This window comes from Pogona vitticeps, chromosome 2 (assembly GCF_051106095.1).
Source record: "Pogona vitticeps strain Pit_001003342236 chromosome 2, PviZW2.1, whole genome shotgun sequence".
Taxonomy (NCBI): domain Eukaryota; kingdom Metazoa; phylum Chordata; class Lepidosauria; order Squamata; family Agamidae; genus Pogona; species Pogona vitticeps.
The window spans coordinates 228071042-228324427 of NC_135784.1; the positions used below are offsets into that span (position 1 = coordinate 228071042).

The 253386-nt window shown below is 41.6% G+C and overlaps 1 long non-coding RNA gene across 1 annotated transcript; it reads right to left on the bottom strand.

The window, feature by feature from the left end:
• Nucleotides 1-27369: 27369 nt before the first annotated feature.
• LOC140704844 (uncharacterized) lies at nucleotides 27370-144225 on the bottom strand. The gene is made up of 4 exons (XR_012084304.2): nucleotides 140875-144225; nucleotides 72354-72469; nucleotides 34359-34465; nucleotides 27370-27814 (listed from the first exon to the last, which is right to left on the bottom strand). It is a non-coding gene; the product is annotated as an uncharacterized LOC140704844 (long non-coding RNA).
• Between the last annotated feature and the right edge of the window lie 109161 nt (nucleotides 144226-253386).

The window sequence follows — 253386 nt, forward strand, 5'->3', positions numbered from 1 at the left end:
GGCCCTGGCCTTCTGTTTGAGGCGTGGGCAAAGTTGGCCTTGCCAATGCTGTTGGGTTGCAAGTCTCAGCATTTCTTGACTACTGCAACAACACTTGGGGGGAGGCACACTTTATTCACCCTGCTCTGCTCTTTACAGCCCCTCTCATTGTCCCAGCCATATGAACAAAAGATTTACTGTACATTGTGTATTATCGTCCTGAAGAGAAAAACTTAAATCCTTTGGGGGGGGGAGAGAGATAATTCATCCAACTCATTATGATACAACAAATCTGGAGGATTATTCTTAGGATCGCATTTCTTTACCACTGCCCTTCAAGGGCTATTCCTATGTCAGTTTACATAAAAGAAATATATGAAAGCAATTAAAACACAGGGTATGAGGCTGAGTTCCTTACAAAGTTAGTAGAAGACCCTAATGGGTTTCATCACTCAAAGCTTGGCAATGACACATTAGTATCTGGAGGGACTTAAGAGATACTCCACTTGGCCTTTAATTGGTCTCTTTTGCAGTAATGTAGGTAATAGAATCCACCCTGTGCTATGTAATCAAGTAGAAATGGGGATTCTCATGAAGGAAGAGGGAAATCACCTCTGTGTTGAAGAGTCTCAGATAACAGTAGAAAATATTATCAATGACTGGCCATAAGGAACATTCATTCTTTAGTTATTAATTATACTGACATCCTGCCTCTACTCCAATAGCACAGAGTGGTATGCATGGCTGTTCTCCAGCCTGCTTTGTCATCCCAGTAATTCTGTATGGTAGGTAAGGCTGAGATAGATTAACCAGCTAGAAAGAGGAAATTTCATGTTCCCGCAGTAGCAATAACCAGAATCTCCTGAAACATGAATCGAAATGCTAACCCTTATGCTATACTGGCTCTGATGACAGACACACATAGCTGGTGTGCCTAATCCAGCCATATTTCCATTTTAAGAAAATCTCACATGAACATCTATTGATGTTTTTAAAAAAGGTTCACCTAAAAAGAGAAATTCTTAAAGTGTTGCTATCTTAATGTTATGACATACTATGTGGAAGGCACTTAGGGGCAGGCCTACTGTTCCATATTCTTAAACATAGTTGCAGATTCTCTCCACGCAAAAATTTATATGGACTCGGGCCTTCTGCATCTTATTAGAAAACGGTGTTCATTTCATTGGACCAGAAGTGAGGAGATCTACGGTGAAAGCTTTACTTAGCCATTAAGGTCAGCTTGTGAGCCAGGATGAGTCACCATCTCTCAACCTTACCAACTTCCCAAGGCTGTTGCTATGTATGGATCCATCTGTCAATTTCAGTTATTCTCTGACTTGCTTTTCAAATCTTAAAACTGTTTCCTCCCCATTTCTGGGTCAAATTGCAACTGTTTTAAATGCCAGCATGAACAGTTTCCTAGTAGATATATATTTACATGCAATCAGTGTAGTGTCACAAATGCATTTTTGTGCACATTTTCCCTCACAGGCACACTCCTGTATGCATTTTTCTAACTGGGGGGGGGGGGAGATTGCAGTACTCAGATCGCCACAGATCCTAAAGGATAATAACTGAGCTGTTGTTCACATATTGGTTTGGGAAGTACGAATTACACAAGGGTGCCTTCTCTTCCTCCCTGGTTGTTACAAGGTTATAGTGTGGAGGGAATCATGTGTGTCTTTTCTGGGATTGTCACATCAACAGGAACCAATTCCCTGAGGATTTGAGACTGAACCCTAGAAACAGAGGTGATGTCCTTATGACACCACTTGATGTCCAAGTAGCACGGCAGGCAATAGCTGGATGAGGGAAGAACTGCTTCTGGGTCAGCCGACTGTGAAAACAGACATGATAAGCATTTAGAGAAATGGGCCCAGAATCCAGGTGAACGGGTATTATGGGCAATCCAGAGTCAAGGGAGTAGGGATGGGAATTTCACTGGCCAGACAGACAACAAAAGGACCACAGCAGCTTCCATGGTTGCCGCCATTATGGTAAAGCATCCCATGTGGCCTTACCGATAACCCACATTATAAACAATGGGTTTCTCCAGCCTCTGTGCTACTGCTGCCACCCACTGGAGGGCTTACCACCAACCCACTGGGAGTGTCTTCCAGGACCTCAGGCATGGCCATGAAGGCCCTTGGAAGTCCCAAGGGTGGCACTCCACTCCCTGGCTTACTCCAAATGAGCCTCTGGGCTGAAGCATATGCAGGGGCCCTCTCTCTCCCCAGTCCTCATTGTTGTTCCTAGCTTTTTAGTCACACTGACACTGCACAAATGCTTTTGTGCTGAGCCATTTAGTCCTGGCTGAGTTCGGAATTGATGGGGGATGGACACCCCAGCTTTAAAGCTGCCTCATAAACACTAGCCCCGTCCCCTCCTCCAAAATCTTTCTCTTCCTCCGGGGACTGCTTGCTGCAAAAGTCGCCTCATTGCATGAGAACCCAGAGGAGCAATGCAATCTCTTGAGACCCCTGCCAGCTCCCTGAGACCCTGCCTGAGTGCCTGGGAGAAAAGATGGTGTATCTGTATAATGGGGAAAAAATGAAAAATCTCCAGTTGGATTAGGACAGCAGGGGTCACCTTCCACATATACAGGCTCTGAGCTTGATCAGGGTTATTTATTTATTTATTTATTTATTTATTTATTTATTTATTTATTTATTTATTTATTTATTTATTTATTTATTTATTTGATTTATATCCCGCCCATCTGGTCTGGTCGACCACTCTGGGCTATGCGTTCGGGAACCTACAGCTGCTGAACATCTCTTAGGGGGAGAAAAACTAGGACAAAACCTTGCATCTTGTTTTTTTCAAGCATCAAACCATACATACTGAAAATGCAAAAATCCTGCTCTTTTCTGTCTCGAGTGATTAAGTATCACTCTGCTTATGTCAAAGCTGTAGTAAGCATTTAGTTCATTTTCATGCAAAATTGAAGGTTGGGCACCAAGCTTAACTGGACAAGCTGTTGCACAGAACTTCAAGAGCAGCACCTGGGAAGGGCTGTGGCTCAGGGGCTGGGCACCAACTTTTGCACTTACACATCCCCAGGTTTGATCCCTGGCATCTCCAGGTAAGTCTAGGAAGCTGCTAGAATGCCACTGCTGGTCACTGCTAATAATATTGGTCTTGATACTCTATGTGTTTTGACTCATTGTAAGGTACCTTCCCATACGCTGAATAAACCCACATTTACTGTATACTGTAGTTCAGTTAACATAGATCTGGTGGCTCTCTGTTCTTCTCCATACTGTAGCTGGCTAAAAACTCATGTTTAAAAATAAATGATTTAGACCACAGTCTTCAAAATAAGCTTATTAAGAAGAACAGCTCCATTGGAAATGGTGGATCCCATTTCTGAGGAAAGATGCAGAGGACAGCTTTCTTAGTTTCTGATCTTTTCAGTGCATACTTATGTGGTGGGTGGATATGTTTGGCAATTATGACTGCTGAGCCAGAACATTTTTGAGATTCTAGATTAATTAATCTTGAGCAAACATGTGATTTTTCTAAATAATGCAAATGCTTTGAACATTTTCTATTCGATTTCCACTGAAATCAGGGTTTGCTTTGATAGAACATCTTGGTATATCCCAGGAAGCACTAAGATTTTCTCCTTCATTCTCCATTGGTTCTAATATTTGTTAGTAGCAATGGGCAGTAACAGTCCTTGTCTGACCGAGGGTACAGCAACATTTGCCGACTGGCTTTCACAAATCTGCCCAATAACCACATGAAAATGAGACTCCGAGCCTGTCTGTGCTGGTATATAGTTATGGTATGTGGAACTCTGATAGCACTGTTTTGCATTTTATAAAAAAAGATACCTCATCTGCTTGTGTTTGTATATAGAATGAACCAAGCTTCCCCTTGAGTTGCTGGCACAGGGCTATTGCATGCAATCTTTGTGGCACAATCCAGAGCCCAGCGAGCTGAAGAGGCAGGTGGGGAAGAGCAGCCCAGGAGACCAGGCTCACCATGGCATGGTGGTTGCACAGCATCCCAAAGTTCGCCATCGCCTCTGCTGGTGCCACTCCAGTGGTGGAGGCAGCAGCAGTGATCAGCTGGGGAACAAACAAGAACAGCTGACAGCCTGTTGTGAGGCTGCAGGTCCCTCCGACTGATCAGCTGTTGAGCAGAGGGGACCAGCTGAGAGGCAGCAAGCAGCTGAAAGAGAGATGGGCAAAGCTCTCAGACACTGCAGCTGACTCCCCACTCTTGTTAATTGGCTGGGAAGCAGAAAGTTGCAGCAGAGGGGCAGGGAACCTCCAACACCGCAGCCAGCTTCCCATGAGCCTCGAGGCTCCCGAGTGGATGGACACATTGCTTAGAAGCGAGTTTAAGTAATCTGCACTGCAGAAAAGGACCAGATTGGACAGGCTCTCCATTAACTGGGAGAGATTATTTCCACCACCACCACCGCAGCCAGTCTATAAACAAGATGCTTTTGAGCACACCCTGTTGCCCACTCCCTGTTGAATGTATGCAACTTCCTTACATCAGCAAAATGAAGAAAAGGTCCTTTTATTATTCAAAATACAGAAGCAAGCAAACACATTTTCCTTGCCAATGAAAACAATTTGTAATTCATTCAACACTATTTGTGAGTATGGAACATAAATCTTTCCAATCAGTTTGCCTCTATTATTTTCCAAACCATTAAGACTCTTGTTCTTAATCACATATGTACCAAGTTAAGCATGCAAAGAGTTTTACCAGTTTTATCTCACTGACTCTCAGAACTTTGTAGAGTACGGCCTCTTTGGATGGACCATTAAAGTCTTCTTTTTAAAGTTTTGTTTGTTTTTGCTGATGAGTGAGCTGGGGACCCCCCTTTTTTTATATAGTTCCTTAGAAGATTTGTTGACTGAAAAGGCACAATTCAAAAATAACTTTATTAAAAATTCAAATTTTAGCCATATTTTTATCATTTACTTAGAGGGGTATGACCATATTTATTATAATAGAGGGGGGAAATGAAGAAGAAGCTGAATGTTGATTTTTAAAAAAATATCTTGTAGTGCCTCTCCAGAATCAGCAGATGCATCCAACGACCTTATTATAACTTACATCACTAATGACATCATTTGCCAGATGATGTAATAGTATGGTGTGTCATTCGCTTTTACTAAAACAAAACAATAGTATTAGCTATGAGGCAAGAAAGAATGTGAACCCCACATTTTCTCCTGCCAAATAATGGGCTGACCGCTGCTGACAGGCATACTGTGGGAGAAAAGAAACTAATTATCAGAAAACAATGATGTACTGGATCACCCTACCAGAAAATGGTGCATTGGCCTCCTCTTCCACATCCTCCTAATCCAGTCGGCCAGTCGTAATAACAAGCATTTTACAAAGATTTAATAAAGACCAAAGAAGATGGTTTGCAACTCACCCATCCATTCAGATGATTGTGACATCCATGGTGTGTTTTTAGATGGCGAGAGAATTTGTGGCTGGGGATCCATTGCCACCTTGCTCCCTGGCCATACTAGGAAGAATGGTGGCCATTTTGTGAACTTCGTTTCTGTTCTCCTTATGTTTTCACTTTTCTGCAATCTGTGGGGCTTAGTCCGTGGAAGAGAAATTGGTATTTCAGCTTTAGTGTTCTCTGAAGGTTTTTGGCTACTCTCTGGCTTTTCGTCAGCATTGCCAAGAGGAAAAATTGATTGTAATTTCCTTGGAGGTGTGTCTGTGTGCGTGCCTGTGCTTTCGTTAAAAGGCCCATAGGTTTTTTCCATTTGCTGGAAATGAAGTCATTTCCAGAGGCCAAAATCAAACATAATGCAAGCTGAAGTCTTACAATGGCTAATTAAAATATCTCTGCCGTGATCCCCACCTCTCTCTCTCTCTCTCTCTCTCACACACACACACACACACACTATTGAATGTCTCTGACAAACAAGCACCCAGAAAAGAAGCTAGTATTGGGCAAGTCTTGTAGGTGCACAGTGAGTTGCAATAGGGGTGGAAATCATAACCTGGCTTGTCCTTAAGTAGGAAACAAGAAAACACAATATATTTTCTCCTCACAGCAAGAGGGCAAGATGTTGTTGTTGTTGGTGGTCCCAGAGAGAATGTGAGCATATTAAAGGCCAAAGTTTGCACAATTGCACAAACTTAAAAAGAATAATTGCTGCATGTTGCTGCATGGGTTTTGCAAAGCAGAAGCACTGGGTGGGATGTTTCTGACTTCATAATCAATCAGACTGCGGTTTCGTGCTTGCTGTGTGTGTTCACCTCTCTATGCAATGACAATAGCGACATTTTGTGCACTTTGTGCTAAACACAATTTCAAAAACATATTCACTTTTTTATATTGTCTGCACTCTTCTTGTTCAGCTATTTACAACAAGTCCCAGTAGCCACCACCATAGTGTGCCAAAGGAGAGGGAAATAGGTGACTTTTCTTTTGTACAAGAGAAGAGATATACAAAATAAAATGCAGCAATCATATCAATCAGCAAAGGAATACAATCAGAGTTTCGGGATTTAATGTGATGGAGAAGGGTTATTTATACCCCTGCACAACCTCCCCTACCTCATTTTGTGTGCATACTGGTAATTTCTGGTTTTAACTACCTCTTCATTTTGCTGATTATTTTGTAAAAGAAGGTGTGATGTAAATCAGTTACCCAGAGATGATAACAATGGCAATGGTGGTGGGGAAAAAGAGCCCAATCACTCTGAAACCAACACCTTTGCCATATGAACCCCAAGACAGAAATGAGCAGCACATGTACACACACCTGCAGCTGCACAGGCATGCACACAGCTACTTTGACACTGCAGCCAAAGTAGTGGTGCAACAGGGCTAAAAACACACATGAAAGGCCAAGGGAAGGAGATAACTTTTCAGGGTTTTTTTCTTCCCCATTTGGAAACCTGTCTTCCACATGAAAAACCTGCTAGAAGGTTTTGGCAAGGCATATTCCTTTGCTGTGGCTGGCGAGTTGTTTCCTTTTCCTTCTTCAGTGCATGGTTGAACCCGGATTTTTGCCAGATGTTTCTTTAGAAGGAATTGCTGCATCGTCTTATAGACAATAATTTGTTTCTTAAGGCAGAAAAGTTCCACGGGCTTGTGTGAGAAGTTATTGAATGCTCAAAAATAGAGGCTGAGAGTGGATAGATTTCTTTGTCAACCAAGAATGTTTAATTGATTATATAATTTAACTTGTATGTTCCATTTGATAGTCTCCTATTAGAACTCTGCCCTCCTACTTGAGAGTCAATTGTAAACTCCAGCAATGGCAGCACATATTTATTTGCAATTTTCTGCCTTATGAACTAATAGTTATTTGCAATTTCTTTCACTAAGGGGAGCCTATTTCTCCAGGGGAAATGATTAACTCTCTTTTGGGCTCATAGCTTGTTTATTTTTGTTTATTTTATGTATTTATTTTGGCCTTCATATTTTAGTACATTACCATAGCCCACTGATGGTGAACCATTTTAAGCCCAAGTGCCCAAACTGTAACACAAAATCAATTTATATATTTCGAAGTGCCAATACTGTAATTAAAACCCAAATGCTAAGGTTTTAGTTTAGAAAAAACAACTGCTCCTGCACTGCAAGAGTTAAATGCTCCCCCCCCATTTTCCTTAACAAAGAAATACTTCCTGGTCCTCCAATCCCCTGTTGGGCTAGACTGGTAATGGTTGCCATTGCACCCTTCTGGTGGACCACTGCACCAGCAGAGGGGAGTGCCAAAATCTGGAATTGGAGGATGGGTAAGTATTTCTCTATGCCGACTTATGGCTCGTGTGCCCACAGAGAGGGCTCTGTGTGCCACCTGTGGCACGCGTGCCATAGGTTTGCCATCACTGCCATAGCCTGTGAAAGGCAAGGCTAAACAATGTGAATCAGGGCGGTGGCTGGAAGAGAACAGAGCTTGTACTTGTGAAGCCTCCTTAATAAGTATGTGGACGCTTATGTTTGCATGGATGGTCTGATGCAGGTTCAATATGCTGGTCTTGGATAGTGGTGGACAGTGTGCATGAGATCACACCTTGTCCCAGGACTCAGAATGAAGCACAAAGTAGGAACCCACTTTGCTCCTTTGCTAGAAATACTGCACTTACTAATAAGCCCACAAACCCAAGGCCTTATTTATAGGCAGACAGGTAAACCCTGGTAAGATATGATTTCTGGAGGGTGAGGAACATCGGATTAATTTAGGTATTCCTTAGGAGTCATTTGAAGGCCGTATCAAAAATGGATGTTCTCTGGACAGTCCCTTTCTTGACTATGGTGCTAGCCCTAGGTGTGGTTTTGAGAGAACAAAAAGTGCCCAGTCCATAACCGTGGTTTGTTCTCTCCTCATCAACTGGCGGGATGACATCAATGTTGCCATTCAGGTTGATCATTGAGTTGACCTGCAATGGGTGGGCATCTAAAATATGGCTTTAATGAAAAGTTTGATATCTAGTGTTGCACATTTAGAAGAAATGCTGGCTTGGTTTTTCAAATATGAATTGAAATGTATAACAAGGAAAGCAATTGACAGGATGGAAACCTGACATTTGGCTTAAAAAAAGGATGTTGCTATCCAGGTTTGGAGAGATTATAAATGGAAGTGTAACTTCAATCAATATGCAAAATCAGCATTTGTTCTTAGAAATGAAATGTTCTGATGCAACACAATGACTTAATCAGCCCTCTTTCTCTGTTGACAATACAGAGAGGAGCAATTTAATCACCTGTTAACTTTATACAGTTTACATGCCAGCCATCATTCCTAGAAGGTAAGGCTTATCGAAGTCCATTAAAATACCTCCCCAGTGAAAGTAGAACAAAATATCTTCCAGGAATAGCTTTGAAGGTATATTGTTCCATGCTAAGTCTGCTCCATATTCATCACTCATGGTCAAGATTCATCATTATCCATCTCAGGTGCAGATTGAGAGTTCTATTTACCCTAAGCCTCAGCACATGAACAGTTTCTACCAATTTCACTGTCCCTTACTTACAGATATGATAAGATGTACTTTCTCCTGCAACGTGTAGCATTCAATATGCCAGATGAGATGCTGCTTGGATCTGTACGGTGGAAAAGAAACACTTTTGAGTACACTGCAGGAAGAAACAAAACACGTGACCATCCAGCTCAAGAAGTCAGTGTTTCCATGCATGTGTTTCAAATAGCAGTCTAAACTCTGGCAATCCTATTCTGTTCCAGTTTAACTAAAGCATAGGTCGGGAAACAGGGGTAAATTACCCCAAATTGGGTAAAAGTGAAAATCCTGGGGGTAATAAGCAGAGTGCTACCCCCTCCCTCCCTCCCACCCCCACCCTCTGCAGCCAAAGCTCAAATTGTAAGCCAGATCTCCCTGTTACTTCCTTCTTTGCAGCAGGCACTTGTAAATCCTTCGTTAGTTGAGAGATCGGGAGATAAGCTCCTTGATTGGTTGCAGCTGTGGATTAGCCCCAGGCAATCAATCAATCTGGGGCTTCTGAATGACTGCTTCCTCCGGAAATGGCTGCAAACAAGCAGGAGGAGGGAGAGGATCAAGGAGGAAGCAAGGGAAGGAGGGAAGAAAGGTGTGAGAGACCGAGGACTTCATCAAGCTTATTTAAATGTACAAAATGGAGGGAGGGAGGAAATGGAGGGTGGGTGGGTGGAAGGATGGATGTGTGTGTGTGTGTGTGTGTGTGTGTGTGTGTGTGTGTGTGTGTGTGTGTGTGTGTGTGTGTGAGAGAGAGAGAGAGAGAGAGAGAGAGAGAGAGACTACTCAAAACTGAAAATGAACAGGCAGGCAAGCAAAAGAGAAACTGAATTAAGGCGGGGGAAGGGTGGCTTTTTGAGGTGCTGTCTAGGTTTATCATTGCTTTCCTTCCAAGAAGCAGGCATCTTTGAATTTCGTGGCTGCTGTCACCCTCTGCAGTGATCATGGAGCCCAAGAAAGTGAAATCTGTCGCTGCCTCCATATCTTCCCCTTCTATATGCCAGGAGGTGATGGGACCAGTGGCCATGATCTTCCCTTTTTTGATGTTGAGCTTCCGACCATTTTTTGCACTCTCCTCTTTCACCCTCATTAAGAGCTTCTTTAAGTCCTCCTCACTTTCTGCCATGCTTTTGAGTAGTCAATGAAGCAGAAGTACTGTAGATGTTTTTCTGGAACTCTCTGGCTTTCTCCATAATCCAGCGCATGTTAGAAATTTGGTCTCTAGTTCCTCTTCCCCTTCAAAATCCAGCTTGTACTGTACTTCTGGGAGTTCTCGGTCCACATTCTGCTGAAGCCTACCTTGTAGGATTTTGAGCACAACCTTGCTAGCGTGTGAAATGAGTGCAATTGTATGGTAGTTAGAACATTTTTTGGCACGTCCCTTCTTTGGGATTGGGATGTAGACTGATCTTTTCCAATCCTCTGACCACTGCTGAGTTTTCCATTGATGATGATAAAAAAAGCACACTGGTCCTTTGATATTGGGCTGTGGCACCAGGGTGGGTGTCATGGCCTTTAGCCTGGTTTGTTCCTTTTTGCACACCACACATAGAATGATTAAAGTGGTAGGGAAAGCGCCGTCTCCGATTCTGCATTAGCTGTCTCTAGAAAGCATGTTATTACTAGCACCACTCTGGCAGCCACTGATGATGATTAAATCCTCTGCAAGCTAGCAAAAATTTAATGCAACTTGCTAGGCACATTGGACACCTTACTACTCCCTATACCACACCATGGTTGGAGTGCAATGTGTTCCAGCAAAAATAGTGCACAACCTTATCAAATTTGGTGCATCCTGCTAGTTCGCTACACAGCCTGTGTAGATTCAATAATATTTTTAATTCAAATAATGTATGATTTCCTTCCTTTTGAATCAAGGGGGTAATGTTGCCGTATATAAATTTTTTGGGGGGTAAAAGGTAAAAAAGTTCCCTGACCCCTGAACTAAAGGTACCACACTCAGAACTTAATTTGCAATAGGCATCCTTATGTTTATGTTATTTTAAATCTGTGAGCAAATGGCTTCTTGGAAATGTCTTCATATTTGTGGGGACAAACTTTTGGAGGATGATTTCACCAAATTTATGTTTGTGTTGCTTATGTTTGTGTGTGTGAGTGAGAGATTATCTCAAACAGGGAGCTTAACTTCAGCAATGGAGGTAACATAGCTGTTCACAATGTTTTTATGATATTTTATGATATTTGTAAGCTGCCCCAAGTAGATGCTGTCTAGGGAGGTGGGGTAGAAATCTAATAAACAAGCAAGCAAGCAAGCAAGCAAGCAAACAAACAAACAAACAAACAAACAAACAAACAAACAGATGTTTTCTTTTTCTGTAAGTTTTACTGGATTGTAGCATCATTCCACAACACTGGCAAGGAATGGCAGCCATGTTGGTAAAATGATGGAGAACATTCAGAGAGAGTTCTTGGGGAAACATAGTCCTGTCTTTATCGGAGCACAGGGGTTGAGAAAAATTAGAGGACAATTTCTGAGAAAAACATTTGGAGAAAGTTCAAGGCAGCTCTTTCTTCCATTGGCTCCTTTCTATTCTGCCTAGTTCTTTTATACCCTGTAAGCAGGTCACTTACGCTTCTATTCTTGATTATATACACAACTGGCAAGTAACACATGTTAAATCCTGACTGCCCCTCTTCAGGGCTAATGTCTAAACTCTATCACTAATCCAGATTGTTGTTTCATTAACCTTATTGGTTCAACTGCATACAAACTGGATTCACATATGAACGCCACTAATCATGATTAATATTAACAATGTAATATTAAAATGACTGAATAATATTAGCCTCACAATTAGTCCCAGAAGACCCTGTCAGAACATCCTAATTTACCACCAACTAATTGATTTATAGAGAATATGGTAACATCAGCACTAAGAAAGCTCACTCCCCCCCCCCCCGCAAGTAGAGCAAACCAGATCGTGTGCTTTGTTTCCATTCCATGTTTCCAGAGAGAGAGAGAGAGAGAGAGAGAGAGAGAGAGAGGGTGGAGGAGAGAGCTGCTCCTGTAGAAAAGATGGATATGCCTACAGAACGGCACTCTCCATTGCCTCATTGTATATTGGAAATGAACAGCCGTTTGTGAATGATTGAATGCTTTGGTGTGTAATCAGCCACAGCAGCCATTCATCGCTCCCATATATTATGGTGCGACAGAAATCCTTGCTTATAAAATATATGCTGGGAAATAAACCAGGAATCCTTGTGTGAGAGTCAATTCAAAGTTTTAAAAGCAACTGGCTCCCTCTAGAATTCAAATTACATTAACCAACCAGCTACACAAATGGTTTGTTGTGGTTGTTGTTTATTTTCCTAGTTCAAGCATGGAGCTAAAAAAAAAAAACTTTATCTCAGTAGCACATAGATTGTTGGAAATGATTTTCAGAGAAGGCACACTAAGGTGATGCCTCTTTGCTAACACCTGCCCTTCATTGGCCTACATAGACACTCCTGGAGGTGACCAACGGCCTTGACTCATTTCAGTCCATGTCATGGCATGGAGACAGCATTGCTCACCCTGCAAGGTGACCTTTTAAAGGAGACTGACAGGGGCAAACTGACCTTGCTGGTCCTTCTCGACTTCTCAATGGTCTCTGATACCACCTACCATGGTATCCTCCTGAAGAGGTTCTCTGGGTTGGAGCCTGGCTTTGTCCTGGCTCCAGTCCTTCCTAAAAGACCATCCTCAGATAGTGCAGCTTGAGGCAATGGACTCTCAATTGTGTCCCCCAGGGGTTGATTATCTCCCCAATGCTGTCCAATATCTACATGTGACTGCTGAGGAAGGTCATCAGGAGTTTTGGAGCTTTGTGTCACCAGAATATGTCAGTGACATCCAGTTCTGTTATCTCCTACATGCAGCTGCCTATGAGGCTGCTAGGGAAACTTCAACAAATTCAGAATATGGCTGCCAGACTATTGAGTGGAGTGAAGAATTACCTTCACATCTTCCCTACTCTGACTGCCTTGCACTGGTGACCTGTTCATTTCCAAGCCAGCTTCAAGATGATATTGCTGACATTCAAAGCCATAAATGGTTTGCAATCTCGATTCCTGGCAGAAGACCTCCTTCCAATGAAATCTGCTCATTCTACACAATCTTCTCAGGCTGGATGGTTGAGAACATTGTTCCTGACAGAGGCCCATTGTTCCTGAAAGAGAAGACCAAAAACTGGGCCTTCTCGGCAGTCACTCTCCATCTCTGGAATAATCTCCCACTTGAAATTCACTTGGCCCCTTCACTGGGAATTTTCAAATGGTCCTTGAAAGCATGGCTCTTCAGACAGGTCTTCCCAGAGCTTATAACATCATAGCACAGTAATTGTCTCAGAGATCATATTATCAATTCTGCTACCTTGCCTTTAAATTGCCTTAATCATTTTTAGTTAATCTTATGTTGTTTTGTCTATCTTATTTTTGATTTTCTTTAGCTATTATGTTTACTGTTTTAAAATCACTATCTATTATGTTATTGTGATGTAAACTGCTCAGAGTGGCCTTGGCAGCCTGATGAGCAGTATAAAAGTTAAATAAATAGATAAATAAATAAATTCCACCAGTGCTACTCCTAAACTATGCTGAAAATAAATGTAAGCAAGGAGTGGGGCGGGGACGTCCTGGGTACTGTGGTGCTAGCTAGTTTTGTAGATTCTATCTAGACAAATCTTTTCTCACATAGAAGATGAATCAAGACAGCAAAGAATACTTCACGAAACATGTATGTTCCAGGATAACCTTTGGACAAATAACTTGTTCAGATACCTCAGTACTCAATAAGGAGGTTGGTGTGCTAAATTCTCTTGGCAGAGTATGAAATTTGGGAGCTTTTTAAACCTCTAGCTATGTAGCAGAAAAATGGTCCCAGGACATACAGAGCAGAATTAGCTTCAAGTCTCCCCTCGGTAGATCACCTCTTATTGTTTAGTTCTCAACTAGTACTACAATTTCAGTAATTCACTCTGAGACACTGGTAAGAGAAAAAAATGAAAAGGTTCAATTTACTCACAGTACTAAATAGATCAAAATAAATAGCATTCTGTAGAAATAACTGGTTACATGAACGGAACTTAACTGATTAGCTACATGACTGACTTTAACTGACTGAATACGTGACTACAGACTACATAGTGATTCTAACTATCTGACTAAAAATGAGCAGAAAAATACCGTAACTCTTAAGTAGAGAGGCATGACTTTCTTCAAAATCTGAGGCAGAGACAGAACAATTGGTTGCTGTTGGATTGACTGTCACTCGAGTCCAGAAAGGTCCCTCCCAACTAAAACCTCTCAAAGGCAGTTTTCAAAAGTTGTAATAATCCTAACAAATTCTAAAACCCATCTACTTGCTAAACAATGGTAGAGTAACCAGTTCTACAAAGGCTTTCCTTTCAGAAGAGCTTTTCTTGTTAAAGCTCCTGTTAGCTAACAGCAGATCCAGACATCTTCCTCAAGTGAACATGGTCAGGTTCTGGAGTAAGGAAATAAGCATATTAGATAATTCTCCGTTACTGCTTCCACTATCCCAAATCAATATTTGAGAGGGCCCCCTCAAAAACTGTATCTGATCAGCCAGATGCATTCACTACAGCATCAAAAAATCAAATCCAGCTTGCACAATGTGTCAGTAAATCAGACAAGGGTAGCAACAAAAGCCTGTTAGTACTCATCTCCTCCCTGAAAGAGCTTCCTCTCCTGACCTTCAAAATACTGTTTCAGTACCCTTTTGTAGAGGAGGATGAATGAAATGGACCTCCTGAATCTGGTGGACCAATCTGGACTTAACTCAGATCTACTGCATCTGAAATAATTCCTGCAGCATCGTGGTTATAAGCAAGAATATTCTCTTCTCTTTCCTGGGTCCAAGACCTTGACTGTCATGGATCTGTTCAACTTCTTTTCGGCATTTTTAGAAGCTCGTTTTGACTACCTTACTTTTGGAGTAAAGGCCATGTCAGTTTAGACTCACCCAGAGGTATTTAGTTGTGCCTCCTTGTTTAAATGTCACCAATTTCCTGCAGTAGAATTGCAATCTATTAGGAATAAATAAATTTCCAGATTTATTTCAAACACCCAAGGGCAATAATCTGCAGTATGGGCCACTGAGTTGGAAAATGTAATTACTAAATTAATGCCATTTTTGATTTATGATAGGAATGCAACACAGTTGAAATCTACAGCAGAGGTACTTCCTTTTCAGATGTGGATTTGAAAAACACAAATACCCCAAAATGGGTTAAATGGAACATGTTTTAAAAGTTCTGGGAGCTTATATTCACAGAAATTAATGAGCCAAACAGACTGGAATGGAGCAACAGCAGATTTAATATATAAAAATCTGGTGCACCGTGTCAGCAGGGCAAACAATGAAACCTAAAGAAAGGATTCTAAAAGCAGAAATTCCTCAAGTTTGGGGGGCCATATCTGTTTTGTATAAGGGATACAGCACTACACTCAGAGAGGGCTGGAGCATTATTTTAGGGTGTCCCATACAAACATCTAACATGCTTCCCATAATACCACAAATCCTTCATCCCATACCTATCATTAGGCATGCATTACAGTTTATCTTCATCTTCCTCCACCACCAGCAACAATCCTAATAGCTATGACAGGCTGGGTCGAATCCCTCCAGACCTCCACGCTTGGCAGTCTAGCACCCTCCACACACAAACACACACACACAGGTCCCTGCACGCAAATAGTGGCTGGTTAGCTGGCCCACAATGCCTTGATTATTGTGAGAACTCCAGTTTCCACTGCCACTATCAGGTCCTGCTATTTATGTGGAATAAAATCTACCTAACATGACCTTCTGCCTGGACAAATTGCTTTCAACAGTGAAGATACAGTGGGGTCTTGACTTGAGAACTTAATCTGTATTGGAAGGCGGTTCTCAAGTCAAAAAGTTCTCAGGTCAAATCTGCATTTCCCATAGGAATGCATTGAAAACCATTTGATCCGTATCTGCTCTATTCCGTCCATAGAAACTAATGGGAAGCTGTTATTCTGCCTTCGACCACTGGAGGGGGATATTTTGTTTCTTTTTTTCTTAGGTCAAGAAAGGTTCAGGGAAGGCAGGGAAAAGACAGTCCAGGCAGTACAGTACCAGGCAGTCTGAAGACTGTCTCCCAATCCACTCTCTAAACGCTGGGAGGAGTGAGGAAGCAGACAGGTACCCTTTTCACTGGCCAACAGTTAACTGAAAGTTCAAATTTTGCACTTTCCCTGCCTCCCACGTGGTTTTTTTTCAGTTCTTAACTCAAATCTAAGTATGTAAGTCAAGTCAATATTTTCCTATGAGAGTGGTTCTTAAGTGAAAATGTTCTTAACTCGAGCCGTTCTTAAGTCAAGACCCCACTGTACCTGGTGCTGATTAAGGTGTGCATAAATCATTATTGACTACTACTGCAACTACTATTCTGCTTTCTCCTCATAGGGGATCCAAGGCATCTCATGAGAATGAAAACTGAGGGAGAGCCAATCTGACTTCTCAGGTCAGTGTATTCCAAAGCCTAATGTCCTAAGACGAGCAATCTATATCATTCTGAGACAGACAAGCGACCTATTTCTTCCTGTCAAATGGTGGGGAGGATTTTATTACATTTTAGGGGCAGGTGCATGAAAAGAAATATAATAATGTATCCTTATACATATCCATGGCTCTGCAGGAAAAGGATGACTATAAAAGAAAGCCAGCATATGCTTTAACTAAAAATAAAATATGTTCAGAGGTATATAAAGAGAGTGTGAATCTCCTTTTTGCACGACTTAGTATAGCTGGGTGGTTAACCTTTCTTTCCCTCTCCCTTACATTTGGAGAAAGCTTTAGAAAAATCTCTTTTTTGCAGGTATAATGATGAATGTGAGTTAAACAGGCCAGCCAATTTAAACACTGTGATATATGAGCTGCTGAGAATGGTGATCCTGAGTGTGAAGTAATTCAAAGCAAACTTCATTTTACCACTGGAATATGGTACAGTGTCTTGAGTATTATGAATGACTAGTGCATGGTGGTGGGTTAAGGTCTAGCTGAGCCAAATGGTGGGCTGCCTACTGGTGCTCTCGGACGTAGAAATCACGGGTGGCAAAGCTCACACATCATATACAGAGGGCTATATGTGAATTGTCATCAATGTCATCTGTGAAACTGTTACTTTCTTGTTTCCAGCATTGTTTTTCTGGTTAATGATCATCAGTATGCATCCCTGTAATAATCAGACAGAAGGCAAGTGAGTTTTTCCCAAGCACATTATTAAGATTTACTCTTCTTTATATATTTTAGATAACCTTGCTTGTTGACGTCCATTAAGAGGGTTGAAGAGGGTTTAAGTGAGAGAATTACAATTTTAGACATTAGGTCTAAAAATATTGCATGTACGTAACTGCTTCATGCATGGCACAGCAATGTGCCTCTGAGTGCTGCTTTGAACATCCATTTCCTGAAATTAACCTGCATATTAAGGGAAAAAAAATCATTGGGCAAGAAAAGAATCAAGATCAAAATAGCTGTGAAGATTCTCAGTCATCCAGGTGAGGTTATCTGGAAGCTGAGTGATGGCAACTGGACTTCTTCCTTATTAGGTTGAAATGTTTCAGTACTCCTCCAAGTATCTTCTTCTGTCTGAGGAGAGTTGGTAGGAGACCCCTGGTATGCCCTCCACATTGGTTTCACTTCCCTCTAGTCTGAACAGGCTCGTAAAATGGACAAGGGACTGGGAGTATGTGAAAATCCCACTTCTGCAGTCCTTCTCCACCCATTGTTATGGGTTGTTAACAATCGGTCTTTCTGGTGTGTGTTGTCCTAATCTTTCTGGGGATGGATAAAAGGGCAGTATGATAAATAGGAGACAGATTGCATCTAAGGCCTCCACCCCTGTTCCGTGAGGGATTTTCTATATGCACATGTATGGCTTCCCTGACCCCTCTCTCAAACCACCTGTCTTCCCAGTCCAGAATGAGTATATCTTGGTCATCAGGTGAGTGCCCTTTGTCCTTCAAATGAAGGAACACTGTTGATTGTGGTTCTGAGTCATTGCCCCTCCTGTGCTGGGTCATTCTTCTGTTTAATGGCTGTTTGGTTTCACCAATGTAGAGCTTTGAACATTCCTCATATTTTTAATTTGACTTGCAGAATGTTTTCTGCTCTTCAGAGCATAGTATATGGCTGCACGCCTCAGCAGCCATAATAAGAAACACTGAGTAGGCTGACTCCCCTTCAACCTAAATAGGTCTACAGGCCAAAGGTTCCTCTTCTTCATTCTAATCTTTTCATATTCCCTCTTTGGGGAAATAGGTCTGGAAGGGGTTCAAACATAAACATTGAGCCTCATGGTCAGAAAAAAAATAGCCTCTTGTACAATTCCCAATAAATCATTGATTTCCTCCTGATTTAAATACTAGGTTTCCTCATGGTTTAAAGCAGTGGTTCTTAACCTTGGGTTACTCAGGTGTTTTTGAACTGCAACTCCCAGAAACCCCACAGCTGGTGGTGAAGGCTTCTGGGAGTTGCAGTCCAAAAACACCTGAGTAACCCAAGGTTAAGAACCACTGGTTTAAAGGAATGTGGTTTGTGGGATGACTCACAGAAAAAACAGCACCCATTTTTTAAGGCTTCAATGAAATCAATGGGACTTACTTCAAAGTGCTAATGTTTTTAAAGGCTTTATATTAGCTACATTGAAATAGGCTAACATAGTGCAAAGAAATCCCTTGCGTCATGAAACCATAGGTTCCCTATGCTTGTTCCCACGTTTGCTTGGTTTGCAGGAATTAAGCTTCTTTTAAAATTTGAAATGCCTGCAAGAGAGGCCCTGAGAACAACATATTACTTCTTGGCGTTAGCACTGCTATGAATGCAATACCGACAAAGGTTCATTTCCTGCCTATCGCAGATCCCTACACGGGATAACAGCACAAGTTAATTATGAGCAATACAACTCCTCAGTCTTTCATGTCATGAGGGATGAAGAAATGGCTGCCCCAAGGACTTATCTCCAGATCTGGTGATGAGGACGCAGTATAATCATGTTATCATCATGCTATACCTGTGAGGAGAAAAAATGTGTTGAGCCTAATCTTATCTCATATCTGACATAATCCCTGCCAAGAAATAAATTAAAACCATTGGTACTGGCAAGGGGAAAATCCTGCTCTGTATTTTAATTTAAAATGGGCTCATCATAAACTTACACCTACCCTGAAGATAAAAGAAAAAAAGCGAGGAGGGATTGAGACTTAATTGCTTTGTTGCATTGGCATCTGAAAAAGATAAGATGGGTGGTTTGAGTTACTTCTTGTGGTGACCCCAGTTCAGAGAGCTTTTGGTCTACTAAGTTAAAAGTCAAATGAAAAGATAGGACCTGAGAAAGAATTGTGAGGACAAGCTACGATGGACTATTCAAGGGTGGGGGAACTAGTATATGATGGCACTCCTGAAGGGGGGGGGAAACATGGGCCTCTTCCACCCATGAGTTCTCTGTTGGGGTAGGGAGAGGGAGAGGACATGGTCCACTCTCTGTAAGTCATTTAACAAAAACAGGTGAGGAAAGATAAAAAGTCATTGAGAAACCCAGTGCACATTTTGAAAAGGCTGCCTCCTGCCCTCCAAGCCTAAAACACAACTTCCTTCAAATATGAATGTAAGAATGGGCAACCAGAACATCAAACAAATTGTAAACTTTCATAGAGGAATCCCACTTCATCAAGCAGAGTGCTACTGCTTCATGGATAATCAAGAAAACAAATCCAGAAATTGATGGTTGATGTCTGGCTGAGGTGAATGCAAACTCAGGTTTCAAAAGTCCTGTGCGGGTGGTTGTCTCAAGCACCATTCCTTATACCGTGGTTGGAATTTTGCCTCACCATTTTTATCACCCACTCTCACATTTGCGTACTCATAAGGAGCAACACTTTTATTTTAATATGAAATAGTTGTTGAGAAAAAGACTTTTTGGCATGTAGAATGCCAAGGCAGCCATGATGACCAGGAAACAAAGTCCAGAATCTGAACACAATCTAAACTATCTAAGGTTTTTATTAGACCAAAGAAAGAGAGAGAAAAAGGAAAGGGAAAGAACAGTGTTGCTGCAATTGGACTTGGATTTTGGAATTTTCATCATGTACATGCTCTGTTTCTCCTTACTGGCATGTTTGAAATTATGTTTTAATTGTTCTAAACCAAAGGTGGGCCAGAGCCCCATGTAGCCATCCCTGGATTTTGTGGGGGGCACCCCCAGTCTTGCTGCACCTGTCCATGTAATTTTTCCTTTAAGAAATCAGCTTTTTAAAACTGAAAAAAACCTCCTTCCACTTTCTTGTCAATAAATTTTTTCAAAAACATTTTTAAAACAGGGAGGGACTCAAAATATGGAAAAAGTATCCCTGAGAGGTCACAGAATGTTTTGAGACCTTCTAAAGAACTTATAATGAAAACTGTTTAATTTTAAAATCTTTAAAAACTGTTTTTAAATTTTTAAGGGTGGCATGGTGTACTTCATTGGCCCAGGACTCCTACCCCAGATTTTAACCTAATTCTGCTTCAATAGTTCACTTTGTGTATGTTTTAACTGTTTTTTAATTTTTTTTTGTCTGACATTATTCTGATAGTGAAAACATAATCTTTTAAAAGAACAATTTTAAATACTATCTCCAGGGGAAATTTAAGCATCCACACATTACAAAACCCTTATATCCCAAAGCCCTTTCCTCTTCCCTTCCCAACCCCATAAATAGCTATTGGGAAACAATCTTAGGCAAAAAATCTTCTCTCTCTCTCTCTCTCTGGCTGCCACCTCATTATCTCAAAAGTGGTCAGAGAGGACCAGTCAGTAGTGAAAGAAAATAATTTCCATTTAGCTTTAAGATTATATAATTTGTATTAGAGGAAAGGGGATAACACTAGTTGTTTTTTGGAGCAGTACATCCTTCTTGCTTCCTTAGTGTGAACCTTAATGAGACAGCACAATGATATACTCTGATATTAAGCTGTTGCCATTATCATTACCGTAATATATCCAGATTTTAGAGGTCATATAAAACTTAGATGATGATTGACTCAACAGAGGAAGGCACAACCTTGAGTTTGCAAGACCTGGGCAGGGCTGAGGAGGTCACTAACTCAGAGGGCCACCATAACTTGAAAATGGCAGGACAGGACACAACAACAACAAGAAGAACAACTTAGAGGGACTCCTCTCATACACTGCTTGATTCTTAGCTTTCAACTTTTAGTGAACACTAGGACGTGTAGTGCCAACAGTTTTAAAACATCAGAGATCACGTTCTGCTCACCTCCAGGGAAATCAGCACTGTTGGGTGGTAGGAAATTGGTCCCACGTGTCTTGTTAAATTGGCATCCGAGGTTCATCTATCCTCTTGAAAAGACTGTTAGAACAAGCACAGCAATGCTGTTTTTAAAGTAACCAGTGTTTGCGTTGTGTTTGTATGCGTGTGTGTTTATGTGACAGAAAACCAGGTGGGATTGAGCATTTTAGCATCTCTTGGTTTTCTATAAGTGACCATTGTAAACTATTGCTTTCAGTTGACCCTTCCCTCCTCTTCAAGGAGACAGATTGTTCTTTGTTCTTATTTGTCTGTAATGGGTGGATGCACATGAAGGCATCTCCATTTTGTCATTCAACATACTTGCACACAGAAGACAGCTCGAGGGGCTTCTGCACACAAATCTAGGCTTTATCCTAAATGGATTTCTTGGAACAATATGTGTAAGCTTTCCCTCTGACTTCATTATGGGCTTCCTGAGTGCTGACACCTGTTCATAGCCATAAGTTCACCTTCCTAGCCAGCTGCATTCTAACATACCACAGACTTCAATGAAGACATCTAATGGTTCCAAACTGACACAAAAGCATGGTACAATTAAACATAATTTTAACAAATATTAACCAATTAAACAGCCTTTGAAGTGTATTTTCCACTCCTGTCCAAGGTGTGGCTCAGGCAACTCTGTCTGTTGCCTGCTACTGAGTTCTACCTTGCTGTCTTTTTGATTGTGTTCCTCACACCTTGATGCTAAAACAGGGGCTGACAACACATGCCTCAGGGTGTATGCAACCCTGGCAGCCCCCCTTTTGCCTCTTAGTGCTGTGTTGCCTTGGGCAAAACATACAGTCCCAAAGCACCCCCCCCCCAAAAAAAAGGACTGAGTACTTTATAGCTAGAAAGCCTTGAAAAGGGTCACCCTAAAATAATAACCACCATTATTATTTAATGGTGTACAATGGGTGATACCTATCACCATCATCTATGGAACTAAATTCTCAGCTAGTTTTCCTTTTTTTCTGTTCTCTTTGTAGGAGAAGCTGAATGTTCTGTGGGGCTATAGGGTGCAAGGGGAGATCATAGCATTCTCTTGCACCACAAGGAGCCGTTACGGTTGCTGTTGAATTCAGGCCTCCAGTTGAGCTTGCGATGCAGTAGTTAAACTGCTGTACTGCAGCCAAAACTCTGCTCATGCCCCAGGTTCAATCCCACGTAGTCATCTTAAGGTTCACTCAGCTTCCCTTCCTTCCAAGGTCTGCAAACTGAGTACCCAGCTTGCTGCGGGGGTGGGGGGGATGAGTAGCCTGCATAACTAAATTGTAAACTATGGGGCAGCATATAAGTAGCACACGTTGCTTTGCAGGCCTCAAAATACTTGCTACTAAACTGACTTGCCAGCCAGGTTACGCTGCAGTGACTCCAGCTATAGTTCCATCAAGCTCTAGACGTAGTCTAGAGGGGCGGGGTAAAAATTGAATGAATGAATGAATGAATGAATGAATGAATGAATGAATGAATAAATAAATAAATAAATAAATAAATAAATAAAATTTGCATTTTTTTAGTTTGGGGGTTGGTTTCATGTGACTGCTGGCTTCAGGAATTTGCTCATTCCTCTTTTAGAAATGTCTATGTTCTTGGTGGTGTTTGAATGCTGCTTATGCGTATATTCTTTCTCTTTTTGTAGTAGATTATTCCTGAATACTTGAATTGACATTGGTGTTATTCCTAATGCCACCTTTATGCAGCACACTTTTCTGTGTCCCGCCAAGTCAATTCTGACTTATGGTGACCCTTTTCTGGGGTTTTCTAGGTGGACAGTCCTCAGAAGTAATTTACTTTTTCCTTTTTCTGGGGGCACTCTGTGCAGTTTACCCAGGGCCAGACAGGTTGCCTCTTTTTCCAGGGGGCACAATGGGGTATCAAACTCCTAACCTCTGGCTCTGCAGCCAGATCCCTAAACCTCTGAGTCTTTTCTGGATGCCATCCTACAATGGCATCCCAATTTCTTCTGCTATATGTTGTAATTTCAAGCTAAAGATCCACAGCACACATATTCCTTCTGCATACATGAGCAGCCCGCACAGGGGAGAAGGAAACAGGTAACATGCTTTTAGATAATAAGCACTTATTAAAGTGACATTAGAATTTCGCTCCTAAGGCCATGGGTGATAATGTCAAGTCCGGCAATTGTTGGTCAGTCTCCATCCACATCTTAAAATAACCAAACTACTGTTCATGGTTTCATAGCTGCAGTGTCCTCCACATACGACAATATCCTAAACTTAAACATAAAGAAAAGTGGGGGGGGGGAGGAGAAATTATAGAAGGGAGGCAAGGCAAAGCGAACATTTACCCCTCACCGGAGCTGTATCCATAGCAACTGGAACTATTCATTTGCTGTCTCGAATAATGTGTTCAAGCCTGTCTCGCTAACAATTCAGTAGAAGACATTGACAAATGATCACTATATTCAGCCATCCATTTTAAATATGTAGTCTATTTGGCTGAATTCTAATTTGGCTAATTAATACCAAACTAACAATGCTATCTGATGAGTTGTTCCTCAGAAGAGGGAAATAATTTCTTGCTATATCTCTAGCAGGCACAAACATGCCAAATATTGTACTTCCTTTACTCTGGGTTATTAACCATCAGCAGTGAACAGTTGGACAATGTTACTTAGCATGTGGCGCAGGTGTTTGTGTTCTTAGTGGGGGATTTTTAGTGGGTGGGGAGTGTTTGGGGATTTTTTATGTGTGTGCTTGTGGGTCTGGTCTCTAGGTGTCTGTGTGAATTTCATTGTATATGTATATTATGTATATACTTACAATGACAATAAATTTAATAAATAAAAATAATAATAATCCAGGATTAGGACACGGCAGCGACAGTTGCCATCATTTTGCTTCAAGTGGCAATCCAGAGGCAGCATGTTTATCACAAGGTCCCATTCCATTTCTCACCATGCCTACATTCCAGGCAGGTGAGAAGAAAACTGAACGACTCCAACATCAAGGATGATAGCCTTGTTCATGCCGGCATAAAGCTCCATCTTACATGATGGGAAATGACAGCTTGATGGAACTATAGCTGGAGTCACTGTAGCATAACCTGGCCAGCAAGTCAGTTTAGTAGCAAGTATTTTGAGGCCTGCTTCATAACAATTGAGTTTGTATTTGTTGGCCAGAATCCTATAGGTATTCACCTAAGTCTTACATAACATGCCCTGGCTAACTGCAGCTAATTGATGAGGTGTGTGGCCATGTACCCATATAAGCACCAGCACATCATCAATCAGCTGCACGTCATGTGACATTACATGAACATCAACAAGAACATCAATAGGATTATTTGTTGCTTTTACATCTGATGAGCTCAAAGCATCGTATATGACGCTGTTCTGCCCCCTTTCACCCTTGTGAGGTGGATGAAATTCAAAGAGCATGATTGGCCCAAGGTCACACAGTGCATTGAATGGTGATTTGAAGCTATGTCTCATACAAATCCTTACCTAACACTCTATCCTCACTGCTACTTGCTCATTCTTAAAATTTTCTCTAACTGATGCTAACAGGTATACTCTAAGAAGGTATAAGTCTAGATCCAGGCCACTGTTTCTTGCAAAAGATAGTGATGGGAACCTTTCAACAGCTACTCAGTATAGCTTTTCTGAACAAGAGAATATAAATAGAGAAAAACAGAGTGCCTTAGTTTCTTTCCCATCACAGCATTCTCTTTGTTCACTGAGTGGGAAAGAAAGTGAAGTGTGTTAATGTCTCACCCTACAGGGTAGCATTTCACATAGTTATGATCTACAATAGCTGAATGATTAGCTGAAGATCCAAACACATGATGACTACAAAGAGATCTCTGAAGGTTGCTTGAAAACAAATGACACACACAAAAAGTATTTGAAGAATGCCTTTTAGTTGTCAAATGAGCTGCAAAGGTTTTATGCAGAACAGGTCTCAGCACTTCTAGGTAGCTAGAAATGATTCAGTAAGATTCCCCCCCACCTCGCTACCAGGGAAGGTTTGTAGTTCCTCTGTATGCGAGTCATGAAACTGTTGTTGTGACCTCCATTTCAGCACATTATGACTGATAAAGCAACTAATGAAACTAAATTGATTCGCTTTGTGAAATCTGGGTTTTGACTGGGGTAATTGTAGACCCCATTAGGCAGCTAGATGCAGGCAGTCCTCTGCAGTGCTCAGGTGTATTCAATGAGATGGGAAAAGGCAAGATATTTTCGAACATTATTCAACAGCTGCTATCTCCAGACAGCCAGGTTGGAAGGGCATGAGTTAAGTAATACTTAGGAAGAACTGGCAGCAACACACACACACACACTCCCCACCACCACCTCTCCCTTTCTTTCTTTCTCTCCATCCCCTTCCCCTTCTCTCTCCCACCCTCACTAAAAGAGAAATCCTGGTTAGGACACACCTGAGTATGACTCTTTGTCTCTTTTTTAGTACTGTCAGCGAGATGAAGCATCTGGCTGCGGAGCCAAGGTTTGGAAGTAGAGATGGGCACAAATTAAAAAATGAATCATCAAATTTGTTTAAAAGGCACACTAACTTGTTGATTCATATTCATGCGAATCAATGCCCCCAATGAATACAAATCAACACATTTTCAGCAATTTTTGATTTGTTAATTTGTTTGGCTATAAAATGGCCCCCAAGGTGCGTAGATACACCAAACATGCAGGGAAGCTTCCTCTGACTCACCTTACAATTTATCCAAGTTTGGAGAAGATTGGGTTTCCCCAAATCAGATGCTTAAGGTCAATTTCCTGAGACACACATTTTGTGCGTGTGTAACTTGGATGTCTTCAACATGTCTACAATCTTCACCAAACTTGGGAGAGATTGTAGAGGGGGAGCTGGTAGAAGCTTCCCTGCATGTTTGGTGTCTCTAGGTGCCTGGGGGAAACTTACCTGGGGCCCCTTTTTGTTGGTCTTTAACTCAGACATCCCAAACCCATACTTCACCAAATTTCCCAGGCTTATAGAGGAGAGTCAGAGGAAGCTCTACCCTGAAAAGTTGGTGTTTCTAGAGGCTGGGGGGGGGCATTTTATAGGGTTTTAAAGTAAAAGATGAATTGACAAATTGATTCATCAGAAAAAGGTTGTAAATTTGTAATTTGTGATTCATTGACCTTGACAAATCATGAATCATTTTCCTAATTCATGCCCATCTCTGATTGGAAGTTCAATTACCCACTGCGACTTCTAGGAGAAGGACCAATCTGTGTGGCCTTGGGCAAGCTGCATAGTTCCAGAGCATCCCCCAGAGGAGGTAAAGGTAAAGGTTCCCCTTGACATTTTTATTCCAGTCGTGTCCGACTCTGGGGGGTGGTGCTCATCCCGTTTTCAAACCATAGAGCCAGCGCTTGTCTGAAGACAATCTACCGTGGTCATGTGGCCAGCATGACTAGGGAACGCCGTTTTACCTTCCCACCGAGGTGGTACCTATTTATCTACTCACATGCTTTCGAACTGCTAGGTTGACGAGGAGCTGGGACAAGCAATGGGAGCTCACTCCTTCATGTGGATTCGATCTTACGACTGCTTGGTCTTCTGACCCTGCAGCACACAGGCTTCTGCGGTTTAGCCCGCAGCACCACCATATCCCTGGTGATGGCAGGGACTGGTAAACCACTTCTGAGTACTCTCTAACTGTAAAATCCTGGAAAGGGTTGCCATAATTTGGAATCCACAGCATATACTCACTGTTATTGTTATATTTCACATACAACCCAAAGTATGGCAACCTGATTGAAAAGAAGATGGAGTCCACGGGAATTTAATAATTATTCAGAAAGGAAAACCCTATAAAAAGGTGCAGCTTTCATGTGAATTACTCTTCCTGAAAATTTCTCCTTCACACAGCCATTAAACGGGCAGGAACTCCATCCTAACAATAAGGCCCAGCAACTAGCAGTGGATGCCAAACATGAACCTGAGGCACAGACATCAACAAAAGACTATGTGTCTCAGAGTACAGGTGTAGTAATTGAATTTGCAGTTCCAAAAGTGAGTTTATGGAGCTTTCACATACGCAGATCACACTAAATTTTGTCTCCCAGGTTTCACATTTAAAGCAGTTTACTTTAGGAGGCACACACACACACACACACACACACACACACACACATACAGAGAGAGAGAGAGAGAGAGAGAGAGAGAGAGAGAGAGAGAGAGAGAGAGAGAGAGAGAGAGAGAGAGGCAGGCAGGCAGGCAGGCAGGCAGGCAGGCAGGCAGGCAGACAGAGAGCAAGAAAGCATCTTTCAGTTATTGCTGTTATCTGGGCGTTTCAGAGTCAGGAAGTCTTATGTATCATCTAGTGATCAGCCAGTCATACCCACCTCAGCTAAATTCATACTGGTATTCAGTAGATTCAGACAACTGATGGACATGGTGATACATTCATAACAGTCCAACACATTTACTTAACAGCTTTTGTCCACTGGCAGCTCAGGGCCTGGTGGGTGAACTTTATCCTGCTCCTGTTCAGACCTTGGGTTGTAGATGCACAGCCTCTCTATGAAGGACAGCAAGATTACCTGCAATAGGGAAGGTCTGTAGGTCAAGAACAAGCACATGATATGCATGAGGATTGCCCAAGATTCCCTGTTCTTATATGCACCGAAAGCAACCCCCCCCTCCTCACTGCAGAAAACTTTTCAGCCTTGTACCTGACTGGACATCTACATTTTACATGGGAACAGATGCACTGCTAGGTCTGTTCAATATTCGTGAAGAATCACTTCCGTGCTGAAAATTAACGATATCCCCCCACTAGAATTTTCTAGTACTTTTACCCTGTCTATAGAATTATTCCTAGAAAAGCTGCACCCTGGCAGTGGATCAATGGTGAAATTGTGCAGTGTTCTACTGGTCTGTATTTTATCAACTGTAAAAAATGTTAACAGATTATAAATGTGCATGACTTCACCATTGGTAAAAAAAATGAAATCCCCAGGCTGCTCTATTTTCCATCTGGTTCTGCTGCTACTGAGATGGAATGCAAGGACACCTCCATCTCTTTTTATTCTGATTGACATAAATAATTGTCAAATTATCTTAGTCAGGAGCCCTCCCTTCACCTATATTCTTGGCTTATATTGGTCTTGGTCATTTGGGCACCATTAGTTCAATCAATGGCATTTAGCAGTACTTGCTTGTTTACTTATTTATTTATTTCCATTGCCACCCTGCCACACACAGGGTCTTTCTAAACAAGCCCTCTGGGCAGCCGACAAATGTGTAAAAATGCATCAAGATAATTACAAATATCAGTAAAGCCTAATGATTAATTGAAGTCCACAGCTGAAGCCGAGACTGCTAAGCATGACAAGCTAGAAAAATAATAGCAGAATGTTGTAAAACAGCTATCTACCTCATTGCTAACATGTCTTTTTCAATAAAAGCAAACCAATTCGTATAATGTACATGTGGAGCTAGCCTGATTTAGGGGCAGAATTACATCAGATGGGTGGTACTGCTGAGAAGCCCCTGTACTTATCACCCCTACCCGAAATAAGTAAAAGAGAAGATGTTATATTCCCAGTTGTCCCAGTTAGTTAGTTAGTTAGTTAGTTAGTTAGTTAGTTATCCTTCAGTCTCAAAAGACTATGGTAACGTGCTCTGTATGGAGGACTTGGAACAGCGTCTAGTATGGCTGAGAAGGCCAATTCGAGAGTGACAATCCCTTCCACACTGAAGACAAATACAATCTGTCCTCTGTCCAGCTCCCTGATGTTGCTGGTTTCGGGACTGCCTCTTTGCCTCGGCCTGCTGGACAAGGGTTTCTTCAAATTGGGAGAGGCCAAGATGCACCGCCTGCCTCCAGGCTGAACGCTCATGTATCAGGGTTTCCCATCTGTTGAGGTCCATTCCTAAGGCATTCAGATCATGCTTGCAGATATCCTTGTATCGCAGCTGTGGTCTCCCTCTGGGGCGATTTCCCTGCACTAATTCTCCTTACAGGAGATCTTTTGGAATCTGACTACCAGCCATTCTCACAACATGCCCAAGCCAACGTAGACGTCGCTGTTTCAGTAATGTATATATGCTAAAAATTCTAGCTCATTCTAGGACTACTCTATTTGGAACTTTGTCCTGCCAGGTGATACCAAAAATGCATCGGAGGCAACACATATGGAAGGTGTTCAGCTTCCTCTCCTGCCGTGCACAAAAGGTCCGGGACTCACTGCAGTACAGGTGTGTGCTCAGGACACAGGCTCTGTAGACCTAGATCTTGGTATATGTCGTCAGCTTCTTATAGAGCCATACTCTCTTTGTGAGTCTAGAGAACATGGTAGCTGCTTTGCCAATGTGTTTATCCAGCTTGACATCTAGAGAGAGTATGTCAGAGATTGTTGAGCCAAGGTACACAAAGTTATGAACAACCTCCAATTCTTGTGTGGAAATAGTAATGGATGGAGGTGAGTCCATGCCCTGGCCCATGACTTCTGTTTTCTTCAGACTGATTGTTACTCCAAAGTCTTGGCAGGCCTTGCTAAAACGATTCATGAGTTGTTGGAGGTCTTCAGCAAAGTGGGCAACAATGGCTGCATCATCTGCGAAGAGGAAGTCCTGTATGCATTTCAGTTGGACTTTGGTCCTCACTATCAATCTAGAGAGATTAAAGAGCTTTCCGTCTGATCTAGTCCAGAGATAGACACCTTCTGTTGCAGTTCCAAAGGCATCCTTCAGCATGACAGCAAAAAAGATCCCGAAAAGGGTCGGTGCAAGGACACAGCCCTGTTTCACTCCACTTTGGATGTCAAAGGGATCTGATGTTGAGCCATCAAAAACTACAGTGAAGACTCTTGTAAAGGAGGAAGTGGAGGCAAAAAGCCATATAGGGCTTTAGCGACTTTGAATTACTCCTGACAACATATTGAGATAGACTATATGTGTTTCAGAATGGGCTTAATATGCTCATTTTTGCCTGCTCTCATATAAAGTTCCAACAGCTATGTATTGGTAGGAAACCGAAATTTTAGAACTGCCTTCAAAGGCAGTCTCACACAGAACGGGTTTCAGTCATCCATATTAAATATCTATCACAGTGACCTAGGGTAAACACATCCAAGTAAATATTGCCATTCACTTAACCAAAACGTTGTCCTGTAATTAATTTTCCATTCCCTAATCATTGCCAGCGGAAGAGAAGACACTTCCCTCTCCACTTAACCTATGAAATCTTTACATTTTGCAATACTGAAAAGGAATGAAACAGCTCTTGCTCACGTAAAATTCACACCCAATTCAGAGATGTTAAAACAGCAGAAATCAAATTAACAGAATGGATGTTTCCTGCCACTTTGAGCTTTTCCTATTATCATTGTCTTTTCCAGAGCATCTTGCCTTCTTATGATGTGCTCCGAATAATGTTTCAACATTTTTGCCTCCAGAGATAGTTCAGGCTTGATTTGCTCTAGTACTCACTTGTTCATCTTTCTGGTGGTCTAGGGCATCTGCAAAGCTCTCCTCCAGCACCATATTTTTTTAAAAAAATCAATTTTTTTTCTGTCAGCTTTCTTTACTGTCTAGCTTTCACACCCATACCTGTGATCGGGAATACAAGAGTGTGGGTGATGTTGGACTTGGATTCCATTGACACATCCTTACATGTGATTATCTTTTCAAATACCTTCATCGATGCCCTTCTCAGTCTTCTTCTAACGTCTTGGTTGCAGCCTCCATTCTGATAGATGAATGAACCAAGGTTAAAAAAAATCTTTTAAAAAATCAGTTCCTTCATTGTCAACATTAAAGTTATATAGTTTTTTGTACTCATAATTTTTATCTTTTTCATGTTCAACTTCAGTCTTATTTTGGCACTTTCTTATTTCACTTTCATCAGAAATCATTTCAAGTTATTGCTGCTTTCTGCTAGTAAGACAGTGTCATCTGCAAGTCTTAAATTATTAATTTTTCTTCCACCAATTTTTACTCCTTCTTCTGAATCTAGTCCGGCCATTTGTATGATATTTTCTGCATACAGATTGAATGGAAAGGGAGGTAAAATGCACCTTATCTGACACCTTTGCCTATAAAAAAAACCCATTCTGTCTCCACATTTTGTCCTAACAGTAGCTTCTTGTCCACAGTACATCGGGAAAATCAAGTGCTAAGGCATACCTGTTTCTTTCAGAACAATCCATAGCTTCTCACAATCCACACTGTCAAAGGCCTTGCTATAGTCTATAAAGCATAGATTGATCCTTTTCTGAAATCATTTGGTGCTCTTCAGTAGCCAGTGGATATTCGCAATATGATATCAAGGGTCCCTTTCTTTTCATAATCCAGCTTGAACATCAAGTATTTCTTGCTCCACATAAGGTAAAAGCCTTTGTTGCAACATCTTGAACATCAGTTCACTTGCATGGTCCTGCAGTTACTGCACTCCTTGGCCTCTCCTTTCTTGGGGGTTGGAATATATATTGAACATTTCTAGTCTGTGGGCCTTTATTTAGTTTTGCATATTTGTTGGCATATTTTTGTTAGACTTTTGTCAGATTCAATCCCCATAGCTTGAAATAGTTCTATTAATATTCTATCTATTCCAGGTTATTTATTTCTTCCCAGTGCTTTATGAACAACGGTCACTTCACTTTCTAAGACTGCCAGTTCTTCATCATAGATTTATTCTTTAAATATATCTGTCATCCTTTTATCTCTTCTGTATAGGTCTTCAGGATACTGTTTCCACTTTCTCTTTATTTTCTCCTGGTCAGATAGCGTGTTTCTCTGTTGGTCTTTCAGAATTCCTAATCTATGCTTAAATTTTCTTTGATTTCTTGGAACTTCTGGAAGAGATCTTGTTTTTCCTCTTTTGTTCTCTTCTTTTTCATCTTCTTTTTTTGCATTGGTTATTGAAATAGTTCTCTTTGTGTCTATGCAACAGTTGCTGAAAAGTTGAAATCAGAACCCACCCCTACTTCCATCAACTTTTATTTTTCCTTCTCATCTGTCCTTAACAATTTTAAATGTTTCTTCCATCATCTGTCTAGGTTCTTCTTTCCTTTTTACTGCAGGAATTGTCTTTTTGCATTCTTCCTTTATTTTATACTTCTGGTTTCCTTTATATTTCTGGTTTCAATCCATGGTTCTTCTGGTTTCAAATCAATTGTATTTAGTAATGCAAATCTGTTCTATACATTAAATCCATCAGAGATGGTGTCTGAATTATATTTTGGCACTAGGATTTTCTTCCCCTTCACGGATTGCTGCCTTGTTGTGGTGAAGTGCATGGAGTAATTCAGAGAAGCTATGGGCTATGCTGTGCAGGGACACTCAAGATGGACAGATCATAGTGGAGAGTTCTGACTAAACGTGATCCACCTGGAGCAGGAAATGGCAAGCCACTCCAGTATCTTTGCCAAGAGAACTCCATGGACAGAAACAAAAGGTTAAAAGATATGACACTGGAAGATGTGAAGGCATCCAACATGTTACTGAGGAAGAGTAGAGGACAAGTACAAGTAGCTCCAGAGCTAATGAAGTGGTTGGGTCAAAGCTGAAAGGATGTTCAGCTGCGGACACGCCTGGGAGTGAAAGGAAAGTCCAATGCTACAAAGAAAAATACTGCATAGGAACCAGGAATGTAAGATCTATGAACCTTGGTAAGCTGGATGCGGTCAAACAGGAGATGGCAAGAATTTTTTGGATCCATTTTAATCAGGTTTCAGGCCTTGGTCGCCCTGTACAATGACCTTTGCCAGGAGACAGACAGGGGGATTGTGACCCTGTTGATACTCCTGGACTTCTCAGCAGCTTTCGACACCATCGACCATGGTGTCCTTCTGGATAGGCTGGCTGGGTTGGGAGTTGGGAGCACCGCTTTATGGTGGTTCCACTCCTTCCTGGCTGACCATGTCCAGAGGATGGTGCTGGGGGACAGTTGCTCTGTCCCATGGCGTTTATGTCATGGAGTTCCTCAGGGCTCAGTGGTGTTCCCCATGTTGTTTAACATCTACATGGAACTGCTGGGAGAGGTCATCAGGAGGTTTGGGCTGAAGAGTCAGCAATATGCTGATGACACTCGGCTCTACCTCTCATTTTCCACCAATCCAGGTGAGGCGGTTTCTGTGCTGAACTCGTGTCTGGACCTGATAATGGACTGGATGAGGATTAATAAATTGAAACTCAATCCAGACAAGACAGAAGTGCTGTTAGTGGGTGCTTCACCGGACAGGCTGGAGGGCCATTTCCCTGCCCTGAATGGGATTACACTCCCCCTAAGGGACAGGGTCCCTGGAAGCCCAGGTGGACTTGGCGCCTTCCTTCAGCTGTGGAAATTATACCAGCTACGGCCCTACCTGGATGAGCGGAGTCTCATGACGGTTACACATGCACTGGTAACATCTCGTATAGATTACTGCAATGCACTCTACGTGGGGCTGCCTTTGAAGATGGTCCAGTGACTGCAACTGGTCCAGAGTTGAACTGTGTGGCTGGTGAGTGCTGGGGCCACTAGGGGACACATCAAGCCAATTCTGTTTAAGTTACATTGGCTACCAGTTGGCTACATTGGTGACATATAAGTTGCTAATTTGACTCCCTGGAAAAGACCCTAATGTTGGGAAAGTGTGAAGGCAAGAGGAGAAGTGGACGACAGAGGATGAGATGGTTGGACAGTGTCATTGAAGCTACCAACATGAATTTGACCAAACTCTGGGAGACAGTGGAAGACAGGAGGGCCTGATGTGCTCTGGTTCATGAGGTCACGAAGAGTCGGACACGACTTAATGACTAAATAACAAGAGAAGGATTTTCTTAGTGCTCTTCTTCAGCTTTATTCTAATGGCTGATATTATGAGTTCACTATTAGTACCACTATCTGCTCCTAGTCTTGTCTTGGCAGACAAGAATACAGTTTCTCCATCTCCTGCTTCCAACTACATGGTCTATTCAATTTCTGTATTGGTCATCTAGTGATCTCCATGTGTAGAGTTGTCTGTTTGGTTGCCCAAAGCACATATTTATGATATACAATTTGTTGGCTTCACAGAACTCTATAAATTATTCTTCTGCTTCATTTTTCACCCACAAATCAAATTTTCCACCAACATTTGTTTCTGTTTTCTTTCCTACCTTTGTGTTCCAGTCTCCTGTGATTATAAGTATGTCTTCCTTTGGTGAGTGATCAATTTCCTCCTGAATGCTCACATAAATGCTGTCAATTTTATCTTCTTCAGCATCTGTAGTTGGATCAGACTTTAATAATTATTATGTTGACAGGCTTCCACAACAGTTTGATTAATATTATTCAGTTAGACCTTCCATTATAGACCCAACTTGCCTCACTTCTTGAAGAAGAAGCTGAGACAGGAAGTGAGGTATGTTTGGGTAGACATTTTAGTCAGGTATTTTTTCTAGGCTGACCTTTGTTCTCCCTGACTGCATGGTCGGAGGGGGTGGGGTTTCAGCTTTAAATGAGGGTGAGCAGAATGTGAGAAAGTAAAGGCCGTAATGTAATCTTAGAAATTTAGATGCTTTAACTCTTTTGTTAGCGCTTTAGTTTTAATAAAGTTCCTTTTAAAGACAGACTTCCTTGGTCATGGAGGTTCTGTTTTTGCAGAGCTATTTTTGATTTTCTGATTCAGAAAGCCACGGTTTCATTTGCAGGAGGGGCGCGGCCGCACCCTTGAACTGCACAGCCGGCTTTGCTCTCCCGGCCCTGGAAGAGGTAAGCTACTGGGCCACATGTCTTGGATATGGGCCGGCGTGTATATAAAGAAGCGCCGGCCCATTGCTTGCCCTCTTTCGCTTTTGGCAAGGAGAAAGATGGATGGATTTTTGCCTGCTGATTTGGAGGCTTTGGAGACCGGTTTGAGGGGGGATAGCCTTGAGCTCCCTCCCTGTTCTTTATTACTTGGTTTAGTGGATGCGTGGGGGGAACTGGATAGAAGTTGAATTTGATTGGGACTGGGAGGCATTAAGGGAGCAAGGAGGGTGAGCAGGATAGCGAGTAGCCGGCGGGTTTGCCCCGCTGCGTGCTGAGAGTGATCTGCCTAGTCTCCCCTCCTCCCCACATGGTGATTCATTCTGTTTAAAAAAGGGGGGAAGAAAAAGAAATGAGGGGATCGTTTTGTCTGGGCTTCCCGTTCCTTTTGGCAGGGGGATAGGGTGGTTTAAGGCCAGGAGGAAATCAAGGCGAGGCATCCAGTCACCCCACCCGGTCTATTTTGCTTTAGGGGCGCTGAGTACTGAGATAGCAGGGGGGTTAGCGTGGGGCTAGTAGTGGCGTCATTTCTTTGCAGACGTTGGGGAGTTTCATTACTGGCTGACGTTTTTCTTAAGCCCCTCCCTGTGGTTATTGATTTCTTCCCCTCCCCCAGTGTTGTACATCTAGTGCTGCTAGTGCAGCTGATGGGGGTGTGTGGCTGTTTCAAGTGGGCACCATTTTGTTTGGCAACATGCCCGCCTTGCTTAGCCCCATCCGTCATTTTAAAACCTAAATACATTCACCAAAAAGGGGGGGAAATAAGATATCATTGTAACAGCTAATTTGTGGACATAATTGATTGGAATAAGCAAGAGGGAGTCAAATCGGGGTTCTATATTAGCGGGGGGGGATAATTTAAAAAAGCTAACAATACAATAAGGACATTCTAGGGTATAAGGGACTAGTTAAGGGCAGGAATTGGATAGTAATAATTAATATACATTCATTTGATAATAAATAAATAAATAAATAAATAAATAAATAAATAAATAAATAAATAAATAAATAAATAAATAAATTTCAATTAAATTTCATTGAGGCCAACTAAAGGCCAGACAGATTAGTGGATTTATAAATAAGATTTATAAATTTAAACTACATTAAGGTAAGGCAAAGGGGCACTCCTCTTGAGGAGGGTAGGCCCTGTGGTTGGGGTAGCTCTTAGGCTGTAGCAAGTTTGTTTGCATTCATTGGAATAAAACAGAAGGACATCTGGGATTAGGTGGTTAAAATGCCACCCAAAAAAGGAGGCGGAAACAAGAAGGGTAAAGCCCGCTGCGACGAGACAAGTTGTTCCCCAGGTGTCCCCCCTCAGTCATCTTCTGATGAAGAATCATGGGCCGTGCTGAAGGATTTGCAGGCCAAAGTGGCAAATTTGGAGGCCAAAAAGTTAGACGCGCAGGCCTCTATGGACCGCGAGGTTACCCCTCGTCGCTCTGCCAGAGACACGAAGGGACAACTTAAGGCTGAAATGAGGGCACTCACACAGGATCTAATGAGAAGTTTTAATGCCCTTGAATCTGAGCAGGGTCATGAGGTGGAAAGACTGACTGTGGACGAAGGATCAATGGCAGCAGCTAAGGGGCTAGGAGGGCGGAAACGCAGAAGGATTGAAGCAACAGATTGCCACGAAGCTGCAGAGGGAACATCATATGGGCATGAGCACTATGATAAACCCTCTACGAGTTTGCAAGGGGCCATGGAGGCTCCAGGAACATCAGGGGCTGCATATGGTGAGTATGTAGCCACACATAACACACAGGGTCATTCTGCCACTTAACCGTGGGTTGGAGGCATGCAACAGCCATATGCTTCACCCAACCCTTGTACAACACCTCCCATGACATGACCCGGTGGTTTCTGCCCCCCGATAAACCCGCAGTGGTTTGGATGGCGTATGCCTTGTACAAATCCTGCTAAAGCAGGACCAGCCAATAATGGTAAGAATGCAGCAGCTAAAGAGCACCGTTCAGTGTCTGATACGAGTTACAATACAGTTCTGATAGCAGCACTTCCTTACATGAACTATAGCACGCCATTGGGAAATCATCTGACCCCGGCAGTGAAGGAGAAGATATGGAAGAGAAAATACATTGACTTTTATGAGTGCCTTAATCGGAAGGTTGAGGTTAAGTAGATAAGGACGATGAAAAACTGAAGGAGAAATACAGGCGAAAGAGGCCCGATAGGAATTGGACTAATTAGGTCACTGGATTTACTATATATGCTGGGGTACTGGTTAAAACATAACCTTGGAGGGCATCAGCCCTATCTCAGTACTTCGATGTTATGTGTAGAGCGAGGGCAGAATTCGAAGGCCAGGCTTGGCTTAGATATGATGAAGCTTTCAGAATGAGAAGCGCAATCAGGCCGGAGTTGCATTGGGATGAACCACACCCGGGGCTTTGGTTAGAGCACATGACACCCGCTAAAACAAATCTGGGCGATAGATTTGATAGCGGGCATCTGAATGTAAAGTTTACAGGGAACACCGGTGCCCACCAGGGGGCGGGGCAGGTGGTTCAACCCTGGCTGCCTTGCTACGCATTCAATAATAGAGGTTCCTATGCAAGGTCCCTGACAGGTTTAAGATAAACCTGGAGGAATTGTTGAATACAATTTTGTACAATGAAATAAGTGTTTGTAAGAATCAGTGCTGTAGAAAGAAGTAAGGCTAGAATTTATACAGCTGAGTTAATTGTAACAGCTGAGGAAGAAATCCCAGGATTGGATAACCCTGGGATAAAGCTAGCAGACCTAGCACACACACACTGTTGTGTTATTGTTGGTGGTGTGGGTTGGTGTCGTTGTGGATTGCTGTCATTATGTTGCTGTGCTGGAGTATCCTGGAAGAAGCCATGTCTTCGTGCTGTATATCAGAAGAAGAACTCTGGCTACTGGACTGAAATATGGTATTTGACTGCTGAACTAATTTATAAGGACTTTGACTCTAATTTATGCATTGAACTATGTGGAAACTGCTGTGTATATAATATAATATATATAATATATTATATATAATAGTTGTATTATTTGTATTATTTACAGTTGTATTATTTACAGGATATATATATATATATATATATATATATATATATATATATATATATATATATATATATATATATATATATATATATATATATATATATATATATATATATATATATATATATATATATATATATATATATAATAGCTGTATTATTTGTATTATTTACAGTTGTATTATTTACAGGAGATATATATATATATATCTCCTGTAAATAATACAACTATTCTGCTATCAACACTGCTTTATTGCTTGACATCTTCATCTCTCAGGGAAGTTCTTTTGGTTAGTGCCACCTGGTGCATCCTGGTAATACTGCAACTCTGTCAGTTCCCATGTAGGTTTAGGCATGAATGTCTTACCTGTGGGGGAAAACACTAAAAAATTAACTGTTTCAGAGCTGGGGTGCAGCGGCAGAACAAGTCAAGTGGATCTAACAAGAAACCGGAAGGGGGGTGCTCCTGGAAAGGGGACCCACACCAATTAGAACTGAGATACTGGAAAAGGGTTTAGTACATTATCCAAAGAGAGAGGATGCGGAATATCTGCAACTTGGTTTCAAATACGGATTTCCGATATCAGCTTTAGGTGTTAGGAGGGCATTTATGGCAAAGAATCTTAAATCAATAAAAGACATGGAGGGTATAGTATTGGAAAAGAACAGTAAGGAGGTTAGAGAGGGTAGGGTACTGGGACTCTTCCAGGAGCCACCCATAGATAACCTAAGGGTTTCACCATTGGAGATTGTTCCTAAAAAAGCCCCTGGTGAATTTAGGCTAATACATCATTTATCGTTCCCCGAGGGGGAGTCAGTAAATGATGCTGTTCCTGGAGAACTCTGTTCAGTAAGATATACCTCATTTGATGAGGCAGTAAAAATGATTAGGTCTTGTGGAGTTGGCACTGAACTCACGAAGGCTGATGTGAAATCAGCGTTTAGGATCTTACCCATTCACCCGTCAGACTTTAATCTGATGGGTTTTCAATTTCAAGGGCAATATTATATTGATAGGGCCCTCCCCATAGGGTGCTCAATTTCGTGTTCAGCTTTTGAAAGGTTTAGTACCTTCATCGAATGGTTGATTCGCCAGATAGTGGGCTGTAATTCTACAGCACACTATTTGGATGATTTTCTCTTCTGTGGAAAAGCAAATTCTGGAAGGTGCCAAATGATTTTGGATAAATTTCGAGAACTGGCTATGGAATTGGGGTTACCATTAGCTGAGGAAAAAACAGAGGGGCCAGCAATGACCCTTACTTTCCTGGGGATTGAATTAGACACACTACACCAGATTTCAAGGCTGCCACAGGACAAATTGGTAAACATTAGGAACATTGCACACAATTTAAGGGGAAAGAAGAAGGTGACACTGAAGGAGTTGCAGGAAGTAGTGGGGCATTTGAATTTTGCATGTAAAGTAGTAGCTCCAGGGAGAGCCTTCTTAAGGCGACTTTGCAGCACCATGTCAGGGTTAAGGAGACCAATGCACAAGACTAGAGTCACAAGGGGTATGCTCGAAGACCTTATAGTTTGGGAGCAGTTTCTAGATCAATTTAATGGGGTTTCATTTTGGAGATCTAAAATCAGTTTAAAGGCAGATGTCCAGGTAAGTTCGGATGCAGCTGGTGCACAGGGGTTCGGAATTTATTTCCGTGGTAGGTGGTGTGCAGGGACCTGCCCCAAGGAATGGCATCAGGAGGGTAGAACGAGAGACTTAACATTTTTAGAATTTTCCCCAGTAGTGGGAACCCTGTGGATCTGGGCAAAGGAGTGGGCTAATACGGTAGTCCGCTTTTGGTGTGACAATCAAGCAGTGGTATATATCATCAACAACTTGACATCACATTCAGAAAGGCTTATGGAATTGGTTAGGGCGTTCACCTTGTGGGCACTGCAATTTAATATTATGGCGCACGCCCGTCATGTTCCAGGTATCAATAGCTGATGCTCTTTCCCTCCAACAGATCCAGCGTTTCAGAGAGCTGGCACCGGAGACCAGGGATCTGCCAGAAGTTCTTCCAGCAGAGGTCTGGCAGATTGGCGTGAGGAAGCGTCGAGAGCAATAGGTTTGGCATTGGCCCCGAGAACACGAAAGAATTATATAGCTGCAGGTACCAAGTTCTCGGAATTTAGGAAGGCAATACAACTGGAGCAAACATGGCCTGCTCCTGTAGAACATATCCAGCAATTTATAGTGGCCTTGCATAGGAAGGGTTTGGCGTCAGGCACCATACAGGGTAAACTGGCGGCCGTAGCCTTTTATGCTAAAGTGAATGGGTTTAGGGATTTTTTGGGTGATTTCCGAATTAGGAAGATGTTAGAAGGATGGTCCCGGGAAAGAGGAAGAATACAGGATGATAGGACACCCATATCTCCGGTTCTCCTTGAACATTTATGTGAACAATAGGGATCTCTATGTAGAGATCGTTATGAGGAGACACTGTTCCATGCAACAGCTTTAGTAGCCTTTTTGGGGGCTATGCATATTAGTGAGCTGGTAGCCTTAGGTAAGGCGGACCTTTCCCGGAAGGCTTTACAGCTAGGGGATGTGGCAGTCCAGAAGGGGCAGGTTAGAATTGAGGTCAGGAGGTCTAAAACAGACCAACAAGGAAAAGGTAGGCAATTAATACTGGGGCAGTGAAGCATAAAAAACATATGTCCAGTGAAGGCAGTACAGGAATTCATTGAAATCAGGGGAACAAAAAGCGGGTATTTCTTTCAGCATGTAGATGGGTCATCTCTCACAAAATATCAATTTTGGAAGCTTACTGACACGGCACTGGAAAAAATAGGGGTTAAAAATACGAGATTTGGAACGCATTCCTTCAGGATAGGGGTTGCCTCAACAGCTGCAGCCATGGGTTACAACACAAAGCAAATTAAACAGCTGGGGCGTTGGTCATCCAACTGTTACCATAAATACATCAGACCGCTACCTAACATATAGGCAGGGGCTGTTTCTGTCGTTTCAGGTGGCGAGATGCTGGAGGTCCGAAGGCACATCATGATCATTGGCCATAGTTATGTATGTCTATTGGGCGGCACGTTATGCTGCATCTTCCCTGTGGGGGAATGATTTGGGGCTTGGTGCCCATGCATTCATTTCTTGGAAGGGCATGTGTGGCATGCAATGGTTACAATTTGGAAAAATGACCTCCTTTGGACATATGCCTCCGGACATCTTGGTGGTTCACTTGGGTGGCAACGATTTGCCCAGAGTGCCGGGAAAGGCACTGATATTGGATATAGTGAGAGACCTAAAGAGGTTGCATGCAAAATATCCCCCCATGCAAATCGTTTGGTCAACTATTATACCGCGTTTAATTTGGCGTGGAGCTCAGAGCTTGGACAATGTTAACAAGGCCTGCCGTTGGGTCAATAGGGAGGTATGTAGAGGTGTCAGCAGAGGCGGCCTCAGATCTGTGATTAACCATCACAGGATCCAACTTTCCAATTGGAATATTTTCAAGGAGATGGAGTACATCTGTCCGATGCAGGTTTGGACATTTTCCTGGATGATATAAGAGGGGCCTGCTGGTTGAGCTTGGTCTGCTTGGTGGGAACATGGGACATAGCCAATGCTAGTCCTCATGCTTTGGCGGGTAGTGAGGGAATAACTGGTTGTCTCAGTGTGTCCCTTTGATAATTATGATAAAGCCAACAGCGCATTGGACCTTCCGGATCTGCGGATCGTGCGATTACAGGGCCGGAGGCGGCAGATGCGCTGGGCCACTTTCGGACCAACAGTCATCAAATACAGATGGCTCGAGGTCTGGGGAGTTTAATTGAAGCCTGATGGGTTTCTCTGGTTGTCAAGACAGCTGGAACCTGGGGCCTGGGACTCACCCATTGACTGATAAGGATTTATTGGATGCTATGCAGTTACTTCCCTGCACTACCGCAGGCCCCCTCAATTTTGGAATTGGTTGATTGGTTTAATCTGAATTGGTTTAATAAAGTGTGGCCCGTATTTAAATCCAAAAGTTGTTGTCTTGCGCCTTCATTTTGGGACCTGGGGGAGCAAGTTGCTTCAGCCAACATTAACAGCATAAAAGTCTCTACACAAAAGGTGCAGAGGACACCCAGAAAAGGGGATGACTGGTTACCAGGGTTTTTAGAGGAATGTGAGATTTTGTGCTGGGACAGAGGTGTTGCTTGATTATCTTTCTCTCTAGCTTTAAGGTGGCCCAGATCCCAGCCAAGAATGTCATGACAGTCTAGTCTCCTGACTGCATTGCTCTAGCCTTCTCTGACACACATAAACCTTCTCACCACATTAAGTACTGCATACAAGAAGGGAATCTTTCAAAATCCAGCTAAGCAATTGAAACAATTGCTATGATGAATGTGTGTGCTAAGCCTCAGAGATGAGGCTATATTAAGATTATTCTGATCATTATTGTCTTTTGATATTTGCAAAATTTGTTAAAGAAGATGAGAACAACTTAACACTAACAGCTCAAGAATTCAGAAATAAAACCAAATTCAAAATCAATTGAATTCCTAAAAAAAAAGAAAAGAAAGAAAACCCTCTGGTTTATGAACGTGGGATACTGTGCACAAAGGACTGCGACTTTGTAGGTAACACTCCTGAGGCTTTCAAGTTTGACTGGTAGTGAGTAAAAGAGGGTATCCTGTAGACCATTTTGACTGCTGCTATTGGTGTCATCAATTTACTATGTATGCCAAAATATTTTGAAAGGCTTTTTAAAGAACCATAGAATCCCTTTCCCAGCACCAAAAGAGATATTCCTGCTTGGCTAGGAAGGAGTTAAAAAATTATTCTCCTGAGAACCAGCTAATTAGGTCCAGAATGAAGGGTCAAAGGTTCAAACTTCCATTTTGAAGACTTGTGCCAGGAGCCTGGTCTCAGAAATCCTGAGAGAATGTTTACTGAAAGCACTCAGGTCCAGAACAAACACTATTGTTCTGTGCTTTTGTAATGCAGAAATACTTTGACTATGCCTTTCAATATTGTATTTTAAATCCCTGGAAATACATGGCAAAATGTCTCCCTTTCTGGAGGACTGTCACTCCATTACTTTATTTAAAGCAAGCTTGTTTTTTGTTTTTTACTCTTCAAAGAAAACCTGTCTTTTGACTTTTTCTGTGACCTTTCATTGCCCTCCAAACATTTCTGTTCCCACCCTGTGTAGCTGCAAAAAAGTACCAACTATGGAATGCTTTCATTGGTAAACCTGTTCCATGCATATTTATGGCAAAGTGATTGTTTTCCCCTTTTGAAATACCTTTTTTTGTGGATCAGTATTTCCGCCTCTGCAACCTAGATACTTTCTAAAAAAAAATTAAAAGTGAATGGGGACAAACATTCCCTTTCAAGATAAGTAAGATTGGTCTTTTCTATTTGTATGAGCTATTCAATTCTGGGGACATATAGGGTTACTTGTTTGTGCATGGGGCAAAAATAAAACTGTTTTACTTCATTTTAAAAAAGAGGTTACCTACCTGTAACTCTGGTTCTTTGAGTAGTTCTCTGTGAATTCACACTAATGGGTTAATCTGCAGCTGAGCAGAGCAGTCTTCGGTAACTTCCACAGCTTTAAGCACTTAGTGCTGGGACCTCCCCTACACCTAGCTATATAACTCCGCCTCCGGCCCAGTGCTTCAGTTCTTAAAGAACTGACTGCCGCTGCCCAATATGCATGGCACACATGACGAACAGCGGGGAGGAGGGTGGGACGTGTGAATTCACAGAGGACTACTTGAACCAGAGTTACAGGTAGGTAACCTCTTTTCTCCTTCGTGTCCTCTGTGAATACACACTAATGGGTGACTAGCAAGCTGACTAACCCGGAGGAGGGTCATCATGAAAGTGCAGAAGCCAGGACAGCTTGCCCTACTGCAGCCTGAACCTTAAGCTGGGCAACGGAGCGCTCCTCATGGCACAGGTTGTACCACAACATGGATGTTGGGCCCAGTCCCCTTCGATCGGAAGTTGATTGTATCTGATGTCCGGCCGGATCACCCTCCTCCAATGACCTTGCTCTCTTGGGAAAACTACTACTGTCCATTCCTGGGTTTCAGTAATTGTCACCTTTTTCTCCTTAGAATCAGGATCGGGTAATAGTCCTCCCACCTTCATGTTGGGGAAATCCTCCAACAAATCCTGGGCTTTTTTATATTCAGTCCTCCCTCCTTTTCTCATTTCTTCCCACAGCACTCTCCACTGTCTCACGCCTTCCTCCTCCCTTTTATCTTCCTCCCACCCGGGTAAGGTTAACTCCTCCCCTTCTTTTCCCTTTCCTTCTTCCACCAAACAAACTTCCACCTTTACCTCTTTCTCTCTTTTTTCTTTTATAATCAGCCCCTCTGTTTCTCTGCTTATTCCCTCTCTTAATGATTCTCTAATTTTGGTAGACGCCCACTCTCAGCACTTCCCTTCTGACCTATTTTTCATTCACAATAAGATTTCCTGCATTCATTCAGATGAATTTATGCCCAGGAATCTCTGCTATGGTTAACAGCTTAACAATCCCATTCTATACTGATCTACTTAAGAGTCCTGTTGAGTTCAGTGGGACAGAACTTCTGGATCAAGAGTGCATAGAACTGCAGCCGGATACTAACAACTGTTGGCTTTCATAGAACAAGTTTGTATCAGTAAGTGGAACCAAACCTTCAGAAAACATTGTCACCCATAAATTTTCACGGGGAAAAGCAAAGACTTGGCTGAACAGCCCAGCAATATTTCAGCAAGACCATATTTTATGAACAGAGCTGGTCACAAATGGCCAACCGTTTTTTAAATTTTATGGCACATTCTGCCCTGTTCAAAGTTTTAAGGCATCAGTTCTTTTTGCTTCTGCATTTATTTATTGGCAGTAGTGTCACTTTTACCTGTACCCGAGGGCTCTGAGCAGGTTACAGCAGTTCAGAGCAAAATAAAACTACATAACCTTTTTTTTTTTTTTTAAATGTTCCATCCCCTTAAAACTATCTGATGCCTGTATAAACTTGGCTGCTGACTGCATTGAGGGCTCATGTGTCCCCTCCTCGAGCATGTCTAAGTCCTGAGAATCCATCCACATTCAATTTTTTAAATTTAAAATATTTAAGTGTGGAGCTCAAAAAGTCCTCTTGTGCCCTCTAGGGGGCACTGAGGACAATTTTGCCATATTTTGAGAGACCCCTGACACCCCAAATTAAAACATTTTATTTTATCTTACTGTACCACTAAAGGCACAGGGGAACTTTTTCAGTTAAAAGGATTTTTTTTAAAAAAACAACCACTTTTTTGTTTGGAGGTCACCTGAGCAGGTGTGGCATTCCAGAGTACACAGAGGGATGTATGACATCTCTAGATCTCTGGTGATTGTCTACCCCTACTCAGGAGAAAAGGAATTTTACAACAGCCTCTGGAATCTCTCTTTGTGTTCCCTTCATTCTTCTCACACATTGGATTATTCTACTGACAGTTCATTGTCCCTCAAATCATTAGCAATTTAATGCTTTCAGGAATGTTTAGTTTAATTATTTGAGGCAGTGATTGCTCCAGCGCTGGAGGCATTCAAGAGAAAATTGGACAACCATCTGTCAGATCTGCTTTGATTTGGATCCCTGCACTGACCAGTGTGTTGGACTAGATTGCCTTATAGGTCCCTTCTAACTCTATTCTATGATACTATGATTCTAACCTTACACATTTTTATTTAGAAGCACCAGAGCAATCCTAAACCAGATGAAGTATTATCTAGCAGTCAACATTCTGCGTCCAAAGCCTTGCCAGATCATTGTGATTCAGGGAGGATATATGTGGGCATGCAGATGGCATTGAAGTTAATGGGTAGAAAAAATCTGGATGAAATAGTTTATAGGAACAATACAGGATTGTGTTAAGGCAACAAGGGCAAGTGCAAAGCTACTGTCACCCTGAGAGTATAGAGCCCTAGTTTAGGTTCCCTCTGCTGGCAGGACTAATACCAGTGATGTTCATAAGCATAGTAAACCTTCTTGACTTGAGTGAGTGTGTTGCCCTACTAGTGAAACTAGTCTTCACCATTGAGGGGCACTTCAGCCCCTCCTAAAATTGCCTTCAATTGTTTTCTAGCAGGGGTTCAGGATGGCTCTGTCAATAAATTTGAAGGGATTTAGTCCCAAATAAGCATAGCAGTAGAATGATTGAAGCTCAATCCTTTTTGACACTAAGGCCCAATGGCAGAGAAAGACACACACACACACACATACATGAAGAAAGAGAGAGAGAGAGAGAGAGAGAGAGAGAGAGCTTGTGAAGAGGAAGAGACAGAGATAGAGAAGGGACATTTTGAGGAGAACTGACAGAGAGAGAGTTTTGCTCTCCTCCAATTAACCTTCAATAGGTTCTTCCCAACCCACTAAGTGCCAGTGACTCCAACTACATGCAGCTACCTCTGAGACCTGGCCTGCAGGGATGTTGGTAAGTCTTGGGACCCAAGTCTCAAGTTCAAGTCAGAAGGTTTTGTACCAAGTCCTACATCCAAATTGCGAGTCGCTTGCCCCTCTCCCTAAGCTTGAGACTCAGGACTTGGCACCAAAGACCAGGGCCTGCTGCCACTGCCTCCCCTAACACATGTGCTTACCAGCTGATAGACCAACACAGGCAGGGCCTCTGAAGGAAGAAGGCAGAGAGCCTTTCATAGTGACACTGTAGCCTACTGTACTCTGAAGACAGGCCCTCCAACCTGCCTCTTCCTGTAAGTCACCGTGGAAATACACTATGGCAGGCTAGAGTGTCACCACGAAAGGCCCTAGTCTGCTGCATTTGAAGATGATGGCTATTGCAGTCAGTAGGTGGGCCATGGGGACTTGACAATTCGACTCGGACAAATGGATCTAACTTGCAGGTCACCCCAGAAGTTGAGTCCAAGTCAAGTCACAGGAGTGACTTAAGTTTGACTCAACAGCAAGTTGTGAGTCCCCATTCCTGCTGGCCTGTGTGATCAGAGACAACAGTTAAAAAAGAACTTCTGCACTGTCTACTTTTCAGACTCTATTCCCCCATGCTATTGTTAGAGACTTGTGCTAGAGTTTTTATACATTTCTTCCTTCTCAGACCCCCATTTTTTTAAAAAAACTTATTTCTCATTTTAAAGTATATTTTAATATTTTTACTTCTTTTTTAAAAATATGATGTTGAGGAAGCACTGTTAGATAAATGTGGTATCCCCGAGGGCCCTAATAATAATTATGTCATGAAGTCAATCCTCATTTATGGCAACCCTTTTCAGTATTTTTTAGGCAGAGAGTACTCAGGTGTGGTATACCATCCCTTTTCTGGGATCATCCTGGGACTGTGAAGCTTGCCCAAGGCCACACAGGCTAATTTTACTCAAAGGAGGCACAGTGGGGAATCAAACTCTCAACCTCTGTCTCTTAACTCACTGAGCTATCCAGCCAGCCCTCAGGGCTCTACTTACCCATACTGTATATTATTCAATATCTACATTAAATTTCTGGGATAAGTCATTCAACATTTTGGAACGAGGTGCTACATCTAGTTCTACTTCTTGTCACAGAGCACTGAGGACGCAGACCCTTGAATGGTGCCTGAGCTCAATCATGGGCTGGGTGAAGGCAAAACAAGCTAACATTAAATCCTGATTAGCTAGAGGTGTTGTTGGGCACCAGAAAAGTGAGATTGGTGTGTTGCTATCTATCCTGTGATTCTTCCATCTGCTGGGCCATTGCTCCAAACTGTCCCCCAAAAGTACAAGTCCTTCAGCTTGACCAGAAAGGACCAGCTAAGAGATGGATTGAGGTCAGACTGGATAGCATTTTCCCATGTATAATATGATTGCCAGGGGAAAGATCACACCATACCACTCCACAAGTCGTCCAGATTGTGATCCATTTCCTTATGTTAGGTAAAGGTAAAGGTTCCCCTTGACATTTTTAGTCCAGTTGTGTCCGAATCTAGGGGGCGGTGCTCATCCTGTTTTTCAAGCCGTAGAGCCAGCGTTTGTCCGAAGACAGTTTCTGTTATCATGTGGCTAGCATTATCTCACCCTAAATCAAAGATGTAACTAATGATGGTTTTTGTAGAACAGGATTGTCATGGTCAGTAGAAAAAGATATTTACAGAATAGTAGCCATGTATGGATGTTCAACAAATTTATTTGTTTGTTTATAATACTTATATGCTACCTTTGTCTCAAAGGGACCCAAGACAGCTCACAACAATTAAAATTATATAGTGTTCACAGATTTAAAACACCATTTTAAAAAACTACTGTATTTTTCCACGTATAAGATGCTACTTTTTCCTAAAATCGTTAGACTAAAAATTGAGGGTTATCTTATACACGGAAGTAAGCTGAGGAGAGAACAAAACAGCCCATGCCTTGCCTCTGCAAACAGGCTTCCTTCACTCACAAGGCTTAGCTGCCTCCAATCAGGAGGCTTAGCCACCTACAGTCAGGAGACTTAGCTTCCTCCAGTCATGAGCCTTATGTAACTGACATCAGCTGATGCGGAACAAGCCAATTGCATCAGTGCTCAGATGCAACAGGGACTCCTAATGTCCGAGCGTTCTGAGCCCAGAGGCTGAATAAAGTTAAAGTGTGGTGCATAATATGACAGTACTGGTATGTAAACGTTACCTAGTTACTTAATAAAAATGTGTTCTGTTATATGTTTAAAATATAGATTTCATAATTTTGGGTTAGAAAAGTGGGAGCATCTTATACATGGGGGCGTCTTATACACAGAAAAATACAGTACATTAAAATGATTAGACATTAATCAATATTAAAACCAAGATTAATAACAAAATGCAACACATTTTAAAAAACAGTTTGAAAAACCTCTTAATTTAATAAACCTGGGGTGGTGCATTCCAAAGCCTGAGAAAAACCACGAAGCAGGCTGTGTGGGAGATCATGTGAACTAAGAGTGGGGTCATGCCCCGCTGCCTTACTCTGATGGCATGTGCATTTCTGTGGCCTCTCCCACTAGCTTGGCTATGGATGTAGGACACAGATGTCTGCAGAGAAGAGCCCCTTGAATGTAGAGCTGTATAAATGAGGCATCTCCGCAACCCTTGACTTATAGATCTATTTGATCTGGCCCAGTTGAACAAAAGCTCTATTCCTTTTCCTTTCAGACCTCTAAGTGTGAATTAAAATGGAAATTTTCAATAGCTAAAAAATGTTATAATCATTTCCTGGTTCTGGCCAAGTTCAAGAACCAGAGTTATCAGAATACCAATGGAGAGATGCTATATTTGCTGGTGTCACCAGCTGGGACCTTAAATAGAATGCCAGAAATCCCATGAAAGAACATATTCTCATTAGATTCCTAGCCAAGTTTTACAGATGCTTTAATACTGCATGAGGAATTGGAGTGACAACATTTTTACTAACAATATTCGAAGCTCTGTATAAAACCATGTACGCAATCCTTGAATTATGTTAAAGACCAATAGCAATGGGTATGGGTTTGTGATGAATGTATCTGAGACTACCTTTGTCCATAGTGGGTATCTTTGAAAGTTACTTCTAGGTGGTGGGAAGGAGACCTGATAAACATTATGTATATTGTTTGTAAAGACTGGTTGGAAATTCATGGGTCCATATCCAATTTAATGTGCCCTGGGGCCAACAACAACAACAACAAAAAAGGAACGCACTCTGCCCTGAAATCCGTATATTGCTTACAAGCTGTAATTTGGAGGGAGAAAAGGGACACAGAACCCAGGGCAAAATACTCACAACAAATATGTGTAAAGGTAAAGGTAAAGGTAAAGGTTCCCCTTGACAATTTTTGTCCAGTCGTGTTCGACTGTAAGGGGCGGTGCTCATCCCCGTTTCCAAGCCATAGAGCCAGCGTTTGTCCGAAGACAATTTTCCGTGGTCACATGGCCAGTGCGACTTAGACACGGAACGCTGTTACCTTCCCACCAAGGTGGTCCCTATTAATCTACTTGCATTTGCATGCTTTCGAACCGCTAGGTTGGCGGGATCTGGGACAAGCGACAGACGCTCACTCTGTCGCGTGGATTCGATCTTACAAGTGCTTGGTCTTCTGACCCTGCAGCACAGGCTTCTGTGAAGCCTGTGAACTGAAACATATAAGCCTGCAGCGCCACCACGTCCCTTACAAATATGTGTACAATCAAATAATGCATACCAAATTCCTTCCTCACATCTGGATCATATTGTTCCAAATGAAATGCCACACAATAAGAGTCTAAGCCCCCTTTCTTAGAGTCCCTACAGTTTATACTACACCACATGTTTTTAGTTGATAAAACCTATCAATATTTCATGGCAATGGGAGAGTAAGAAGTCAAGATGTCCACAAGCATGCTTTGAAAAGATAAACTTGTGTAAAATTGACATTTTAGTCATCAATATTTGGCAACACCAGGTTAGACATCGCTTTTTTCAAATTACTACTTGTGGTTTCTGTGACTAATTAGAGGTTTGAGATTTAGGAAAACCACCTTACTCAGACAACTAAGTAATGAATCCTTGAAATATTTTAATGATACTGGTAGGCTAGTTTTAAAGAAAGAAACTGTGCAAGGTCAGGTGACATGTTCTGTTCAGGAAGTTTGGATTCTGAAATACTAATCAGGAGACCTGACCTGAAGCTTTGCCAAACATACAGCATGGAGGATATCTAATTCGAGATCCAAGGCCGTTATTGCGATGTTGTTACTCATACTGCATCTCCTAAAACTTGTAAAATGAAGTCTAGTTGGTCTCAGAAAACTTCTGATAGATTTCATTCATATGATATCATCCATACATTTGAAAACCGGAAGCAGCTAAAAGGCATAGAACTGAAACATATAAGCACAATTTACTTAATGGGAGAGGTGCCGGAAATGCATAGATTAGAAAATATATATATAAACAAATCTACACTGTATGGAAATTGTATTTCAAAATGAATATAGATTTCCTTGTGGGAAGAAACAGAAGACTCGCAACAAAGAAAGGGACAAGAATTCATATGGGAACTCAAGAAACAGTGAAATTGAGACATAAGAGCTTTTCATCATCCCTAGCCGATATTCATAACTCAGGTTTGCAAAATGTTTCCAAGTTATTCCTCGTGAATTTCAACTCTATTTGGGGGGGGGGGCAGACAACACACAGTCCTTACTGATTTTTTTGTTCTCCCTACGTGCTGTATCTGCATCAAATCCATACACACCCCGGGGGGGGCCCTACTATTTTTGTTCTGCGTTTCATTGCACGTTGCTACCTGCATTCCATGGAGTGTGCACTCCTAAATTGATTTGTTTTCTAAACATCTGGCATGTGGGTCCATGTCTTCCAACAGCTGCCGCCTGTCTTCTTTAAAAAAAGATTTTTTTTTCCAAAGTGGAATGTTGGTGCATCGGTGTGCTTCTGTCAAATAAGGCTTGGTGTACCTGAGGATTGTAAAGTGGAAAGGAGAAGGGGGCTGATGGGGGAAGCTGAAGGAGGAAGTTGAAGGCTATCTGAGAAGTAGAGGGGACAGGTATGATAGTAGGACATTCCTACAGGAATGGCCAAGTCCTCCAGGAATGGCCAAAAGAAAGCATGTGGAGCATTAGTCCCCCTACTGTAGTGGTTCCCAATTTTTTTTCCACTTGTGGCTCCCCTGAGCAGAGGAAGAAGTAGAGCAGAGGAATTAGCAAGGGGTGTGGGGCAGAACAGGAAGCAAAGAAGCAGGAAGGAGCCAGAGTTGGAGCCGGAAGAACAGCAGCAGCAACAGTGCTGCTGGCTCAGCAAAAACAAACAAATAAAAGCTTCAGTGTTGCTTCTGGTTGGTTTGGAGGCACCCCAGGGAGCCACTGGGTGCTACAAGGGGCCAGCAAGGGTGTTTTCCTGACATAGCAATGTACCTAACCAACTTTTTTTTAAAAAGGGGGGGGTAAGGGGGCAGGAAAAAAGCAAAAAAGAAAAGAAAGAAAGAGAGAGAGAGAGAGAGAGGAAATGGATATGCCATCTACAATCCTTGAGCGTAGTAGACGAATGTCCTGCAACTAATTTATCCTTAAAAAGGCAAGATGGTTAAAAAGGCATGAATCACCATCACAGGATATATGCCATGTGATGACAACTCGCAACTACATAGGAAGCAGAAGACGCAAGAAAGAAGGAGGGCATTTCTCTAGTCTGACTGCAGCCTCACTCTGCATATTGGATTTCGTTTTCACCTAGCATTCGCAACTTTTGGGCTCAAATAGAAAAAAATAAGAGAAGATTAGCCCTATTCTTCTTTCCCCTTCCCTACTTTTCTCTTGGTTTTGAAGAATACGAGGTCAAACTATGATCCTGGATCCTGTTTACTTATTGCCAAACAAGTTCCACTTTTCCACAGGAAAAGAAGGGATGGAAATTCTTGCAGGAGAATAGCACCTGGAAAATTACATTCAATATCTTTGTATTCTCTGCCAGAGGACTACAATATATTTAGCCCCTGCAGTGAAATGATCAGATAAAGTGCTTTCCTTATCCTGTTACTCTGCTAGGAACAGGTATGGAAAAAAATGTGAATGTAGATAACAATGTTCTTATTTTGAAAAGACCAAGGAGGTAATTCATTGAGTCTGCATAAAGAAAGCCACCACGTCAAAATATACAGTGTCTCGTAAAGGTATACTGTGAAACAGATATTCTTACTCTTTCAGCTGTAGGATCTGGAATGCTCAGGCTCTTGAAAATCTCTCCATCTCACTTCCCAAGGGTCTACTTTAGCTGCAGTGTATAGCAGTTTGTGTCAGCGCAACTGAAGGAGTTTGTCAAGGAAAGCGTAGCCATGTACCTTCACCAAGTGACTGTTAAAATCTCCTAAAATCTCTTTGTATCTTGTGTATTGCATCCTTACGATTCAGGAGGTTGTCCAATATCAACAAATAGCTAATAATATCCACAGCATCGGTGTTTCTTACTTCTTTTAATTCCTTTTCTTAATAAATATGGTACAACTACACTGCCTGATGATTGTAACTTAACTATGGATAACTTCAGTTCTTTTGCAGTGTAACTGTAACATGTTATGGAAATAGGGCTCCACTTAATGGCAGAGAAAGAATACCACATCGTTCAGGCACTGGCTCCAGCTAGGCCTCTTCCTGCAGAGTAGTACCCACTTTGTCGTGGGTACTACTCAGGTCCTATATTTAGAGTCCAAAGGATAAAGCCAGGGGACACATGAACTGGACTGAACTACAGCTATATAGACCAGTGGCATGGAATTGCTTACCTATTGAATGGAGCAGAAGAAATATTTGTGTTTTTTATGAACAGTGTGATTGATTTCTGTTGGGAAAGAAGATAGAAATGGAATGAGCAAAGAGACAGGTATATGGTTGTTGTGGTGACAAGGACTGAAAGGGAAAGTATAGACTAGATATTCTCAGCGTCTCCATGTATGTATGTTCCTGAGTGCCCATCTGCCAATACAGAACTGAATATTAATAATGAAGGGAAAGAGGCCAATCAAAATGCAGGAAAATCAGGGGTGTCAGGGGGACAAAAAGCAATGGGTTCTTGGCACAGAGTGATGTACACCTCTCTTTTTAAAGCTTACTTTTCTAATTTGTACTTTTTGCAAATTTTGACTGCTTTGAGTCTTTGGGTCTTAGGACGCGGTTACACTATTAATTTGAATCAATTTCAACTCCAATGTATTTTAAATCAAATTTCAGTCATGTAGTTTTTGTATCACTGTAGATATTCGTTTTGAAAATTATTACCCCAATATAAAGTAGGGGCTTTACACATAAGGCTTTAAATCATTTCATTAAGCAGCGTATTTGTAGACCCTGTGTCCAATAGTATTTCTTCAGGTTTGCCTTTGGAATGCCTGCCTTTCTCTCTCTCTTTTTTTTTAAAATGAATTTTAAGTAGCATATGACTACAGTGCTAAGGTTTTAAAAAATTAAAAATAGTTTGGACAGATGGCAGTGTCCCTGCTGTCTAAAACTCACGACCACCCACAACAGCAGTATTTAATACCGTATTTAATACAACAGGAGTGTTCACATTGCCCAAAGTGATTCATAAAGAAGCGATTTCAGAAGCATATTAAATGTTAAAATAAATTCTAATTACACAAAACCCAATTCAATAGTAGTTCTTATTGTCACTATAACCATGCCATTAATTTACCTTTTTTCATTAACTTTGAAATACATTTAAATTTTTTAAATGGGTTGGGCTACTTATTTCCAGACATTCTACACACCACCTAACCAGATGTTTCCTTGTGATGTTCACACATAGCTAGTTGACCTAGAAATGGGTCTACAGTCACAAATCTGACACCAGAAACCACAACACAGAGAAACCTTTGTCCAACCATTGCGATCTAGCAGGACACTCTGCAGAAGATTTGAAAAATCACTATTTTAGAATGGAATCCTTACAAATCAGGAATACAGGGGGAAGCAGCTGAGATAAAATTTATATGCATGATGGATACCCATATAAATTGACTGAATATAAGCCTAGGTTTCTAAAGTCATTACCAAATGTAATACTTCTGTTGTTATCTACTGCCACTGTTGTTTTCTTCATAACTTCCAGGCCCATCTCTCATCACAAGGCTCAAAAGTAAAAACTGTCAATACAGTGGTGCCTCGCTTAACGAGCGCACCGTATAATGAAGAATCCGTATAGCGATCCCTTTTTGGGGATCGCTATACGGAGCTGCCCCAATTGCCGCACTTGCTTTGCGATGATTGGGGCGTCCGGCGGCCATTTTGGAGCCGCCGAACAGCTGTTCGGCGGCTCCAAAATGGCCGCCGGACGCCCCGAAATGCCCCCCCGCAGCGTTTTCGCAACCTCGGTAAGCAAGGGGAAGGCGCGAAAACACTGACAGGGGGCCATTTCGAGTCATCCGGTGGCCATTTTGGAGCCGCCGAACAGATGTTCGGCAGCTCCAAAATGGCCGCCGGACGACCCGAAATGCCCCCCCGCAGCGTTTTCGCAACCTCGGTAAGCAAGGGGAAGGCGCGAAAACACTGACAGGGGGCCATTTCGAGTCATCTGGTGGCCATTTTGGAGCCGCCGAACAGCTGTTCGGCGGCTCCAAAATGGCCGCCGGACCAGCGAAAACATCGCTGGAGGGGTAGGTTTTGGCGCCTATTGGAACGCATTAAACTAAGTTTAATGCGTTCCAATAGGCTTTTCCTGCCCTGTACAGCGATGTTTTCGCATAGCAAAGGTTAATCCGGATTAACCTCGCTATGCGGGGCACCACTGTATTCTCTACATTAACAGACGTGATTGCTCTGCTAATTTCTTTTATATTTACTTTTATGTATTATTTTCCCCTCTTGAGTTTTAATTGAATCCCCAGTCTTCCAACACATCCATACACTTTCTCTCTCTCCTCTCTGCCTCCTCATCTTTGCTCAGGCCTGGTATCTGTTTTCTATCTCCTGGAGGAAAGTTTACAACAATACCCTAAAACAGCATAGGCCATAAATTACTCCATGTAGATGTACCATACATCCAAGAGCCAATGAATATTTACAATATTCTACTTGTGAAACTGATACTTCATTCAACATTTCATTCTGATTCCATATGTCTGATGAAGTGGACATGTTCACAAATGCTTACATTAAAAATAATAGTCTTTAAAGTGCCACATGTTTTTGTATTTTTGTTTTGTTTTGTTTCTTTGGATTTTGCCTGATAACATAGCAAGCACCTAGAAAACAATGTGCTCTGAATACAGGTCTTGGAGCAGCATCTAGTGTTGCTGAGAAGGCCAATTCAAGAGTGACAATCCCTTCCGCACTGAAGACAAATACAATCTGTACCCTGTCCAGCTCCCTGATTTTGTTGGTTACAAGACTGCCTCTCCACCTCGGCCTGCTGAACAAGTGTCTCTTCAAATTGGGAGAGGCTGTGTGGCACCACTTGCCTCCAGGCTAAATGCTCAGATGTCAAGGTCCATTCCTAAGGTTTTCAGATCCTGCTTGCAGATATCCTTGTATCGCAGCTGGGGTCTCCCTCTGGGGTGATTTCCCTGCACTAATTCTCCATATAGGAGATCTTTTTGAATCCAACCGTCAGCCATTCTCACGACATGCCCGAGCCAATGTAGACGTCGCTGTTTCAGTAATGTATGCATGCTAAAAATTCCAGCACGTTCTAGAACTACTCTATTTGGAACTTTGTCCTGCCAGGTGATATCATTAAGTTACAGAAAATACAAGACATAGAGCATTTCAGAGAAGTATTACACATTATAGCTTATTTATTTGATTTTTATCTCATTGCTATATCCTAAGATGCTCACCTAGTCAGTCTTCTGAAATATGGTGAATTGTAGTGTATTTTAATTTGCACTGAATTATAGTAATAGTGTCTAATTGTGATTTTTTTCATACATTAGTCTAAATTAGTCTGCCAATGTAATGCAAAGATGTCCCTTTTTGGTGAAGGATGTCCTCCTTCCTGGTGTTCTCTGTCCTTAATGGCCTCCTATTTTGTGATGTCTGCCCTTCTGTTTGGCTATGGAAGAGGGGCCACTGTATTTTCAGGGGCGATACTGAGATGGAGAGGAGGAGAATATGCTTCGTACCACAGGCTTCTAACATTCAGATGTCCTTTTAGAAAAGTAATTACAAGTAATTATCTAATTACTTTTAAGAAATAGGGAAGTATAGCATTACATTTTTAAAAATCAAAGTGTAATAGTAATGCATAATTGGCATGACTCAAAATTATTTGAAAAATAAATAATTGTTTTTTAAGAGTAACTTTCCAAGGTTGGTTTTAGTAACAGCTAGAGATGGGCACGAGCCTTGGTTCAGAGATCCGGCTCAATTCATTACTGTGCTCTCACAGGTGTGGTGTGGGCATGGCACCCTCCCACCTCCCCTGCATGCTTGCTCATTCCTCAGGTGACACAGGCTTTCCTATCCACCTCCCCAGCGCGACTACTCACTCATCTTTTGCAGCATGCGCTTCCTTCTTCTGCCTCCTCCATCAGCCACCCACTCAGACAAGGAGGCAGTTGCAGGGATTCCTGCAGCACTGCCTTTGAGTGGGCAGCTGATGGAGGAGGCACAAGAAAGAAGAGCACGCTGCAAAAGGTAGACAGGTAGTCACACAGGGCAGATGGGGAGGGAAGTGTTTAGCTCAAGGATTAAGCAAGTGTGCAGGGGAGGTGTGAGCGGAGAGGGCGCTGGGCCTGCACAACACCTGTGCAAGCATGGTGAAAATTGGGCTAGACCTCTGGGTTAGACCTCTGAACCAAGGCTTATGCCCATCTCTGGTAACAGTGCCCCCTGTCTCTACTTCCCATAGTCCTCTGCCTGGGCTGCAGGCACCTTTCGGATTTATTACTCTGGACACAGCAGGCAGGGACAATCTGCATGTAAGGAAAAATCTCTAAGATAACACCATGCGGCGTTCTAAACACTCAGAATGGAGGTTATTTATTCTCAAGGTTGGAGAAGTTACTTTTTTGGACAACAGCTCCCAGAATTTGAAGTATATCCAGATTAATATGCCAAACAGATGCTCAAGAGCAAGGGAGGAAACCTTGTACACTCCTTATGTATTCTGACTCTCTTCTTGGCATCATTTAAAGAGTAGCACAACTAGGTACATTAGGATAATGACAGGCAAATATTGAACTGTGTTCTGTCAAATGACCTGCTCTCTCTCCCAAATTACAGTGGGGTCTTGACTTGAGAACTTAATCCATATTGGAAGGCAGTTCTCAAGTCAAAAAGTTCTCAGGTCAAATCTGCATTTCCCATAGGAATGCATTGAAAATCATTTGATCTGTATCTGCTCTTTTCCGTTCATAGAAACTAATGGGAAACTGCTATTCCGCCTTCGACCACTAGAGGGGGATATTTTGTTTCTTTTTTTCTTAGGTCAAAAAAGGTTCAGGGAAGGCAGGGAAAATACAGTCCAGGCAGTACAGTACCAGGCAGTTTGAAGACTGTCTCCCAATCCACTCTCTAAACGCAGGGAGGAGTGAGGAAGCAAACAGGCACCCTTTTCACTGGCCAACAGTTAACTTAAAGTTCAAATTTTGCACTTTCCCTGCCTCCCACGTGGTTTTTTTCAGTTCTTAACTCAAATCTAAGTATGTAAGTCAAGTCAATATTTTCCTATGAGAGTGGTTCTTAAGTCAAAATGTTCTTAACTCAAGCCGTTCTTAAGTCAAGACCCCACTGTACAACTGACAAAACTCAATGGTCAGAAAAGGCCTTCCCTCCATCTCTAGTTCAAGAGGGGTGAGGTGGAGGCTCCCTTTTGTCAGACACCTCAATAGGCCCAATTTGAACAAGGCAGGGAGTGGAATGCCAGGATCAAGACTCATGAAACTCATGCATAAGCCACGACAGCAGTACAAGACTCACATATAAACCCATGGTGGCAGCACAAAGCCAAGAAAGAAAAACTCCCACGCCCCAAACATTGTGTCCCCTGTTTTTATGATATCACAAGGGTCTATACATACAGCATCACAAGGTACACCAAATAAATGTTGCAAAGTTTTGAAATTCTGATAGAATTCTGGATAGCTCATTGGTTTAAGTATCTGGCTGTGGAGCCAGAGGCTGAGCATCTGAGTCTCCACTGCTGCTTTCTTTACTGCCCTCTTATATAGCAAGCAACTGGACTGATCAACAGCAAAGAAACAACTGATGCCAATAAACTCATCATAGGCATCCTTCAGTCTCGAGAGACTATGGTAACATGCTCTGAATCGAGGAGTGTCCTCTCCAGAGCATGAAGCCCGGGTAAGGTAATATGGAGGATAGGCTGTTACCCAAGCAGCAGATCCCCCCTCTCCACATTGCTGAAATGGTCCAATGGAAAGGCAAGAGCCAATAAAACTGGTTCCAGCAATGTCGCAGGAGTTGGCAGAACGACACATGCTGCCTTCGGGACTCCAGATCCGGATTTTGCCTCGAAGTTAACTCCTGAAGCCTTTTCCACGAGTGGATATAGCCACAAGGCAGTGGAGGTTTGAAATTGGAGTTTTCCTTCTTCTAGATGGGCTGCCTTCCATGGCTAACGAGCCCCACCTACCCGGCCTGCTCTTTAATAGTGCAAAACTATGATCTGATCCTTAAAACTTTCCTGACTACCCGGCTTATGCAAATCTCATTGGCTTTCCTATTTACCATATTAAGGCCAGATATAAAATTTGAGAATTTCGGCGCGCGGTCCTGGGACACGCTCTTTTAAATCAGGAAGTCCCACCCCTAGGCCCCACCCCCAGGCCATGTGCTCAGGAGACAATAAACTAAAGAGAGGGAAAGAAAACACTTCACAGAGAGGCAGAGGTTTCATTGAATCCAAAGGCTGGAAGGTAGGATTGGTTAGTGCTGGACAGACAGACAACCAGCTCAGCCCAGAAAGGTTCCTGCCAGTCACACAAATCACAGACAACATGCAAGGCTGCAAACAGAACTCCAACAATAAGCTCAGGTTTTGTCCTTGAAATCTCGGGGAATTAGATGCTGTTGATCTGGGAAAACTAGACATGTGACTGTGTGGTCTGTGAGACAGAGAGAAAGAAGGAGAGAGAAATTAAGAGGGTGTCGGGGAGAGGGAAATTTTGGAGATAAGTCTGACAGTTGTGAACTTCAGTGGCATCTTCACTTCCAATGGAAGACTCTTGTATACACTCCCGAATGTTTTGCTCAGTTCTGATGGTTTCCTTCAAAGCCCTGGAGCTGTCGAATACTTTTTCCATAAAAATGTATCGCATCTTATTTTTATAAATAACCAAACAAAACATTTGCTTGGTACAATAAACACCAGGCTTTATGAAGTATTAATATTACAAAAAAGAAAAGGAAAAAAAAAAGATAACTTACATTGGGACAGAGTTGGTTTGTTTATTTGTTTGTTTAAAGGTCCTCTGCTCTCTACAAGCCCCAGCAAACATGTATCAAACGCTTCCCTGATGGATAAAAGCTATGACTCTCCCTGAAAGGCACACTCAAAAATAATAAAAATTAGTTCTCTCTGAAGAGGGATTAAGCATTGCCTTCAAACAAAGGGATGTTTGCCAGTGGACATCAGAGCCATAAAATTTTACTGATATTTTTACTAAACTTTTACTGAAATGAAATGCATAAAAAGCACATCACCGACCAACTAAGGAACATAGCCATGAGTTATGCCTGTCTGTTCATCAGTCTTCAGTGGTTCTTATGATTTATTGACCAACACCTGGCTCTGTTTCCACCAGGCTCTTTTCTCAGAGTGGTGGTAATGGAAAGATCTCTGTGAGGCCTTTGCATTTATGGGGGCTGCCTTCCCAGTGGCTTGTGTGGTTTTGTTTTTAATATCCAGAAAGTCATACTAATGTCGTACAGAGGATCCCAAATACGGTAATTCAAGTCTGTTGGATTAACAGATACAAAAATTGTAGCTCTTTTATTGTATACTTTGGTAGATTGTATGACTATGCTGATCTATAGATGTTTCTTTCCTGGCTGCAGGGCTCCTTCATGAGTATCCATGGGATGAGAAAGAGATGCTTCATTTGACAGAGAAACACTCTGCTGGATAGTTCAGTGGTTTAGATATCAGTTGGGAGTTCGATTCCCACTTTGCCTCCTTGACAAGGGATAGACTCAAGGATCCATAGGGTCCCTTCAAGCCCCACAGTTCTACCATTATTATTAATATTAATTCTATGTCTCTTACTATTCAGACTTTTTTGGGTCGTTGTTTTATTATTCATTTGTTATGTCGCTGTACATACCATCTGGGTCTGAAGGAACTAAATGAAACACAATCTAGATCAAGGTGACATTAGCCGACTTTGCCAGGAGAGACCAAAGGATTATTTGTCTGTGACAGGCCTCAGCCTTCTCTGGCCAATAAAGTTCACAGCCAGGAAGATCAAGGGTGGGGGAAATATAGCCCTCCAGATGTCTTTTGAATCTTAATTCCTGTCATCCCTCAACACTGGCTATCCAGGTTTGGGCAGACAGGAGATGCACACCAACATTGTTTGGAAGGCTACCTATTTTCCACCCCTGTTATAGATCTTCATACTATGGCTTTATGCTTGACACCTCTTGGACTCCACTGCCTTTATGGTCAGTTAGAAAAAGCCATGGCTGTCATGGCTTATATTCAGACTTCCAAGACCTGAACCCTTATCATCCTTGGTGGACATGAAGGAGTCAACAGTGAATTGAATATCAAGCAGCGCTATTTTCTTCTTTGTCAAAACATATAAAAAATGAACAATGAAAAGCAAGACCCACAACATACATACAAATGATTTCCTGGTGGCATATGAAACAAAATATGGTTAACTTTGTTGTTGCAAAAGGAGACTACCCACAGACTTAAATCTGAAGCTAAATTGTTCCCAGTTCTGGGGCTGTAGCTATACATCCTGATGATAGACATAAATCAATGTACCACATAGTTCAGGTATAATGGATGTAAAAACCCCTTGACAATATATTGATGTCCTAAGCTGTCAGTACTTGACCATTCAAAGTGGAGCACACAGACCTAGTTTGTTAATCTGAAATGCAAATACACTGAACTGACAGACTGTGTTTTTGTGCATTTATTTCAGCTGGGAAGCCCTGCAAGGCATCATAAGCTTCCCTATTTTGTATAATGTATGTAAATGCTTTTTAAAAAGCCCCTTTCTGTTCTCAGAAATCTACTGATAACATGGCATGTTCTCTGGATTTTCAACCAGTGGGCTGGCTGATACTTCCTTCTGTTATTAAGAGATTAGCTTCAGCAATTGTTGGGCCCTCCTCTTTGAAATTTGATCACTGATCTCATGGAGTTTCCTGGAGAAGATAGCCCTCAGTACAGTGAAATTTAAGCATCTTCTCATGGGAGAATTTTACAGGTCAAAAATGAGCTCTGATTAATTGGTTAGGCTCATGGAGAATTAATAAAGATAAAGCACATCATGAATGCAGAAAATGTGAATAAACAAAATCAAGTGCAATGCACATTTCTTTTCTTGGGTCTTTGAAAAAGCAGGGCCTTGTGAAGGACAGATTGTTATTGTTCAAAATACAGTGATTAGATTGTCTCTATTATTATTACCACACATTTGCACCTTCAACTTGGGGATGCAATGCTTGTGCATCACAGAACATTTAATGTTGTGCACATACTACTGATTTCCCAATTCAAATAACTAGACAGGTTACATCTCAAAATCATTTCCCACAGAATCCCATATTTTTTTTTTGTTTGTTTATCCAAAAAGATTTCTGAAGTGGTAAAAGCTAGGCATGCAAACTCTCCTATGAATACTTTTGATTTCCCAACTGAAATAACTGTGTTGGGTAGGTTATGTCTCGAAATCAGTTCCTCTGGAGTCCCTTTTGTTTGATTGCTGGTTTGTGGGTCCTGAAAGGTCTGAGAAACAGAAAGAGCTAGAAAGATGAAATTTTGCAGTGATACGATTTCCTAACTTAAATAATTGGGTTGGCTGTGCCTCACGACCAGTTCCCCTGGAGACTATTTTGTTTGTGTGTCCCAAAAGATCTCAGAAACAGTAAACACCAGAAACATAAAAGTTTGAATGGATACCACCGATTTCCTAACTTAAATAACTAGTTTGGCTATATTTCAAAACTAGTTTCCTGAGTCTCTCTTGTTTTGTTTGTCCTCAAAGATCTCCAAAATGGTAAGAGCTAGGAACACAGATGTTTGAATCACTACTACAGAATCCCTAACTTTAATACAGTGGTGCCTCGCTAGATGATGATAATCCGTTCCACTGAAATCGCTGTTTAGCGAAATCATTGTCTAGCGAAAAGCATTTCCCCATTGGAATGCATTGAAACCTGTTTAATGCGTTCCAATGGGGAAGAATCGTCGTTGTTTAGCAAAGACTGGCCATAGGAAAGCCGCTTTGTGAACTGCCGATCAGCAGTTTAAATTACTGTCTTGTGAAGCTTAGGTCCCGAAAACACCTGTTTTGCGAGTGCAGAGGAAGCTGTCAAAATCGTCATCTAGTGAAAATCGGTTTGCAAAGCAGGGACCAAACATTGTCCAGCAAAATTCCCCCATAGGAATCACTGTTTTGCGAATCTCTATAACGAAAAGTCAATGTCTAGCGAAAAAACTGTCATGCGGGGTAACTGTGTAGTGAGGCACCACTGTAAATGGACGAGTTATTTCTCAAAACCAGTATCCTCCAAATCCTACTTGGGACCACTAAAAATTACCTTATACAGTGGTGCCCCGCTTAATGATTACCCCGCTCCTTGTAGAATCCACTTAACGATTAGGCTCCCCTCTGTGTTAGGGATGGATTCTTCACTCTACAGGGAGCAGAAAATGGCCACCCTATGGAGGATCTTCGCTTTACGATGAGGTATTTCACCCATTAGAACGCATTAACCGGTTTCTAATGCATTCTAATGGGCTTTTTACGATTTCGCTCTACAGCAATTTCGCTGGAATGGATTAACGTCGTCAAGCAAGGCACCACTGTAGTAGTACTAGGTCATAGGAATTTGCTTGATTCTTGTGTTAAGTTGGTACAAGCTGCCTACATCTTGGGGTTAAGTGAGGGGAAGGGAGAGGGGGAGAAGGGAGGGAATGTAATAGAATAGACAGAATTTGAGGAAGAAAAAGATGAGGGAGGTACTGGGGTCAGAATGGGTTTATAGCATGGGGTGAGGGAGGAAAAAAAAGGCCCATTGGGTCAGGAAGTTGCAGTAGGAAAAAAAGAAAGGGTGAGGGTGGTAAGACAAATTGGTCTTGAACCCAAAGTTCCCTGAAGATATTTGTGCAGGGGCCAGTTTATCAATAGAAAGTAGAGGGACATCAAAACTGAATTCAGTATTGTGTGTTCATTTGGTATGTGGCCTGGCTTGCTTTTGTGACCCAGAGTCCAACTGTTCAGTGTGGCTTTTTCTATTTCATCTGTTTGGCAAATCTGGCTACAATCTGAGTGAGTTCAGGAGATGTGGATGAAGGGGAAAATGGGCATGAACAGGAAAACCCATGTGTGCGGGAGGGGCTCAAAGCAAAGAAAAAAGACACTGGGGTGAAGGGGGTGGTGGTGGTGGGCTGGGTTGAATGAATCCTGGGATGGAAGCGAAAAAAAGCCATGAGTGAAAAACAAAGCAAAACCCAGCAACATCAGGGCAGAGAAAGAGGAGGCAAGGAGGTGGAAATTCACAGGGTTCTAGCCTGAGTAAAGCCAAATATTTTGCTGTGGCTTATAAAAAAGCCTCATAGCAACACAGAATAAACTCAGAGTAAGCTCCTGCAAGAAGAGATTTCCTTTGCTGAAAAATAAAAAGGAAGGGGGGATGGGAAAAGAAAATCCTGTTTTATTAATAAGAACTGCTCAGGGTCAGCCTGAACTTGTGTTCTAACCATTAATATTGATTTTCCCCCCTTTTATAACTAGCGAAGTATTCGATAAATAGGAGTAATGACTCTTGTAGAGCAATTCCCATCTTGCATCACAACATGCAGCTCAAACCACCTACTTGACCATGTCAGTGCACTCTCTGTTTTTTGTTCTTTGTCTCTCTGTCTCTGTCTCTGTCTCTGTCTCTGTCTCTGTCTCTCTCTCTCTCTCTCTCTCTCTCTCTCTCACACACACACACACACACACACAAACACACACACACACACACACACACACACACACACACACACTTTTAAATAGAAACTACTTTTGTTTCCGCCCAGTTGTAAAATGAGATTCTGTCTTATAAAAGCATGCTGAGAAACTGTCATTGTCTACTGGCAGCCAGCCATACAAAACCTGCTTTATAAATGCTAGTCAGTCCTTCCGATTCTTGTATTATTCCCATGACCAAACAGTCAGCAGGTCAAATTGCAAATAATATCAAATGTAGCAGTGGTATAAAACCTCCAGTGAGTGCTATCAATTTATATTGCAAATCAATTCTTGCAGACAAAACATAGTGTTGAGCTGGGTTTTTTTTTTTCTTAAAACATCAACAGCAAGAAAGAAAAAAGAAGCAACAGCAATAACACCACAAAAGAACCAAAAGCATGTTGAGGAAAGTGGTTAGAATGCAAGAAAGAGGATACAGACTCTGCTTTTATGAAGAGGTCTTCTTGAAAAAAATATTAAAGTAATACATTGTACACATAGCCTGAAGCCACTTAATTTATACAAACTTTTAAAATAATTATGTGCATGTATTTTTTTTAATAAGGGATACTCAACTTGGCATGCTTTTGCACAATTAATGTGATTTTTGATGTTGTATTCATGCTGATAATTTGTCAAACCTTGGCTCATACGCTGTTCGTTTGAGAGTAACACATGCAGCACTTATGTCATCTTTCAGTTTTTGGTATCAGATATGATATGATTCAAACCTGAGAACAGCTGCTCACAAGCATAAAATGACCCAAACAAAGTAAGAAGAGCAATCCAAAGTGCTTTCATTGACTTACAATTATTTGGCAGAGAATTCCACACTTTAAGGATTTCATTTTCAGAACTACTAACCCTTCTGTCCTTTGTCATCCCTTCACACTCTGTCTTCTCCAGTGTTGCATGCAGGTCATAGAATTTATTTTTCCAGATAGAGTTTTCTTGAAATTCCAATAGCTCCATTTCCATATTTCCAAAATCTAACCACTGTAAGCAGGAAAGATTAAGTTCTTCAAATTTGGCTTTATCTGGAGAAGTAAGACCCTTTCATGGATTGCTGCCTTGTTGTGGCGAAGGGGCTTGAGTAACTCAGAGAAGCTATGGGCTATGCCGTGCAGGGACACCCAAGACGAACAGGTCATGGTGGAGAGTTTCGACTAAACGCAATCCACCTGGAGTAGGAATTAGCAATGCCACTCCAGTATCTTTGCCAAGAACACCCCATGATCAGAAACAAAAGGCTAAAAGATGTGACACTGGAAGATGGGCCCCTCAGGTTGAAAGGCGTCCAACATGCTACTGAGGAAGAGCAGAGGACAAGTACAAGTAGCTCCAGAGCTAATGAAGTGGTTGGGCCAAAGCCGAAAGGACGCTCAGTTGTGGACATGCCTGGAAGTGAAAGGAAACTCCGATGCTGCAAAGAAAAATACTGCATAGAAACCTAAAATGTAAGATCTATGAACCTTGGTAAGCTGGAGGTGGTTAAACAGGAGACAGCAAGAATAAACATTGACATCCTGGGCGTCAGTGAACTAAAATGGACGGGAATGGGTGAATTCAACTCAGACGATTATCATATCTACTATTGTGGGCAAGAATCCCGTAGAAGGAATGGAGTAGCCCTCATAGTCAACAAAAGAGTGGGAAAAGCTGTAATGGGATATAATCTCAAAAATGATAGAATGATGTCAATACGAATCCAAGGCAGATCTTTCAACATCACAGTAAACCAAGTTTATGCTCCAACCACCAATGCTGATGAGACTGAAATTGAACAATTTTATGAAGATTTACAACTCTTTCTAGAACTGACACCAAAGAAATATGTTCTCAATCTAGGGGATTGGAATGCTAAAGTAGGGAGTCAAGAGATAAAAGGAACAACAGGGAAGTTTGGCCTTGGAGTTCAGAATGAAGCAGGACAAAGGCTAATAGTGTTTTGTCAAGAGAACAAGCTGGTCATCACAAACACTCTTTTCCAACAACACAAGTGGCAACCCTATACATGGAAATCACCAGATGGGCAATATCAAAATCAGATTGATGATATTCTCTGCAGACAAAGATGGAGAAGCTCTATACCAGGCTTGTCCAACCTGCAGCCTGAGGGCCCAGGTCAACTCGTAATGTGGCCCAGTGCAATTTTTTATTTTTAAAGAAATTCCAAAGTTTCAAGTTACACTGCTGGCGCTTGCGGACTGAATGCATCTGGGGCATGTCACAAGAGTAGAGGGGGAGAGAGTGAAGGAAGGAAGGAGTGGGGGGAGTGGATGGGGGGCTGCATGACTGCATTGCGCCATCCCCGTCAATAGGTGGACCCCCTCCCGGCCCCATAAAGCCACCGGAGTCGAAGCTGGCAGCCTCTGCTGTCTGAGATTGCAGCTGCTGGTAAGCGCGCTTGGAGTGGGGCTGCGGAGGACAGGTAGGGTTGTCCCCCCATGTGGCCCAAATGTATGTGCAGCCCAAACCAAATTTTCATCTTCTAATGTGGCCCATGAAAGGTGAAAGTTTCGACACCCCTGCTCTATACAGTCAGCAAAAACAAGGCCTGGAGCTGATTGTGGCTCTGATCATCAGCTTCTTATAGCAAAATTCAAGCTTAAACTGAAGAGAATAGGAAAAACCACTGGGCTAGTCAGGTATAATCTAAACCAAATCCCTTATGAATACACAGTGAAGTGAAGAACAGATTTAAGGAACTCGATTTGGTGGACAGAGTGCCTGAAGAACTTTGGATAGAGGCTCATAACACTGTACAGGAGGCAGCAACAAAAGCCATCCCCCAAAAAGGAAATGAAAAAAGCAAAGTGGCTGTCCAACGAGTCCTTAGAAATAGCAGAGAGGAGAAGGGAAACAAAATGCAAGGGAGAAAGAGAAAGTTACAGAAAATTGAATGCAGACTTCAAAAGAATAGCAAGGAAAGACAAGAGGGCCTTCTTAAATGAACAATGCAAAGAAATAGAGGAAAATAGAAAAGGAAAAACCAGATATCTGTTCAGGAAAATTGGAGATATTAGAATAACATTTCGTGCAAAGATGGACATGATAAAGGACAAAAATGGAAGGGACTTAACAGAAGCAAAAGACATCAAGAAGAGGTGGAAAGAATCCACAGAGGACTTATATCAGAAAGATTTGGATATCCCGGACAACCCAGATAATGTGGTTGCTGACCTTGAGCCAGACATCCTGGAGAGTGAAGTCAAGTGGGCCTTAGAAAGCCTGGCTAACAACAAGGCCAGTGGACGTGATGGCATTCCAGTGGAACTATTTAAAATCTAAAAGATGATGCTGTTAAGGTGCTACATTCAATATGCCAGCAAGTTTGGAAAACTCAACAGTGGTCAGAGGACTGGAAAAGATCAGTCTACAGCCCAATCCCAAAGAAGGGCAGTGCCAAAGAATGCACTGTGGGCTAAGCCGCAGAAGCCTGTGCTGCAGGGTCAGAAGACCAGCAGTCGTAAGATCGAATCCACGCAATGGAGTGAGCTCCCGTCGCTTGTCCCGGCTCCCGCCAACCTAGCGGTTCGAAAGCATGCAAATGCAAGTAGATCAATAGGGACCACCTCGGTGGGAAGGTAACAGTGTTCCGTGTCTAAGTTGCACTGGCCATGTGACCACGGAAGATTTTCTTTGGACAAAACGCTGGCTCTATGGCTTGGAAACGGGGATGAGCACCGCCCCCTAGAGTCGAACACGACTGGACAAAAATTGTCAAGGGGAACCTTTACCTTTACCTTTTACCGTACCATTGCACTCATTTCACACTCTAGCAAGGTTATGCTCAAAATCCTACAAGGTAGGCTTCAGCAGTATGTCGACCGAGAACTCCCAGAAGTACAAGCTGGATTTCGAAGGGGCTGAGGAACTAGAGACCAAATTGCTAACATGTGCTGGATTATGGAGAAAGTCAGAGAGTTCCAGAAAAATATCTACTTCTGCTTCATTGACTATGCAAAAGCCTTTGACTGTGTTGATCACAGCAAGTCCATAAAGAAATGGGCGTGCCTGACCACCTTATCTATCTCCTGAGAAACCTATACGTGGGACAGGAAGCAGCAGTTAGAACTGGATATGGAACAATTGATTGGCTCAAAATTGGGAAAGGAGTACGACAAGGCTGTATATTGTCCCCCGGCTTATTTAATTTATATGCAGAATACATCATGCGAAAGGCTGGACTGGAGGAATCCTATGCCAGAATAAATATTGTTGGAAGAAATATCAACAATCTCCGATATGCAGATGATACCACTCTGATGGCAGAAAGTGAGGAGGCATTAAAGATCCTTGTAATGAGGCTGAAAGAGGAGAGTGCAAAAAATGGCCTGAAACTCAACATCAAAAAAACTAAGATCATGGCCACTGATCCCATCACCTCCTGGGAAATAGAAGGGGAGGATATGGAGGCAGTGACAGATTTTACTTTCTTGGCTTCCATGATCACTGCAGATGTAGACAGCAGCCAGGAATTTAAAAGACACCTGCTTTTTGGGAGGAAAGTGATGACAAACCTTGACAGCATCTTAAAAAGCAGAGACATCACCTTGCCAACAAAAGTCCGAATAGTCAAAGCTATGGTTTTTCCTGTCCTGTTGCTTTATCATGTACAGCTCTCTTTTCAGCACAAGAATCACAGGTACTATTTAAAAAGTAAATATTAACTATTATAACGCCAAAATTCCTCTTCATTGCTATCGTAGCTGCCATTTTGAAAAAACAATAATTTTCATAGGTACAATTAACTACATGTAGAGTACTGTACATCTCTACACTACAGGCTTATAATTTGTGGTGCAAAACACACTTACGGATACTTTATTGTTTTTAAAAAATTAATTAGTTTTCCTATATAAGGGATACACTAGGGGGAGGGGATTCAGATAGGAGCAAACCAGTTTTAACAAATTCTTGAATACAAAGTTATTAGAGAACTTCCCATTGTTTGTTAAAGAATTTACCATTACAATAATTTGCCAATTATACCTTCACTTATTTATAGTGAGTACTTGTCAGGTTAGTGTCAGGAGAATCCTCATTAATAACCAAGTCTCTAGAATCTGAATTTTTGAGGCCTACTAGAATAGAGCAAGAGATAACAGTAAAAGGAACAATACTGGTCAATACCTGACCCATGTGATCTACCTCCTATAGGCCGGTGGCTTTCAGCATTCCAATTTTTGAAATAATTAATGGTAATTAATGTGTTTATTTTGCTTAACACTGAGAAACAGAAAAACATTACTTTTAAAAGTTGATGCAGTGGCATTAGGCAGCAATGCATGACGCCTTGGAACAACAACTGTAACTAATTACCTTAATTATTAATTTAGAAGTACCCCCCCCTAATCTCTGTTAAAAATCACATTTGCTGTTTTTGAAGAGTATGTGGATACACCGTCTTCTTTCCCTTTTTTCCCTAAATATTCATATAATGCACATAAAGGGTTGTATTTGAACTCTAGTGAACAAGTCATCCACACACACCCCTCTGTTAGTGCTGCAAATTGTGCTCCTTGCACTGTTGCCTTTTTCATTCAGTTGAGGGCTCCAGGTTAAAGTGCATGTTGCGATCAATAGGGAATGGTTATTTTGCCTTCCCCCAAGTTCCTGTAAGGAGGCAGTTTTCTGCACAAGCCACCCACAAGTTTATAACTGTTTTATCACTCCTTTGCTGTAGACATTTTGGCCTATAAAGGAATGATTTAGCAATATATTGTTCCAAAATTGCACCCAGAACAATGGCTTGTTCCATATGGTTCTTGGAACTTACTTTTACTTCCACTGTCAAATTAGAGTAGCATTGTTCATTATAAATCAGATGTTAGCACAGTTGGATCACATCCAAGGATGTGTACTTAAACTGCCAAGGAGACTGACATTGGGCATGACTCATTACTTCACTATTCACAGAAGGAGAATAATTTGGTGGAAAATCAGCTTTAATCAGTGTCATGTAATGTCATGTAATTTCTCAGGATCTATTATGACATATCAGTTTAGTAACAGAGAAATTCTAGGTACTTTGTTGATGTTGTTGTTCAAGTCACCTTCGGTTTATAGCGACCCTATGAATCAGCAATCAGCTCAATTGTTGTGCTCAGGTCCTATAAATTCAACCAGTGGCTTCACTTAAGGAGTCAGTCCATCATGTATTTGGTCTTCCTCTTTTCCTGCTGCCTTCCAATTTTCCCAGCGTTATTATCTTTTCCAGAGAATCCTGCCTTTTCATATTGTGCCTAAGCGGGACGTTTTTGTCTCCAGAATCTATGATTCAGGCCTGATATGATCTAGGACCCACTTGTTTGTCTTTCTAGAAGTCTAGGGGTATCTGCAAAGCTTTCCTCCAACACCACATACAAATGAATCAAATGTTTTTCTACACATTGTCATTGTTTTTTCCTACCAAAACCAATTTTCCTATATATTCTATGCTGCTTGATAATAATGGCAGAAAGGGTAGGCATCACTCGCCTCAGTTTCACAGTCAAACTACATGTTATCTGCAGTTATGTATTAGTTTACCACTTCTCACCCAGACACAAAGCAATTGCCATGGTTGTTTTTTGAGGTGTGAAAAGTTTGGATTGCCCCAGACTTGGAGCTGGTTTCCCTTTGGAAGACTTGTGTCAGGAGGCTGGTGTCAGAAATTCTGAGAGAATATTTACTGGAAGCACTCAGGGCTTGGAGAAACACAACCATTCTGTGCTTTTGTACTGCAGAAATACTTTGAATATACCTTTCAGAATTGTATGTTAATTCCCTGGAGATATGTGGCAAAATGTCACCCTTTTTGGAGGACTGTCACTCCAGAATGTCATTTAAAGCAAACCTGTTTTTTTCTTACTTTTCCAATAAAACCTTCTTTGAGGATCAATATTTCACCCCCTGCAGCTTGGATACTTAACAGATTTAAAAAGTGGGTGAGACCAACCATTCTCTTTCAAGATAAACAAGACTTGTCTTTTGAATTTGTATGTGTTATTTTAAATCTGGGAATGTTTAGACACTCTTGTTTCTGTTCAGTGCAGAGATAAAAAAGTTTTGCTTGCAAAAATCATAACTCACAAACCTGCTGCCTATACTTTCCCAAATTTGGTACAGAGCAAAGTAGACTCTCTGCTGCAATTGTGCCAGATTTGGTGCTGATGTGAATTCCATTTACAAAGTTATAATTTTTGTTTGGGCTGCCCCCCTTTTTAGAATTGCCTTGTAAAATGATGTTTTGCTCTGCTACAGAATAACATAGCTCCACTAGTGTGCAGCTATAATAAAAGGCACAGGTCTGTGAGAGTTCTCATTCTCCAAACCCTATTTTCTAGTCACAGCTCCCTGGTCCTGGATTGCTTTTGCTCTTGTTGGATTCCACTGTCCATTTATCATTACATCCAAGCCATAAAGCAGCGGCACAAGGGCTGCACATACCTGTCCTTGCTTTTCTCTACAGAAAACCACCTTTCCCCAACATGGTATTTTTTGAAAATAAAAAAGTAGCTCTTCAGAATTCCTTACATGTGATTGGATATAGCATGCAGTTTGGTCCTAATACATTGGAGGAAAGCACACTATATGAAATCTAAGAAAGAATTTCCCGAACCTAACCTCACTCTATTGCTGTACATTATGAGCCTGCCAAGCATTGTTTGTTAGATGGTCAGATGAGCTGAATGCCCAGGAAGCACCGAAATTGGTGCCTTACTCAGTGCTCAGGATAGAAAGATGTACCTTCTCTGATCTAACTCCTGCTGTTTTCTCCACCATGCAAGAAGTCCAGTTGTATCAGTGAAAGTGTGCTGAACTCCTTCCTGTTTTCCTCTTCTCACTCTGTTGGGTCATTGGATCTGTCAGAAACGAAAAGGGTTCCAATGTGCAAATATGTCTCTTACTATAGGTAAGGATTTCATCAACCCACTGTCATTAATGCCTTCTCAATGAGAAGCTAGCTGCCATTTAGTAGTTGCTGTTCCCTTCCAAGCCAGCGATCGATCGATCGATCGATCGATCGATCGATCGATCGATCGATCGATCGATCGATCGATCTATCTATCTATCTATCTATCTATCTATCTATCTATCTATCTATCTATCTATCTATCTATCTATCTATCTATCTATCTATCTATCTATCTATCTATCTATCTATCTATCTATCTATATTAAACATATCACCTAATTAGTAAATCCACACTACTCTGGGTGGTGAACAAATAAGGTTAGTCTTGGTTCTACTAAGTCTGACAAGCTGGCCTATCCAGCTAACCGTTCTATCTAACATTCCCTCTAAGCTGTGCCTAATCTTACTTGCTCAGGGCTCCATCAGGGCTGTGCTCAGGCAGCCAGGAGCCAGATTGTTCACTTTCAATTTAAAATGAAGCCCTGCCCATCCCTTTGCACACAGAATGAAATCAATGAACGTTTGGCACAAACATTATTACATGAACGTTATTGGCATATAGGCTTTTGGAGCAAGCTGCTGCAGTCTAAATAAGGTTGCCTGAAGTTGCGGCGGGTGGGGGAGAATGATATGCTATTTGGTGCAATCCTCATATCCAAATGACATACTAACCTCAAGCAACTCTATTTAGTCCAGCTCCCTCTGCTGTCAATTTTTGCTATCATGGCGGCTTAATAAACGACCCACGATGGGATATTGCCAAATTGATCATTTGCAGAGGAGCATATATCTATCCCATATATCTATTCTTTTCCTTGAGTGTAGTGCCGATCAGAAAACTGCCTGTAATGATTACCAGCACATCAGTGATGATCCAGCAGAGGCAAAACAATTAATTCAACTTCCCCTGCCCCTCCATAGAAGATCAGGGGAGTGCCCAGTTTGCTGATGTTCTGAAGTAGCTGGCTTATTAAGCCACTTCACAGTACTGGAAATTGACAACGGAAGGAGCCTTGGCAACTTTGACAGCTGCAGGACGTGGTTTTTGCCAGTTCCCAGTAATCGCATGCCGTAAAAATGGATCAAACTAGAGTGCATTTGCCCACACCAAAAAAGTAATAACTCCAGAGAGGGGCTCGAAAAGGTGAAGATAGAGGCCCTCTGGTGACAGGCTGGTTTGCTCTAGCAATCGGGTTGTCTGATCAAGGGGGGGGGGAAGTGAACCGACCTGTCCCTTCAGTGCACCGAAGAGTGAAACAATCTGATTGAACCCTGAGTGTGCTTTATTAATTTTGGACTTTGACACAAATCATCAACTTCTATGTGTGCAACTCTTCCCTTGCATGATTTTAAACAAACTAACCACATAAGTAAACAAAAATAAAAGAAAACCCTCATATCCTAGCAATTAAACTCATTTGGGACTGTAGTAATTAGCTCCCCCCCCCCCACAAATTTGGTGTGTGTGAAAGAGCTAAGGAGGAAGCTGCCAAAAATCTATAGAATTAGTCAATAAAACAGATACTTTAATGACCTGTTTACAAAATTGTGATGTTTTAGCAAACAACTATGGGGTGTAGAACACAGCACATAGTAAGGTCATTGTCTTCCTGCTTCCGTCTTCCACTGCCCTCAGCAGAGGAAAGCCAATTTCCTAATGTAATTATCTTGTTGGTAGAAGACAAATGGAGAATACAATATTAAGAAGAGAAAAAGGAATGGGCCCATGGACTTTCCTGAAAACTCAGGTGCTTCACATAGAATATACTCAGTAGCATCCTGCAGCAGGTCTGAATCCTGCCTCACTGTTCCATTTTTATGGGGACTTGTATTAGAGTTATTAGCCTTTGTTTCGCTGTTTACATTTGAAAAGTCTTATGATGTATGTTTACATACAATCCATTAGCAAAAATATTCAGCTGGAACAGAGTTAGAAAGCCATTGCTATCCCAATCCCAGAATAAAGATATGGATTTAATATGGATTTAATATGGGCCACATTTTACAGATAACATCATAATACGGAAATCCTTTAGGAAAAACAGGGGGCCTGTTGTAGTGCGGAAACAGGTGAAAGGCAAGGGTATGCCGATACCCCTTGATTAATAAATGGGCGAGTCCCCGGCCCCAAGTCCCAGCAGTCTTCAGACAGCAGGAACCCAGCCAGCCGCTAATAAACAACCCCAGATCTCAAGTCATCTTTCGCTGATGACTGTTGGTCTGAAAGTGGCCCAGCGCATCTTCCCCACATAGGCACTGTAATCACACGATCTGCAGTACCAGGAGGTCGGATGCCCTGTTGGCTTACCTGAGATTACAATTGGGACACACTGAAAATACCTGCTCTTTCTGCACTATCCACCACAGCATAGGGTCTAGCCATGCTTTGTCCCATGCCCGCCACAGAGCTACTCGAACCCGACAAGCAGGCACCCTTTGATGTCTTCTAAAAAAATATCCAAACCTGCAACTAACAGGTGGACCCCATCGCTCCTGAACAGTTCAGTTTTATACAATTGGATCCTGGGGTGACCTATTAGCAATCCAAGGCTGCAGCTGCAGACATATTTCTCTGTTAATGCACTGCCGAGCCTTGTTAACAGCAACAGTCCTCACAGAGCCTCACCAGGCTAACTGAGGAATAATATTGGACCATAAGATCTGCACTGCAGGATACCTGGCATTCAACCATTTAAGGTCTCACAGAATGTCCAGGATCAAAGCCTTACCTGAAAACCTAGGCAAATCATTGCCTCCGAGGTGAACTACCAGCACATCTGGTGTTGATTGACCGAACACCGTCATCTTGCAGAGCTGGATCCACTGCATACCTCTCATTCCTTTCCAAATAATGTGCGGCTGGGTTCTGAGCCCCAAATCGCTCCCCCATGGGGGATGCAGCAGCATAGCGCTCTGCCAATGAACATAACTATGGCCGACGATTGCTATGTGCCACCACCTTCCAGACCCGAGGGGATCTGCAAAGAAATAAGCCATGCCCCTCCTGATGTATCTTTTATAACTGGCAGATGACCGTCGCCCTAACTGTTTAATTTCCTCTGGGCTGTAACCCAGGGCTGCTGCAGTGGATGTTGCTCCTATCCTGAATGAATGAGTATCAAACTTTAAGCCTGGGACCCAGTTAAAGCTAAGTCAGATAATCTGTTCCCAAAAGGCCTTGCCCTATTTCTTAAGAAAATCAAGACCCTGGGGCTGTCACCAGACTTACTGGGCTCAATACCCCCCTCCAGGGTGTTTCCAACAATCAAAAAAAGGGTTTTGGATATACAGAGGGGCAAACTCTGCACAGCGCTGCCCAAAGAGTCTGCTCTCCACTCCATTTTCAGTTGCCCCTCAGCTATGGCTGTAGACCGAGCTATCTTTATCACTTAGAACAGCCACAAGAACGATGGGCATTTACCCTTGCCAGATGCAATATAGTACCATCGAGCATAGCGCAGGGCAGGTACAAGGGTTTACCAATAGAACTGAGACTCTGCCCGTGTGGTCAGGGAGTGGTTGAATCCCTGCAGCACATGCTATTTTACTGTACTCTGTACAAGGATATTCGCCTGTCCCATCTGTGCGCTTTTCTCTCCTCCCATTCCAGATGGGATGATATGAGGAAAATGCAGCATTTTCTAAGTGGCAATATTAAGGAACTTACCCTGTCAACTGCCAGATACGTATATGCCATCATGCAGAGACGTCGTAGCACGGTCTCGCAGAATGAAGAGCCCTAAATATGCTCTTGGCTGGCCCTTCCTACCCGTTACCCAGTGAACATTTTAGTTGTATGTTATTGTATTTGTCTGTTTTACTGTACTCAGTATGCCAATAAAGGTTTCTGACTGACTGACTGACTTTAAGCCTGGGACCCAGTTAAAGCTAAGTCAGTCAACTTCCAAAACTGATATTTTGTCAAAGGTGACTAATCAGTATGTTGGAAGAAATACCCTACTTCTTGCCCTCACCTTGCAACATATGCTTTCACAGCACAAACTGGGCATATGCGCGTGATGCTGCGTTGCCCAAGAACTAAATGCCTCCCCTTGCCCAGTTAGTTGGCCTTGGATCATCTAATTGGAATATATATAAATTCACAATAGTACTCTAATTCTTGTGTAACTTTAGTGTTATAAAGAATAAACTATAATAGATAACCTAAATGAATGAATTTAGTTTAATTGACTATTTAGTTATATCCAATAATTAACACTCGTAATATTAACGAATAATTAAATCAGAATTATGTAAGTATTAAAATAATTTCATGTAAATTTAGGCACTTAAATAAATAAATAAATTTATTCTGCTTAATTTTAATTATGCAATAAGTCCTCCTCAATTAATGCGACACCGTCCTTGATTGTTAAATTCCAATTCACCAATTAGCCTATGTAAGGCTGTTACCAAGTAATGTATGTCTAATGTAGTTTTCTTATTGTATATATCTGTTATTATTTATTTATTATTATTATTATTTATATTTATTTATTAAATTCTACTGTTACTATTAATATTTCTATATTCATTTAAGTTAGTTGCTTGTTCCTTATTATTCCTTCCTCCCTTCTTCCAGTTTTCTTTTATAATTTATATTTTAAAATAATTTTTATATATATAAGGCAGCACTTTAATCAGTAGGCCAACCTGGGCTACCAGTGCCGTTAGAATTTAAACACAAAATGGTGCAAAAACAAAATGGTGTGGAAGGCAAAACTACAAGTGAGGTCACCCCAAGCCTAAAGGCTAACACAAGTAAAATGATGTAGGGGGATGTAGGAAAGCAAAATAAAACACAAATAGCCTGAAACAATCAAGACCCAGACTAACAGTGGCGGATTAAACAACCCCCGATCAGCGCCCTTAAGTTCCCCTCTATTCCCCCCATGTCTTTCTTTTTATTAATGACGTTTACAAAACTTCTGTCCTCAACCAATCCAATGCTGAAACACCTCCTCGCCTTCCCCCAATTACATTGAACTCTCTAAGTTATTTAAAAAGAAAAAGTGCCTTTTGCATCACTGCGTGGCGGCATGAAACTACACTGCTGCTGCACACTAAACAAAAGTGATCCTATTCAACTAAACCCGCATTTGAACCAAAATAAGCTTAACAATAAACAAACGTAAATAACCAACGATTAAGCAACAAGTAAACAGAAAGATCCAAGAAGAAATGCCGATCCAAACCCGGGGAGGGAGCCAATGCTTCCCTCCCTTCCAAGTCAAAGGTAACACTGCAACAGCCAGCCAAACTGCACAATCTCCTCCTCTCAATAGCCCGAAAAAGAAGAGGGTGGTGCGATGGGGAAAGCCCTTTAAGTACACTGGGCTTTCCTGCCCTTTGCACAATTCTTGAGAGACTTTGACCACAGCCTCCCTCTATCCCGGGTGGATAGCAAGGAGCGCTCATGCTGCCCAAAGGCGGTGCCTTGGCAGCGATCGCAACATTTTTAGCACTACCACCAATTTAAGGGCCTTTCTCCCCTCTCTTCTCCCCACCTAGTATTTTTCTTTCACAGTGGTTCTTCTCCCTGTGCAACCATGCAGTCAATCTGTATGTACTAGCGTTGCATGAGCCTGAAACACTTTCGCTTCCATCAGCATTTCTCTTTTCCTCTGCTCTTTCTCTTCTCTCTCAATCCTATCCTTTCTTGATAGCCCTTCTCTCTGTCTCCTATAGTTCTTTTGTCATCCTCCTCTCCTAATTCTTCTCAACATATTTACCAGACAATGGCTGAAATCCTATCACACAGCTCTTCCTGTGCAATGGTGATGACATCATAGTCAGTGGCAAAATGCAACTGATTAAAAACTTCATTTGGTGATTTTGGGATGGACATAAATTAATCACATTGTGTGCAAGTCACAGATGCACTGAAATTGCCTTCAGCCAACAGTGGTTTGTTTTTAATCATGGCAATTTGCTGTTGATGGTGAAGGCAGAGCTGAGCAACAGGATTTCAGCCAGCAGGAGTTTCTCTCACTCTGTTTCTTAAGGTTGCCATATTCTCATTCCTCAAATCCAGGTAGCTGAATATGCATTTTTGTTCATTATGTAAGCTACTTGGTGAGTCATGCAAGGGTGGACCAGAACCCCTCCATTCTAACTTCCCCAAACACATTCCATTCAACATTGCTTTATGAACAACAAGAAGAAAGTGTCAGTGCCCTTAGATTCTTTGCAAGTGAGGAGGGAATACAAGGGGAGGAGTACACTGTCTTAACGCATACTTTAGCATTCTAATATTCATGGTGAGAGATGTCACTTGAACCCTTTAATAGCCATGCCACTAATAGCCAAAATGCTGTTGCTCACTGTAGTATATTGCACTGGAGTAGGCCCATTGAATCAATGGGGATTTAGTGAGTCAACCCCTCCATAAGTTCTGTTGATCCTGTTTGGCCTACTCTCATGGTGACTTACTATGCTAAAGTAAGTCACAGTTATGGTAAGCCCATCTGCATCAATGGAACTCACAGAGGAGTTGGTTCACCAACTCCCCATTGATTCAGAGGGCTTACTCCAGTGCAATTTACTACACTAAGCATTTGGACCAGTGTGTTGCAGGAAACTGAGAATTCAGTGGCTCACTCTTGGGTTTTAAACCTCTGAGGCCTGCAAATGTGAACTTGGTTACAGCTGTGACTTCACTCATGGGTCGAATTCTGTGAAAGGCAATAGCAGGCTGCCAACAGAGCAAGAAAACACCCCACTTTCCTTGTCTTTTCTTTCTCACTGTTCTTTCTCTCGCTTTCTATTCAGGCCCCTGTACTTGTTCACCCTTTCCCTCTCAACACTTCCTCCTCCCATGGAGTCCTGTATACTTGAGGAAACCTCTCACCGTGAACCTGGTATTTGCTATCCTGAACATGCACCTGCAGTCTTTGGATACATTTAGACATATTACAGTTAATTAATGTGTTTGGAAAAGAGATGTGAAATCCCCGAGATCATAGAATCACAGAATCATGGGATCACTGAGTTGGAAGGGGCCTATAAGGCCATTGAGTCCAACCCCCTGCTGAATGCAAAAATCCAGATCAGAGCAGATCTGACAGATACCATTCCCCAAGATGCCCTTAGTGTGCACATCGAGTAGACATGGTCTAGAGGGGCGGGTAAAAATCAAATAAATAAATAAATAAAATAAATTTCAGATGCTCTGCACTTTTGGAACCATTGTGGAGACAGAGAGACATACATGTACACATGAACTTATTAAAGCCATACACTAAGTTTTCTCGGTTCCTCCTCCGTTCATCATAAAGAATTGTAGGAAAAAACAAACACCAATCCGCTAAAATGTTTCTAGGAAGGGGGTCTTAATCAAATCAATACAATTTCTGTGTGATGTCAAAATTAGGAACATATCAGTTGAATGCCTTTATGGCAGCAGAAAAAGAAATGGCATTGTGAAGATATTTGATTTGCATTTCCTTTGCTCAGCTGTTTCCAGTGGCTCCTTATGCACAGAACATGTTAGTGCAGAGTTTTTGAAGAAAACATTTGATTTCTTATTTAGACAATATCATGTTAAAGATTTTAATGTATCACTAAGCTATGCTGAGATTAATTCTTAAAATTGACATGACCACCACTAAGTTGAAAAATCTGTTTAGAGTTAAGTATGTTTGGTAAACCATGTCCCTTGTTAAACAGCTGATTATTTCATCTCATAATGTGAACAGTTGACAATGCTATAACCTGTAGCTTCTGAAACATTCTTAGGAGTGCAGAGGGAACATAGCGACTTGGGAGGAGCACATGGACACTAATATCTTCTCTTCTGGGATATAAAAAAAACTGAACGCTTCACACATTTACTCATTTATTAAATTTCTAGACCTCCCCTTTTGGAAAAAAAAAACAGGCACTCAAGGCAACCAAGAGTAATAAAATTCAAAAAGAAACATATATACAGTGAAAACATACAAAGAAAAAGAAAAAAGAGCACCCAAATAATTAAAATTTCCTTCAGCAGCAACACAACCCAAATACCATCTAAAAATAAAATAATATGTGAATAAAAGGATGCTTTGTTTCAGTGCTTGTCTTACTCATGTACTGCCTCTCCATCGTGTCCCCTCCAAATACATCTCTGAGCATGGTGGGGTCAAGAAAATGTTTGCTCTTCAAAGTTGAGAAGCCAGGGTAATTTGATCCATGCCCATTTGTTTGTTACTTAACAAGGGATGGCTAAACAAGTTGATTTTTGGCAATGCTTTATGGTCTCCAGAAAAGTCACTTTGGCCGGAATCTAGTTTCTAATCCTAGCTAGAGTAGATCCATTAAATTAATTACTGACTAGTGAGTGAACATATAAATCACACTGACGCAATGGATTACTCAAGCTAAAGAGCCAGGTGGATTCATATCTGTATTCCTATGGGCTCCTGTTAATTCTAAGGAGCCTCTCTGGGCATCTATCTGAATGATTTACAGTCTGCGACAATTTAAAAAACAAACAAACCCCAAACCCAAAGCAAGACCAATCCAAAGCAGGCTGAAAGAATTTACGAAAGAATAGGCAAGCTGAGACTGGCAGGAAAACACCTTGGTAACAAATTAGAAGAAATCAGACACATTTATTTTTTGTGGAATGCATTGGGGGGGATGCTGCCCTGAAATGCAAAATGTTTTAAAACCCGCTGTCTCTGAAGAAGTTTTAACAGTTGCCTGCCGCTGCCGTTTAAGCAAATCAGAAGTGAAGGTGCTTCCGTAGCCAGAATGTTAACAAGAGAGGAATGAAGTGCTTTGCTAAGCAGATTTACAGGTTTCATAGCAATTTCCTAGCCTCAGACAACCCATTGTGTGTTTTGAGCAAAGCTATGACTCTCGTATTTGAAATGGTGGACAGCAGAGATTAGTTGTTGATGATGCAGCTAATGTGTTTCCACCTCACCTCAAAAAAAGTTATGAAGGTGTGATGCCTAGGTATGCAGGCATGCTTAGCAGGCTGCCAGTCATGACAAATTTATCTTGCTTAGCAAATGCATTTCAGAGAAGGAAAATACTAGGGAAATAGCATCGCAGGATTTCAAGAAGATGATAAAGACTGTTTTGATGTGGCCTCTGAACACATTGACTATCAAATGAAGATAGTTCATGTAAGGGACGAACAGGTTCCCTTGATTTCAGAATTCTGATCTGTCAGGTACTTTGCTCCTCCTTAATTCTGTTTTGACCAGGACAATTTCTAAAATTAACTCCAGATGTGACGTATGCCACCTTTCCTTTTTCTTCTGTCTTACCAACTGAATGTCTGTACAGTATTGCTCACTGAATGCTGCAAAAGAAAAAAAAAAGCAATCATATGATTCTTCCATGTTTGTTGTATCAGAGTCATTTCTGCCTTGTACTTTACTGAAGGGCACTTGCTTTATTGACCCTTGGAACCAGGCAGTTGGTCAAATTTTTTTGGAGGGGAAGCTGCATAGTGGTATGTTAGCATAATCTGAAAATATAAAGTGCGCCATTGCAACAGATTGTGTCTGTGTGCATTAAAATAAGAAGGAAATGTAGAATTTGAGGGGGACGTGCCCCACTTGCCTTCCCCTAGACACCCATAAATTGAAAAAAAATACATCACAAAAATAGTCTTCCTGTCAGGCTATTCAGCTTATCTTACAAAGCAGCATGAGGAATTTGTGACTTCAAGTCCTATCAGCCTCAGTCAGGATAGCCAGAGGACAAAAATGTTGGGAGTTGTAGGACAGTAACATCTGTAAGGCAACAGATTTCTGATTTTAAAATATAAGGACTGCCTTTTTTGCTTTGGTGTTTAATCGATGCATATTAACATGCCATCAAGAGAACAAGTGATGAAGAAGCTGAAAGCTGTGGTGAGCCATGCACGCATAGCACTTTGTACAAAAATTTGGAAACAATGGAGGATGGCTAATATCACAGTTCCACTTTAGAAACAAGACCAGGCAATTTGGTTCTCTATAATTCAAGGGAAAATTCAGATGAGAAGGCATTTGGAAGGAACCTTAGCTTGTATTGGCTCAGCTACACTGCACTAGCACATTGCATTTCGGGTAAACTAATATTTAATTTAGTAATTAAAAATCTGGACTAAGCAATGACCCAAATTCTCTAGGTTGTGTACCAAATAAATGAAAAACATAAAGTATATACATGAAAAATAAAACCAAAAAGAGAGGATAACAACAATGCATTATATGAAACCAAATTTACCAAACTTCAAGATTTTGGTTGTAGTCTTTATTATGACATCTCACACATGTGAAAAACATAAAAATAAAAAATCACAAAGATAAATACACGCAATATATACAAAACCTAATTCAGTCATTGTGCATTAGAACAGTTAAGAAAAAATAAATAAATCATGTTTGCTAGGCTTGTGTATCTTATTGCAACATAGGAAGACTTCATAACTAATAAAATAACAGAAAGATTGTGTCTGATTAGCGATAAGATGTGTAAAATATACTATATCTACCTGGAAACATAAAGAGGAGTAATTAATTCATGTCTGCAATCATAATAAAGATTACAATACAGCAGAACATTTTGGAGAGTCTCAGAGGCCCCAGGCTGACATGGACAGTGATTCCTTATGTTTGAGCTTCTATGAAAACTTCTCATAAGGAGTGCAGAAAGCAGTCCATTTCTACAGACCAGTGATAATGAAGCTCTATACTTACAGAACGTCAGACTTCTTAAATAGCTGGTCCACAAATTCCCCAAGTGTAGTTCAGTAGGTATTGTGATGGACCAGGACTCAGAAGACCTGAGTTCAATTTTCCTCTTGGCTATGGAACCTCGGGAGGTGGAGAGGGAGAAATGGTAATGCTGCTCTTTAAATGTCTCATATAACTTGGAAATCTATTATAGTTGCCATAGGTTGGACGTGATTTGAAGCACACAACACACACAAACTCCCAAAGAGAGAAGGGACGCCAAAACAGATAAGAGAACAGAATTCAGATGTCAATGAAACAAGGTTCTGATGGTGGATCTTCTATAGTCTTTGGACAAAAAATGTTGTACACTTTTGACCCACAGAGGAAAATACCAATGATATACAATTACGCTCCAAGTAGTAGTTACCACTATTCAGTGTGGCATACAAGTTAAACAAACAAACAAATAAGATACATTTAAACTAGGAAGTTCTATATGTGTCATACCCAATCATTGCGCAATAAGTAGAAGTCCCATTCCTACTGCAAAATGCAGTCCATTGGTAAAAGGTTGTTGCTGCTGTTTACTCATTAAGTCGTGCCCGACTCTTCATGACCCCATGGACCAGAGCATGCCAGGCCCTCCTGTCTTCCACTGCCTCCCGGAATTTGGTCAAATTCATGTTGGTTGCTTCGGTGACACTGTCCATCCATCTCGTCCTGTCGTCCCCTTTTCCTCTTCCCTTCACTCTTTCCCAGCATCATGGGTTTTTTTCCCAAGGCCCACTTGACTTCACTCTCCAGGATGTCTGGCTCAAGGTCAGCAGTCACACTTTATGCGTTGTCCAGGATATCCAGATCTTTCTGGTATAATTCCTTGTTGTTGCATTTTGTTTCCCTTCTCTGCTATTTGTAAGGCCTTGTTTGACAGCCACTTTGCTTTCTTGCATTTCCTTTTCTTTGGGATGGTTTTTGTTGCTGCCTCCTGTACAAAGTTACAAGCCTCCATCCATTGTTTTTCAAGCACTCTGTCTACCAAATCTAATTCCTTAAATCTCTACTTCACTTCCACTGTGTATTGATAATGGATTTGGTCTAGGTTATATCTGACTAGCCCAGTGGTTTTTCCTACTTTCTTCAGTTTAAGCTTGAATTTTGCTATAAGAAGCTGATGATCAGAGCCACAATCAGCTCCATGAAAGGGGGGGGCGGGAAAGGTTAGGGCCAGGAAAAAATTTTTGGACAGTTTCAGGGACACTGCTACATCTGGGGCACACTCGGGCACTCAAAGAATAGCTCGAAGTGCTAGGTTCTTCCAATTTAATATTAACATCTTTGTCCAAAAGAATGTTTCCATACAGAAGGTTTTTGCATGAAGCATCTAAAGAGCTGAATGAACAAAAAGACTGTATTTTGTTTATCTATTTATTTATTTTTCCTAGAATGGCCAAACTACTACATGCTATTAGGAGTGCTGAGGCTCTATGAACATTCCAGTTCAGGGAATGATGAAAGTAAATGCCTGATGATCTGCAATGAAAAACTTGTTCAGCACAGCAATATTTCATCTTAGACTTGGAAAATACTGAAATCTTTGATTTATTCTGAGTTATAGTTAAAAGGATGTTGTGGCGCTGTGGGTTAAACTGCAGAAGCCTCTGTGCTGCAAGGTCAGAAGACCAGCAGTTGTAAGATCGAGTGAGCTCCCATCGCTTGTCCCAGCTCCTGCCAACCTAGCAGTTCAAAAGTATGTAAATATGAGAAGATAAAAAGGTATCACCACGGTGGGAAGGTAACGGCGTTCCGTGTCTAGTTGCGCTGGCCACATGACAACAGAAACTGTCTACGGACAAACGGCTTGGAGACAGGGATGAGCACTGCCCCCTAGAGTCGGACACGGCTGGACTAAATGTCAAGGGTAACATTTACGTTTACCTATAGTTAAATGACTGATGTTACAAAACTGAGTACATTTAACTATGTCAAACGATATATACCAAATTTGGATTGGGACAAGCAGTAGGGACACCTGAGCAGAACCTGAGTTTGGAGCATGAGAGTCAGTTGTTTGCAAGATGGGAGCTAAATAATTTATAATATAAGTTAAATGAAATAGGAGCCAAAACATACTCTTGTATTACCCCTCAAGTTGGAATAAGCACTTCAATTAGTTCATCCTTGAGATCACACCTTGTCTTTAGAGAGTTTTCAGAATATAAATTTTCAATTAGGAAAACTAATCTCTTATTAGAAGATAATTTTTTAAATTCCTCCCACAGTAGGCTGCGAGGAAAAAGGTAAAAAACAGATTTTAAATCTATAAATGTTACAAAAAGCTTTTGAATGGTACATATAAAAGAGTAGTTTTTGGCCTGGAGGAAAAGAATAGTACAGGGCTAAACCCTATGTGTTCTAGATTTGTTTCAAAAAGTGGCAACATCATCTCCAGGAGTATTGTGGATGTGTGAGTGTTCTCCCTTACACTACTACATTGGGGGGAAAGACAGTAGTAAAGGTGGCATGAGGTGATTCACACGGGGGGGAGTTATGAATAATTAAGTGCATGAACAAAACATATAATGCAATATCGAAAACAGACTTTCAACTTCCTGTCCTCCTTTGCCATGTATTCCTTACCACACTCCCATTAAGCTACAATAAAAAATTCTATTATCACAAGTCAATACATTAGCCAACGCAGCAACATACAAACATGTCCTCATATTTGAGCACTGAAGTCTGACCAAATTCTGATACTTGATGGAGTAAGACATGTAATATGATATACTTAGTACTCTCCAGCTTCAATATATTCACGAAGGCTTTCACGGCCGGGATCTAATGGTTGTTCTGGGTTTTTTGGGCTCTTTGGCCGTGTTCTGAAGGTTGTTCTTCCTGACGTTTCGCCAGTCTCTGTGGCTGGCATCTTCAGAGGACAGCAACAGAGTTTGCTGTCCTCTGAAGCTGCCGGCCACAGAGACTGGCGAAATGTCAGGAAGAACAACCTTCAGAACACGGCCAAAGAGCCCAAAAAACCCAGAACAACCACTCTCCAGCTTCCTTGGAATTTCCACCAAGAGCAGAAAGGACAGGAGTAATTTTAGGACTAATTCTCACCTGGCAGTCTCCAACTGGGAGACCATTACTATACAACAAGCTGGAGGCATGCTAGCTATACTACTCCCTTAGGAAATGCACTTGCATGAGCAGGTTCTAGCATTTTGTTCGTATGCTAAAAAGTTGCACTTCCTGCTATTTCTTTGCGAATTATCCATTTGATATTATTATTTCTGTAACCTAGTCATATGAAATCCATAGCATCTCTAATGTACAGTGCTGACATCTGAAAGAAGGGTTCTGATTCAGCATCAGAGGTACTTCCAGAGGCAATTACCACAGAAATATAGTACCTATAATTAATACTAATTCCATGCTGCTTTCATCATCTCATCATCATCTTAGAACTGCAAGCTGGTAGGGACCCTATTGACCATCAAGTCCAGTCCCTGTCAAGGAGGCACAGTGGGGAATTGAACTCTCAACCTCTGACTCCATAGCCAGATGTTCATTTGAATGTAATAAAATGGAGGTGGAGATATGTAGGCTTCCAAATTTACAGCATTCACTTTGTATCCTGAAATTCAGGATGAGAACCTGATTAGATGTGGCAACATGGGTCTGTACATGTATGTGTGCGTGCATGTGCATGTACTGTATGTATACATGTGTGGGTAACAGATTAAAATCCGAAATGCATTTAATATCTGCAATCTACATTGGAAAAGCCTCCTCATTTTCATGGGTGTCTTAGAGGTGATGACAGTAACACTTAGTGGGCTAATGGCCTCTCAGAGACAAGATGAAAAAAAAGGCACAGTGAATCATACACTGGAACTATTGCAGATATGCCTCTATGCTGATTGATGATATACTACATTAGCACTATTCTGTCCTGTGGTTATACCAAGCTAGATTAGATGCTTGTTGAAACATAGAAGATATATAATGTCCTCAAACTGGATTCACATGCTGATGTCCTTCAGCTTAGATAGCAGTTCTGCTGAAGGCACCTCTAACACTGTAGCATAGTTCACTATAGTCCTATGCGATGTTTTCCAGAATTGTATGTAACATGAGATGTGATGGCTGTTTTGCTGCTGCGAGATTTGATTGTAAAACTGTATAGACAATTTTTGGGCTTGGCTTGCTAGCCCCTGAAGAAAGAGTTGTACTCGGAGATTGAAAGGGACATGGAAATGGAAATAACAATAGCAACACTAATGGTAACAACAATACCCTGACCGAAATGAAGCAAAGCGAAATGAAACAAGCAAGCAAACAAAAACAAAAACAAAAAAAGCAAAAAACAAAACAAAAACAAAAGCCATTTAGCCATTTGTAGTAGAAGGAACAATGAAGAAGATGCTAGAAAGTCTGGGTTCCTTTCACATTTGAACCCAACCTTCATGTCCACTAACTTGGGATGGACACAAATATCACCTCAGTGTGGGGTTTTAAAAATAAGAATTTACCAAATTCCACAAATTTGTTCATGTTCAGGACAGAAAGTGCTGTAGTTGTTGTTTCTTAAAATCTGATGTGGAAGAAACCAAACCTGATAGGTTTGTCCATCCGGCTCCAGAGCTTTGGATCTTTAATTCTTAACAAATTGGCTTTGAAGAATCCCTGCATATCCAGCTCTCTGGGCATGAAATTCAAGTTATTAATTTCAATCTCTTTGTGCTGGAAAAAATGCATCTTTTTTTGTCCAGTGCAAATAGGGGGACTATTGTTTCAGTTCATTGTTTGAAGATTTTGCCCAGATCTTCAAAGTTTTATGTATTATGACGGAAATTAGTTAAGATTTTAAAAAACTTAGTGCAAAAGAAAGCAAAACTGGCCATTTTCCCTCTCTCTATCACCACTGTACAGGGAGTTGTGCCTGTGCTTGTGAACCATTCTCTATGAGTCCAATGCATTCCCACTCAGCCAATGTTAAGAAAGGTGGTCTGGAAGTTGAGCAATGGCAACTGGACTTCTTCCTTATTAGGCTGAAACAGTTTGTCTGAGGAGAGTTGGTTGGTTTCACTTCCCCCTGATCTGAATAGTTTTGTTAAATGGACACAGGAGGGGAGTGATGAGAAAATATCTCAATTCTGTAGTCCTTCTCCATGGGTCGCTGACAGTTGTTAACAATGGTCTTTCTGGTGTGTGTGGTCCTAATCTTCCTGGAGATGAAAGGACAGCATGATAAACAGAAGACAGATTGCATCTAAGGCCTTCACCCCTGTTGAGTGAAGGATTTTCTATATGCACATGTATGGCCTCCCTGACCCCTGTCTCAAACCACCTGTCTTCTGGGTCCAGAATGAGTACATCTTAGTCATCAAATGAGTGTCCTTTGTCCTTCAAATGAAGGAACACTGCTGATTGTGGTCCTGAGCCATTGTCCCTCCTATGCTGGGCCATCCTCCTGTTTAGTAGCTGTTTGGTTTCTCCAATGTAGAGCTCCGAACATTTCTCTTTGCATTGGACTGCATTATGCTATATTGCTCCTGTTGTTTTCTGCTGTCTAGTCCTTTGGGTGGATGAGTCTCTCTCTGCCTTAGTGTGTTTGTGGGTTTGAAAAGAGAGAGATGGTGGTGTGGCAAACTCCTCTTGCTTATGACAAACAGTTTAGGCAATTCTGCTGATCATAGACTAAATACTTCAAAAGCCCCCCAAAAAAATGAACTTTGGTAAGCATGGTAAGTTTTGAATGGTACAAATGATAAGATATGATTACATATCTTTCCGGTCTGATAGCCAATCTTTACCTGGCAGGTGAAGTCAGCCATTACTCTCTGGGCACACAACCAGATCTCAGAATCTTTGATAGACAGCAGGAATAAAATGTTCACTTTGGCCTCTCCATGCTCATAGCAGAATTTGCCACAAAGCAATCCATTAATCCAGACTTTGTTGTCAGAAGGAGACACAGTAAGTGAGAGACCTAAATCAAGATTAAATACAACCCTTGGGTTATTTAACAGAGTGAGAGGAGCTACCCAAACAGAGCAGTTTACTTGGACTTTGTGTGTGTTTAGTCGTTTAGTCGTGTCCGACTCTTCGTGACCCCATGGCAGAGCACGCCAGGCCCTCCTGTCTTCTACTGCCTCCTGGAGTTGTGTCAGGTTCATGTTGGTTGCTTCGCAGACACTGTCCAGCCATCTCATCCTTGGTCGTCCCCTTCTCCTCTTGCCATCACACCTTCCTAACATCAAGGTTTTTTCCAAGGACTCTTTTCTTCTCATGAGATGGCCAAAGTACTGGAGCCTCAGCTTCAGGATCTGTCCTTCAAGTGAGCATTCAGGGTTGATTTCCTTTCGAACTGATAGGTTTGTTCTCCTTGCAGTCCAGGGGATTCTCAAGAGCCTCCTCCAGCACCACAATTCAAAGGCATCAATTCTTCGGCGGTCTGCTTTCTTTATGGTCCAGCTCTCACTTCCATACATCACGACAGGAAAAACCATAGCTTTGACTATTCGGACTTTTGTTGGCAAGGTGATGTCTCTGCTTTTCAAGATGCTGTCAAGATTTGTCATCGCTTTCCTCCCAAGAAGAAGGCGCCTTTTAATTTCAGGGCTGCTGTCTCCGTCTGAAGTAATCATGGAGCCCAGGAAGATAAAATTTGACACTGCCTCCATATCTTCCCCTTCTATTTCCCAGGAGGTGATGGGACCAGTGGCCATGATCTTAGTTTTTTTGATGTTGAGTTTCAGACCGTTTTTTGCACTCTCCTCTTTCACTCTCATTACAAGGTTCTTTAATTCCTCCTCACTTTCTGCCATCAGAGTGGTATCATCTGCATATCGGAGGTTGTTGATATTTCTTCCGGCAATCTTAATTCCGGCTTGGGTTTCTTCCAGTCCAGCCTTCCGCATGATGTATTCTGCATATAAGTTAAATAAGCTGGGGGACAATATACAGCCTTGCCGTACTCCTTTCCCAATTTTGAACCACTCAGTTGTTCCATGACCAGTTCTAACTGTTGCTTCCTGTCCCACATATAGGTTTCTCAGGAGACAGATAAAGTGGTCAGGCACTCCCATTTCTTTAAGAACTTGCCATAGTTTGCTGTGGTCCACACAGTCAAAGGCTTTTGCATAGTCAATGAAGCAGAAGTAGATATTTTTCTGGAACTCTCTGGCTTTCTCCATAATCCAGCGCAAGTTAGCAATTTGGTCTCGAGTTCCTCTGCCTCTTCGGAATCCAGCTTGTACTTCTGGGAGTTCTCGGTCCACATACTGCTGAAGCCTACCTTGGAGGATTTTGAGCATAACCTTGCTAGCATGCGAAATTAGTGCAATTGTACGGTAGTTGGAGCATTCTTTGGCACTGCCTTTCTTTGGGATTGGGATGTAGACTGATCTTTTCCAATCCTCTGGCCACTGTTGAGTTTTCCAAACTTGCTGGCATATTGAATGTAGCACCTTAACAGCATCATCTTTCAAGATTTTAAATAGTTCAACTGGAATGCCATCACCTCCACTGGCCTTGTTGTTAGCCAGGCTTTCTAAGGCCCACTTGACTTCGCTCTCCAGGATGTCTGGCTCAAGGTCAGCAACTACATTGTCTGGGTTGTCCGGGATATCCAAATCTTTCTGATATAATTCCTCTGTGTATTCTTGCCACCTCTTCTTGACGTCTTCTGCTTCTGTTAGGTCCCTCCCATTTTTGTCTTTTATCATGTTCATCTTTGCGCAAAATGTTCCTCTAATATGTCCAATTTTCCTGAACAGATCTCTGGTCTTTCCTTTTCTGTTATCTTCCTCTATTTCTTTGCATTGTTCATTTAAGAAGGCCCTCTTGTCTCTCCTTGCTATTCTTTGGAAGTCTGAATTCAAGTTTCTGTAACTTTCCCTATCTCCCTTGCATTTTGCTTCCCTTCTCCTCTCTGCTATTTCTAAGGCCTCGTTGGACAGCCACTTTGCTTTCTTGCATTTCATTTTCTTTGGGATGGTTTTCGTTGCTGCCTCCTGGACAATGTTACGAGCCTCTATCCAAAGTTCTTCAGGCACTCTGTCCACCAAATCTAGTTCCTTAAATCTGTTCTTTACTTCCACTGTGTATTCATAAGGGATTTGGTTTAGATTATACCTGAGTGGCCCAGTGGTTTTTCCTAATCTCTTCAGTCTAAGCTTGAATTTTGCTATGAGAAGCTGATGATCCGAACCGCAGTCAGCTCCAGGTCTTGTTTTTGCTGACTGTATAGAGCTTCTCCATCTTTGGCTGCAGAGAATATAATCAATCTGATTTCGATATTGCCCATCTGGTGATTTCCATGTATAGAGTCGCCTCTTGTGTTGTTGGAAAAGAGTGTTTGTGATGACCAGCTTATTCTCTTGACAAAACTCTATTAGCCTTTGTCCTGCTTCGTTCTGAACTCCAAGGCCAAACCTCCCTGTTATACCCTTTATCTCTTGGCTCCCTACTTTAGCATTCCAGTCCCCTAGAATGAGAAGAACATCTTTCTTTGGTGTCAGTTCTAGAAGGTGTTGTAAATCTTCATAGAATTGTTCAATTTCAGTCTCCTCAGCAATGCTGGTTGGTGCATAAACTTGGATTATTGTGATGTTGAATGGTCTGCCTTGGATTCGTATTGACATCATTCTATCATTTTTGAGATTGTATCCCATTACAGCTTTTCCCACTCTTTTGTTGACTATGAGGGCTACTCCATTCCTTCTACGGGATTCTTGCCCACAATAGTAGATATGATAATCATCTGAGCTGAATTCGCCCATTCCTGTCCATTTTAGTTCACTGATGCCCAGGATGTCGATGTTTATTCTTGCCATCTCCTGTTTAACCACCTCCAGCTTCCCAATGTTCATAGATCTTACATTCCAGGTTCCTATGCAGTATTTTTCTTTGCAGCATTGGATTTTCCTTTCACTTCCAGGCACGTCCACAGCTGAGCGTCCTTTCGGCTTTGGCCCAACCACTTCATTAGCTCTGGAGCTACTTGTACTTGTCCTCCGCTCTTCCTCAGTAGCATGTTGGACGCCTTCCGACCTGAGGGGCCCATCTTCCAGCGTCATATCTTTTAGCCTTTTGTTTCTGATCATGGGGCGTTCTTGGCAAAGATACTGGAGTGGCTTGCCATTTCCTACTCCAGGTGGATTGCGTTTAGTCGGAACTCTCCACTATGTCCTGTCCGTCTTGGGTGTCCCTGCACGGCATAGCCCATAGTTTCTCTGAGTTACTCAAGCCCCTTCGCCACGACAAGGCAGCAATCCATGAAGACTTTAACTTGAAGTAAAATTCATTCAATGAAGTTCATTCTAAAACAATAACTCAGGAAACTGGCTGCTGGCTAAAATAATTCTTCCATGGACAACTAGGAGTCTTCTGGCATCTTTAACACTGACTTAAGTTCTATTTCATATAAGCTTTCGTGGACTGCAGCCCACTTCTTAAGATGCCTCTGATAAAATGAGCTGTGGTCCATAAAAAGCTTCTATCAAATAAAATTTGTTAGTTTTTAAGGTACTACAAAACCCTATTCTTGTTTTTGCTGCAAAAGATCAACATGGTTTCCCATATGGAAATGTGTGCGATTCTTGCATAACTGTTTCACATACACCCTGAAAAATGTGGACTTGTGAGGTACCATAAGCTCTTCTGCTCAGGCCCATTTTATTCTTTGCTAATGGCAGATGGTGATAAAACATTCTCTTTTGCTTGGTCACCTCAACTTAAATTTTAAGATTAATTCTTAAAATGATCAAGCTAGCAAAATAATCATGGAAACAATGAGAACTCAGCTCTTTGCAAGTTGGAAAATCTTCTCTCAATAAAGTGGGTACCTTAAACTTAACCCTTTTGGTGTGCTTATTGATAAGTTCTGATTTTAATGCCTTAATAGATTTAGTCACTCTTGTCTCCAACATATCTATATTATAGGCCAATTCAAACCTGGAAATTAGTCCCAGCAGTTTCAAACTCATACTCACATGTCATGTGAGCAAATGTGGTGGATCTCTTTCGCTTATGGCCCCAAAGCTATCAGCTGTTTCCAAGGTTGCATATGCAGACCATTGATGCATCATGTTTATTTTTATTCTGTGATCAGGTATTTGCTAGAAGTAATCTTTCTGCTAGGAGTCTCATTTACATGACGAAAAGCCCCTAGAGAGTGTTTTCCATATATAAACAGGCATGTAATCAGATTAAATTGTCATGTACTCTGAGATGAGCATATGCTTTCCCCTCTGTGTGTATCTTCTATGCCCATTTCAAGTTTCTACAGCCAGTACACATTGCAAAACACTGTGGGTTTTTTTGTGAGATTAGCATACATGATTGAATTCTACAGCCAAGTGGCCTAAGAGTTTCAAATGTGTTTTTATGCAATACTTCATATGTACATTGCAATGCCTGTCAAGATATCACCTAGCAATGAATAAAACCAAAAGGTCAATAGTTTTTATGGTATTTAAATACCAACACTCCAGTCTTTCAAGTTTATGAGAAGGAAATACCCAAGCAATCAATAAGTGTTCTTAGTACTAAAATACTAGTTTCAAATGGTCTTCTGTGTTGAAAACACCTCAGCCCATCAGGTAAGTACTGTATATATGGAAGCTGAAAGCAAAGTGGGAAACCCATACAAACAGAAAACAAATTAGTCCCTTCCTTTCTGTTGTTTCTGTCTGATTCACACAGATTTATGAGTCCATTCTGAAAGTATAAGGGGAAAAAATCAATAGCATCTCTGTGATTTATAAAGGTGTAGTCCTTTTATTTCATGAATATTTCAATTTAGCAATCTGGATGTCAGTTTTATGCCTGAGCTCATTCCTCAATCATGTGTGATTAATTCTTAAAATGATCAGGCTAGCAAAAAATAAATAAAAAAAAAATAAAAAAAATCATGGAAAATTAAAAATGCCGCCTGTCCAAACCAAAGGCCCTGCTGCTTGAAGATAGGCAGGACAAAAGTCGTTAAGAGAGATAACTGACACTGAAGTACACAAGGATGAGCAGGAGGAGGACAACAAAATACAAATTACTCACAGGACATTTAAATGGTAAGAGGAGCACCATGGGGAGCCACAGCACAGCTGCTGAGTCACATTGTGTGAACTTCCTCCCTTTTTCATTTCCAAGTCCAGCCCATGCCGCTTCCGTGCAAAGTTCATTTTATTATATTGTAAGCCTGTAAGCAGATCTTGCCCCCCCCCATGGATCCCCTGCCTCCTTACAGACAGGTGATCAGGTGGGCTGAAGGGAAAATGATGCATCCTGGTTTCCATGATGGCTCTTTTCCTGCAAGCAGCAGCTGATTGACAGAGATCCTAACTAGCAGGGCAGGGAAGGTTTAACTTTCCCATCTTTCTGTGCTCAGATGTGTACTTGGAAGCAGTGTATGAGCATAAGGAACTAGATATGTCTGTACATGTGCATGAGTATGAGCACACATGTGCAATCCTTGCCCTATAGCTGATGTGACATGCTCCTTTGGTACTTAAAATGTTTTCCACGCCTGCTCAATTGCATGATTTCCTCTTACATGTGAATCCCTGATAGGCATACAGAACCTTAATGGATGACACCATACATTATAGAAAGCACATATTTGAAGAAGGGCTTCTGTAAGTCCTGAAATGCATGTGGTTTCATACCTCCCATAGCTGGCATGGTAGCTCACTTTATTAGTAAATGGTCTTCTGGTGTTAAACTTAGGTTTTGTTGCCAAGCATAATTTCTCAGACATGAAGCTCTGCCAGAATTATGTCTTTGGAATACTAATAGGATCTCAGCTTCTCTGGGGATCCTGTCTGTAACATACAACTTGACCTCATAGGTTCTTGCTTCTGCATCATACGTGAAGACAAATTCAGAATGGATCCTGGAACAGGTAAGCCATTTGTATTGCCCAGTCAAGGCACTTTTTAAAAATGTGATTTTAAAAATAATCCTTCTGCCTTCTTCAAAACAGTCTACACCCAGTGCATCTACTCAAGCTGGAATAATATATACAGTTGCCTTTCCATTTTGCTGCACAGGTTCTCTTTCCTCCTGAAAGCACCTTGCCAGTGTCCTGCAGCATTATAAAGATTAGCATGAGCTTCTCATTTAGAAGACAGAAATCCTTTCTGGAGGGAAGAAATGAAACCTGCCCTGTTTGGGATCTATTGCCTTTAGCAATTGTGTGCACATCACACAAGAACACAATAAATATCCACTGGTCACGAAAAGACAGGGGAATCCTAAAAGAAGTTATATTACAAGTGTTTGAAAAGAGAAGATTATTCACCAGAGAATTCAGGGATAACAATATGCAAATCCCACATAAGCTGCTTTGTAAGTGCTAGCTTCAAAGGTAAAATTTAGAAGACGAAGAAATGAATAGCTTACATGGTGGGAGTTTGCTTAGTTTATGCCTTCGGTAGGTGTTCAGCACAACACCCAATAAAGCAGCAGCTAAAGACATAAGAAGCCAAGGCTGCCTTTATAGGGTCACACCTTTTCAGTAAGGGTACTCCCAGACCTTGGAAAAGTTACTTTTCCAGACTAGGATACCCAGTCCAAGAGGGCAAAAGATATAGTCCAAATGGTGCAATTTAAGTAATTTTTTCCAAGCTTTCTTGAAGTTCACAACTGCTGTCCCATCTAAAAATGGATTTTGCTGTCGCATCGCACATACACTTGATGAGCACTGTAATGAATGCACACCTCGTTTCTTTAATAAAAGTGTCTCTGGACAAGGAGTGTGTTCACATATGTCAGGCAACTGGTAACTTCAGAACATAGCACCTTACATTACCCAGGCTAAGTCTTCTGCCTTGTTTTATTCAATACAAGGGGGAAAATTTAGAAGTCAGTTGGACCACATCTTTAGAAGCTATTGATTGGCCAATGTGCATTTCCTTTCCTCAGAGCTATCCAACCTGTACAGAAATGCCTTTCTTCTTTGCGATCTTTCTTTGCTTCCAGCTGACTGGCTAAAAATCAAGCTAATAGTATGGCACTAGAAGACATCATAGTTAGCGTGACATGAGAAGTCATGCAGTTGCCTCTAAGTGTCCTGTCTGAGTAGACTGCCAACTAATGATGGCCATTCACAAAACAACATAAACCTGTTTTTAAAAATCAGGAAATTAGAGAAGCTCCTGGGATTACAATCTAACAGTATTTAACACTTAGAGAATTCTCACTTATAACAGCAAGCTTTATGTAGCACCAGGTTTGAACAAAGTGAGGCTCAGGGCCCAAAATTCACAAAACTTCCTGCACATATAAAGCACATTGATGATTTATTCTTAGAATCCTGAAAAGTATTTGTTCAAATGTCTGTGCTCATTTTATTTTAAAGTAACTGGATTTTTCTGAATGGTTCTTTAATACATGTTGTGAACTAGAAATAATGATTCATTGGTTTCACTGTGTGTAGCCTAAAAGCTGGCCTTGCCCATGCACTGAACCACTTGGTGGAAAAAAGATGCAGATCTGTTGTCAAGGAATTTAAAGATAGCTCTGGAAAAAAAATCGATGCTTCTGCAAGGCCTATTACATCTGGATCCTTGCTTATCCAAGACATAAAAAACATTTTGAAACTGAAAGACGGTGGCACTATCTCTGACAAAGACAAGATAATGGGTATCATGCAATTTGTCCTACTTGGCAGGGTTGGCAGTACCAAAGTCTTGCACATACAGAGTAAAAAAAAAACCCATATTTTTCTGTGTATAAAATGACATTTTCCCCTAAAATCATTAGAAGAAAAATTGAGGGTCGTCTTATACACGGAAGGAGATGAAGGTGGAGGCAAAGGAGCATCCGTGCTCGGCCACTTCTTGTGGCTGCCCATTGACTGACGCAGCCACCACTGGATCACCTCCTCCAGTGCCACTCATGGCTTCCCTTTGGGCAGGGGACAAGGCAGTGGCGTGAGCTGGAGGTGAGCTTCGGCAATGCGCTGGAGAAGGCGATTGGGTGGCAGTGGCAGCAGTCAATGGGCAGCCACGAGGGGTGGCAGAGCGTGACTGCTCCTTTGCTTCTGCCTCTGGCAAGGATCAAAACTGGGGTTGTTTTATACATGGGGGGGTCTTATACACAGAAAAGTACAGTAGATGTTATTACAGATGCTAAAGATCTGTAACAGGTCAGAGTATTAGCAACAGCTGCCAGATTTATTATTTATTTCAAACTGGCAAAGGCTCCCTACTGGAGACAGAGAGAGACAGAGACAAGCAGGACGAAAGGCCCATGGAGGAAGAGAGACAGAAATTCTATTGACAAAGCTTCTTGTCCCTTCGTAAAGCCTCGCTGCTTCTCTCCCTTTAAGGATGCTCCAACTGTTCCCTTGGAGGCACCAGAGATTCAAAGGATTCAAACTAAATCCATCTCACAAGCGAGTTAAAATAAACAGCCCACTTTGCCAACCTGTAACGTATTTCAAAAAACAAGCTTCCCAGAAAAAGAAAACCCCACACTTCCATGTGCATTGTGAAGTCACCTGTTAAAAAAACAATTCAAAGCATGCTAAACCCAACTAAAGATGTTTTCTTCCTAGTGAAACTACATTCTGAGTTTCACCCCTCCACCCCAGTCAGAGCTCCTTATTCCTCCCATCCCACTGTTAGGTTTTTTCACTATTCAGACTCATACAAATACATACAAATTGTTCTGAATATTCAGAGACAAAGTGAAGGAGGTTGGCTACAAATAGGCTTGAAACGAATCAGTTGCTATTCACAAGACAAATCATTTGGACTGACTTGAAGTGGATCGTATTTGCACACGCCTAATAAATACTGTAGTAATAAATGAGAGCTACATGTCTTTGCAAATGGATGACTCTGCAACCCAAATCTCCAAATGATATTCCCCAATGTTTTCAAGTAGATGTTGAACATCAGGAAGGTAAGATGGAACTGTACAGAATCCTATGGGTTGCAGGTGAGGCAGGAGTGCAGTAATCAGCCAGCCTCACATTCTGAAGTGGAGAACTATCCACTTGATACCCTACATCAGCCTTTCCAACTTTGGGGGTACTTCTCATTTCCTCTGATTCACTTACCCCATAAGAAAGAACCATGTTACATGGTCATTAGTGACATCGACTTTTAAATGATCCCAGGGTTACATTATTTTTTAAAATTAGAATTGATATTATTCATCAGGTTTTCCAGTATCAAAACTATGCTTGATCTGGCAGCACTTTGTGAAGCTTATTAATCACTCTATTCCTTACTATAACAGTATGTCTAATCTTATAAGGAAGGGGGCTTTTCTGAATGTGTGAATGAAATGATTTCTTTACAGAAAAAGAGAGAGAAATTGAGCTTTTTTCCAAAAAGTTAAAAAAAAGTTACAAACATAGTAATTTTAGTTTTTGTATTCTTCCCTCATGCTTCTTCACTCCCAGGGAGTAAGTAGTAGGTATCGGCCTAGAAACTTGTTAGAATAGGTAATTATGAAAAACAATGCAGGGAGTTATTTCTCTTCCCAACCGTCACACAAAACCTTGGCTATTGTTCTGAAATGTTCTTATTCTCAGCTGGTACTGAGAAGAAGAAGAAGAAGAAAAGAGAACATAATGATTATAGAAGTATAGAAAATCTGCCTTACTGAAACACAAGAAGAAAGAATGTTCCAGGTCAACAAAGCAGCGTAATGGAGTTACGTAGCAAAGTTGGCATGATTCTGTGTAGGTGCAAACAACAAGGCTTATCTGGTGACTACGAGATGGTGCGTTGTGGATTTCCACAGATCTTATCTCTTTTCTGAGATTTGTACCAGTCCTCAGCTTGAAACATCCTGTTGCAGGCCTTTCCAGTATGCAAAACACATTCCTTCTTGAAGAAAAAAGTGAATGTTGTTCTTCAGGTTAAAATATCTGGCTAGCCTTTATTCTGTAATCAGCAGGTTGAAAGTGGAGAGTAATGTGAAGGCTACTTGTGACCTCCTGTAGCTCAAAGGTGGGTGACTGTGGCTTGCCAGATCTTTCTGCCCTACCACACCCCTCCTGGCTGGACATCATTGGAAATGTAAGATATAATGGCAAATGATGTCAAAAGTATTTGAATGGCAACATCTCACTTCTGCTCTATCTCATCCAAGAAGTTGACTTGACTATCCAAACTGCATCTGATCCCTAGCTTTGTTTGTCTGATGCCCATGTCTTCTTCGGCTGTCTCATTGTGACATGAATATGTTTGGCATGGCCCCTCGGTCTGCTAGTCCACCACCTGATGCCCCTTTTGTTCAGGTAATGTGTTCTAACATGGAATAAACATGGGCCTCAAATTGGTCTCTCCTTGACTGCATAGTCTGAGCTCTCATAATCATAAATTAACATGAGATAGTGCTGCTGCTGCTACTTTCTTAATGCAAACATCCTCTTTTGTGGGGTTGTAACCAGTGGAAACTCCCCTGGATTGTTGCAGCATTCAAGTGCATTAAAAACAGTTATACAAGTTAGGCTAGATCCAGAGGTAATCATACTTAAAGTTTGTTGTTATTATTGTTATGAGTCTCAAATAACAGAGTGAGCCTAATGGGGCTTTCAAGGTAAGTGAGATTTTTAAGGACTGTTTTTACTAGTTCCACACCTCCAGGTCTCCTCAGTACTAGTCTTAGTTCATACACCACGTTGAGTATCCAATATACTCAAAGTAGGGTCATTGAAACCAAGGGTATGTAACTTTGTCATGACTAAGTCTCGTTGATTTAAATGGGCCTGCTCTAATTATGACTTCCTCTTGATTCAACTCATTGGTTATTCCTATTTAAAAAGGAACTCCTTAGTACTAATATCTTAGCCAAAATAGCTAAATAAAGGTTTGGAAGCAGTAGGCATCCCTTTTCCATTTGTAAGGTATGGTTATACAGTATAGGCATTCTTGCTCTCATGCCTTGCTTGTTGGCTTCTCAGATGCATCTTCTAATGTACTAGGACCCTTTCCCCCAAATTCAACCATATTCAAATATTTTAGATTGCATTTCCCATCATCCCTGACCATTAGAGCTGATGGGGTTTGACAAGCACAATCTTTGGTCCAATCTGATAGTGTTCTTCAGATGTTGTGCTCATATGCCCATGTGGGAATAGTGGCAATACTTGAAAAATAGCTATTTATCCCACATGCAAACCTCTCTAAAATCGCAGCAGAATTCTGATATCACCACTTGATATGATGTAGGACTCCAACTTCATGAAGTTTTGTTTGTGCATCACTTCGAGGGATTGTGTAAGTTGAAACACTATGGAAAGGATGGCACAGTTCTGCAGTGGAGCTCAGAAAATGCTAGCCATGCCAGTTGGGGGACTGTGGTGTATGACGTCTAGAAAAGTAACTTCTACCATACAGAATGCCACTATTCTGTCAGGAATCACTGAGCGTATCTATTGGGCTCTGGATGCAATGATGACAATTAATATGATGTGTTACTTTGAACATTATAGGAGTCAGATGGAGAAATCCCCATAATGTATGTCATGAGTACACCAGCACAGTCTCTCCAAATCTGGGGAAATATATATCTCCTGCTTTCTGGCTGTCAAGCCATAATCTAAATTGTTAGCTGCTACAATAAAGGAGGGATTTTAGCTGGTCAGTCCCTCAGACAGCCTAGAGAGCTCAGTCTCCAGAGAACAGTGTATCTGACAGTTCTGTTGTCCTTACATCAGCAGGAAGCCTGTACTTCCAGTTCTTCAAGGGCTTACAAGAAATGCTGGAGCTGACTTGCAAAGGAAAGCACATAAATAAACCCAAGGCGTTAAATTGATTCTTGCTATTAATGCCTTAAAATCAAGCAGACAAGGGGAAATGGAACACAAAGGCTTTCACATTCAGGATATTGTTTCTAATTCAGGCACGACAGGTAGAGAGACTAAATAGTTATATCACCTGATGACTCTTTGGTACATTAAGCAAAATAGTCAAAGTCATCCAGATCTAATTTAGAGAACTGCTTTTATACCTTCTTCCTGAAATAGTTATTGAGTTTCTTCAGCTGTCAATGGTACCGACTTGAGAGACCTGTATTTAACCGAGAATATGTTTTTAAACAAAGCACTCCACATTTCAAATGAAGTGAAAATCAGTTAACACAACTACACAGAATATGTAGTTGGAGGAAAAGCAATCTATGTGATGGTAACTTTTCCTTGTAGCTAACACAGGTATTGCATTTTCTGTAGTTATTTATCATTGTAGAAACAGTGTTCTAAAATGAGTGTCTAGTTTAGAGGGTAGAACAGCTTGACCCTCCCTTTCCTCTTCTCATTAGGTTGCATATATCACTTGACTCTCTATTGCTCTGCTATAGACTCCTCTAAGTAGGCAGAGTGAGCTCCCCTGGGTTCTGTTTGACCTTAGACTCAGGCATTGCAAGCAAAAGTGATCAAAGCTGAGCAAAACCCTCTTTCTTCCACCAAGAATTATAAAAATGTCCCTAACTGCTGGCACTTCCATTATCTCACAGTTTATCTTACTGCTATTGAAGATGGTTTGCTAATACAGTATCGTTGCAACACCAGCAGAACATTTCTTTCCTCTTCCTTTCTTTCCTTGCTGTTGCTCAAGGAACAAAAACAGCAGGCTACGAGTTGGGTAGAGGAGAAGAGGGGAATCAAAGCTGAAGGAGAATTCCAGGCCCAAAATGTTCACCCTTCTATTGAAGGTGAGTCGTAGGAGCTGTCATAATGATAATAGGAGGAAGTCAATGTTGGAGAAAGTAACAATCTTGCATGTAACCTAACACTATGTTTTAGTGGGAAGAGGGAGCTTTCACAAACTAAAGTGCCTGTCTTCTGCCATTATTAACAAAGTTCAAAGTTTCCCCCTTTTGGCTTGCCCCTCCTCTCTTCATATCTGTTTGCTTCACTTCCATTGTTTGTTTGCCCCCTTCTTCTTCTCTGGCCTCTGACCAAAGCAGACATATAACTCTCCACTCCTGACCTCTGACCATGCAGCTACATGGTAGACTAAGTCTCCCACATGGACTGCAATTTCTTTCTTTTTCCTCTCATTTATACTTCTGGATGTAATTGAAGATCACAACTGTAAGAAAAGATATTTTTTTCTACTGAAGACATTTTTAGAATGTTTTTTTATTATTTGAATTGCTACCTACTGGATGCAGAAACTTAGGCTATTTCTCTCTCTCTCACACACACATTTTTCTGCTGCTCTTGTTTTTTTTTTTACCATATATATTCTGCTAGCTAACTAAACAAAGTGAAGTCCAGTTGTCATGACTCAACTTTCCAGATCACCTCATCTGGATGACTGAGAAAATTCACAGATATAAACAAAAAGAATTTCCAAATTCCCACAACAATCGAAATATACAGAGTTTCCATTTGCTCATATAAGCCTGCATGGGTTTAAAGATCAGGCTCTGAAAATCCCTGCAAAGGAAGCCTCTACTATTCTCCTTCTGCCAATAATAATGATTTAAAAAATTATAGTATAGGAGCTGTGCACCTGAAGCTTGAAGACACTTGAAAGATGCTGTGACTGGTTATGTGCTCTTATTGTTTTTTGACATGTTTTAAAAATGCACTTTTAATCTGGCTGTATGCCTTTCCTATATTTGTTCTTGTTTGTATTATTCACTTTAGCTGCCTTGGCTAATATTTTGTGGATGAAATATGAGATACAAATTTAATAAAACCAACAGACCGACCAACATCTGTGGCAACTCTCCAAGTAAGTCTTCACTGCCCGTTCTTCTCATGCTACCAAAGTGTATTGGCTAAGAATGCAATCCTAACTGGCCAAGATGGCTGAAGGCTAGCTGAGCAGACATTGAGCCAGATGGAGCTATGCGGAATCCAAGGCCTTCTTAGTCTAGAGATGCTGGAAATCTCTTTGGACTACTCTTACCCTGGCTTAACATCCTGCTGGTATAATTGTTGCACTCTTAGGTTGGAGGAGGTTTGGATCTAGTATAACTTTGCTCCTCATTCACTCTACTTCCTTTCCATCTTGTTTTTGGCACTTTGGCTGGCGGATTTTAGGCAGTGGAACAGTTCTGCCACTGGAGCCTTCTCTCAGCCTATTTCTGAGGCTGGATGGCAGAAAAAGGAAAACTGCTGGCCCAAAGGCATTCTGGCTGATGGAAGGAAAACTCTGCTGGCAGGAGAGGCTTCTGCCTGTGCCTAAACCCTGCAGCCACTACATCTACATTGACTTAGTACTGCATTGTAACCATGAAATACAACCTAGCTTGGCTCTCTTGCCTGGAGAAGACTGTCATTCAAACAATGGAAAGAAGGTAGGCTGTGTGCTTGATATGGCGTAACAGAGGCCAGATCATTGGGCAAATAAACACCATGGGAAAGATTTTGTCTTCCCTTGATAGTACTGGTTACCCTAGTCATGTTTGCAGGTCCTTAAAAAAACACACACAACCCTTCCTTTTGCAGTCACTGTTCAGTTTAGCCTCTGTATTGGTTCTGGCACATTTCCTATCACTTGATATGTTTGTGTACAGTTTAGCTTATTTTTCACAGTGGCTAGTAATGTTGCCATTATCTTCCTTAATTTTAGAGCTACCAATATAACACTTGGGTTCATTTTTATGGTTTATTTTCTTGGAAAAAAATCCCAGCCCCTTCAAATACAGTCTGGTGGTATGCTGTAAACATGTCAGCATTCACTTTACAATATTGACACTACATTTATGTTTGTTACTATTGGCAAACCCAGAATTGTTCCTCAGGCAGATGCCAAAATTGGTAGCTACATAGCCCCTTCTGTCTGATACGAAATACAGTTCAGATGACATTTCCTGGGTCTTTGTGTTTACTTTGACCTGAATGGGGGTTGTGTCCTTATCTGCCATTTACACTGTGGTCGATATGCCTTGCTTTCTTTGAAGCTTCATAGATTGACAATCCTCTAATAGTTTATTTCTAAGGAAAGGATCTTTTCATTTTGTAGTGGTATTTCATAAATTCCTTTTGTTGTCATTGCAGAGATACCAAAGGAAAATATGACTTACTAGTAAAGTGTGACATGGGTGTGTGTGCATGCCAAAATAGAGTTTGCAAATGCTTTCATGATAGAAAACTATTTTCTCTTTTGTATGTGTGATTTCCATGAAAATATCAATGAACTAAAAACTTTCCTCAGAGCTGAACAAATAGCTATGATTTTCATCATGATGCAAAAAAGTCTTTGTTCATCATCATCATTATCTTTACAGAGCTGGAATGGACCCTATGGATCATTGAGTACAGTCCCTGTCAGGGAGGCATGGGAGGGGGAAATCAAACTCCCAACCAATATCTAAACCACTGAGCTATCCAGCAGGTCTCATTCTGCAATGGGCTCATACCCCATTCTGGTGGACAGAATATCAGATTCAAGATTCTTGAATTCAAATCCCCACTCAGACACTGAAGCCCAGTAGAGGAGTGGCACCAGTAAAAGGTAAAGGTAAAGGTAAAGGTTCCCCTTGACAATTTTTGTCCAGTCGTGTTCAACTCTAGGTGGCAGTGCTCATCCCCGTTTCCAAGCCATAGAGCCAGCGTTTGTCGAAAGACAATCTTCCGTGGTCACATGGCCACGGAACGCTGTTACCTTCCCACCAAGGTGGTCCCTATTTATCTACTCGCATTTGCATGCTTTCGAACCGCTAGGTTGGCGGGATCTGGGACAAGCGACGGACGCTCACTCCATCGCGTGGATTCGATCTTATGACTGCTTGGTCTTCTGACCCTGCAGCACAGGCTTCTGCGGTTTAGCCTGCAGCGCCACCACGTCCCTGATGGCACCAGTAAAACTGTTCCTTAAATATCTAACATACCTTGAAAACCCTATAAGTCAGATGAAACTTGACACAAACATGAACTCTGGGCTCAAGTTGGATCTATGTTCAGGTAGAGAGTAACCAACTCATAGAAATTTCTGGGGAGTGGCAAGTATGTAAGTCTGTTGCAGCAAAAACAATGAAGGGCCTTCATGTGGAACATTAAGGGTAACCTAGTTTTGTTTGGCATAAGCTTTTGTAGACTGTAGTCCAGAGGTGAAGAAATGGGCTAAGTCCACAAAAGTTTATGCTGAATAAAACTGTTGTTTTCAACTTATACAAAGCTTGTCCGTTCACAAAACTCTCTTGCTTTATATTTCAAGCTCAGAAAAAAAGAGAAAGAATGCAGTGTCTAAGACCATGGATATTCAGGCTCCTCCACCTGTCTGGGTGCACCTAGCAGGGTCTGAGAAATTGTCCTTCTAATCTTCTCAAACTGATATTCAAGCTCTTCTCTCAGATAATCCCATCCTCACCTTTCTTCCCCTTCTAAATCCTCGTACCACTCAAAAACACAGGATCTGGTAGTGCTGGGATGGTTTTGTCAAACCTTGGGTGAAGACTTGCTGGGTGGGGGAACTTCCACTTTTCCCAGGCCTTGATTTACTGGAGCTAAGTCTTTTACAAGTGTGTCCTTAAAGCGAGGGCTAAAAAGTGAATGACATTATGCCAGAACGTAAAGTCAACCCGTTTATAGCATAATGTACACACAGATGGCAGTTACTCCAGGGTGAATGCCACAAAACCATGCTGTATGCATGAACACTGTGTAAGATATAACACATGGCAAATGGAGAATGTGTTATACTTGGTAACATATGTGCCCAGATGGAGTCAAGCTAGCAATATGAATGGCAATGTAATTTTTGTCACTTTTGAGCTCTCCTCCTTTTTGAGGAGGGCATCCAAGTTCACAGCCCGAGTCAGACACAGGGTGCCTTAAAGGACGCCAAGCCTGCATAGTCACCTGGATTCAGAAGTTGTAAAACATCTCCCAGCAGAAGGGTTGGCTGCCACTTGCTTTTATGTGCACGAAGCATGACTGGAGCAGTTGGCTTGTAGAAAAGATTTGTCCTTGAAACGGCCAGAAGAGGCTGCCAGGATATTGTCCTAGATCTGTGCAATGTGGATGTTACATAGTTTGAGTGGTTCTTGAGAAATTTGATCTTTGTGAATTCCACCATGAATTTACTTGGTCTTTACCTTTCTGACCACTGGAGTGCTTTTGCCTGAATGTTTCTACAACGTTTTGCAGCAGAGCTATATGTTTGCTCAGAAATCTCATTACACAGACTGGGCATTACTCCCGGGCAAGTATATATAGGATAGGGAAGTGTAAATCTCAATTTCATTATGTTTCTCCAAATCCCACCCACATTCTCATCCTTGGTTCATATCACATTGTGAGACTGTGTCCCTCCCCTCCGCAGTTGCAAAATAAATTATGTACTCTTTTTCACATTCCTTTTTAAAATCATGTTGTAAACATTTTTGAACTACACATCTTGTCTACTTACTTTGCTCCTAATCAGAACATATTTTTAACTGTTCATATTTTTAAAACATTTAAATCAAAAGAAGACTTCAACCCTGCACATATCTGTAGATTTTGAAATAAGGTTCACTGTATCTCACAATGAGTCTTGGGAAAGGTGAAATGGATACTTCCTTTGAGAATTTCAAACCCAAATAATTTATATTCCCTCCTTAACATATGGCTTCAGCTTACGACTGGTATCATAAACATTCTTTTCTGGGTGTAATTTTTTTGAACTCTGTGCAGCTCACTTCTAAATACACAACCATCAGATTGCACTCTTTATGGTCTGTGACTTGTGTCCCCTCCCTATTTGGGGCTGAGGCAGCCCCCAGCTCACCCACGGGCCTCTGCTGCAATTAATATATTGAATTTGAAACACATCTTTAAATAAAATTTGGAAAGAGTATGTCATGCAATTACTTTATTGGGAGAAAATACCTATTCAATATGATGAGAATTTTTTTTCCAGAAAAATCACGGGTGAATGCCAACCTAGCAGTTCGAAAGCATGTAAAAATGTGAGTAGATAAATAGGTATCACCTTGGTAAGAAGGTAGCAGTGTTCCATGTCCAGTCGTGCTGGCCACATAACCATGGGAACTGTATTCAGACAACCGCTGGATCTATGGCTTGGAAACGGGGATGAGCACCACGCCCTAGAGTCGGACACGACTAGACTAAATGTCAAGGGGAACCTATGTTTTCAGAAAAATCACAGGTGAATGCAGTATTGGTATAGAGCTGTGGGTAAAATATGTGGAAGTGAATCAGCTTGCAAACAGAAACTATTATCAGGCAAGCTTAGACTATAACTGCCTTGCAGCGATATTTATTAAGACAGTCATAGATTCTTTGCTGCCTGAGGTATAGCAGCATATGGTAGCTCCCTAACCAGAAACATACAAACCAAGATGTACAGTGCACAAGGCCAGCCAAGTTGTTCTTGGAATGCAATAAAAATGAAAAGAGAACAGCTTCATAGGTTCTCCCATAAAGATGGGATTCAAAAGCCAACCCACCATAGAACCTGGCAGGTCAGGTAGCAAGCTGGGGTTGAATCCCCTTCCCAGATGGTTAGCTTTCCATAAGGAGAGGATTTCTGATTTAGGAAGAGTCACATGGTCCTTCACTGGCATTCTGCAATGGTACAATCCTAAGCAGTATTTATCCGGAATACCAGAGTAGCTGTATTTATCTCCTCACAGAAAGCAAATGCCAGACACCTGGGACCTTGGGACTCTCTCAAAGACAGTTTGGAAGAGCTAAATGTCTTGGGTGTATTAAAAGTGCTATACAGTATATCACCCAATAAACTGCTGTATACCAGAATGTGCTGCTGCTGTACAACTTCATTTATGCTTTATTAATCATAATAGCACCAGTTAAACCTATAAATGTTTCACTGTACCTGAGATAAACATTCATTATGCAAAGAAATGATTAATACACCATAATGTTTTTGTCCTCTAAGTAGAATTTATTATTTGCCTTGGTATGCATCTAAATAAATGCTTTTTCCTGTAGCAGCATTTCTAGGAGAAAGGGACAAAAAGCTCTCCATATCCGAGGGAGACGAAGGGCTCCTAAGTGTTTAAAATGTTTGTTTACAACTGGGAGAACCCTTCCGAGAAAGTGAGTTATGTGGAAAATTAAATATAAGCCTGTCAAAAACAGACCCACCAAAAATGTCTACAATGCAAAACACTTCTCTCCCCCCTATGTGTGTGTGAGTGTGTGTTTGGCCACTGCACATTTACAAAAAAGCCGGTTTCCAATCCAGTGGAGCAGCAAGGCAGTATCACAAGCGACTGTATTAATTGAACACAGTTAGATCTAAGTTGATAGCTATAGCAGAAATTGCTTTTACTTTTTTTGTTTGAAATATTTGTTTACTGGCCTTCAGTTAAAGATTGTCCGGTCAGCTTCTCTAATTAAAATATGAAATAAAAGACACAAGAGCTCATGGCACCGAGAAGCCACAAAACTCAGCTGAGAGCACATGGAGACATTTGGCAGCTAATCAAGGGGAGAAAGCAACTGTCTAAGAGGCTAGTAGCACCCCTGGCAATCTTTTCCTCTTTACAGGAGGGCTCTGTGATTTTGATGATCTGAGCTAGACTGCAGGCCCATGAACAGAGCCGCAACCCACTCCTCTCTGTTGTCTGCAAAGCAGAACATGTGGTTATCTCCCAAGCCATGTGAACCAAGGTTCCAAAGATGACATGCAGCATAGAAATGGCCCTAGAAGAAGGAACTGGCACACAGTGGTGCCTTGACTTATGAACGTCCCAACCTATGAACATTTTGAGTTACGAACAGCTCCGTTTGCACAATTTTGCGTTGACTTGCGAATGGAGCTTTGACTTACAAAAAAACCTGAGGGGAAGGCGGGAAACTTGAACTTTCAATTAACCGTTGGCCAGCAAAGAGGCTGCTTGTCTGCTACCTCACTTGCCCCAGCAGTTAAGAGAGTGTGGATACGGAGAGAGACTTCAGACTGCCTACTGCCTGGTACTATACTGTACGGACTGTATTTTTTCTTTTTTCTTTTTGGATTTTTGACTTTCCTTTTTAAAACAGAGAGACTACCTGTTCTGCGTGAGTACACTGTATTTACTGTACAGGGGTTCTGCAGCTTGGGGTTGGGCTAGGTGGCTAGGTGGGGGGGTTATGTTTCTGTGCTAGCTGTTGGTTTTAAAATCAGAAAACTGTTTGCAAAGGCCTGTCTGGCTGTTGGCCTCTAAAACGTATTTTAGTCTTTTGGTTTTAAAATCAGAAAACCTTTTGCAAAGGTTTGTCTGGATGTTGGGCTCTAAAGCTAAGTGACCGCTCTTTTGTTTTAAAAGGTGTTGGTGGGTGGGTTTAAAAGGTGCTTGGTTTGGTTTAAATTGTGTTTTGCTTAAAAGCTGCTTGGTTTAAAATTGTTATTGTAAAATGTGTGGGTTTAGCACGTGTGGGTTTAAAATGTATTTTAGACTCCAAACTCTCTCCCCCCCCATTGTCTTCTTTCTCTCTGTCTTCTCTCTTTTTGTGCTTAAAAGCACAAACCTTTGTCTGAGGTGTCTGTGTGCCCCACTGATGACCTCCTTTCTTTCTTTCCTCTTTTCCCCATTGTTCCTTCCCTCTCTCCCTCCCTCACTCCCTCCTTTCCTGCCCTTTTTAAAAACCTAAATCTTAAGTTAACCTAATCTTAGGTTAAAAGAAGAAAAATCCTCCCCCTAGTGGTAGAGGATGGATTAACCAGTTTTGGATTAGTTCCTATGGCAGGGGTCTCAAACTCAATTTACCTGGGGGCCACTGGAGGCAGAGTCTGGGTGAGGCTGGGCCACATCAGATTTTCCGCCAAGTGGAGCAAGAGCCTGAGGAACCTGACCAGGAGTTTCCTTCGCCTGGCTGGGGCTCCAAAGAGGAGGAGGAGGAGCGCGCAAGGCTTCATCACCAGCCATGACCCCCTCCAGCTCCTTCTTCACTACTATCACCACCAGCAGGACAAAGAAATGGGGAAGGGAGGGAGCACCGCTGACCGCCTAGCCAAGGGGAGGAGGGCATGACATAAATTTTTATAAAAAACCTCACAGAATTTGCCTTGCCAAAGGAGAAAAGCCCCCACCAGTACCCGCGAAATTAAACAGAATGGCACGGGCCCCACCACAGGTGCACATGCACGCACACACACAGACACACACACACAGAGGTCCGTCAACCTTCCTCTGAGGGCCCCCCTCAAAAAAAGGTGCACTCAGCAGCAGCAGCTACCCCCACCATGACAGAGGAGCAAACTTTGCGAGGCAAGCCCAGGCATCCTCCAGAGCCGAGGCGGCTGAAGCAGAACGAAGAGGAGGAGGAGGAGGAGGAGGAGGAGGAGGAGGAAGCATCATTGGGTGCTGAGGCGGCCACTGGCTGGGCTGGTGCTGGGGGTGCCGAGAGAGAAAGAGAGCCAGAGAGCCGCTTCCCTGGAAGAGGTGGTGGTGGCAGCTGCTGCTGTTGGTGGCTTGGAGGGGCTCTTTGAGCATGGGCCAGGAGCGAGCTCCGCTCTCAGGCGGCAGCTCGGACAAAAGGGCCAGCCGAGCGCCTCGCTCACCGGCTCTCCCCCAAGATAGTGTCTCTTGCACCCTCCATCAGGAACTGCAGCCTGGGAGAGAGCTGGCGAGTGAGGTGGGGCTTTTTTTGACTTTTGACAGCAGGGGACATGTGGGCGCTTCAGGGGGGGCAGGCAAGGTGGGGCCTGCAAATGGCCTCCGGGCCGCATGTTTGAGACCCCTGTCCTATGGGAAATAATGCTTCGACTTACAAACCGTGCCTCGACATAAGAACAAAAAACAGCCAGAACGGATTAATCGGGCTTCAGTGCATTCCTATGGGAAATGCTGATTTGACTTATGAATGTTTTGACTTATGAACATCTTCTGGGATGGATTAAGTTCGTAAATCAAGGCACTCTGTTTTGTGACTGGCCAACAGAAGTTAAGCACAGGCTTGGTTTGCAAGTATGATTGCTCACGAGGAATCACATCTCCTTTGAAACACCCCTTTGGAACATTAATAGATTTCAGCTTCTAATAATGGGCCATCTGCCATGTACTGTTTTACCTGTGGAGATTTTGAAACAATCTGTCACAATGAGAAGCTGAGCCCCTCTTCCCAGAGTTTTTAGTACGTGTCAGGAAAGGGATTGTTTTCTGCTCCTCAAAGAGATTCCTGGTTGGCGATGGGCAACCTAATGAAGACATCTGAGGAACCCTTGCCTTGTGGAATTCAACATGACAGTGTGACCAATTTCTCTGTTCAAATGAAGCTCATGATTTGGAAATGCTGCAGCCCCTGTGAGATAAGCAGAACTGCCATGTGAACTGTCATGTTGCTAGAGGTGAAAAGCAGCTGGAGCAAACAAAAGTTGATATGTTGTCACAACTCATATGATAGATTTCAAGCCTTTAATTATTTTTTTAATTAGCCTGGCTTTATCTGCTGAGGAAAAAATAGCTGCGAGTCAGAAAAGCTTTTTGATGTCTCTGCTCCTTGGAATTTGCAGCTAGGCAGTTGTTGAGAGTGTAATTCTTTTGCTGAACATCCAGAGTTTGCTATCGGCTTAGAGCAGAGTTAACTCCAGGTAAAAGGCAGCAAAAGCTGAGAGCTTAATATTTGAAGAAAGCCCAGCCAATGTTTAGAAAGCGATTGAATCTTTAATTCCTCTTTTATCCCATGGGGAAGAGTGGGGGAAGAGTTGCATGTGAAGACAGAGGAAAGCTAACAGCCCAGTCACTTTATACTAGTGTAAACTGAGGTGTGTCTCCCACACACTAGGAGCAGGATCCCATTTGTTCTTTCTGCTCACACAGCTGTATATTGTGTGAGCAGTTGGACTATTTCTGAACTTGCCTGAGAAGGTATTACTGGATACCCTTCTGCATAATCTCAGAAACCGCAGAATTGATAGCACAACAGACTGCTGCAAAAGCAAAAACAATAGACCGCATTGGGCCCTCAGTCTTTAGAAGGGGGGCAAAAGTCTGTTTGAAAGATACAGGACAAAATCTAGAAGTGCTGAAATGGCATAACTCTTGGAGGCAAATTGCCTCAAGTTAAGAAACCACTGTAGACAATTATCCATTGTGTGCTGAGTGATGTAACTTGCTACCATTCCATTTCCAGGCCAATCCAAACTGCTGATTATTATGTATAAAGCCCTATATGGTGTGGGCCCAGGCTATCTGAAGGACTATAACTCCCCCATATGAGACTTCCCAGTCCTTAAGATCATCAGAGGCGGCCCTCCCCTGGGTTCCATTGCCACCACAGTCACATTTGATGGGGACACCAGAGGACATTCTTTGTGCCTGCTCCCAGGTTGTGGAATGCTCTCTCTTGGGAGGTCAGGTTGGTCCAATCCCTTTTATCCTTCTGCCAACAGCTGAAGACCTACCTCTTCTGGTAGGCTTTAAATAACCATCATTGACTCCATGAATACTGGTTTTTGGCTAAGTTTTTAAAAAACTTTTAAATATTTTTGATAATTCATTGTATTCTAGTTACTATTATAATTTAACTTTTTTTATATAGTTTGTAAATTTTTGGGGTTTTTTTTAAGCACTGTGAGCTACCTTGAGTCCTCTCATCAGGAGAAAGACAGCCTATAAATGAGACACATACATGCATACATACTCAATATCACGGCTCTCTGATGCATAAAACTTGTTCACACTTTTTGGTTTTCTTACACACAGCTTTAAAATACAATTTGTGGTGAGGTACACACACTGTGGATAGGAACAGACATAACCTCAGCAGAAGTCACCTTTCTGTTGATAAACTGATTTTTTTTAAAGGATTAAAATATTTGATTTCTCTCTTCTTGAGCTGCTGAGCATTCTTTCTAAGGAGAAACCAGGTAATAAAGTTCATGACCTCCATTTCTCACAGCACAGGGGTCCACACACAGATATCTGATTAGTCAGCATCTGACCAGAGAGATAAACAGAAGAACACTGCTTCACTGAACAAGCTTCTTTAATGTGCCAACTGCATTCTGCTCTTCCCATCAACCCTAATTATAGCAAACTAATTCCATTAGCTTCTTAAATATGTTTCACAATACAGTACTTACTGGAGAAGCAACAAGCTGCTAGTGCTCTGTGATAGATTTCTGGTCCCCTTGCATAGTCCAGTGGCTCACAAAGATTTTACAGTAATTTTGCTAGGAAAGTATAAAGCCTCTCTTAAATGTATTCCACTATATTGCAAAACCAGAGATGAAAGGATGTTTTCAACAGCCTCTGTGGTATGTCAGCTGTGTCCCTGATCCTGGGTGATTATTGGATGCCTCAGAAAAAGCCATGAAGCAATTAAAGATTTGTTCATCTTCAGTTCTTTACACCCAGCTATGCTTTTCACCTTCAAACTTGCAGCGCACACTAGACAGCTGCCTCTGTCCACAAGTTTTCCTTCCCAGAGATTATATCCCATTTTCTGCCTTGCTAGAAAGAAAGCCAAGAATTGTGAAGAAGAGGAAGACAAAAAGAAAGCCCGCTGTTTTGCCTCACTTTAGAGGCACCGCAAATGGGCACCGCAATGGAGGATGTTCGCTTAAGGTGAGTTTTGGAGCCCATAGGAACGCATTGAAGGGGTTTCAATGTGTTTCTATGGGCTTTTTAAAATCGCTTAGCGACTAAATCGCTTAGCAGCGATTTTTGCTGCATGGATTAACGTCGCTAAGCGAGGCACCACTGTAACACGTTCTCTAGACTCACAAAGAGAGTATGTTTAAATAAGAAGCTGACGGCATATACCAAGATCCAGGTCTATAGAACCTGTGTCCTGAGCAAGCTCCTGTACTGCAGTGAGTCCTGGGCCCTTTGAACACGGCAGGAGAGGAAGCCGAACACGTATCATATGCATTGTCTCCAACACATTTTTGGTATCACCTGGCAAGACAAAGTTCCAAACAGAGTAGTCCTAGAATGAGCTGGAATTTTTAGCATGTATACATTACTTAAACAGTGATGTCTACGTTGGCTTGGGCATGTTGTGAGAATGGCTGATGGCTGGATTCCAAAAGATCTCCTGTATGGAGAATTAGTGCAGGGAAATCGCCCCAGAGGGAGACCACAGCTGCAATACAATGATATCTACAAGCGGGATCTGAAGGCCTTAGGAATGGACATCAACAGATGAGAAATGTTGACATCTGAACGTCCAGCCTGGAGGCAGGTGTTGCATCATGGCCTCTCCCAATTTGAAGAGACCCTTGTCCAGCAGGCCGAGGCAAAGAGGCAATCCTGAAACCAGCAAAATCAGGGAGCTGGACAGGGGACAGTCTGTATTTGTTTTCAGTGTGGAAGGGATTGTCACTCTCAAATTGGCCTTCTCAGCCACTCTTGACGCTGTTCCAAGTCCTCCATACAGAGCATGTTACCATAGGCTCTCGAGACTGAAGGATGCCTAACTAACTAACTAACTGGGAATGTAACATCTTCTCTTTTATTTATATCCTAGTCTTAAATTAAAAAAAAATATTTTTTTTTAAAAGGGGGAAAAATCTGGAATCATACTACCACAAAAAAAGAGACTGAAGGATGCCTACACATAAATGCCATAAATCAATTTGCATAGACTGAAAACATACTTTTTGTGTCGTTCTTGAAAGTGTGTTATGAATAAGGAAAATATATATATCTCAGTCCATTGTCTCCACATGATACATAATTTTAATAAACACTGCCAAATCCCCCTCAATCACCTCACTTCCTGAACTACAAATATTTCCTCCTCTTTTTCCAGCTCTGTAGTACTCTTTCTGGAAAAAAATGTTCAGAACTACATGAAATACGTTTGTTTGTGACCTCGGTGTGGTTTTATGTAAGCATGGTGCAGTAGTTAGACTGGGCAACTAGGGCTTAGAAGACCTGAGTTCAAATTCCTACTTGGCCATAAAACAATCTAATCACTGGGTGGTCTTGGGTGAGTCACACTCCCTCATCCTCACAAAATTCTTGCTAGGATAAAATGAGCAGGATCCATGCACACTCTGTGTTTATTAGAGGAAAGGGAAAGCACAAATGCAGCTACTGCTGCTAAATGTCAAGCCCTCTGCTAAGAATCCATGTTAAAAATGTGCCTTCACTGCCACAGCATGTTGCACTATTGACCAAGATGCCAAGATTTTTCTCCTGAATAGTCACCAAAACTTTGGACTCTCACAACGTACATGTGATGGTAGGTCATTCCTCACTCCCTGCAAGCTGCATCTCCCATTTATGAAACACTGGATCTCATTAAGTATCTTGTTGTTCTTCAGAGAGTCTTGTTTGGAAAAGTCCTCCTGGCAGGTCCTCATAAATCATCCAGAGTCCTTAGATGTCACCCTGGCCACCTAGCCATCCTACTCTGATTCCATATATTTTCTTTATATGATCAAGAAGGCACATTAAATAAGTCTGGTGCATAAATCTGTGTACAAAATCCAAGAAGGTACAATGCAGGAATACCAAGACGCTCACTGAATTCAATTGTCTTTAACAGTCAGGAATGGCATTATAAGACATACCTTATATGGAAGTCGTTACACACCATTACTGATTTTTGTTTTTTATGTATACCCTTTAATTTCTGTTATAATCCCCCGAGAGAAGGGGGAAAGGTTAACAACATAAAGCATTCTGAGACCACAATATCACTGATGTATGTTTAAGGCATGCAAGGTTCCCCTTGACAATTTGTCCAGTCGTGTCTGACTGGCGGTGCTCACCTCTTGTTTCCAACCCATAGAGCTAGCGTTTGTCCTAAAAAAACATTTCCAAAGATGATAATTGGCCTTTTAAAGTATTATAGTGTACTGAACTGATGTTAAAACATGAACTGTATTCACATAAAAACTTGGTGTTTTGGAGCTCTAACAATGACATTAGAATCCAATAATACTTTATGACACTAATCAGGCAGACACTGTGTCTGTATCTCCTTAATTAACATTATTTTTCCATTGTAATCTGTGATGTAGTATTTATTACACATTTCAGTTGGTATTTCTTACCCATGGAGTTCTCTGAATTTGCTGAGATTCCCTTATAACTCAGATTTAGGCCTACACATGAGTAGTGTGCCAGGGGAGTGAGTTTTTCTGCTTCAGCACCAGAGGTACGTTAATTTTTTTTATGGAATCAATGTCACATACATAAACACCCCTGCTAGGACCAAAAAACCTCACTTTTGCTTGCTCGCCTGCCCCCTTCACCCACCCTCCTGATTGCCTGCACCACCAGTCTGATCGCTCTCTGTCAGCCTGATTGCCCCCGCCAGCTCAATCACTATCCAGCCAGCCCAACTGCCCACCTGCTCCCTTGCCCCCAGCCCAATCGTCCTTCTGCCTACCTGCCTGCCGGATCACCTGCCTCTTACTTGTTGCAAAACAGCCCATACCATTGCTTTGTGTTCATGTGAGCAGTGGTTAACTGATGAAAAAAGGAGTCAGCTTCTGGGATTTTCCCTTGTGTGGTGTTTCTGTGTGAATGGCAATAAGCACAATAGGGTATCCTGTATAACATCTTAACTGCTGCCATTGATGTTGTCAACATTTAGGATGCCCTTTGCTATGTAAAACCTGGCATCCCTTTTTTTTGTTTTGTTTTGTTTTGTTTTGTTTTTGCTGGCAATGCGGACATGATATTGCAATATTAGGACATTTCCTACATTTTAGAATCATGGGTACAGAAGCATAATATGTCACATTCATAAACCAGAGGTTTTTTTGAAGAATTGAATTGTTCAAAGGCAAGGTTATTCCATTTAATTGCTGCAGCAAGGCAGAGGTGGGTGGGTCTTCCAGACAATGTTAGACGCAACCACTAACACTCCAACTCTGCATAGCTAATGGTGAAGGATGATGTGAGTTGTAGTCCAACAATGAGAGAGATGTATATATCTGTGATGTTGTCCTGCACTCGTTACCTCCTGGCCCCACTTTTTTGGTACAGAAGCATCAAGCAGGCCAAAGTCATGTTTATTTGTGTGAGCAGATGACAGAACAAGCAGAGATGACAGAGAGTGTGCCGTCCCCTCTGTTGTCTGAGCGGGAAATTAAAGAAAGACAATGAAAAGGAGATGCGCGAGACAGTAGAGGAACTGGAGATGCACAACCTTTACACTTAGCTGTCCTACTTTTTCTATAAGGGTGGTAACCTCCTCTTCCATCCCTTTGTTAGAAGGTGCACCCTGCGTAACATCCTTAATGTTACTCTCAGTCTCACAATATCCCACTTTTATCACATATTTGAGAGAGAGAGAGAGAGAGAGAACATACATGTGCTTAACCCACCCATCCACAGGGGATAGTGGGACATGATTATGACTACACAGGAGGATAGCTCTTTTGGCCACAGAAATGGTCTTGAGCTGAAGACAGGAGTTTGGAAACGGGGAATGAGGAGATGGGGAGGATGTTTTGTATTTGTTTACTTTTAAATTTATGAAAATACAGCTTGTAGTAAACAACTGAAGCATTCCCCTTAGAACATAGTAGCCAAGTGAGGCAGAAATGTTGAGATGAAGGGAAGGAGGATCCATCCCAAATGCGAAAACAGAAACAAAATCCTCCTACCCTTTGGAATTATAAGAAACTTTTTAGCTTGAGAGCCATCAAAATTATAGCCTATTTCTCTTGTAGTCCCTTTCAGCGGCAGCAGAGTCCTGACAGGGGCCTACTCAAAAGAGAGGGCAGTCAATAAAAGTGAAGTGTAAGTGTACCTTTAATGGCAGGTTCTTGTAGGCATTTTCCCCCAAAATTATACCATTCCTATTCAGATACCATCTCAAGAGTCTCAGACAGTGTCAAGTACAATCATTGTTACTGCAGTTGCCAAGGTAATCAATTGAAATCATAATGAAGGGAACAGAAGGAAATCAATAGAGTCTGAAATTACAAATAAAGAGAAGCTATCGTTTAAAAGCATTTGGCTGAAATCTTCCATATTAATGGAGTCAGAAATGGCTGTTGTCATTCAGAAGCAGTGTGGTGCATAATTCACTTGAGTGCATTAGAACACCTAAAAGCAATTGGAACAATTAGGGTTGCCTACCAGGGAGCTGTCCACCTTCGGAGGAGCATCAGTTTGTTGTTTGTTAGTGTTCCCCCATGTTTTCGTGTTTTCAAAATTGTAATTTTCCCTCCCTCCAGGCAGGAGGCAGGCTGGCATGTGCGGCAACATTAAAAACGCATCAAATCCAGGCCTGCATTTTTTTTTCATAGAAGTGTATCTGGCAAGCTCGCCTGCCCGAGAGCTTGCGTTGAAGAAGGCATCAAGCAAAGCCATAGGGAAGAAATAAATGGATTGGGTAGACTATGACAGCTACAGAATGATGGCTGGAAGCCAGCACAACCATCAGCTGGGGTCGGTAAGTCAAGGAGAAAACAGAAAGGGAGAATTTTGAGCAGGGTGGCTACCATGAAGCTGCTTATGGGGAAGAAATAATGACTTAAGGGCAATGAGAAGTGAAGTGGCACATGGAACAGTCCTCACTTCCACCCTCTCAGAAAGGCCAGGAACTTCACTCTTCAGGAAGGAACATCCCTGATTTCATCGAAGTCTAAAGACTTTGTTAGTCTGAATCTTACCTCAGCATCATCACACTTCATCACTGTGGTCCCTAAACTCTTTGAACTGTCATGGTTTCCTGGAATAAAACCATGAGAACAGAAGATTCCCTGTGTGAGAGGTTTCTCATCACAGAGCTGTCAGCATCTCACACAACTATAGTTCCCTCTTGGGAGATGCCATGACAGTCAAACTGGCTTGAGAATTCCTGCACGCATGACAAGAATAAGGTTTGGATCAGGTACATTTTTCAGAGGAACACAGGATAATTCCAAATGATAACCAAAAAGAATAGATATGAACACAGAGATTAAAAGATGTTTCCATTAGTTGATTTAATAAAGCTCTGAGGACTCCCCTCTCTCTGCATTCCATTGGAGCGTTTATACTTTCCCTTACCTCAGCACAAACCTATTTGACCACGCTAGAACAAATTGGCTCTCATTTTAATCAAGCAACAAAGCTGCGAAGTATAGGGCATAGAGGGGAAGTGGTCAACATCAACGCAGTCACAGATGTTTTCTTGGCATCCTAATAATGTTACAAAAATGCCTGAGGTATTGGCAATGAGAGATCTTTCTCTTTTTTCCCCCTTCCCCAAACCACTGATTGGCTCTTTTGCATGACATTTAATAAAAACTTTCCATTACCAGTTGCATAAGAGCAATTAAAATCCTCATCAAATCTATCTTAACTGTTTAGAGTCTTCCACTGGGGAGCATTTGCCTTGGCAAACATCTGCGATAAAAGGCTATTTAATCTTAATAACTAAACAGTCAGTTATGCTAATTCGTCTCTTTTATTGCCGGCTTACACTGGAATCTTGTGCAGGTCCCTTGAACAAGGTGAACCAAGAAATGAGGAGCAAAAGGGCATGACCTCATTTAAAGTAACTAAGCTCAAAACCTGATGTTAAGTGTTTGCTAGCCTTTTCAAATATTTTATGGTCTGCAACCCAACATTTGCCATCTCGAACAGATGCCTTGCCTGTCATTCTGGATGAGTACCTTTTATGCTTGAGTTCACAGAGTTGCTCTAAAAATATAAGTAATCATAGGTGTTTTAGAAATTAATCCATGGAACTATAAACACAACAATCAGCATCTATTCTGCCTTGGATGCACATATAGGTATTTACATGAGAAATATATTCCTGAATTATTGGCAGAGATTTCAATCCACTTGCCTTCTCCTAGTTTTTTTTTTTTTTTAAATCACTAAATGGGATTTTCACTTGCTCTCACTTGCTTCCTCTCATCACCTTGGCTTTACAACTGCCTCCCTCACAACCCGGTGGACACTAGGAAGATTAGTTAGTGGTGTACAGTCTTTGTCTTGTCCCTCATTGTGCTAGGTTTGTGATCTGCACTGTGCCTTGAAGAGTTTCCTGTTGAGCATTATCAAAAGCAAAGATGCTGTAACCTTTGAAAACATCAAGACTTGCCTTCTAGTGTCTCTGGGTTTGTCTTTTAGCATCCAGCTCTAACTTTGAAGTAGCTGTTGCTCAGCTCTCCATTTCAACTTTTATCAGGAAACCATCCTTGCCCCACAATACCCTTTTTCATTGCAAGAGAAAGAAATGATGAAACGGAAATGATTTCATCGGTATGACAGGCCAAGGTATTATGTGTGCTTTGAAAGGGATCCCTGCAAGACAGGAAATTCCTCCATCTCATCTGTCACACCTTTTGAATGCTTGGATAAAGGCCAAGACTAAACCAAGCAAGTATTTATACTTTAAATAATGTGGCAAACGTTTCTGTACTTGTACAAGATCAATATGGTTTACACCATTTATCTGAAACTTGCAGTTAATGTATTTTGACACTTCCAACCATTTAACATTGTTATAAAGACAGCTAAAACATCAATTCAGTGTGTTTTCTCCTAAACTGAAAATTGGATCCATTAAGTTGGAAAGAGGGGTGGTGTCCTGTGTAGTAAATCTAAATCTTGAGGAATTGGGAGATGAGGAGAGAATCAAAAGAGGGAGAATATTAAACCCAAGCAGAAGAAAGTTAAGGGACGAAGTTTCCTGATCAACTTGAGCTACTCTTATGATTGACTGAACTCTCATACTGTGCTAATAACTTGTTCTCTACACATGTAGTGTGCCTTGCGAATTGATTTAGCTGCAAATATGCAAGGGTGAGCAATGGCTTTGAGAGTCTTGCTCACAATATTTGTCATGTCACATCAGCCAAGAGTGGTGGAAGTTCGTGATAAATGCCATTTCTAAAGAGGAATCGGTATTTATGTATGAACAGCAGCAAAAGCTGGGTTGGGCAGTTAAGTGCAGTTTGGGGACATAAAACCCAGCTTCGTTAAATAGTTCACCAAACACTCTTTCAAAGTGGGAATAAGAGGCTTCCATTTTCTGTCAAAATCCAAGATGTCAAATTTAATATCCTGAATATCGGCATTTCTGCAGACCCCACTGCAGGCAATTGCTGCACATTCCCACTTTCTCTTTTTCTCTCAACTACAGCCACTGTCCTTCTCAGACAAGACTTAGCAGCAATCCAAACTTAGGACCTCTGTCACTCTAAGCACAATTTACTCCCTTGATTACATAGAAGATGGCAAAGGGATTGCCAGTTCCTACTGGTACTACTCAGCATGTCCAATGATCAGAGATAATGGGAGACAGAGTCCAAAATTTTTTAGAGAGCTACAGGTTCTCCAGCTCTCCCCTAGGACAAGCTAGAAATATGAAGAAATTTCACCAGTGTCTCGCTATGACCGTGACAGACTGTCAATGCTTCTCCGTCAGAATGGTTCTTGCCTCTGGTGCAAGAACAAGGCACAAGCATCTCTCTTTTTTTTTTATCATGATTCTGCAATTTGTTCAGACTTGTCCCTAGGATCTTTTAAGTTTTCTGAAGCTAGGAACATATACATACAGATCCATCCATTCAAGAAGAAGAAGAAGAAGAAGAAGAAGAAGAAGAACCACATCTCTGAACTTCCTTCACATCCTGCCCTTTTGCTATATGGGGAAAATGCATGTGCATTTTTCATCCAATGTGTAAGATGAACCAGGAGCTTGATTTATATCACTCCAATAAGCTTGTTCCTCCACCACACAATGACTGTTGGCAGCATGACAAATTTCTGAACAATACTACTATTCTATATCATGGTCCACCAATATTCTTTGACTGACCTCTATTTTATGGGGTGGGGTGGGGAGTACAATTTGCCAGTCTGGAAAAGTTTAAGAACCAATAAGCAAAGACTAGTATTCTATTGTTAACCCTCAACTTACAATATGTTAGCTGACTCAATTGCTGGATTGTTAAATCAACACTTACATAAATCCAGTGGAGTCAGTGGGACTACTCTGTTTGGGACTATCAATAAAATATTGGCTATTATAAATAAATAGAAAGATTTGATCATCACTAGAAAGTTAGTTTACTCTTTTAAAAAATCATAAGGTTATCTATTATATATAATTGCCTTGCTTTCTCATGGACATGTGGTGACAGGAAAAATGTAGACATTAGACAGTGTGGAGGGCAAAATGCACACTGAAGAATGCCATAAGACCACAGTGAAAGGTGTGAACAAATCTTAACACCATTACATGGACTGGAATAACTCCTCATGGGCAGATGATAACTACTGTCACATGGTGCCTCTTAAAACTTAACAGGTAACCCAGAAGGATACTCTGGCTGCTGATATTTAGTTGCTGAGAGGCCCAGCAGAACCAAAAGGCATCTATTGATACTGTCCAGTCCTCAATGTAGGTCATCAACTAAGTGACCAAAGTTATTTCTATCCCCAAACTAGGCCTGAAACTAGATCAGAATGGTCTATGTCATCCAACTTTGTGTGAAGGCTTCAAATACTGTCCCTAGTATCAACAGTTAAAAGGCTGTTGGGTTGCCACAATGGGAAAAATGCCTCTGTGAGAACATGGAGAATTGTCCCCATTTCGGCTAGATGGACCAATGGTTTGATTTGTTACAAAGCAGTTTCACACTACATTTAAACAGCAACTTGAACATTCTGTAGAAGTTTGTATACAATGGATGTATGAACAAAAAGCAGTTTTCTCTTTTTTTCCAATTTTCCCCAAGGGAAACACCTCTCATAAGGTGTAAGAGAGGGCTGTGTCACATGGAGCTGCAGGATGATAGAGAACTGCCCAGATTTGGGCAAAGGGCTTCAGCGCCAGGGGATAGTTTATGAACAATTTGATGAAGGACAGCCACGGGCATCAAGATCTCTGGCACAAGGATGATGCTCTACAGTTATTATCACTAACTTGGCTTCATTCCCATTACTTCTGGGTCTTGAATAATAAGAATTTCATTAAAGAGAAATGAATAGTAGAGGAACTTCCATTATGGACACTGTAGGCTTGGTCTGAGTAGTTTCTCTTGAAACCAGCAAAAGAACAGGGATTCACAACTATGCATGACATATATTCACAATTTAAAATCTCATGTTCATAATTAAAACTTTACAATGTCTGCTTTACTGGCTACAGAATTCATGACCTTTCAAAATGTGAGTCGCTTGGGACCTGGCTGTAAAGGTGAGGTGTATTTATTGTGCATGGAGTATGTGTATGTATGCATGTGTCGTTGGCAAAAATGGCAAGACTAGAATTGGGATTCTAAACCGGAGCAGTTTTTTGATATTTTAATTAGCAGAAGCACACAGTGTAAAAATATGATACTAAATTACTAAAATATGAAAATCTATCCCAAAGAATAATAATAATAAAAAACCCCGGTTACAATTAAAGTGAAAAAATATTGGTTAAAGCTCAGGTGCATGGAATTATCAGTTTTATTTTAAGGCAAGAAAAGGCATTTTGATGGTAAATCTATCTTTCAGACATGCTTAAAAAACCTATTACTGTTGGCACACACAATCCAGAGAAAATTAGGCATACTTGATCCATTGATTTCATTTCACTGAAACAAGCAAGGCTAATTTTCTCTGGGATTAGAGCAAAGATTTACAAGGCATATTACAAATAAGTTCAACAACACACCAACTTCAGAACAGAATTATATTTAACCTTCAAGGCACAACTGCACCACTGGACACTACGATTCATCAGCTATAAGCAGTAACATATCCTTCAGTTACCAGGAAGTAACCACAGATAGGGGAGTTTTTATTGTACAACCTTTTCTTTATAATAATCTATTGCAATCTAGAGGTTACATGTAGTCTAGCACTGTAGACTAGATTGGGCTGTGGTCTGGGGGGCTGTGAGGTGTGGTGAAGTGCCTTCTGCTTAGGATCTAGGCCACCAATACCTGCTAGTACTATGGAGCTTTCCTTTCCTATTGTCCACTCCTTTCCTTATCACTGAAAAGTCCAGAAAACAGCACAGTAGTTGTTACAGTTTTGCACAATCTGTGAAATTTGCATTATATGCACAATTTGCACAGCTTAACACAAATTGTACAAAAATGCTCATGGAGGTGCAAAAACTCTTGTCTATACTAGCAGAAAATATTTCACTGCCCAACAGACAAGGAGGGAAATTTCTGGACGTGAAGATGACAAAAGAGGACTTACCTTTCTTGCTCAAACAGAGTAATCTACTGAGGCTCATGGCTGAATGAGTATTTGAACATAGATTCTCCCTGATCTAGCTGGTTGGGTAGCTCAAAGAACAGGAGTATCTATCTGCAAATCCAGGTCTTGGGAATTTGATTCCTCACTGAGCCTCCTGGGAGAAAAGCTAACCTATGTAGTCTTGGACAAGCTACACAGTCCCAGGGTAACCTCAGAAGAATGGAATAGTAAACCATGCCAGAGCATTTTAAACCTAGGGAACCCTAGTATATGCTGCCATATGTCAGAAACAACTTGATGGCACATAATTATAATGATAATTATAACACTGGCTGAAATCCTGTTGATTAGTGTTGTTGATTAGTCATTAAGTTGTGTCCGACTCTTCGTGACCAGAACATGCCAGGCCCTCCTATCTTCCACTGCCTCCCGGAGTTGTGTCAAATTCATTCTGGTAGCTTCAATGTCACTATCCAATGATCTTGTCCTCTGTCGTCCCCTTCTCCTCTTCACATTTTACCAACATCAGGGTTTTTTCCAGGGAGCCTTCTCTTATGAGATGGCCAAAGTATTGGAGCCTCAGCTTCAGGATCTGTCCTTCCAGTGAGCAGTCAGGGTTGATTTCCTTCAAAATGGATAGCATCACAGTTCAAAAGCATCAATTCTTCAGTGGTCAGCCTTCTTTATGGTCAAGCTCTCACTTCCGTACATCGCTACAGGAAAAACCATAGCTTTGACTATGCAGACCTTTGTCAGGAAGGTGATGTCTCTGCTTTTTAAGATGCTGTCTAGATTTCTCGTTGCTTTCCTCCCAAGAAGCAGGTCTTTTAATTGTCACCATCTGCAGTGATCATGGAGCCCAAGAAAGTAAAATCTGTCATTGCCTCCATATCTTCCCCTTCAATTTGCCAGAAAGTGATGGGACCAGTGGTCATGATCTTAGTTTTTTTTAAAAAAATGTGGAGCTTCAGACCATTTTTGGCACTCTCCTCTTTCACCCTCATTAAGAGGTTTTTTAATTCCTCCTCACTTTCTGCCATCAGAGTGGTATCATCTGCATATCTGAGGTTGTTGATATTTCTTCCCGCATTCTTAATTCCAGTTTGGAATTCCACCAGTCCGGACTTTTGCATGATGTATTCTGCATATAATTCAAATAAGCAGGGAGACAATATACAGTCTTCTTGTACTCCTTTCCCAATTTTGAGCCAATCAGTTGTTCCATATCCAGTTCTAACTGTTGCTTCCTGTCCCACATATAGATTTCTCAGAAGATAAATAAGGTGGTCAGGCACTCCCATTTCTTTAAGAACTTGCCATAGTTTGTTGTGGTCAAAACAGTCAAAGGATTTTGTGTATTCAATGAAACAGAAGTAGATGCTTTTCTGGAACTCTCTGCCTTTCTCCATAATCCAGTGCATGTTAGCAATTTGGTCTCTAGTTATTCTGCCCCTTCGAAATCCAGTTTGTACTTCTGGGAGTTCTGGGTCCACATACCACTGAAGCCTGCCTTGTAGGATTTTGAGCATAACCTTGCTAGCGTGTGAAATGAGTGCAATTGTATGGTAGTTGGAGCATTCTTTGGCACTGCCTTTCTTTGAGATTGGGATATAGACTGATCTTTTCCAATCTTCTGGCCACTGCTGAGTTTTCCAAACTTGCTGGCATATTGAGTGTAGCACTTTAACAGTGTCATATTTTAAGATTTTAAATAGTTCCACTGGAATGACATCACCTCCACTGGCCTTGTTGTTAGCCATGCTTTCTAAGGCCTACTTCACTTCACTCTCTAGGATGTCTGGCTCAAGGTCAGCAACCACACTGAGTTGTCCGGGACATCCAAATCTTTCTGGTATAATTCCTCTTGTGTATTCTTGCCACCTCTTCTTGATGTCTTCTGCTTCTGTTAGATCCCTAAAATTTTTGTCCTTTATCATGTCCATCTTTGCACAAAATGTTCCTTTAATATCTGCAATTTTCATGAACAGATCTTTGGTTTTTCCCTTTTTATTCTTTTCCTCTATTCCTTTGCACTGTTCATTTAAGAAGGCCCTCTTGTCTCTCCTTGCTATTATTTGGAAGTCTGCATTCCATTTTCTGTAACTTTCCCTATCTCCCTTGCATTTTGTTTCCCTTCTCTTCTCTGCTATTTGTAAGGTCTCGCTGGACAGCCACTTTGCTTTCTTGCATTTCCTTTTCTTTGGGATGGTTTTTGTTGCTGCCTCCTGTACAATGTTACGAGCCTCCATCCATAGTTCTTCAGGCACTCTGTCCAGCAAATCTAATTCCTTAAATCTGTTCTCCACTTCCACTGTGTATTCATAAGGGATTTGGTTTAGATTATACCTGACTAGTCCAGTGGTTTTTCATACTTTCTTCAGTTTCAGCTTGAATTTTGCTATAAGAAGCTGATGATCAGAGCCACAGTCAGCTCCAGGTCTTGTTTTTGCTGACTGTATAGAGTTTCTCCATCTCTGGCTGCAGAGAATATAATCAATCTGATTTTGATATTGCCCATCTGGTGATGTCCATGTGTAGAGCCGCCTCTTGTGTTGTTGGAAAAGAGTGTTTGTGATGACCAGCTTGTTCTCTTGACAAAACTCTATTAGCCGTTGCCCTGCTTTGTTTTGAACTCTGAGGCCAAACTTTCCTGTTGTTCCTTTTATCTCTTGACTCCCAACTTTAGCATTTCAGTCCCCTATAATGAGAAGAGCATCTTTCTTTGGTGTCAGTTCTCAAAGGTGTTGTAAATCTTCATAAAATTGGTCAATTTCAGCCTCCTCAGCATCGGTGGTTGGTGCATAAACTTGGATTACTCTGATGTTTAAAGGTCTGCCTTCGATTCGTATTGAAATCATTCTATCATTTTTGAGATTGTATCCCAGTACAGCTTTTCCCACTCTTTTGTTGACTATAAGAGCTACTTCATTTCTTCTACATGATTCTTGCCCTCAATGGTAGGTATGATAATCGTCTGAATTGAATTCGCCTATTCCCATCCATTTTAGTTTACTGGTGCCCAGGATGTCAACGTTTCTTCTTGACATCTCCTGTTTGACCACATCCAGCTTCCCAAGGTTCATAGATCTTACATTCCAGGTTCCTATGCAGTATTTTTCTTTGTAGCATCGGACTTTCCTTTGACTTCCAGATGCGTCTGCAGCTGAGCGTCCTTTCGGTTTTGACCCAACCACTTCATTAGCTCTGGAGCTACTCGTACTTATCCTCCGCTCTTCCTCAGTAGCATGTTGGACTCCTTCCAACTGAGGGGTTCATCTTTTTATTTATTTATTTTATTATTAGATTTTTATCCCGCCCTTCTAGACAGGAGTCTACTCAGGGTGATCTTTCAGCATCATATCTTTTAGCCTTTTGTGTCTGTTCATGTGTTTTGTTTTGGGGGTTTTTTTGGCAAAAATACTGGAGTGGCTTGCCAATTCCTGTTCCAGGTGGATCGCGTTTAGTCAGAACTCTCCACTATGACCTGTCCTTCTTGGGTGTCCCTGCATGGCATAGTCCATAGCTTCTATGAATTACTCAAGCCCCTTTGCCCTGACAAGGCAGCAATCCGTGTTGCTTAGTGTAGTACATCACAATTAAAGTAAGCCCATTCAATCAATGGAACTTATAAACATGTTAACTCACCAAACTCCCACTGAATCAGTGGACCTACTCTAGTTGCAACTTACTACAGTGGACCCTCGACTTACAGACAGCTCGACTTACAGACTTTTCGAGTTACAGACTTCTCTGGCTGCAAAATATAGATTCGACTTGCAGCCGGAGAATCGACTTACAGACCAGAAAAAAACCAAAATGGGACAAAAATAGAATAAAAACTGCCAGTTATGGGATTAATCAGTTTTCAATGCATTGTAGGTCAATGGAGATTCGACCTACAGACTTTTCGACTTGCAGCCACCATTCCAATACGGATTAATTCCTTAAGTAGAGGGTCCACTGTATACTAAGCAGCACAGTTTCAGCCATTGTAATCAGGATGTCATATGGCCCCTAGTGAGATTAAACTAGCCACATCCCATTATGTTGATTGTTTATATAGGTAAAAGATCTTATCCTCCTTCCCTCTTTGTTTACAGTGTAATAGTAAAAAGCAATTAAGTTCTGAAAAGATGTGCAACGACACAACAACTCCGTGTCATCACGTTGCAGAGTTGTCCTCACCCTGTATACAATAAAGACATGTTCAAAAGTGATTATCCAGGTCAATACACAAAAAGGAAACTGGGAATGAATACTCCAAGTGAGATGGGGAGGGGAATGCTAATTGAGGAAATTGGTTTAATGAACAATACTACATTGATACCTTTAGGCATACACAAATTAGCCCATTATACACAGTGTGTGTGCCATTGTTTTCTTCCTCTCTCACTGTGGCATTCTGCAGAACAGTTAGTTAATCTTTGTAGTTCCTTTTGAACATATAAAAAAATGCTGTGCCAGTAGTAATTATTCTCAGGGCGACCCTGTCTTTCATGCAGGTACTCACCCCCACCTTAAATTCTAAAAGAAAAAAGAATTAGACTGTGTTTGGGTCCATTGCAGAGCACTACAGCAAAAACAAGTGGCTTCATCTGAACTCCATCATTGGCACATCGAGGCACTTTCAGCAGGTCACCATTAGGAAGCTGACAAGAGTGTGGCTCTGCAGGATGATGGTATCCTTGGAGATTTAGCAGCCACTCACTGATGATTAATTAGAGGGGGGAAGTTTCTCCTTTAAAATACACACACACCGTGCACACATACAAACCCCCATCTTGATTGCTAATTACTCAAAGAAAAGAGGAACAACAGGACTCTCACCAGTGCAGCTGGCCAATGCTTTTAAAGCATTAGGAAAAAATTGATCACTTAGTTAGTATGCAGCTGAGGGAACCAGGGTCAGCAGAGCTAATTCAGAAGGGAGGTTGGAGTCTGAGGGTTTTTCACCCCAGCCAAAATAGTTCATTTTGGAGTTTCAGTTAGATTGGAAATTTTCCAGGTAGAACAAGAGCAGTTTTAGCTTAGGTTAGTTTTAAATGCCACCTTCCATCTAATGGAAGGCAAGCCAAGGAATATCTGCTTGTTTTAGCTGTTGTAGTTTCTTACCTAGAAACACCAGAGATTCTTCTGCAGGAGGAGATCTGTTGCCTTTAATGTCCCTGGTGGCACAGATTACTCATAAGACTGAGCAGGTCATGCAAGAAGCTGCTACAATAGCAAGATTGGTCTAGATTTTTTTCTTTTCCAGGAACAGAATCTTCATCTTTTGTTTCTTCTTTTCAATACTTTTTGGCTCACTACTTTGTCTGCATACTTCCAGGAATCTGTTCTCTTAAATTCCTACCTGCTTACCATTCAAATCCCACATTGTTCCAAAATTGAAACCTTTATTATTAAAATGAGTGGTACTGGCATTTGAGTTCATCTGGAAACCATTTTTTATCCCCAATGTCCTTTTTTTCTGTACTCTGAATGGAGGTTTTGGCTGTAATTATCCAGTGGTGAGGAGAAACCACAACACACATGTTCAAGTGTACTCTAGCCTTATTGTGTGTATACCATTCTATGTGGGAGTGACTAGGTTGACACATAATGCAGGAAATTCTCTGGGATTGGAACAGTCAGATTTGCATTATTTTCCATTGATTACACAACATAAAACTCAACGTGAATCAGCTCAGAATTCTTCCCCTGAATCCATAGTTTTTTCATCTCTTGTGGGGGCTTCTAGTTTTTTTAAATGAATGCATTTGCATTGTTTCAATGGCATGATTGTTTGAGCCAATGGGGAAGGGTTTGCAGATTTTCAGGAGGCACAGTTAGAGCACAACTATCATAACAATCTGGAAACAAGGCTGACTGATAACTTCCTCCTTTCTCTCTGCTGATTCCTCATTTCCCCCCTCCTCTTTGATCACCTAGGTGTCCTAGTGCTGGGGTAGCAAATCTTGAAAAGAAAAAAGAAAAGAAAGAAAGAGATGGAATAGAGAAACAAGCAGACTTAGGCACCAGGTGTGGGGAGACAGGTATTAAAATTGTTAACAAGCTGCAAAAAGACTGAGTCCAATTTCCTCCTCTCTCTCTGGTGACTCCTGTGTGGTTGGCTGAAGCATATTAACCCAAAAAGCCAGACTCTTGGGTGCAACTTCACAGGTAGTCATACCCCGAGGCACCTATGAATTGTGAGACTTTCTCCCCCTCTAACTCTGAATTATGAACTGTGATGCAAATAATAATGATTAATTATTTAAAAACTAAAATAAAAATCTACCATTTCTATTTCACCTATAGCCAGCATTGTAAAAGCTGGCCACCACAGCAGTTAGAACAAAGGGAGGATCTTCCAGTTCAACAACTGCAATGCATTGCTCTCTTGTCTCCTGCATGATACAAAGTGAAAACATTAAACCCTAAAGCTTTCCTAGAACAGAAACACTGGGACTGAGTTACATTTAAAAACCTTTAAATGTAACCTGAGTTACATTTAAAAACCTTGATCAATCACCCTGTCTCTTAACTGGGGAATTAGTTCAACTGGGACCCAGACTTAGGAGAAAACAAAAGTGAATTGAGCAGCTGTGTCTGTTACAAATACAGCTAGAGTGCCTTCACAACACTTTTTTTGGGGGGGTCTTTATTCTTTATTTCATCTTCTGTATTGCACTGGGATCTTCTCCTTCTGCACTGACTTTTGTGCTTGATAACAGAAATAAAAAAAAACAGTCTGTTGTTTCACCCAAGCATTTTAGTTAGTCTTAAGAAATATACTGTCCAGTTGTGTCTTCTGAACAATTTGTGAGGTTCTGTAAAGAACACTAGATGCCCTGGGCTCCAGTTTATACTGTCAATCTGCAATAGTGTAGAAAGGGTTGAAGGAACCACAACTTCACTATGTTCCTTAGCAAAGACCCTACGACTTTGTATCCAAAAGGCCGGGTTCAACCTCTGGCATCTTCAGGTAGGGCTGGCACAGATTCATGTCCAAAAACCTGGAGAGGGGCTCCAAGTCAGCACAGATAATCTTGACCTACAGGTACCCACACCCTCAAGTCAAGTTAGGGTAGAGAGCTTTAGGGATGCTTTGCTGAAAGAATGCAGGAGCCACAGAAGTGATTTGAATACTTGATTTGAATACTTAGGGTCAAAAAAGGCAGTGCGTTAAATGTGTAGCATCTAGCACTGAGGTCATTCTTTTTTTCATCATAGCCAGACTCCCTGTAGCCTCAGTAAAAGAAGATTGGAACACACAGAGACCCCAGTTTTAAAAACTATGGAGACAAAATATAAATGAAAAGACTATGCTATTGTTGCCAATTTGGGTGGTTATTTCTTGCTATTGTTGTTGTTGGGGGATGAACTGATGTTGTTTAAAAAATTGGCTTAGAGGAAGATTTAACCATTTCCTAGCTACTAGCAGTGGAATCTGATCCAGATTAGGTCTCCATGCAGGAGTAAAAAAGACATGATCTCATAGCTAGCTGCTACACATTGAATATATTCTACTTTGGAGTGAGGCTATTATTTTCTTTTGGCTACACAGTAGAGTACAGCGACTCACAGAGGAGAAAAGCTACAAGTCCCTCAGAGTCCACGCCTTTCTCAATAACTCGCACTTATTTTCAATAACTCATGCCAAGACATTTGTAAGAGAAAGAATAGGAAAAAAAATTACTTTCAGTTGTTTGAAATTATAGGCTTGTGTATTTTGCTTTCTTTACTCCAGATATACTTCGCAACCAACTTAACTGATCAACAGCAAAACAAGAAAAAAAGGAAACCAAAACCAAAATAAAACCAAACCAATCCAAAAAAACAAAACTATTGCCGCTAATAGACTAAAAAGGTAGAAAAAACACTCTGCAGAGAGGGGAGGCTCTCTTTGAATTCAAAGGCTGGAAGGAATGATTGGTTAGTGCTGGATAGATAGACAATCATGCCAGTCCAGGAGAGTCCCTTCCAGGCACACAAATCACAGATAGCATGTGAGGTTATAAACAAAACTCCAACATTATATTCACATGAATATTTAGGAATAGCATTTCATATGACATTTAGGAAGCAATTAAAGACACTGCTTATCAGGGAGGCTTCCCACACCAACCCAATCTGACCACCGTCTCCCCCCTTTTTTCTTTCCCTTTCTTTTCTTCCCTCTTGTCCTCCATCCACTCTGGGGATTAGTGGGTACCAACTGTTTTTTTTTTCAGGGCTATTGTTGTTGGTTTCAATGCCTCTTTTTGTTTGTTTGTTTATTTTTATTGTTGTGTTGTAACCCGCCCAGAGCAGTGCTGTGATACTAATGGGAATAAATAAACTAAGTGAATACTATGGCAGGAGACAGAATTTATACATGTAAGCGGAATGACACTGAACATAGGGAGTATTTAAACTTGTACAGAATGAGGAGAGAAGGACAGAAGGTGTGTGAGAGCCCGCAGTGGAGCATTTTATGGTAAGGGTTAAATGTGTAAGTAAAATACAGAAGAAGCTCTTCATGCACTCCAACCACTGTTTCACTATTCCTCTTTAGCACTACCTCTATTCCTGCTCTTTTACATAAAATGTTGAAGACTAGCAGCTTCACTATCAAATCTGCAATTTCTGGAAATAAGGAGGCACCCCAAGAATACAATAATCACTTCCAGATGTAGGCCCCTCACAGTAGCACTCAGAGGGCACTTGCCATATGGTGTCATTTCCTTGGCAAAATATTTTAAAGAATGGAAGAAGTGGGTGAAAAACAAGGGAGGGTTATGAGTGAAGGTCACTATCATCGGAAGCCCATATAAAATTAAGTGAATGAAGCAGAATAAGGGGAGATTAAAAGCCTCCTCTGGAACCACACACAATTTGAAAATATGGGTATGCTGCTGCTAGTTCACTCTTGTATGACGAGAACCTAGAACACAGCATGCTATTCTGGCTTTCAAATACAAAAAACGCCAAGCAAAATGTAATGCTTGAAATCTGAAATAAAGTTCCATTGAATGCTCATTTTCCCTTCAAATCAGGATATGACTTTCCAATGACAATAGCCATCTATATGATAAAGGGGTTCAGAAAGGGCCAGCTGATTTGAAAAGAGATCACTGACACTCTTTGCCATCTGCTGCCTTCTCTGTAAAAGCTTTTGTGGGAGCGGGGGTGAGATTGCTGTGTTTGAAGTAGCATAATAGAAAACTGTCAGAATACACTTAGGCAGAAATAACTTGAATGCCTCTTAGCAGAAACACCAATTATAGTACCTGGGTGACAAAGTAAAGAGGAGATCTATCTTAGGGTGCATTCAGACTGTAATTTATCTCCTTTTGTTCCCCTGTTGGGTGGTTAATTCCAATCTGTTTTGCGGTAAGTACACAACATAGAGCTTAGCATGAACTAGCCCAGCCCTTTTTCATGGCCATATGTACCTTTTTAATTCATCTACAGTACTACTCTTCTTTGGGAGCAATGGGGTGTGCATGGAAAGATTAATCTAAATGAAATCACTGAGCAAAGTGACTCTTTTCCACCCAATCCAAAACAGTACCATTTCACTGTCTAGTCACAACCTTATACCATCTTTACCTTCTCTGTTGTCCCAACTGTGATTCCTGGAATCCCTCTGTGCTGTTGCCTCTTGCTGTCTTTTAGGTGCTCAGCCAATAACAGCAATTTATTTATTCATCCCAGCCATCTGGTAGCCAGGCCACTACTCTGGGCAGCTTACAATAACATAATGTGATAAACCTCTAAGAATAAAATAACTAATGTATAATAAGTATAAATATTGATTACATCATCATCATCATAGTCATCCTTCAGTCTCAAGAGACTATGGTAACGTGCTCTGTATGGAGGACTTTGACGCTGTACGCGAAGCTAGAGTGTCCTCTCTAGGGCACAAAGCCTGGGTAAAATAATATGGAGGATAGGCTGTTACCCAACCAGCAAATCCCCCCTCTCCATGTCACTGAAATAGTCCAATGGGAAGGCAAGAGCCAATACAACTGATTATATATATTGCATATTGATTATATATCAATATTACATATTGATTGACAGGTTTGGGAGAAACCTGGAGGAATTGTTAAACATCAGTTTTGTACTATGCAATAAGTATTTGTAAGGATCATTACTTAAAGAAACAAGCAAAGCTAGAATTTATCCAGCTGAGTAAATTGTAACAGCTGAGAGACCAATCCCAGGATTGGCTAACCCTGGGATAAAGCTAGCAGACCTAGCACACACACTCTGTGGTGGTGTGGGTTGCTGTCATCCTGGTAATACTGCAGCTCTGTTCAATGATTATATATATTGTGACAAAACAATGGCATTTATTCCAAAATTGACAGAGTATAAATGATCAAAAACATTAGTCCAGATTAAGGCTCTGAAAGGCCTGTATGAGCAGTCATGGTTAAAAGGGAGCAGTATTGCCAGTAATGGACTGGATAAGAGTGAACTAGACAAAGCTTAATTCAGACAAGATAGAGGTGCTCCTGTTTAGTTGAAAGGCAGATCAGAGAATATTCTTTGAGATGTCTGCTTTGGCTACAATGACTCATGCCTAGATTACACTCCACCTGCACTACTGAAAATTGTTTGTGGGATTGGCTTAGCAGAGAGTTTGGAAACTTCAGCTGGTTCAAAATGCTGCACCCAGATTGTTGATGTGCTGGTTAGAAGGAGCATATATCTCCCTTACAGCAGCCTCATTGTCTGCCAGTTCATTTTTGCGACCAATTCAGTGCTGCTTATGGCCTATAAAGCCTGAAAAAGCTTGGGTCCAGACTAGCTAAAGGACTGTATTGCTCCATGGGAATCAGCCCTGCTGTTAAGACATCCTGGGGAGGCCCTTCTCTCAGTCCTACCAGTCTCACAGCCTCAGATGGTGAAAAATGAGGACTTTCTCAGTGGCTGCTCCCAGGCTGTGGAATGCACTTTTGGGGAAGCCAATTTGCCCCCCCCCTTCTGATTTTTCTGTTGACAGGCTTTTAATCAAGTAAGCACCATTGTGGGATGCTATATACACTGTACATTCTGCCCCAATTCCCTGACTGAACTGAGCTGGATATGCTTTTTAACTCACTATGTTTCTATGTGTGAAGGCAAGAGGAGAAGGGGATGACAGAGGACAAAATGATTGGACAGTGTCATTGAAGCTACCAAGATGAATTTGACCAAACTCCGGGAGGCACTGGAAGACAGGAGGGCCTGGCATGCTCTGGTCCATGGGGTCATGAAGAGTCGGACATGACTTAATGACTAAACTACAACAACAATGTTCAATTATGTTTATTACGTTGTTTTCATTGTGTGCCAGCTTGGGTCTTTCTGTGTAAAGAAAGGCAGCATGCTAAGTCAGTCAGTAGGAGAAATCTGTGTCCCATTCTGCAAGCTAGCAACTTGAATGATTTAGACTCCACTCTGCATCCAAATGTAAAAGCAATTCTTTAAGCTATTTGAGAAATGGGGAAGTGAACAAATGGCACCAAGTAATTACGTACTTTGGGGACCTTTGGACCTACAATGATAAACTTCTCAAATTTTATGCTAGTGTACCCACCTAAGCCATGAAGAGTAGAAGAAGTAGCCAGAACAGAATTTCAGCAGAGAAGCTGTTGGGAAAAGACAGAAGCAGCCTCTCCTCACCAACTCTTCTCAGGCCACGAGCACACCAGCGAAATGTGCCACGTGGTTCTGCATATTTTTATCATGGTACACTCATGCTTTGCGATCACGTGACATATCTCCTAGGATGTGTGTCCCTATGTGTTTTTGAAGTATAGCGAACTTTATTGCTTTGAGGCGCTCTGTGCAGGAACACCTCAGTTCCAGAATATTTCCTTCCACATTTTCTTCTAAGTCTTTCTGTCCACCGTTTATTAAAAAACATTTTCTGATACACTGATGTATCAGCAACAATTCCATTATCTATACATCACTTTCATTGGCATTTCTGCCCCTTGCAGCATTGTATGCTGCTCAATGGTGGGGAGCCTGCAGCCTTGTGCAGTGTGTGCCCCTAAGCACTAGGTGGAATGATGTTGAACAGACTCATTTCCTGGCGGACTGGGTGGGTGTTGCCGAACATGCTCCCATTTCCCTCTCCTTTTTTTATGGCCGCTCTACTTCAAACATTGTAACCTCTCTTGCATTTTCTGTAACTGTCATCAACTACTCCAATACCAGACTTAAAGTATCCTGAGTAGATTCTCACACTGCCTTTTTTGGGCAAATGACAAGTTGGTTGTGGAGTGCCAATAGGTCATTGCATTGCAAACGAAACAGGTTCTTTACTCGGCTCATGTGCTCAAGAAATCAGTTACTCCAGAGTCTCTGTCTACTGTTTTCCCTATTTTGGGAGAAGTGGTGGAATGGGGAGGTACACAATGGAGGGAACTTTTTGGGAGAGGGAGCACTAGATTGGTACTCGGATAACCATAACATTGGTAACCAGCTAAGATATGGGATGGATGAAAACTGGGAATTATGATCCTGGAGTGGCACCAGTGGAGTATTAATTTCCACAGAGGCATTGTCACCAGTCTGAACAAAGAGGTTGCTTCCGCTGCATTGCCAGGGGTGGCACTGGCAGTGGCACTGGAAACTGTCTGGAGCGTGTTGCATATGCATGTGCCGCACTACTGAAAAACACATTATAAGTAATAAGCCCTTAATGGAGCCACAGGAGCACATTTCTGGTTGTGCCCTGCCCCCCTGCCTATAAATGGTTGGCCAAAGCATTGAAGGGTGGTGGTGGTACTCTTTATTTTGAGGCAAGTATTCAGGGAAAGGAAGGAGCAGGTGGCTTCTGCTCTGAAACTGGGGCAGAACATTTGTCTTTTGGGGCCCCTGGATAATTGGCCATAGTCATGCCTTTGCATCCCCCCCACCCTCAATCTACTATGGAGGAGTATCCCAAGGTTCAGGACATTGCCAGGGCAATGCACCAGCAGTGTATGACTGGTCATTTCCCTTGCGGAACTGATCTGTCACAAACATTTAGGGGATAGCAGGGATGGAACAAGAAAATGGACGGGGATCCAGAAATTTAGGGCCACTTTCATATAGATGTGTCCCCCCCCCCCCCCCGGCAGAGGATCAGTAGTAGTGGGTGGGGGCTTTTTAGCCATTGCAGATCCACCACGAAGGCCACTTAAGAAAAACCTTATGTGGTTCCAGGTGAAGCGGCATCACCTGGTGGAAGGAACCGCAAGTACAATTGCAGGGCCAAGGCATGCTGTCTACTTGTAAGTGGAAATTATCAGGCAGAGGGCATAGAAACTGTCTGTACATAGACACTTAAAAAAAAGATACACAACAGCAGCAGTACTGGTGACAGCATCACACGGCAGATCCCCTTCTGCAAAATATTCCAATAAAGCCATGTATGCAGAATGCCCATGAAACAAATGTTTCATGATATGCCCCCCCAAAGTAGAAGACTTCAGGCAGGAGGGGGTTAGCACAGAGGCAGAGTAAAAAATTCTATAATAGCCATGCAAATTTAAATTTTGAAATTGATGGAGCATAACAGCAAAACATTTTGTAGGTGTGATCACAGCCTTAGTTTCAAAACACCCTCTCAGTAAAATCACCTGAGCATAAACAGCTGTCCAGCTACACTGTTCCACCCATCAATAGCTAGCAGTCTCATTGACAAAGTTGTGGGTTCTCAAGTCTAATTACATCATCTAAAATCTAATATGAAGTACATTGGACCACTAGAGCAGTGGCTCCCAACACTGGATGACGCAGGTGTTCTTGAACTGCAACTCTTAGAAACCTTGGTCAGCACAGCTGGAGGTGAAGGCTTCTGGGAATTGCAGTCCAAGAACCATGGGTCACCCATGGTTGGGAACCACCATATAGAGCACCCTTCCACAATACAGTACTCTCCATCATCTCTAACCACCAAGGGGATCAGACTGGGGGAAACGATGCAGAATAAATACTACCATTTCACTTTCAGGTGGCTTATTATGGCACTAACTAATTATAATTAATCTCCCCACACCCAATTTACCTGTGCTGCTATAGGATATATATAAATTATTAAGGTGCAGTGTGCCACTGCTCATCTTAAGAAGGTTGTGTGTTCGTGTATAGTTAGATAAGGACATGTAGTAATTAAAAAAATAAAAAATATAATTAATTAAAAACATTTTTATATGTTACAGTTTCTATCTTTAGTAACTCAACACCTTATAGGCCTAATCATTCATCTTTTACAAATATGGCGCTAGAACTGCAAAATACTGATTTGCAGTATTTTGGGATACACGTCAAGATGTTTTTGAGATTCCAGGTGAGCTTGCAAACACTGTTAAATCTCAGTGCATGTAGCTCTTTAGAAATGTGATGCAAAGCTGATTGAAGCTGTTTCCCCACTATGTATCAGAGTCCATAGAAGCTGTGGAATATTTAATCGAGTTTTCCCAGTCAAGAAGTAAGCAAGAGGTGCGTAGAATAAATAAAGCTACAGTATATGTGCTACTTGCTCTCCCAAGCTGCCCTATTGCCCTCTGGTATAGCAGAGGGTATTATTCTGTTACCACTTTTTATAATCAAAGTCAGCTGGTCAGCTACTATATATGGGGAAGGTGGAATCCTGTTTTGTTCTTTGCCTCAGACAATTGTAAGCTTTTAACCCTTAGATCATTGCAATTACTGGGTATGGTACCAATTCTAATTTATCTCTACCTGCATGTTAAATCCTTTGATTGTAGTAGCTCTCCATGACTCTTTTCCTATGCAAATCAACATGGGTTGAATAGCACAGGCTGAAGACTTCAAGAACATTGCTTTTCAGTTGAGCCTTGTCACAACTTCAGCTGGAAGTTATAGAGTTGCGATAAATAGACAATGAACACACATGAATGAATGGTCCTATTGTACCTCTGGGCTAACAATGTCTTACCTTAAGAAGAAGATGATGATAATGAGGTAATATTTTACTGCACACTACCATGCTAAATACACAGCAGCCTGACAAAGGGCTGAACTCCATACAGTGTGAGCAGACATTCTTTCCTTTTTACTAAAAGACCTGAAAGCCTCACTTCATGCTTAGGTTGCTTCATACAAACACATTTTGGGCCGAGCAAAAGTGGCTCATTTTTCATTTCACCATGTTTTGCCTACAGGAAAGATGCGACTGTTTGAAGAAAAATAAGCCTGGTGTATTTCAGTGACATCAAGGGATGAAATCTTTGATAGGGTTATCCATTCAGTCTCTCCTTAATTCCTGAGGAAAATTGCTCTTGCTATCTATTCTACTCCAGAGAACCATTAACAAAAGATTTTAGTGGTCATGTTCTTTTCATATTTGCTTTTGCCTTGTTGTTTTTATACTGTTGTAAGTGGTTCAGATAGAAGCTGCGTTTCCTAATTGGATTACCTTTAATAGGTTAGAATACTCTGGGTAACACTTACACAGCCACAATCAGTCATCAGTTTGTGCATCCCTAGAACTGGTTTTTCAGCTTTTTCCAAGTAGGTGAGACTCTGGCACCATTCGTTAATAGCCTTCTGTTCCCATTCCTCCCATTGTGCTATTTCCCTATGGATGCCAGTAAGGAAGGATTCATCCCTACAAAGCATCAGGATTTTCATGATTTTAATGAACATTTTCCCCAGCACCCAGATGATGTCCCTGCCTTGTATTACTTTTTCATGTGTCCCCACATCTTTGTGTCTCTACCAGAAAGCCTGGGTTCGTTTATTTATTTTGTACTGCTTTGTACACTGGGAGAAGGAATTTACCATGATGGCACTTCCTAGCATTTAGCACCAATGCACCAGTGAACAAAGCACCTGGAAGCATCATAAATACATTTACTCCTTCCTTTCTACCTTCCTTCTCACCTTCTGGAGCAGGAAAGATTGGTACACCACCTTCCTGCAGCTATTAAAGGCAGAGAAAACTTTTCTAAAGAGTGCTGGTAATTGAATAAATGAAAATGTTTTCTTGGAATGTTGAGAATAGGACATTGGTTGTTCTAGGTTTTTCAGACTGTTTGGCTGTGTTCTGGATAGGAAATTGTTTAGACCTTCCCTCCTTTAAATGATGACTGAGCACCAGCAAGTCCTTTCAAAAATATTTGATTCTGTATCCTCCCCATACTGAAAATCTATCCACTTTTATGTGGGACACTTAGAAAATGAATGAGTGAGTGAATGAATGAATGGAACTTTGAGGCCAGTAGTGAATTGTAATTCTTGAAATAAGTTAGTCCTAAAAATGTTATAAAGTTTTTCCCGCAGACTCCTGTTTTTAAAGGAAAAGGGAGATGGCACTTACTTGGCAGGAAAGATGTACAGAGGTGAAGAGAAACTCTGTTTCATTCAACATATAGGGGAATTTACGTTGTGGGACATCTTTCCCCTGCAGCTAGGAGATTCTGTAGACAAAAGGCTAAGTTTTAGAGCTTTTTCCCCCCTTCTTAACTTGGGAAGTTCCTGGTATGCATGGAGAGCATATAAAGTATTTGGCAGGGTGGCTTTTATCTAGCAAGGAGTCAAATCTCTATCACTATGTTAAAGAAAACGAAATGCAACACATGGTGCAGAAAAAGATCACAATACAGCAGAATAACAACACAAGACTCCTTCCCTGGATACACCTTAAGTAAACAAGGTGTGCAAGAATTTCTGAGTAACCAATACATAGAAGAAACAATAGGAAAACAAGCCTTAATGCACCTACCTGGATGAGGTCCAAATCATTCATAGTCATCAGGCTCCTTTACTTCTTTTACATTTCAGCTTTCAGAGACAAAAACAAAACAAAACCCTTCCCCTAGGCAGGCAGGATAAAAATCCCTCCATTGCTAACCTCCTACAAGTCATCACCATCACTGACCTCTTATCTCATGGTATTAACCCTTTCCTAACCTTCTGGCAGCCTGGAACATGAAGGACAAATAACTTTTCATTAGCTGTGTCATATAATGGCACAGCTGGATCGCTCAGCCTGACATTATGGCAGTGCCATGAAATGTTTGCTTTTGTGATATCTACTAAAACAGAGAAAAATGTCCCATAAATGTTGCAGAATTTTGAATTCCTGGTAAAAAAATTTTTTTCTGGTTTTGCTACATAGTAGAAGTACAGAGCTCCACAGAGGAGAATAGCTAAATGTTCCCCAGTCTACCCCTTTCTCATTAACTGGCACTTAAAGTCTCAATAACTTATTTTCTAAGAGAAAGAATAGAAAAACAGAAAAAAATATTTACAGTTGCTTGAAACCACTGACTTGTGTATTCTTCTTTCTTTACTCACACATCCTTAACAACCAACTGAACTGATCAACAGCAAAAACAACTGCCACCAACAGGCTAAAGAGAAGTGAAAAAAACATTCAACAAGAGAGGGGGGGCTCTCTTTAAATTTGGAAGGAACAATTAGTACTGGATAGATATACAGTCACCCTGCCCAGGAAAGTCCCTCCCAGTCATTCAGACAACATGTGAGGTTGTAAATAAGACTCCACCACTAAGACAACTACATCGCTGAAAATTAATAAAAGATTACTTATGGAAACAACAGAGGAACACAGTTCTTGCTAGTTGCATTGGAGAAGGAAACTCATCTTGAAAATTTAGGAAACTGGTATTTTAGCAAAAGGTATTCCATTATTTTGACAATATAGAATTTGCTTATTGTAATTGAGTACCTGTTTGAAAAACAGCCAGGGGCCTAAATTCAACTCTTACTTCCAAGCAGTTTAGACCTATTGAATTAATGGGCTCTACTAAGCACTGAATTACGTTTCAGCAATTGATTCAATAGGCAACTTTTGGGTAGGACTTGGTTTTGGATTCTAGCCAGGCTTTACACTATTACATACATTTATTGAAATGCAATTTAGCTGCACTCTTTATTTACCTCTTAATGGGGAGGGAGCTGCCATTTTTGTGCAGCACGAGTCATAGAAATTAGTTTTGAAGAAAGCTTTTGTCATGAAAGCTATGGTGGTCTGAGATGCATCCAGGCCCGATGTACTACATTTGTGGGACATTCTTCTCTGTTTCAGCACTTGTGACTTCATTTGATATGAAACAGCTTCTTTTGTTGTTGTTTTGTGTGTAGTTCTGTTTACTGACTTTGTTCTTGTAATAACAATGGTTACATTTTGTAAAATTGTCACCTCTGGGAAAAGCAGCGGTTTTATTTTGCATTATGTTTTCCTACATCAGCAGAGTTTCAGCCCACAGCAAGATTTGTGATGGCCTTTTAGGGTTTGCGGTAGTTTTACAAATAAACAGTCCTTGTGAGACTCTTACTTGCATACATTGGGTCCAAGCTCGTTTCACAGTATTGTTAATATGTGAAATGTGTATTCTACAGTTATAGTACAGATTGTCTCTCTAATGTTATGACTTAACAGTTAGCATCGTATGATGGTAATTCAGGACAAATAGCCATTCCCTTGCTCACCAATGGAAGGTTAAAAATAGATTCCAAGCAATCAGCACGGCTGTATGTGTGAGCCCACCATGCACCCATGTCTTTAAGTACTACAAATATAGCAAAGGAACGTTTAAGCAGACAAACAATTTTTACAAACTCAGTTGTAAGACTGTGGTGATAGATTCAGTGTTAGTACATTTGAACAATCAGGGATGTTGGCAACTGTTGTGTCCACCCAGTGTCCCTTGTTTATTTTCCCTTAAGCATAGCTTCACCCTCTGGATGCGTTTCTTCTTTACACGCTGCCACCAAGTATTATTCACACAATACCAAATAGATGTATCTTAGACACGTGCTGCCAATACACCAGATTTATTGATATTATATGCAAATCACAAATGTAAATCACAGATGTTTAGGATCATTCATTAAATAGCCTTTGATTACACACTGGTTTGTATGTGTTTGTATTCACTTTAACAATATTCTTTGACTATCTATTTATTCTCTATACTTTTTAACTCTTTCCTATTGTCTAGCATTCCAGCTTTCCAATCTCTGTCTTAATTTTCTCATTTCAATCTCCTAACTCCCTCTCTTCAATTCCCTATCTCCAACCTCTTTTCTCCAACTCTCCTCTCTAACTGTCTAACTAACTGTCTCTCTAATGGTTCTCTTTGTTCCGCCCCTCCTGCCCTATCATAGACTCCTCCCTTGAGCTCCCCATGATGGACAGACATGATGTGGGGAATTCTGACACAGCAAGTCTTTCCGTCTGAGTCCCAAGTCTGAGTCCTTGGTCCCAAGTCCAACTCCCCATTGAAAAACAAGCTTTTTTCCCCCAGGAAAAAAAAGGAGGGACTGGGTAGGATCCAAGTCACGAGTCAAGTCCTAGTCACTGGGGGGAAAAAACAAGATGAGTCCAAGTCAAGTTGCTGGTGTGACTTAATCCGACTTGACAGTGAGTTCTGGGACTCAAGTCCCCATCCCTGTGAACATTTGCTCATATCTCCAAGAGTGAAGCATATAAATATTGGCAAATGTAATTAACCACACATTTCCAGAACTCTCAAGATAGTGCCCCAAGGGGGAAGCATTTATTTCCAAAGAGACTCGGTATATTAAAATGACTACAACTGTTTTGTAGATGTAGTACTGTAATGCTTAGTTCTATTGTCCACACATCAATTAAACTGATAATTATAACGAATCTCATTCTCATTTTGGAGCTCTAAAAGGTTTGGTTACCATCCACTTGGAATGATTCACAATTCAATCATATGCTTGCTCGCTTAGAGGAAGGTATCACACTGTGTTCAATGGTGCTTACATACTGGAAAGTGTTTAGGATTGTAGCTGAAAATATGCTCCTAACCGTGTTGGCAATGCAGCTTAGCTATCCTCCTTTTTCTGTTTGTTTGATTAGAAGTGCACACAGGCATTTATGATTCTGCATTATATATGTCAAGATAAATTAATGATGTAAAGAAACCCTCCAATATATACTGTATATACTGTATATATGGAAAATACTATCAGATGTTTTCACAGATGACAGAAAATTTGACGGCGTCATTATTGTTCTGTCAATCTAGGAAGCAACCCCACCTCCTTGTGAAGCTGACCACTCAGCAGTTGAATGGGAGACTCTTCATCTTGCCTCCTTGCCGGAGTGGTTGGCTGCTTTGGGAGGCGGGGAAGCACCAGCTGGGCGGCTTCCTGGATTGGTGCAGCGAGAATGATGCCAGCCATGCGCCGGCTGGTAAATGGACCAGGTTGTTTGAGGGGGGAGGGAGGGTCAAAACATCCCAGGCATCTGTGGTGCCGATATTCATATTGTCTCCTCTGGGAGATGAATATGAATATCCCATGTCTAAACTACCATCTTAATTAATTTCCTCTGGATACATATCCTTCTTAAATTGTGGTAGGGATGGGATTTTCACATTTTTTGAATGGCAACATCCAGAATGCTGGAATTGTCCCAGCTAGAATTCAGTTTGAGTGTTTATAACTTTGCATGTTGTCTGGAGAAAGTATGGCTAGAAAGGACCTTTCTGGGCTGGGCTGACTGTTTATGTATCCAGTACTAATCAATCATTAACTTCTGCCTCTGAATTCAAAGAGAGCCATGCTTCTTTGCTCAGTAGCTTTCCCCTCTCCAAAGTCTGTTGAAGTCTGTTGTTGAAAGCAGTCTTGTTCGTCAGTTTGCTGTTAATCTCTAAGTAGAGAATTGGTTTCCCCTCGCTTACTAATGTCTCAGAATGAGTTACTGAGACTGTAAGTGCGAATTAATGAGAAAAGGGGTGAACTAATCTGGGGAACCTGAAGCTATTCTGTTCTGTGAATCCCTGCATTTTTGCTGCAAAGCTAAAGGAATTTAACAAAAAATTCAAAACTCTGCATCAAATTCTGGGGAGCTTGTTGTTTAGTCGTTTAGTCATGTCCGACTCTTCGTGACCCCATGGACCAGAGCATGCCAGGCCCTCCTATCTTCTACTGCCTCCCGGAGATGTGTCAAATTCATGTTGGTTGCTTCGCAGACACTGTCCAGTCATCTCATCCTGGGTCGTCCCCTTCTCCTCTTGCCATCACACTTTCCCAACATCAGGGTCTTTTCCAGGGAGTCTTTTCTTCTCATTAGATGGCCAAAGTACTGGAGCCTCAGCTTCAGGATCTGTCCTTCCAGTGAGCACTCAGGGTTGATTTCCTTTAGAATTGATAGGTTTGTTCTCCCTGCAGTCCAGGGGATTCTCAAGAGTCTCCTCCAGCACCACAATTCAAAGGCATCAATTCTTCGGCAGTCTGCTTTCTTTATGGTCCAGCTCTCACTTCCATACATCACGACAGGAAAAACCATAGCTTTGACTATTCGGACTTTTGTTGGCAAGGTGATGTCTCTGCTTTTTAAGATGCTGTCAAGATTTGTCATCACTTTCCTCCCAAGAAGCAGGCGTCTTTTAATTTCGTGGCTGCTGTCTCCATCTGCAGTGATCATGGAGCCCAGGAAAATAAAATCTGTCACTGCCTCCATATCTTCCCCTTCTATTTCCCAGGAGGTGATGGGACCAGTGGCCATGATCTTAGTTTTTTTGATGTTGAGTTTCAGACCATTTTTTGCACTCTCTTCTTTCGCCCTCATTACAAGGTTCTTTAATTCCTCCTCACTTTCTGCCATCAGAGTGGTGTCATCTGCATATCGGAGGTTGTTGATATTTCTTCCGGCAATCTTAATTCCGGCTTGGGATTCCTCCAGTCCAGCCTTCCGCATGATGTATTCTGCATATAAGTTGAATAAGCTGGGAGACAATATACAGCCTTGTCGTACTCCTTTCCCACTTTTGAACCAATCAGTTGTTCCATATCCAGTTCTGACTGTTGCTTCCTGTCCCACATATAGGTTTCTCAGTAGATAGATAAGGTGGTCAGGCACTCCCATGTCTTTAAGAACTTGCCATAGTTTGTTGTGGTCCACACAGTCAAAGGCTTTTGCATAGTCAATGAAGCAGAAGTAGATATTTTTCTGGAACTCTCTGGCTTTCTCCATAATCCAGCGCAAGTTAGCAATTTGGTCTTGAGTGCCTCTGCCTCTTCGGAATCCAGCTTGTACTTCTGGGAGTTCTCGGTCCACATACTGCTGAAGCCTACCTTGGAGGATTTTGAGCATAACCTTGCTAGCGTGTGAAATGAGTGCAACTGTGCGGTAGTTGGAGCATTCTTTTGCACTGCCTTTCTTTGGGATTGGGATGTAGAGTGATCTTTTCCAATCCTCTGGGTTTTCCAAACTTGCTGGCATATTGAATGTAGCACCTTAACAGCATCATCTTTCAAGATTTTAAATAGTTCAACTGGAATGCCATCACCTCCACTGGCCTTGTTGTTAGCCAGGCTTTCTAAGGCCCACTTCACTTCACTCTCCACGATGTCTGGCTCAAGGTCAGCAACTACATTGTCTGGGTTGTCGGGGATATCCACATCTTTCTGATATAATTCCTCTGTGTATTCTTGCCACCTCTTCTTGATGTCTTCTGCTTCTGTTAGGTCCCTCCCATTGTTGTCCTTTATCATGTCCATCTTTGCGTGAAATGTTCCTCTAATATCTCCAATTTTCTTGAACAGATCTCTGGTTTTCCCCTTTCTATTCTTTTCCTCTATTCCTTTGCACTGTTCATTTAAGAAGGCCTTCTTGTCTCTCTTTGCTATTCTTTGGAAGTCTGCATTCAATTTTCTGTAACTTTCCCTATCTCCCTTGCATTTTGCTTCCCTTCTCCTCTCTGCTATTTCTAAGGCCTCGTTGGACAGCCATTTTGCTTTCTTGCATTTCCTTTTCTTTGGGATGGTTTTTGTTGCTGCCTCCTGGACAATGTTACGAGCCTCTATCCAAAGTTCTTCAGGCACTCTGTCCACCAAATCTAGTTCCTTAAATCTGTTCTTTACTTCTACTGTGTACTCATAGGGGATTTGGTTTAGATTATACCTGAGTGGCCCAGTGGTTTTTCCTACTTTCTTCAGTCTAACCTTGAATTTTGCTATGAGAAGCTGATGATCAGAGCCGCAGTCAGCTCCAGGTCTTGTTTTTGCTGACTGTATAGAGCTTCTCCATCTTTGGCTGCAGAGAATATAATCAATCTGATTTCGATATTGCCCATCTGGTGATTTCCATGTATAGAGTTGTCTCTTGTGTTGTTGGAAAAGAGTGTTTGTGATGACCAGCTTATTCTCTTGACAAAACTCTATTAGCCTTTGTCCTGCTTCGTTCTGAACTCCAAGGCCAAACCTCCCTGTTATACCCTTTATCTCTTGGCTCCCTACTTTAGCATTCCAGTCCCCTAGAATGAGAAGAACATCTTTCTTTGGTGTCAGTTCTAGAAGGTGTTGTAAATCTTCATAAAACTGTTCAATTTCAGTCTCCTCAGCAGTGGTGGTTGGTGCGTGAACTTGGATTATTGTGATGTTGAAAGGTCTGCCTTGGATTCGTATTGACATCATTCTATCATTTTTGAGATTGTATCCCATTACAGCTTTTCCCACTCTTTTGTTGACTATGAAGGCTACTCCATTCCTTCTACGGGTTTCTTGCCCACAATAGTAGATATGATAATCATCTGAGCTGAATTCGCCCATTCCTGTCCACTTTAGTTCACTGATGCCCAGGATGTCGATGTTTATTCTTGACATCTCCTGTTTGACCACCTCCAGCTTCCCAACGTTCATAGATCTTACATTCCAGCTTTCTATGCAGTATTTTTCTTTGCAGCATTGGATTTTCCTTTCACTTCCAGGCACGTCCACAGCTGAGCGTCCTTTCGGCTTTGGCCCAACCACTTCATTAGCTCTGGAGCTACTTGTACTTGTCCTCAGCTCTTCCTCAGTAGCATGTTGGGCGCCTTCTGACCTGAAGGTCCCATCTTCCAGCGTCATATCTTTTAGCCTTTTGTTTCTGATCATGGGGCATTCTTGGCAAAGATACTGGAGTGGCATTGCCAGTCCCTACTCCAGGTGGATTGCGTTTAGTCGGAACTCTCCACTATGTCCTGTCCGTCTTGGGTGTCCCTGCACGGCATAGCCCATAGCTTTTCTGAGTTACTCAAGCCCCTTCGCCACGACAAAGCAGCAATCCATGAAGGGGCTGGGGAGCTTAGGCCCCCCCTAAAATCCCTCAAAGGTGCTCAATATGACTTACAACTGGTGCATACATGAGAAAAAAAAATATCTCCATATCTGAATTGTGAGATAGAGCAACTGACTGGGTGGAGCTAAGTAATATAGGTATTGTAGTTTTCTGAGAGACAGCCTATACAGAGCATAACGGGCAAAGAGAATACAATACACCTGATGCTTTGCAGAGTCACAGAATTTAGCTCCACCCAGTCAGTTATTCTGCCTTGGAATTCAGAAATGGAGGATTTGTATCAAACATCTGAGAGGGCTTTGGGGAGGGGAGGGGGTTAAGCCCCCTGAATTCAAGTTGGAGCAGTCCCAGCAGACTCCTGGGTGTTGTCATTTAAAAGAAAATTGAAAATCCCACCCCTGGAAAAAGATGTTTAAGTAAAAAGACTAAATAAACTTACTGATAAACCCCAGGAAATCCTACCCCATCAATGAACCATGAGTTGATTATGTTAGCCTGGTAAGTTGCCTAAAAGATAGAATCTTGGCCACTATCTATAAATATTTTTCTTCATTATTTATATCTCTTCTCTGTCTTCCAGATGTGAGCATTTCAGTTAAAGCCAAATTCTTGATAGCACTGGGGACAGCTAAGCTTATTGCAATCCTTTCTTCTGCCAATGTTTCCATGCAGCACAAGGGAAGCCTCTTTGACTTATTGAGTCCTCGGTTCCATACCATTCACAGGAAGGTGGAAAATCCTTTCACAATCCCTGCTTTGGAAGTTTTCCACAACACCTGCAGGAACTAGTTTCTTGCTTTCCCCCTGAGCACATTTTCATATCTTGCATAGCAACATGCTTACAAGGATATACTTTACTAGTAATGTGAACCAAGTTATATGTGGATTCTCAGAGACCTCATGATCTCATATCTCGAAAGAAACTAGGCTGGTATCGTCTTTGAATGGTGTTATGTCACAAGACAAACCCCTTCCTGTTCAGAATTTGATGTAATGTTTCTTTACTTCACAGGGGTTGAATCTATGGTTATTTTCACCTGTGACTATATGTTGATTATCTCTTCTGCCTTGCCAGCACACAAAGTTACAGCAGTATGTTTGGAATTATCAACTTGTTTTTATGTTTTTCTTATATGTCACTGCTTTTGACTGCTGTTTGCTGCTCTGAGTAGCCTGCAAACTCTAGAAAGGCGAGGTATCAATTTTTGTATGGATAAAATAAATAAATATTTGCATGAAAATATTCAGATATAGCACAGAAGGAGCATGGATGCTTAACTTATAGGTCCAGCCAACTCAAAGGCACAAACACTGGGGAGAGGAAGGGAGGAAGATTTTCTTTAACATTTTGAATATTCACAACTTTTAGTACTGTTTTAAAATAATAATAATAATAATAATAATAATAATAATAATAATAATAATAATAATAATAATAATAATAATAATAATAATAATAATAATAATTATTATTATTATTATTATTATTATTATTATTATTATTATTATTATTATTATTATTATTATTATTATTATTATTATTATTATTATTATTATTATTATTATTATTATTATTATATTTTCAGGGCCTGCCCTACTGTTAGATAAGAGTCTGGTGGCTACCTCAGGCAGCAAGTTTTAGATGTCATGAAAAGTTAGTGGTTTTTAGCTATTGACTTCACTTTCATAGTATTTTTGCTGCCAGGAATGACAACCTGCTTCAAGATGTTGGTATATTTGATAGAAAGTCTCTAAAAAGCCCTCCTCAATTATAGGCACGTCTGTTGAGTTTCTAAGTCTTTTCCACAGTGGCATTCACCCTTTGAAAGCTAGTGTAGTATAATGGATAAGGTGTTGGGCTAGGACTCCGAAGCATAGTTTCAAATCCCCACTCAAACATGGAAACTTACTGGGATGGGTAGGTGGTACTAGGAAAAATATTCCTTAAATATCTCACAGACCAGGGTTGCCACAAGTGGGAATTGATTCGATGGAATGAATCCACACTCATCTTTTGGCACTCTCTCCACCCGAAAAGGTCCACCAGGCCTCTTCAATGTTGGCATCTGAGCAAATGGCCAATACCAGACGTGCTGCATGCATGCATGCATAGGAGACCAAGGGTCAAAATTTCACCCCCAAGCTCCTTGAGCTTGCCCATCCATGCCCTAAATAGATCTTTTAAGGCTACTTCCAAATGTAGTGCCCTTCATATATGTCAGATTAAACTTTACATCATCAAATGAGATGACAGTTGAGGGTGCATTAGGGAGTGAACTCCACTGATGTCAGTGCAGCCTCCTCCCAAGTAATTATATTTACAGAGCAATCCTGTGAATGTCTGCTCAAGGGTGAATTTCACTGAGTTCAGTGTAGCTTTCTATAAAGTAAATGTGCATAGGATTGTAGCCTTAGGATTGTATAGTACAGCTGCTTCTTTTTGCTAAACTAGCTATCCATAGCTGTTCTTCAACGTATAGAAGGTGACACCCAAGATTATATATCACCCCTCTTCTGATGTCCTTTCTTCTCCTCACGTTAATTTTTTTGTCATTATTGGGGAAGTTATAATAACAGAGATATCGGTCCTGCAGCAACGGAATTATCACTGGTGCACTGTCCTCCTGAGCTAATACGAGCCACACAACAGAAAATATTGATAAAATATTAATGCATGCATCAGCATGAGTTAGAGAGTAGTTCTTCATGGGAGTAGGATCTATGGCTATTTTCACCTGTGACTATGTTTTCTGAAGGTCAGGTTGATTATCTCTTCTGCCTTGTCAACACACAAAGTTGTCATTTGATGACCAAGATGTACTAATTTTGGACCAAGGAGGTATGTGGTTTGAGAGAGGAGTGAGGGAGGCCATACATGTGCATATAGAAAATCCCTCACTGAACAGGGGTGGAAGCCTTAGATACAATCTGTCTCCTATTTATCATGCTGCCCTTTCTTCTGTCCCCAGAAAGATCAGGACCACACCTGCAATCTATAAAAGATTAAATTGCAAAGGACTGAAATGACAAACAATAAAATAGAATAATGATCTTTCTTACCATCTTTTATCTAACCTACGTCTAATTTTAACTTCTCAACCTGCATGCAAATCTATCAAATCCTCTGTCTCTCTGACCATCTCATTCTATCACACTACTCATCATACACACTTTATCTCATTTCTCCCTTTGTCTCTCACTACTGATCACACTTTAGCGCTGTGTCTATCACCCTAAACACACACCCATGCTTGAGCCAGAGACAACAAACAATGAAAACCAGGTTCTAGAAAGGCTTTTTCTTCCCTCTTCCAACAGTCTAACGTGATACTCATCCAATACCCACCTGACACTCAGCTCATTCATTCCATCACACAAACAGCCTCTTTACCTATACACATCATTTACAAACTACAATAAACAGGTGGGCTGTTTCAAGGGACTGAGAGTCTGTTTCGGTGGCTCTGCGCTTATCATACAGAGATGGGGGACATCTGGTGTGCAAGGCTTCCCTTTCAGCTTGGATACTAGTTCTGCATGCCCCAGACTTTTTCCTTCTTGCTCCCAGTCTCTCATTGATCTGAGATGAGAGATGGGATTTCCTGAGTCAGAGATGAAAAAGGGAAACCTTAACACAGCACAAGAAAACTCTGTTATAACTAATCAGTGACTGGAAAGAAGGATGTATTTAAAGACCCTTAAACTTTAAATAGCCTTCTTTTCTGAACAGCAGAGTATTTAAACACTGAGTAGACATGGATAGAGCTGACCTTTGCTTCACACCTTAAAGCTGTTGCACAATGGCTTGTTTCTGAGCAGACACATGTAACACTTGAGTTATGCTTTATATGTCTGGTGGGTGGAACATCCACATGGGGAAGATGTTCCTCCAGCCCTGCCTCACCTATTCTGTTCTCATCCCACCCACATGCACCATCCCCATGAATATGACCCAACCACTAAGATTCTTCCCAAATTGGAATTCAGTTTTGAGTGAAAAAAAGAGGTCTGCATCCCTGCTTTAGTGTATCCAAGGAGGAAATCCATGAAAGGGGGGGGGGAGGTTTGTTTTGGACTTTTCATCTGAAGGAAAATCTGTCTGTGTACAGTGGCTCATCATGATGTATCAACTTGTGTACAGTTCTCACCATTGGATATGCTGGTTATGACCGATGAGAAATGCAGCCTCAGCCTGCCTACCGTTCCAGTACCTGCTTTGCTGAAAGTCAGTTTCACTGAATTGAATGGCCCTTGCTCCTCAGCAGACATTTATAGGACTGCACAGCCAGCTGGCTGCAAAAACAGATACAACAGAGCAACATATACCATCTGCCTCAGGCAATGGTAAGCTGTGTCTGCAGCTCATCAACTTTCTCAGTGTTCCAGTCCTACCAAAAAGCAGCACCTCAAGAAGAAGGCATGGTGGGTCCAAAACATCCTCCTCAAGTTTCTATGGCAAGGAAGAGCTATCACATTTTGTACATACTCTGTTCTAAGGCAGTCATCATCTGATGAGCATCTTATAATATCAGCCTATTTTCCCAAAACTTAAATGAAACAATTCCATCTGTCTTCAGTCCTCCTCACTTCCCCCTGCAAATTACCCAGACCAAAAAGAATGGGTGGGTGACCTCCTGCATTTACACCTAGATGGGATTATAAATCATAGGAATCCGCCTTTTAGGAAAAGCCACAGTTCTGGCCAGTGTATATTTATATGGGACAGAAACTCTGCTCAAAATGCTGGGTTTGATCCGGAGATATTGCTTCTCTTCCCATAGGTAGGAATAGTTCAGAAGGAGCCTCCCGCCCAAATGTGATAAATAACAAACAGTGAAGAATGCAGGAGAGAAGCCCAATATATTTGCTTCACCTCCATTGTCTCTTGATGTTGCATTGTTCCTTTCTCTTGTTAATGCTTCTTCATAAACATACAAAGGGAAGTGGCAGCTGAAAGCACCATGTGGTAGGTGGGCACAGCTGTGCAAGTGTCACTGCTGAGACATCTGCAATATATGACATAAGCCACTTCATGTAATGCCAGTTCAAAGGAAAAACATGGTGTGTGTGTGTTCTATTTCTCTGTTCATTTATCCTTGCCAGTGTATGTGACGGGAGGGTTCCTTTTACAAAAAGAAGTGAGTCTTTTTATAAAGCATCAAGCTGAAGGACATGGCAAAACCATTGTGGGGTGATTAGGAACATATACTGTATACAGAGCAGAATCTCCTGGGTACCTCTGGCCTTTGTCTTGTAACCCTGATCCTGCTATGCTCCTTCCTTAAATAATAATAATAAAAAACACCCTCCAGCCTATGAATGTGGGGAATTGTGCTTCTTTATCACAATTCAAAGAGCCAGGAAATGACCCAATATTGCTACATAATATCATGCCCATATTGCCAGCAGGAATAAAGTTGCCAAGCTTCACATAGCAAAGTTCAACTTGAATATTGACAACAACACTGGCAGCAGTGAAGAGGGTCTAACAGGATACCATTTTGTGTGCACTACCATATACCAAGCAAAGGAAAATCCTAGAACCTAAGTCCTTTTTTTTTAATCAGTTAGCCACTTTTCAACCAAACACAAAACAATTCTCAAGGCTGGTTTTTGACAGGTGGGAATGACAGTGATCAACAAGAGTCTTATACTGCTTGTGGGTGCTCAAGTCAAGCGTGAACTCTCACTAGAGCAAAAATGAGTAAATTGAGGCTATCCTACCATGCACATATATATAAGGAAAATACAGAACTGAATACAAAATACAATATTGCTGGGGAAAGGGGGGGGGGAGAAGGAAGAGAGGAAGACCAAGCATAAGGCAGATTGTCTCAACAAAGGAAACCACAGATTTGAGTTTGCAAGACCTGAGCAGAACTAACTGGCAGTATTTCTAGAAGGCGGGGCAGCAGGAAGTGAGAACAACCTAACAGGAGATGATGTTGGTTTGTGAGATGTGTGCAGAGCTGTTAATGGTATGACATTTTGAAGATCATAAATTCATATAGTCACCACACATCAGAAGTGACTTGATTACACATAATATCTTTGCAGCGTTTTTGTAGCCAAACTATTATATAGTGACGAGAATGGTGGCATGGTTGAGACTATGAGATGATATTGGCACCAAAGCTCTGCTAACACGAAGCAAGACCATCTCCAGTCATAAAGCAAAACCCAGTAATTTCAGGGCTTGAATGATGGAGTTTCTGAATATTTGTTCTCTATTCTTTTTAAAGTATCTTTTAAAATAAATTTACTGCCAGACACAGAATCCCCTTGCCAGCACCAATGCCTGTTTGGCAGAAATGAGTTAAAAATCCAATTGAATTATGTTCGACAGATTCAAGAGTTAGATTATCTCAGACCGGAATGTGATTTTCCTTTTGAAAACCTGTGTCAGCAGCCTGGTCTCAGAAACCCTGAGAGAATGTCTACTCAGGTTCACAAGTCTGGAATAAACATAACTGTTTTCTGCTTTTCTAATGCAGCAATACTTTGAATACGTCTTACAAAATCATATGCTAATTCTCTGGAGATACATGGCAATATTTCCCCCTTTTTGGAGGACTGCCACTCTATTACTTTCCGTAAAGCAATTTCCCTTTTTTACTCCTTCCACAATTGCTATGAACTTTGTTGGCCTGTAATTCTCCCTCCCTCATAGGATACATTATATTGACTGCCTGGAAGTTCTGTACCATACACCCTCAGTTTACACTAAAGCCTCTTTTGAGAATCTTGCCTCTGTAACCTGGATTCTTTCCAAATTAAAAAAAAATGTGGGTGGGGGTCAACCATTCTACCGTTGTAAACAAATTTATTCAAACCCCATTGCAAATCAGTTTTTTTTAAATTTACAGACTTTCAGCTGTTTGCAATGAACAAATCAAACAAAAGCAGTTGAAATAGTTGAAATTCGACTGAAAATGCAATTTTTAATGAATTCTGCAGTTTCAAAACTATTCCACCCCTTCAGGGCAAGCATCTTTAGTACTTAGTAGAGCACCCTTTTGCTGTTATGACCTGCTGCAAATGAGATGCATATCCAGGCACCAGCTTCTGGCAGCGTTCCTGAGGAATCTGAACCCATTTCTCATGACCAATGGCCTTCAGTTCAGTAATATTCTTGGGTTTGCGTACTGCAACTGCCTTCTTTAAATCCCCCGGAATTTTTCTATAGGGTTCAAATTAGGTGACTGTGACAACCACTGTAGAATGCTCCAGGACTTCTTCTGCAGCCAAACCTTGGTGGAATTTGAGAAATGCTTGGGATCATTGTCCTGTTAAAAGATCCAGTGACATCCAAGCTTCAACTTCCTCACAGACAGCATGATGTTTTCTCCTAGGATTTCCTGATACTTCAATAAATCCACCTTGCCTTCCACATGCTTCAGGTTTCCAGTACCAGAGGACGCAAAGCAGTCCCAGAGCATTTCTGAGCCACCACTTGTAGTTTATAGAGAAAAGAAGATTTAAAATGTACAATACACATTCTAAATATGTTTTATAGCATTTAAAACTTACATATAACAATCATTCTTATTTTGCCTAACAATATCAACAGCAACAATCACAACGAAAAATGCAATTCCACACTAGTTATTCAGTGTGAAATAGCCACACCTTTCTCATCTATTTTAAAATGGGGTATCTGCTCCACCTCATGCTACTGTCATTGGTTGTTGCAGGTTTTTCGGGCTGTTTGGCCATGTTCTGGAGGTTTTTCGTCCTAATGTTTTGTCAGTCTCTGTGGCTGGCATCTTTAGAGGACAGGAGTCAGAATTCTGTCTGTGTTCTGGTGTTCTGTCTGTGCTCCACACCAGAACACAGACAGAGTTCTAACTCCTGTCCTCTGAAGATGCTGGTCATAGAGAAGTGTTAGGCAGACAAACCTCCAGAACATAGCCAAACAGCCCGAAAAACCTACAACAATCATTGGATCCCAGCCGTGAAAGCCTTTGAGAATACATTCTACTTCCATTGCTTTGCAATCACAGAAAATCCAACTTTTTTTTAATGAAAAGAAATAAGATTTCCAGAACAGTTGATATTAGAGCAATATAACATATGCTGTGAAAAAAATGTGTAAGAGAAAACAATCTGGATGATGTGTTTTGCACCAACTGTAGTTTCTGAATACTCATCTAGGGTACCCCCCAGTAATCTAGTCTATTTGCAGAACCATTAAATAAATGCACAGCCTGTCACTTCACTAGATGTACAGTAGTTCTTGATGTTAGTGAAACATGATATTAACCTGTCATACAACTGATTCTTCCAAAGTAACATAGCAGACAGTTCATGGGCAAGACTTTTCAGAAATGGATGGTGGGTCTTGGGGCCTCTTAGGTAGTCATCTTTGGTGTGGTAAGAAAGGTGTTAACAAGTAAATAAACATTCCTTTTCACCACTAAAACTTAGGTGTTTGTTACCATGTTATTCTATGTTGCTACTTTCAAGTAGAGCCTGGAAGAAGTCTTCTTCTGTTACTACCAAGGCCAGTCCTATCATTAACAAGAGTGAAGCAACAACCTGAAACACCAAATTTGGTTTGTCATAAAATATTAGGAAATTCTTAGTTATGTAAGAATTTGTAATTTTATCATCTGTAATGGGAAGAAATGTCTGTAGAACCTTCTGCCTCATGTACTGAAATAATGTGGCAGGCTTTAGGTGCTGTGCATCTTCACTTCTACATGTGTAAATGTGTTATGTGTATGTATGTGGGAAATTGTTGCTTTGTCTCAGGCAGCCAAATCACTTGAGCTGCACTGATTAACATACTTGCTCCCTGAACAGCATTTGGCTTGATCTGTCACAAGTTGAGGTACAAGTGGTACAAAGTCCTGTGTAGGGGAACGTATGCAACAAGGCAGGAATGTAACAAACACTTGCAAAAGACCTGATGAGAGAGACTAGCTGAAAAATCGCAAGTCTGCAAGAGCTCTTACCTTCTATGTCAGAATGAGACAAGATATGGGTGGTTTTCTCAAAGTTTCTACAATGTGCACAGAAGGGGTCTGTAAAACTAGTGTCTTCTCTTTGTGAAGCAAAGAGAACACAGAAGCACTGGCTGAATGAACAAAAAGACGCAAACAACCCAGTCAATGCTAGCAGGTTTTAAAGGTCCTCACAACAAGGCAGTATCTGTTGTAGTTTTATGCAATTTGCACAAATAAGTTCTCAAAATGGGAGAATTCTCACCAAAAGTAGCAGAAATATCTTGCTGCTCACAGATAAGGAGAAAATTTTCTTATTTTTGCCCATGAGAATGAGATGAGCAAAGATTTAGATCCTCAGTAGGAAGCACAATGCCTGCTTGTATTTTGCTCTGAATACAAATGCCAGGCAGCCAGTGTACACAAAATATATAAATAATACTTCATGCACAGTACATATGTCTTCGCTGGCACTGAGGATCTGTGTTGGAGAAGTATCACAAGTGAAGCAGCCTCAAGAGACTAGAAGAATGTAGGCCTTTACAACATTCTCCAGTGAGAAAATCCTGCGAGTTGTAACACACACTGCTTGAAGATAATTGATAAAAGTGTCACACGTCCATCGAATTTAATCAAAAGGGTGACCTTGTACAGAGTTCACCTTATTAATTTTAGCCATAGAGTTCCTTGGTCTATGGGTGGGTGTTGATGCCAGTGAAGAGCTAGCCTTTACAGCTAAGAGCACGTCAGAAAAGTTATGTTGCCATGGTTTGTAACTGCTTCTCCATAAATGTTTCAGTAAGGTCATGGCCTGGTTGATTAATTTCAAGAGTTCACATTCATCTAGTGCTCTACAGACAGCTTATAGCAGATGTTCTCCAAAGCCATTTTCTGCTGACTTATCTCTCTTCCCTCTGTGTGCCTTTTAAGGGCCTAATATATGGGAATGGCTGCCTAGTGGACATAGAAAGGAAATTGTGCAGCATCTAGCAAGGTACAAAAAACTGCTCATATCCTAGTAGTCCTAGCAAATATTTCATTCTTCATCCAATAAAGCCAATATGCTGAATTATTATTTTTAAACTCTTCTCTTTTTTTAAGCCACTAATGACCACTGTATACCTATGCTATTTCCTCTCCTCCATAACTCATCCCAGAGGACCGGGGAGGCCACAAACACTTAAAGTTACGACACTGGCATTCAGTTGACACATAGATTTGCAAGGCCCTGTCGGTTGAGCCTGTGTTTAGTTTGCAATGTTAAATAAAATGTTCAGGTTTGGAGCAACCCGTTGTGTTGTCAGGGAGGGGGCTACCAGAGTGGTTCACATAAAGTAACTTTTAATTTTTTCCTGGAGGAACAATATGAATGCATGCCTCAAGTACCTTTTAAAATGAGTGCAAATTTCCAGAGGGAAATGGATCAATGTCCTTTATCAGTTCATGGATATGCTATCATCGCATCCGGCCTTTCCAGCAAATAGTTCAGACCTGAGTTTACCTTCATTGAATCCTTGTGAATTAAGTTACCAAAGACCATCCTGTGAACACGGGTTCAGTCCTCTGGAGGGCTTCAGGTTCAGGGTACCATACACTCACTTAAGTGTGAAAAATACAAGCTATCTTAAACTGCACACTACTTACTTCACTGTGCAATGATTTAATGCATACAGTGGAGCAGGAACTTGTGGACCCTATTAATCCTAACTCCCTAATATTAATCTTCAGATTTAAATTAGGTTAGGCATCCTTCAGTCTCGAGAGAATATGGTAACATGCTCTGAACAGAGGACTTGGAACAGCGTCTAGTGTGGCTGAGAAGGCCAATTCGAGAGTGACAATCCCTTCCACACTGAAGATAAATACAGACTGTCCCCTGTCCAGCTCCTTGATTTTGCTGCTTTTGTGACTGCCTCTTTTTCCCGGCCTGCTTAATAAGGGTCTCTTCAAATTGGGAGAGGCCGTGATGCAACACCTGACTCCAAGCTGAACGCTCAGATGTCAAGGTTTCCCATCTATTGAGGTCCATTCCTAAGGCCTTCAGATCCCACTTGCAGATATCCCTGTATCGCAGCTGTGGTGTCCCTCTGGGGTGATTTCCCTGCACTAATTCTCTATACAGGAGATCTTTTGGAATCCGACCATCAGCCATTCTCACGACATGCCCAATCCAACGCTGTTTCAGTAGCGTATACATGCTAAAAATTCCAGTTTGTTCTAGGACTACTCTATTTGCAACTTTGTCCTGCCAGGTCTTAATCTTCATATATTCGTAAATATGACAAAACTCATAGAAAATAGAGGAAACATCAAGATATTCAAGAATTAAACATTCAAGGCCCTGGGACAGAATCGGCAAATCTGTTTCTGTTTCTTTCACACTTGATTTTTTAAAAATCTAAAGTACTATCCACTCCAAATACAGTGGTGCCTCGCTTAACGAGAGCACCGTTTAACAACAAATCTGCATAGTGACGCATTTTTCGCGATCGAAAAACCAATTGCATTGCGATGTTCTGAATAGGGTAAACTTCGCATTGCGATGATCGGTAAGCGTTTTGCGATGTTTTGGAACAGCTGATCGGTGATTTCAAAATGGCCGCTGGAAGAAGAAAATGGCCGCCCGCAGCGTTTTCGCACCAATTCCTCGCTTACCGAGGCAGCGAAAATGGCAGCCGGATTGAGGATTCCCACTTAGCGGTGAGTTTTGTCCCCATAAGAACACATTAAACAGAGTTTAATGCGTTCCTATGGGGTTCCCCCCCCCCCAGCATAGCAACGTTTCCGGATAGCGACGTTTTTCCTGGAACGGATTAACGTCGCTATGCGGGGCACCACTATGATGAAATTTGCTATTTTTTTTAAAGAACTAAAGTCAAGTTCTTGCCCATCTCTGTGTTGTGCAAGACAGAACTGCTAGACAAAGCCTGGAACATAGGCATTTTCCAAGGGAGCCTGGCTCAGTGTCCCTCTGCTTTGCGGGACTAGGCCCTGCTACTCCTGGTGGCCTCATCCCCTTCCCAATATCAGCCACCTGGCTCAAAGGGAGAGAAAGCTTTTAAGCTGGAGCTGCTTTCAGGGCCCTACCAGACCAGCATTCCTGTGCTCAGGGGAGCCGAATAACATCTGCCTTCTAGAGGTCACTGTGTGAGAGACAGTGGGACTGTGGCTGGGCTGCTGCCGGCTGTCAGATTCCCTGAGGGAATTGGTTGGGGAATAAGCTGGGAAACAGGGGGTTTTAAGGGGCCTCTGGGGCAACCAATAGAGATGATATATGGCAGGGAAAGATATAGCGGTAGGAGTAGAGCATGCCCGTGGAGGAGAAAGGAGGTTAGATACCTGTCACACACAACCAGTTCCCCTGTTTGTTCTTCCACATGACCCAGGTTCACTTTCGGGTATGACATTTACTTTTCAACCCTTTCCGCTGCCATGAGAGGATTTATTCCTCACTCTATCAAATATGACTCTTAAATCAGTGTTATTTGATAAAATAATGTTTATTTAAGTGTATATAATTAAATCATATAAAGTAAATCATGGATGGTCTTATTGTATTCATTCAATCAACTGTGCTTTGGTAACATTTATATTTGTTTATGTATAATCATGTTAATCAAGGTATTTATTCACTTCTTATCTTGTTCTCTATCTCTCTATTCTTCTTTAACACCAGGCTGGTCCTGTCTATATTGCTTCTCTCTAACTGACATCCCTAACTGAAGTCCCTTACTCTAACTCATATCCCTAACTCATCCCTAACTGATCTTTAACTGTCTTCCATTTCTCTTATATATCCTTAGTTCCACCTCTTCTGTTCTCCCATTGGTTGTTAAATCAGGGTTCCATTGTGATGCACAGGAGTGGTTACTGACCTGTCTGTCACAATACCTTACACCTATCCCCCTTTCTAGCTCTACTCCTAGCCAAATGATACTAGGTGACCATATCAGCCACCCCCCTGGCCACATGGTACTGTTGGTAAGTGCCAGGTCAGAAAAAAATAAGACTGCCCTCATCCATAATTTAACTTTGGATGAGGGGACTGACCTGGCATGCATTACTGAGACCTGGGTGGGAGAAGAAGGAGGGGTTCCTCTATCTCAGTTGTATTCCCCTGGGTACTTGGTCCAACACCAGGGTTGCCCGGAGGGTTGGAGGAGGAATGGTGATAGTCTACAAGGATTCCTTCCACTTTTCTAGACTGCCTGTCCCCTTGGGAAATGGTCTAGAGCAGTGGTCCCCAACCTTGGGCCTCCAGATGTTCTTGGACTTCAACTCCCAGAAATCCTGGCCAGCAGAGATGGTGGTGAAGGCTTCCGGGAGTTGTAGTCCAAGAACATCTGGAGGCCCAAGGTTGGAGACCACTGGTCTAGAGGGCCTGTATTGTGTGTTGGGCTCAAGAGACAGACTGGGGGTTCTGTTGGTGTACTGTCCACCCTGCTGCTTACCAACAGTTTCCCTACCTGAGCTGACGGAAGTGATCTTGAACCTGGTGGTGAGGACACCCCAGACTTTTGCTACTGGGGGATCTCAACCTTCATGCTGAGGCCACCTTAACAGGGGCAGTTCAGAACTTCATGGCTACCATGACAACCATGGGGCTGTCTCAACATGTCATCGGCCTGACTCATGAGAAAGGTCATACACTTTACCTAGTATTCTCAACGGGATGGTGGATGGTGGTCTGAATGTGGTGGGTTTATCTTTGACCCCATTGTCATGGTCAGACCATTTTCTGGTAAAGTTTAGACTCTCTCCCACTACTAACATCTGCAGGGATCAATTTAAATGTTTGACCCCCGGAGACTTATGGATCCTGAAGGATTCCTGAATGATGGTTGTTGTGGGTTTTTCGGGCTCTTTGGCTGTGATCTGAAGGTTATTCTTCCTAACATTTCGCCAGTCTCTGTGGCCGGCATCTTCAGAGGACAGCGCTCTGTGCTCCTGAATGAGCTTCTGGCTATGAAATGGTTGGGGAGATGGCTTGAGCGCAGATGGAGGAAATGTCGCTGCGACTATGACCAAACACAGCTTCGAGACCATTATCGGGCCTACTCTGTGGCGATATGGCTGGCGAAACGCCAGCATTTTTCCAGTTGTATTGCTTCCCTGGCGTGTCATCCAGCAAAGCTATTTCGAGTGGTCTGGGACTTTCTTCAGCCTAATGGTTCAGAGGAGTTCCCGGACTGCTCAGTGGCTCGCTGTAACAAATTTGTTACACACTTTGAGGGGAAAATTGCTCAGATTCGCAAAGAGTTGGACTCCACTGTTGATGCAAATTCTATGGTTGTGTCCAGTGCTCCAGACTTATGTTATAATTTATTAGATGAGTTTTAGTTGTTACGACCCAAGGATGTGGACAGGGTGCTTGGATAGGTTTGTGCCACCACTACGCAACTTGATCCTTGCCTATCATGGTTAATAAAGGAATCTGTCAGGGGAGTTCTCACCTGGATCCTGGAGGTCGTCAACTCCTCGTTAAGAGAGGGAGTGGTCCCCGCCCTGTTAAAGGAGGCAGTGATCTGCCCACTCCTTAAAAAAACCTAATCTGGTCCCAGGTCTAGTGATCAACTGCCGACCAGTAGCGAACCTCCCTTTTCTGGGCAAGGTGTTGGAAGTGTGGTGGCTGAGCAGCTCCAGGCTCTCCTGGATGAAACTGATTATCTAGATCCATTTCAATTGGGTTTCAGCCCGGGTTATGGGACGGAGACTGCCTCGGTCTCCCTGTTTGATGACCATTGCTGGGAGTGAGACAGGGGGAATGCATCCCTGTCGATTCTCCTGGACCTCTCAGCAGCTTTCGACACCATCGACTATAGTGTCCTTCTGGGCAGATTGGCTGGGATGGGAATGGGAGGCACTGTTTTACAATGGTTCCTCTCCTATCTGGCTGATTGAGTCATGGGGTTCCTCAGGGCTCTATACTGTCCCCCATGCTATTCAATATCTACATGAAACCGCTGGCAGAGGTCGTCAGGAGCTTTGGGCTGAGGAGTCACCAATATGCTGACGGCACCCAGCTCTACCTCTCATTCTCTACCAATCCAGCTGTGGCAGTTGCCATTCTGAACTTATGCCTGGACTTGATAATGGACTGGATGAGGGTCAATAAACTGAGGCTCAATCCAGACAAGTCAGAGGTGCTGCTGGTAGGTGCTCCGACAGATAGGTTAAAGGGCCATTTCCCCGCCTTAGATGGAATATACACTCCCTAAAGGACAGGGTCTACAGCTTGGGGTTGCTCCTTGACCCGGGTCTGAACTTGGAAGCCCAGGTGGACTCGGTGTCCAGGGGTGCCTTCTTACAGCTGCAGAGAATATATCAACTTCGCCCTTACCTGGATGAGTGGAGCCTAGCAACAGTCACTCATGCGCTGGTAACAACCAGACTGGACTACTGCAATGTGCTATACGTGGGGCAGCCTTTGAAGATGGTTCGCATTGTGTGGCTGGTAAGTGGTGCTGCTGCACAGACTCATATCACACCAGTTCTGAAAAATTTACACTGGCTGCCAGTTGCCGCTTGGCCCCAATTCAAAGTGCTTACTTTGACATATAAATCCCTAAATGGCTTAGGACCTGGTTACCTAAAGGACCGCCTTCTTCCATATGAGCCTGCCCGTCTTGTAAATCAGTCCAGGAGGCCCTTCTGAAGGTGCCATCCCTGAAAGAGGTGGGGGGTGGCATGTCAAAATAGGGCCTTCTCGGCTGTTGCCCCCCCCAACTTCGGAACACCCTCCCTATAGAGATCTGCCTGGCTCCAACACTTTGGGCTTTTCAGCACCAGGCAAAGACCTTTCTGTTTAGCCAGCATTTTAATTAAATAGTATTCTTTAGCTGGCTATATGAACAGCAGGATTTATTAATATTAATGTTTTAATGATTGTTTTTAATGTAGGGTATTATTATAATATTGCCCATTTTTAATGTTTTTAAAGTTTTAATATTGTTGTACACCACACAGAGACCACTGATAATGGTGCAGCTAAAACATCTTGCAAATAAATAAATAAATAAATAAATAAATAAATAAATAAATAAATAAATAAATAAATAAATAAATAAATAAATAAACAGGGGTATATGACAGAACATGTTTTTACTGATTGGATCAGTAAATAGTGCTGACAGAACCACAGAACTGCAGAGTCTCCATTCAAATGAGAGACAAAGAATATTTTATTTCCCCATCAACCTCTGGTTAATTTCACACATGAAGTATCTCCATCCCAATGTATTTTTCCTCCCAAACTTTAGTTCTTGAACTCATGAGTATTGCACTACTTTTTGCAAGCTTTCACATTTAGGTCAAGATATCTAGGTCAGCCCTAACTAGGAAGTACTTATGGAGGTGGAGGGAGTGAACTGGAGGTCTCAATATTATTCTCTTGGCAGAAAAACTCCTTGGATTTATTAACAACAACAACAAATACGTCAGTCATAGTAGAAAGTACACCATTGATGCAACGTGTTCCATTTTTTATGGTAATGTTGAAAGTATCCAAAATTCAAGGAACAGTGCCCCCCCAAAAGTTTATGAGCTTATTTAAATAAATCAAAGTAAAACACTTTTTATGCCTCAGGATACAGTCCTATGGACATTTAACTAGTTATGCCCACATTCAGTAGTACTTACTTTTTTAAAAGCATGCAGATGATTATGCTTCCTAGGTATAGTCCTCAGCATACATACCAGTGGTGCCTCGCTAGACGATGATAATCCGTTCCACTGAAATTGCTGTTTAGCTAAATCATTGTCTAGTGAAAAGCATTTCCCCATTGGAATGCATTGAAACCTGTTTAATGCATTCCAATGGGGGAAGAATCGTCGTTGTCTAGCGAAGATCAGCCATAGGAAAGCTGCTTTGTGAACCGCCAATCAGCTGTTTAAATCGCTGTCTTGCAAAGCTTAGGTCCTGAAAACACCTGTTTGCGAGCATGGAGGGAGCTGTCAAAATCGTCGTCTAGCGAAAATTGGTTTGCGAAGCAGGAACCAAACATTGTCCAGCGAAATTCCCCCATAGGAATCACTGTTTTGTGAATCGCTATAGCAATCGCAAAAAGCCAATGTCTACCGAAAAAACTGTCATGCGGGATAACTGTCTAGCGAGGCACCCCTGTATCTAGAACTAACAGAAAGTTCAACTTCTCCTGTTGCTTCTACATTATACCCAGTGAACTGGGCCTGGGCTAAAGGGAACCATGTTAGCCTCCCTGGTGGCAATTTGGAAATAGTCCTGAGGCTGTCAGCAGGTTTGCTGTCTCAGCAGGCTTTGTTCCTTGCATACACACATAATTCTCTGCTATTGTTGTATGAGCAATCTTGCAACAAACAAGAAACCAGGCATGCAATGGGGATCCAGTCAGAGCTGGGAGAGCACTTGAACACATTGATATAACTCATCAGGTAAGTCAACAGGATAGTGGCTGGTATCTAAAAACTATTTTGTAGCAAAATGCTAAAAGGGAAAGGACCAGTGTTCCAAATTACTAGACATATGTCACAGTATCATTCCTAAATAAATGGAGGGAGAAATGCAGAATTTATTAGCAGGTGGAACAGAAAAGAGGTGAAATCCTATAATTGCACTTTCTGAAACTGGGAAAGAACCACAAATACACACACCATCCACAAATACACACACCATCAATCTAATGTTGGGAAAAACCAGGTTATATTATTCTTGGCAGTTCTAATTTTGCTTGAGCTCACGGTGTTTTCTTGTGTTTGTTTGAACACAAAATTTTGTTCTGGGGTGTAGAGATGCTAGGAGGAGGAACTCCCCTGGCAATGATCTCAGTGAAGTGAAGCATCCTCAGATCTGCTTCTCCTTCTCATGTACATCTCCTAATCTGGGAGCTGAAAAAACTAAGTTATTCAGATGTCCATTGGAGTGTAGCCCCTACTGACTTACTGACAACTTGAGATTTGAACCTTGTCCTGATATTTTGGGTGAAACACTCCACTGTTCAGATTGTGAGCTCCCCCATATCAGCCTCTGCCAGCTTGGTAAATGGTAGGGGATATGGGAACTGTGGGGTCATCTATATATACAGGACCACAGCTTCTCCAACTCTGCCTCAACCCATTGCTCTTGCCCTTCATCCCTGTCCTTCCTAGCCCTCATAGACTTAGGCTATGCTCCAAGCAACATAACCTGGGGCAAAAGAAAAGCACTGGAAGAGCAAATTACACTGGTTTCCATGTAATCTCTCCTAGCTATGCCAGCGAGGAAACCTTCTAGGTAGCAAGGTCTTGAAGAGTGGTGTGCAATTTTGGGTTTCAAGTTAATTCTCAAATTAGGTAGGAACTCTGTCCATAACATCAAAAGATATTCTTTGGCTAAAATCCAGTGGTCACAACAAGAGTAGGTCCATTGAATCAGTGGGGATTTGGTGAGTCAACACCTATGTAAGTTCAATTGATTCAATGGGCCTATTCAAGTTGAGATGTACTACTGGATTTCAGCCTTTGTGAATTACAGTAAGACATGTCAAACAAATGTCCAGATGCATGTGACCAGCTCCAAATAAATGGTTAATGTTCTGTTCTCCTTCCCATGGATGAAATAAAATCTCTACATCTTGCACAGTTCTGGTAATTGCTAATTACTTGCAGTAGGCTAGAGATGTTAGAGAGGTTGTTAATTTTGATTACATGGATTACAAAAGAAAAGTAGCTCTTTCATACCATATGAACAGCACTTCTGAGTCTTGACTCTGAGCACAGCAAGAAGACAGAATGCCATTATGGGAAATAACATGATTGCTTGAACTTTATATCCACCTAAATAAGTCTCTTTGATCTACTCCTGATTGCAAATGCTGCTCTTTGGGAACAGACCTTTACAAGTAAACAGAGATGTAGGAGGCTGGGGCTATGGTGCTTTAGTTCAGGGAACAAGAAAACAAGCTTGCACTCGAGCCCAAAACAATGGCCATGCCCTGCTGGCAACTGCAGCAGGTTCCAGCTAACCTCTGACATGATTTCAATCTCCTTGAGCCTTCAAGCTCTCCACATTGGCACTTCCCCCCCTCCCCTTTAATGATATAGTCTGTGGCCCCAGGAACCAGCTCCAGGATGTGTGTAGTATGTGTGTATGTAACTTTACCCCTGTTGTCCATCCAGAGGATTTGAACAGAATGTCACCTGTGTCTCAACTAATATGGCCAATAGTGGAGGATTATGAAGTCCGCAGTCCAAAAGAAACTGGGAACAAAGTCGGTTCAGAGCTCTCTTTCGGGGTGGGGGTGGGTGGGGAGTGGACTTAAAGGCAAATTTCAAACTGCCCAAATGCTTCCTCTCTATATATTTAAAAAAGAAAAGTAAGAGACCTAATGCAAAATATTCTTTGTTCCTTGCTTGATAATGTCCTGCATCAGCTTTGGTTTCATTACAAAAGTCAGGATTCCTGATCTGGCAATTCAACCTAGGACCTTATTGTATGCTCTAGTCCGGGATATCTTAGAAAGATAGCCAGAAACAACAGCAACAACGGTAGCAACAGAATTAAACTCAAATACTTAGGCTTTTTCTTAAAAACCAGGCAGCATGAAAACAGGCTTCCCCAGACTAACCAGCCTCCACAGCCCACAAGCATTAAAGGCTAAACTTCTCCCAGGGTTACAGTCACCAATTCTCCCAATTTAGAGTAACTTGATTGAAGACCCTGACAGGGGCTCAGAAAGGGGCACTCTGGGTACAGATTGGTTCACTCCACTGATTACTTCATCTGATCACCAGAAAAAAGAGCAACCTCATCATCGGGGAGGGGGGGTTTGACAAAGGTATAGAAAACAATTTAAAAACATAAAATATTTTTTAAAAATTTAAAATCAAATTACAGAAAATTAGATTCTTGCTGAGACACAAAGGCTTGGTGCTAAGGCATCACTAGAGGCAGAGGCAGGTCAGGGGAAAGGCCAACTTGAACTCAGAAGAGAAGCCATTTGTTTTTAACAAGAACAATGGAATTCCAGGAATACTCGAGAACAGAATCTTCAAAGGGCCTGCTAGCTACCAATCCCACCCTAGCCCCACTACCCACACAGGAACTCTGCAGCTCTACAGTACTGACTGACAGGCTCATACATACAAGCTCCATGTTCAAAAGCAAAGGGAGGGCTGGCCCAACTACTGTATCTGTAGAAAGAAACAACATGTGCCACTAATGGGCAAGTGGGCTCCCAGACCGATTGTTTTGCACTGTTATAGAAAAACAAGAACGTGAGGAGGAGGATAGGCCTAAGGCATGAGAAGAAGCAAGTGACCTTTGCACCATCTGGCTTCCACCTGTAAAGATAAATGGGGCTTTAGCCACTATATGAGAGTAAAATACATGCACTTTCCCAAGTTAAATCAAATTGCCCAAACCATATTAAAACAAATTGTTTTGACCTAAACTTTCTTTATAAATATTTAGAATTCAACATTCACTTGCTTCTAGATGGCAAAGAGTCCTGGCTAGGATTCTCAATGCACCCCCCCCCCAAGAATCTCAGTGGTGATTATTTAATTGGCAACTGAAACTGAGTAAATGTTTTGTTTCCCGATGTATTAGCAACCCCTCCAAGTGGTGTCATCTGCAGATTTAACGATCATCCCTTCCACATCCTCATCCAAGTCATTTACATAGGCACCGAATAACACTAGGCCCAGGACAGAACCCAGCGGCACTCCACTCGTCACTACTTTCCCAGATGAGGAGAAGATACTGGTGGTCACTCTTTCAGTGTGGCATTTCTACCATTTAAAACTTTCCCCTAGAAAGGGCAAGAATGGGGGTTTTCTTTCTTTTCTTAAGAGAGGAGGGTCAATTAGGTCCTTGTTTAGGTGCATATGCCATGTGTGGATGCAATAAGTGCACCAAATGACATTACGGACCTCAGCGCCCCCTTAAGTGACCCTATTTAACCTGATCCAGCCCATTCCAACCGAGCCATCCAGCCAAACCTTAAGTGCGTCTGTACCATCTCTTTCTTCGCCTTCGGCTGCAGCCCTTATTGGGCGTATACTAGGTTGGCACAGTTTTCCTTCTGTGAGAAAACAGGAGTGGAACAGTTCTGCCTTCTCTCTGTCACCACTTCATAGTGCCCTGTCCTCCCCCTGCAACAGATCTACCACTACATTCTTTTGCTCTGAGCATAGCTGAAAAATCCCTTTTTGCTATCTTTTACCTCTCTTGAGCTTTAGCCTTCCCAACCTTCTCTCTATAAATACTGACTCACTATTCTTCCTTGGTGATTTGGCCCTCTCCATTTCCTATACATGTCCCTTTTAAATTGCAGCTCATCTGATAGCCCTTTATGCAGCCACTTTGGTTACTTCAGATGTCTGTCACGTTTCTTCCTCCTAGGAATTGTTTGTGATTGTGCTTTCAGTATCTCACCCTTAAGAAAGCCCCATCCATCACTGACTACCTTCTCTTTGAGTATTTCTAACCACATGATCTCACTACTATTTCTTGGAGTTTAGTCGGGTTTAGTCGGGACCCACTTTGACAAGAGTTCTGTCTGTATGCATTTGCTGCATTTTAAAACCATACATTTGTTAAGGTTTTTTGGGGGGGTATTGTATGAAATGTGATCCTATACTTGAAGATAGCTAAAGTCAATGCACAAGAGTTACTGAAAGGCTGCAGCGCAAGCCAGTAAAAGACTAGAAGAAGTAGCAATAATTACGCCACATTTCTATACAGAGGCCTAGCGCCATGGTGCAATTAGAGAGTTCCAGATAGCTTAGTCAGTTGGGTACCTAGCTGCAGATGCAGAGGTTAGGAGTTTGATTCCTCACTGTGCCTGCCAAAGCGTTGGTTTGTACGGTAAAGGCAAGCTACATGCTTTCAGAGTGGCCCCAAAAGAAAAGACTGGAAACCACTTCACCTCAAGGTATTTCACGTTAACATTTCCTGTCACAGTTATTATTCTAAGGCCCCCCATTGCTATTATACTTTATGTTTCCTACAAATACGGTCTTTTTCTAAAATTAAATAGAAAAGTTAGCTTTAGTTGTCCTATTAACCCCCCCCCCAAATGATGGAGGCCGTTGCCTTGTGATACAAACTATCCTCTACTCCAATCCACTTCAGTGCTTCCTTGACATCAACATAAGCACAAGGCACACCATAAACCCATGCTTCCTCCATTTAGTGACCTCATGCCCCGGAATTATGCAAGTAGCTAAAAAGTTGTTGTTTATTCGTTTAGTCATGTCCAACTCTTCGTGACCCCATGGACCAGAGCACGCCAGGCCCTCCTGTCTTCCACTGCCTCCTGGAGTTGGGTCAAATTCATGTTGGTAGCTTCAGTGACACTATCCAACTATCTCGTCTTCTATCATACCCTTCTCTTGCCTTCACTCTTTCCCAACATCAGGGTCTTTTCCAGGGAGTCTTCTCTTCTCATGAGATGGACAAAGTATTGGACCCTCAGCTTAAGGATCTGTTCTTCCAGTGAGTACTCAGGGTTGATTTCCTTCAAAATGGATAGGTTTGTTCTCCTTGCAGTCCAGGGGACTCTCAAAAATCTCCTCCAGCACCATAATTCAAAAGCATCAATTCTTTGGCAGTCAGCCTTCTTTATGGTCCAGCTCTCACTTCCATACATAGCTACTAGAAAAACCATGGCTTTGACGATGCGGACCTCTGTTGGTAAGATGATGTCTCTGCTTTTTAAGATGCTGTCAAGGTTTGTCATTGCTTTCCTCCCAAGAAGCAGGTGTCTTTTAATTTCATGGCTGCTGTCCCCATCTGCAGTGATCAGGGAGCCCAAGAAAGTAAAATCTGTCACTGCCTCTATTTATTTTTATTTTTATTTTTATTTATTTATTCAATTTTTACCCCGCCCCTCTAGACAACATCTACTTTATATCTTCCCCTTCTATTTGCCAGGAGGTGATGGGACCAGTGGCCATGATCTTAGTTTTTTTGATGTTGAACTTCAGACCATTTTTGCCGTTCTCCTCTTTCAGCCTCATTAAGAGGTTCTTTAATTCCTCCTCACTTTCTGCCATCAGAGTGGCTTGTCACTTCGAAATCCAGCTTGTACTTCTGGGAGTTCTCAGTCCACGTACTGCTGAAGCCTACCTTGTAGGATTTTGAGCATGACCTTGCTAGCATGTGAAATGAGTGCAATTGTATGGTATTTGGAGCAATCTTTGGCACTGCCCTTCTTTGAGATTGGGATGTAGACTAATCTTTTCCAATTCTCTGGCCACTGTTGAGTTTTCCAAACTTGCTGGCATATTGAGTGTAGCACTTTAACAGCGTCATATTTTAAGATTTTAAATAGTTCCACTAAAATGCCATCACCTCCACTGGCCTTTTTGTTAGCCACGCTTTCTAAGGCCCACTTGACTTCACTCTTTAGGATGTCTGGCTCAAGGTCAGCAACCACACTGAGTTGTCCGGGACATCGACATCTTTCTGGTATAATTCCTCTGTGCATTCTTGCCACCTCTTCTTGATGTCTTCTGCTTCTGTTAGATCTCTACCATTTTTGTCCTTTATCATGTCCATCTTTGCACAAAATGTTCCTTTAATACAATGGTTCTTAACCTTTTTGAAAGAAATGCCCCCTTGAGCCTTTGAGGAAGTTATCATCACCCCCCCTCCCCACGGTGATGATATCTTTTATTTATTTATTTATTTATTTATTTATTTATTTATTTATTTATTTATTTATTTATTTATTTATTTATTTATTTATTTATTTATTTAAGACACTTAAATCCAATGACCCATGAAAACAAAATTCAATTCCAAGAAAATGAAATGCCCCCCAAAAGTAACATTTAATGATTTAGTTGCAAGCGAATTTTAAGACGCAAAAAGAAATATAAAAAGGGCATAAAAACAAACTGCAATGCAGGAACTAAAAATTTCAAGACGAAAACTCTGAAACTAAATTAAGATTGGAGGAAAATATATATTCATACACATTGTAAAAAGGCTGCAGCCATCTTCACAAGTTTGGCTTGCTCCAGCGCCCCCTACCGCCCCCTTCTGCTCCAGCGCCCCCACGCCACCCCTTTTCGTTCTTCCGCCCCCCTGAAAAATGAAATCGCCCCCTGGGGGGCATTATCGCCCATGTTAAGAACCACTGCTTTAATATCTCCAATTTTCTTGAACAGAGCTCTAGTTTTTCCCTTTCTATTATTTTCCTCTATTCCTTTGCACTGTTCATTTAAGAAGGCCCTCTTGTCTCTCCTTGCTATTATTTGGAAGTCTGCATTCCATTTTCTGTAACTTTCCCTATCTCCCTTGCATTTTGTTTCCCTTCTCTTCTCTGCTATTTGTAAGGTCTCGCTGGCGCAGTGGTTAAAACGCTGTACTGCAGCTAAAACTGTGCTCACGACCTGGGGTTCAAATCCCAGGTAGCCGGCTCAAGGTTGACTCAGCCTTCCATCCTTCCGAGGTCGGTAAAATGAGTACCCAGCTTGCTGGGGGGGCAATGTGTAGCCTGTATAATGAAATTGTAAACCGCCCGGAGAGTGCTTGTAGCACTATGGGGCGGTATATAAGTCCAAAAATAAATAAAATAAATAAAAATACAATTCCATTTTCTGTAACTTTCCCTATCTCCCTTGCATTTTGTTTCTCTTCTCTTCTCTGCTATTTGTAAGGTCTTGTTGGACAGCCACTTTGCTTTCTTGCCTTTCCTTTTCTTTGGGATGGTTTTCGTTGCTGCCTCCAGTACAATGTTATGAACCTCCATCCATAGTTCTTCAGGCACTCTGTCCACGAAATCTAGTTCCTTAAATCTGTTCCTCACTTCCATTGCGTATTCATAAGGGATTTGGTTTAGATTATACCTGACTAGCTCAGTGGTTTTTCCTACTTTCTTCAATTTAAGCTTGAGCTTTGCTATAAGAAGCTGATGATCAGAGCCACAATCAGCTCCAGGTCTTGTTTTTGCTGACTGTATAGAGCGTCTCCATCTTTGGCTGCAGAGAATAGAATCAATCTGATTTTGGTATTGCCCATCTGGTGATGTTCATGTGTAGAGTCACCTCTTGTGTTGTTGGAAAAGAGTGTTTGTGATGACCAGCTTGTTCTCTTGACAAAACTCTATTTTTTCTATTCTTCATAGAATTGGTCAATTTCAGCCTCTTCAGCATCAGTGGTTGGTGCATAAACTTGGATGACTATGATGTTGAAAGGTCTGCCTTGGATTTGTATTGAAATCATTCTATCATTTTTGAGATTGTATCCCAGTACAGTTTTCTCCACCCTAGTTTGTTAACTATGAGGTCTACTCCATTTCTTCTATGGGATTCTTGTCCACAGTAGTAGATATGATAATCATCTGAATTGAATTCGTCCATTCCCCTCCGTTTTAGTTCACTGACGCCCAGGATGTCAATGTTTATTCTTGCCATCTCCTGTTTGACCACATCTACCTTACCAAGCTTACTATTCCTGTTGTTCTTTGTCATTTGGGGAAAAAACACTCAATCTTTGTAAAATGCACTGTATTTGCAATACTTATGTAAAGAAAACTGCCCTATTGAACCCAAACAATGATTCACTTGCATTTGTGTTTGCTTGTACCTAGCAATGGTCATGGTAAAAATGACTTTCTATTTGTAAGTGGTTTTTGGTTATGGTAAAAATCACTTACAATCCATTTCGTTTTTGCTTGTATGAACCAGTGTATGCCCATTTCTGCCATGTCACACCCCTGATAAATGTGGTTGGTTCTATTCAGCGGAAGTTTATGTTGTTGTAAAAGTGGGGCATGGGACTCTTAGTTATCTTTAAATATGTGTTCTTGTTTTTGTGCATGTTTTTGAGTTTCAGAGCAATTTGAACCATGAAAATTATCCATCTTCTGCTGCACGCTGGGCTTGTTTTTGTCAGCCTGCATGCCTAATCACTTGCCAATTACTCATGCAAATTGGAGGCACAGATGCTGATGAGCAGCCTCTGTTGCTGACAGCTTTGGGGGTCCTGCACATTCTCTACCTGCAGATTCCCAAATATCCTAGCATAGAATGGAAATGTTTTTCTCCCTTGCCATCCATCTAAATACCTTTAAGTAGCACCCCCCCCTCCAGTGCATCCTAGCATATTTCTTTATATAACCAAGCATTATTTGTTCTTTTAAACCCTCTTTCTTCTTTGTTTCCGGCATGACTGATATCTACAAAGTGCCCCCAATAGTAAAAAAGATAATTTACACAAATATACCAAACACACTGAATGCTGCTTTGTTTTATTCAGATGCCACAGCATTAAAAAAAGATGGTTTGCATTGGCTTGGACGGAATTGTCAGTTCTGCATGGCAGGCTCTGGTGTCCAAGTGCTTTGTCATGTGGAGGCTTTCGGGCCACCATTGAGAGCAATCTGAAGCCAATTCTACACTGTAGAGACTGTGTGTGCATTGACCCTTAATTTATGAGACCTTTCTGTCGCTTGTCTACACCACTATTTTTTTTATTGAGGGTCACTGCTGAGCAAAAGCTGATTTAATGTGCAGTTGACCTGCGGTGTCTTATTTGGGAAACATCTGGGGAAGCAGTGAAGTTGCATTGATAACATGAGTTGTTGGTAGAGTTCAAATAGTATTGTGGTGAGAAAGGCTGGGGGGCTCTTCAGAAATGATCACACAATGCACTACAGTGACATGACAGGACAGAGGGAGGCTGGACTTTTTATATAAGGGAAGGACGCAGCGGTCAATTAGAATAGCTTGTAAGTTGGGACATACTACCCTCCCCTTTTGTTTGCCTTAAGTCTTTTTGTTGCAATACAAAGAAAACAGAGAGTGTATTAGAATAAAAGTTTTTCTAAAATGTACCATTTGTTTGGAAAAGGCCTTCCAATTGCAAAGCTTCTAAAGTACTGAATATGAGAGTGTAAAAAAGTAAAAATTAAACCTACAGGCCAAAGAGGAACCAGTGGAAGAGGACCGGATTGCAAGACCATGGAGATATATGCTGCCCTGTTTTTAGATGAGGTAAATACCTAGGGCAGCTGGGATTTGTAGGGCAGGGTGGTTGATGTAGGAAGAAGGTAAAGCCAGTGATAGATGGAGCCATCTGATTTTTATGTTGCCCGTTTCTTCTCCTCCCCCATTGTTTCCATACTAGCAGAGAGACCTCTGCCAACAAAGACCATCCTATACTTTGAGAGGGGGCAGAAGTGCAGTAAAGCTTTGTAGGGAGGGACCTGCCTGCTGAGTTCCACACAGAAAATAGGAAGAGGCTGATTAAATATGAAGACAACACTGAATTTCTCCCTGTCTCTATTATTAGTGTGGAGGCAGGCTGGGGTGGGCTAGCTTGGGACAGCCTGAGTCTGGTGTAACCCGAGCCTGAGGATGGCCACACCTGATGTACTTTCATGGATTGGTGTCCTCTGTAAACACCTCCATGAAAGCAGAGAGGTGGTGCTGTCTTTGAATCAGAGGCAGGGAAGGAACTATTGGTTAGTGCTGGATAGATTGACAGTCACGTCAGCCTAGAAGGGTCCCTCCCAGCCAAACCTATTAAAGGCAGCATACAAGCCTGAAAAACCCCAACACATCCTGGGACAGTACAGCTTGCCCAAGGCCACAAAGGCTGGCTTTTCTGAGATGCACAGTGGGGAACTGAACTCTCAGCCTCTGGCTCTGCAGCTAGAAAACTTACAGACATATAAATTAAAGACTCGTTTTATCTTTTCCAGGTCTGGGAAGTCAGTTGGGAGAGCTTGGTGAGATGCTACCCTGTGGAAAGAAAGAGTTAGGAAGAACAAAAGGACAGGATAATAATAATTTATCAGAAGGTTTTGCTGTTGCGTCTGGTGATGGTGATGGTGATTATTATTATTATTATGGAAAGAGGTTCAAACAATAAGGAAATGATAATGTCCTCTTGAAAATACTAATTTAAGGATTATTATACACATGCTGGCCTGGGAGGTATAATTTATGCAATGAAGAAACTGGAATTCCAAAACTGCAAACTTTTATCATGACCTTAACTGGAGTCATTAACAAACAGCAGATGGGTGGTAGCACTGAGATCTTAGCATAGATGAGATGTCTAATACATGTATTGTGATTTAAAAGCTTAACATAGCAAAGAAAGATAAACTAAAATATCTTTAAGTTATAATTTAACCTATTTCTGAAAAAATATGACACGATTTGGGGAGAAAGGTGACATATAAATGAAATATAAATGACAGGTATCTGTGACACTGTGAAATATGCTGCCTCTAGATGTACGTCAAGCACCCTCTCTCCTGACAGATTAAAACAGTGCTGCTTAAGGAGGCCTTTAAGAACATTCTCCCCTTATGACTGACCTGTTACATTAGAATTTTCCTGCTGCTGTTGCCTCTGAGGGGACAGTCTATTTTTTGGTTATTGTTGCTTAACTTTGGTTATTGTTACTTCATTTGTTTATCTACATGGTGGGTGGATAGTTGTAAACTGCACAAAATAGTGGCTTGTCACTAGATAAATCAACCCTGAAGGAAGGACAGATCCTGAAGCTGAGGCTCCAATACTTTGGCCGTCTCATGAGAAGAGAAGACTCCCTGGAAAAGCCCCTGATGTTGGGAAAGTGTGAAGGCAAGAGGAGAAGGGGACGACAGAGGATGAGATGGTTGGACAGTGTCATCAAAGCTACCAGCATGAATTTGACACAACTCCGGGAGGCAGTGGAAGACAGGAGGGTCTGGCATGCTCTGGTCCATGGGGTCACAAAGAGTTGGACATGACTTAACGACTAAACGACAACAACAACAAATGCAATCAATCTATAATGTTCGTGATTTTTACTGAGTGTCCTCAGTTTCCCCTGCATTTCCCCTTGTCAACTAGATGATGGTATGTCATTCGTAGGAGGATTCTCTATTGTATTTTCATAGTTCTGGTAGCCACCATATGGGAATATCACCAAAAGTCCTACATATGAAATATTTACTTGCTGCCCAAATGACTGCTTTACATGGTTCTCTGCTCCTTATTTGACCCTGGAAACAACCCCGTAAGGCAGAGTTGGCTGAGAGATATTCACTGGCTTATGGACATCAAGTATGTTTTATGACTAAGCAAGGATTTTAACATGGGTCTCACTGGAATTCATTTGAGCAGGTACTGGACAGCAGCAGTTGAAAGGTGACACTGCCAGAGGATCTTTCAAAGACAATGTCAGTGACAGTCATGCTAACTCTTGCTGAACTGTGCAGAAGAAGGGAATGGTAAATCGTTTTTGTATATTTGTGCCATGAAAATCATACAATCATAGAATAATGTAGTTGGAAAGAGCCTATAAAGCCATCAAGTCCAATCGCCTGCTGAGTGCAGGATCCAAATCAAACTATACCTGACAGATGGTTGTCTAACCTTCTTTTGAATGCCTCCAGTGTTGGAGTGCTAATCACTTCTTGAGGTAATTGGTCCACTTCCTTCAATACTTTTGGATGAAGTTCATCTAACCCTGGAGATTTGAACTTGTTCAAAGTAATACGTTAATTCTTGACTACCAGATTTTTCCGTGTATAAAATCACACTTTTTCCTAAAATAATTAGATGAAAAATTGAGGGTCATTTTATACATGGAAGGAGGTGGAGGTAAAGGAGCACTCGCACGCACTCAGGTGCCTCTTACTGCCACCGCAGCCCTCCAACACAACTGCTGGGGCTCACCTCCAGCTCAGGTTGTCCTCACCTTGTTCCCTCCATCCTCACCTTGTTCCCTTTGTGTTGTCCCCTCCAGCAGTGGTGGCAGCAGCAGGAGGTGGAGGCAAAGGAGTGCTGCCGCCACCCAATTGCCTTCTCCAGTGCCCCAGCTCACCTTGCCAACTTCTCCTCTCTGGCAGCAGCAGGAGGTGGAGGCAAAGGAGCACTTGCACGCACTTAGGCACCTCTTGCTGCTGCTCCTGCATCGCCTCCTCCAGCGCTCCCTTCAGGCAGAGGACAAGGCAGTGATGACGTGAGCTGGAGGTGAGCCCCAGCAGTCGCAATGGATGAGGTGATTGGGTGGGGGAGGCAGCAGCAGCAGGAGAGACAGAGGTGGAAGAGCAGTTGCCCATTAACTGCTCCTCCACTTCCATTAAGGGTCAAAATTAGGGAGTCGTCTTATACATGGGGGGGTCGCATACACAGTAAAATACGGTATTTGTTTATCAGTCTCAAGCTGCAATCATGTTCACTAGTAGTTGACACAGGGTGGATTTTATTTAAATCAAATTGATTTAAATGTAAAAAATTTTTGATAATTCAAATTTAAAAAATCAATTTTAATTTTAAACTGTGATTTAAATCAATTTGATTTTTAAAAATCATTGATTTTTATTCATCCTGACTTCACATTTACTTCAAGGATCATATACTGTTTTTTGGGAACAGAATGAGCTAAAGTAGGAATTGAGCATGTCTGCCTTTTCTTTGTTATCTGTTACCATTTTTCCATCCCTATGAAGTAGCGTAGCCCCTATTTCTTTTCTCTGCCTTCTGTTACACACATACCAGAAGAATGCTTTGTTGTTTTTAGTGTCTTTTGTGAACCTCAGCTCATTCTCAGCTTTTGCCTTCCTAATGTCATCCCTGCAATTATTTGCTACTTGTCTCCTTTGTGGCCTGGCCTTCTTTTCACTTCTTTAATGTGTCCTTTTTTATTTACGGGTCTTCTCTGGAGTTTTTTGAAGCCACATTGGTCTTTTTTGCTGTCTTCCAACTTTTTCCCTTTTTGGAAAACTTTATGATGAGACCACAGAAAATGAAACAAGAAATAGTGCAGGGAGATGAGTTTCCTAGACCAGAGGGTATTTGATCAGGTACTGGGAAAGATCAAAGGATAAATATAAATGTAAGTACATATGGTACCAATGAAGAAAGTGGATTAAAACTGAAAGGCATCAAGGTGCTGATGTGCACTGAACACAGAACTGGGAAGTATGAATCAAAGTCAGCTTAAAATGATAAAACAAGAAATAATATATTTAAACATGATACCTTGGGTGACTCAACTAAAATGTACTGGAATAGAGTATTTTTTTAATCAAATAATCAGAAATTATAATGTACTTTAGAAACAACAACACCCTAAACCTCTGATGAAATAGTGTGACACGTCCAAAGCACTTAGGGGCTATAATGCAAAGTTTGACCAATCTGTATCAATTATATTTCATGGAACTCCTATCAACATAATCACCATTTAACTCTATGCTCCAGCTACAAATACTGAAGAAAAAGAAATGGGAAATATTATGGAAGTTTTCAGAAGGAAATTGATCACACACCAAAACAGATGTTCTAATTTTCGTAGGTGACTGGAATACAAAAGAGGCACACACAATCAAACAATATGGCTTAGAAGTAAAAAATGAAAGAGGAGAGTGGCCCATAGAATTCTGTGAAGCCTTTTTTCCTCATTAAAGAGATATGCACATGATTGTAGTCATCACCTTAAGGCTGAAACAGAAATTAAATAGGCTCTAGAACTGAAAGGAGAAGATGGTGTAGCTGTGTTTTCTCTGCAAACACAGGACTAGGAGAGGACTGTGGTTCAAACCATAAACTTTTACGATGAAAATTAGGATACTGAAGAACATGACAGCAGTCATAGTCTGGCGAGATAGATATATTACACTTTTATTTGAATTATAAAAACCTTTTCTGACTTCATGTCTGCACCTATAAATTAACATATGCAGTTTTATGCAAGCAGTGTCCAACTCTGCTCTCTTTCTTCAGAGGTGCCTCCTCTTTTGTGTGAGTGCCTGTAATGTGGAAGTGCCCAGCGGGATTTAAACATTAGAACAATCATTACGAAATACCTGGCTGTGGCCACAGAAAGAGAAATGAATCCCTTTTTTGACCTTTAGCTATCTGCCTCTTGTGAGTGAGGTGCCTCCCCCCCTTTCACTGGATGAGCATCATGGCTCTTGAATGCAAACGAGAAAGCTCTGACACAGAGACAGCCATCAGAGTATTTCTAGCTAGCCGAAGCAGCAGGAACCACCTGTTCGACATTGCTATGAGAATGTACTACCTCTGAGGCTGTGAGGCGCCTTTAGAGATTATGTCACTCCCTAGGAGCGTGCGTGTATACGTCCACTTTTTCTTGGCAGGTACCCAAACGTGCAGTTCTTTTAAAATACATTTTTCCCCAGAGGATTCAAAGAAATACGTATCATCAGATGTATATTTGTTCAATGTTAAGAATTTAATATTATTGGTGTGACCTCAGGAACCAGGTTTTTAAATGCAGAAAAACAGGTGTGTTCATTTTGCTTCTATAGATTAACAGCATAGGCCTTTCTTTAGCTGTTTTTCATTTCTGCCTGGGTTTATTCTAAGAACCCCACCATTACTGAGTTTACTAATGGTTAAAAGGTACAGCAAAGGGTTGATTGAAAAAAAAGAACCATTAAAGTATGTTTCTTAACTTGTGAAATTGGTCTTAATTAAAGAGCACCGAATGAGAGCTTCATTTTGATATGCCGTGGTGACCACTGATGAGCGAAATTCCCTGTAGGAAGAATCTTTGCAGATTTCATGAGATCCTGCAGGGAAATCAATGACATTTTAATCTGTATTAGATACTGCTCCTGTAGAGAGGAATCTAACTGTGCCCGTTGAAAGCTGCATATGTAGCTAGGCAGCAGAACATTTCCTTGTACAAGTATCCTTTTTATTATTGTGGAAATGTGGGTCACCGAGTGTTTGGAAGCATTCACTTTATTAAGATCCTTTATATTTTTAGCGAAACCAAAGAGGGGAGGGGGAATTGCTGGTTTAATATTTTATGTAAGGTTAACTACACGCAGTCTAAAGATTAATTTTTTTTCTATCTGATCTCTTGAAGATTAAACAAAATCCTTACATAATCCCTAACTGCTATCCACGCTGCATTTTGAAAATGTTCTTCTAATTACCCAAAGACTAGGTCTTATATATTGTGTAACATTATCTGATCATATCTAAAGTATTAACAGAAGAGTGCACTATTGAAATCCTGCTGGGTAGAATCTGCTTATAACTTCCAGGGGGTACTTTGCTATAACACCTACATGCTTTTCTTCCTAACCAGTGCTTCATTGCTTTAGCAATATATTTATTTAGTAAGTATATTTTTACTACCTTGGGGGTTTGACGCATGCAACAAGTAAACCAGGCAGTGGGCATAATAGGCAAATAGCTGGGTATGTGTTCCCTTCTGGTCTTTTCTAGATCTACATGCAGAGTAGTACTCTGAAATTTCTTTCATTCTTTCTATGAGGGCCACATCCAGTTTTTTTCTTGTTGCTCCATCTTGTTTAGAAAAATGGCTGCCAGCAGACTTGCAGACCTAGAGACAGAACTATGAAATACAGTTTTAGTAAACGTTATCATCATCCTGCCATATTCCCAGATGGATTTCCTTGTTCACAAATATTAGGTTCCCAGTGATTCCCTCTTCAACAGTTGTAGCTCAGCATTATTGCCTATATTAAATAATCCTAGCAGTAGATCAGCCCAGTTGTTGTAAAGATAACAAAATATGAGGAAAATATTGCAGCTGTGAGGAAATAAGTGTGCATGGAGAGGGTAAAATGGCCCTGGCAGGATCCTGCTTGATACACGAGGACTGCATTTCCCATTTGAAGGACCTGATATTCATAAAAGTAAATGTGCTAAACTGGGAAGGTCTGGAGCTCTAAAGTTGGTTCCTTGTCATCTAGCAAACATGAGAGGCCTGGATCAAGAGGATCGGTGGCTGGCTGGCAACCAACTGAACAGGTCAACAGCAACAAAACAACTACCACCAGCTGACAAAAGAGAGGGATAGAAGACTCAGCAGGGAGGCTGGGCTCTCTTTGAATTTCAAAAGCTGGGAGAAACTATTGGTTATTGCTGGACAGATAATCAGCCCAGCCCAGAAAAGTCCTTCCTGGTTGCTCAAACTACAGACCGCATGCAAAGTTGTAAATAAAACTTCAGCAAAGCCTGTATTTTACATACTTCCAGAAAAAAAAGTGGGAGTCTCTGGAATGCTATATTTATTAAATGTAGTGATTTTTTAAATGTTCTAAAAATGTTTTAAAAATAATTTTAAACTTGGTTTTAATATTGACAAATATTTAGTTGTTCTTTTTAAATATAGCTTTGTCATACAGTATTTTAAAAACTATGATCGTTTAAAGTGCTATGAATTGCCTTGGCTCCCTATGAGGAGAAAGGGGCAACACAGACATTTTACAGCTGGTCTTTGCAGCAGACAAAAAACTGGAGGTCTCTGAGGCTGCCCTTTTGTGACACATAGCTGAAGGCAAGGGCCTAGTAGCATAGAAGAGGCAACTGCAACAAACTGAGAATGCTCCTACTCTATGATGTTTTTTGACATACATTTCTTACAGGGTGGCAATAAGATATTTCACTACCATGGTTTTGAAAGTTATCACTTATTAAGAGATGAAATGCAGACATGCAATGGAAGTGGGAGGGGGGAAGTAAGCAAAGAAGGAGAAGTGTGGAAATACTGATCAACAGATGTCAACAACAGGCTTTTTTTGCAAGACTTAGGCTGTGCTGAGCTAGAAACTGGTGTGGCGCTGTATCAGTACTTGCTTCCTATTTGAGATTCTCTAAGAACTGGCCTTACAGTAGCAGTGCAATGAGACTTGGCAGGGTTGGTTTCAGGCTTACTTACCATCATGGTTACGATTGGAAAACCTCTTGCCCCATCTAAGGCAGCCAAAGTTCCATCTATGCGTGGGTTTGGCTTGCTCTGTGCATTCAGATAACAAGCGTGTCTTAGATTATGCGTACTTCAAAACTGAGGTTTCTCAGTGATTTAGTTTTAAACTACATGGCACATTAAATGTGTAGGGTACAATCTGTCACAAGTAATTGCTTGAAGTCCTTTTTCTCCCTACAGAGCACTTTTTTCAGCCTTCCAACTGCCCTGCCCTGTAGCTATTGGGGTGCTATAGTACACTTTTTCTGTTGGGTAGATAGATGCTGTTGCTCTCTCTCTCTCCATTTGTAAAGCTAGAAGGAAAGGGAAATTCTGCTGCTTCTGATGCCATTTGCTGTGATGGGTTTGGAGTGAGCTAGATTGTTCAATTTAGAAGTCTGATTGTTCAGGCAGGAATGGTGCTTTGAAGGAATTGTGTGCCTTCACTCCCGACATGCCAAGGAGCCACTGCTCAGAGTGAAACCATGTGTGGGTGGAAATGCACATTAAAAATTATTACGTTTCCTTAATATATGGTTTGACTCTGAGAAGTGGTTAATTGGTATGCTGGTAGGAGTGAAGGTGTGCCAGCCACAGCAGGTAATATTGAGATCAGGTAGGTTCCACTTGAGGACCTGGTATGAGGACCTCGTAGATAAGGTGCCATTCATACAACCATTAATTGTGCAATTGATTTCTAAATGTAAAAAAGCAGGCACACGGAACTTAATCGAGACTGAAAGTGATTTGCCTGGTAAAGGGGCTTTAATGCACTGTCCACCAATCCTCTGTGAAGTCCCCCCCACACACACACACGCATGCAAGCACGCAAGCAAGCAAGCAAGCAAGCAAGAATGCTACATATTTGAAGCATTTCTTAAACAGGCAGAAACACATAATGTTGTTCACTGAAATACTTTTAACGTCAAAACACATAACTGGACTGAGAAAGACTTGTGAGCTTCTGGGGCTGAACCATCTAACAGTCTTTTGGAGAAAATAATAGGTTTAAATTAGTCCATTAGTCTAGAGCTTGTCGAGAGATCATATAGGCAATCTGCAGGTGGCCTCAGGTCCAAAACCTATAATATGGAAACAATACATGTCTCTTGCGCAGTTCCTGAAAGTTTTACCATTTACATGAATTCCTTTGAGCATTTACAGAAAACTGCTTGTTAGACCTTTCATTGCCCCCATCTGCATCACAGATTGTACAATAGATGGAATCATTTTACATTCAAATGCAGTACAAAACAAATTCTAAAAATAGGAAAGAATGCATTTCTATACCCATTTATCTGGTAGAAAGCTCCACTGAATTCAGTGGTACATTTTTTGAGCAGCCCTATATAAGACCACAACTGACCTTAAAATACATTTCTGATGCACTCCTATGCCCATCTCCTCAAAAGTAAGGCCCACCAAGTTCAATGGAACTTACTCCCTCTTAAATATGCTTAGGATTGTATGCTCAAAGAATACTCCACACTGAAGCCACTTCAATAAAACAAAGATGAAATTTCTAGGACACACTGGTTCTGATGTCTGACATTACTAAAATAAAAGTTGTTAATCGTTAAACTTGCTTTTTAAAACTATTTTTAAAATATAGGTAAAAACAGCAATATTAAGAGTGATTCAGTTTTGTTAACGTTTATTAAGTATGAAAGAACATGAATGCATGCTGAATTGTGAGGCAAAAATATATGAAATGTATGAAATGACATATTTTGAACCTATGGGAAACTTGTTTTTCTTTTAAAGGTAATTTAATAGTATCCACTACATTTCTTTGGGTTTCTCTACCCTATGTGAGGTGCTGCTGCTGCGGGTTAAGCCACTGAAGCCTCTGTGCTGCAAGGTCAGAAGACCTACAGTCATAAGATCGAATCCACGCATCGGAGTGAGCCCCCGTTGCTTGTTCCAGCTCCCGCCAACCTAAGGTTCAAAACCTTTTGGTTCAAAAGAATGCAAAAATGTGAGTGGGTAAATAGGTACCACCTCAGTGGAAAGGTAACGGCATTCTGTGTCTAGTCACGCTGGCCATGTGATCACGGAGGATTGTCTGCGGACAAACGCTAGCTCTATGGGTTGGAAATGCAGATGAGCACCGACTGGACACAACTGGACAAATTGTCAAGGGGAACCTTTACCTTTTTTTACCCTATGTGATCAATACTGGAGAAGGGAAGAGAGCAGCGGGGACATGTCCACTACCATCGTCCTTGACACCATGTTCCAGGCCAGCTTGGTCTCCCCCTCCTTGCCTACAGGCAGAGATCTGAACAGGGGCGGGCCCCCCTTTGACTGAGAACAGTAAACAATTAGGGTTTTAAATTCTGGGAGAGAGCCTACACAACCCCTCATCTTTAGGCGTTCTTCAAATGCATTTCTCTGGATTAGAGCTCTCAAAGTATGAAAGTGCAGTGAGATGGCCTCACTTAAACTAGGGCTGCAGTATTCATTTTTTAAAAGCTCCACCTTCACCTTTTCAGGGACACAGCTGTGTTCATGAGACCAACATAAAGCCCAATGAAAACCTTTTCCTGTTTTCCTCCTCTAAGGCTAAGTCCCAGAAATACGGTAAGGAGCCTCTCTAACAACAGTGGTGAGCCTGTGACCTTCTCCATCTTATAGGATTTCAATTTCCATTAACCCCCCCCGCGCCAGTAAGATCAATGGTAGGGAATGCTGGGATTTGTAGTTCCTCCACATGGCACTGGCTTACCTTGTGGCTCTCCTGTACTCCGAAGGTGCGAATATTGCGTTTTATCTTCACAATTCACATTTGCAGGCAGGAAACATGAACTGGGCACTTACGCTTTAGAAACGTACCATTTAACCTGAAGTTGAAAGAAGCCATTGAATGTAAATTGGTCAAGTTAATGTTGCTACAGGGAACTGAACTTTTGTGCTGACTTTTTAATGCTGGTATTTAAATAGTTTCAGTTACATTTGGAAGTTAACACTTCATTAAAGTAAATGCAGTGAAGGTTGATTTCCCGCTTTTAGAATGTTTGTCTGTGCAGAATGCACCAAAGGGCTTGCAGGCTTAAATTTGGCATTACAGCTGCCATTAAAAAAAGGAGTTAGATGAACGCCTGGCTTGTTACCGAATGTTGCTGAATAGAGCCAAAGGCCAGAACAGTGCCAAAAGGGGGAGAGGCAGGAGGATTTGTGGATGTCTTCAAATATAACTGCCCCCCCCTTTTAAAAAGGGTACAGTTTTGTTGAAATTGCATTGGTCTGACACACAGCTCACCTTGCTGTAAATTGTCTCACCTGTAGCCTTGCACTTAGGCCACAGAAGAAAGAATGAGGGTACAACCCTTCCTGTTAAACAAGATGCTGACCCAGGACTTTGCACAGATGCAGCGATGAAGCTCAGCATCATTAAGCCCTTCTGATTCTAAGCAGGTGCCCAAGCATATCTGCATTTGTGGGATAGTGGTGTGCATTTGTTTCTTCTTCTTTTTTGGCATAGAAACTGCATGAATTTAAATGAATAACCAGAGTGGATTTTTTTTCAATAGCTTATAATGTATTACTTATAATTTCCCCTCACAATTTAACAAAGCCTTTTCATCAGGGCTATATATAATGGTGCCAAATTTCAAGTATGAAATGTGAGCCTAATGTTTGTTCCAGCTCTGTTAAAATCACATGGTCACAATTTTTACAATGGGAGCATGGAAGAGGCTCCATAGTTTTCTTCCATTCCATATCTAGAATAACAGTGGAGAGAAATTTTTCAGTGGTCTCTGAACAGCACAATATTTGTCCTTTCACTTTATTAATGGTGATATAGGGGAAGATATTCTGGGTCCTTGAACCACTAACCTCAGGTCTAACCTGGGCTTAGATGTATATATATACATCTGAGCCCATATATATATATATGAACATTTAAAAATCATGATGAATTTAAATTTCACAGAAGGAAAATCACTGCATTTCTCAATCAATTCATCCCTCAAACATCCTTACATTAATCTGCAGTCTACCTGAGATCAACCATGCCTGTTCTCTCTTTTTATCTAATTAATTTATCATCAGATGATCCAAATCCTTAGCCCAAATGAATTTCTCTTCAAAAAAAATCTAATAATTATTGAAGAGAAATAGGATGTACACTCTAATTCCATCAGGAAGAGATAATAGGGGAATTCCTGCTGTGAGAAGAAATGGGTGAGTGGGTAGCTAATGTCCGTTTTCTTTATTTTTAAGTATTACTCTGTTTATAACATACTTTTCAGATCTGTATTTTACGAATAAAGACACAGAGAGCCCCCCCCCACAATCTTCTATATATTTGGTGCTGGCTTTCCATATATGATTTTCCCATGCAGCTTTTTAGAACACTGCCCAGTAGAAAAGAAGGCACATAACTAGAGCTCCATATTCTCACTTGCGGAAAAACAACTCTGACAATTTGTTTGTGTTTGGGTGAGAAGTGGTTAACAGATGTTAAAAAAGAGTCTAGGATTTTCCCTTGTGGTGTCACTGTGTGAATGGTAATGAGCAGAAGACGGTGTCCTGTTGACCAGAGGTCCCCAACCCCCGGTCTGCGACCCGGTGCCAGTCTGTGGGCTTGCCGGAACTGGGCCATGGAGACAGATCTCCACCCCCTGCCTGCCCACGTGGTGGGTGTGTCACACTCACAAAGGGGGTGTGTCATGCTCGTGCAGGAGGTGTGTCACGCTCATGCAGGAGGCATGTTGCGCTTGAACAGGGGCATGTCACACTTGCACAAGGGCATTCACGCTCGCACTAATGTGCACGAGGGCATGGGTGCCCCTGCACACACAGCTCCCCCACTGGTCTGCAGCCCCCAAAAGGTTGGGAACGGTGCTGTAGACCATCTTGACTGCTGCCATTGGTGGTGTCAACTTTCAGGCTGCTCGGTGCTATGAAAAGCTTGGCATCTTTCTTTCCTGCTGGCAATGTGGGCATGATACTGTGCAACAATAATGGGCCATTTCCTGGCTTTTTGAATCATGGGTACATAAGTACAACATCCCATATTCATAAACCAGAGGTTTTTTAAAGAATTGAATAGTTAATGGGAGGAAATAATGGCATATGATAAAATGGTGGCACATAATGTCCTCTCGATTAGGGAGACTCAAAGTAAATATATATATTACAACATTTTACGGGTGTCTAAATTCAGAAGCATCTGTCCATGATCTGCTCATTGCCAAAGGAAAATGTTAAAAGCTCTAAAGCAATACCTCTGTGAATATATTAAGTATGCCTTTTTTATGTCATTCGGCCATCCACACACACAATCCATGTGTGTGTGTGTGTGTGTGTGTGCGTGTGTGTGTGTGTGTGTGTGTGTGTGTGTGTGTGTGTGTGTGTGTGTGTGTGTGTGTGTGTGTGTGTGTGATAAAGCCTTTATGGCCTGTGCCCTCAAACATACAGTCTAATAACAAAAAGAGGAAAATGGAAGACAAGGAAAAAGCAAGTTGCTTTTAGCATAGCTGTTGTCCCCTCGTCTCAGTTACCTGCTGGAATGGTGGCTGGTGGTGACAGCTGAGATATAGAGCACCATGCAACTGTTTGGAGCGAATGAGCAGTGCCCACATTCAATTGGCCCTTTGCCCAGTAAAGACTCTGCACTGAAAGCAGTATTTTGTTCAAGGTATAAAGTGCGCTGTGTATTGTGTGTCCAGTGGCAGCAAAGCAGGTCAGTTCAGCCTGAGTGAAACAACAGAAGCCTGTGTTCTCCAGCAACTGGTATGGGGAGACATTGTTTCTGACATTAGAAGGCACTGGCCATGTTAATTTGTAGTAAGCAGCTAGCCATGTTATCTAGTAGTTACTGGTGTTAGATATAATATAAACTCTAGAGATGGGGGGTATTCACATTCATATATAAATGCGAATACCCCCGCACAAGTAGACATAACAGCCCCTTGGGGCTGGACTGTCCACTCACCTTCTGCTGTTGCTGTGGGCTCTGCGCTCCCTTCCTATCGATCTGGAGCTCACGGTCTGTGATCCACTCTTCGACCTTGCAGCGAGGCTCGTCCTCCTGCCTCCTGCAGGAGTGGCTCGCAGACGGTGAGCTCCGGAGTGATAGGAAGGGAGTGCAGAGCCCAGGGCAACACCAGAAGGTGAGTGGACAGTCTGGCCCCAGGAGGCTGGACCCTCGTTATCTCCGCCTGTGCAGGAGTATTCATATTTATATACAAATAGGAATAACCCCATCTCATAGCCTCACATGCCATAGTTCCAGAGAGGGAATAGTTAGCCCAGGTAGCTGATGGTACCTCTCTAACTTAGTTCTAGCACTCTGTGTCAAGTACTCCTTCGTCCTCCCACCCTTTCTCTCCCTGTTTTGACTCCAGGAACTCTAGTAGTATTTCCTCAAAGCTATATCTTTAATATTATCATATAATAACCCCCCTTTAGAGATTCTCCAAGTTGGTAGCTATCATTTCATCTTGTGAAGTGCTTATATGTGAGTATTAGGTAGATTAGATTAGCTTTGTTATTTTCTGGTGTGTTCTCTTTATCAGCTTTTGTCTCAAATTGTCCTTTTTTTTTTTTTTTGCTTCAAGTGCTTTTTGAAACCTTTTTGGAACTTTTGCTTGTTTGCTTTTTCACTGTCATTAATAAAATGTAAACAGTTCTCCAACCAACTCTCTGGAGTTTTGGCTCAGAAGGTTTGTGGCACTAAATCGAGGTCTTGCCTTGACCAGCTACTGGTAGTTTTGGTAATTTTTGGGTAGTGACAGTTCTACCTTGTAAGGTGGGTGTAGTGGTTCTAAATACCTAGCCTCATGGATTCTTGGACTCCCTGGAAGCAGTGCCCTGTCTGGAGAGACTGGACTGTTGAGAGGCACTGGGGACAGGTAGGTTCCCTAATCAACACATTGGACTCTTCTGGATTCACCCATTCCAGGATAAACAGGGTAGTGTGGTTGAGTGGCTAGAGAGGGACTCCTTGAATGAGGTAACTGTCACAAGTACCAACTGATGCTTTATTCTGAAAGAAGACTGAACACAGACTCCTAGTAACTTTAGATCTGCTGATATATGCCACAGATAGATGAAACAGAAAGCACTTGTTGCCCACCCTCATTTGTCTACGTAGTATGCAGACAGCTAAATTTGCAGAACAATTTAGTTATCCAACAAAGTACCCTTGGGCATAAGCTGAAGATTGATTCTTCTATTCCTTCAGAGGCTTCATAATAAGTGTTAATTTCACTCATCCTGATAAAATGAGAAGATGAATGTTTTGCATTTTTTTCAAAGGAGTTGCTCTCCGATAATACTTGAGATTGCCTTTAGATAAGATGGGCTATGAGAGTCTATATTATCCGGCAGGTGATGGAAACAGTGACAAAATATTTTTCATCAGAAAAAAAATTAAAAGGCCTAAACTATCATAACATTCATGAAAAGTTAAAGCCTTAGATAATATTCACATAAAATTCTTGATCAATAAGAACACAGCATGGGCAGAGGAGGGCAGAAGACAGAAAGCTGATTCACTGTTTAAAGCATAATTTCTCTGAGGTGGGTATTCAGGTCCACTCAAAAAGAATTACTGACAAAACCTCAGTAAAGGAACCACTGGGGTATCAAAGCTCTAACTAGCAATATTGGCATCCAGTATACCTACCACCCTCTCTCCTCAGTTATGATCCTCCTCATCTTTGTTGGCAGAGATGGGACTGCTCCACAATGCCACTGATACTACAGTCTTCTTTCTCTGGTATGTGATGTGATGCTCACAAGTCTTTATCATTGCCTGCGGTGAGGTAGAAGGTGGACAGGGTACCATGATGTCCTGTTTTGCTTCTTTGAAGCCTTACATCTCCTTCTTTAGGGAGGATGCTATGAGAGAACAATGTTGGGAAGGTGGCTTTCTTCCTTAAAGCAGTGAAGAATGTTCCTGGAAATGAATAGCTCTGGGAGGTGTTGCCACTCACTTTCCTGACACTCTGGTCAACTGACCTCTAACTTAGGGTGCCTTGGATCAAAGTCCCAGTTGTTTTGCTCTTGTTACAGCCCTAACTGGGTTGAACCCAATGGTATCAGATCTGCTTTTGACAGCAGAATGAGGAATGCAATTTGCTTCGCTCCCATGTAGTCCCTCCATGCCCTCAAAATCTGTTGCAAAGGGGTTGGGCAGTCTTTTGGGAAGATTTTTGGGTGCCGCAGAGTGTTGTGGAGGGAGGGGAGGGGGCAAGGCCCTATTATGTTAGCACATTTGTGCCTGTGTGATGATGGATTTAACCCACTTAGTAATATTCAGAGGCTTCTACTGTGGCCCTGAAGATGTGAGATGTGTGCAGATGTCCTGTGCAATCAATAATTTATGCTTCAAATGACTATTTATAGGTTCCATATTTCAGTTATTTGTATAGCTCTTCCTCTTACCTTTTTCCACTTCTTCCTAAACTCAACATGTCTTACAATATTGCAAAATAACAACATTTTGCAAAGTATCTGGACATAGAAGATACCACTTCAAATATTATTGGAGTAGTTTTGTTATAGGCCCAAATGGCTTAGTGATTTCCAAAGCTAGAGGGGGGAAAAGAAGGGGGTGGTGTAGGTGTCATATATCCAACAAGCATTCTATAACCTATTTAAAAACTCATCAGTATGGGTTTTTAAAAATCATTATTGTGCTGGCAGTATGGAGCAGAGTAGTTTGAGAGAAGTGGCATCAGGTTGCAGGCATGCCAGCTCCTGAACTGGGCTAGAGGGGCGAAGCGCAGCAAGCCCAGATTGTATCTCTTAAGGTCTCCTGCCTCCAGAATCTTCAAGAGCAGTTGAGATTAGAATTATGGCACAGTTTAACTGAGCAATCGAGGAAGAACAGTGGCATTACGTTCACTGACACATGAATGCCAACCTTCACCAGTCCAAGGCGCTGTTCCTCTCTCTGTAAACTAATCTATGCAAATAACTGCTGCCAATGTAGAGAATTGGGCTGTAGACTAAACATGACCGATGCCTAGCTGCATGGGAAAGAACAGTATCTGTGCTCTGTTCTTGTCCTCCCTTTCCCACAATAATAAAAAAGGAAAACACAGCTGGGAAACTCACTTTAAAAAAGTAACACTTTTAAAGGATCCAGAACATCAGCTGCAATAAGAATTATCATTTTTAACATGCAAATCTTTACTTTCACATTATTTAACAGCAACTAAAGTAGTTGCTTTTATTTACTTTCTTTTAAACATCTTGATGCAGCAATGTAAGGCACAATACAAGCAAGAACTATAACTATTTAATATACTTCATTTGCCATTTACTGTTAACTACAAAAGTGACAATAAAGTTGAGTGAGGAGCACAAGACAGTCAGAACAATTTAGTAACTTTGTTTTAAGGAAAATGAATAAATCATACATGGTAGCTTAGGATTTGGCCAAAGGGGCATCCCCTGCTCAGACCACAAGTTATGTGTGCACGTTACTCATTATTTACAGCTAGTTACTTTGAAACTCAGCATGTGTGTCCCCCAGAAAATAAGTATCTCCTTTACACTCAACTTCTTACATCATACAGGTATGTTTAAAAGTTCATAAATTAGGTCAGTCTTACTGTTAATATTATTTTATTTCTTTTTCTTCTTGTACCGATTTTAGATTTGGATTAGTGAATCTGAATATTGATTATATTGTATGGGGTGTGTGGGGTCCTAAACCACCCAGAGTAGCATGTTCACTAAAGGGGTGGTATAAAACTCATTTAATTTCCATCTGATATTCCATCGTTCCCCTAATGCTTGCTGCTAAACTCTCTCTCTTGTGTCAATGTATTGCATGCATCTGTTTATATCATTCCAAAAAGAACCTTATAATCTTAGAATCATGAGAGAATTCACATTCTGTTTCTATTCTAAGTAATGCTGTGATCAATACTTTCATATTTGTTTCCTGTTAGGTTCTTTTGAGAAATATCGTTCATTTTCACATTTTTCATGCACTAGTCCTTTTGTTTTCCTCAAAAAGGTTTTGGTCCCTCATCTCAGGTTTCCCATTTGTGTTTTCTGGCACACCAAAAGCCCTAAAGAATCCTTTAAAAGTATTTCAAAAAGCAGAGGGGCATGGCAACAGAGAATCAATGTATTTCAAAAGCAGGCAAAAACACAACCAACCACCTACACAGCCCAGGGACACACTGCCACAGTCACAGAGTCTACCCCTCTAGTCCATGAACGTTCACAGGAACGAACAAAATAATCCCCCCAAAGCCACCAAATATACAAGTATAACTACAATAAAAACTGAATAATGAACTTTAACAAACAGGAAAAGTGCATGTACATGCATAGAGCCCCATCTCTCAAAGACCAAGAAAAACATGCAAACCAATTAAGGCTAAAAATATAATCAACCCCCACCACCAAAATTATCAGAATATGAGATTTCTCTCCCCTACAACATTTAATGTCTTCTCTTATTATCTTTTAAACCAGCAGACAAACAGGAGGCAGGCCAGCTAGGCAGTATCAAATGTGATTCAAAAATCAAAGGGAAAATAATAATAATAGAAATGAAAGAGTGAAAAAGAATACCCAAAGTAATCAGGGGTGCCGGCAGCACTAATGTAGTACAAAGAAATGGGGGGGGAGTCTCCCTTCTCTCTGCAAAAAAGAGAGAGAAAGGAGAAAAGGAAAGGGTCCAAAATGGAGACATAAGAACAGAAAGGCAGGGAGAGCAATCCAAGATGACGACAGGAGCTCAACAACACATAGTAATCCTGCCTAATAGGAATGTCTGAAGTAAAGATAATTCCAACTAATCCAGACCCTTTTATAGATTCCAAATGCCCAGTCACGTGAGATGTTCAGACTGACATCAGCCCTCATGATGCTATTGGATGAGAACTTTCCCAGGTGGTTTGACAAACAAAAGAATAAAAGAAAGGTTAAGTGAAAGAAGGAAACATGAAAAAACATGGATCATATTTTTAATATGAATCATTCACATTTTAGGGTCTATCTTTTGGTAGTCAATGAAAGAAAAATTTAAAAAGAGCTTCTTACATGTTTTTGTCTTTCGTTAAAACATGAAAGACCCACCCCTAGACACAGCAGTTGTAAAGTCTCAACTGAATACTCTGTTTGTTTCTTTCTTTTGGAGAATAGGAATGTGTATGTCACACACATAGACACACAGAGAAAGATCCCTCCCCATCCTGCTCCATGTGTTGGAGGACATTATCCCATTGCTGGTTTTGAATTATGATTCATCTGCACATCCAGTCAGCCTCTGGCATTTCAGCTCAGTTAACAACATGGCAATATTTTGGAGTTTTCATCACTCTCCCTCTGAGTGAATGGCAGGTATACTGTTATAATGCTTTGCAAATTTCTTCCCACTGCACATTTTCAATGCTGACATTTTTAACAGATTTTTTTTTAAAAAATTGCTAATGCTATCAATAATCCTATATCTTTCTATTAGATTGGAAATATTTCCATCCAATTCCTACATTGTTTCTAACTCTGCCATAAATTATTAAAGGATAGGGACACCATGGACCATCAGCATTGGTAACATGTTCTTTTACATCCAGTGGTAACTGAGGTTGTCTGTGTATTTCATATTTCACCATTTGAACACCTGTATGTTTGATGGAGATGGTAGGAACACAATGGGAAAACACCTGTTATTTTCTTTTCTTTTGATTATCCCTTTCTCTCATTTCCCCCTTTATGCCAATTTCATTTCTCCCTGTCCCTGCTCAGCGCAACCTTTATGATTTGTATGATCTTCTGTCAACTCTTTCAAATTAAAAATCTTTCTTGGCATCTGATGCATATCTTTGTAATGATATGCAAACATTTCTTCCATGCTGAATCCATCCCACCATTTTAATACTGTTCTGCTTGCTTAATAAAAATAAAACGGGAACACCTGCATTTATCTTAAGCTTGGCTTTGTTTTTTCCTGCCGTTGTTCTCCCGTTTGTCTCCCCTACCCCTCATAATGAGATTTAATAGCTTGCTTCTGGCCTTTCCTTTCCTTTTCATATTTAAATCAATATCTGAAGGAGAATGGCCACCTCCCAAGCTGAGTTTTTCCAAAGTTTTGACTTAGTTTTTATTGCAAGCTGAGCAGCCCAGCGCCAGCCTGTGTACATATATAAACAACAGGAATTTCCTCAAGGGAGTATAGAGTGGCAAGCTGCAACATCTATATGCAAATTAGGCTTTCAGTGTTTGCTATCAGTTACAACAGAAATTTTCCATTCAGTCAAAGTGATTTAAAGAAAGAGCAACCCAACAACCTATCTACATCACAGACAAGCCCTGAAGAAAGTCGCCTTCTCCATGTTGGCAGTGGATATGGAACGTCCGCTCTTTTACTTTTCAAAGCACCAACATATCCTGAGGCAAGGTTATAGCGCAACTGTATAATCATTTTCAAGAAGCAGCAGGTAACATTGAGAGTCCAGCAAGAAAAGAAAGAGACAGTTGCAGCATCACAAACAGAGAAGATATGCTGAAGAAACTCTCTCGTGTCCTTTCTTTTTCATATGGGTTTTAATAAACAGAGCAAACAAGCACATAGGTGAGGCACAAGGACGCTGGTGAGGCCCAAGGGGTGTCAAGATGCAATTTTAATCCAGTTTATGGTCCGAAGTGGTCTCGTAGCCTTCTGAAAACTCCTTTGGTTGATGCACCACAAATAGGCATTTTTTTGGCCCCGAGTTTTAAAGAGTGTATGTTATAAGAGTAAAGATCCGTCAAATATTATTGGACTGTTGGCCTTTTTACCCTTTCTTCCCTCAGTCCTGGACATATCTATGATAAATTGCTAGGCCTCAGTAAAATAACAGGAATGTTGGGCTTCATGGCAGCTCACGGTCTGAGCAGTGGCAAGATAAAACCTGCTCCCCCGCCCTTGTGGACAAGGGAGCACCAGTTGTTCAACTTCTACTGCAGAGCTCACAGGGGTCCAGTCCCTGCCTAGCTACGGAGGTCACCGATGAGCCTGGATCAACCAGCAAGGGTGGTGGCAAGGGGTAAAGATGACAGTGGGAGATCAGGCCAACAGTCCTGACTTCCCTCCCTGAGAAAAGGGCAAGGAAAATGTGTGGCGTTGTGTGTGTGTGCATTTTATCTTGATTTCCGCCCAAAGGGGACTGAGCTAAAAACAAAAACTATTTAAATTTTTTAAAAGCCCTCAACGTCTGAGATAGAACTGCTGGCTAGTTCAGTGGTTCAGGTCTCTGGCTGCAGAGCCAGAGGTTAGGAGTTCAATTCCCCACTGAGCCTTCCTAACAGGGGTTGAATCCGTGATGATCCGTAGGGTTCCTTTCAACTTTGCCGTTCTAAGGTTATTATAATAAAAAAAATACATGTCTTAAAATGGGGAGAAAAGTTGTGGTGTGAAAAGGGGAAAATAAACTTCATTACTACTTCTTAAAGTTGCAGTTCTTTTTAAACCAGCTGAGATGGAACAGTTCTAGTAGCTTGATGGACCAGCTACTGCTAGGTGACGGATGAGGAATCCAAAGGCAGCTGGCTTCTTGGCAGACCTGATGGAAGACTCTAGCCACCTAGAGTGGTCATACTGACCACATAGGTGGGATATAAATAGAATAAATAAATAAAATAAATGGAATAGCCTTTGCTATTCCATCCTTTCCCCTGCAGCAGCCTGATGGAATGGAAATTAACCCCTTTTTGGAAAAGAAAATTGTTTTCTTGAAACTGTGACAATGAGACTAGTATTCCCAGTTTCACATGTGAGTATTGGTGAATAGCAGCCTTTCTCTATGAGAAATTTGGCTCTGTACTGGGAACGTGTTACAACATATAGATGCAACTGTATGGCTTCTTACTTGATGGAAGGCTCCACTGATCATAGAGGAACTTACATAAAAGTTGGTGTTGTTTAGTCGTTAAGTTGTGTCCAACTTTTCGTGAACCCATGGACCAGAGCACGCCAGGCCCTCCTGTCTTCCACTGCCTCCTGGATTTTGGTCAAATTCATGTTGGTAGCTTCGATGACACTGTCCAACCATCTCGACCTCTGTCAACCCCTTCTAGTTTTGCTTTCACACTTTCCCAACATCAGGGTCTTTTCCAGGAAGTCTTCTCTTCTCATGAGATGGCCAAAGTATTGGAGCTTCAGCCTAAGGATCTGTCCTTCCAGTGAGCGCTAGGGGTTGATTTCCTTCAGAATCAATAGGTTTGTTCTCCTTGCATTCCAGGGGACTCTCAAGAGTCTCCTCCAGCACCACAATTCAAAAGCATCAATTCTTCAGTGGTCAGCCTTCTTTACGGTCCAGCTCTCACTTCCATACATTGCTAGTGGAAAAACCATAAAAGTTACATAAAAGTAAACATGGACAAAGGACACATCAAACTAAAGCATACAGAAATTGCAAAAGCAGGCCAATAATTTATAGGTACCCAATAAGATTAATCTCTCTCTCTCCAGAAGTATATTCTGTCATCCATTTTCACTGTTGCATCCTCTTCCTTTTATTTTGGTTGTGGGTTTGAAATGATTCCTTAATTCAATCCATTTATAGTTTCCTGCATCTCATCTCTCTGCCCATAGGCAGCAAGGGAAGAAAGACATAAATTTCTTCTTTTGTTCCTTGTCATGATCAAAAAATAGTAATGTTGACTTCCTAATGAAACAAGCAGGCACATCATCAGGTTAGCGGATTAAAGCAGATCAGGATGAATTTGTAAACCAACCCCTGCCCTCCAAGCTGACCTTATCTTCATTATCTGCAGTAATGTTGCAAATCCTGACTTATCTCAAAAATACTACCTTTTTTTCTCATCTGTCCAGCAACAAAATATTTTCTGCCAGTACTGATGAGAGTTCTTGTACTGACACAAATAAAGTACATTCTACAAAACCTCGGGTAGCTGCTGCTCTCTTCCATAAATTTTAAAAAGTTAGAAGCATTGGATGGGTTGTTGCATCTTTTTGATCAATCATCCAATCCATCTGTACTTCCAGTGTGTACTTACAGCAGGATTGCTGTATCTGTGGGATCAGTACCTGCAGTTTCACTTATCCATTGCCTGAAATAAAACACTCCCCCCCGAAATATGCATTTCCAAGGTATATTAGCAGAACTGGCCACTAGAGGGAACCAAAGACTATGCTAGACCAGTGATCCCCAACCTTGGGCCTCCAGATGTTCTTGGACTTCAAGTCCCAGAAATCCTGGCCAGCAGAAGTGGTGGTGAAGGCTTCTGGGAGTTGTAGTCCAAGAATATCTGGAGGCCCAAGGTTGGGGACCACTGTGCTAGACATAGCATTTCTATACCCACACTTCTTGGCTTCTGCAGAGGGTGGTGCTTGGAACCAATCCTCCATGGATATCGCAGTCCTACTGTACTTTGTTTCACAAAGGGGAAAGATACTTGCTTTTGTGCAAATTGTGGAAAAAAGAAAAAAGGCCTCTTAAATTCTCCATGCACTGGAGGACAGAAATCTTGCGAAGGTCAGGAATTTCTTGACAGGTTCTCTCAGTTTTTTAAGGCAAGCCTGGCTTGTCAAGAATTTTTCACATCCCTAATTTGCAGCCTGTCAAATACAAAGTCCAAGTCCTGGTCTATTTATATGCAGTGCAGCATCTTTCTAGAGTAGCATATCTTTCTGAATCACTTGTAAATGTTGTGTGCACATGTGGTTACTGCCTTTGTAAATAAGATGTCAGTCACATGCAAGAGATGCCCGCATACATGCTTCTTATGTAGTCTTAGTATATTTAAATCTGGCCTAAATGTTTGGCACATGCAAGAATTAGCCTTTTGAGTTTTAACAATAGACTCACAACATGAAAGAGGATCTCTCTTGCATTTGTTGTGTTCTTTTCTTGATTGCCAAGAGAGCCTCTTAAACCCTAATGCTTAATGTTTATGAAAGATGAATACAGGAACTTTCACACTCAGTCAAATTGACTGTTTTTGTTGTTTTTAAATATACATTAACACTAGAAAAGCTGCTGTCAGCAGGCAATCGTAAGCTCTGGGAGGAACAGGTATTTTGAATCTGTAGAAGGGTCTTGATTGGTTGAAACCCAGTGAGAAGTGCTCCAGTCCTTCTTGTGGAGATTGTCATGTCCTATTTCTGGCTGCTTTCTATTTTGGAATGTACTCTCTAGCCCTTTGTGTGTACATCTCGGATCATTCCAATTTTCTTTTGCTCATTTTGCCTTGATTTTCTGGTCGTTCCCCCCTCTCTTTGGTCTATTTTGACTGTGCCACTGTATCTCTCCTTTTGGGTGGGGTGGGGTCTTTCCTGCTTTGTGACTAAACCCCAGATGGTACAGAGCTAATCTGCCATTCTGACTGCTAAGGAACTCTTCAGTGAAAATGCACATTCCACTTAATGTCTAGTTTCTTATTTTGATCCAGTGACAAAATGATATGGGTTATAGATTGGTCCTCAACCTGTGTGTCTTCACATTTTATAGACTTCAACAATGCAGGGAGACTTGTAGATTTAAGGATGTATTATCTTTTATACACTACAGCAAAAGTGAAACCAATTGAAATCTGGAACCTGTAGATTCACATTTCCAAAGTATATTCTTCCAAAAGATCAATCTCCCCACTCCCCAGTATATTCAGGGATGCCATATAAGATGTAGCCACTGAGGATCATTACTGATCTCACAGTAATCTTGCATTACTCTTTACTGCATGCTTTTATTCTCTTACCTAACCCATGCAATGAATTACATAATCCAAGACTTCAGCTATCCAAATAATGTACATGTAATAGTAAAAAAAACCAACAGATAAAAGTAGGGACAGATAATCCATCAAAGCTGGTTGCTCTGTTTTCTTTCTCTTAAGCTTGGCTTGTCTTAAACTTTGAGAAGTTTTTTAAATCTTAAATTCAAGTTATGCCAGATTCTGATACTTTTAAAGAAAATTCAAATACACATTTTGTATGCATTTATTTTATGCCTGTCCTGCTGTTTTAATTTTTCAAAATACACACATTCTTGAAAGCATTTTTCCAAATACAATGCATTTTTGAATGTTATTTTCACCAACATATAGATCTTTGTGTACCATTTGGACTATATTTTTCAGCACTTGGAAATGGATGTAAAAGAATTCCTGTGACCTGGTAGCTATTCATAACTGAGCAGTCAGAAGTTCCAGAGTATCATCATCCTGCCACAGCTTAGAAAAGTTGTGTGTGAGTACAAAGTCACAGAGGGACGTGGTGGCGCTGCGGGCTAAACCGCAGAAGCCTGTGCTGCAGGGTCAGAAGACCAGCGGTCATAAGATCGAATCCACGTGATGGAGTGAGCACCCATCGCTTGTCCCAGCTCCCGCCAATCTAGCAGTTCGAAAGCATGCAAATGCAAGTAGATAAATAGGGACCACCTTGGTGGGAAGGTAACAGTGTTCCGTGTCTAAGTCGCACTGGCCATGTGACCACAGAAGATTGTCTTCGGACAAAACACTGGCTCTATGGCTTGGAAACGGGGATGAGCACCGCCCCCTAGAGTCGAACACGACTGGACAAAAAATTGTCAAGGGGAACCTTTACCTTTACAAAGTCACAGAGGGTGGTGATTTTGTTTACCTCTTGTTTTGAATGGTATCTGTGATAGCCCATTGTGTCTGTGTGGGACGTAGTGTGTCTACGTCCATTGTGGCTAGAATGGTATTGTCAGGGAGATTGTGTGTGGACTGAAGTTTCCTTTAAAAGTCTGCGCTAGCTCTTATGTAGCTAAGTGCATTCATATGGTTTGTGGATGGAGTCCAAGTATCCAGATACCCTAAGAGTGACAGTGTTAAAATTAGGGACATTTGCATTAAAATATAAGCAGGACAATGTGCTCCACCTTCCTAAAGAAAAGCACCCAGGGTCTGTGTTAAAGAGATATCTTTGGTTCACAGCTAGGCCAAAAGGCAGAGATATGTCTCCTGTTCCCTTGCAAGGGGGTTTGCTGGCTGTGCCCATCCAAGTGAGAGTATGAAAGAGGACTCATTCCCTGGTATTTCTCCTCTTTTAGATAGTCTGAGCCTATTTAAATGTTCTGCTTGCATGTCAGTGCTTGTCAACCCACAGCATGGGGGTGGGGAATGGGGCACCCCAGGAAATCAAAGCAAACTCAATTATCTATCTGCTGACAATGACAGAACCGTTTCATTGCTCGGCTCTTCACAGAATGTGAGGGGGGAAAAATTAAAAGCGTGAACATTTTTAATGAGAGCAATTATTGAATCATCAGTCACACAGTCCATCTGCTTCAGAGCATTCCGATGACTAGCGAAAAGACTGAAATACCGCATTGCCTCGTGGCATCCACAGAACCACATCCACTTTCTTTGAGGAAGAGCTAATGATATTCATACATCATGCCCATCACTTTCAGTCACTTACAGTGCTCCTTTTTGTTTCTTCTGGCTTTGTTATATTAATCACTAATTTTGCCTTCTGACACCAACCTGGTGGAAATGTGCGGGCTGTGGCGAGCGCATGGATAAGAGCGAGCAGCGCTGCCGTTAAACACTGGCAAATGCAACGTTCAACCAGTGAGATAAATGGATACACAATTTGTCCCTAGTGTCTCATTTAGCTGGGAGTTCTGTGAGCAGGAGGAACTCTGTACCAGGGCAAAGCAAGAGCGAGTGGATTTAAAACTCCCTTTCCTAATCCACTTGGTGCAAACAACCAGCTGTGACAGCGTGTCAGTGAAAAGCAAAGCCTGATCTGTAGAGTTCAGAAACCTCTGCAAACAGTCAAGGCAGATAGGAAAGGGAGGGCTGAGAGATACTGTATGAATCTGAGGGATTATGACAGAATATAAACCAATTTTGGGCCCACTGTCCTCAAACCCCTCCTCAAATGGCTAAAAAGGTGGAGGTTTGGATCTCGATCCATGCGCTGGCTTTGCAGTGTAATAACTCCTGATTGTATCAGGATTTGTGTCTGACTGCGGGAAAAAAGCCTGGGTTTTGCAAAGCATGTTGGACAGACCTGCAAACAAATACAAATAAGCAGGTAGCCCATTTCAGGCTTCCTCTTACCACGACTCTGTGGAGAATAACCCGAATACATGCATGCATACGTGTGAGTCTTATTATATCTGGGAAACCGATGACATCAGTAGGAAATCCAGTAAGAAAACATTCTGATATTCAGGGGTGTAGTATTAAAACTTTCTGGTTAGGAACCTTGAATAATATGGTAGAGAGAATTTGGGGAAGTTTTTCTCCCCTGCTTTTTTTATTATCAGTGAGATGTTGCAACGAGAAACAGCTAAATCTCGTTTCAAGTATGGAAATCCTTTTTTTCTTGTAACCTTCTACAACTGAGTTATGGAAGAATACAATTCCCAGCATCCAAGCTCAAATCGAAATCCACTTGTTAATTAACAGTTGTTAATTCACAAGCAGAATTATTCATGGTGTTCACTCTAACATTAATCCCATAATTAGAGCTAAACTTGTGGTTACCCAATGCATGTTGGCAAAAATCTGATCTGTTAACAGTTATAAAAACGCTGAGAAGGCAGCTACTGTTGCTTGTTGTCTTATTGCTGCACTACATAATTATCTTTTTCATTTTCAAATTCTGCATTATTTGATAAACCTAGATGAAAAACAACTGAATTATGGGCTGGTGTTATCAGTGGCATCCAGGTTGCATCTAATCAATATGCTACTAACACTCTTCTTTTCCTGTGCCTGTTAATGTCTTCTGAACCAACAGCGACAAGGATCAGTATCAGGGCTGAGAGGTAGGCAGTGAATTAAATAATTGAGAAGTGTGTGTCACTGAAGTTGCTCCATTTGCAGGAATTAATTAAAGAGGATGCATACCGACAAGTGACCGTAATCTATCTTATTGATTTTGGGGGGCTTTGAGCCTGAGTGTGTTCTTTTGGCCTCCTTTCTATGGTGCCACAGTGTGAATATCCATGTTCTTCTATGGCTTTGCAGAACTCTTTAAAATATTGTCATTAAAGAAGTAAGGGCTTTGCCTGCAGGGTGTTAGGAGAAGAGTTCCAGGCTCTACCCTTCAGCCCCTCAGTTGCTCTTCCAGAAACTGTAGGATTGCATGTTGAATACAATCCTATTCAAGCTCATACAGACAAAAGTCATGTTGTAGTTCTGTTCTGATAACCCCATACATTGAGGGCAAGTGTGGTTGGCCAAGCCTGCCAGCTCCTTTCTCTGTCACTGTTTCTCTTGCTTTCCACAAACTGAAATCATGGGTCTAGGTGATAAAAGGAGTTTTTTTGGGGGGGAAGCAAGCTTCATTCTTGTGGGTGCCCTGTGACTTGAGGAGGGGCAGGGTGAGTGTGTTCATCTCCACTCTTGATAGTACAGCTGCAGTTGCATGAACATCTGCATGCTTCTTCTCAGAAGAAATGTGTGCACAGGATTGTGGCAGCAAGAAATGGTGAAGTTGAAACTGTCTGATCAGTCACAATCAATTTAGAGAAGCATCCAATATGTTGTCAAACCACAGTGGTGGACAGGTTCAGTTCATATGAAGAAAATACTGAAATATAATCTGGGTCATGGAAAGCTTATAGGACAAACCATTCAGGAAACTAGACACACACAAATACACATACACAGAGGGGGGCATTCAATTTTTAAAGCTAAGGCCATTGTCATCTGCAGACTAAATTATATAACAACATTATCCACACACTCTGGACTTGAGATACCTCTGCCTTATCTGTGAATTGTAAAACTGCTCCGGTATCAATAGAAAGTAATCCAAGCTAAAGGGGGAGGGTAGAAATTTAATAGCTTCTTTGAACTGTAAAGGAAGGCATAGAGAATGTTAACAAAGAATGTAATTTAATACCTAATCAATTTACTGATTGGATTTTCCATGAGACTAACTTGGAGCCCAGCAATGAATTGTAGTGATCTTGGGAAATAGCTATAATGACCACCAGCTCTGTGAGGGTGTAGCTGTATAAAAATGATAATGTCAGAGATTCCATACAGCTACTGTAGTTAATTAAAGGCATTCAAATAACATTATGGGTCAAGAATAAACCCACAGCAGTAAAGGAACTGTCAGTCAGCATGTATCACAGCAAATGCACCCTTTAATAAAGGAAAGCAATGATCTCCCATAATAAAAAGGCCAAATTCTGCACTCAGGTAAACATGCAAATTCCCTGTGGCTTAACAATAAGGCATGTTTGTATTAAATGCAGAAGGGTGAGTTAACAACAAATCAAACACGTGCCCTAGGCAGTGGCCTGTAAACAGATCACACTCAATGCAGCCTAGAAACAAGATCTGGCAAAGGCAGATTTTAATTAAATTCCACTGCCTTTTGCTTCCACCCTCATTTTGGTTAGGCTGCCATCTAGCTGATTTCAAACTTGCCGGAAAGGTTTCTTTGTTTGTTCAGCCAAGCTTGAGTGCTGCACAAGAGCCTGTTTGCATTTATGTAACTAGCTCAAGCAAGGCTTCGTTTCAATTGAGATTAAATTCCTATTTATTTATTTATTTATTTATTTATTTGTTTGTTTGTTTGTTTGTTTGTTTGTTTGTTTGTTTGTTTCCTTCCCACCTTTCTTTTGGTGAATCAGAGTGATGTGTATGGATCTCTTCCCTCTGCATGTTGTCCTCAGGATGACCCAGGGAGGACAGATGTGCTGACAGAGAGGAATCAGCCTGGAAGCACCCAGTGAGTTTCAGTGCTGAAGAGGGGCTTGAACCCGGATCGCTCAAGGTTTCAAACCCATACTTTATGTCTCTGCTCAGTGCCTGCATGAAGGAAACTGTGCTTTCAAAGATAAACAGCCCATTTCCCTTAAGTCAACAAGCAGGGTGGCCAGAAAACAGTCCTCCTTATGAAGGACTGTGCAGCTCACGTCTGTTTCAAAGTTAAAGAGAGTTATATGGAGCTGGGAGAGGAAGGGCCAATCTGCAGAGGTAAGCACCCTGGACAGCAGACTGAGCAGGCAAGCAGATCCCTGACCCCAACCCTGTGACCGGTTACATTCCATTTCCGTTTAAATTATAACTATTTCCAGTGTGTGTTGATTTTTCTGTCTTCTTTTTTTTCAGTAACATGTACATACAGTAAGTTATGTGCTATCTAATTGGAACTGGCTGATAGCAACTCTAATAGGGCTTTCAAGGGCATTGAAGGAGTGGCTTTAGCACTCCTCCCCACCACCAGTGAGTTTCCACAGTCTCCTAGGTCCTAGTCCATTACTCTATCCCATACACTGTGCTGGGTATCTAAACACATGTTTTAGCCCTGTGTATAGGAAGGAAGGACCAGGCGAATAACGATCAAGACTGAAAAATTGAGGAAGGCAGGGCTTCAGCCTTTCCTCCCAAGCCAAAGACCTAACGAAAATAGTTTGCCTGCAGCTAAGAAGGGAGAAACCTGTCAGTAACTTTGTTCCACATTTCTTTCTCTTTCTTGCACTGCAATAATTTCTTCTTTATTTATAATTATTTTTTATGGATTTGGGTTACATAGATATAGACACAGATGCTTAATCAAATTTCCACTCCTCTCCCTCTACCTAATGCAGTGTAATAAGATGGAGGAAATGATTGGTCCTCCAGATGTTCCTAGGCTACTACTCTCATTGGTTCTGACCACTGGCACATCTGACTTGGGGTGGTTATAAACAGGAATTCATCACCTCCAACAAACTCTGGAGGACCATCATTTTCTCACTCATAAAACATACGGAACGTACAGCCATCCTCAGGAGGAGAGGATTGTGCTGTACCATCCTGTCGTGTAGTTGTCAAAAATGTCATAAAAAGAGGTGACCATCCCAAAGCAGTGCCACAAATGTGAGTTTAATACGCAAGGATTTCAACAGGTCTTTTAAGAGCTAAATATTCAGTCTTCTGCTTTTTAGGATCAATCAGTCTGTTTTACTTTCACCTAGCATACACTGAAACAGAAATCTATGGTCAAACTAGGATTACTGGGGCCCAACAGTTTGGCTGGGGACCCAAGTTTTAAGTGAGTACCAACATGATGCCAGTCTTGGAGTTCAAACAGGCCACCCATGGAAGGGCATAGTCCACAGCAGTTAAGGACTGATGTTGGGAGTAAAATCTCTTCAGCACAGCCACCAGATACAATTCAGACTTGGAGGGAATTCACCACAGCTTGCAAAATTACTTTTCTGGAATCGAAGCCAGAAATGTAACTTTTCAAAGTTCTTGGAGGGAATTAACTAGACCAGGGGTCTCAAACTCAATTTACTTGGGGGGGCGCTGGAGGCAGAGTCTGGGTGACGCTGGGCCGCATCAGATTTTCCGCCAAGCGGAGCAAGAGCCCGAGGAAGCCGCCCAGGAATTTCCTTAGCCCAGCTGGAGCTCCGGGGAGGAAGGGCGCTGGCCATGACCCCCTCCAGCTCCTTCTTCACTACCACCACCACCACCAGCAGGATGAAGACGCGGAGAAGGGAGGGAGCACCAGCGACCGCCAGGCAGGGGGGGAGGGCATGACATAATTGTAAAAAAAACACAGAATAGGCCTTGCCAAAGGAGAAAAAACCCCACTGGTACCCGTGAAATTAAACAGAATGGGGCAGCCCCCCCACAGGTGCACGCATGTGCACGCACACACACACGGAGCTCCGGCAGCCTTCCTCTGAGGGCCCCCCTCAAAAAAAGGCACACTCAGCAGCAGCAGCAGCTGCCCCCACCACGACAGAGGAGCAAACTTTGCGAGGCAAGCGGCACTGAGGCAGCCACTGGCCGGGCTGGTGCTGGGTGTGCTAAGAAAGAGAGCCGGAGAGCCGCTTCCCTGGAGGAGGCGGTGGCGGTGGCAGCTGTTGTTGGCAGCTTGGAGGCGCTCTTCTAGGATATGCTGGGAGTGAGCTCTGCTCGGCGGCAGCTCGGGCACTCTGGGAAAAGGGCTGGCAGCATGCCTCACTCGCTGGCTCTCCCCCAAGACAGTGGCTCTTGCACCCTCCATTCGGAACTGCAACCTGCCAGCCGGCAGACAGGCAGGCTGGCTGGCAGGCTGCAGTTCCGGATGGAGGGTGCAAGAGGCGCTATCTTGGGAGAGAGCTGGTGAGCGAGGCAAGATTTTTTTTTACTCTTGACAGCAGAGGGCGTGTGGGTGCTTCGGGAGGGCAGGCAAGGCGGGGGGCACAAACTATCATCCGGCGGGCCGTAAATGGCCCCCGGGCTGCATGTTTCAGACCCCTGAACTAGAGGTTGCCTTAGTGAGGATCCTGAGGCATTGCTAGGAGATCTAATTACGAACCCTGTAAGTTTCATCACATCTAAGACAAACCACTCCTCAAGGGAGAAGATACAGTCGAGCACAGAATAGTCTGCAAATAGGGAAGGGGCAGAATTCATTGAGTCAAAATTTTCATACAAACTTACTGTGCTCTTTTTAAACCAATTCCTGAAAACCAATTCCCGAACACAAATGAAAGTGTGCACCAAATTTTGCACTTTTCCAGATTCTTGCAAGACAATTCTCCAGTCCAAGGTACACTCAGAAATGCACACATCAGGAAAAGTGTGCATAAAATATGTATATTCCTGAAAATTATGCCCAACTTTAAGGTGACACTGCTTGCAAAAATGCACACCTGAAGGAAAATGAGGATACTCATGGGTACATTACTGCACGCAATAGGCAGTGTGCACAAAAAGCTTACTGATTTTGGTCCAAAGGAATGGGAAGAGATGCAAAGATAGACTGGAAAATTGTTAGAGTTTATTTATGTGATTTCCCTTTCAATATAACTAAGTTCCGTAAGTGGATGTAAGAATACTCTTACCCTCTGGAATTTTATCCTTGCCCCACACCTATCCATTCACTCCTTATCCCCTTGTACCCACACCTCAACCCATACCCTTATTGAAAATGATTTTTTTTAAAAAAGAGAGAGAAAAGCATACTGATTTTCATATGGCCACAGTCGACATCAGTATTGGGACAAAATGAATTCAAAGTTGGGAAAATGAGAAACAAAGCAGGTAGATTCATCCTGTCTTCTTGGTAAGCAGTGGGAGAGTTATACTGATTTGTTTATGATCACTGCAGATATTCTTTAATTAATAAAACTGCTGCTCATTCATCCCATTCACTGCCTCATGTTTTTCATACTTGGTAGTGATGGAAAAATCCTTGGCTAACATTTCCTTGGTCGGTCGGTCGGTCGGTCGGTTGGTCGGTTGGGCAGTAGTGGAATTATTCTGCACAAGCCATGTGTGTGTGCTGCTTATATACCGCCTGCCCCATAGTGCTTCAAGCACTCTCTGTTGTACATAAGTACAACATAAGTACAACAGAAGAGCATATTATTTTTTCTAATGGTTTGTGGAGTGTCTCCAGGAAGTTATATCCATGGCATTGCCACTTCTCTTCTGCATCAAATATGTTTCAGGTGTTTCCTTATCACTACTACATCAACGCCATGAATCTTCCCCCCAGGATGTTTGTTTGTGACTGTATTTTTACAAACATAATCTCAGAGATTGCCCAAGGATCAATGTGTTTGTTTGCTAAACTGAGTTTTGCAATCTAGTTTAGCAGCATATGAGTAAGCTCAGACCCAAGAAATGCACGTGCTTTTAAACCCAACTCTCTGGTTGTCTGACTTTACAAATCTAACCAGCTTTTCCTAAGCTCCTGAAATTCTCTTCTTGCCCTCCTCAGCAGCTGAAAAAAAATCTATGAAGTCGTAATACAGGCCCAGTTGAGCTGAAGTTATTCGAAATCCTATTTGGCAAATACAGAACTTTCACCAAAGAAAGAAAGAAAAAGAAAGAAAGAAAGAAAGAAAGAAAGAAAGAAAGAAAGAAAGAAATTACTGTAGACAGCAAGTAATAAAAAAGAAAGCTCAAGAGTTCCTGAGTGAATATTATATTCCTTTTCATTGAAATGAAATGGAATGGAATAAAATATAAATTATATAATTTATAAGATATTATAAATTAAAAATTTATAATATATTATATAATAATATTATATATTATATAATAATATATAATTTATATTATATTCCATTTCACTTCAGTGGGTAATACTATGGACAAAATGGGACTTAAATTCCTATGAAGTGAATTTTGAAATAGAGTGAACTAATTTATCAGTTATAGGTGCAAAGCCTTTCTCCCATCTAGGAACTCCTGAGCTTTCTTTTTCATTACTTGCTGTCTACAGTAATATAGGCAATGGAATACCACTTAAGGAACTCAGACCTATTTCTGTTATGTTCTCCAGGTGAGCGCATCTGCAGGAACCTAAGGGCCAAACAACGGGTTAACTTCCATTTTCCAAGGAACAATATAGTGTTACTAGCTATCTCTGTTGTAATGCAAAGTAATCAATTAACAGCCATTGCTTTACAAAAGATCTACTCCTTACTTGTTCATATGGATCAATTCAGCAATCAGAAAAGTTGCCACTATATTATTCCTGGGAAAATAAACTTCCTTCCCAACTGCTGAGGGAAGTTCAGAAGGAAAAAGGGAAGCTTGAGGCTGACAGTGGCAGACAATGTTATATTCTCTGCTAATCACGAAGTCCCAGTGCTTCAATCCTGTGAACCCTGTCTCCACTGCAACCCCTGTACATGAGGTAAGCATCAGCTTTTTGGCTCAGGAGGGAGTTGATAAGATATGTGGGTAGTAATTGACAGGAGTTATACCCCAAGTATCTGGAGGATATGAGGCTGACATAGGGTGCTCTTTCCAGTGACTCACTAGAGATTGCTGGACCCCATTTTCACCAGACATCTACCTTCTCCATCCATAAAACTATGTTGGTTCAAAAAAGCTAAGACACTCCCAGGAACATCACTTCTCCTCAAAGAAAGTCATTGCCATCCTCTAGTATAGTAATATTGCTGTTTTATTTTATTTTAATACCGTTGTTAGCCGCCCAGAGTAGACTTCATTCCAAATGGGCGGAATAATAATAATAATAATAATAATAATAATAATAATAATAATAATAATAATAATAATAATAATAATAATAATAATAATAATAATAATAATAATAATAATAATAATATGGTCTTCTGTTAACAAAAATGTGGTATTTTTCAGAAGTAGGAGGTAAACCAGAAATGAACTTCCAGTCTAGCTTCTTCTAAAGCACTGGCCCAGGAGGTTACTGGACGGCTGGAGTCTGGGCAGTAGGAATTGCTCTGCTTTAGAGAGTATTTCATGTTTTGAAACTACAATATATACTTTCTCTTTAAATCAAACAAGACTGGAAGGCAAGCTGAAGTTTGGATTGCCTCAGTCAATCAGACACCCATTGAACTAGCTCAGTAAAGGGTGGCCATGGGGGGGGGGGAAGCAGGAGATAATGTTATTATTCACATGAGTGAGGCATATCCAATAACAACCGAATAACCCTGGTCTTGGACTCAATTCAACACATAATTCTTTTAAAGATATTCATTTGAGATGTAGGCCGACAAGTGGGAAACTGTGTTCAGAGCACAGAGTGCGGTCCTCTGAAGGGGCCATGGCCACAGAGACTGGCGAAACGTCAGGAAGAACAACCTTCAGAACACGGCCAACGAGCCCGAAAAACCCACAACAACCATCAGATCCCGGCCGTGAAAGCCTTCGCAAATACATAAACTGTGTTCACTCCAAATGTATCTAATTTCCAAAGTGGCCTTGAGAATCCTATGAGAAATTTTACATAAATGAAAAGTTGCCAATGCCTAAGGCTTTCCCTCGAGTCACGCCAAAACTGGGAGCGCACAGTATGCTTCCAAAAACCTGTGATTAACTACGATCCCTTATTCTGGTAGAAACAGGTGCTGTTAATGATGAATGGCTAGTAGCTCGCTGGGTTGGAACCTGTAGCTGCCAACCAGGGCCTGGGAGTTTGAGCCCCCGCAGTGTTTCCTGTTAGAAGGGCCAGCCAGAATCCCACAGGGTATGTGCAGCAGATGCAGTCATGTGTCCTGCCACCAGTGTGGGCTTGGGCAAGCTGCATGATTCCAGAATGCCACCAGAAGGAGAGACCAGTAGCTACTTCTGAGCACCTTAGACCTAGAAAAGCCTACCATAGTTACCATAAGCCAGGACTAACTTGACAGCATGTAGTTAGTATAGCAAATGGATCTTTGATTAGCGATGAATGGGTTCCTCCTACACATGTTGTCCCCCTCTCTCCACTTTTCCTTGTCTTGGCATAAAAACACATCTTAAAAACATGTAGTTTCAAACTTTGGACTTCAAATTCCAGAAGCCTCAGCTAGCATGGGCAATGAGTAGGACTTCTTGAAGCTGAAGTCCAACCGCATCTTGTGGCCCAAGTATGAGAACTATCCATTTACAGGCCTGTGGGAGCTAAAGGGAGCCTACAACTTTTTCAAGAGCTTCCCTGCTTTACTTCGAGGACAATTCAAGCCCTAGAAGTGCAGGCCTCCATACAGGGAACTCCCTCTTCGATCAAAGTGAATGAAAATGTTCCATGTGGAGCTCAGGGACACAGCACGGTGCAGTGCAGACACAGAGCTTTGTGTGTGCTGCTCAGCTTGCCCCGCACCTCCTCAAGTAGGTTGCTGCTCTTGGATGGGGCAGTAGTGCACACACACGACTCTGCCCTTTGGTATCCTCTTGCCATTTTCCACCTCAGCACCTGTTGTCAGAGGCAGCCATGTCACTCTGGCTAATGGTAAGGCCAGCTCTGCGTCTGATACACCCAACAAAAAACCTACGTGACCAGCCACAGGGAATAATACTCTTCCTGAAGAATAACATGGGGGTATAGGCAAGCTTCTTGATATTCTGTCCGGCAACGTCTCTGACATTTTGCTTAGATGGGCATAATTCGCACAGAGGGCAAGAAAGAAATGATGAAGGTACTGCTTCAAGTTTGCATCACTTTGATTCTGTGTTGTGCTGGGAGTTCCTATACGGATCTATTTTGGCATACTTGAAATACAGCTGCATCTTTTTCATTCTGTTTTGATGTGGGAGCAGTTAAAAATTGCCTCTGGTAACTCTTTTGAAATCACTGTGATCTCACCAAATGAGAATTATACATGCTTATTTTCTAAATTCTGCCAGGCAAATTGCTGAATGATCTGTGACATTTACTTCACTGTATCTTCACAGAAATTATGCAGTTTCCACTTTTCCTAAAAACACATTTTCCATCCTAAATGCTGTCTCCTGCAGGGCTTTGTGCCCTTCAGAGCCTTTGCCACTGTGGTCCATACAACTGCAACTGAAACAACAAAGGCTTTGCTTTCTTTTCTATATTTAGTACATTTCCGCACCTGTCTTGTCTGCTGAGAAACATGTTACCTTTGCTTGGCAGTAGCTAGAGAAACTGGGATAGATATTATCTTCCAATCTCCTGTAGAAAGCATTTGAAATGTACTGGATTAGAACTTCAGCAAGCCTATCTTTCTGTTCTTTTCTCATCTACTCCCTTCAGTTCCCCCTGTGATCTGATCTCATTGCAAATTACTACATACAGCAGGAGGAGGGGAAAGCCTGATAATAGCCTATTGTTCATCCTAGGGACTAATTATAGCAAGAAGGGTTCTTTTAAGGTTTCCTGTATCGGTAATTACAGGTCCACACCTTATGGCTTCAGAATAACAGAAAATGTTCTGGTTACCTTCGGAGTTAGTAAGTTGGTTATGTAGAGTCAGACAAGTCTTCTACAGAGGACAGGAATGGGTAAGATAGTTACTCATTTCTTATTTAGTCCTTCCTGAAATAATAATAATAATAATAATAATAATAATAATAATAATAATAATAATAATAATAATAATAATAATAATAATAATAATAATAATAATAATAATAATAATAATAATAATAAACAACCAAATTCAACATCTCCTCTTCTCCAAAGTTTGCCGTGCAGTTCACAAAAAGTAGTTGGAAAAGCCCCAAGAAAGGTGAATTTATTTATGAAGTAGTACATGCCGACCACTGAGTACTTTTGGAGAAACACAAACAAAATTGGTTCATTTAACGAGGGGGAAACACCCTTGGACAACGTGTCGATTTGAAGGACTTAAGTAGAAAAATGAATATATACCAAGCATGTGTACAAGTAATGTAATTTGAAAATACTCACAAATAAATACATGTATTTTTTTCAGATGGACCATAAAAACCTGACCTTACAACCCAGTGTAGAATGTAGGATGGAATAGGCTGAGCAGCAGAAAAATTATTATCTGAGTGCAAGAAAGCTCAACCGAATCACCTAGCTTTACTTTAGGATTTCTGACAGCTGAAAGAGGAGATAAAAACACTCTGATAATTGCTGGATGCAGTGATCTTGATCAAGAGAAGAGGTTTATGGAGGCAAGGGTCCTGTTTTACTCACAGTACTCTATATTCCTCACACTGCGTTGTTGAGTGGTAGAGAACCCTTGTAATTCTTGACTTGTTTCAGACTGATAATAGCATATAATAGTGTCAGTTCTGATCTGTCACTCCATTAATAGACCTTTGAGAACCTAAGGGATGGATGCTTTGCATTGGCTATTTTTAAAATCCCAGGCAGCCATGAATATGAATGTTGCAGGGTGAAGAAAACAACTTATTTTATCTATCTGCATTTGGCACCAGGTTTTAATTGCACTCATAACTCTTTCAACCAGCAGTAATTGCATTAAAGTAAGTAGCAGCAGAACTGGGTCTATAGTTTTGAAGAAATGCATTATTTACAGCCATCCACACAGCCACTTTTGTCTGGCAGTGTAGCATGGGTCCTTTGTGGTCTATTCTATATTCACATTGTGATTGGGTGCTGGGATGCAAAATGTCTTCCTAATGGCACAATCTATCCAGCTAATCTGGATCCAGTTGAATCACTCTGGTTTCGTCAGGAACTCCTGTGCAACATAGCACCCTATTGTTCCCTGTGGCCTCAAAAGCTTGGACCTTTCCCATATTTCTTGCCCTACAGGACATGAAAATACATATTGCTATCATTAAACCAGTAGGCAAAGGACATTTCTCTCCTCTTTTCAAGCTTTTCTAAGAAAGCCTTCAGAAAATGCCCGTCTCCAGCCCTTGCATTAATGCTAACTCTCTATGCAAAAAAACAAAACAAAACAAAAAACCCCCACAAACTCTTTGACTTATATTTTAGGAGAAAGTCTATTTATGATGTCCTGAAGCAATGCACATTTGTGATTCATATTTATAAATGGCAACAGTGGCCACTGAATTGGACATAATTTGCCTGAGGGGATAATAAGGTTTTATGAGTTCTTGCCAATATTTGCTTATTTGCAGATGTGATTAGACAAGGGCAAGTGCCTTCTTAGTACTGAGACTCTGTGGAGGGAAAACAATACTTTAGAGCTTAATGCATATTAATAAGGAAAATGCTTACAGAGATTAATATACTTTGAAAAGAAGTATTTAACGTGCCAAGATGAAAAGTCCATACTTGAAAGATGCTCTGTGGGGGTAGTGTCTAAATCACAGAAGCCACTCAAGAATCCCACTGTCTGACTGCAGTTTCTTCTCCCACACCACACATTTTTAAAGAACCAATGACTGAAATCCTGTTTTGTGAGTTAACTCTTCCATAAACGCATACCTGTGCTTAATTTTTTGTAGCCATCAACAGTAGTGGGTGGGATGTTAGATAGATAGATAGATAGATAGATAGATAGATAGATAGATAGATAGATAGATAGATAGATAGATAGATAGATAGATAGATAGATAGATAGATAGATAGATAGATAGATAGATAGATAGATAAAATCTATTGATTCAAATGGATCTACTCTAATATCCTAAAGTATCTTTCATCTTGTATCAATGGAACTTAGCGAGGAATGGATTCCCCAAATCAATTCAGTGGGCAACGTACTACAGTAATCAACAGGATTTCAGCCACTGTATCCAAAGACACGCACAACCAAAATGAAGCAATAGGCAGGGATGTTGATAAGTCTTCAGACCTGAGTCTCAAGTCTGATTCCGAGTCTTTGGTACCAAGGGAGGGGGAGCAGTGGGGGTGGTATTCAACACATAACTCAGAAAAATGGTTCCAAGTCATGAATCAAACATGAGTCATTGGGAAAAAAAAAAAAACCCTGAGTCGAGTCTGAGTCAAGTCACTGGTGCAATTTAAGTCTGACTTGACGGCGAGTCCCACAACGCAAGTCTCCATCGCTGATAATAAGCTCTATATTCTTAACCATATATGCTGTTAGATGTACAACCCGGACAAGGTCAGATCCTATTGGGACCTCACTCTGTACTGGCTAAATGCAGTCTCTCCTCAGCAACTCTTTTACCAACTATCCCCATCCCTCCACCCCACACTCAGACCCTTTGTTAGGACCACTGGCACTAACGTGCCATTTATTGCAGAGGAACAGAAGCAGGAGACATCAAGAAGAGGTGGCAAGAATACACAGAGGAATTATACCAGAAGGATGTTGATGTCCCGGACATCTCAGTGTGGTTGCTGACCTTGAACCAGACATCCTAGAGAGTGAAGTCAAGTGGGCCTTAGAAAGCATGGCTAACAACAAGGCCAGCAGAGGTGATGGCATTCCACTTGAACTATTAAAAATCTTAAAAGATGATGCTGTGAAGGTGCTACATTCAACATGCCAGCAAATTTGGAAAACTCAACAGTGGCTGGAGGACTGGAAAAGATCAGTCTACATCCCAATCCCAAAGAGGGGCAGTGCCAAAGAATGCTCCAACTACCAGACAATTGCATTCATTTCACACGCTAGCAAGCTTATGCTCAAAATCCTACAAGGTAGGCTTCATCAGTATGTGGACCGAGAACTCCCAGAAGTACAAGTTGGATTCCAAAGGGGCAGAGGAACTAGAGACCAAATTGCTAACATGTGCTGGATTATGGAGAAAGCCAGAGAGTTCCAGAAAAACATCTACTTCTGCTTCATTGACTATGCAAAAGCCTTTGACTGTGTGGACCACAACAAACTATGGCAAGTTCTTAAAGAAATGGGAGTGCCTGACTAGCTTATTTATCTACTGAGAAACCTATATGTGGGACAGGAAGCAACAGTTAGAACTGGATATGGAACAACATATTGGTTCAAAATTGGGAAGAGTATGACAAGGCTGTATATTGTTCCCTGGCTTATTCAACTTATATGCAGAATACATCATGCGAAAGGCTGGACTGGATGAATCCCAAGCCAGAATTAAGATTGCCGGAAGAAATATCAACAACCTCAGATATGCAGATGATACCACTCTGAAAGTGAGGAGGAATTAAAGAACCTCGTAATGAGGGTGAAAGAGGAGAGTGCAAAAAGTGGTCTGAAACTCAACATCAAAAAAACTAAGATCATGGCCACTGGTCCCATCACCTCCTGGGAAATAGAAGGGAAAGATATGGAGGCAGTGACAGATTTTACTTTCTTGGGCTCCAGGATCACTGCAGATGGAGACAGCAGCCATGAAATTAAAAACGCCTGCTTCTTGGGAGGAAAGCGATGACAAACCTTGACAGCATCTTAAAAAGCAGAGACATCTCCTTGCCAACAAAAGTCCGAAAAATCAAAGCTATGTTTTTTCCTGTAGTGATGTATGGTGGTGAGAGCTGGACCATAAAGAAAGCTGACCGCTGAAGAACTGATGCTTTTGAATTGTGGTGTTGGAGGAGGCTCTTGAGAATCCCCTGGGCTGCAAGGAGAACAAACCTATCCATTCTAACGGATATCAACCCTGAATACTCACTGGAAGGACAGATCCTGAAGCTGAGGCTCTGATACTTTGCCATCTCATGAAAAGAGAAGATTCCCTGGAAAAGACGCTGATGTTGGGAAAGTGTGAAGGCAAGGGGACGATAGAGGACAAAATGGCTGGACAGCGTCATCGAAGCTACCAACATGAATTTGACCCAACTCTGGGAGGCAGTGGAAGACAGGAGGGCCTGGAGTGCTCTGGTCCATGGGGTCAAGAAGAGTCGGACACGACTGAAGAACAACGATGAAAAATAACCATAGAAGTGCAACTTCTAGTTGAAACTGAACTTGTAGTTCTCTGAGTGAGGAGACTCAACTGTTATTAAACTGTGGCTCTTTTAAGTAGAATTTGGCTGGGTTCTTACTAGAGGCATGGCTTTAAAAAAAACCTTCCAACTCCAAGAATTCTCCGGTCAGAATTCCGGTCTTCCTGCCCGCAGATACACGGGTAGACACTTGCACATGCCTATATTTCACACAGCGTGAGAAAAGCCCACCGCACAGGCTGCCTTGTGCCTCTTTTCTGTACCAAAAGGAAAGTGTGTCAGTGCTCCTTGGGAGGTGTAGGTCTTTGTTGGAAGTATAGTGTTTTGGGGGTTCCCTATATCAAGCCTCCTGGGCAGCCTCCTGTAAAGACAGAGATAGATATAGAAAAGCTACCAGTAGTTCAGCCAGGACAAAGATAGGGCAAGTTGAGAGATATGACTGGACCACAAAACAAAGAAAATATGGGTTGTTGTTTTTTTCTCCTTATGCTGTCCTTTTGTCAAACACTAAGGTGGGATCATGTATCTCAAGATCATAAATGGAACACTAAAAATGTTAAGTTTTAGAGTTCAGCCTTAGGCTGCTGAATCAGGCTGTCTTGAAAGAGCAACAAACTGCTTATTATTTACTAATATCATTACTCTCAGTATGAAGCACTTGTCCTACTCTTTCATCTTGGGTGGCAAGCCCAACCCAACCCAACCCCTAAAATAATGCCCAGCATTGGATATTACTATGGATTAACTCGGGGAAGATGGGCATAATTTCCTGTTCTGCTTCAGCCAATAAAGTACTGTATCTTCAGTCTGCCCAGGTATTTTTGTAATACTAGAGAGGAAAAGCATGTATGTTGTTGTGGAGTTACCTACTGATTATTTGACCAAAGAAATTCACAAGGAATTATCCATGTTGCTGTAATTGAAATGGTAAAATGTCGGTATTTTATCCAGAGCTCAACCAGTCATCTGGAAAATGGAAGCAGACACTGGACAAAAAAAGAAGAAAAATCCTCTTTTACCACTCAGCAGTAGTAAAGTCAGATAACTGTGGCAATATACACAGTAAATGTTTAAAACACAAAAATCACGTCTAATTTGTTTAATGTTTCTTGGAAGTGAGTGGGGACACAAATCATATTTAAAAACAATAAAATGTAATAGCACATTTATTAGTGAAGTAATTTGAAGTTAGGAAGTAACAAGGTTTATCCTATAGCTCACACATCCTAAATCACTGTGGAGTTCTTGTAATAATCAATATTTAATTAGTTTATAATTACTCACAATAACTGCCTTTTAAATGCAAACTAAATGGTTCTTTGAGATATTTTGAGGGTTATTCATTTGTCCTAATAGGTCATTTTAACCCAGAGTTTAGAATTAAACACTGCTAAGAATTATTCCTACTCGTAAAGAAGGCATTTGCACTCTTAGAAGAGAGCTGTTCAGCTAAAAACATGATACAGCAGAACTGAATGACTGATTTTATGCAAAACATTTCCCACAAAGTTAATACAATATTTTAGCAACTTTCAGGTAAGTCACTAGCTTCAAGCAATTCTTTTTAACTCATCCAAAACTAGGTAAAGGTAAATATTCCGCTTGACCTTTAGTCCAGTCGTGTCCAACTCTAGGGGGTGGTGCTCATCCCCGTTTCCAAGCTGTAAAGCCAGTGTTTGTCTGAAGACAGTTTCTGTGGTCACGTTGCCAGCGCGACTAGACACGGAATGCCATTACCTTCCCACTGAGGTGGTACCTATTTATCTACTCGCATTTTTACATGCTTTCGAACTGCTAGGTTGGCAAGAGCTGGGACAAGCGATAGGAGCTCAGTCTGTTGCATGGATTCGATCTTACGACTGCTGGTCTTCCAACCTTGCAGCACAGAGGCTTCTGTGGTTTAACCCACAGCGCCACCACATCCCCTCCACGCCTAGGTAAAAGATAAAGGTTCCCCTTGACATTGAGTCCAGTCGTGTCCGACTCTAGGGTACTGTGCTCATTCCCATTTCCAAGCTGTAGAGCCAGCGTATGTCTGTAGACAGTTTCCGTGCTCACATGGCCAGTGTGACTAGACACGGAACACCGTTACCTTCCCACTGAGGTGGTACCTATTTATCTATTCACATTTAAACGCTTTCGAACTGCTAGCTTGGCAGGAGCTGGGAGAAGTGACGGGAGCTCACATGGATTCAATCTTACGACGGCTGGTCTTCTGACCTTGCAGCACAGAGGCTTCTGTGGATTAACCCACAGTCCTTTTATACAAGCCTAGCCCTGTACAAATTACACTGAGCCTGCATTCAGGCAAAATTTGAATGCAGTTAGGTTATCAACATTTTTGCTCAGAAATAAATCCCATAGCCCTTACTCCTTAGCAAATGTGGTAGGACAACAGCAATCAAGTCCAGCCCCTTTAAGCACATCCTTAAATCTCTGCTCCTAAAATTCATGAGATCCAAAAAATGCTTTATTTTGCTTTATTTTGAGATGGGTTGTGCCTGAAACCAGCACAAGGAAATCTCAAACTTGTGGGACCTGCCTCCTCTCTTCTGAAGGCCAGCTGGCATATGACAGGATTCTTAACTATTGCAGCCCATTGGGGAGCATATTAAGATTTCAAGGGAGGTGTGTACAGCTTAAAAAAACTAAGACAAAAACTATTTATTTATTTATTTATTTATTTATTTATTTATTTATTTATTTATTTATTTATTTATTTATTTATTTATTTATTTATTTATTTATTTATTTATTTATTTATTTAATACCCCGCCTATCTGGCCCACCGGACCACTCTAGGCGGCTTCCAAATATAAAATCAAATAATAAAACATAGACAAATACATAATAATCAAACAAGAACAGCAGTAAAAATAAAAAGGAAATGTAAGAAAAAAATCAAGAGTTGGCTGGAGGGAAGGCCTGAATAAACAGCCATGTTTTTAATTGGGTTTTAAAGGTGCCCAGCGTGGGGGCCGCGCAAATCTCCAGAGGGAGATTGTTCCAGAGGCGAGGAGCCACCGCCGAGAAGGCCCGGTTTCGTGTCTTCTCCTTCCGGGCCTCTCTCGGCGTCAGGCTCCTCAGCCTCACCTCCTGACTCGCGCGGGTGATCCGGGTAGACCTTGTTTGGAGGAGGCGTTCCGCCAAATATCGAGGTCCTAAACCGTTTAGGGCCTTATAAGTAAGCATTAAAACTTTGAAGTTGACACGGAAACAGATGGGCAGCCAATGCAATGCGGCCAGCATTGGAGAGATGTGTTGATATTTTCTCACTCCTGTAAGGAGCCTGGCCGCCGCATTCTGCACCACCTGGAGTTTCCGTGTCAGCCTCAAAGGCAGCCCCACGTAGAGCGTGTTACAGTGATCTAATCTTGAGATTACGAGCGCATGCACCAAGGTAGTGAGTGCCCCCATGTCGAGATAGGGTCGCAGCCGGGCAATCCGCCAAAGATGGAAAATGCGGTGCGGACTACCGATGCCACCTGAGTTTCCATGGTGAGTGTCGGGTCCAAATATATGCCGAGGATACATAACACATAATACATAGTACATAATATATTTTTAACTTAAAAAAGCAGGAAAAATAAAGGATTTATTTGATTTTATTGGTGTGCAGTTTATTGTGCATGATGGCATATCCCATAATCTTTTAAAAACATATTTTTCTTGTTGAGTTATGCTGGAGTGGTATATTTATTAGGTGTGGATGACACCACTGGCTACCTCCTTAGAATTGTCCCATTTAAAACTACTGCTCTCCTGACACCAAACATTAACCCTTACAAATATTTGAATTGTTTTTAGTTGCAATAAATCAAATTTCAAATACAAACATCCATTTGTGGCTCTAGTAGGCCTTTTGGGCCTACCAGGAGGCAACACAGGTGCTGGAAGAACCTGCACAAGCTCTCTCAGATAGCAATGTGACTTTTGTACTCACCTTAATGTTTTCTGAAATACGTTTTAGGAACAAACTGCCTTACAGGTGGCCTGTCATTAAAACCACAACTTCTTTAAGTACTGATCATCAGTAGTGGCGTCATCGGCAGAGACAGCAGGCGACGGCCACCGGCCCATGGGTATTGATGCTGAAGTTGCTCCTGTGCCCGAGTCTCTGGCAGTGGCAAGCAATCAAATTGAGGATCAGGGCGAGGAGGAGCAGACCAGTCCAGGCCCATCTGTATCAACATTGGGCACCAGCAGGAGTCAGAGGTACCTCCCACCAGTGCTGCAATAACAGCGCTGACAGTTGCAAGTGAGGCAGCAACCACATCCACACACATATAGAAGGGATGTGGCCTTGGGAGGAAGTTAGCTCAGATGACAGCTGGTTACTGCTAGGCATCATAGGGAGAGGTTCACCCACTGTGGGACTGCCTGTACTGGATTGGAAGACATGCACAGCACCTCACCCACAATTGTCCCTTCCTAAAATGCTATCTGGCTGGGTAGGTCAGTGGTTCGGGTATTGTCTGCGGAACTAGAGGTTGGATGCCCTCCTGTGCACACTCCCTGTGGGGCCACCTGAGTGGCTTTGGGCAAGCTGCATGGTCCCTGGATGTAATGTGCCTTGGGTCTTTTTCCTGAGCTCTGGCGGGCTGGTTGGTTCAACCCGCCTGTTGCTGGAATTAATACTATATGATTGGGCAATGCCAATAGGGTGCTCCATCTCTAGTGCTGCATTTGAGTTTTTCAGCTCATTGTTGGAATGGATGCCGAAGCGCACACAAACTTTTCAGGTAGTGCCAAGGGAATGCATGGGTTCTTTAGCAAAGGAAAATAGAAATCCCTGTATTGTGATTACCGTTTTAGGGATCACTTTAGACATCATCCAGCAATCAAGCTGATTGCCAGGAAAATTAGTGGATCTCAGGTTTTGAATTCGGGACCTGTTACATTGAACTGGAGTTATGTTGAGGGAGCTGCAAGACGTAGTAGATCACCTCAACTTTTCGTGGAAATTGATTGCTCCAGGCAGGGTTTTATGGAAAGCTGTGCGAAACCATGAGTGGGTTAACATACCCGCATCACAGACGGTAACTTTCAGTGGGAATAAAGAGGACCTGCGCATCTGGTTACAGTTCTTAAATCGTTTAATCGAATTAGTTCTTGTGCAGAGTTTCTGGTCTAATCTGATGCTGCTGGGTCAAAGGGATATAGGATTTTAGGGGCTGATGGAGGCCGGCTTATGGCCGATGGAATGGAGTGACTTCAAAATCACCCGTGATCTTACATTCATGGAGTTTTTTCCGGTATTGGGAGCCCTATGTTTTGGGGCTGACATTGGACCAATGCGATCGTGATGTTTTGATGTGACAGCATGGTGGTGGCCACAAGGTAAATACTCTTACATCAAGCATTGATGGCTGATGAAATGGCATGACTTTGAAATCACCTGTGGTCTCCGCTGTTGGAATTTTGTCCATTATTGGGAACCCTATGGCTAAGTGGTGGCGCTGCGGGTTAAACCGCTGAAGCCTCTGTGCTGCAAAGTCAGAACACCTGCAGTCGTAAGATCGAATCCATGCGACGGAGTGAGCTCCCGTTGCTTGTCCCAGCTCCCGCCAACCTAGTGATTTGAAAGCAAGCAAAATGCAAAAATGCAAGTAGATAAATAAGTACCACCTCAGTGGGAAGGTAAATAATGTTCCATGTCTAGTCATGCTGGCCATGTGACCACGAAGGATTGTCTGCGGACAAACGCTACCTCTATGGGTTGGAAATGGAAATGAGGACCGCCCCCTAGAGTCGGACACAATTGGACAAAAATGTCAAAGGGAACCTTTACTTTTATCTATGGCTACGTGCTGATATTTGGGCCAGTGCTGTCATCATATTTTGGTTTTCACACAGCAGTGTGGATGCATCATACATCAAGTGATGGAGGCCGGCCCATGGCCTTATGAAGCGGAGTGACTTCGAAGTCACCCATGACCTTACATTCTAGAGTTTGTTCCAGTGTTGGGGCTCTATGACTTGGGGCCAACATTTGGGCCAATTCTACCGTCATCATTTGGTGTGACAAATTTGGTGTGGCTGTGTTCCAGGTGAAAAGTACTCTCACAATGTCTCAGAGGTTTATGCAGTTGATGAGCCTTCACGCTGCACTGTTTGTGATATAACTACGAGTGGCTTGCTATATACCTGGCATAAAATGTTGAGCTGTGATGCCAACAGATCATCCGGTTCAGGGCGTTGGCTCAGTAAGCTCAAGTAGTTTAGCAGTCGATCCTAGTACCCAGTGCAGCCACAAAGCTGCATGCGGAGAATTGTTTGCATTTTGCTTTGGAAAAGGATCGGGTAGACTGTGGCCTATAACGCCACTCTTATATCCGCCCCCCCCCCCCAATTTTTTGTTCCAGTTAGGTCAGGTTTGGGAGGAGATTTGCATGGGACAATACGAAGTCATATTATTTAAAGCAGTGACGCTTTGTGCAATTTGGGGGTGTTTAGAATCAGCAACCTGGTAAGCGTGTCAAGAGTAGATAATTAAAAAATGGCATTACAAATGGATGACTTATTGGTCTCCGAAGACAGAGTTTGGTTTCATCTCTGCCGATCTAAGCTGGATCAATTAGGAAAAGGTCAGGTGGTAAGCCTATGACTTTTTTTCAGCTGAGGAACTTTCCCCGGTTAGGCCGATAGCTGCCTATGTTGAGTTACGGGGGACTTATGCAGGGGATTTATTTCACCATATGGATGGCTCTCACCTCACAAGGTACCAGTTTTGGGTTGTCACTTTCTGGGGCTGTGCAAGGCAGGCATTGCGGGATCATAAAATGGCACCCAATCATTTAGAAATAGGTGCAGCATCCACAGCAGCAGTTCTTGGATATCAGGGAATGGCCAGATTAAGTAGGAAGGTGGTCTTCACATAGGTTCAAAACTTATATATGTTCTCTCCCTCAATATATGCTAGTGTTTGCTTTCTTTTTAGGACTCCAGATGGTCGCCACCTGTTTGCGAGTTGTTTTGTGTGGCCTAGTTATATACATTGGGCAGTGAAGTATACTTTGCAAACTAGTTGGGCCACAATTTAGGCCTTGGCTCTTGGGCCACGATGGAATGGAATGGGAGAGGGGTCATGCTCTGAGACCTGCTGAAGGACCTGGCATCCCAGAGTATGAATGAGGCTCCTTCTCATTTATTGGTTGTTCACCTGGGAGGAAATAATTTGGCACAGAGATCAGGCAGGTCATTGATATTACAGGTGATTGAGGATTTGCAGGCCGTAAAGGCCTAATTTCCATCATGAAGCTGATATGGCAAACACAATTCAGAGATATGATTTAGAATGCTGATTGCGATCCTAGACGCATTGACCATGCAAGGTGTGGTGTAATTTGTGAAGTAACCAGAGCTGTGAAGACTGGATTGGGGTCATTAGTTATACATTTTGACATAAGAGTTTGCTAGTTGGAATTGCACAGAAGTGTTGGGTTTCACTTGTCTCATACAGGTTTGGGCCTTTTTCTGAGGGACCTACAAGGGGGACTTTGGGCTGAAATTTTTTGGCTGTGATGGTGGGCTTGGGGCATATAAATAGCCCCATGCCGTGGAGTTAAGCACATGGTTTCTTTGTAAGGATGATTGCTTTATGTTTTTTGGGGGAACTGTTGCCAGTGGGTGGTAATATAAAAGCAGAAAAAAGTAAAAGTTACAGGAAAGGAAGAGGAGGAGGAGACAGCCACAGAAGCAGCAAGAATGGTCAGGCTATGATTTGGGGTCCAAATAAAAATGTGTACTACAATAGATGAACCAGGGATGCGTCTATCCAGGGGAAGCTGCCTTCTTCCACTTCAGTTTATTTAGAGTGCTAGTCACTGTTCTAGGAAACATGCATTCTTTCAGCAGCTGTTTGAGCAATCCGGGAGATGTAACTGAATACAATTATGTACCCTTTGTAAAACAGAGGATTTGGCATGGAGAGGAATACTGGAGGTTCTGAATGTGCTGTTGTCTAGCTGCATGAAAAACACTGCTTTTGAATATTAATCTTGGCAGAGGAGATGGTATACTACTGGCTGGATATCCAAATGGAAGAGAGGGTGAGAAAGAAGACAAACAAAGAAAGGAGTGCTGTTTCTAGTGTGAAGCTTGGTAAGAGAAAAATGTGGTCTACCAGACAGATAGTACATACCTTCCTGAGTTCAGCTGGTGTGATCTAATAATAACAGTGTGCATTGATTCCAATTCATGATGACCCTTCCCAGGGTGTAAGAGCATTCAGAAGCTGTTTGCCATTCCCTTTTCCTGGAGACACTCGGGGACTGTGTAACTTGACCATGGCCATACAGGTTGGCTGTTCTTGTGCAAGGCACAATGGGTAATCAAACTCCTGAGCCCCGGCTCCATGCTTCTTCTCACTGAGCTATCCAGGCAGCACTAGGTTGATTTTACTCACATGTTAGATAGGGACTGGATGGCAACTTACAGGTCGGTCAAAGACATGGGAAATCTTCAAAAATAATACTAAAAGGCTTGGAGGATATTGCATAACATGCTCACTTTTGAAACTCTGCACTAGAAATGGGCAGATCTGTCAGTTTTGGTTGTGTACTTTTTCCAGGCTTCAATTTATTCTCTTTCTTTATGACATCAATTTCCAGTTTCCAATAAGTCTACCTAGAAATGCATATGGATTTAAAATGTATTTTTCCTGCATAGTTGTATGCACTCCAGCCAAGTATAGGCCTAATACAGTGGTGCCTCACTAGACAGTTACCCCACATGACAGTTTTTTCGCTAGACACTGACTTTTTGCAATCGCTATAGCGATTCGCAAAACAGTGATTCCTATGGGGGAATTTTGCTGGACAATGTTTGGTCCCTGCTTCGCAAACCAATTTTTGCTAGACAATGATTTTGACAGCTCCCTCTGTGCTTGCAAAACGGGTGTTTTCGGGACCTAAGCTTTGCAAGACAGCTATTTAAACAGCTGATCGGCGGTTCGCGAAGCGGCTTTCCTATGGCCGATCTTTGCTAGACAATGATGATTCTTCCCCATTGGAACACATTAAACAGGTTTCAATCGTTCCAATGGGGAAATGCTTTTCGCTAGATGATGATTTCGCTAAACAGCGATTTCGGTGGAACAGATTATCATTGTCTAGTGAGCCACCACTGTATATCATTTTTGCAAGCAGTTTTCCTTTGTAAAATGCTGTTTTACTGCATTTCTGTCTGCACTTTTCTCTCCTATGCCCGTTTCCATTTTGTTGGAAGAATTGCATTGCAAAAGTCAAGAGAAGTGTGAATACCAAAAAAACAAAACAAAACCCAACTGCGTTCCAGTCCACTCATTGATTCGGAAAGTGCAAATTTGATAAGTTTGTATCAATTTCCAAACTAAACAGATTTCTCCCCCTCCCAGCCCTGACTGAAACAGTACCAATTGATTCAACAGTAGATAAGCAAGATGTGGTCACTTTTCAAGCAAAGTCAAGCCAGTACTGATAACTTAGAGAAATGGGAAGTTAGGAAAACTGGAAAGCTAAAGCAAAAACAAAATGCTGCCATTGATATAGGAGATAATTATACATTTTAATGTAATCTTGCTGCTAGATGTCAGAGAGCTGAGCATGCCAGAGTTTTTACAAACTTGCATGTTGTTCCTAGTAGGTGTGGCTAGGTGGGACCTTTCTGGACTGGGGAGACTGTCAATCTATCCAGCATTAACCAATTGTTCTCTACTGCCTCTGAATTCAAAGAGAGCCCTGCCTCTCTGCTTACTGCTCTTTCCCTCTCTTGAGCTTGTTTGTTGCTGAAAGCAGCCACATTTGTCAATTTGCTTTTTGATTTGTTCACAACTCTAAGTAAATAAAATGGCTTTTATTCTTTCTCCTACTGTCTCAGAGCAAGTTATTGAGCTTGTGAGTGCCAGTTGATGAGGAAAAGAGGAGGACTAATATGGGGATCTTGAACCTATTCTGTTCTGTGAAACCCTGCCCTTCTGTTGGGCAGCTACCAAAAATTCAGAATTCCGTAACAGAGGACACAGGAACATTTCACAAGGTGTGGCTGGCTTTGTGCTATATATTTCAGCTGAATGAGCAACAAATGGGAGAGCTCATCAACTCCATTTAATCCATCTTGTCATTTGTTCTAATTCCAAAGCCTTTCAGAAGTAATTCCAAACCTTTGTTCAGTTTCTAGAATCCAGAAGCTTTCTTCTCTTATTCTATGCAGTATATCTGATCCATATAACCCTTGCTGTGTTGGTTATAAATGACTCCTTTGGTCAGTTGTCACCTCTTGATCCAGTCTTTCAATCGCTATATTTATTTCCCAGCAGGACATGTCAGGGTTCAACCTACATTTTAAAAACTTCATGTGGAAATCCCCAGAAAAGGCAACTTATTTAGCTTTAATCCTGAAGAGAAGTGAAATTGAAAAAAGTGATATAGTACAGGAGACTCCAAACAGTTCCCTACCTCCTGCTAAAGCTCACTGCCCTACCCAGTCTCAAAGTTAGCTTCCTGCAGATGAAGGGCTCTGTTATTCAGTACAAGGAAGCAATATGTCTTGTTTTATAATTATCTCCCCAAGCAATAGGGAAAGAGGTTCTGCTTCTCAGCTGCGTTCTTGCTCGGCATTTTCACAATACATCCTTTGTAGGTTTCCTGCAGCTCATGATATATGCTCAGATCTTAATATTCTCATACCTTTGCCACGGGTATGAATTTGTCTCCTCTTTGTTCTAGCCATGTAGTCATGTTTGAATTTAGACTTAAACGAGATACATCACTGTCGTGTTTCCCCAGTGTCCCCTGTTCATTTTCCCTCAAACACAGGTCCACCTTTGGACACGATGTGCTATTTTCTCCCTTTACACGCTGCCACCAGTGGATCCTTATCCACACTATATCAGATATGTTTCTTAGACCCGGGCTGCCAAATATAACAGGTTTATTTATTGATTGATTTGTAAATCACAGAAGTAAAATCATAGATGTTCTTTTATTGTTCAGTCATTAAATTTGGATAGGATTACAGTTTGCTTGTTTGTATTCATTCACATTAACCACTGTAACAATATCTTATGACTGTCTATCTATTTTCTATTACTTTTATCTCTTATCTATTCTCTAACGCACACCAACTTTCCAATCTCTGTCTTAACACTTCAAAAACTCCTCTCTAACTCACCTCTGTCTCCAACTGTTCTCCTGACTCCGCCCCTCCTGTCCTGCCATAGGCTCCTGCCCTAGAGCTCCATATGACGGACAGGCGTGACTTGGGCATTCTGCCACAATCACTGCATACTATGTATTCAAAGAATGTCTGCTTAGCACATAGAAAGACCCTTAGCCACTGCTGTATACAATGTGCCGAGATGTTTGTATCTAAATCCAGACACCGGAAGGAAAGTCTTTTGTTGGGCTTAAAGTGGGCAACAATGTTTATTAAATTTCATGAGAGAGGAGGAAAGCTCCATATTCAAATAGCTATGTGGCTAAATAATTAACATCAATTCCACAGTGTTGGTTCCTAACAGGCTAAGAGATGGGACCCACCTTTTCTGACCTAACCTTGGTAGCTAGTTGTTGTTTTTATCGGCCACATCATTTCATGCTCTTTATATTGAATTTCTGAGCATGGTTCATGTGCATCCTGACTTCATAGGTCCTGTCGCTTCATGCCTGTTGATCAGGCATACCCAAAGTGGATTTCCCCTCCCTCAAGCCTACTCCTTCAAGAAACAGATCTGAAGAATTCTCCCTCCCTCTCTTCTGATTCAGAATGTCTCGGAGTGCTCATCACGTCAGTATTTTCAATGTACTGCAAAATTCTGCCCTGCAGAATGGGGGCCGGCAAGTCAAGTGAAGCCAGCATGGTCTGAAAGGACTAGGAATTCCTCTCCAGTCTGTTAAATGGCAGCCAGCTTTACCATATGGCATCCCAGAAGAGAAGGAGGGAGGCACAGAGTCCAAAACAATGGCCTACAATTTAAAATAGGCCCTAAATAGGAGTGGCAGTCCCAATTAGAGCAAAGCTCCTGAATAAATTGCTGCTTCAACCTTTATGTAAATGTCATTGCATTTAGGTCAAAAGAAGACATATCAGGAATGGAATCTGCATTTTAAATGTTCTGTTCACTCTCCTTTCGTACACCATCTTCTTTCTCTTCAGATGGCTTTCGTTCTCCCCTTGATTTGGGCTGGGCATAAAAGTGCGACCTCCTTCACTAGCTGAGCAGCTGCAAATGAAGGTGAGAACAACATTTTCAGAATCTGCTTAGTTGTTTGTTGCCTCTTTAGAACTGTTTTTGCCATATGAAATACCAAACCCACTCCAGACAAACAGTGCCTCATATTTGCAGCACAGTTTTAAGGCTCCCCTCCACTCTTTCATTATATTTTATGAGATATAGGCTATAAGAGCAAATTCTTCCAAATCCTCATGGGCTCTGCCTTTCAGCTAATAATTTACTAGGGAAGAAATTCAGGTGTCTCCATTAATGCTTAGCTGCCAAGTGCACTGATTCTGTCAATATCAGAACGAATCAACATCTGTATAGGCTTCATTTTAAATTTCTCGGGGTTGTGGTTCTCCCACTGCTTTTTTACTCAAAATGTAGATTTATTTATGTGAAATTAATTGGATTTTTCTTAGGGCTGTCAGTGTCAACTGATTAATTTTTATGTTTATTTTATGATGAATACAACCTACAAAAGTAGTAATGCAAGGAAAAATGAATCCTTCGATTACAGCTTCCTGTGAGGAACAGAAATGTCAATTATCTGATGCTTCATGTAGACTCTATATGCTAATTCTATTCAAGAAATGTCAGCCATGTAAAAAACTAGCCATCCAGAACAAGAGATAGACAAGGATCCAAAGGATTGCACAATTAGTTTTGTGCCCTCATGGGAGCTTTCAGACTGTGTTTCTCAAAGTGCGACCCCCTGACCACATATAGAATATATGAGGACATTCAAAAATAGCTTTTGATCTTGTTGTCTACTGAATTTTAAATACAACCAGGACTGGGTGACTCTGTAGATTTCTGTTTCTCTCTCTTTTTTCCATTTCTCAGTTTCTTCCACCCTCTTTCTACATCAGCTTGTGATTTATTTATTTTAATGAACATTTGTATATATTCAAGAAAATTCATATTTATTTCCATGCAGACATAGTTTTATAAAATATATGCATTTTTGAAGTGAGTTTTTCCTGCCATGTTTTTGTGTACTTTTGGAAATGATAATACACATTTTCTTCTAGCACATTTTTCCTCTAAAGATTCTGTTGTGAAAGAACTGTGTTGCAGATATTTTAAGCACAAAATACAAGTGCATTCCACCCTGAAAAACTGAGTTCAGTTAGTACTGTTTTGATACTGTTGAATCAAGTCATTAACTGAATTAAACACTCCCACATTCCTGGTGACAGCTGATGATACCATAGCAGATTTTAAACATTAAACAAGTGTATTTGAGTTAAACAGAATTAGAAATAGATATATCTGGTGGGGCTCAAAATACATCCCTTTGGTAGATCTCTTTCTAGGGACAGGTAAAATTTTGGTTTGTCCCACCAATTCACCCACTTTTCCAGTTTTTCAGAGCCAAGAATTTGACATTCAAACAATGTGAATGTGGAAGATTTCTGCATTCAGAAGAAGAGGAGCCTCATGGTGCAGTGGTTAAACTGCTATACTGAAGCCATAACTGTGCTCACGATCTGGGGTTCAGTCCCAGGTAACTGGCTCAGGGATCACTCAGCCTTCCATCCTTCTGAGGTTGGTAAAATGAGTACCTACCTTATGGGCGGGGTAGGGTGGGCAATGTGTAGCCTGCATAATTAACTTGTAAACTGCCCAGAGAGTGCTTTAAGCAATATGGGGCAGTATATAAGCAACACACTTTGCATTCAGGCAGGCCTTGCCTGCATAGTTCTTAAATGTCTGGCCTTCAATCCCCATGTAGTAAGCTAGAGTTGTGATACAAAAGTAGCTGCCTTTTTCTTCTGAAAGACTTCTAATTTTTAGCAGATGCATGACAAGCAGGTACAATATATTACAGTGGGGTCTCAACTTACGAACTTAATCCGTATTGGAAGGCAGTTCGTAGGTCGAAAAGTTCGTAGGTCGAATCTATATTTCCCATAGGAATGCATTGAAAACCATTTAATCCGTATCTGCTCTTTTCCGTCCATAGAAACTAATGGGAAACTAATGGGAAGCTACTATTCCGCCTTCTGCCACTAGAGGGGGATATTTTTCTTTTTTTCTTAGGTCAAGAAAAGTTCGGGAAAGGAGGGGGGAGGCAGGGAACAGTTTTAAAAGCACTTCTGAAATCTTTTTTTTTCAACGAAGCCAATTATAAAGCATTTTTTAAAGCATGTTGTGCTGATTTTTTTCAGCACAAAGACACACAGGCAAGTGCTAAGGTGCTGAGCAAGCCTCCCCAAGCCTCTTCAGAGCCAGTTGATCAGCTGTTAGGCAGGGAGAGGAGGGGGCAGGAGCAGAGAAAAGCACAAAATGGCTACCAGGCTCCCTGCTGGGTGCCGGCTTTTAGCTGTTTCCTGCTCTTTTTCCTGCAGTTTGGGGGCTACCAAGGCCTGGTAAGTGACTTTCTTTTATTTATTTTTAAGTTTCTGACCCCTTTCCCCCCTCCAGAAGCCTCTAAGGGGAGGGGAGGGGCACTTTTTTCCTGTTTGTAACTCGAGGGAAGTTTGTATGTCAAGTTGTTATTTCCCTATCGTGCGGGTTCGTAAGTCGAAAAGTTCGTATGTAGAACTGTTCGTAAGTCGAGACCCCACTATACTCTCTACTCTGGGAATAGCTGTACCTGTTGCACCTGGCCAGTTCAAGTGGGTGAGAGTTTGTGTTTCTGGTTGGAGGAGAACTAATCAAAATCTGCAATTGTCCGAGTTACAACTGGAGAGGACCTGAAATTAATAAATCTTGAAAAGCATGAGAAAGGAGAACAGCCAAATTTGTCCATCTGTACCAAATGGGGTAATGGAAAGATTCAGAGGTACTAGCAAATGGAGCTTTTGTAGGGAGGCTATTCCACCATTGAGAAGGCCCTTCCCCTTTTGATGGCACTTCCAGTAGAAAGGGGATAAGGCACAACTGATTCACTATGCTTGAACATAACACATGGGTCTGTGACTTAAAAGTAAAAAGCAAAGTAATCCCAGCGGCAGGGGGACATGCCTTGACATTTAGCTAAATAGGAATTTACTGTAAACCATGGACAGTGTTTTCTGCTTCTCACTGTAGAGGCCATCAAAACGCAAAAGAAATTACTGTTTTTCTCCTGCCACATCCCATAGCCTGCCCAGGATTACTTTTGCTATGTGGCAAAATATTATTTTAGGTACATGGCAGCCGTAAAATGCTTTCCCTGTTGTTTATAAAATCTTGTCTCAAATGCATGATGGACTACTTCCTTCATAATGACCTAAACCAATCAACTGCAATAATGCATTGAGATGATGAACTCTAAATGATGAGTAATTATTTGTAAATTCATTGCAACTTTTCTGACATTTTTACAGCTTTTTTAATTTTCTTCCCACCAAGTGTCAGAAAGTGATTATCTGTAATAAAAGCAAAGGCACTCATTTTACAAAGACATTTGTGGTTTTTCTCTCTCATGCTACCTGATATTAAAAGATGATTCATGTCACACCACATTGTTTCTTCACCCTTCTGTACAGAAAATCCTCTAATGAGGAATGTTCACAACACGTTGTTGGCATAAAGAGAAAACCCAATATTAACCCTATGTTAAAGAAAACCAGAGCTTAGAAAAGTTACTTTTTTGGACTGCCATTCCTAGAATCCCCCAGGGAATATGGCTGACTAAAAGATTCTGTAAGTTGCATCAGTTTTCCAAGCTTTGGAGAAAATGCTTCCCTGAATTCATTCAGTTTACTTCGTAAGGCCTGTTTGCATCATCTGTGGCCAAGCACAGCAAACAGTCTATGGGCATGTATATATGATGGCCTAGCAAGGGCCAATCTCTAGCAGGACTAGATGACAGTTTGGTTTCTTTTTTTCTAAGAACTTTTCTAACAACTTTTATATTCCATCAAAAACTTGACCAAAAGTACTTAAAAATTCAAATTTGGGAGAAAATGGCACTGGCAGATTTGTGCCTCCCTACCCTCCAATATTGTGGTGCTGGAGGAGGCTCTTGAGAGTCCCCTGGACTGCAAGGAGAACAAACCTATCAATTCTAAAGGAAATTAACCCTGAGTGCTCACTGGAAGGAGAGATCCTGAAGCTGAGGCTCCAATACTTTGGCCATCTCATGAGAAGAGAAGACTCCCTGGAAAAGACCCTGATGTTGGGAAAGTGTGAAGGCAAGAGGAGAAGGGGGCAACAGAGAACGAGATGGTTGGACAGTGTCATCAAAGTAACCAACATGAATTTGACCCAACTCTGGGAGGCACTGGAAGATAGGAGGGCCTGTTGTGCTCTGGTCCATGGGGTCACAAAGAGTCGGACACAACTAAACGACTAAAAAAGGAAGACCCTCCAATATATGACATTAAAACCCATGTCTTAGACCCAGCTAGAGTAGAACCAATGAATCAACATGGGGACTTGGTAAGTCAACACTTTGATAAGTTCCACTAAATATGCACATTCCAATGGGGAATTAACTGGATTTAGACCAAGGAAGGTGTCAAGTACTTAACAGATCACCACACTGTGCTGTTCACAAGTTGTGCAAACCTTCCACAGAAGAAAAATTCTATCATGTGAAACTGGCAAATGAAAGAGATGTAACAATTATATCAAAATTAACAGGGGTTCAGCTTGGAGACCCAAACAAGCAAATGGACATTCATCATGAGCAGGAAAGGCCTACTAGTTGTATAATCATGGCACACCAAGTCTGTCACATAAGCCCCTTGTTTTGCAGAGGCAGGCAGGCAGGCAAGCAAGATTCAGAGATTTACTGAGTCCTTGGTGGGCCATCCTGTATGGCCTGAATGCTCTTTGGGTTCATGGGTGAAAAGGGTGGATTTTACTGATACATTTGTTCTGAAGATTGATTAAAATGATCTCTGAGACAGCTTGCCACAGACTGAAACAATACTAGAAAAAAACCCACTACTTTTCTTCAAGTGGGACAGAATAGCTAAGAATGTGATAAAAGCATTGTAGTGATAAGAAGTTATTTCCTCCTTGGATATGAAGGAATTGCAATTTTTGGCAAATTCTTCGGAAAACAAACTAGAGCAAAATCTCCCCCATTTGTACGAGCCAAATTCCATAGGAATAGTTTTTCTCAGCAAGGAAAGGACAAGGAATTTGCATTGTCTTTGGGTATATGTGTAAAGGCAGATTGAATTGACACCATTTCTGTGTTTCTGAGGTAACTACAGGGCAGATCAAGGAGCCCAGGGGCACTTATGAGATGGAGCATCACTCCCTTCCCCAAATCCTTTGGGTTAAATCTTGCATTCATAAGGTTAAAATGTTAAAATAAGAAGAGAGGATGTGATTAAAAACAAGAAAGGGAAATCAGAAGTATCATTCCCTTATAAGGAGGAAACTGAGCTTGTGCCAAGGGAGAAGACTGACAGTTTCACACCTCACTGTGAAGCCGGAGGCCTCTCCTGCACACTCCAATTGTTGAGAGGCAGGATCTCTAAGTGAGAACACCAGGTTACAGCAGCCCCTCTCATCCACCCTCCCAAAGTGTGAAGTGAGGGGCTTCCAAAAGAATAGCATTTGGCCTTACCTTTTTCTCTTACAAAGAAACAAAACAAAAGAAAAGAAAACCCCTGAACTTAGTTACACTATTGGGACTGAGTATGCATATTCAAGTGTGTGCAGGTGAATGTGCCTGCATTCTTGTAGGTGGGTCAAGACCTCACTTTAGTGTCTGCTTCTCTGACACTTTGGGGGTTTTGTATAGGTTTGTCCCCAGTTAGCAGCCTGGTTAGTCCAGATATGTCCACTCATGGTCTAGCGCAAATCAGCATGCTGTGCATTGGGCACCCATCCATTGTGGTATACGGGTGGTAACAGTATTTTTAAAAGTCAACCATCCATCCCACATTCACATACAAATCAGTTAAAAGTATACTTATAATTCAGGCTGTGCCTACATTACAGAGCTGAATTAGAAGGATCTGGCTTTGCTGCAGTTTGATTCACAGCTTGCATTAGGTTTCAAATTGCAAAAAGTGGACACACAAGAGCTGCAGATTGATTCATGAGTTCCCCATTCATACTGCTTGCAATGTGACCTGTAATCTTGCCCACGTACCTCCTTATTTCTTTCGGCCTCTCCTTTCTTTTTATGGTTAGCTGCCAAATTCCTTGATTACAGAAGCATTCCAAACATCTTTCATTTCATCCCACTTTTGTGTGTACGTGTGTTTGTAGCTGCAGAGAATATCTAGCAATAAAGTATTATATTAACGCAATGCCTCATCTCTGATACAATAGAAAGCAACACAGTATAATTTCTGTTTAATTTAATCCTATTTAATTCCTGTTTCTCCATGACTGTTTGATACTTTCTGGCAATGTCTTACTGCAAAATACCGAAGGACAGTGGGGGAAAGGAATGGCTGTGAGGACATGCTCTTACTGCCCTGAAAAGCATAAAAACACCACCTAGACTTACCCCTGTTTTCCTAGGGATGTCTGTAACGGAAAAACATGATTCAATCCAACCCTCTTGAGGCAGAGAAAAAAGCCACTTTCACTTTAAATAAGCTGGTCTAATTTGATTCAATCTTGTTCATCATGCAAACAGGAAAAAAAAAGCTTCAAATTCACCTGCTTTATAAGCAAAGCAAATTCTGCAGTATTTGCCCATCTAATTGCCCTCTAAGTCTGGCTACCTAAAAGACAAATGTAAGGATGTTTTAGAATGTGCTAAACTAAGGAGCTATGAACGATCCTCCCTTGCCAAGCCTGGATGCAAAATAGCTGCTTGGTGAGTTAGGGATTAAATGGAGGCCTGTGAGATCAGTCTGAGTCCCACTTTCCAGGAGAGAGTTGGCTTTAATTGAGGTTTCAGCCATCAACCTCCTTTTGCGTTGACTCTTCCTTCTTTGACTATGGCAACTGAGCCAAATTTTTTTGCTTGAATTTCTACATTTCAGAAATGCCAGTGCAAATTTCAGTGAGTTGGTTGAGTGGCACTTCAGCCAACTCCAGCACATCTGAAGGCTTCTTGAATTGGCCTGTATCTGCTCTGATAATGTACAAATATCTCTGCTTTATTTCTGAAGCCAGTGTACATTCCTATACTATGCGTGCTATGCAGCACAGATTTTCCATTTATTTTACAGGGATGGGAAATACAAACCAGTTCCATTTCCCTTGTGAATTAAAAAGGTGAAGGCAACTAAACTGGTTTACAGCCATACACATACACAATGTAAATATGGCCAGAGACCTACTTTTCAGCAGTTCATTCATGCAGGAGTGGCATGCTGTCTAGTGGATTGCCAGGGAGATGGCACAAACAGATGCAAGATTTTGATGCATCCGGCTGAGTAGAGAGATTGAGATGATTTAAGAGGTCACTTTCTGATTTGAATATGAACATGTATTTCTCTGTCTAGATTCTATATTTCTGTATTCTCTGACCAAAATCCTGTTGCTTAGCATAGTAAATTGCACTAAAATAGGCCGTTTAAATCAATAGGGATTTAGTGAGTCAACTCCTCCATCAGTTCCATTGAATCAAATGGGCCAACTCTAGTTGCAACTAAGTAAACTGTACTATTTACCCACATTATCCATTTACTCACATGAATAACTAGAATGCCACCACCAGGGAAGGGACCATGTTGCTCATGCTTTGCATGGAGTTCCAGGATCCACCCCCAGCAGCTCCAGGTAGGGCTGGAAAAATTGAAACTTGAAACCCTGGAGAACCACTGCTAGACAGTGTTGATGATAGTGGTCATGATGCACTGGATGGGCTTCTTCACTAAAAAGCAGCTTCTTGTATACCTTTGCCATCAATGATAAGCAAATAGAAGCAGCTGTCCCATTAATTTCTTATGCTATGAAAGACTGAGGACACCAGATCAGGAAGCCTGATATAACTAAATCATTTCTTTCCAAACTGGGGGTGGGTTGGGATGGGTGTGTGTGAGGAAATTCCCAGCAAGGCGTGCCCACCCTACATTTCCACGTTTGTCCTGCTATTGATCCTGTGGGTGCATGATCTGGGCTGGAAAAACTGGGAACCGGTGCTTCAGAGAGAAAGAAGTGTGTGGTGGTGCACTAGGAGGTGAGGACTGAAGCTTGCCCTAAGCTGTCAGAGAGGTGAGTCAATCCCTCCTCCTCTTTCCTCTTGACTCCCCAATCAAATGCATGGTTTGAGGGTGAAGAGCACTTCTGTGAGGGGGCTGCACAACAAGAAGAGAGGATCCTGGAGTGATGGGAGTAGCAGAAGCAAGAGTGATCAGACCAGGGATCAGGGAACTTTTTTATCTTTTACCCCCCCAAAAAATTATTTACACCAACATTACCCCACCCCTCCTAGCACCACTCTTCTGCTCTTGCCATCCGTGGCCGACACCCCCCTCCCCACCTCTGCGCTCACCCAGGACCTGCAGCTGCTGAGCAGCCAGTCTGGAGCTGCCACCGGGAAAGCGCGTCCTTGGCGAGGGGAGGTGGGCACCGCAGGGCCAGCAGGTCCACTGCCATGGGTGGGTGGGTGTGGGCTAGGAAGGAGAGCCCTGGCCAGGGCTCCACCAGGTAAAGAGTCCAGCTGGCCTGGTCCACCGCCCTCCCCCCCCTTTGGAGGCAAGGTGGGCAGGTGGGTGCCCTGTGCAGTTCCTCACTGGGGCTCACTCTCCCCACGACGGAATGCCTGCCTACACACAGTATCGTCGGAAAGAAAATGCCTGGGGGTAATCAGGATGGTTGCACTGCCGCGACCATCCTCATTACCCCCAGGATTTTCATTTTTACCCCACTTGGGGTAATTTACCCCTGTTCCCTGACCACTGGATCAGACAGATAGTGCAGAATGAGTCTTGTGGCACAGTGGTTAAACTGTAGTGTTACAGTCAAAACTCTGCTCACAGTCAGTGTTGGATCCCAGTGTCAGATTCCGGCAGCCGGCTCTAGGCTGACTCAGCCTTCCATCCTTCTGAGGCAGGTAAAATGTGGGGGCAGCAATATGTAGCCTGTATAATTAAATTGTAGTCTTCCCAGAGTGCTTTAAGCACTATGGGCTGGTATATAAGCAACACACTTTGTTTTGCTTTTTTTGGTTTGCTTAGCAAGGAGAAACTGATGACTTGAGATTATTTGAGGCATTTAAAGTAGATGTGGGTGCATGAGAGATTTTTTTTAATGGGTTTATCCATGCATTCTTTTTATCCCCTCTTTGTATTTCTCCTAGCCTCCCTTCCCCATGCATGTGTGCACATGTGTATGAGAGGGTTGGGCAGCTGTTACAGTGGCTTAGAAAGACAGCAAAGCAAGCCTATTGATGAGGCAGGGCGGTTTGGAAGAGGAGCAGATGACAAAGCTACTGCCTCAATGATCCCCTTTCTATCCCAATAGCAGCCAGCACAGCCCTTCTGGGTTGTGCCTTTTTGGGCTATGCAGCTAGCTTCAGTAACAATTGCTTATATTCTTTTGCTGCTGGTGGCTCCATTCTGTCCTGCCCCCCTGCCTGTCTTCCCTTGCCTCCATTAACAGTTGCCTGCTTCTGTTTCCTTCTACCTTTCCCCCTTCTCTGCAGCCTCTTCTCTGCCTTGCCTTCCACCACTTTCCAGCTCCCCCACCCCCACTGCTGCTGAGCATCCCTGCACATCCACTTGGCTCCCCCCCCCGTAGGAATCACTTTTGCTTTGCATTTCATGCTGGGTGTACTGTGTTATGTCACTGTGGCAGCATGGGGCAAACCCTTTGCTAAAGGCAGCTTGAAGGTGTTAAGGGAGAGGTGAGGTGATATGATGGTTTTTGGAGGATGAAAATGGGTGCAGTGCCAAAAGCTTTGGAAACCTTTGAACTACAAGGAGCCCTGTTAACAATTCTTCTTTCAAGATGTTCTCTGGCAAATGCTATTTCACACCAATGGGAGGCACAATACAAAAACCTATTTGACCAGAGATGAAGGAGAGATAAAAGAGTCATCTGCACCACAAGCAACAGCTGTGCTATCACACCACCTTCACCTCTCTTTAAAAGGCTTCATCTATTTCCAACCTTACATGAAAGAAAGTCCCACTGATTTCCAGTGAGTGCATTTCCATCATGTTTGACAGCTGGAAAGCAGCTCTGATAAAGGAGGAGTGTCTGGACTTAGTAAAGCTTTATTCCATTACAAACTTTCCTTCCAGGAATCTGGAGCATCTTGATGCTGGTCTCTTCCACAAAATAATATTACCTGAAAAAAATGTTTAAAACTCTTCATACATTACAGTTTTTAATTTGATTTTGGATACCTCGGCACAAACTATGAAGTGAGGCCCTTCAATCTAGTACATAGGAACATAGCTGCTTTTCTGTGCAGACTGCCTAGAACTATTTGACAACTAACTACCGAACAATTGCAGTCGTAAGATCGAATCCATGCAACGGAGTGAGCTGCCATCGCTTGTCCCAGCTCCTGCCAATCTAGCAGTTCGAAAGCATGCAAATGCAAGTAGGTAAACAGGTACCACCACAGTGGGAGGGTAAGAGCGTTCTGTGTCTAGTTACGCTGGCCACATGACCACAAAAACTGTCTACAGACAAATGCTGGTTCTGCGGCTTGGAAACAGGGGTGAGCATCGCCCCCTAGAGTTGGACATGACTGGACATTTGAGGGTGGAGGGAGAAAGAAAGGAAGAAAGAAAGAAAGAAAGAAAGAAAAAGAAAGAAAAAGAAAGAAAGAAAGAAAGAAAGAAAGAAAGAAAGAAAGAAAGATTAACCACATTGGGGTCTTTGTAGAAAGTGGAAATGGTTCTGTCTGTTCCAGGATGGATTTTTTAAAAATTATTGTACCTGAACCTTTACTTCCCATGTAATATGCTCGCCCATGCGCGCGCGCGCGCGCGCGCGCACACACACACACACACACACAGAGAGAGAGAGAGAGAGAGAGAGAGAGAGAATGAGAATGAAAGGGTCAGATCTCTGGATGTAATATTTATCTGTTTCCTCCTGTAATCTGTTTTAGAAGTTCTTTTGTTCAAGGATGGCCACCTTAAGGTCTGAAACAGAGAGTCTGGGTATATTGAAAAGTTATCGCACTGATTTCTGAATGTTGCTGTTTCTAGTTCTGTGTCCTTTTACTCCCCTTAATAGCATGAACACTATCACAGTGGTTCCCAACTTTGACTTCCCAGATGTTCTTGGACTATGCCCAGAAATCCTGGCCAACATAGCTAGTGGTGGAGGTGTCTGGGAGTTGTCGTCTAAGAACATCTGGGGACCCAAGATGCTTTATTGATTCATTCTATCTCATATCTAGAATCAGTGTACATAGAAGTCTGTGTCTCGAAGGTAGACAAGTACTTTACTGAAGAAGTCTCAAATTCAAGTAAAATAAACACAAACGAATACCAAAAACAATGTCTCGAATATTGTACTCTGTGTATATAAAGAAGTGGTTTAAGGTCCACAAAAGCTTGTGCCAAATACAATTTGCTAGGCAATTTGTTGTTTCTGCTGCAGCAGACTAACACAGCTACCACCTTGGAAAATTAAGCAAAAATAAAACTGTTTGGCATCCATAGTTTAGAAGTGCACTGAAAAGTACAAGGAGGAGATTTCGTTATATTAAGAAGGGATTTTATTGGTTCATGTTTTGTTCCAGGAGCACAGTCTTATTTGGGAGTTGTTTTTATTTCCTGTATCTTAATAAAATGTGATGTGAAACAAATCCTTCCCTGCCAGCACCTTTGGCACAAGGATGATGGTGGTGTTTGGAAAAAGAGATGGAGAATGTCAGTGTCTTCCAAATGGATTATTTTACTGAGCTAAAAGATTATTTCACCCATGTAACTCTGTAATAATTTCAGGAGGATATAATCAAACACCCTGGAGTAAGGAAGAATTAAATGGGGTTGAGTGAGATCATAACAGTGTATCTGCTAAAGACAAAACAAATCATTAATGAACTCTATGGGTGGGGTCAAATGAGACAATTTTGAAAATAAGAGGGATTTCTTCCAGTCTGTTAGTATCATCTTACAGAGAACAATTGTTTTAATGATGGAGAACAGGGCTGCTTTCTATTTTGGAAATAACATGGGCTTGAGAGCAAAAACTCTATGCTGGTAATATTACCCTAACCAGCTTATGACTGACAAAAGGCATGTATCAGCAAAGAGGCAGCAGTTGTACCATTATTCCACTGCATAAAGAAAGCTGGTGTGAACAGATAAGTGACAGAAAGTTTGACTCATTGCCATTTTCCTGTAACAAAAAGTCCAAACAAAGGGCAAAGCTAGCAGTGTTCCACTACTAACACACCTGTGAGCATACACAGAAGTTTCAGACTGCCCAATATTAATATTCTTCTCCCGATACAGAGCCTTTGTACAGGTGATGGTTCCTCTTTTTTGATATTAACACAGAACTCCTTTCCATTGGAGAACCACACATATAGGATTTAAAAAAAAAAAATTCTCGGACTATATATTCCATAATTCTTTTTTCTAGGGAATCCACTTGCCTTGATCCCAAGAAAGGAGATTTCAAGGAGTGCAGTATTTACAGGACCATTGCTTTAATTTTCCATGCAAGCAATGTGATGCTCAAGGTGTTGAAATAAAGGCTTTTACTTTATATGGAGCAAGAAGTGCCTGATGTTCAGGCTGGAGTTTGAAAACACACAGTCACTTGAGATCACATTGCAAATATCTACTGGCTACTGGGGTGCACCAAAGAATTTCAGAGGATCAATCTATACTTTATAGAGTACAGCAAAGCCTTTGACTGTGTAGATCATGAGAAAATATGGATCATTCTGAAAGAAATGGGTGTGCCTCAGCACTTGATTGTCCTGATGTGTAATTTGCATTGTAAACAAGAAGCTACCATTAGAACAGAATATGGAGAGACGGAATGGTTTCCTATGGGCAACGGTATCAGACAAGAGTGTATTTTATCCCCTTACCTGTTAAATCTGTATGCAGAACATACCGTATGGAAAGCTGGATTATATTCACGTGAAAAAGGAGTGAAAGTTGGTGGAAGAAACATCGATAATTTAAGACTTGCAGATAACACCATCTTACAGGCAGAAAGCAACAAATGCTTAAAATGACTTTTAGTGTAAGTGAAAGAAGGAAGCATCAAGGAAGGACTGCAGTTGAACATGGAGACAAAAATGACTACAGAAGAACTACACAGCTTTAATGTTGACAATTAAGAAATTGAAATAGTTAGAGATTTTGTATATCTTAGTTCAATCATCAATCCAAATGCAGACTGCAGCAGCAAAATCAGAAGACGACTGAGACTTGGAAGAGCAGCAATGAAGGACTAGAAAGATGAACAAGTGGGTCCTAGAGCAGATCAAGCCTGAACTATCTCTGCAGGCAAAAATATCGAAACTGAGGTTGTCCTACTTTTGGCAAATCATGAGAAAACAGGATTCTCTGGAAAAGACAATAATGCTGGGAAAGGCTGAGGGCAGCAAGAAAAGATGCAGACCAAATACAAGATAGATTGATTCTCTAAATGAAGCCATAAGCTTGAGTTTACAGTGGTACCTCGCTAGACGATGACCCCGCTAAATGACGAATATGCATAACGATGACTTTTTGCGATCACTATAGCGATTCGCAAAACAGTCATTCCAATGGGTGATTTTCGCTTGACGACGATTTGGTCCGTGCTTTGCGAACCATTTGTTCGCAAGATGATGATTTCTACAGCTGATCGGTGGCTTCACAAAATGGCTGCCCTGTGTTTTCTGGACCCATGCTTTGCAGGACAGCCATTTTTACAGCTGATCGGCACTTCGCAAAATGGCTGCCCTATGGGCGATCTTCGCAAAACGACAAGGTATTTTCCCCATTGGAATTCATTAAACGGGTTTCAATGCATTCCAATGGGGAAATGGTTTTCGTATGACGATGATTTCACTAAACAGCGATTTCTATGGGACGGATTATCATCATCATGCGGGGCACCACTGTATAAGAACTGTGTAGGGCTGTTGAAGACAGGATATTTTGGAGATCACTCGTTCATGAATGAGGTCACCATAAGTCGGTGGCAACTTGACAACATGTAATAACAATAAAATGTGTCCAGATAGCTTACAGGTGCCCTAATGGAGCTCACCTGCAAAATAGGACTCAATTGGAAGGCTTTGAGGCTGAGCTGGTTCCACCCAAGCTTCCTGTTCCTGCCCTGGGAGTTTTGTTTCTGAGCAGGAAGTTAGGCAGAGCTAGGCTTAGCTCAGCCTCAGAGCCTTCTAATTTACCCCTTTCTCTCCAGTGAGCCACATTAAGGTGCCTGTCAAGTATGACTCAAAGAATGGGGAATTATGAGATATGAATTCCATGAAATCCAATAATCCCATTCCTACAATACAGTGGGGTCTCGACTTACGAACGGCTCGACATATGAACGTTTCGACTTACGAACCGCTCTCATAGGAATATATGGACTCGACTTACGAACTTAGATTCGAGTTACGCACTCTTTTTTCCCCTTTTTTTAAAGCTAAGTCATCTTAGGTTAAAAGGAAAAAACAAAAAAATATCCACCTCTAGTGGCAGAAGGCGGAATAGCAGCTTCCCATTAGTTTCTATGGTCGAAAAGAGCAGATACGGATTAAATGGTTTTCAATGCATTCCTATGGGAAATGCAGATTCGACTTAAGAACTTTTCGACCTGAGAACTGCCTTCCAATACGGATTAAGTTCGTAAGTCAAGACCCCACTGTATACGTCCTGCATGTAAGCAAAATGAATAGAATGGGAAATGCATGAAATCTGTTTAAAATATTATTGTTGTTCTATATAAGCTACTGTACAATGGATGAATTCCCAGAATTTGGTGTTGTTGAGTTTGAAAAACAGTGTTTTTTTTTGAAAAAAAAATCAAGAACAAATTCCAAAGACTGGCAAAGTATCAGTAAACAAAGAGAGCCTCTGGAGGAGGCCTCCATGCCATGCATTGTTGTCCTGTGCGTGCTAGTTCATGTTTTCCCATTTCTGCATGGCTCTGACACACATTTCACCTCCTTATCAATTGTCATCACTGTTCTTGTCAAAATATACAAAACCTCACAAACATCTAACATATAACACAAAGTGATGGAAATTAAATCTCACTTTGCAAAAAAGCATAATTTACACAATGTACTGCCAGCATAAAAATTAGGTTGCATTTTGTGTGCCATTTGGATTCTTTTTTGAAAGCATAAAATTCCTTGGATGCAAAAAAGGACAGCATTTCTGAACTCTTCCTTATTATACAGTGGTGCCCCGCATAGCGAGGTTAATCTGTTCTGGATTAACCTTCGCTATGCAAAAACATCGCTGTACGGGGCAGGAAAAGCCTATTGGAACGCATTAAACTAAGTTTAATGCGTTCCAATAGGTGCCAAAACTTACCCCTCCAGCGATGTTTTCGCGGTCCGGCGGCCATTTTGGAGCCGCCAATCAGCTGTTCGGCGGCTCCAAAATGGCCGCCGGACGCCCCAATCGTCGCAAAGCGAGTGCGGCGATTGGGGCAGCTCCGTATAGCGATCCCCAAAAAGGGATCGCTATACAGATTCTTCGTTATACGGTGCGCTCGTTAAGCGAGGCACCACTGTAAATGGTTTTAAAAGTATATATTGTGGTGTCAGGATGGCTGCATCTACTTAAATGATGGAGATTACAGGGAATAGTGGCATAACATATCTAAAGTGGAAAAACCTACCACTTTTACAGCCATTTAGCTGGAAAAATTGCATCTCCCAGAATCCTCAGCTAACATGGGAATTGTGGGAAGTGTTGTCTCAAAAAGATAAATTTGCCATGCTCTGAATTTATCTCACTTCTTGTCTAGTTGGACCAAGGGTCTTCTGGGAGTGCTGTCATCTCCTTAAATTAAGGGTCCCAAATTGAAGGGAAACTTTCACCCCCAGACACTGCTCAGTGGTTTAGGTCTCTGGTTGCAGAACCAAAGGTTGGGAGTTTGATTCCCCACTGTGCCTCCTTGACAGGGACTGCACTCAGTGATCTATAGGGTCTGTTCCAGCTCTGCTGTTGTATCTTTGTTATAACAATTACAATGCAGTGTACCTGACTCTTCCTTTTTGTTTTATACTACCACTGGGTCCTCTCATCCATTATTAACTTCCTGCTGTGCTATAGCCATGTCCCCCAGCACTTTTTTTTTCTAATCAGAAAGTGAAAAGGCAGAAGTCAGATGAAATGACTGTCGTGGCCAAAGGTCAGGGCCTTGGGAGCCTCCTCACTCTTGGCATACTTTATTTGCATGATTGTGATAAAGCTGCTGAGTATTCCAGTCATGTAACATGAGAGGAATATCCTATTACTGCTGGAAGGTGGGGTGAGGTGAGGGGTCCAGGCTGAGGTGATTTTATCAGCTGCCTCCTTCCCCTTGCAGCCCTACACATCCATCAGAATTGTCAGGACAGAAGCACTCTGTTCCCTGAGACCATGGAGGTGGGACCTTATGATATCATGTGGTGGGTCTCACTGCTGGGACCTTGTGATTAGATATGCAAATCATTTATTTATTTATTTATTTATTTATTTATTTATTTATTTATTTATTTATTTATTTATTTATTTATTTATTTATTTATTTATTTATTTATTTATTTATTTATTTATTTATTTATCCATCCATCCATCCATCCATCCATCCATCCATCCATCCATCCATCCATCCATCCCAAATTGTGCTCACTTAGAGAAGGCTTGGGGTAGAAGTCCTCAAGGCCTAGGACAGGCTGAGCATAGGCCAGGCTTCCTGTTTGAACAGCATATTAGAGAAGAAGGGCAGGGAAGGGTTGAAGGGAACTGCTGCTGGGACAGCTGATTATGAAAATAGGCACAAGGACAGTCCAGGTAAATAGCACTAGAATATATGGAACACCTGGTTAACCAGGTAGTTTGTTATTGCTAGGTTTTGTGGAAAGCTGATCACCAACCTACAGAGAATATTTCCAGGTCCTGCTCTTAGGGGTTCTGGAATAATTAGGTTCTTGAGTCACAGCAATGGTGATCCACTGCTCTGAATGGAACAATGGACCTACATACATGCACCCGTCAGATCTTTCCCCAGTCCTTTTCTCTCACTTGTATGGACACAACACACATACAAAGCCTTCATGCAGAACCAATAGGCCCCGATACCAGCTGGGAAGAAGTAGAGATAGGTGTCAGGGGTTTAAGTCACTTCACATATAAAAGTCAAATGTTCTCTTCATTCAGCACTACTCACCTTAATAACTCTCTCCCTGTTTCGTTTACAGATGTTCCCCAAGAGTTAGCTGACACCAGGAGACTTGGCAGCCCTAACATCCTTTCTCACCTAGTCCCAGAAGATCCCTCAACCTGCAGTGGGGATGGGGGAATAGTGAGAAAATTATCCCCTCCCTTTAGCTTTTGGCCAATGGGAGAAACCAGCAAGTGTGGTTCCAGGCACAGGAACCCTGAAGCCAAGCCAAATTGCAGATGGAAAAGTATTATCTAAATAGGGCAAGGCTTACTTTTGTAAATGTCAGATTGTGGAAGGTGAAAGGTAAAAAAAAAACAAGCCCAGAATTTCCTGCTGGATTCAGCATTGAATTTCCTGGAAGGAATTTTCCATCACAGGAAAGTTTGATCCACAGCTTGGGAAAATGTATTCTTTTAACTACAGCTCCCAGGATCCTGCATTCAACATAATCACTTATAAGCCAGTATCTTGTTGTTATGCTCTGCCTCTGTAACTCATAGTGCACATACACATATACATATTTTCAGTGTACTGCTAGGATCATTTTAATGACAAACGCTAAAGAATGAACATCTTTGTGAAAAGCATATGGTCCCAATCCAAACAGGCTATAGTTAAACTCCATACCTTTAATATAGTATCACCACCACCATCACCTTTGTATTCCTAGACTCAAGTTTGAGGTTTACAATAGAGAGTGAGATCAGACAGGCATTTGGCCTTCAGTTGGTCTGGGTTGGGAATGGGCTGGTTCATTCCTTTTCTCGGTGAGCGAGTGACATACATGCCATTGCAAACCAGCCCACCTATGATTGATGCCTATGTGTACCTATCTGCACAGGAATGTCAGGGGTTACAGGGTTTTTTTGTTGTATTTTAACTGCTTTTTATTATTGAAATGTGCTCTGGTATAGAGCGCAATATCAATTGTTGTTGTTGTTGTTGTTGTTGTTGTTGTTGTTGTTATTATTATTATTATTATTATTATTATTATTATTATTATTATTATTATTATTATTATTATTATTATTATTATTATTTGGTGTGGCTTTATTTTTTTAAACCCTTTTAGGACATCACTGATGTGCTATGTTCATTAACAAGAAAAAGAAGTGGAAAGCTTCACCTCCTTTCCCCTCTGCAGGCAAAACCATTAAGCAGTTTCATCAAAAGGATGGTGATTCAGCCACTTAATGATATTGACAAATGGGAAGCTTCCTTTCCCTTTAAAAAAGAAAGAAGATTGATCTTAATCATGCTAAGTAGGGTTGCTTGAGGTGCAGTGTGGTCAGTCCTTGTAGATGAATGCAAGGATTGCTCCAAATGACATGCTACACCTCAAAGCAACCCTGTTTAGCATGATTTAGAGCAATCCAGGCCAGGATAATTCCACCATCTAGTTACACCCAAGATCTGGGACTAAGTCCATGAGTAAATTAAGCTGTCAGAAACTGTTGCTATGTTCCTTAGCATGATGAAAAAGCAATCAGGGTTAAGAAATATCTGCTTTTAAAACTACAACCATCAGAATCCCTAGCCATCAGTTGGCCATGCTGCCTGGGGATTCTGGGAGCTGTACTATTTCCAAGCTCTGGAAAATCCATGAGTCAGGAAGCCCTTCCTCATCTTTCATCCCTTTATACATCCTGTTGAAAGTTTGCTTCCTTTTCAATCAGTTTAAGAGAAAGACTTGAAATCATGAGTGCGTGTGGGTGTGTGGGAGACTAAGGACTTTTTAACCATATTAAGCTGTTATAAACTAAATACTGGAGTGGAGGAATATCAGAACATCGCTGAAAGAAATGGTGGGTAGAAAGAAGAAACAGCACTGTGTTAATAGCAGGGTGAAGAGGCTTCTAATTTTGGGGAAACTGGTACAGGCTTAGTTAATAACAGGGTGGAATACTAATTGCCATGAATGCATGAAAGCAAAAGTTTTGAGAGAAGAGTAACAGCACTGGCTGCACTGCATTTTTAACCCAGGAAAATCTAGGTACTTTAGCTAAATCAGAATATAAATAGCTATAGTTAAGAAATGTCAAAATATCCAGAAGGATAAGGTACAGAGTATGGGGTAGATCAGGTACTCAGTTTTGGGGTGGGATCATTTTCTTTGACTTGCCACACTCCATTAATTTTGCAGCAGTTTGTGTGACAATAATATATGTGCCAACAATATCCCTAGAAAAGAAACCAACAGATTTTTCAGAAGGGTTAGGGGCTAGGAAGTTATAATGAATGAAAACAGTATAAGCTTTTTCTTTTGTTTTGTTTTCTGTCCAGTTGGCACCAATGCCACAAAATGTGCAATAGAATAGGTGATAAATGATGGATGTACAGCAAAGCTTGGAAATGCTGGCTATGGGATTCTGGCCATACTAGCTGTAAGATTCCAGAAATTGTGTCCCATAAAGTTACCTTACCAAATTCTTATATAAGGCATGCTGCAGCAGAGGCAGAAGGGATTGGACATCCAGTGTTTTCCAGGCATGTAACTAATGCTATACCTTCCCAGGTCCTATAAATTGTACCAAGATCGGTCTAATATCAATAATCACACTTAATACTTACATTATCAATTCTGCTGCCTTGCTTTTTTAAAATGATTTTAGTAATCATTACTTAAATTTTGTTGGTGTGTCTGTGTTTAATTTTGATTTTATACTGCTATGTTTTTCAGTTTAACTGTTGTTCAATGATATGTTGTTTAATTGTGTAAACCACCTTGGTAGCCAGATGAGGTGTATAAACATAATGAATGAATGAATGAATGAATGAATGAATGAATGAATGAATGAATGAATGAATAAATAAATAAATAAATAAATAAATAAATAAATAAATAAATAAATAAATAAATAAATAAATAATATTCCTGCACTGAGATGGGAAACTTTGGGAAAACCATTCACTGCGCTTAGAAGCTACTCCTGCCAGTCACAAAACTACCCGACATTCTTTTCCTGTCCCTCTCCTCATTCTGATGTTTTTTCTTATATAGAGAGTTTGAGGAGAAATGCACTACTTTTGGATATACTCCGTGGACTCTTCCAGAAGACAGAAAATTCCACTCCTCCTTCCTCAAACTTTGTAATGAAAGATTGTGGACCTTACCATGATTCCCATCCAAACCTTTCAGAAAAAGCTACTTCTTTCAAATAGCATCTTCTCAGGAGGTATGTTTATGCATGTGATTTTTTTTTTTTTACAAAACCTGAAAGAAATCCAGATTGTCTGTGGAAATTTCCTCTGTTTCTCTTCTTTTATTAATTCAAAGATTAATTGGAAATATTCAATTGGAAGATTGTGATGTGCGATTGAATTTCCTTTGGGAAATATTTTGGTGCTAAAGCCTGCTATGGAACAGAGATGGGGGGGCAGGGGAGCACAGAAGGGAACATTTGCCTCTGTGTACCTCCGCATCTAAAATGCTTATAAATTTTCTGGTTCTGACATGGTCCATTTTGAATGAGCCCCACAAGTTCAGACATCTCCCAAAACTGCCCAGTTCCCAAATCTGCTGTCTGTCCAAATCAATGTGGACCCCTTGTGATTAAAGATTTGTCCAATTTGCAACACAACTCTAGTTTTAAGCACAAATGAAGTGGATATGATAAACTGAATACACTTTTTATAGCACTTGCTGATGTTAAGAGCCTGTTGCTTTTATTAAAGATTATTCCAGAGTTCTAGTTCACTTTGCATACAGCCATACACTAAAAGCAATCTTGTTCAAGTTCCTGCACTATAAGTCATGTGTCACTTTCAGCCAAGCTGTCACTTTGAGATGTGGCATCGTTCCAAACCTAATCCAGGTAGTCAGCAATCTGCAGTATCTGCCACTTTGAGGATATGTCACTGCCTGGTGTGCCTTTATCTACCATCTTCATTTCCAATGTAACATCAGTGGAGGAAATAAGTCACCAAGTAAAACAGGGAAGAAAAGGGCCTTCCCCCCCCTTTTTTTTTTTCTTTCTTTTGCATTCTGGCCAATATGGTTTTGTCTTTCAAGGAAATTCACAGTGCAATTCCAGGAAAACATAAGTGGACCCACCACTGCATATAAGTGATGTAAAGAACCACTGCAAAGAGCCATGAGTGTCAGCAAGGACAGAACTATTTTTCACAATTGGTAGTGGTACTTCAGAATAATACTGGAAGAAAACTGAGAGCAAAATTTGTTGCTTAGCAAGTTCGGCTAAATCCTATTTGCTTTGGCTGCTGATTTTTAGGATTTTGTCTAAGCGCTCTAACTTGGCAGATCCTGAAGATATACTGCCACAAGGGATCTTGTTCTCACATATTACCAGGTTTATCGTACCAAGTTCAGCACATCTCCAGGGTTATACTGCACACCACCAGAGTTATCATAACAGGCTCAGGAAATCTCCAAGGTTACACTGAAATAGCAGGACCATTGGATTGTGCTGTAATTAATCACATTCTGTATGCAATCTCAAAGCAGTCCCTTCTCTCAAAATGTGATGATTGCTATGATTAAAGTGTGCCAGCTAGACTAGATCAGAGAGTCGTGCTGATCTGAAAATTCTAAATGAATCAAATTAGAGGTATAGAAAAGAAAGTATACATCCTGGAATGATGAGGGGGAAAAAAGTCAAAGGTTGTTTGTGGGTGGAAATGGGCAAAGGAGAGTCAAAAATAGTGGCTGTGTATCTATATGAAAAGGAAGATTGCAATAGATTCATAAATAAAATTGCAATGTAAAACAGTTGGAATTGCTCCTACTTTCAGACTATGAAGCTGCCCCTCCCTTCATACTCTGTGTTGTCATGCTGCTCATTTCAAGAAGGAAACTGCCCTGAGAGTCACAAAGCTCTGTGTGAATTGCAAGGGATTGTGGGATGTGTAGCCTTGCTGCTCATTAGGTTCTATTAGCCCCTCTCAAAGGACTACTCTCTCAAGATCCCTTCATGTATCATCAGGAAGAGATGCACACATAATCAGGCCAGCATCCAGTGACACCCTCCCACTTGACCAGTGGCTCCCAACCTTTAATAAGCTAGGTGTTCAGGGACTCCAAGGAGGTCCCAGAATCACTAGCAGCACTGGTTGGGGGTTCAAGTAGTATTCCAAGAATACCTGGGTTACACTGTGACCCACATCTGATGCTGCTGCTCTCATCCCACCAATCTTTCTGGGCACCACTGACTGGGAATTGGAGATACAGTAGATTGCATCCAGTGATACCCTTGCCGTAGGGAGGTCCTATGGTGCTAGTCCAGGAATGGGCAAACTGGGACCTGTGCGCTGCCTGTGGCCTGACAAGTTCCTTTTGGGAGTCTCCAGTCTTCCTTAAAAACCAGTCTTTCCCTTCCTTTAAACAGCAGACTTCCTTAAACATTGTGTCACTTCCATAGCGATAGCATGTCTAGACCCTTCCGTGTCTCCAGGGCCATAAGCAGGATGGGGAAACAAGGGCATAATTCAGGAGAGGGCCAATTCAAGGCTCTGGTGGGACCTGGGCAAAATAATAATAATTGTGTGTGTGGGGGGGCTTCCTCCTCCTTCCCTCTCCCTTACCTCCCACCTAAGTAGGCCACACAACATGAACAATGTAATATAACATAAATAAGACTGACTCGATAAGGTAATCTTATTTAATGGTTGTTGTTTTTGGGCTCTTTGGCCATGTTCTGAAGGTTGTTCTTCCTAACGTTTCACCAGTCTCTGTGTCCGGCATCTTCAGAGGACAGCACTCTGCACTCTGGTGTAGTTGGCTTGGGAGTGGAGTATTTATGGCTGTGAGATCAGCTTTTGTCCTTTTCAGGAGATGGGTGATTAGTGTCTCTTGTTGTGGGTGTATTGTTGTGTTAAGGAGAGATTGCCTATCACTGTTATTGATGGGTGTCATTAGCTGGTCTTTTCTGTGTAGTGATCCCTGGTCCTTGTGGCTGGGTAGAGTTCATTGACCTTTTCCTCGCTGTATTTTTGAGAGCTGGGAGCCAAGTTTCGTTGAGTTTCAAACTTTCCTCTTTTTTGTTGAAGTTCTGCTGGTGCTTGTGGATTTCAATGGCTTCCCTGTGCAGTCTGACGTAATGATTGCTGGTGTTGTCCAGTATTTCAGTATTTTGAAATAGAATTTCATGTCCAGCTTGTTTTAGGGCATGTTCAGCTACTGCAGATTTTTCTGGCTGGTCTTGACCTCACAGCCCCAAGGGGTCCCCTCTGGCTGTTGCTGCTGCTCCAGCTGCACCATCCCCCTCTTCTTGTGGGCTCCTACAGAAAGTGGGCCCTGGGCAAATGACCACTTTGCCCTCTGAATAAAGCGACCCTGGACTCCAGGGTGCCAAACTACAAGGGTACACTCACCTTCCCTAGACCTTTCCTGGTAGTTAGGAAAAGTGGTCGCCCAGGCCTCCTGGACAAACCCTTGGCCTGAAAATCAAAGGACAGTAGGACAGGTGCTCTATCAGGGCCTGCTGAGATAGAATGGGTAGGGCTACCCAGGGATAAATAGACCAGGCCTCTGGCCCAGACATGATAAGGCAGGAGGAGGGCTGGTCAAATTGGACAGAATTGGAGAGAAGCTGAAAGGTCCCCTCGTAGCACAGTTACAGATACCCCATCTAGGTTTAGCTTTTAGCCTAATTAATGCCATTTTACATTAGATCCATTTTAGCCTAACTATTGCTATCTTGCTTTTGTACCATTGCTTGCATTAGGGCTGCAAAACATTTACAAGAAGGGTGTGAGTAGGAGAGCTAGACAAACGCTTCAACCACAAGAGGAGATCAGCAAAGAGATATGCCCAGCACCTATGCTACAATAAACCCACAAAGTAAAGATGGGTTGGGGGATGGCTGGGAATGGAAAAGGTATAAGAAGGTCTGCAATAGAGGTGAGGGGTGCGGCCACCTACAGCTTGCTTGCCGTTGGTATGTTGCCCTGTTCTTCTCTGCTCAGCTGATTAAAGAAACAGCTAAAGGATCTCCCCTTCATCTTCTTAATTGGCATATCCCTGATAAAGACAAAGGAAAGAGGGTTCAGTTAGCAGGAACCAACAAAGTATCTGGGCTGGATACTACAGAAAGTTAGTTTATTAATATACAGTGATGCCTTGCAAGACGAATGCCTTGCGCAACGAAAAACTCGGAAGCTGAAAGTGTTTTGCATTTTTTTTGTGACAAATTTTTCCATGCCCATGCTTCACAAGACGAATAGGAGTGCATTAATTAAATTTCAATGCATTCCTATGGGAAACTGCGCTTCACAAGATGAAATTTTCACAATACGAAACGACTCGCGGAATGAA